At 47.5% G+C, this 288358-nt stretch overlaps 1 protein-coding gene across 2 annotated transcripts; it reads right to left on the minus strand.

Moving 5' to 3' along the window:
• Positions 1 to 13258: 13258 nt before the first annotated feature.
• On the minus strand, positions 13259 to 217849 carry PLPP5 (phospholipid phosphatase 5). Of its 2 annotated transcripts, XM_078666308.1 has the most exons (8): positions 217716 to 217849; positions 170908 to 171042; positions 168612 to 168720; positions 141911 to 142001; positions 72485 to 72548; positions 57870 to 57994; positions 24879 to 25049; positions 17905 to 18401 (listed from the first exon to the last, which is right to left on the minus strand). In XM_078666308.1, exons 2-8 carry the CDS (start codon positions 170976 to 170978, stop codon positions 18235 to 18237), a joined length of 798 nt encoding a protein of 265 aa, XP_078522434.1. In that variant the 5' UTR covers positions 170979 to 171042; positions 217716 to 217849; the 3' UTR covers positions 17905 to 18234. The 2 variants fall into 2 exon arrangements, with proteins under 2 accessions (XP_078522435.1, XP_078522434.1); XM_078666309.1 differs by lacking the exon at positions 168612 to 168720 and having other exon boundaries at positions 13259 to 18401.
• Positions 217850 to 288358: the final 70509 nt, after the last annotated feature.

Consider the following 288358-nt stretch of genomic DNA (forward strand, 5'->3'; position numbering starts at 1 on the left):
CTTCCTTGTGCCAATTACATCTGCCAGAAGGGTTAGCAAATGTTAGGGACTTTACGTTACCCCCACCCCCCACACACTCCCTTTTTCCCCAGTGAAGCTGGTTCTTAGAACCAGGGATTCTTTTTTGCCAATAGTAGTCGCATCCTTTCAAGTCAGGCAAAGCATCACTCCTTTGCATTAAGATCTGCTACGCAATGGTCAAGAAACAGCCCTTTGAGTGCTTAAGAACTAACTGCACCAGAGCTACTGCATTGGCTAGAGGAGTCCCAGTCCTGGACATATCTCAAGCAGCCACCTGGGCATCACTGCACACATTTGCTAAACACTATTGTCCAACAGTCAGGTCTGGCGAGATGGGCAATTTGCCTGTTCGGTCCTCCAGGACTTCTTAGTCTATGACGGTGCAAAGACCTACCTCTGTAGAGAGATTGCTTTGGAATCTATTCTAAGGTAAGGACTCTGCGGCTAGAAGTCTCTATCAGATGAACAAGTTACTTACCTTCAGTAATGCTTTATCTGGTAAAAACTATCTAGCTGCAGATTCCTTACCAATCCCCTCCTGATCCTCCTTGTTCTGCAAACTGTCTTCTCTTAATTAAGAGATCCTTTCGTACCTCACAAACACACTAGTCATTCTTTCTGAACTTGGCTCCATGCTTCTGATGTTGAAAAAACAGTAAAAAACTGGTCAGCATGCTGGGGAGGCACCAATAAAGGCCGCATGCACTTAATCTCCAGTGGGTAGATACCAAGTGGAGATGACATCGCCACCTACTGGCGGGCTAGAGGGATTTATTTTATTAAAGTTTTATATAGCACAAACTTGAGCTGTGAGGCTCTTTTGCAAGTTTTCTTTTTATGGAATATCTGTGGTTTTAGCAAAAGGGGGCTGTTGCTTCTAGAGGATCTGTATCCATCCGATAATTCTAATTTTTGTGCCAAGTATCTTGTAGTATAAGGCTTTGTGAGTCATGCAAGCAATTTTGTGTTGTTTCCTTGCCTCATAAGGTAACCAGTCCAAGGATTTTAGATCTAGGGAGATGTGTTTGTTTCTTTTTGTTCCTGTGATGAAGTCTGATGCCTGGGAATATTCTATGGTAAGGAATCTCTGCCTACATAGAGTCACTACCAGATACAGCATTACCAAAGGTAGGTAACTGGTTGATGGCTAAGACTGGTAGCAGATGTCTAATGTAAATGTAAGAGGATTAGGCTACAGCTAGCTGACGACCACTGAGTGTTATGGTATTAGTATTAATGTGGGCCAGAAGTGTTATATGTGAGTTTCCATTACAATAACACCCATTCTAACCATAGATCAGCCTTTCCAAGCTTACATGGATGTAGAACATAGCGTGGTGGTTGTGTTGTTGCGGATCTGTGGACTGTAAACTGTAGATTGTACTTGAAGGTGAGATTATCTTTACAGGTTCTATCCTAGGTTTGTGGGATAGTCTAGTTATCTTTAAAACAGCCATGTTCTCAATTGTATTCTGTAGGGTATATGGTCATTAATGATACAAATCATTGCTGGCAGCCAGTTGCAGAGCTTGACGACTTGTACTGAGAAAGCAGTTTCTCCTATGGATTTCTATGGTAAACAAACCCCCAGAACTAGGTTAATTCCCACCAAGCTGAAAACCCCTACTTTAGACCACTCCTCAAAAAGAAAAACCTTGACCCAATCGACCAGCAAGCTACAGGTCTATATCAAATGGCCCCTTCTTAGGAAAAATATTGGAAAGAACAGTTTACTCAACTCTCAAAATTTATGAAAGAAAATGGAATATCAGACCAACAGTCCAGCTTCAGTTCTGGCAGATGGCCATGACTGAACTGGGGTGGCGAAGTGAGCTAAAGAATCATGGTGGATTAAACCCAGTGCTTGCAATGTTCAACACTCTGTCCATCATCCCCTTTGGTTTTGCTTTGTTTGCCCTAAGTTGGCAGGGTATGCCCAGACGGGGGTCCCTTGGTCACTGGATTCAAGCTAGCCTGGCTGATTAGCCAGAAACCGGTCCCAGGATGCTTGTTTCCGGTCCAGGGAAGACATGGCTTGGTAGTTTGGGCTGGACTGTTCCCATGAGGCACAGGGTCAGACTGATTTGCATATGGGCATGACTGAACTGGGGTGGCGGAGTGAGCTAAAGAATGATGATGGATTAAACCCAGATCAGTTGACTGGGGGTGAGTGCTTGCAATGGTCAACACTCCGTCCATTATCCCCTTTGGTTTTGCTCAGTCCTGGCAGACGCACAGACTTAGCCATCATATCTATTTGGGATAATCTAAAACTCACAGTGGACAAGAACAGAGAGAGTGCCCTATTGCTTCTGGATTTATCAGTTGCATTTGCCACTGTCCACCTCCACACACTTACAAAAACACCAACATCTCAGAATACGGACACATGCTCTAAAATGAATTGCTTTTCATCACAGAGACAGTGTGGTTTACCTACCACCTTTCACATCAGCTGCTCACAGTCAACACTGTGGTGCCCCTCAGGGGTCCATCATATCCCCTCTATTATTCAGCATCTACCTAACCCCTATACCAAACCTGAATAAATCATTCAACCTCACATGTTAAAACGATGCAGATGATAAGCAAATCATTCTACAAGGGATGGCCTGGATCACCTCAATAACTGCCTTTGTGCCATAAACACATGAATAATGAACAGGGTCAAGACTAATTTGCATATGACGGGGTCCAAACTGTGGTGGCAAAAACTATTGTTTGGGATGCAGGCCCGAACGATTGTCAGTGGCTGAGATCAAGTCAAGAATCCCATCCATCACCTTGTTTTTGCTGCCCTATGTGCGCTGGGTATGCCCAAACGTGGGCCCCGGGCTCACTGTGCCACTGGAACCAAGCTATACCTGGAAGAACTAGGGTGAAACCAGTCCTAGGTGCTTGTGTTCCACTTCAGGGAGGACCTGGCTGTTCGGGCTGCACTGATTTGTATATGGCTGGGTCCAAACAGAGGTGACATGGTGAGCAAAAACTATGGATTGTGATGCCGCCCGAACGATTGCCAGTGGCTGAGATTAATTCAAGCATTCCATCCATCACCTTATTTTTGCATTTGAAGCCCTAAGTGCACTGGGTATGTCCAGATGTGGGTCCTGAGCTCACTGTGGCACTGGAACCAAGCTATACCTGGCTCAGTAGCCCTAACTAGGGCAGACCCAGTCCTAGTTTGCGTGTGGTACCTTGGTGCAGTCAGATTCTTTATATTCAATTATTTTGCAAACGTTGTAATTCATATGTGATTGGAGTAAAAAAGAACTTAAGAAGTGCAGAACCAGAACATTCTGTTGAATTTAAAGCCTGTGATGGATGTAGAGACTGTCTTCCGGAGTGGAGAGACTACTTTATAGAACTTCTAGGCAAGACATGTCAGGACATGTCTCTAGATTTGGGCTTTACTCAATGCCTTTTATCTCAGGAGGTTCTTGCTCATAAGATGTCAAGAGTCAATGCAGGAAGTAATCCCAGAAGCTTAGAGAGGAGTTACGATTCTGGTGGATGATTGGCACCAATTTTTGGGTTCTTAATGTCCAGTCCTTCAAAACCCTTACCTTCAACTCCAAGTCCCCGTTGTGGTGTGTTTTGATATTGAAGTGCTTGATAAAGGATGTAACTGGTGAGCTCCTTGATCGTGAACACAAACGGTGATGACAATTTCATTGAAGATGGGTGAACTGAAACACTAATGGATTGACCTGGGAACACTGTTCAATTTGCTTTGTTTCATGACAACTCCCAGTTTCGACAGAAGGTAAATGCCCCAGGCTCTTAATATGGCATTTCCTAAAACACAAACCGTGCAAAAACACAATTGTCTTGGTTATGTGCCCACCAACAGAGGGATACTAATCAGAGAGCCGGCATGGTGTCAGTAGCAAAAAAAAACGACTGAGGCAAAAGGTTCTCTTACTAGCCATGGGGCTATCGTTCGAGGACACATATTATCAAACAGATTTTATGTAAACCAGTCCCTGTTCATTACATGTCAGTGAAATCTTGAAGGCAAGGCTATTAGTTTCCGCATTGACCTGTTGAGGATCTCTACTTACTCCTATCTACAAGTGCAAGTAGAAGATGTGCTTAAACAAATGACTTCCAAGTTCCAGATTGCTATGTGTCCTGAGTGGAGGGGAAAATATCTAAAGTGGTTCTGTTAGAGTGTGTAGATCATGTGAATAGCCTGTGAATCACACAGAGCTAAACTGACCACGGATTCGCATTGCAGCATATAAACATGCTACCAGGTCTATGGAGATAAACTCATAAGAGGGGCTTCATGAAGGTTTCTCACATGGGCTTGTGTGTGGCAAGTGACGAAGACCCTTATAAAAACCTACTAGTGCAGCACAAAATTGAGCACTGCCGCATGAGTGCCCACGTATACTTTAGTAAATGTACCCTCGAACCTCATATAGCGCAGTGCGAGAGTTAACTAGGAGTAAACAAATGATTTTCATACAGCTTAGACCAGTAAACTCTTAAAGACACTTGAACTTTCCTTTTATTTCAGACATTTACAAACATTGTTTTAAGGAATGTCACAGTTTCATAAGTTCTGTAAATTTGCCACATGATGCAGTGTAAATTGTGTGGCACAGAGGGCCTGCACATGTATGGCCTACAGGCAGAAACTCATTTATAGAGGATCTTTGGACCTTTTGACATCTAAAAACTATAATAAATGTAGAGGTTAAAACATTTACATGATTGACGTGAATCAAATATAATCCACCAATTCTCCATCATAGAAGAAACAACATATATAGTAAGTACGCATTACTCTTACCCCCACACCATGTGATTGAGATGAACTTTTGCTAAAAGAAGAAACACATCACACCTCTATAATTCCCAAAATTGGATTATTTGATAGCAAATTCTTTAAGCAGTTCAGTTTCCTGTTCAAACTAATGTACTTCATGAAGTGATGGGATTTAAACAAATCAAACAATTATATTGTCCTTTGGAACTGTGATCCTCCCAGCACTACCCAATACACATGTTTTATCTATCACTCAACAAAGTGTTGTTAACAATCAATATTAGCTGTGAAACCTCACATACATCTCATTCATTTAGCATTCACGGATTTATTAGCAATTCTGATGCAGTCCAAAATAGTGCTGATAAACAAAAAGTAAAATGTACTTATTTTATTTATATATATATATATATATGAGTCACCAGACAAATAATAGACATGGGAGAAAAACAAGAGTCAAAATAGTGCGCCCAGGGGCAGATCTACAAGAAAGTGCCGCAGCGCAGCACCGCAAACCCTTTGGCTGTGCCAAACTGCGGCACTTTCAGAGCACAGGAATGGGACATATCTACAATGATATGTCGCATTCCTGTGCTCTCCCCTTCGCTGGCGCAGAAACAGCTGCCATGCGCCGGCGCAGGCACCCTTGCACCATGGTGCATGGATGCCTGTGCTATGGGGAGATTGCTTTTGTGAAGGAAGGGGCCCCTTCCTGCACAAAAGCAATCACTAGCACGCATTGAAAGAGAGAAAAACGAGGAGAAATGAAAATATTTCTCCTCGTTTCGCTTGGCTACGCCACCCCTATGGTGGCGCAGCAAACTGAAGCATTTCCAGGTTTAAGATTTCTCGTAAATCTGGAAATGCCTTAGTGAACATGGGTATTGCGTGGGAACACCCACAGCAACACCCATGTCCCACCCCAAACACGCAAATGTGAACAGGGGCGATATTTACAAGCACAGGTTAAATCACGCAGGGTGACTTTACCTGTGCTTGTAAATATCCCTTAGCAGGCTGCTCCACCAGGGCGTCACGCAACATAATGCACCGGCGGCGCATGGGGCTTGTAAATATGCCCCCCCAGTGTGGAAATTTGATCACAAGTAGAGATTTCACTTCTGTTTTGAAGAATGCAGTCGAAGGCATCGGCCTGATTTCCGAAGGCAGGGAGTTCAAGATTTTCAGGGAAATACCCCAGACGGCTCTGTTGCAAGTTTTCTTTTTAAGTAATATCTGTGGTTTTAGGAGAATGGTGCTGTTGCTTCTAGAGGATGTGTCCGCCCAATAATTCAAATTTTTGTGACAAGTATCTTCGTGTGTGTTAGTGTAAGGCTTTGTGAGTCGTGCAAGCAATATTTAGTTGAATTCTTACCCCGTAAGGTAACCAGTTCAAGAATTTTAGATCTGGGGAGATGCAAGTCTGACCGCAGTGTTAAGAGAGGCCCTTAGAGGTGCCAGCTTGGTTCAAGGAAGGCCGCAGAGAGTTGCACTTCCATAATCCAACCTGGGAATAACTAAACCTTGGACTTCTGATTTGAGGTCGTCATGAGGGAGTAATGGTTTTAATTTCCTTAAAATGTTCATTTGATAATTCACTCTTTTGATGGCAGTACTGATGTGCTGCTGCATGCTCAGATACTTGTCAAGTGCGATTCCTAGGGATTTCGCGGAATCAATGTGACGTGAGCAAATGAGGGCACCAAGATGCTTCATCCATAGGATAAATCTTGGGTTGTGGTTGGGTGGGGTGATAAGGAGGAATTCTGTTAGAGAATTTAGTTTGAGAATGGTTGGGGGTTAGCCAGTTTTGAGTATCTTGTAGAGTTAAGTTGAGGGACCTCATTTCATCTGGGGATATTTTCAAATACAGTTGGGTGTCGTCTGCATAAATGTGAATATGAATGTTAGAGGCTTGCAGTGTTTCTGAAAGAGCTCCATAAAAAGGTTGAAGAGAGTAGGTGAGATTGAGGACCCTTGTGGAACCCCTAAGGTGACCGATGTGGCATTGGATAAGGATTGATTAACCTTGACTCTTTGGGTTCTGTTGGGGAGAAACTAGGTAAACTAGTTTAAGGCGTTTCCTGAAAACCCCATCCTCCGTTCAAGTAAATTTAGTAGTCATGTTTAACAGTATTATCAAAACATAGAAGATAAGTCAAGGAGGATTAGAAGGCATGCTTCATTCTGATCTAGCATTATTAGCACACCGTCAACTATGTGCTTGAGCTCTGATTCAGTGCTGTGGCCTTGACAGAAGCCGGACTGGAGTTGGTCTAGAAGTTGGAACGGTTCTATGCGGTTGCAAAGTTGGACCTGGACACACTTTAAGGACCTTAGCCAACGTGGGTATGTTGTAGATTGAGCAAAAATTGTTAAGGTCCGAGCCATCTCCATTAGGTTTTTTCAGGATGAGGGTTACCTGCCCTACTTTTAGGCAGTCTGGATAGTGCCTTGGTGAAGAGAAGCATTTCCTATCTTGTTCTAGAGTGGCATTATAGAAGAATAGATTTCCCTGAAGATATTCTGTGGTAGCGGATCTAAGAAGTGATCTTAAGGCTTCAATACTGTAAGCAAGTTGTGGATACCGCTTTTATTGAGGGATGTGAATGTATGCAAGGAAGCATTGTTTTTGGGGGAGTGCCTATGGAGGCCGACCTTCTCAGCTATAGGTGGAGAAGGTAAAATGGCATGAGGAATAACCGGAAGGAGCTCCATCACTGCCCGCAGATCATTTTTGATTTTTTGGGTTTTGCCCAGGAAGAAGGAAGTGAAATCCTTGCAGCTAGGAAGCATGTTGCACCCATTGCCAGAAGGATTAGGATGATGGTTTGACAAGTTCAAAAAGTATTTTAGGAAGTTTTTAGCTAGATCCAGTTGGTTTCAAAAGAAATTAGCTTTGGAACTTCTGATTCGTTCGTTATAGGTATTCCACATGGATTTTAAGCATCAGTGGACAGCGAGAATCTCCAAATACTCTTTAGGCTAGTCTCAGATTGCCTCCTTAGCATTAAGGCAGTCATTGAAACAAGGTTTAGAGTCTATTGTGGATATTCTTTTAAAATGTAAGGGTGCAATTGAGTCTAGGATGCTCAAAATAGAAGACTTGTAGTGATCTGTTGGGACCTGGACAGCTACCCTGTCAGGCTGGAGTTAGGATCGTGTAACAGAGGACAACCAGATAATTATGGTTCACGTTCCGCAGACTTCTTTTCCATTGTTAACTTTTTTTAGCTGTGCCTCTTTAGAACTCACCGCATCTGCGATGAGGACGGTGATTCAATGGTGATCTGTCCAATCGCAAGGGACAATAGCTTCAAGTTGGATTATGTCAGGATTGGGTAAGCCAGAGGTTTGCTAGAAAGGTTTAAAACTGTTCACTGCATGGTCATTCCAGTGTAAGTAAAAGTAGATGCAGGCGACCCCACCCCCAGGCCTGCTAGCTTTATCTAGTCTAATGATGTTGTGACTTGGGGAACTACAAAGTCTAGAATGGGAGCAGATGGAGCATTTAGCGATGTTTCTGTAAGGATAACGAGGTTGAGTTCATGTGTGAGGATAAGATCGTAAATAACTGGTGCATTTCTCACAGCCGATTTGCAGATGAGAAGCATGCATTTCAGGTGAGCAGTGAAGTTAATTGAGGGAGTCTGAGTGATGTTAATACATTTAAGATTGGCTTCATTTACAGCTCTGGGATTGAGTCTAGGTCCTCTGTGTGGATTAGCAGTAATAGCTTGAATATGGCCCCTACTGCCCATGTCGATATTTTTAGAAGGGTATTCGGGCGGAGGGGTCATGAATGTCACTGTCTAGAAGTTGTACAACCAGACTGCAGGGCTGAGATGGGGCGTTAGGGGAGGGTATGGTTTTCCAACCCAGAGGAGGACAGAGAGGGAGGTGAGAAAGTGGCCTAATGCAGAGGTTCACAGCATAAGCGTGGGTACCTGTACAGATCGTCGAGGACCTGATGGGCCTTTGATTGACCACCAGCTCTTCGGTGATAGTAGTAAGGTTCAGTAGCACTGCCTTGAGTTGACGGAGGTTGAGAGATCTCATCTAGTTTAGATTCCAGCAAAGCATGGAAAGGCGTGTTCATGGTTTGAGGGTGGGGGCAAGGAGTAAAAGAGAAATCTTGGGTAGTGGTATGAAAGTTTTTCTGGTCAAGGAGGGTATGTCAGTGTCTGAATGGAATTAGGAGGCCGGATGAGCGAGCGAGCGTTGAATGACATATGTTGGTCCTGTAAGGGGACTCAGACTTTGGAGATGTCTACGAAAGTGCCCAGGGGTAAGAAGTGAGAATGCAAACGGGACTCTCAAGTGAGATTGCTCGCTGTTCTAGAGTCATAGAGTGAGGACTGGTTCAGAGAGCCCCTGTACATTCAAAAGGAGATTACTCTAAGGTGCTGTGGGAAGTGGGTCGAAGTAGAGGAGCATGGGCTGTCAATGGGAAAGGGGTTGACCGTGGTGATAATAGGTGCTACTAGGGATTCCTGAGAGAGGCTAGGGGGGCTGGTGTGAAGAAGGAAGGGGGTGAATCCTTTTGGGTCACAGCAGTTTTGATGATCGTTAAGATTTCATCCAGTTTTTCTAGGTTATCTGAGGATTGTGCAAGGATGATCCCATTATTATATATGGTTATGGTAGCATCTGCTCTGCTGAAGGGATTGGGGGCAACCAATGGTCTAAGACCATGAAATGTTTTCCTAGAGTTGGTGATCCGGAGCAAGGAATACAGGGTAATCTTCCGTTGTGCGCGTCTTTTAGTGAAGATGAGGTCACTAATTACCATACCTTTCTTAGAGCAGAAATATGGATCAGAGATTCTGGGTGAGGTTTGAAAGTCTGTTTTAGGCTTTTAGATGCATTTTTAGTAAGATTAGGTGGGTACTTAATTATATAGACATTACAACCCTTTGGCTCTAGTTTGAAGACCATTGCTCTTGGGGAGTTGCAGCCCATAATGAGTGAGAGGCACGTTAGACAAGAAGGAGGGATCCAAGCAACTCTCAGTAAAGTGCTTTGGCAAGGGAGGAATCTGAAGAAGGCTCCCGTCCCCCTTTCTTTTTTAATTACGTTTTTAATAAGTTAATAAAATAGTAAAAACAGTTCACATTGTATCTGTGCAGTGGGACAGATAGCTTAATGTAGATAAGGTTAAAGTAGGCTAAATAAGTGTTCCAAGAAGGCTGACACATTAGTAATATTGGTGTACGAGAGGCAGGGCAGTCCTTCTTTGGTTTCTGTTGAAAGAGGTAGCCACTATTTTGAAAAGGAGACCACCCGTGTGAAAGAGGGAAGCAGAATTCAAGATGGTTGACAAATCCAATAATGAGGAGTGTTGGATTGCTCTATCTAACTGCAGATTCTTCCCCTTTAGAATATCACCAGCCATCAAATTCGATCTGGAAGTGTGATGGATGGTCCAATGTAAAATGAATTCACAATTTTGCTAGAAAGCCCTTTCTAGTTCTCAGAACCAGTTTGTCCTGCCAGAATGTGGGGTAGGTCGACAAGGCTGAAAGAGCTTGAAGCTCACTCATGTGACAAGCTAAATATATTGGGATGAGAAATCTGTAGGGTCAGGAAATAGAGGACAGCTGTGCAACAGTCCAAGAGGGGTTAACATAAAAAAAGTAATGACTAGATTAAGGTTCCACTGTGGCATCATGAAGGGTTTAGGAGGAATGTGAATTAATCCGTTGAGGACGGCAACATGGAAATAGGCATCCGGCAGGTACAACGCTACCATCTAGTCTTCTGGATTTACACTACTCTGATGTGGATGGAAGATGTGGTGGGCCAAAAAGGAATGGCAGGGCATATCTGCAGGACCCACCTGTTTGATGTCAAGCCCTGCCGTCTGTGGAGCAAATGACAGATTCTGCCTCCCACCAGGTGGGCATGTGCCATTGAGTGCAAAACAAAGTGGCTTGGAGGCTGCTGTCAGAGGGACACGTATCTGGGAGGTTTGCTGTCCCTGTGGACCTGGACGCGGTCTGCTGGATCTCCTACCCAGATAGGAATGGGGCACCTGTTGGCGGGATCGGAAGCCTAGGCATTGCCTATATGCGAAACGCATGGAGATGCCTCAAAAGGGGTAAAACTTTTGGGGGTTTTGCCCTCCAGGTGTAGAGTGACTGAAGGTGCGCTATGGCTCTGCTTTCTTCAAAATGCTCAAGGGTGGAATTGGCTTTCTCACCAAATGAGAAAGACCCGTCAACATGCTTATCCATGAGTGACGATTGGACGTCACCCGCAAAGCCTGTGTATCTTCTCCATGCGTGGAGCTGCACCACCACCCTAATCCCAACTGCTTTGCCTAACTGTTGATTGTGTCTAGGCTTGACCTTATGATGTATTTGACCACGTCCTGGCCATCCTGAATGGTCTAAGCCAGGTTGGCGTGGAATTCCTCAGACTGCTGAGATCTTGCAACCATGTCCCATAATGCATGGGATACTTACCCAGCAAGCAGCTCGTGCTGAATGAAGGGCGAAGCAGGCCAAAGAGAACACCCATTTCCAGAATGCCTCATTTCTCTCTGACTCTGATAATGAGTTTGGGTCAATCCTGCTAGCTGAAGCCAGAACTACAAGGCTCTCAGGAGAAGGATGTTGCGTCAAAAAAGCATGGTCACCCAGAGCAGGGTTGTGGCATCATGCTACCCATTTACAGGTGGGCAGGAACAAGGTTTAGCCCAGGTGTCCATGAGAGTGACAGTTAGGGCTTCTCTGAATGGCAGCCATGGTTTAGACTAGGTCTGCCCAGGATGCATTAGGCATTACGTTTTACCTCAACAGAAGCCAACTGTAAGTCCATAACCTCAGCTGTTCATCAGATGACCACATCAAATGAGACTGTCTCTTTGGTTGAAGGACCAGAACCCACCCTTTATAATGCGAAGTGTCTAAGCCACTGGCCTCCTGAAGGCCCAAATAGAATTTGTCATCATATTATTGTGGAAATCATCCACATCATCGTCAGAGGCTAGCTGCCTGACTTTGGTCTGAGTTCGATCTAAAACATTGTTGGGGCACTGGGAGGCAGATTTTAGCTAAAGGTACTGTTTTAACTGAATCTGAGTGAACTGGAGCCGGTTCCATTAGGACTATTCCAGGACACAACCTCGGTCAAGGTCAAGACTGATTTGGTTAGGAGTCAGACAAGACAGTAATATTGGCGCACTCCTCTGGTGTCAACGTGGCAGGAAGCAGCATGAATTGTGGTGCAGGATGTGGAGTCGGCTCCGGAGTTGAAGCTGAGACTTAAATTGGTTCAGGAGGCACAGAATGCACGGGGAACGGATTTGCTGGCAATAAACTGACTGGAGGCATCTGTGGAGCCTGAAGATGCAGCTGGTGGGTGCCAAAGATGTGCAACATACATTTCTTCCTTGAATGCATCCTTCTGCTGCAACATTGCCAATGGCCCTGGAAATTCAAGGTGCATCTGGATCAGCTGCAGGATCAGCTCCTCAACGAGGGGCATGAAGCAAGATAGAGGAGGCACCTTGACGTACTTGCAACTTCTCAGAGTGAGAAAGGCCTAAGTGGGATGATTTCCACTAGACCTTCTTACATTTCTGCTTGGAATTTGATCTACCTGAAGATTTTGACTGTAATGAAGACCTGTCACACGAGCGGCCCCTAGAGGTGGGGGGGGGGGGGATTCAGTGCACTAGACTTAGAGAGGGAGCTGGGCTTTTTTGTCTTCCTGCGGTGTTCAGTGGTAAACAGCTTTGCTTTGTAATCCCAGGTCACCTTCAGATACATAAGGGCACACACTCCACGCACGACTTAGAGTTGTGGCCAAATTCAAAACAAGAGATCTACCTCGTGGGGATCTTTCACAGACATCTGCTTGCGACAGTTTCTACAAGGTTTACATTCTATGGCTTTAGAATGGGACATATTCCATTGTACACTGTAAAACTTTCTAGAAAGAAGCTAGTCAACTGACAAGAAACAGGATCTAGCTCTGGATCTGTGTACAAAGACATTAAAAGAAAGGAACTAATGACAGCGTGCTTGGTTGGTCCTTAAATATGGCACCAGCCATAATGTCTGGGGTTAAAATGGGGTTGACGTGAAACTGCGCGATGTCACCTACTGGCGTGGAGGGGTTATGTTGAGAAGTCTTCTGGATCCAGGCTGGAGCCGGAGAATAGTCTAAAGGTGAAGGATCAGCGGTTTGAGGTATCCATTAGAAAACTCTCCCACCAATAGGAGAGGAAACATAGTACTTGGGAGACAGAATGGGGGGCTTCTGCACCTTGATGGAAACTCCAACTGACTTATTACAACTGGCGTCTATTGCTGTGGGTCACAGGATAGGGGTTACACATACACAATATATATATATACACATGTGTAACTATTAACTAGCATACAATATTCGAAAGCAGACTGTAGACACATACAAAATATATATAATTATTCTACTGTTGGTTCAAACTGGTTTCTTTTGTGATGGTATCTTTACTAGGAGCATTTATTAACAACAACAAATAATATCGAAGTTCAACTGTACTTCCGCTTGGCTCAAAGTGTGGCAATGCTAAAACCCACAGAGGACAACAATAAAAAACAAAGGAGTGAATCTACATTAAAAGAGAGCCATCAGTGTGGCAGTGCTACAAACTTCAGATGAGGCTCATTCAAAAATTTACGTTATGTTATTTCTTTTAAAAAAAACTGTCCTTAAAGGCATTTAAAGCCTTAAAGACCAGACAGACACTTTTTTGGTCCGAGGATATAAAACAGAGATTTAGCAGTCACTTGTTCCATATTACGTGTTTCCAATACCTCGTCAGAGGAAGGAGCAAAAAGGGTTTTGCCATCAAAGTGCATGTCCTTAAAAAGTGAAATTCAGGCAATGATCTTAACTCCAAAGCTAATTGATTGTTGTTAAAAAAAAAAAGCAAGTTGCAACATTGAATGAATTACTGAAATACGATTACATGCTCATGTGGTACATATCACAAATGCTAGTAAATAAAGTTTGATAAAAAAAATGTTCAAGGTGTTGGGAGTACAATCAAATGAAAGATAACACCGCCCATAAATACACAACATAACTTTCACAGTAAAACTTTCTTTCTAGAATTATATGCTGCAAACTAGCACTATTTACATCAAACACCCCACACAAAACATGGACGCTAAGTGGAGCTTTTATTGTTACCATATGTAACATCTACTGCAGACCCAGACTAGTCACAATGGAATCAGCCGTGACCCTGCGGTTTCATAAACTAGCCATAAACTGATTTACTGATTGTCTCTGCATAAAACATACATTAAAAATGCCAATATGCAAGCCAATCTGGGTACTGGCCGTGAAAAAGTGACAAATGTAACTGCTGGCTCTTTCCTTCATTACAACAGAAACATTTAGCTAACGTATCTGAGGTCTTATACATTTGAAAATCTGCGTGATACCAAACAAATGGCAATAAAACAGTTGGGTTTTCAGACTCAAAATAACAAGTCCGTGGACTTCTCTAACTTGTTTAGAAACAGCTCAGCTGTTGAAAATCAAGTGTATTTGGTCCTACAGAAAGATTATTTCTGATCTAAAGTAAACTAAAATTATTCCCTTCAGTTATTCCCTTCTTGAAATACAATATTTATTATTTTAGAATTCTGAAAAAATTTATGTTTTTACCAATTCAGACTAAAATGGTTTAAAACGTAAGTTCTTACTAAATATTTCAAAATATTTCCAAGCACTCTTTATTCATGTTAAAACTGAGTTATTTCAGAACTCAGAAGTGTTCAGCGGTGCTTGGAAATCCCTAGGGCTGTGCTGCAATGCGAAGGGTTAATGTCATTCTCCTTAGTCACCACATACAATAATGACCTTTGCTAAATCCAAGTCAGAATGCAATGAGAGAAACCCTTCTTAAAAACTCCACGGCAGCCCTGATTGAAGCAAGACAGTGAGATTTGAATTTGGTTACTTGAGCTTCCCTTCTCTGACCGAGTCAAGCGTGGAGAGACGTTTTTGGGGAGAAGAGACATAAACTGCAGTAATCGGCTGGCATGTGTGAAAAGGGGCTGCAGCTTGATCATCAACTGTCATACAAGAATTTTGGGAGCACCATTTCCTATGTTGGTCTTTTTTTCATCTTGAAAGGTACTGCCTGGTGACTGTACCTTCCTCGATGTTAAATTATTCAAAAAATAAATACGTAAATAAAGTAAAAACTCCCTGCACCACGCCTAGTATTGACACATCACAGGACTATAAAAAAAAACCTCTGGAATATGAATCTTCGTAACGGGCTGATGCGTCAAAGATAAACAGTTAAATAGAAACAAACAGGACCCGAATCACAAAGGGCCTTTGTACTCGTGGGGGAGACCAAAAAAGTCTTGGGAGGAGTCTCTGCATTCGAGGGGGGAAGTCTCCGCAGTCAGAGGGGCGTTGGGGTCCCCGCTGTGGGATTCCGCCTCGAGTACGGAGACTCCTCCACAACTGCGGAGACTCCGCCACGAGTGCAGAAGCCCTTTGTGAATCAGGCTCAAATGGATTATTGGATATAATGATTCAAGGTGGCCAAAGGCAGATGAGAAGTATGAATGGAACTGCTCTAATAGAGAGGACCATGAGCAGGGTAGTTGGCCTGGCAAATAACGCCAATTACCATGGAATGCCTTAGGTACATGTTAGTTAACCTTTAACCCTCCCAAACATCCCAATACAAGTTTGTTGATACCCATTTGATGAGCACATTTTTGGACCATGTGATTGAAAATAGACTAAAGATACCTTCTGATACAGAAGATCTTTAGTGATACAATGAAGTAAGGACCCAAAAATTATGAGGAATGGAATGAAGGGCCTTACTGTTGCTTGCAGTCGCAAAGAATGTGAACCTGGCTATGTGGGCGTAAAAATCCTTTTTACAACTTATAAAACACCTTTTAGGAGTCAGAAAAGTCATTCTACCCCATAAAAGGGGGTTTTGCAACAATTTCTGAATCACAAACAGGAGGGCTTATGAAATGTGTCCTCCTCATCTTTGGTGGTCGCAAAGGAATGTATCAATGATTTGTGACCTGAATTGTGGATGAAATCCACTGAAAAGCTACCTATAAAATTGGGTGCTAGCTGAGTAGCAAAACGAAAACTGACTCCTTGGAAGAGCTCCCCGTTTAGGAATCGAGACAAATGGCCTTGCTGGCTTGAGGGTTTGGTGGAGAACAAGGCAGAGGTTCTGGGGACCAGTGCCTACTGAACCACCAAGGAGTACTCAAAGGAGAATTTTTTTTAAAAGCAGTACCTGTCTCTTTAATAAACACGTCCTGCTTTTTTTTTTTAAGTTCCTTTTTGGGAAAGAAAATACAAGGAAAGTGGTCTGCTGTCCCATGCAGGCCACCATCCCTGCATTCACAGAGGTTGGAAAATGTGACCTGTCTAATTAATGTTCATTAGGCAGGTCGTTTTATGACTTGTTGCAACTGGCCAATTTGCCACCAACAGATTAGTATATAGGATGCATCGCAAATTACATCCCAATTTGCAAAACACTCAGTGTGCGATTTGCATGTTCCTAGTTTGCGAACGGAGTAGTACATCAGGCCCACAAATCGCATTATATATTCTACCCCTAATTCATTAGTGTACCGAGGCCAGAAATGAGCTCTCCACAGTGAAATCTCAAAACTATAAGAATACATTAATTTCCCAGGAAGTCCCTAATTATGGCACGACTATAGCTGGCCCGAACGCCCTGATCCTTTCATCTCTGTACGGTGCTCAAGAAGCCAGTAGGCCTTCTGTGTCGAGCAGCATTGCCCAATGAAAGCTGTAGTAGCAATCCTACATTTCAACCAGCTTCGCAACATAGAAAATAGAGGTACTGTGTCCATGACACGGTTTTGGACATCTAAAGAAAAATTCGGCCAAATATATTAAAGGTGCGATAAAACTTGTGAAATTCCTTTAGTCCACAAAAGCTTTTCCTTTCGGAATTCTTTCATTTGGAGGGGGATCTGCTACTTACCAGCGATTAATTCCCTGAGTAATGATTTCTGCAGACCATTTTTCACTGATTTTAATGCAATAAGATTTGCTACCTTGTCTTCTGGTACTGAACGTACGATGGCTGCATTCTTGCAGTTAAGGCACAATTCAGCCACTGGCTGATGCATTTGCATGCTGACCTGCTGTGGTTTATACAGTAGACTGCAGGGTAGGGTCAAAATCCGGATAAGAAGAGAAAAAAACGAGACATCGATAGCTAAGTTATCACACTGGCTGAAAGAAAATGAAACCATAGCACGTGCTTATCCAATGCCAAAAGTCTTGGCACTCATCTCAAGGCATCGGTCCTATGTGCTTTCACCGCAGGAAAGCTCATATTCGAGAACACAATGCAAGTCAATTTCCTTTGTGAATTTCTAGCTCATTCATTTTCTTTTTGGTATTGGAGTTGGAGAGTAGGTTTCATCCCAGGATCCCCCCACACCCATCTTCACCACCCTTCTTCCCCAAGGTCCTGTGTATTATTTGCTCTGTCCGTAGCCTTTCCCCTGGCCCACTCTTGCTTGTTGGCAGTAGATGGATGAGGGAGACGCAGGAGTGGGCAGAAAAGTCAGGTAGGCAGATTGTGACCGTAAAAGGAAGCAGGTAGTGGACCGGTCTTCTTTTCCACTGCCCATGGGCTTTTTGTTTTGGAATAGCAGGTGCCTGCTCCAACGCTTCACAATGCATGGTTTCTTTTTTGGTGGCGGTGGTGTGGCACCAGCAGCATTTACACTTGAGGTAACACATCACCAAGTTCACTGCAAACCAGGACATCACTAGACAAGTAAACTGTCCAGCTGCAGTGCCAGGTATAATGCTACTCAGGGGTCTATGATTCTGCTAACTCATTTACTTGCATCTGAGTAAAAGGCTGTTCAAACTGATCTGCCTCAAGATCAAGAGCCTTTTGAAATGTAAAAGATTAAAATACGTCAACTCGGACAAACCAAAGGCGTCAGCAATCAGAGTACAAAAACCCTTATAATGCAGTTTAGCTTCTTTCATTCAAGCCTTATCTATAAGAAACTTCCGGCAGTCGTTCCTTTAACACTGTGAAACTCTTTCTAATATAAAAGCAGCCATCACATCTTTAATCACAGTTTGAAGGATAAAAGAATCACATCTTCATTGTCCACTATTTTCGAGGTTTGCACCCCACTAACCATAAACAAAAATGTGTTGCAGTCAAGGAGATGCAGATATGCCCCACATGATGCAAGAGATCCTCCTTACATCACACTACACATTGTTCTTGAGGTGGAGATTACATAGCTAATGGTGCAAGCAGATTTACGAAGACGGCAGAGCTCAATGTGAGCCCCCCTTTGGGCATGAGCAGTGGTCAACATAAATAGGGTAGAAGAGATGATGGTGAATGCCCAGGGTCATGGGCTCAGCTGTTAGACTTCCAAGCTGTAGCTAGAACTCGCAAGGTTCTTCTGTTTGTCTGTGGTTTTAGATTTGCAGTGCCACGGTCTGTGGCATTCTGGGTCACTCAGCGGAGGGTAATACTGCCTGTAAGACAGGTAGGCGAATGACAGACCAATCAGCGATCCAACGAGCACATCTGGAAAAAAGAACAGAAAGAATATTATGGAGTACTTTCTCCAAAAGGCGGATTATCATTTGGGCCCAATTTACAAAGCTTATGTTTTTCTTGATTGAAACTTACTCTTATAACGAGTATAACTAGCGCTAGCAAAGCGCCTTGATACTGATCAGCTATGCAAAAGCATGACACGTCCAGAACGACCTAGTTCTTGGAAATACTCCTCTGCATCTTATTCTTAAACAGGGTTATCGCATCAATTATTTATTGGACCAACACCGTAATACTGGTCTGTTATTAGCATAGAAAATGTTTAACTTTTTCATTTTTCAAAGATGTTGTTCAACTTATCGATAGCTGTGAAAAGGTTAGCATTGGACACTGCTGCTCCTTTTCCCTCTCTTTCTAGTTAACTGTCCAAACTGACTGCTTGCAGGGGCTTCAGAATTGGAACACTGTCATGTAATTAATAAGGGAACGAGTTGACTGTAAAGCCGATGAAAACCAAAATCATTTGTTTTGTGAGGCAAACATTTATTTTACTTACCTTTTAATTCATTAGTGGTTCGAGCACTTTGATAGCTATACATTTTTATGACTAGAGGCAGAGCCAGAATGGCCAAGATGGCGGAGGCTCATTTTGGAGCTTCCGCTCGACTCCCGGTGCATCCCGGCATAGTGCGGAGCTAGCGTGCTCTGTGCACCAGAACTGGCAGTCCTGACCTCCGGAGGTCCCGGGGAAAACAGCGCAGGGCAGAGACGCAGTGGAGTGGCGTAACGGAGAGGCTGAAATGCAGGCCCGGAGATCGGCGCATCCATTCAAGATGGCGGCTGTGAACGGACTCCTGACCCCACGAGTGAATGGGGTCGAGGTGGCCCCTAAATTGAGTGACCCCGTGGGGGTGCAACTGCCCTGGAGCATTGGCCCTGCTGGAAGAGGTGATATGCAGCTAGCACTGCGCTGGAGGCCCAGTGCAGGTGACGGGGAGAACACGTGCAGTGGCGGCGCGCAAGACAGGTCGTGCTGGTGACAGAGTGATCCCCGGATTGTTGTTGGCCATGTAGGCCCTCCCTTGAGGAGAAAGGGGAGGCTTTGGCGTTTCCACACTGGCGGCTGAGCAGAGAACATGCCCCCCCCAAGCTCTCACCCCAATAAGATAATAGCCCCACACTGCTGTTCGAGAGTGCGTGGGGGTGATTGGGGGGGGGGGGGTTTGACAGACTCAGGCTGCATTGGGGTACGGGGTGGCCTGATATGCTGTTGCCTTGAAGAGGGGTTAAGGAAGGATGAGTGAACCCGGACATAAATTACAAAGCCATACCAGTGTGGTTGCCCAGGAGTCTTGCAGAGGTGCCATGGGGGCGGCTGATCCCAGCTTGCAACGGACAATCAGGTAAGCTTGGAACCTAGCTGCTCATGCCACCCACGGCCGGAGGGCTGTGGGGCAGGCAGACCAGAATTAACGCGGTTTACAACACAGTAGTTCACCCACCAAGGATCTGGGACCAACATGAGGTGTCAAACGCAGGTAACCCCGGCCCAGCCAAAATTTACAGCGCAACTAGTGGTCAAAAGGGGGTGACTATAGCAAAGATCTCCAGATTGACCGAGCACTAGGGGCAGGGGACACTTATGTGATTCCATCAAGCCACACAAGACTCCTGTTTGGCACTCAAATCTAAGATAGGGGAGGTTCGGGTGTACGTTGCCCTTCTGCAACAAGACTTTCGGAATACCACAGCCAGATTATTCGAAGGGGAAGGGGGCGTCTCCGCACTGGAGGATACAGCCCGAGACCTCAAGCCAGGGGTGTCCCGCATGAATGTACTCCAAGACACTTACTGACTGGGCAGAAGATACCGAAAACAGAGCTCACGAGTAATCTTCGTTTGGGGGAAAAGGGCAACTCAGGTACACTCCGGAAACTTTATATTTCCAGACTACATTCAACAAGTTCAACTTCAGCAGAAGTCACATTACCACATAAAACACAAGCATTTGCAATGCAATAGGTCTCGCATTAGGAAACTTTGAGCTATTGGTATTGAATTTTTTATTTTTTTTATTTATGTGTTGGTTTTGAAAATAGCGGAATTAATAGCTTTGTCATTTACAATGCCAATAGTTATAACTTTCGCAAATGTGACACCTACAGCATTTGTAATGCAATATATGTTGCATTTACGTGACTTAGATGTATTGATATTACAAATAACAATGTCTTAATTTTTCTAAATAATTAATACTTAAATAAAAGTTATTGTAATTTATAATGGCAATAGCTTAAACTTTTGTAAATAACTTTTGTGAAGATTATGTTCAGTGTATTTTATTGTGATGAAAATCCAAGAACAGAAGTGAAATATTAGCATCTTTTTGTGACATTTGTAATAAAGCTTGAAACATTGATAGAACATATTTGAACCAGTTGTTGAATGGTTGCATAAATTGATGCTGTGGTAGCACATAGGGATGCGGTGGTGGCCCTGAGTGATGCTGTGGTGCCCCTGAGTGATGCTGTGGTGCCCCTGAGTGATGCGATAGACAGATAGAGTGAGTGTAATAGATTGAGTGAGGGCGGGCGATAGATAGATAGATAGAGGGTGGGCGATAGAGAGCGGGCGATAGATAGAGAGCGGGCGATAGATAGAAAGAGGGAGGGCGATAGATAGAGGGAGGGAGGGCGATAGATAGAGGGAGGGAGATAGAGGGAGGGCGCTAGATAGAGGGAGGGCGATAGAGTGAGGGAGGGCGATAGAGTGAGGGAGGGCGATAGAGTGAGGGAGGGCGATAGAGTGAGGGTGATAGAGAGATAGATTGATAGTGAGGGTATAGATAGAGTGAGGTCAATAGATAGATAGAGTGAGGGTGAGAGTGAGGGCGATAGATAGATAGAGTAATTCTTTGGCGTGTAATTATGTGGCACTGAGTGGTATTTGCAGTGTATGTTGCGTTGAGCGCAGTGTAATTATGTAGCATATAATTATGTGGCACTGAGGGGTATTATGAGGAGTGTATGTTGTATTCAGTAGAGTGTAATTGTGTGGCGTGTAATTATAATTATGTGGCACTGAGTGGTATTTGCAGTGTATGTTGCGTTGAGCGCAGTGTAATTATGTAGCATATAATTATGTGGCACTGAGGGGTATTATGAGGAGTGTATGTTGTATTCAGTAGAGTGCAATTGTGTGGCGTGTAATTATGTGGCACAGAGTAGTATTTGGAGTGTATGTTGCATTGTAATTATGCAGCATATAATTATGTGGCACTGAGTGGTATTGTGTGGAGTGTGTTGCATTCAGTAGGGTGTAATTATGTGGCACAGAGTGGTATTTGGAGTGTATGTTGCATTGTAATTATGTAGCATATAATTATGTGGCACTGAGTGGTATTATGTGGAGTGTGTGTTGCATTCAGTAGGGTGTAATTATGTGGTGTGTAATTATGTGGCACAGAGTGGTATTTGGAGTGTATGTTGCGATGAGCGCAGTGTAATTATGTAGCATATAATTATGTGGCAATGAGTGGTACTGTGTGGAGTGTATGTTGTATTCAATAGAGTGTAATTGTGTGGTGTGTAATTATGTGGCACTGAGTGGTATTTGGAGTGTATGTTGCATTGAGTGCAGTGTAATTATGTGGCGTGTAATAATGTGGCACTGAGTGGTATTTGGGGTGTATGTTGCATTGAGTGCAGTGTAATTATGTGGCGTGTAACTATGTGTCACTGAGTGGTATTTGGAGTGTATGTTGCATTGAGTAGAGTAATTATGTTGCGGGTAATTATGTGGCACTGAGTGGTATTTGGAGTGTATGTTGCATTGAGTGCAGTGTAATTATGTGGCGTGTAATAATGTGGCACTGAGTGGTATTTGGAGTGTATGTTGCATTGAGTGCAGTGTAATTATGTGGCGTGTAATTATGTGGCACTGAGTGGTATTTGGAGAGTATGTTGCATTGAGTGCAGTTTAATTATGTGGCGTGTAATTATGTGGCACTGAGTGGTATTGTGTGTAGTGTGTGTTGCATTCAGTAGAGTGTAATTATGTGGCGTGTAATTATGTGGCACTGAGTGGTATTTGGAGTATATGTTGCATTGAGTGCAGTGTAATTATGTGGCGTGTAACTATGTGGCACTGAGTGGTATTTGGATTGTATGTTGCACTGAGTGCAGTATAATTATGTGGCGTGAAATTAGGGGCACTGTGTTAAAAGAGAATGCAAAGGACGAATGTCGCTAATCATCCTGTGATTCTGGGCAAATCATTTAATCTCCCTGTGACTAACAAAAATGAATGTAACGTACCTGGTGCTATGTAAGGCGCTCCGATACCCGATTTGGGTCAAGTTTGCGCTATATAAAACTCTTAAAAAAAAAAAAAAAAACAGAACGCGGTCAAGTGGGTCAGGGCTGCAGGAAGGGAGACAGGGGTAAACGGGCTGTGGAAAGAGACAATAACTGAGCCGGACAGACAGAGAAGACGCTAGAGAGAGGTGGAGAGAGAGGCCGGGGTACAGCGTGACAGCGTCAGCCACACTGAGGGTGAGAAGGGTGCGGATGGAGAGACAGAGGCGGACAGAGACCAGTATGCACAGAGAGACAGACACGAGCTGTGAGAGGGACAGAGAGACAGACATAACATGAGAGAGAAGCGTAAGATAATAAAAAGCGGCCGCATGAAGGAAAGCGTTATGGGGAGAGGTCAATGAAGAGAGCGTGAGAGGGGTGGAGTGAGAGAGATGTGAGAGAGAAACTGTGTGTGCGGTGCTGTGTGAGAGACAGAGGGAGTGGGAAACACCAGGTGAGAGGTGCACAGAACAGGTAGCGAGAGGGACACTAGAGGGTGGGGGGGCTGCAGAGAGACGGAGCAATGCGTGGAGAGGATCAACAGAAAACTATGCCAATGCTTGTTAAAAACCGATACTTTCTGCTTTAAATGGCAAAACGTGTGATTCGACGTCGGAAGAGAATTCTCATCAGTAAGCGAACAAAGTAATTAACACACAGATGCAAACCTATTTCAAGAGGAGTTGTTGTCACTCCCCCAAGAGATCCCCAGAAAAAAAGAGCGAAAGAGCCAGAACAGGATTAATCAAGAGAATGTGAATGCCGCAGTAGAGAGATAACAGGAAATGGTCTCAGAGATAAAGGGGCCCGTGACGTTAATCTTCTTAAGAAAAATAAACAAACACAGGAAAAAATAACGAGGCCAATGACCGTTCACACAAGGGGAAGTGATGAATGAAACAGAGCAGAAATAATGTACAGAGGAGGGTAAATACAAATTTGGAGATTACGAGTGTGTCGAGGAAGCGAATGAGAAAAACTTTGTGAAACAAATGGAAAGGGGCATGGAAGGGCAAAAGGAGGAAAAGGCATTCTTCTTAATTGGACATGCAAATTGGCACAGCTCCAATGGTAAAAGTTCAAAGGCTGATATAAAGAAGTAGGCGGCGCTCTTCTCTCTGTGCCTTTCTTTGTGTGATGCAAAGGTCCATTGTTTTGCACACTAGCAGTCTCGGCTTAAGAGCAAGGATTAAATGGTCAAGGAATTTGAAGTAGCCTTTCATACGGCAGATGCGGCCAATTGAGAGCTGTAAGGAAGCATGGTCTTGGCGAATGTTTACTTAACCTCCGCGAACAGTGCCATGTATCTTATTACATAAACAAGTCGGTGGGGGGGGCGGGGGAGCAGGGGAATGAGCATATGGGTGTGAGTGAGGCCAAGCGCGCGCTGGCGAAGCGTCGCGCTTCAAGAGCCTGGTGGTGTGCGAGGCTGTGTGTCGGATGGTGGTGGGGGGGCGGGGGAGCGAGTGGGAGGGAAGGAGCATATGGGGTGTGAGTGAGGCCAAGCGCGCGCTGGCGAAGCGTCAAGCTTCAATGGATCACATGCATTGGGAGGAATCCGCTTGTTCAAGAGTGTTGTTTCCCCTACAATAGTTCAGAGCTATAAATAGCTCGACCTAAAAAACTTAAGGCCCTTAACTTACAATATATGCTCCTGTTCCCAGTACGATTAAGAGTGATTCAATGGGGAAAATCACACTTCTTTGAGACCCAGGGAGAGGATTGGGGCTGGCTGACAGAGCAAAGGCTACTACTGTTAAATAAACAACCATCTAGGCCTGAGCATCCGGGTGCAGAAGGGCAGAGTTCAGTGGAAAGTGGGCACAAAGGCCCAATGTGCAGGAAAAACTAGAAAAAAAGGAAAAACTGAAAAATACTGCTGTCTAACATATAACGAGCAGGGATATGAAAATATTGAAATGGGCAATTGTGCACTTAAGTAATGTGAAAAATGAAGCCACCAATTACCAAGATTCCAAAGGAGTCACATCTTCTCCAGGTTCGTGGGCTCGGTCAATAGCACAGTAAGTTCTGCAGTTAACTGCCTCTCAGGCAAAGATATACAATCTACTGGCAAATAACGAACATCTAACGCAAAACAAAATGTTACTGCCTCTGGAAGCAGACCCATGTGAATGAAACTCACCTTGCCAATGATGTTTGTAATCGCAGGTGCGTGATAATGCGATAACGATGGCGAAGAGGAATGGAGTTAAGAAGATGCACAGTCTCCATGCTTTTCCTCGACCACCTGGTGAGAAACAGTGCAGCTTTCCGGCGATGTAGAAGGCAGTAAATCCCAGGCCAGCAAAAGCAACTTGAAGAAAACAGTAGAAAAGTATAAATGGATAAATGTCTTCGAAGAGAAGCAACAGTTATTTTTTATTCAAAAGGCCTAACCTTCACTCTATTGCCAAGATATGCCTTTGACACCTCTCACACAGTTTCAGCTCAATATGAATGCAGAATTATCCTGGTGAAATATTACAGTAGAATCTGGTGATAGGATTTACTGTGAGGTGATCAGACTTTTTGTTTTAAAAAAACACATCTCAAAATGAATCAGTTGAAGTTTATCCTGCACCCATTGGGCTACAGTTTCATACCTATCAGCAGGACGAGTACATTTCAAATGATATATGGTCACTGACCCTGGCAGCCTGTTGCATCTGTCAAAAGTAATCCCCTTGGTAACCGTTTAAACAATTGAATCCGACACTGGGTGGAATGCCTCCGTATTTTTTATAAATGTATTTTTAATTTTAGTACTATAATGTAGGGAAGCTGGGGAAGATGGCCGCCAGGTAGGAGCGCTCATCCGGAGCTCCTAGTGCTCGGGATCCCTCGTGGGGATTTATCCCGGATAGCACCCATCCCCCTGCGTGAAAAATAGTTACGAGTAACTGGATTTTTGACGAGTAACTGGATTGACTTTCAAAAGTAACTGGATTGGTCAACATCATCGGAAAAGACATCTACCTCTTGATCACTGGCGGCTGGGACCATTGCGATTAATTACGGAGCATCAGCAGAGCACGAGACAGCCGGGGAGTGCCACAGTGTATGCTGCGACTGCTGCTGGAGGCTGGTGGCGGCTGGGGACCGGGTGACTGCGGGCGTCGGAGAGGCACTACTGTCGGGTGCCCCGGCGCGGCCGTGGCTGCCGGGGCTGTCTGCTGCGAACGCCGTCACTGGCGGGCACAGGATCTGTCATCTCACCCGCCCCGGTTTCCCCCCTGCTGACGGCTTGAGGTCTGTTCGGGACCGTCTGCCGGGACGCCAGCCACGGACTGGCCCTGTGGATGTGATGCAGGCGAGGCGGGCAAGTCTGTGGTGGTTGAGGAGGTGCCCCAACACAGTGGTGCGGAGCGGGACGACGGGACCGACCCTCCTGCTGAGAGAGCCTGCTTGGAGAACGACGAGCGCGACGGAGGCACTGGAGGATTGGTCCCTGCATTAGAGCCCCGGTCTAGAGGAAGCCTAGCGGACAGCTGGTACCAGGACCAAGGCGGGAGGAACACTGGACCCCTTCCCCACTCACTCACCACCTGAAGCAGGGACCTCCTCCCGACGGCAGCAAAGGGCACTGAGCACCGGGACACGGCAGCGCAACCCCCGCCACTCCGCAGCTGAGGAACACTAGCGGATTGGAGGGCTGTGAAGGACGCTGACTGCTGGCAAACACAGTGGTGTCACCATCTCTCGAAGCGGACCCGCGAGAGCAACGCACATCTCAACTTCAAAAAGAACTCCTTATTAGGAGCAAGCGAGTGAAGTGTTCCCGGAGTTCTAGCAGGAGCTGTAGGGGCGACAGAAGACTGAAGCCTGCCCCCATCGACACCGGTGGATACCTGGCAAACGGCCGAGCCGCTTTTCAGGCTAATTACAGGCTGGGAGCCCTGATTCGAGATCAAGGGCAGACAATACATACAGCCTCATACTTCTACGAAGCGGAAGGGACTGAGCCAATCATGGACTAAAGCAGTGCTTTGTATAACTCTACTGGCAATCTTTACAGGCACACAGAAACTTAAGGTATTTACTTCTCCCACCCGCCTGCTCTCTTTTAAAAAAATCTAACTCCTTTGTTCAAAATGGCTGGGGCCATAAAACTGTAGCAATAAATCCCCCCCTACCTCTGTTGTCCACATGGCCCCTCAGCTCAGCCTAACTCCCCCACGTAGAGATAAGAAGAATTCCTCCCAGCTAGCCTTGATCTCTGCTTGCTTAAACAGAAAGTGTAATCTCCTCCCCTGTGCTTAAAGTAATAGCAGCAGACAGAGGACTGATATCTCTATCTCCCCTGTCGGCACAGCAACAAACAGAGGACTACTGTCTTGTTCTGATCTATTTGGCGGCCATTTTAGACTAGTCTCTATTGGAAAGAATGTCTGCCTATTATTGCAGTATTACACTCCTAGCTCTATTTTGAGCTTTTGTAAGACACAGATTGCTACCTCATTTATGAAAGAGTGTTTTGCCATCATAGCAGTATCACACTCCTAGCTCTATTCTGAACATTTGTAATGGACAGATTGCTATTTTATATATGAAAGAGTGTTTGCATATCATTGCAGTATTACACCTATAACGGTATTTTGAACATCTGTAATGCACAGTTTATTATTTTATATATTTTGGTTCCTCACTAGTGCCACTTTTACCTGTATTTTGAACACTTGTAAATGCACAGATTGCTACCTCTTATTTTTTGATTGGACAATCAATGTCATTTTCGACTTTTGAGTTCTTAACTCACGCAAATTTTTGTATCTGGATCCTATCTCTATATTCTACCAGTATTAGACCTGCACTTGTATTCTGCACTACTCTGCTCATTTACTCATTACTCTGCTCTGACCATTCTCGTAATTTGGCTCCACCTAACTGGTTGCTACCCCTCATATACTGTACAGGGTGTAAGCTGACTGCTACCTCTCTTATACTGTACATTGTGTAAGCTGCACCTACGCATTGTTTCCCTGGATTGCATTGACTGCCACCTCGTATACTTTTGGCTACTCACTGGTGTCACACCTGTGACCTGTAACTAACGACTGACAGTCTTATTGTCATCTCTTCTCCCACACCCAACGTTACGGCTATCCTAACATGGATCTCATCGGTAAGCACACATATAGAATCAACTACCCTGCCACTCTCACCAAAAAAGCCGCCAAACGCTTTAAACATAACTTCTTGAGGTCGCACCCGGAAACACCCTTTGCCGACACCTACTTCTCACCGGGCAATGGAGCCCTGAACATTGACATCATCTTCCACACCTCACGCACAGCCCAATGGAGAAAAGCGTTTCTAACCCTACTCACCGTCTCCACCACCAGGAAAACAGCTCATGGCATAACGCTCTCTATCACACCCTCCCAACTCTTCCATGGCAGAACCACCATTACTATCTACAATAACGGGATTGTCCTAATGCAATCCACGGACAAGAACCTGGAACTATTAGATAACTTGTTCCCCAAGTTCAAAGAGCACCTCTCCAAGCTGCGGACCTCCACCCAGAATTCCACCAGCTCTATCACCCCTGACGACGCAGCCCCCACCTACAACACCTCTTCCCCCAGCTCCCCAGAAAATGGCCCACCTGCTGTTAACGCCCCACACTCCCCAAACACAGTCACAAATCTCTCCACCTCACATACTAGCCGCCCCTCTAACACGACCCCCACTCATACCCCCCCCATCCCTCTCCCCCCTGACACAACAACTCCCACCCACAACACGCCACCATCTGAACACACCACCGCTCGGAGTTTATCCACCCCTGACACAACAACTCCCACCCACAACACGCCACCATCTGAACACACCACCGCTCGGAGTTTATCCACCCCCCCCCGCCCATCCCCCCCACGGCAGACGCCTCTCCCTCCCCACCTCCCTCCCCACTCCCACCCACGACACCCTCACCCTCCCAACAAAACATACCGCCTCTCCTACCTTAGCATCCCCCTCTCTCCCACCGCCTATTCTCTCCACCCCCAGCCCCCCCCCCCCACTCCCACCCACGACACCCTCACCCTCCCAACAAAACATACAGAACATACCGCCTTACCTACCTTAGCATCCCCCTCTCTCCCACCTCCTATTCTCAGCCCTCACTACCCTCCTGTCTCCCCCACTGTCCTCAGCCTTCACTCGCTCTTCTACTCACCGGCACCGTCTCCCACTGACCTCACTACCTATGCCTCCCACCCACCGCCTACTTCACCTACCTCACCCACACCCCTCGCCCACAAACACGCCCACACTTTCAATGCCATCCCACTCATTGGCGCCGCAGAACCTTCCAACAACGCTAGTATATCCCCCCCCCTTGATTCCCTGCATGATTTCCAGCCCACTAATCAACCATTCACCAATGACTCTCACCACCAACCCCATCCCCAATGCACCTTCTGACCTGACTTTATCCACCCTCCAACAAGTCAAAGAGGATATTCTACAAATCAAAAAAGATGTCCACGCAATCAAAGACCTTCTCTCCTCACAGCCCTATCTACATCCTACCGTCCCTCTACCCTACAAACGACGCACCCTCCCTACATACCCTCGCCTCCAACGACATCCGCGCTGGCCGACTATCCCCGTTCGCAATAATTATCACCGCCCCCGTCGCGTCCTCAACACACTGTCGGACCGCGACTTACGCTCTCTCCTACGCTCTTATGGCCCAGGTCCGGAAAAACACATACCCAACACACACATCCCCATACCCATAATTCTTACAAACCCTGTGAGGCTCCCAACACTCAACAACAGAGGCTCCGTCCCTAACAACCTCAGAAAAGTTCCCCTCACACTAGAAAGCTCGACCACCCTTCTCTCTCCCAAACTCAAATGCATCTTACTCAATTGCAGATCGGCCCAGAGACATTCCTCCGACATCGCTGATCTCGTCTCAGCTAGGGATCTGGACCTTGCCTTTCTAACGGAAACGTGGCTTTCTGAAGCCTCTACCCCGATTATGGATATACTAGTCCCCCCCAACTATCACATCATTAGGTTGGACAGGTCGCCTGACAAGACGGGCGGGGGAATTGCATGCATTTTTAGGAGCAACCTCTCCGTTACTCAAGTCACCTCCCCCTCCCTTTCCTCCTGTGAACTCCTCTGCCTCGACATCACCAGCGAGGGCAAACAAGTATGTGCCTTACATCTCATCTATCACCCGCCTGGTGACAATCTCATATTCACCCAACAACTTATGGACATGATCTCGTCCAATGCCGGTCGGCAGACCACCCAAGTCTACCTGGGTGACTTCAATCTCCACTGGAACGATCCGAAGGACACAATGGTGAATAGTCTCAAAAGTTTCCTTAATGCGCTTGACCTCACCCAAATATGCGATAGACCAACACACGACAAAGGCTCGATACTCGATCTCATCATTGCCAAAGAGAACACTACACAACTGGAGGCGATCCAACCCTGCGACTGGTCAGATCACCACATTATCACCTTCTTTATCAATGAAAAAGTTAAACCTATCCCGGCTCAACCAATCAAATGCAAAACATGGAAAAGGGACATGAAGAATCTTAACCCCTCTACCCTACCTCCCCACATCGGCAATCTCCTCCTTCCCCCTTCAGGTGCCTCGGATGTTCAATCACTGACCGACCACTACCTTGACTCTATGAATACAATAGTCAATGAAGTCGCCCCATTGCAACTGAAGAGAGTCTCCACCAAAATTTCTAACCCCTGGTATGACGATAGACTCAATGACGACAGGCGTACTATGCGAATGGCAGAGCGCACCTGGAGATCGAACCCTTCAGCACTGCACCTCAAAAGGCTCAAGAACAAGAGAAATGCCTACTTCAGGAAAATAAAGCGCACTAAGTCGGTCTTCTTTAGCAGTCAGTTGGACCAAGCAAAAAACAGGCCAAGAAAGCTGTTCGAACTAATCAAGACCCAAACAAAGACTCAACCCTCACAACCAAACAGCACAACAAGTGACACCCCACACTGTGAAGCCTTCTCTGCCTTCTTTAAGCTAAAGACTGACAACATAAGAAATGACCTCATCATGGATGTGAGCCGACTCCCCAACCACACCAGAAGATCTAACACTCAGCCTAAAAACAAGGCATCCTGGCTGTACTTCGATACCTACTCGGAAGAAGCAATACACAAACTGCTCTGCACCTTGAAGCCCTCTAACCACCTCACAGACCCTCTACATGCTAATGCTGTAAAAGACTTCATCCCCTTGCTCCTCCCTCTCTGGACCAAAATCATCAACAGCTCCCTACAACAAGGCCTCATTCCAGACTGCCTCAAGGTAGGGCAAGTCACACCTATACTCAAGAAACCTACAGCAGATCCGTCTGACCTAAACAATTACCGGCCCATCACCAATATCCCCACCCTGGCCAAACTGCTGGAGAAATGTGTCCAACTCCAACTAACAAAACACATTGACCATTTTGACCTCCTCAACCCTCATCAATCAGGCTTCCGAGCGAAACATAGCACGGAAACAGCTATGACACACATAATTGATGACGCCCTCCAAATTCTTGATCGCAATGAGTCCTGCCTCCTCATCCTTCTCGACCTCTCGTCAGCATTTGACACGGTCAAACATGAGAACTTACTGGAGCTGCTAAGCACTAGAATGGGTCTATCGGGAACTGTTCTCAAGTGGTTCTCGTCCTTCCTCCACAACCGGTCTCAGAAGTTCAAGATCGACAATGTGCTATCTACACCTGTGCCTGCAGACCTAGGTGTTCCACAAGGATCCTCCCTCTCCCCCACACTGTTCAACCTCGTCATGGAACCGCTCGCCACCTTGCTCCAAGCTTCCAATGTACAATTCCATATGTACGCTGACGACACACAACTTTACCTAAAGCTACAATCCCCGGAAGATATCAAACATCTGAATTCCACGCTTATTAACACTCAATCTTGGTTGGCCGATAATCACCTCAAACTAAATGCTTTGAAAACTGAGTTCCTACTCATCTCACCCCCGGCGAAAATCTCCACCACCCAAACCTGGCTCAATAACCTAACAGCATTCAATGTCCAACCGACCATCGTGGACTCGGCGAAATCCCTAGGCATTACACTCGACGCCAAGCTCAACATGCAGCAGCACGTTAGCAAAGCCACAAAAGGAGCTAATTTCCAAATCAACACACTGAGGAAAATTAAACCCTTCCTCCCGGCCGAAGACTTCCAAACTGCCGTACAAGCTCTAGACATCCCTAGAATAGACTACGGAATTGTGGCCCTCAGCGGACTCCCGCTATCCACAACAGCACCCTTAAGAGCCTCCCTAAACGCTGCCGCGAGACTCATTACTGGCTCAAGAAAACATTCGCATATAACCCCAGACTTAAAGTCTCTGAAATGGCTGCCTTTTGAAGCCAGAATACAACTAAAAATTGCAGTTATGACACACGCGGCCGTGCACCACAATGCACCCAACTACCTCGCTCAAAAGTTATCTATATCAGGAGGTTCTAGAGCCAATAGAAGTACAAAAAATCTACTCCTGAAACCTTCTAGATTTCGGAAAGAGAAAACATACAAGCGCTCCTTCTCAGGAATGGCTCCCAGGATCTGGAATGCGCTCCCTCCTGAAACTAGGCTTATCTCCTCCACTGCACTCTTCAAGAAAGAGGTGAAAACCATCCTTCTGGCCAAGATCTCCTGAACCTAATAGGTGCTGGATCAGAGACTCTGCACTGCTTTGTATCACTGTTCACCTGTCCTTTGGCACTATACTTCTACCTGATGGGTACACTCCCACCCTACTCTCTTACTACAGACCAATATATGATACACTCTGTTTTACTGATTCGCTCTCCTGATACTACTTGTTTACCTGATTGTATATTGATATGTCCTATGTATGTTATTATTATTACTGTTTACCTGATAGTATATTGATATGTTCTATGTATGTTATTATTATCCTACCATGTTAGCGACTATTATACTGCTCCCATTCTCTCTGTTATTTCCTATTGCCCCTACCCTGTCTTTGTAAAGCGCTCTGATATCTGTAAGGATCTTGTTCGCGCTATATAAAACTTTGAATAAATAAATAATAAATAAATAAATAATATATTGTGTGTTTTTAATGCTGAAGAGTTGCTATATATACACAACACTTGTAATAAATTGTAAGCAACTTTTTATATTCTATATGATTTTGCACTGATTTGTTTCCTTGGTTCACATTGTGGATGTCTGAGTGTGAATATAACCATATGGTTTGAATGTGGTTTATCTGATTCAATTTTTTTAAACGGTTCCCAAGGGGATTACTTTTGACTTTTGTCCTTCGGTACCCTACCCCTGTGGTGATTGGGTCCCTCTCTCTTTTTTTCTAGCCTGTAGCATCTGCCCTGAATGCCAGCGCACCTGCTTTACCCGACCTTTTATCAGCCATGCATGATATCCTGTGTAGGTCCCTGCACTGGGTAAATCTCAACACCTACTGATGGCCTTCAGTGCTCCTGTGATGTATGAATGATGCTGGGCTGTTCTCTGCCTCAGGGAGATCGGCTACTGACAGTCAGTGCTTGGCTGAGCTCAAGGTACATGCCTGGGTCGGGCATTTCTTTACATTACATACTTGCGACTGTTGCACCTGTAAATAAAGCATTGTTTTATATCATGGGTACTCATAGTACGGCCCGGCAAGCCTTCCTTGGGGGCCCGCGGACCTGTGTTTAAAAAAAAGAAATTCTCCAGTATTAGGGTGTCTTTTATAGATTCACATGCTTGAATATTCCCCGTCGTCGAAGCGGGAGCCCCACGGTAAATAAAATAGCAATAAAATCCCAATAAAATATGTATGTAAAAACATAACACATAGAAATACACACTAGAAATAGTTGCAAATACCAGGTCATAATTCCCACATAGGAATACATGGAGAGAGAGAAAACCTTTGCAACATATCCCAGTCATTATGTTAGTCCAAACTACAGCCAATCAGGCGCAAGCACCCCTCCAGAACCTTCTCCTCAGAGGCTCAGGCCCTCAGATTTTCTACCGCACGTCGTGTGAAGGGAGTCTCGCTGAGCTCTGCTCAGTTTTTCTACTTTATTCTGGTTTCCAGTACTTTCTACAATGTCTTCAAGTAAGAAATCTTTGTTTAGATCTTGTTCTTCTTTTGGGAAGTTGAGACTTTATTCTGAGGACCCCTACAAGAAAAGTATATACTGCCTATATCCTGACCATGAGGTAGGCAAATGTAAAATCTGCACGACTTTTTCCACCAAGACCTTAAAGGATAGGGAGGGTCACGTCCTCCTCTGGTTACAAAGGCTGAAATATAAGGATTCAGAAAAGGGGGTGGTGATGAACAGAGTGTCTGAATTAAGCAGACCACTCTTACCCAGTCCAAAGATCAGGGCTTGATCCATCACCGTTATTTAGCTCACTGCCCCATCCCAGCTCAGAACCTGGCTATATGCAAATTAGTCTGTCCCTGGCCCAGTGCATCATGGGAACAGGGCAGACCAAACTACCAAGCCAATTCTTCACCAGAAAGGAGACAAGCTTCCGGGGACCGGTTTCTGGCATTTCAGCCGTCGTCGGCCCGGCTTGCTTGAATCCTGATGGAGCAGTGAGCAAGGGACTCATGTCTGAGTATACCCTGCCACACCTATAGTGGCCAAAAACGATTCAGAAAAGGGGGTGGTGATGAACAGAGTGTCTGAATTAAGCAGACCACTCTTACCCAGTCCAAAGATCAGGGCTTGATCCATCACCGTTATTTAGCTCACTGCCCCATCCCAGCTCAGAACCTGGCTATATGCAAATTAGTCTGTCCCTGGCCCAGTGCATCATGGGAACAGGGCAGACCAAACTACCAAGCCAATTCTTCACCAGAAAGGAGACAAGCTTCCGGGGACCGGTTTCTGGCATTTCAGCCGTCGTCGGCCCGGCTTGCTTGAATCCTGATGGAGCAGTGAGCAAGGGACTCATGTCTGAGTATACCCTGCCACACCTATAGTGGCCAAAAACGATTCAGAAAAGGGGGTGGTGATGAACAGAGTGTCTGAATTAAGCAGACCACTCTTACCCAGTCCAAAGATCAGGGCTTGATCCATCACCGTTATTTAGCTCACTGCCCCATCCCAGCTCAGAACCTGGCTATATGCAAATTAGTCTGTCCCTGCCCCAGTGCATCATGGGAACAGGGCAGACCAAACTACCAAGCCAATTCTTCACCAGAAAGGAGACAAGCTTCCGGGGACCGGTTTCTGGCATTTCAGCCGTCGTCGGCCCGGCTTGCTTGAATCCTGATGGAGCAGTGAGCAAGGGACTCATGTCTGAGTATACCCTGCCACACCTATAGTGGCCAAAAACGATTCAGAAAAGGGGGTGGTGATGAACAGAGTGTCTGAATTAAGCAGACCACTCTTACCCAGTCCAAAGATCAGGGCTTGATCCATCACCGTTATTTAGCTCACTGCCCCATCCCAGCTCAGAACCTGGCTATATGCAAATTAGTCTGTCCCTGGCCCAGTGCATCATGGGAACAGGGTTCATCACCACCCCCTTTTCTGAATCATTTTGTCCACCATAAGCGTGGAAGGGTATACTCAGATGTGAGTCCCTTGCTCATTGCACCATCAGGATTCAAGCAAGCCGGGCCGACGACGCCTGAAATGGCAGAAATCGGTCCCCGGAAGCTTGTTTCCTTCCGAGTACAAGAATTGGCTTGGTAGTTTGGTTTGCCCTGTTCCCATCATGCACTGGGACAGGAACAGACTAATTTGCATATAGCCAAGTTCTGAGCTGGGATGGTGCAGTGAGCTAAAAAACGGTGATGGATCAAGCCCTGATCTTTGGACTGGGTAAGAGTGGTCTGCTTAATTCAGGCACTCTGTTCATCACCACCCCCTTTTCTGAAATATAAGGATTCAGCACTTTCTGATGCAGAAACCCTGATGTCAGGTACTTCTAAGGCCGCCTCAAAACGTAGCAGGGTGCAGGATGTACCTTCTCCCTTCTTGAAGTAGAAACTCTCACTCTTGAAGGCTCCTGTGGTGTCCCCACCTCCTCCTGCTACACCGACGCCCCGGAGATCTGACTCTCAGGCGTCTACGGCTTCTTCTAAGCACGTTTCCACCTCAAAAAGTGTAAAATCGTCGATGGGAGCATAGATGACAACAGTGACGACGACTTTGGCTTCTGGTTCGTCGACGGCGGCTGCGTCGACGGCGTCTATGTCGACGAAGGTATGCCTCAGTTTTAAGACTGTCTCGTCGACGATTCCTATCGCCTCGACCTCGAAGAAGGGTCTCTCGTCGTCATCAGGATCTTCGTCGACGAGGATTGTGAGAAAGCCTCCTCGTCGGCGGCTGCTCCGTCAACGAATGTACCGTCGACGACGGTTTTGTCGACGACGGCCTCGTCTACGACTCAGTCGACGTCGGCTCTGTCGGCGGTGGCTCCGTCGACATCTGTTCTGTCGTCGTCGGCTTCGACGAAGAGTTCGTCGACGATGGTGCCATCATCCTACGCATTCTTGCCTCTGGTGCCGATTTCTTCACCCAGGTCTGGTGTTTCTCCACTGACCCTTTGCACCAACGTCGCAAAGTGCCTCTGGAACAGCTTGACATTCCACGTGACACGCAGCCCCCGTCACCCCTGTTTGCGACAGGTTCTGAACAGGACTCTGGTTCTGAGGAAGAGGAGGATGATCATTTCCGGGCAGCACAGGCCCTTCTGAACTAGTCATAAAGTGTCAAGAATATGAGGATGATCATGAGGACTCGACTTTTCAGGAGGAGGAACCATCCACTCAGGTTCCTACAGCAGCACTTCCTCTTTCCCTCATTTCCAATCTCCAGTATGTGCTGGAGGATTACAACATGCGTTTTCCGCCATCTCGCCATGGTTCGCCTCTGACTACGGCACCTGCGCCTGCACCAGCTCCTGCAGCTGTTCCGCCGCCGCAACCGGCACCGCCATCTGCTCCGGTTAAGACCTCTATTCAGGTCCATGCTACGGTGTACGAGGACGAGGATGATAATCTGCACCCAGACAGAGAGGATGGTGAACTGCAGGGTGATGATACTGATGGTGATGGCGATATGCAAGATTGGGACGATTACCAAATTCAGACACCGTCCCCACCTCCTGCAACTCCTGGGGATTCCCCTCCTCTGGACATTGCAGGTTTTCACCAACTCATGGATAGAGCTGCGCTCCGCTTTAAACTTCCTATGGTTCAAAGGGAAGAAGACTGCTTTCGTTACGACTTAAGGGTCAACCTTTCAACCAAGTTCGGACAGTCCCAATCATCGACTTCATTTGGAATGAAGGAGTCAAGTTGATGCAAACGCCGAATTCCATCCCTGCACAACTACCTCGATTGGAGAAAAAATATAAGGCGCCCCAGAGTTCTCCAGTTTGCCTGGTGGCACAGCCTAAGCCGGATTCAGTAGTCACCGATGCCGCCCATCGCTGTTCCAGAAACCCATCTTCCCCGATTACGGCTCCTCCAGATCGCGAAGGTCGTCGCCTCGACGCCACCGGGCGAAAATTTTCAACTATGGCTTCCACTACTGTAAGGGCTGCTAATGCTTTGGCCATACTGGGACGCTACGATAGTCAGATGTGGTCTGACATGTCCACCTTTGTTGCCCCCATTCCTGATTCCTCCAAGGCGGAGGCTCTTAAAATTCTTCAGGAGGGGGAAGGAGCGTCGGAGGAGATCATCGACTGCTCCGAGGATATCGTCTGCACTGACTTCCGTCAGCTTGCGGGGGCAGCTGTTCTGCGACGCCAGGGTTGGCTTCGTTCAACTTTTTTTCGCCAGGAAGTTCAGGCGAAAATTCTCGACATGCCTTATGACGGCGAGTCTCTCTTTGGTCAACATGTCGATGAGGCGCTGCAGACGATGAAGAAAGATACTGAAACGGCACGTTCCTTGGGCACTTTACAGTTCCGCAAACAGCCCTTTCGTGGTGCGCGCAGCCGCGGCACCACTTCTTTTCGTGGCGGATCTAATCAATACCGCTCCTATAGCCAGGGAAATCAACGGCATTCCAACCAGCCGCAGCAAACCTCTCGCCAGCAGTCTTCCAAATCCTATCATGAAAAGTCTTCCTATAGAGGTTTCACTTCCAAAAGGCAATGACTTACCTTTCCCGCGCAAGGTTGGAGGTCGAATCCCCCTGTTCTTTTCTCGATGGTCCTCAATCACCTCGGACCGTTGGGTGCTGGATATTGTATCAAAGGGCCATACCTTGGAGTTCGTAAAGTTTCCTCCTCACACTCCTCCGACTGGTCCGCCTCCTGCGCACCTCAAATAACTTCCAGCAGATTCACATCATGATTCAAAAAGGTGCCATCGAGGGTCTGATCTGTCATCCGAACCCCTCCTCTCTCAAATTATCGGCCTGGAACCTGAGTGTCATGCCTGCAATACGAGTGGCGAGGCGCAGTAGAACAGTTCCGTGGTTCAGGCAGGTTATTGTTGGTTGGCTTGGTTGGCAAGAAGCGTTGGAGAGGAGAGTGCGCATGCGTTAACACCACGCATGCGCAACTGAGTAGTATTCAAGTGATAAGCCCGCCTCGACATACAGGAAGTGCTTCGCGTTCAGTTAGAGAGTGTTGATTCCGTTCCGGGTTTCACTTCGGCGTCCGAGGAGCTAGGAGAAGGTCGGCGTGCACGGCGTGCAAGTACTCGTAGGTGCATTCGTTCTTCCGTATAGCGGATTGCTTTCGGAAGTATCTTTGTTTTGCCTTATCCTTTTGTCTTCTGTTTACCGCGGTGTGCGGTGTTATATTTCAGTTGTTTCAGGTCTATATGCCTCAAAGTATAGAGGGTTTACATTTAGTTTTCACGCTCGTTGAAGCGTACATGGTCAGATTCCTCTGTGGAGGGCATTTCGTGAAAGTATTGAGGCGCACCTTGAAGGTGTGCAGGGTGAGTGTCTGTGCACTTTATGTCAAGAAGTTATTGGTCAATATAGAGAAAACTGACATGTAATAAGTATTGTTGTGTTTAAGGGTACAGACTTTTCGTACACAGTCCGTTCCAGTCTTCACCAGAGTTCCTTTCGTTATAAATATATTCCTTTGGATTCGTAGAGCATTACACAGTCCACAAGGTACATTAGACACGCATTACTTGCTTTTACAAGAAAGACACAGGGAGGGGCTTCTTCTCATAATTGTTTATTATATATCCTTGCAGTGTTATACAGAAGATCCCATATACCCCAGCGTGGAAGAAGACTGTGGAGTGTCTGTCTTTTCTTACCCCTCCTACCCTTGTTTTGTTCCCCTGTGTTCCTCTTAGTTACTTTTTGGGTGTTAGTGTTAATTCCTGACACCCGGAGGGTGACAGGGGGAAAGCAGGGTGAATAGCATCGTGGATCCAGGGCACTTCCGAGACATAACAGGTGCGTGCATGACAGAACGCGAAGCCTTCATGTACAGTGTCTCCTAGGTGTCATGGATCTTACGTTGCAGGATGTTGCTAGTATGGTGGGAAATCTCCAGAGAGAAACCCAAAACATCGCAGATAGATTGGCGGCTTTGAGCGCTCAAGATGGGGATAGAGCCGGGACCAGCAATGCAACACCAGTAGTGCAGGTGGTCACCCCCCAGTCTATTCCTTTAGCGCCCCCTGAAAGGTTTTACGGTGAACCTTCGAAATGCGCAGCTTTTCTGACGCAATGCCAGTTACACTTTTTATGCAAAGCTGCCTGTTTTCCTAATGACCAAGCTAAGGTGGCATTTGTATTGTCATATCTTGGAGGGTCCGCAGCCAATTGGACCATCCCATTAATAGAAAAGGATGACCCCATGTTACTGGATTACGAAGCATTTAGACGAGCACTAAGAAAAATGTTTGACAAACATACCTTTACGCATGCGGCAGATACGGAGCTTCTACATTTGAAACAAGGATCTAAAGATTTGGTCACCTACATCACCACCTTCAACAGATTAGTTGTAGAGGCTGATTGGCCTGAGAATAAGAGAAGTGCTCTTTTTTATAAAGGGTTACGAGACGATCTCAAAGACGAATTGGCTCATGTAGTGGATCCTCCTTCAACATGTCCCGAGTTAATAGATCTTGTGGTTAAGTTAGATCACAGATTGGGCGAAAGAAAAAGAGATAGAGGAAGATACGAATACACTAGATACAGTCATAAAGAAAAGAAAACAGAAACGGATACCAAGGTAGAAGAACCAGAACCCATGCAGATAGGGAGTATAAAGGGTCCCTTAAGTGAGACAGAAAGACAAAGGCGTAGAGTAAACAAACTATGTTTGTATTGTGGAAAAGCAGGACATTTTGTACGTGAATGTCCTGTCAAACCTAAATCATATCGCAAAGCGGAAAACTAGAAGACCCTAAGGTAATAGAGACCGTACCGCAGGGTCCATTGGTTCAAATGGTCTCCTCCTTGGTTAATGATAAAGGACATTTTTATATCACAGCCATCCTAACCTGGTTGACACAGTCGTTAACACAGTCAATAATGATTGATTCTGGGGCCTCAGGCAATTTCATGGACTATCGTTGGGCTATTGCCAATAACATTCCTATTGAACTCAAAGAGACCCCTGAGGAAGTATATACCATAGATGGGAGCCCTTTAAGATCTGGGCCCATCACACATGCCAGCATCCCCTTAGAACTGTGTATCAATTCCATACACAGAGAACAATTAACGTTTGATTTGATAGAATCACCCCAGTTTCCTGTGGTCTTAGGTCTTCCATGGTTGCGTCTTCACAACCCTCATATAAATTGGAAGACCACTAGTATTACGTTCCCTATACATGACGAACAATCACTTCCTTTTGAGATTGTTCAGGAACACTCGTCTTCTGACAGTCTCTGTGCCACACCAGTACAAACTACAGTACCCGTGGAATCAGAGGATCTTATGGCCTCAATACAAGAAGAATTACCAGATGTCACACTACCCCCAGAGTATCAAAGGTTTCATACCGTTTTTGATCAGAAACAGGCTACCTGCTTACCACCACACAGGGCATATGATTGCCGAATCGTCATCAAGTAGCCTTCTTGGGATTCATAGTGTCCTCTACAGGATTGCGTATGGACCCGAGTAAAGTCAAGGCTGTGTTGGATTGGCCCCCTCCCAAAACCGTGAAGGAAATCCAGCAATTTGTTGGGTTTGCTAATTTTTACAGACGTTTTATACACCAGTTTTCGGATTTAGTGGCTCCTATCACGAGATTGTTGAGGAAAGGGGTTCCGTTCCAGTGGTCTGAGACCGCAGATAAGGCTTTTCACCAGCTTAAGAATTCCTTTACACAGGCTCCTATTCTGAAACACCCCGACCCTTCCAGTCCCTATATAGTCGAGGTTGATGCATCCCAGGTTGCTGTGGGAGGGATACTTTCTCAGGTTGATCCTACCTCTGGTGAGCTCCATCCGGTGGCCTATTATTCCCACAAATTGACACCGGCGGAGGTGAACTATGCTGTGGGAGAGAGGGAACTCTTGGCCATAAAAAAGGTGTTGGAAGAATGGAGACAATACCTCCTTGGAACCAATCACACTGTCACAGTCCTGACCGACCATCGTAATCTCCAGTACCTTAAATCTGCCAGAGCTCTGTCCATGCGTCAGTTGAGATGGACTCAGTTCTTTAATGAGTACGATTTCAAGATCCATTTCAGAGCAGGGAGGCAGAATGGGAAGGCGGATGCGCTATCACGTTTGGGGTTCGATCCGGTCTCACCAGTAGAGACACCTCCTTGTATTATTGCGCCCCATAGATTGATAGGAGTGTTGCATAATGAAGAAGACTTCTTAGCGCAAGTTAAGCATGCACAGAGTGAAGCCACGGCTAGAGACCTAGCACAGCAACACCAGGCTAGTGTCATAGATGATCTCCAGTACATACAAGGAGGGTTGTTTATCCCCACTACATCGTTACAACAACAGGTCATGGAATGGTGTCATAATCATGGAGTGGCAGGTCATCCTGGGTATAAAAGAACCTTAGAGTTAATCAAAAGACATTGTTGGTGGTCCCATATGGCTAAAGATGTACAACAGTATGTACAAACTTGTCATGTCTGTGCACAGAGCAAGCCCTCCCATGAAGGGGCGGTGGGTTTGTTATTGCCCCTTCCCACACCCTCAGCACCCTGGCAATCGGTATCCATGGACTTCATTGTGGAATTGCCTAGAACACACAGGGGCAACACTACTTTATTAGTAGTGGTGGACATGTTCACCAAGGCAGCTCACTTCATCCCGCTTCCAGGTTTACCTACCTCTGCAGGGTTGGCGGGGGTGTTTCTGCAACAAATAGCTCGTCTCCATGGACTTCCATCTGTCTTGGTTACTGACAGGGGGTCCCAGTTTATTTCCAACTTTTGGAAACAGCTATGTAAGACATTACAAATCGAAGTGCGTCTCTCGTCTAGTCACCATCCACAGACTGATGGACAGACCGAACGAGTCAATCAAAGCCTTGAGCAATTCTTGCGGTGTCAACTGTTACAAGAACAAAAAGAGTGGGATGAACTGATCTGGTTGGCAGAACTGTCTTATAACAACAGTCATCACTTTTCCACCTTATATACACCCTTTTATGCTTCATATGGTTTTCATCCGAAGGTGCTGCCTTTTCCCCCGTTGAGGCCTTGTACTATTCCGGCTGCTCAAGAGTTGGTAGCACATTTACAGGTGGTTCATGCTACCATACATACCAACCTTGACAAGGCCAAGACAGAGTATAAAAAATCTGCTGATACACATAGACACATAGGACCCATGTACCATAAAAACGACAAGGTGTGGTTATCCACCAAATACTTGGCATTGAAGGGAACCTGCAAATTCAAGCCCAAGTATATAGGCCCCTTTACTGTACTTAAGATTGTGAACCCGGTGGCCATTAAATTGGTTCTGCCCCCTTCGATGAAAATACATCCTGTCTTCCACATCTCATTAGTGAAGCCGGTACTGCCTGGCACCCGTCTTCCTCCTACGCCTCTTTCAGTGACAGTGGAGTCTGACGTGGAATATGAAGTGGGTGCTGTACTGGACTCCAGGAGAGTGAGAAGTCGTCTTCAGTATTTAATACACTGGAAGGGGTTTGGAGTGGAGGACAGATCTTGGGAACCAGCTTCACACGTCCATGCTCCTAGATTACTGCGTGCTTTTCATAGACGGTACCCTCACAAGCCCAAACCGGTGGGGGGCGTTGTGGGAGGGGTGTTCTGTCATGCCTGCAATACGAGTGGCGAGGCGCAGTAGAACAGTTCCGTGGTTCAGGCAGGTTATTGTTGGTTGGCTTGGTTGGCAAGAAGCGTTGGAGAGGAGAGTGCGCATGCGTTAACACCACGCATGCGCAACTGAGTAGTATTCAAGTGATAAGCCCGCCTCGACATACAGGAAGTGCTTCGCGTTCAGTTAGAGAGTGTTGATTCCGTTCCGGGTTTCACTTCGGCGTCCGAGGAGCTAGGAGAAGGTCGGCGTGCACGGCGTGCAAGTACTCGTAGGTGCATTCGTTCTTCCGTATAGCGGATTGCTTTCGGAAGTATCTTTGTTTTGCCTTATCCTTTTGTCTTCTGTTTACCGCGGTGTGCGGTGTTATATTTCAGTTGTTTCAGGTCTATATGCCTCAAAGTATAGAGGGTTTACATTTAGTTTTCACGCTCGTTGAAGCGTACATGGTCAGATTCCTCTGTGGAGGGCATTTCGTGAAAGTATTGAGGCGCACCTTGAAGGTGTGCAGGGTGAGTGTCTGTGCACTTTATGTCAAGAAGTTATTGGTCAATATAGAGAAAACTGACATGTAATAAGTATTGTTGTGTTTAAGGGTACAGACTTTTCGTACACAGTCCGTTCCAGTCTTCACCAGAGTTCCTTTCGTTATAAATATATTCCTTTGGATTCGTAGAGCATTACACAGTCCACAAGGTACATTAGACACGCATTACTTGCTTTTACAAGAAAGACACAGGGAGGGGCTTCTTCTCATAATTGTTTATTATATATCCTTGCAGTGTTATACAGAAGATCCCATATACCCCAGCGTGGAAGAAGACTGTGGAGTGTCTGTCTTTTCTTACCCCATCTACCCTTGTTTTGTTCCCCTGTGTTCCTCTTAGTTACTTTTTGGGTGTTAGTGTTAATTCCTGACACCCGGAGGGTGACAGGGGGAAAGCAGGGTGAATAGCATCGTGGATCCAGGGCACTTCCGAGACATAACAGGTGCGTGCATGACACTGAGCACCTTGAATTTGCCCATTTGAACATCCCGCCAGCATGCAGGGACATTCTTGCCAATGCCAGAGCTCCATCTACAATAAAGATTTATAAACTAAAGTGGAAAAGATTCTGTCACTGGTGCGCAGCTGCCAACATTCATCCTGTTCATTCTACTCCAGCTCAGTTACTACCATTCTTTCTAGAACTGGCACAGTCAGGACTTTCCCAAGCCACTTTGAAGGTTTTCTTGGCGGCGATTTCTCGCTTCCGGCAGGATGGCTCCTCCTCTCTCTGCTCTTCCAGAATCATTCGTCAGTTTTTCAAGGGATTGTTCAGGAAGTTCCCGCCCATTAGGCGGCGTCCTCCAACCTGGCATCTCAACATTGTTTTGGCACAATTAATAAAGGCACCATTCGAGCCTATCCACAAAGCGGATTTGAAATTTTTAACTTGGAAAGTGGCCCTTCTCCTTGCTTTAACCTCTTCACATCGAGTCAGTGATATTCACGCATTTACCATTAAGCCTCCTTCTCTCCAATTCAAATCGGACTGTGTAGTGCTTCGCTCAAATCCGGCTTTCATGCCTAAGGTGCCCACTGACTTTCACCTCAATGAACCAGTTTTCTTAAAGACTTTCTTTCCCAATCCTCAATCTCCAGCAGAGCAACGTTTACATTCTCTGGATGTTAAGCGATGCCTTAAATTTCACATTGATAGGACGGCACCCTTTCGCAAATCTGATCAGCTGTTCGTGGACTACGGACACTTGTGCAAGAGGTGTTCTGTCACCAAGCCAACTATTGCACGTTGGATTGCTTCAGCAGTTTCCTTCTGTCATCAGAAGGCTGGCAAGCCTCTTCAATCATCGGTGAGAGCTCATTCCACCAGGGCGATGTCATCCTCTCCGGCCTTTTTTCCTGTGTGCCGATTCACCAAATTTGCAGAGCAGCTACGTGGTCCAGCAGGCACACTTTCACGAGGCATTACTGCCTTGAAACGATCAACGAAGCCGATACGGCAGTGGGACAAGCGGTGCTTCGCAATCTTTTGAACTAAGGTGAGCCTCTGCTTTCTACCCTCCACCTATATGGTTTGTGTAATGATATTGTTATATTATTATTATTATTATCATTCCTACCTGGCTATGCTTGCTAGTTTGCATTTTCATGCCTATGCATTGCTGTTTTTGCTCTTGCTGCCAGCTATTACTGCTCACTATTCTATTCAAGCATGTGAATCTATGAAAGACACCCTAATACTGGAGAAGAACAGTTGTTACTTATCTGTAAACAGGTGGTTCTCCAATATTGGTGTCTTTCATAGATTCACATGCGACCCACACGCCTCCCCTCAGAGGCTCGCTTCTCCTCCTAGACTCTTTTTGTCACTCTGTGCTACGATAATCTGAATGCCTGAGCCTCTGAGGAGAAGGTTCTGGAGGGGTGCTTGCGCCTGATTGGCTGTAGTTTGGACTAACATAATGACTGGGATATGTTGCAAAAGTTCTCTCTTTCTCCATGTATTCCTATGTGGGAATTATGACCTGGTATTTGCAACTATTTCTAGTGTGTATTTCTATGTGTTATGTTTTTACATACATATTTTATTGGGATTTTATTGCTATTTTATTTGCTGTGGGGCTCCCACTTCGACGACGGGGAATATTCAAGCATGTGAATCTATGAAAGACACCAATACTGGAGAACCACCTGTTTACAGGTAAGTAACAATTGTTCATATTGTGTTAGGAAACACGCAGTTTGCAGCAGCCCGGACTCTGAGACTCTGCTCTGTGGAGGCCGGGCGATTCCAGTGATAGAGTGGAGCTGCAGGGGCCTAGGAGGTGAACAAAGCCTCATTAACATGTTAATGGTCTTTTAAAGACCTGTGAAGTACTGGGGTGCGGCTGTGTGTGTGTGCGCCAGGGACGCTGTCTCAGCCCTGGCTGAGGGCTGACACACACACACGAGATGAGATGACAGAGGGAAGGAGAGGGAGACAGAGGGAAGGAGAGGGAGACAAAGAGAGAAGGAGAGGGCTCAAAACGGATCAAAAGTTAGCCAAATAAAGTTGGCAACACGTTTTCCCATGCAGTGGAAAGGCATTTGCAAAGGCTGAATAAATCATCAGATGGGATTAATTCCTCGAAAATTTATTCATCAGAAATTCTTTGGTCCCAATTACTGGTGTCTCTGGAATTCCGCATCAATATTCTTGCATCACACATTCAATTACCAATATTATGGATACTAGTGAATTACCTTGCTGGAACCGGGAATACAACATTTCCACAGTAATCCTCCATTCTTCAGCCTATTCACACCCCGCAACTTCACAGGCTTTCAGAGGGGATTATCGCAGATGCAGTATTCCCCTATTAATAACAATTACCAATTCGTCTAGAAACAGAATCTGGAATTCCACAGGAAACACGATGGGGCCTTAGTGATGTTGATGCTCATTTCTTCAGCAGGGGGCTGCCACAAAAGGATCATAAACAACATTTTCTGATCGCAGTGACTGATTCACATCTAGCCGGAAGATTAAATACGGCGGCACGCAAATGAGACGGGAATAATAAACAATACATACAGAATAAAAGAGAACACAGAGTTTGGCGGCCTGGAGAGATTATTTTGGTAGGAAAATATGGATGTCCACGACGCATTTTGTTTAGCAGACACTATTTAAAGAGTGTAGTCCAAGTAGGCAACGGAGCCCGTTCGTTCGACAGAGGGAGGGAGACAGAGAGAGGCAGTCAGGGGGAGACAGAGGGAGGGAGACAGAGGGAGGGAGAGGGAGACAGAGGGTGAGGGAGGGAGAGGGAGACAGGGTGAGGGAGGGAGAGGGAGACAGGGTGAGGGAGGGAGAGGGAGGGAGGGAGACAGAGGGAGGGAGGGAGACAGAGGGAGGGAGGGAGACAGAGGGAGGGAGGGAGAGACGATGGGAGGGAGAGAGACAGAGGGAGGGAGAGAGACAGAGGGAGGGAGACAGAGGGAGGGAGAGAGACAGAGGGAGGGAGAGAGACGGAGGGAGAGAGACAGAGGGAGGGAGAGAGACAGAGGGAGGGAGAGAGACAGAGGGAGGGAGAGAGACAGAGGGAGGAGAGGGAGGGAGGGAGTGAGAGGGAGGGAGGGAGGGAGACAAAGCGAGGGAGACAGAGAGGCAGTCCGGGGGAGAGGGAGGGAGGGAGAGAGACAGAGGGAGGGAGAGAGAGGGAGACAAAGATGGAGAGAGGGGAGGGAGAGAGAGAGAGAGAGATGTGTGTATGCCGGGTCAGGTGGCTCCGTGGACGAAGGCGTCTGCTGCAGGGACCTGTGTTCAACCTTATGGTCACAATTTATTTTTTGCTTTAGCCTCGCCCCCTCCCCTTCTGACACCGCCCCCACCAGTGCGGCCCGCAGCCATAAATCACGCCGTAAATTTGGCTCCCCGAGAGAAAGTTTGTGAGTACCCATGTTTTAGATCAATGGTCATGTGATCTTCACTAGTGAGTGTAACCACCTAATGTCACTGGTGACGAGGTAAAAGAAAAGGACTTCATTCAACCACATGCTTTCTATCCACCGTTAAAAGAACGGTGATTGATTAAACCCAGATCTTTTGACTGGGTGTGAGTGTTTGATTGGTTCAGATGCTCCGTCCATCACCACCCCCTTTTGTACCGCTGGGCTAAAGAACGGTGATGGATTAAACCCAGATGTTTTGACTGGGTGTAAGTGTTTGATTGGTTCAGATGCTCCGTCCATCACCACCCCCTTTTGTACAGTTCTATCCACCGAGGCATCCCAGAACTGCAGCCCCTTTTGAAACTATGTGGTGTTCGCCAGGATTGAAAAAGTATATATCTGCAGTCCAAGAGAAGGGCTGGTTTGGGTGAAAAGGCTATAAACTATCCATTATGCTGTTCCTCAAACCTGCATGAAGCTGACGGGCAGTCATCTACAACTGCATTTTGGGTGGTCTCTGCAATAAGCTGAGCGATGCACTGAAAGATAATTGTAGTGAATGATCAGTGAATTCTTCTAACCCAAGTAATCTGCAGCCATTGGGGGGGGGGCACCTAGGAATTCCACAGTTGGTCTCTCTATCGGCATTGTGAAAGGGGCTTGTAGGCAAATAATCAGGACTAAGCAGAGCATTCGAGTACGACTAAGTTCTTTGTGCGTTGTGTAAGGCTCTTCTACTGGAAGGGCCAACTCGTCAGAGGGTCCCATGCATGGGCTCATTAGATGTGTTGATTTTAAAAAAATAAGCTCCCAAAGTGGGTGTTTGAAAAATTAAAATTAAGGGCCTAAATGTGTTGCAAGTTGTTTCACCTGTACCTGGGGCAGAAATATATTTATTTTCTGCCTGGGACCACTAATATTGTGTACGGGTGTCCCCGGCACGAAAAAGCAAACATGGTGTTGGAAAGCATACTGCATTGCGACGGTCGCCCTACCGTATCATACAAACACAGACCTGGCCAATTTCACATGTATGGAAGAATTGCGGCTTCAGTTTATTAGCGATCCTTCAACCACCATTTCTTTCTTTATTCAGCAAGCCTGTACCCTCCTTACCATGGCCACAAACACTGTGCCTTACATTCAGTGCCGGCTAGTCTGCCCAGGTGACCTGTAACCTTGGGTGTAATAATTCCCATACATTCCGGCCAAGCGCCTGTTCCAGCCCAGCCAAATGACCCTTGACTTTCAGCATAACCATACCTTTCCCTTCGGGCAATCATCTGCCACCAGACCAACTGGGTGACCTTTCTCTTCCGGTGCAACCACACATTTCCTTCCAGGCAAGCGTCTGCTTCCAACCCAGCCGAATGACCTTTCATTTCAGGCATAACCATAACTTTTCTTTTACGGGCAAGCATCTGCTTCCAGAATCCCCAGGAGAAAGAAGGCTCCTTGGCAGGCGCCTGCAGTTAATTACAGTCTACCCTCAATGCCAAATTCCTCGATGTAAACTTACGACTGGGCGGAACCCAGTGTCCCTCCCCACTGCCCAGTAATTTCCCTGCATACTTCTATACCTCTCATTACCCTTGCCCAGTCCAGTCTCTGCTCCCTGGGGGTGGCCTCTATTAAAGCCCATGATCCAGCCATATCCCCACACCTTCAGGAAGGGGGACAAATCCAAGGGGCAAGTATAATGCTATTCCTCCCCTAAGAGAGCCAGAGGTTGAATGTCCAGGAGTGTTTTTGACAGCAGAGGTGGCTGTGGCTTCACTGTCGGAAACACAGCTTTACACCACTTGTAAACAAGGGAAGGTGAACCATGAGAAGCCAGACTGGAGTCTGCCAATTTCTGGTGGATTATTTGTTACTGCAAATCTTTTTTTTTGTTTAAAGAGCTTTATTGCAATTTGTAAACATAGTAAGACATCAATACAGATTGAATAAATTACAATAAAAAAACAAGCAGTAATATAGTATCATATTATCAAAAGAGTCCCATAACGGGAAGTAAAACTATACTAAGGAGAAAGAGTTTTTTTTGTTGAAATTTTAATACAACAAATTTTAAAAAAAAAAGAAAAAGAGGAGAGAAAGTAAAAGAAAAGATAGAGGGAGAAGAGAGAAGAGAGAAGGAGTAGCATAAAGAAAACATGCCGAAGTAATATCTATAACATTTTACAGGAGTTACAAAATAAACAGAGCAAGGAAAGAAAAATGTACTTTAAATGAAGGCAAGAATATTCAAGGAACATGCTCAGAAAAGTATGCAGTAAGAGGTGACCATAATACATCCTTTTTAATTAATAAAGGCAAGGAAGTGGCGAATGCACGATCAAGCCGATGGTGATGACATAACAAGTTCCACCAAGCCTGATAAGAAATTTTGGAGGTATCTTTCCAATTCTTTGTGATAATTTGAAGGAAATTGCTATAAATAGGTCAATTAATCTTCTTACATCGCAGTGAGCGTCCCATATTGGTGAGGAGCCTCCTGAAAATATATGTGTAATGTCAAAAGTGACGTTTGTAGATAAGATGTCATTTAATTTGGACCAAATACGAAACCAGAAGGATTTAATAGACGGACAATGAAAAAACATGTGGAGAAGGTCACTGACTTCACATGACCAGCATTTTCTAGATTCAAGTAATTTGAATTTGTGTAAGTCAGAAGGGGTAAAAAAAAGTTGGTTGTAAAAGAAAAATAGAGTTTGTGTAGTACTAGCAGAGCGGGAAGAAGTATGTATTTTGGACCAAACAGATTCCCAGAGCTGAAGTGAAAATTCCTGTGTTAAGTCTTTCTCACATAAAAGTTCTATTGGTGATTTCAATCTGTCAGGTAAAGGACAGGAGAGCAATTTATAAATGGAAGCTGCTCTAAAAGAAATAGAAAAATCAATTGGAGAGGGTACAGCCTGATCAGGTGTAGATGTAGAGCGCAAATGGTAAAAGATACGAGTGCGGGAGGCTGTCAAGAGGGGATAGTTGGAGGAATGAGTCTTAGAGACGCCGAAGGATTCTTGAATATCTGAGATTTCCCTCGGCATATCATCCTTCATGAATTGATCAAGAGTAATGATTCCTTTATCAATCCACTCCTTCCAAAAAAGAGCTCTATTATTGATCTTTAAAAATGTATTGTACCATATCGGGGTTTGGGAAACAAAGTCCTTAGGGGAAAGATGAGATCGAAACAGAGAAAGAGAGAGAGCTTTAGAGTGGTTAAAGATGGGAATGGAAAAACGTTTCGTTGGCTGAGATAAACGAGTAGCTGAAAGGAATGTAAAGGTTTGAAGTCGAGCAATTTCAAGTGTACTCCAAGCCGTTACTTGAATCAGCCATTCATCTGTACACCCCCATAGTCAAAGAGAATTCACAGTTATTCAAAGAATATTAGATTGAATCTGGTAAGCAGTATGTAATTTACAGTATAAACAAAATGAAAGGTTCAACCTCAGAACAGGGTTTTACAGATATACTTAAACCACGATGTAGTGACGAGTTCAGCCATTTTACAGATTGCATATAGGACTGGACAGGACTTCTTCAGGGGATTTTTTTTTTTTTTTTTTTTTTTTTTTTTAAAAACCTTTATTGTACAAAGAAAGCTCACAAATACGGGTCTACAACCCCACGGGCTGGCCACCACACGGTAAGAAACGTAGCAAAGGAGAATAAGTTCTTCACAGGATATGACACCAGGAGCACAGGAGAAACAACAAAGGCCATCGAGCAATCAGCAAAAACAGGATAACAAAAGGTTAATTTTCTAATACGGGGCGGGGGAACAGAAGAATAACGGGCCGTGAAAGGAACAACAGGGGAGAGGCCGCGGCAAGCCGCCATTTTATGAACACAGGATGAAACAAAAAGCCATACAAACATAGCTACCAAAGAATATACACATAATCGGAGTACAAAGAAGCTACAATGGCATCAGTCAAACCGCGCTCACCCTTCACCGCCCCCACCCAAATTGTAGAGACAGAACCAAAAAGGCCCCCATTGCAAAATACAATACGATATGCACCCCAACGGAAATAAAGAGACCCCCATAAAGGAGGAAGGGGAAGAGGGAAAAAGGGAACAAAAGAAGGGACTCCCACCAAATCACGCACCCCCAGGAGACAAGACAGAACAACATGACCCGGCATGTGATATACCAAAAAGTCGACACCAAAAGAACCAGCGGGCCACAACCAGACACACACCGGAATACGAACGCCACAGAAACTCCCCAGGGGGACACATGAGGAGACAGAGTCCCGAAAAGGTGAATACACAAGAGCCATAGAACAAAAAAAGGAAGAAATGAGGGGGGAAAATGACCCCCCAATAGAGACAGACCCCACCCACCCACCCCTAAGCCCACCCTGCACCCCTGCAGAAGGCTACGGCCTACCCCCCGCAGCGTGCCTGTCGCCCTAATTAGAACCCGAAATATAGCGGAGTAAAGTTAAGTCGGAAACAGAAGACAAAAACGGGAAGGGCAGGGGAAGGGAACATGGGATGGGAGACACATACATACACATACACGGGGGAGGGCCGGAAAACAGGAGGAAACGCACCCGGCCACCCGCCTGAGTCGAAGGTCCCAGACCCCGGGAAGCCAAAGATTATCAGGTTAAAGTCCAAGAGCACCAAACAATCACACATAACCATACCAGGACACATTGACCATCCAAATCAGTACAAGACTACCGCACGCAGATGCCAGTGCACATCAGCCCTGTCCCTGTTTGTCCAAAGTAAGAACAGTCCGGTCCAGCGAGGACCAGGCCACGAAGAACAGAAGGCAGACAGCAGGAAAATACAACGGCAGTCCAGAAAATACACGGGAAGTACAACACGGAAGATCCAGGAAAGTCACGAAGTGTAGCAAACGATGCAGGCACAGGTCCAAGGATATGTCCAAAGAAACCGACCCATCTGGGCCAGCACAGGAGAGATCGCCGGGCAGCGGCGGCAAAAAGGAACCGGGAGAGTCATGAAAGTCAGGCCGAGCAAAATCCAGCTCCCGGGCCAGAGGCAAAGGAGGCAGAGCCGGAGGAGGAGGCATCATCAAGTTGCGCACACCCACGGACGCGGTCGTAGCCGGGGCCAATTCTGCCAGGATAATTCCAGCCGTACCCCGCAACGGCAAAGCCACATCCGGTCGTGGGGGCCCGGGAGGCCCGTAGCTAGGAACCATCTCCGAAGTAATGACAGGCGCGGCCACCAAGAGCCGCCAGGAGAGCAGGGCATCCAGGACCTCCTTAAGTGTAGGAAAACCTTTACAGTATTCGGGACCCGGGCCATGCGGCGGGCCTCCAGCGCTCGTCCAGGCCCGGCCGAGACAATTGGGGTCGGTCGCCATTTGAGAGCCCAACGAGGCCGCGCGGCCGCCAACCTCCGCCGGGGCGACGGAAAGGCAAGTATAGTCGCGCCGACCAGCGGCAGAGCACCCCGGGCAGGAAGGGGGGCCACCAGAAGAAAGGGACCTCACCGGCCACCCAACGCCGCCGGTTCAGTTCTCCGAGTCCGGGCGGCAAAATCAAAATGGCCGGACCGGAGAACAAAGGGGGAGCAAGCCGGATACACGAGGAGCTCCGGCAATGGAAGGCAGCGCTTCCACCAAAGGCCTCCTCCCCACGGGAATCAGCCAGGAAGGACCTCCGGCCCACACGAACAACGGCCTTCCGACCACCTCCACCGCGCCCCGAAGGGCAGCACCGCAGGCTCCGTCCGGCCCGGGAGCCAGCAAGAAGATCCAGGCCAGTCCGCCTCCGACGCCACAAAACGATCGGGGGGCACCGCTCCGGATCCACAGCAGCCAGGACAACCGGAACAAGAGGTAAGTGCCTGCAGGGCGTCGTAGCACTATCACACAGCAAAGAGGGCTTCCCGGGGCAGGATAACAGCAGGATAAATGTGAAAATACAGGCGGGCGAACGGAGCCGAGCTAAAGCGCGGCCATCTCGGTCGCGAGCTAGGCTCCTCCCTTCCTTCTTCAGGGGATTAATCAGTCAGAGGCGACTGAAAAATAAGTAGATCAGTTGTCGCCTTGTGGGTAGATTGTTCTGAGCAGGAGTCGAAATCTATCATCCGATTTGTATGTAGTATGAGTGGTCCATATAAAGATCCAAACGTTATTTAATATGGTCAAGTGTCCAACAGTCGTAAGTCAATAAATAGCTAACGTGAAATGATAGCCACAACTCGATTGAGACTATGCTGGTATGTCTAGAACCTGCATGATTTTGTGGGGGACTCTTCACACTAGCTGCCAAACTTCATAATGGAAGTCAAAACCGGCATGGTTTTCCGGCGTCCCTCTCCGGGACGTCAGAAAACCATGCCGGTTTGGACTTCCATTATGAAGTTTGGGAGCCAGTGTGAAGAGTCCCGGAGAGGGACGCCTGAAAACCATGCTGGTTTGGACTTCCATTATGAAGAGTCCCCCACAGACCTCTTGGACAGGGAGCACCTTTGGAAGTCTGCACACAAGATATTTCAAAACGCTTATTCCCTTGATGATTTATTGTGATTGATGCCCCAAGTGTTTTTATTTGGACCATTTGTTTTGTATTTGTAGGACTGGACAGGGTGTTTTGTAAATAATTGTTAATCCAGCAGACTGCAAATCATATCTTGAGTTCCCAGTTAAAGTTTTATTGAATTTAGAATGCTTTACATTCAAGAAATGGTGTTCAGAATAATTATAGCAGCATGCTGCCCACTGCCCACCTTATATTTCAGTAACGATGTCTTTGACATCTTCCATAATAGGAAGATTGCCAATGTGTTTTAGTCATGTCGTACACCAGTGTGGCTACAGTTCAGCATGGCTAAAAGTTGGTAGCGCAGAGTGAAGTGGCATAGAGTGTCGTGCATTGTAGTGGCATAGAGTGGAGTCGCGTGGCATACAGTACAATGGTGCATAGTAGAGTACAGTGGTACAGAGTGGAGTGGTACAGAGTGGAGTGGTACAGAGTGGAGTGGTATAGAGTGCAGTGGTGTAGAATACAGTGGTACAGAGTAGAGTGGCGGAGAGTGCAGTGTTGCAGAGTATAGTGTTGTAGAGTACAGAAGTGCAGAGTGGCTCAGAGTGGAGTGGCGCAGAGTGCAGTGGTGTGGTGTAAAGTAGAGTGGTGCAGAGTGTTAAGTGCAGTGGTGTAGAGTAGGGTGGAATGGCGTAGAGTGAAATTTGCATGTGTGGTAGCACACTTTCATTACAAACAACACATCTTCAATTGAAATTACCATTACATTTACACAGATATAGTCTCACTGATAAAAATATTCAGTGCACAAACGATAATGTATGGAAATGTCATTACTTAGTGTATTAATTCGTTCTGATAATCTTAAAATATTTGTTTCCACCACACTTCGGAATTACCAAAGAATGTGTTTCATTTGGGCTTTTCCAATTCTGAAATATCTGCACAGTTCATTCACAGACATTTAAATGTTGTGTACTAGGGAAAAAAATAACACCATACAGTCTACCTCAAGCACTCCCAGGAACCAGGATGATTGTCACATAAATCCTCTCTCTTTGAAGTCAGAGAAAGAAAAGTAAACACCAAGCTCCCTCGAAGTGAGAGCCTGGCATCTGAGCTCTGGCTTTGAATGCACAGCAAATGTGACAAGATAAGAACAAGATTTTAAGGCTGGTTTATAGAAATTGAGCATTAGTGGGCAAATATACTAAATAGGGGTTGGGCAAGGGAAGGGATGAACTCGAGCTGGACAACAGAAAGCAAATAGCTTGAAAATACAAAGCAAGCAAATGTGAGTTACAGACCACAAAGCCAATGGTAAACAATGGGCAGAATGTATTCCCAGGGAAGCTTTCCGAATGGTGACACAACTTCGTTAGCAAACCTATCTGGTAGACTTCGAATCTGTGGTGTTCTCATTAGTAGCTAAACGAGATGTCTGGCCTCACAGGACCCTCGTGGTCTCCGTTATATATCCTACCTGACATTTGCAGATGTATGCTGCACATGGAGTCCAGAAAGAGAAGGTGGTGGCAACCCTGCAATGGACAGCAGCGAAAGTGAGGTTCGAGGACGTTCTGGGTGCTGCCAGAAATCTAAATGAGCTGAGCTTTAGGAAGGGAAAATGGTGCAGAATCTGCAAGTCACAACATATCCATCGCTCCAAGAACCTACAACGGGTGCCTAGAAAGCAGTGAGAATAGAGGTTTTTGCCAGATAGGACATCACTTTGACTCCCAGTGGTCACAGATCCACTGGAAAAGATTGATACAGTTGGATGCTGAGCAAGCCCAATCTACCCCAAACTCTTCACCAGCACGGTTCCTGGGGGTTGTTACTACAGCGGAGGCTGTTTTGAGATGAACGCCCCAGAGCCAAAAGGTGCAGTCTTATGGGCCTTTGCAGATCGGTGGACATAAATTAGATGTTGGATATCCTTGGAGATCACCATGTCTAAGAGGAGAAGACATAGGAAAGACTTTTCCCAGCAGAGTGGGGGCAGCAAAACACTGCACTGGATTCTGATAATGAATCTGTTTTCACACATAGGGACAGAGCCATCAATCATTCTACCAAAACTCTGCTTGCAGACATAGCAGTAAAGATAACTACTGCATTTGCAGTGAAGAATGTGGAGAGGAAGCGTGAGGGCCTGACCAGCAAAAGCATGAGGCAGCCTTTGGGCCTTGGAGTGGCAGTGAAGTGAGACAAATGTGACTGTCCAGGATCTGCTCTCTTAAGACGAATACTACTAAACGCTTCTACCTTCCCTTGAGGAAATAGATCCATATAGAGAGTTTTCTTCTTCTGACTCTGATCTTTCTAAGTTGATTGTGGTTGAGTGTAAATCCATCACTTTTGCTTACCTTGCAGAGCTTAAGATGATTTCAGAGGCCAAGGTACTTCTAGAACTCAGACCTCCTTTTGAGGTTAATGTTCCTTTTGATGTCAAAACCCTTTCGAGGCTAGACTTGTGCAGAACCAAAGCCCCATCAAGTATGATGAACCAAATAAGCCAAAACACCTACTGAGGCCCAACATCGTTTAGTTGGTCAAATTATAAGTCAATTTTGGTGCGCTTATTCTAAATCTTGTACAGAAGTCGAAGGATCGAGCTGAATCAATTTTGAAGCCCCCGGCATTGACATTGTGTATTTTCAATGCACCTTAGATGCAGTGTCTGTCCTCGGCACTGTGGGATCCTGTGGAATATTTTAAGTGAGATAAGCTCTTGAGCCAGTGTTTTCTACCTCTTCACCAGGGAATGGACTTCTATCCTCTCATCCACTACCATCCAGCTCATCCCCTTATTCTAAATCTTGTACAGAAGTCGAAGGATCGAGCTGAATCAATTTTGAAGCCCCTGGCATTGACATTGTGTATTTTCAATGCACCTTAGATGCAGTGTCTGTCCTCGGCACTGTGGGATCCTGTGGAATATTTTAAGTGAGATAAGCTCTTGAGCCAGTGTTTTCTGCCTCTTCACCAGGGAATGGACATCTATCCTCTCATCCACTACCATCCAGCTCTTCCCTGGTGCATTTTTACCCCTCTTCAAAGGCTCTTAAACATAACATGGTCCAGTCCCATTGAAACATTTCAATGTAATTGAGTGAAATTTTACACAGAAAGCAGTTATCTTCAGCATGATCGTTTAGTAAGCAAAGATTATATATTTTCTGATGATCGGTCACATGGATGTGGGTATAACAGTACTTAAATGGTGTATTATACATATCAAACTCGCATCTTCCGCCTTGGTAGTTGTTCCCATATGACCTTGAAGCCAACGCTGGTAAAGTGAGAAGCTGGCAAAAAAAACTTTATTCTCCAGCAACTGTTCCTCAATGTTTGGGCTTCGAGTGCTGAATCCTGCTCTGCCTATTTTTAGTCATCGGTTTTGAATCTTTGTCCACCATGCAAAGTATTTCCACAAAGCACTGGTAAACAACTCCAAACCCAATTGAGTCACTAAGCAATGTCTGTTTAAAAAAAAAAAAATAGATCACACATCTTTCAGTGCACACTTAAGTCAGAAACAACATTTTTGAAGAAACAAGTTGCAATCATATGAATTCAACACTATATGGCAGCAAACTGTACAGCAGTTATATCTACAACACACAAGCTGTAAACCAAATATACCTTTGCTCCAACTACAGTGGACAACAGTTGCAAGCTAGAAAAATGCTTTTGGTACTTTGAAATCAGGTTGCCAATATTGGTTGCTAGTACCAGTATCCCAGGAAATCATCACTTCATTATAATGCAAAATTCCCACCTAGCCTAAAAACTCCACATGAAGAAGACTTGGATGACATTTCTACCAGAAAGCTGTGGTGTAATACTGCATGACCGAAACCCGTACTATTAAAGAAAATGTTTTGGGACTTTTACAGTTTGTGAATTTATATTTATATTTCTAAAAGTATAAGTGGAAGAAATGATACAAAACTCACAGGAGGAATGTCCACTTGGGAAGCTCTTTCGACCTTCAATCACTGCTTCGGGATTTCCAGTGCACATCAACTCAGCATTCGACAGACCATCAGGGAAGCATCGGTAGAAGAAATCTGGTCGAGGCCTAATACAAGGATGGACATAAAACACATGTAAGTGCAGCACCATATACATTACCAGAATATGCTTCTAACTATAATTGTCTCTTCAAAGGTCATTGGTTCAGAAGGGGTCCAATCTTGTAATACTCTTTTCCCGCCTTTTGCAGTAGATTGGCCAAAACCTACCATGGCAAACTAGTTAGACCACCTCAATCAGATCATAATATAGAAGTTTCATCGCCATACCTTTGTGCACAGGAAAACCAGAGCGGTTCCCTTTTATTTTCCTTCAATTCACGGTTCTATACTAGTATCCAGATTAGGCAATTAGCCTTTAGTCTATATTGGTCCAAGCCATTTGTTTATTTATCGGAAGGGACAGGTACGCTATCAACGTTGTACTGTGGATTCTGGGCATGTAACTCCCCCTTATCTGTGGAGGACAATGCCTAGAGCTTTGTTTCCCATAATAATCCTACATAAGATTCTTTCCATCTTTTTACTCCCGTCCTCTTCTACAGAAAATACCCCTCAGGAAAAAAAGAGCATAGTTAGAAAAACATTTCTTGGTTCTCAAAGAAAAGGCAACAACTTCAAACCGGACTCTGGCTCCGTGCTGCTGGCTCAGCTGAGGGGACAGGGCCCCTAGCTCTGCAGAAGATGTTCCTCAAAACTCCGTCATGGTCCATGAGGCTCCTCATCAACCAGGAGAGGAGGGGGGAGGTTCAGGGGCATAAGGGAACAGTAACTTTCACACATTGGCAGTTTGGCTGTACCCATCAGAGCCCTGAAATGAAGCGATCAGGCGGATGCCAGGAACTGTTAAGAAAATGCATAAACAGTACAGACTATGAACTTTACTCCTGCAGTGGAACCACCCAAAGCCATTACAAAATTTGATTAGCAGGTGAGCAACAGCAACATTAGGTGGTCAAACAAAATGCTCAGTTGCCACCATTTTTATGACATTCCCATAACCACCCCATATAAACGGGCTGGTAAATATACAAATCCCCCCTCACACACACACACCGACATTATTTCAAGTGTGGAACACACTGAAAGATTAGAGACTTTAAGATATGGGTCTTTCCCACTAGGTATGTATAACAGTAGACTGGTATGCTTCTCACAAAAATAACTGGTTACTGTGGGTTCTGTGGTTTATTACAGTGGTTTAGAAGACCTCAGATGTAGTTGGAGTCATTCTACGTGGCCAACGTCATATACTAAATGCTCAATTCCTAAGTGCTTTATTTATGTCCAACAATCATGCTTTTGTCTTGCAAGAAGAATGCTTTTCAGTTGAGTAGCCTCACTGTTCTCAATTACTTTTTGAAAATATCAAATCGTATTAGAGAGCATTACTCTTGCCAGGTTGCATCTAAGAACCTTCTTTACAATGACTATGCCAGCGCTGTCGCCTCACTGATCACACAGTTTCTGGAAATCAATATCAATCAAGAGCACTTTCAATCACACTCATCTTTTTCTTTTCAATTCAATGCGACTCCTGATCTTTAACTAAAACTAAAATTATGATGTCCAATACAGATACATATTATGCCACTCCTTCTCAACCTGGAGTTCTCGCATGAAGTACAGCTGGCATGCCATATAAATAATAATGTGTTCATATAGTGCTTCATACCACACTTCTCCCTTCTTTTTGATTTTATTTATAAGCTTTAAGTAACAAAATCAGTACAATTACCATGACAACATGGCAAGCACGGCATGACGACTGGGTTACAGAATCTGAGAAGCTCAATTTCACAATACACAAAAACGGTCATGAAACATATCCAGCATACAGAGGCTCGCCAATAGTAACATGCATACATTAATATCTCAACCCCACCCAGAGTAGTTATATAGCATCAATTTACAACATAACAATCTTACAGGTGGTGCATCTGGGGAGCTATGACATGATATTACTGCTGGAGGGACACACCTTTTAGTCCAGATCTAAGTTTAGACCAATAGGATCCCAAAAGTCTCATGGACGGGCAGCCAGTGGCAAAGTTTCTGCATCTGTCCCTGACCATTCCTCACACAGGCACATGACCTTCAGCCAATTATGAAACTTTGGGGCAAGGCTGCTACCCCATCTCATGGCAATCCCCAAAAGCAAACCAGTGGAAGTGAATTTTTTATATGTTTTCGGAATCTCTGACAATAACAGTGTAAAAGGAGTCAGTCGATAGGCATGCTCTGTTCATTTGGCAGAGCGCTGTCATGAACGGAGTCCAAGAAGTGGCCAAAACTGGGCAGGTCCATGCTATATGAAAAAAGCCTGCTTCCATAGTACTACAGCGCTTGCATCTAGTGTCAACCTCTTGATAATAATGTGCAAGAGCCAGTTGTGAAAGGTACACTATGTAAAAACTTATAATTAATCAATTGATACCTGCTGTTGGAGGATATCTCCTTGGTTTGTTGGCATCAGTATCACCATTGTTCATCTATAATTTTTTTGGCCCAGATCACCCACTCACGCCCAGCGAGCCTTAGAAGATTCCGGAGTCAAGCAGTCCATTACTGCAGTGTACAATATTGAAATAAGTCTATACGGTTGTGGGTTAGTAAGTAGAATGGTCAACACGGACCATTCAGGGAGCTCCTTCGGGAACATATCAAAGCGGTGTGGAGCTTCATGTGAGAGTTTGCCATAAGTAGTAACATCTACCATAGTAGCGGATGAGTCGCCTACATACTCACAGTATGTTTTGAGCTAGTGTGCTAGAAATACAATCACCCAGTGTTGTGATGTCTCTTCCCCATTGGCTTTGCAATCCCAGGGGTGTAATCCAGTTGTAACGTGTGATAATGCCTAATGGGTATTTGCAGGGCGTATGGGATGGATAAAATACACAGAACGTCTAATCTGTTCCAGGCCGAAAGGGTGCAATGCACTGTGTGCATTTCTTGGGTTGGTCTAGGGAGCTGAGTGATAAGGACAGCCGGGAGAAGGGTAGGGGGGACACCAGGCCTGCTCGATCACAACTGGAGCCTGTCTGCTGTTATGACACCAGTGGTGGAAAAATTGTACTTATGCCACTAAATAGTAGGTTTCAAAGTAGGGGGCTGCAAACCAGTCCTTGTAACGTGGAGCCGTAAGGTGTGACAGCCGATCCTTGGCTGCCTGTCTGCCCATACTAATTTAATCATGAGAGCGTGTGACTGAAATACAAAAAGTGTTGTTCAAAGGAAGCGGAATATTTCGAAATAGATATAGTAGCTCAGATAGGACTATCATTTTTTATTAAAGTAACTATCTGCTAGCGGGAGGGCGTAACACAACTTGAGTGGCCCCCCCTGCGATGTACATAGAGGGGCCCCCCTCCGGACTCACAGCCCCCCCTGCACTGCCTGTGCTGCAGGGGTAACTATTACCCACTTATCCACGTTGGATTGTAGAGTGTCCATATATCGCCTATAACTCACCCTAATTAAGGTTGGGATGTGTACATGATAGAGGATACCTAGATATCTGGTTGGTACAGTCTGCAGTTATAGCTGATAAGGCGTGTCTGGTCTAGTAGTGATTCCAGTTAGGGGGACCATAATTGATTTAATCCAAGTAATCCTGAGTCCAGATCAGGAACCAAACTCTTATTTCTGGAATAATGGGAGACAGGTTAACTGAGGGGTCTTTGACAACCAGCATACCGTCATCAGCATACATGGATAATGTGCATCGGAACCCCATATTACACCCTGCCTGTGGTGAAATTCACGTACAGCACATGCCATAGGCTCTACCGTAAAGGCAAGAAGAAGGTAAATTGGCCGAGAAGCACGTAAACATCCATGTTTCCAGGTTCATAGAGGCGACAGGGGGCCTGGACCCATCACAATCTGGGTTCAGGCCCAACTACAGCACAGAATCAGCGCTCCTCTCCGTGACTGATAACATCAAGATGTCACAGGATAGAGGAGGATCGATGATTCTGGTGCTGCTAGACCTGTCGGCAGCTTTTGATACTGTGTCTCATGAGATTCTTCTCGGCCGATTGCAGAGAGTGGGTATTGGAGGATTGGCACTGTCCTGGTTGGAGAGCTTTCTCTCCGGCCGCTCACAATCTGTTAGCATGGGACCCTATCGTTCCACCTCGAGGGTACTCACTAAGGGGGTGCCACAGGGCTCATGTCTAAGCCCCACATTATTTAATGTGTATGTGGCCCCCCTTGCAGCGATTGTGAGAAGGTTTGGGTTCACACCAGTGTCATATGCTGATGACACACAGCTGCTTTTTCCTTTCAACTCTCTTACGCCCGATGTGAAGAACAGATTTGCCGAGGGCATGAGAGCGGTGTCCCACTGGATGGCCACCAACTGCCTCCAGTGTAATGTCGGGAAGACCGAGGTAATGCTATTTGGGAAAGCTAGCATGCTCTGGTCTCCCGACTGGTGGCCTCTAGATCTTGGCCCCGTCCCATGCCCAAAGCCAATTGTTAAGAACTTGGGGGTAAAACTAGATCAGACCTTGAGTTTAAAGGAACATGCTAACTATGTTACAGGAGCTTGTTTTAGAACAATTGGCCAGTTAAGGCGAATTTTCCCTATGCTGCCTGACAATCACAAGAGGACCCTTGTACAGGCACTGGTGATAAGTCGCCTAGACTACTGCAACGGCCTCCTCATATCAGCAAACGAGGAGGCGTTAAATCGTTTGCAGGTGGTCCAAAATACGGCAGCCAGATTAATTCTAAATGCTCCCGCAAGGACCCCGTCCAAACCTCTGTTAAGTCATCTTCATTGGTTGCCCATACGACAACGTGTCACATTTAAAATCTGTTGCTTAGTGCACAAATGTCTCTATGGGCAAGGCCCCAGATATCTGGCACAAAAATTTCAGATATATAAACCTGAACGTTTATTACGTTCTAGCAATCAACGCCTACTGGAAACCCCCAATGTAAAAAAAGTCAGACAAGGTGGACGTGCCCTATCATTTATAGGCCCAACCATGTGGAATAAACTTCCATCTGACCTAAGACACAATGACAACCACTTGTGTTTTAGGAAGGCCCTAAAAACTCTCCTGTTTCAGATGGCATAATTCTTCATGTGGCTTCCACAGAGACAATATATTTTAGAACTTTTGCGAGCAAAGCGCGGAGATACCTCATGGGTCGATTCTTGCGCGATATAAGCAATTAAATAAATAAATAAATAAAGGGGCGACCGGGGGCAACCTTGTTGCGTACCCAGTCCTATCCCAAAAGGCTCTGACAAGCCACCATTCAAGCGTATCCTAGCCGAATGATCTGTATATAACAACTGTAACCATTTCCCATACGCCCCACCCAGTCCCATTCTGGTTAGCACTGTGAGCAAGAAAGGCCATTCAACGGTCTCAAATGCCTTGGTGGCATCTAAAAATGCAGTGACAACGGGCACATCGGGTTTAACTGGTGTGTGAGGGCGAAAAGCGAGCAGAGATTATCCGGCGTTGAGAGACCAGGGATAAAGCAAAACTCATCTGGACAGATCAGCCTCGGCATTAGTTGAAGTAATTGGTTTGCCAGCAATTTGGCCAGAATTTTACTGTGAACATTGATAAGAGACAAGAGGACAAAAGGATTCACATTTATATGGAGGTTTGTCCATCTTGAAAAGTGTGATTATGATTAATTCCCTCATTGCCAAGGGTAGGGTGCCCAAATGAAAAGCCTCATCATATACAGCTGGCAATAAACAACTCCTTGGCATAGGTTTTATATAATTCAACCGGAAAGCCATCGGCACCTTTCTGTTTTTTAATTACTCAATGACCTGCTTAATCTCCATAGCAGTAGGGGACTGGCAGAAAATGTCACTTTCCGTCTGGTCTGACCATGCCAAGGTGAACTGCTGAGGTAAGCTGTCACATCAGTGGAGGTAGCCTCTGTGTGGTATGTATATAGCCCTTTGTAAAATACAACACATTCTCGTAATATCTTCTCAGGATCATTCAATGGGTGCCCATCAGAATTATCTACAGTATGAATACCATTAGCAGTCCATCTCTGTTAAGGCAGAATGGCAAGTGTGTGCCCCGGCCTGTCACCCTCCCCATATTCCCTAGCTTGGGAGGGTTTGCTCACAAATTTCACTTCTCGGTCAGGCTCATCTCGGAACTCCAGCAAAAGGGAAAAACACATAGGGTCCAAGAGGCTCTGATCTCTGGATTCCTCATACCAGAGCTCCAAAGTACGAAGTTCTGTTTCTAGATGTTGAAGTCTGCCTCTAATAGATTTGAGAATACTATGCCCCTTGGTGATGCATTCACCAAGAATAACCAACTTCAGTGCCTCACAGAAAGTGGCAATCGTAGATATGGAGCCCTTATTCATGGAGACATTCTGTAATCGCGCTATGGATTTCTTCTTTAAACAACATATCTAATAAGGACTTGGGCTGAAGTCTCCATAGTGGCACCGGTACCCAGTTAGTAGGGACGGTAATTTGTAACATCACTGGGGAATTGCCCAACAGGGTTCTGGGTTAAGCCATCAGGATGTGTCGAACTGAAGAGTGAAAGCTGTATTTGTGGACCCCACTGTGCAGTGTGTACCAAATATCTAACATGTCAAACTGTGCCATTATGTCCAGGAATGCATCACAAGCCCTAGTGAGGCAGCGCTCATGGTGATCTGAACAGTCTAAGTCAATGTCCAGCCAGTACTAGATTGTGATCACCCCCCCCCGAACCCCCCCTCAAATTATTGAATTATTGCACTAGGATCAAATGTAATACACTTTCAGCACAGCTCAGAAAAAGTCGGGCCATTTGTAGTGAGCAATGTAACAGGCGTGTGTCTATGAGGCTTCATATTATTAAATATCGTCCGTCGGGATCTGCCACGGTCCGAGTATGTCTATATGGCACCTGCTTTCTCATGATAGTGGCCACCCCCCCGGCATTGGATGAGTAAGAGGTGAAATAGTGATAAGGGCCCGATGAGGTGTGTAAACCCGTCCTTCTATCCAGCATTAGGTGTGTTTCCTGCAGATAGATGATATCCGCTCTGTGGGGGTTGAGATAAGTAGGAATCTGGCATTTACGGGTTTATTTAAACCGCAGACATTCCAAGTGACGCATTTTAATGGCTGACCTCTCTAGTCAGGTCCATGTGCTATTGAGAAACAGCAATATTAATGCAGTATTAAAGTGGGTTTAAATTCCCAGCCGTGTGCCATAACATTTCGCCATTGGATAGCAAGGATTAACCTTCCTTCCTTCCTCCCGCCACCCGTCCCTCCTACACTAGGACCCAATCTCCCAGTTGTAACCCCAAACAACATGAAAGGAGTAATCTGTGAGATACAATCAAACTATCTCAAGCATCATTTAGTGTTTTGTATAACATGGTAGTAGGCAGGAGGCGGCCAGAGCACTGGTAAGGTAGCGACAACCAGCTAAATAAACATGGTATCATATTGAATGAGCAATGGCTCGCAGCAGTATCATAAATAGAACTGTTAGGTCGAGCCAATACAGTGTAACATGCACGTTTTAGCTAAACAACCCACATTTGATCTTTGTCGTTGCAACAAACTGACTTTTGACAGTTCTAAAAATGACATGCAAGTAAACATCCAGTCAAATCTGAGATAAGCTGAACTGCATGCAGCGCATGGATGCACAGTCATTCCACCTCATCCAGAGATGTTCGTCAGCCTTATGAGGCAGGGGAGGTCCCATTGGAGGGAGGGTGTTTTTTGCAGTAAATACATTGCTGTTGCGGACTCTGTGATAATCCTCTGCTTACCTTTCCAAGAAATGTGCACTTTGGCTGGATAACCCATGGCATACATTATCCCCCGCTTTTGCAGCTTCATTTTGATTGGAAGAAATTTCCTGCGTGCATCTTCCACAGATCGCGTAAAGTCAGGAAAGAAACGTAGGTGCCTCCTTTCGTGATGGACCTCCTTTGGCTCCTGGGCCAAAAGAAGCACCTGATCTTTGGCACTTTAATTAAAACATTTTACAATGAGGGATCAGGCAGGGGCTCCACAGACCTATGCGCTCTCCGTATCACTTACGACTGGGAGAAATGTTCGGCCTCAAATAGTGCGAGAAGTAATTTTTCAATGTAGTCTTCGGTGCACCCCATCGCTGTAGTTTCAGGGTCTCCAAGGATGCACAAGTTATTTCTTGTACACCTAGCTTCCAAATCTTCATTCCTAATTTGCACCTTACACAGTTCCACTTTCATCTCCTCCAGGGTTTTAGCCTGTTGTGTGTGCACATCTTCCACATCAGAAATAACTGTTCAGAGTCTGTCAGACGCGTATGTCGTTTATCTGTGCAATCTTTCATGGCATCCATGTGTCTGGTCAGGGACTCTACATTGCAGTTAATGGCTATGAGACCGATTTTGATTTCCAGTAGGACAGATGGGGGGGGGGGGGCGATGGGGGGGGCGGGGTAGTCGTCATCCCCTTCGGCCCCTTCTTACCAAAGGCTGCTGGTCAGTGTGCATCGCTGTTAGGTGCGATTGATGTTTAGATTCAAATGTAAGGCGCTGTTTGGCATCTGTTTTACCCATTGAACTGTATTAGGGGATAGTGTGATCGAGCAGCCTTAGGCTCAACACAGACGAGAGCAAGACATTTGCAAATACACACAATTTTCAATACATGACACCCATGACTCAAGAAGGAGATCCATACCAAGTAACTTTATATATATTTAGACATCAGAGAAAAATTGTTCAGTTAAGTACGTTTCTAAATATAAATTCTTTTCACTCTAAAAAGTGGACACAGTGCAATTTCTGACTTCTGCTTTGTTATCCTATGGAGAAGAAAAAAGTTCTGCAAACAGGTATACTACAACGACGTACAAGACCAACCTCCAGGAGTTAAGGTGAGTGGTGGGTAAGGTCCAAGGCAGCACCAGCAGCAGCATGGGGCGGCCAAGTGCAGGGTGCAAAACAGCAGGTTTTCAGGAACCCACTGCGCTTTCAGTCGAAATCACATCATTTACCAGGCAAAAAGTGGGGGTGACCATGTCAAAAAGGGTCACTTTCCTACACCCGCCAAGCCCAGCACAGCGTGCTGAACTAGCAAGGACTCACTTGCCAGGTGCTGTGGCGGATTCCGACCACGTCTGATGATCATGTCCCGCGGCCAGCCGATGTCATGCTTCAGGCTGGGATATTTCCAAGATATTTGTTCTGGCTAGCCGAGCAGAGTTAGAAAGCCCTCATCTTAGTTCGGTGCAAGTCCGTCTCCCCCCCCCCCTTCTATAATTTCTAACATATGTAAATAACCAAATTAAAGATTCTTAATGTGCTGGTCTCTGAAGAGTTGAAGAATGAAGGTGAAGTCTGCTTTGATGGGATTCAAACTTTACTTCTAAATCGCATTTTTCTGTGGTGAGCACTCAACTCACGGAGAAATTTTTCCACATTGCCTATTAATGCTTCTTTATCTTTAGTCATTAATTTCTGCATTTTTATTCTTTCTTACGCATCGTATTTGTCTCTCCTCTATGGGAATAACCATAAGAGTACAAGCTTGGATTCATTCTTATTTTTTGGAATGCCCTTTTTTCTGCCTTCTTACTTGTGTTTGGCGGTCTTTGATTATTTCTTCTTTCAGTTTCAAGCTCATTTTTATGCCAATGACACCCAAACTCTTTTCTATTCTCGCATTTGCAGATTTTGCGTGTGTGCCTATTGGATATGCAAGTGAATCATAGATATACTTATAAAGCTGGACTTTATTATATGTGGTGATTCTATTATATAGAAGTTATGAACTATCCTGAATGAAGGAATTACGGAATGATATTTTGAACACTTTGTGAAGGAAGGGAAGGTAATGAATTTAGTTACTGAATAGTAGAAGCCCTGAAAGGATTTAAAATGGGTGTTAGGATGAATTCAGAGGTACTTAGGAAGCTAGGAAAGTATATGAATATGATGGAGAATAAGTAGGAAGATTACTAAACTGAAATAAATATTGAACAATTTAGTTTTTAATAAGAAACTGAGGAACAGTTTTTGATTGCCCCTTTGAAAGATTCAGGCATGTTTAATATTTAAAGTATACCTGATAGTGAACCATCACCAAATTATTTAAAAAAAGAATTAAAAAAATGCAATGAAAGTCATGGCATTCCACTGAAGCAGAACTCAGTGGGATGTCAGGGCTGCTCCATAGATCCAGAAGGGAAGAATATCCTGCTACATGTGCTACTGTTCACGCATGGGCATGGGCAAAATGGTCTAGGTTAGACTATTGACTGGTCGCGGAGGGTCTGGGCCACTGGTGTATGGCATCTCCCCAACACCTATTTGGATCATGTCTTGCTAATACAAAACAAGATTTTCCAGACTAGCCCGAGGGGCGTTTTCCATGGCTGCTACCATGCTGGGCCCTGAGGGAAGAAGCACTCCAGAAGGACATCTGAAAGGCGACAGCGCTCTTCTTTGATAAGAATGATAAGTCGGTTGATAGCCCCTCAACGCTGTGGAGGCCTACAAGGTAGTGATAAGTGGCTTATGTATCTTTAAACAGTCTGGGGTCCTTAGAAACTTAAGAGATCCCAACTGAACAGACTTGAAGGGTAGTTGAAACACTGGAAGAGCAACTAGCTAGCAACAGTACCCCATTGCTGCACGCGGAGGTGCAATCCACAATTCATTAGTTTCAAGTGAGCTTAATCACCTAGGCATGGATCCAGAACCCATGCATATGGAAAGGGCGATAGGCCAGGCAAAACTCTGGCAACTCTTACACAAAACAGCCGCCCCAGCTCAGACATCACTGAGATGAAAACAAGTAGCGGAGATGTAATTTAGAATACCTCCCTTTGAAAAGCATTGATGATTACACTCCCTAAACTTAGCATGAACCGAGATTTATATAGGCCAATTTAGCTTATTAACACAGACAGGAAAAAACTGGCTAAAATACTGCAGCCAGATTACTACCTCTCATGCCACACCTGATCCCCCCCGGAACGGGCAGATTTATACCTGGTAGGTCCACATCATACAACCTATGCACACTGTTTGCGATATAGCATCATAAAGACCCTGACACTGAAGTAATATGGCTTTTAGTCGGAACCAAAGAGATTAACTCATTAGAGTGGGCGTATCTTTTCTATGTGTTAAAAAGGCTGGGTATTAGTGAGTGCTCATGCGCTGAATACCTCTGCTATAAACTCGCCCGATAGCCAGGCTGAAGCAGAACTGAGTTGTGTCTGTCCCAATACAGGTGGCAAGGGGGAGGCAGCAGGGATGACTGCTGTCCCCTATTCTGCTTGCACTGGCAATTGAGCCGACGGCTGCCAGGTTGCACCAGCTCTACATGAAGGGGACTAGCGTTCGTGAATAGGAGGCTTTTGATACCACACTCTATGTCAAAGATCAGCAACTAATACGCCATCCCTAATACGTGAATTTATTCGCGTTGCTTCCCTTTCAGAGATAAGAAACTGGGCCAAATCCCATATGATGCCTCTTAGACTGCACAGAACAGTGCAGCCCAGACTACCCACAAGTCTGGAAGATCGAGCTCTTTAGATACCGGACAATCCAAAGTAGCAGACACGCAAGAAATTTTTAGGGAAATTACAGTAAGTCGCTGACTAGAACAGAACAGGTAGACAAATTAATACCCCTTCTCCTGTCACTGGCCGGATGACTCTCTCGCCAGGATGGTAATACTTCAGAAATGTCTTTCTGTTTAATAATATCCCCATTCCGCTCAAAGCGTCCTTCTTTCAGCAGTTGCAGTCCCTATGGACGAGGCTGGTGTGGGTTGGAAGGCAGGCCCAGCTTAAGTGGTAGACTGATACTCCCGTATGAGAGGCGAGCTGGGCGCACTGAATTTTGAACTCTCCTATCTTAGCGCGCAGGAACAATACATACATTATTGGCATTTCACTGCACCCTACCAGCCACACACAGCAGTTGAGCACGACATAATCATTCCATACAAACTCAACACATTTTTGAGCAGAGGTTAAGCATCAGAGTAAGGACATTAATCCGGCTGGAGCTGTGGTGTGGGCCTGGTGGCTTCTGCTAACCAAGGTTGGGCTGAACCTCGTTTTTGCCCCTAGCATATAACCCCATGCTGCCACTGATGTGCAAGAACGCCACGGCAGCGCAACTACAAACTCTGGGCCTCTGCTGTCTAGGAGATCTTTAACAAGATGGCAGTTTTATCCCCCTGGAGGTCATCATGGGGCGAGATGAACATACAGCGATGAATATTTTTCTTTACTATAGGATTAGGGTGGCCTGCAAAGAATGGGCTCACCTTTTCCACAACAGCCACCCACATTTGCACTACTAGAGCACATCTGTACTTCACCATCCCATTGACGCTTGGTCTCACGTATATACACTGCAACCCAAACAGCCCTACCAAGTCGCCCTGCCAGCTGTAAGAGAGCAATGGAAGACAGATCTCCAGATAGACCGAACAGACGCACAATGGGCATACTGTTGAGAACAAACAGGTACTCTGTCCCCAAATTATAGGCTTATACTGATACATTACAAGAACCCGCACAGGTTGTACCACATGCCCACTGAGCTACACAGACCGGGACTGAGAGACTCATTATGGTTTGAGAGATGTTGGGAACAAAAGGCAGATTTGTGGCATATAGCGTTGGGTGGAAAGGGAGATCGCTGCCATGGTGCACATGTCCCCAATGCTTCCACGCTGATGGCCTTACTAGGGTACGTAAATGACGTACCGGCGCCTGAAAGGAAACAACTGCATTGTTTCTGGTGCTGGCAAGACGCATAGTGACGATGAGATGGGACCGCGGGCCGCGGGCCACAGCCCATGCAGTCAGACTGGATTCATGATGTAATGTTTGGCAGTGAACAACTATTGGCCTACTGAAAGTTGACGCCATTTCCGTGTAGGCCTCGAGACATTTTGGTGCTGGTGTGCCATTATCTGCTGTGTCAAGCGTCAGAGTAGGCCCTAGAAGAGACTACAGGGCCAGACAGTGGATAAATGGAACTGGTGCGGGTGTGGGGATGGCTGTGGTTGACCTCCCCCTTCTCCCATGATCCACCCCTCCATCCCAACATTCCTGGTGGGAGCGCAGAGGTGCACACAGAGGCCTATCACATCGATGGAGATGGGCGTGTGATGGCTGACAACGACATGGGTGGGTGCTCTAATTTTGGACGCAGGGAAAATGTATCTTTTGAGCGTACATGGAAAGGTTGATGTGTGATCTGTACCTTTTCTGGTTGTTGCTGGTATCTTAAAATTAATTAAAACTTTTTAATCTATACTTTTGCCACAAACTTGCGTTCTATCACAACCGAACTGCTGCTAGTCACTCTGGCACAAGCCTCATCCCTTCCTATCCATTTTGTTTTATGTGGTTTCAATTATTACAAAGACTTTTATTTAATTACTCCCAAGACTCCACTGAGTCCACGACCTACTGTTTCAAGTGTATGTTTCCATAAAGGTGCTTTCCTTATCTTGCTGCTACTGAGTCTTTACTGACTCCTAAAATCTTGAATGTGTCCCCTCTCCCAGAGAGCTACCTACTAATACCTTGCTTAATAAAGTCCACAGACCTGTCCTCTTGTTCAAGTGGTATTATGGAAGATCTAACGTGTATTTGTAAAAGCACACGTTCACCCGTAGGCATCTTGGAGCTGAATAACAGATGTTTATACCTATACCTACACTAGAAGGATTGTACTGGGCTCTGCACAGTGAATGGTACTGCCCAAAAAGTACAGCATTCTGGCAATACAGTAGTAAATTGGCATATATAATCCAAGATAGCTACTTTACTTGCTGCTGGGAGCAATGGATACTCTGATGGGAAGTTAATCATACTGTTGATCTGTTACAAACCTGTTGTCTTACGTACAAAGTCCCATCAAAGAAAATTCTATTTATTGCTCACAGTGTAGGAGTGTGTGTATGTATATATATATATATATATATATATATATATATATATATATATATACATACACATACACACACACACACACACACACACACAGTTTCTTGTAGGCTGCAATAGTGCTTTTTTGGAGCAAAAGTGATCTAGGGTAATGTTAAAAAAACATTAATAATCTAATGAAATCTCTCAAGGTGCCCCACACTAAAGATTAGTGATGACAGAGTGGACCACAGCAGCATTCTGGAAAGAAATCTAACAAAGGTATGTATTCTGAAGTTTACACGACACTAGTTGCCTATCTTCTTTGCATTTACATATATATTTTTTTCTGATAGCCAGTCATAAATGCAGTGATAATCCAAGCACTTTACTCTATGGAAGCTGATGTTGACAAACACCAAATCTTATAAACAAGGAGAAGATGGCAGGGCATCGATTCGTCTCTTTCCAAATCCAATGGTCATGTACAGAACAGTTTGAAGCCACATTACCCTCTCATTTTTGTACTTTCGGAATGAATGCGAAGGACAAGCAAATTGTTAGAAAATGTATTATAGGAAGGAATACTGGAACAAAAAAAGACAGAATCTTGAATCTCACCTTCCCACAATCAGCTTCACTGTGTTTGTAAACACTCCATTGAGAGCGAGAGCCAGACTGGCAGCTGGGAAGACAAACCGTACAGTGAGTCAGACCTGAAAAGCACCAGCAGCATTCCCCACAAACCCCATGCCACGAGGCACAACATCTCAGTGGCTCAAAGGGCGTCAGACCTCTTCCCCGGCCATCAATCACATCCTAAGTATCCTGCTCATCCTCCCAGGGACACTTGCAGATGGACAAACCTAGGTTTGCTTTTTTTATATCCAATTTTATTGCCATTTTTTAAAAACAAGATAACCGTAAAACCACTTGTAGCACTGTGACATGTCTAACATTTCATTGCATATCCAATTATTAGCATTCCAACAGTAGGCTTAAAAAGATAAATAGGAAAGGGCCCGCTCTTAGCGCCAAGAGTAATCAGTCCAGTCAATTTATCCCATATTCGCTCTTGCTTCATAAACCGCTTTTTCTTGGATAGCAGACCAGTCAACTCCCCTCCGCCATTTTGAAACAGAAGGAGACTGAGTCCTTTCAGGCCACTGCAATGTCTCTTTTAACAATCAACATGGCTGTTCCGAGAAACAACTTGTCGGCTCAGGAGCCGTTCATTACCTCCATCACCCGCAGAAGAAGCGCAAGCCGACTAAGGGGCACCTCCCACCCCAATATGCCACTTAATTCCGTTGTGATTGACACCCAGTATTTAGATATTTTTGCCACATCAGCTCCCACCAACCAGGGGCGAGGTGTAGGGGGGCAGGCAAGTGTCAAGCACTACTGCTTAAAACCGGTCCCCACAACTGGTGCTTTTGTTACTGAGGGCCCATATTGCAGCATCGCTGCAAAACTGCCCCTGTAACCAAACTGCCCCTCACCATTCCAGCCACCCAGGCAACGTTCGATTCTTGCTAAGGCCAGTCCAGTTCTGGGGGGTAGTGTCATGTTCGAAATGAGAAAGTGCAGAGCATCTGCAACCATAGCTAAGCTTCGCTAATATATGCCAGTAATTTGAGTGGTGGATATGTTATTCAGTTATTTGGCTAGAGAAGGGTTGGCGGTGGTATAGAATAGGGAAAGGGGTTTGTATTTATATAGCGCCTGATACCCCTGATGGGGTTTTGTGGCGCTTTTTTTTGGATTAGTGTTGAATTAGTATAGTGAAATATGAAAGTGGTTTGAGTGGTGGATATTTTAGTCAGTGATTTGGATTGAGAAAGGTTGGGGAGGGTTGGAAAGGGAAAAAGGGTTGCATTTATATAGCGCTTGTAACGCTGATGGGTTGTTGAAACGCTTTATTGGCGAGTAGCACGCTACTCTGGTACCCATAAAGGATTAGTGGTGAATTAATATAGTGGAATATGAAATTTGAATGGATGAAGAAGGCCAGATTAATGAGGCCCCTACAACTAAATACATTATCTATCTTGTTGTGCATTATACACGTAGTATTAAAAACAAACGGTCTTGGCAAACAGCAGATACAAAAATATTGATTTAATGGTAAATCTTGTAGGGCTGTAACTGAGAAACCCATGGCTTCCTACCATCCGAGTTTGCCAGGTGCGGCATTACCAGTTAAATTAGTGGAACACTCTCAATGAGGCCCAAAACGTGTGAATGCTATTACAAGCCTCTCTCCTATACTTTCGCTAACAGCCAACATGTTGAAGCTCCACAGCAAGAGACTGAAAGGAAGTGTCATACCCAGAGATCAATAACATAACAAACTAATGTCTCTCTAGTAATCGATGCTTGCTCCCTTGATAGTACGTACTGGGAGGAACATCCTGCCATCCTTCGTCTATGGTGGCAACATTATGCACCCTCGTCACGTGACACGTCCGAAAACCTCCTCCCCCTTAACTTTGAGTTTGGCTTTATAAGGAAGGGTTCTTACAATCTCGCAAATGCTAATTTTTGTGGAAGCTAAGGAACTCTCGCTGTGGTTAACTACTGTCCTCTTCACTTCTTCTGTCCACCAAACCTCCTCCATACACCCTCACCTCACTTCCTTACCTATTTCTCTTCAGAACTCTCTCTCCACTCTCCAAAACCTATACCGTCTTTAATACCCCTATTAAGTCTACCTCTCCCCATATCACTCATTTATTTATCCTCCACTTTGCGCCCCCGTCCTCATCCCAGTGTCCAACGCTTAACACAATCCGCTCACCATCCCCACTAAGGCCACTTGGGCTTTATGCTCAAATCTCCGCTTTCTCTTAACTCCACTTTCTTCCCGACTTCCATTTTTTCAGATGCCTGCAGTCGACACTGCTCCACCTGTTACCTCGTCTTTTATAATCTCTACTCAAGTTTCTTTCTCATGATCATCTTTACCCACCTGCTATACTCTTTCAGTGCTTCCTTTAAAGTCCATCCCGGTCTCCCTCCCCACAGTACACTTTTCTTCCTCTCCGCTCTACCTTATGTTTTACCCTACATACCACTGAGCTCATTCCCCTCCAATGCCCATTGTCCAGCTCCCCAGTCATAACATGTTAACGTGTCCCTTTACGTTCAGACCGCTTACGAGTTTCTCTACTGTCCCCTCTATTCTATGTTTCTACATCCAAAGCATTACCAACTACTAAGTCATCCAAAGCGAGTTCCAATGAGGCGACCTAGAACTACAGCTCCCAAAAACCACTAGGCGGTGAAAAGAAATGCCCACCATGGGGGCACATCTGCCCTAGAGAAAAATAATCATCCGGATTCTGCCATCTCTCTGGATCATCTCCCCTCCTCCTTACCATCGCTCATGCTTGTGCTTGCAGCATTTATTTTTCTTCATAGAGCACGGCTGTGGGCTGATTGTGGGCCATTGTGAAAATATTTGTTAACTGCAGCAACGTATTGTGCTGCAAATAACAAATATTTTCACAATGGCCCACAATCAGTCCATAGCCGCGCTCCGTTAAGAAAAGACATGCATCAAGTTAAAAAAAACGACATGTAAAGCACACTTTGTGCTTTTGGACTTGCTGCATTTCTTCTGTTAAAGGAGCACGGCTGCGGGCTGATTGTGGGCATTTGTGAAAATATGTATGTTAATTGCAGCGCATTACGGTGTTGCAATTAACAAATATTTTCACAAAGGCCCATCAACAGCCCCCAGCCGCGCTTCATTAAGAAGGAAATACAGCAAGTGCAGGAGCCACAGCAACCAGGAAATTATTTTTTTGCGCCGCTCACATTATGAAAGCGGCGGCGCAAATGATCTCCCGGGATGTGCTGTGGGTGCTCGCTCCACACGCAGCACTGCGCGCTCGGAAGAACAGACGTGCACGCACTCGGGCGCGCACATTGCAGGGACCACTGGCCATAAGAGCATCCCTCCAATCCTCGTCCTCCAGAGGGCTCACCCATCCCTCCCATCTGGTTCTAAGAGGGTCCAGGGTGGATGGAGTATTGTTTATCAGGGATCGATATATTTGGGATATCCCTCCCTTCCCTAGGTCTCCCATGAGAATTTTGGCCTCTAATGGGCTGAATTCGAGAAATGACTCTTAGTTAGGGATTTGAGTGGCAAGGGCATGACGTAATTGGAGATATTTAAAGTACTGCGTAGAGTGCAAGGAGTATGTGCGTTGTAAGTCCTGGAAGGAGGACAAATGTTCTCCCTTCCAAACGTCTCCCAGGTAGGTGATCCCCATCAGGTCCCACGTTTGAAAACCAGTCAGAGTCCCCACCTTCCGCAGCCAGGTGCTGTGCCGTGCCATAGTGGGGTTTGTAGTGTGATTCTGTTGTCGTGGTGGATGTGCCTCAGTGCAGATTCTCCTTTTAGGAAAGCCGTACGAGTGACTATTGGTAGGGCCTGAGGGATTGGGGCTCTGTACAGCATTGCATGCGCCTGAGAGAATCCAAGACGTCCCAATCCAAGCCCATATGCTGGATCCGACCATCCCCGTTAAACGAATCATGGATTATCAGGAGGCGAGTGGCGAGATATATAAAAAGGTATTCATCATGCCCATTCCTCCCTCGTATGTGGTTCGTTGGCAAGTTGTGAGAGCTAGACGCGTTCTTGAGCCCCGCCAAAGGAAGTTGGTAACCACCCCATCTAGATCGCGAAACCAGTTTGCGAGGGAGATGGATCGGGAGATTCTGGAGGACATACAAGAGGCGGGGGTAGGACCATCATATTGACGAAGGCAACTCTCCCAAGAGGGTTAAGAGGGAGTTTTTGCCATCTACTTAAGTCATCTTTAGTGCGTTGGAGAAGTGGACCGACGTTAAGGGACCAGGTCAGCTTTGGGAGAAGGGACACCCAGATACCAAGGTATTTAAAGGATAGTCTTCGTATGGGCATGGTTGTCTGCCAGTCGAAGCATTCCCTGCAGGCATGAAGGGGCACCACCATGGAATTGAGTGGGTTGGGGCGTAATCCAGATGCACGCCCAAATGAGTGAAGGATCGGCAAGAATCTGCCTGGATCGGGCTGGATCAGCGAGGTACAAAAGGTCATCGTCTGCATAAAACACGATTCGGTTCTCCTGAGATTCCTGCCAATGCCAGCCTTGCACCCGGTCATCCGTCCGAATGGGATAGGCCACAGGCTTGATCGCAAGGGCGAAAGAAAGAGGGGAGAGAGGATATCCCTGTCGGGTCCCCCTCTCGATCGAGAAAATCTCAGGCAACGCCCCATTTATCAGACCCCCCCAGGATATAGCGGCATGAATTAGCAAATTTAGCGGCACAAAAATGGAAATTTAGCGGCACAAATATGGAAATTTAGCGGCAATTTTGCGGCATTTTATGTGGCCATTTTTCCTACAACAAACACAAATATCTTACTTTTTTTTGTTATTTAACATGAAGCACACGCACACACCCCCACACACATCTTCTACCATCTCTCTCCTTTCTACCCGCTCTCGTGCCCTCTTCTCTCTTCCCCTTCTGTTTCCTCACTCACTCATCTTCGACCGCTCTCTTCCTCTCTTTCTCCCTGTCCTCTCTCTCCATTCTCTCTCCCACATTTCTGTCTGTCTCCCTCTTTCGCTTTTCTCTATCTCTTTCTTATCACCTCCTTTCTCCCCTCCCTCCACACTCTCCTCCTCTCTCGCCCGCCTCTCTTTCCTTCATGTCCCCTTCCTATCACCCACACCTTCTCTTTGCTTCTTCGCTCTCCCCATTTTCCAACTCCTCTCTCCTCCTTATCCTCTTTCCTTCCCCTGCCTTACCTCCACCTCGGTTGTGCTTATCTCCTGCTTCTCTCTCGCTGCTCTCCCACCTCTCTTTCCCAATTATCTCTCTCGCTTTCTCTCCCACTCCTTTTTTCTCTCTCTCCTTACCCTGTCCCTCACTGACCTCTCTCCTTCTCACTCTCACTGATCTTTCTCACTGCCCTTTCTTTCCCTCTCTCCCTCATTCACCTCTATCCCTCCCTCTCTTTCTCACATCACTCTCTCGCTCTCTGATTCTCTTTCCTCTCTTCCCTTCTTTCTCCTCACCCCGTCCTCCATATGTCGCACCCCATCTCCTTCTGTTTCTTTTTCCTTTCTCTCTCTCCCTCTCTCTGATTCCGTTTCCTCTTTCTCTCCCTCCACTCTCCTTTTCCTCACTATCCCCTAGCTCTGTATCTCTTACCCTCTCTCTCTCTTTCTCCTCAATTCCCCTTGTTCCCCTCACCCATCCTCTCCCTCCTCTCAATCTCACCCCCTCTCCCGCTCTCTCTGTTTCCCTTTCCTCTCTCCCTCCACTCTTTCCCCTCACTTCGCTCTCTCCCATTTTGTATCTCATACCCTCTCTCTTTATCCTCACTTCCTTCTCTTCCCCTCTCCCCTCCCCACCCCGCTCTGTAACTCACCCCTCTTCTTGTTTCTCTTTCCTGTGTCTCTCCCTCCATTCTCTCTCCTCACCTCTCCCTGTTTTGTATCTCGTAACCACCCCCCCCCCCCTTTCCATATGACAACTACTGCCTATCCCTCCCCCGGGTGCTACAAACTGCTTGCCAATGCTTAATGTTTCCAGCCTCATTTGCCACCCCTTACAAATGAGCTCCCAATATCACTCCTCCGATTGCCTCGCTTCTGAAATGAAAAAAAAAAACAAAAGCAGCTGTTCTGCCGTTCGAAGCCATCCTGGGTTTATTTAGGCGCTGCCATTACAACCTGGACGTGGACGCGCTGCTCGGAGCCGGAAGCTCGCCTGTTGGGCCAACAAAGGCTTTGTCTGCTCCCAGCAGGCGAGACGAGCAGCCGCGTTCATTATCACCCGCAGCATTATTAAGAATCCTCCATCAGGCCCCCTAATATCCGGCTGCAGAAGAGGGTGCAGTTAAAACCCTTGCTCACAGTTAAATCACTACCGTACCTCATGCCTGCCGTGGTGCACCACGCGATCATGTGATGCATCTTTGCGACCTAGTCAGACCCCGCTCGACCTCCTCGCTCCTTCTCGCTGCGAAATCTAAGGCGGAAACGGCGGAAACGGCAAATTTCGCGGGCTTTTGCCCAAATATCGCGGCACTTCCACAGATCGGCCGATTTTGCGATTTTTTTTTGCGATAAGCTGGAGGGTCTTATTTATAAGGACCCTCACTGAAGGGTTAGAGTAAATAATTCCTACCATCTTTTGATAATAGGGTCCGAAGCCTGCTCTTATTAGCAAGTCTTGCATGTAACCCCAGTCAACTGTATCAAAGGCCTTTTCGAAGTCAAGTAAAACTAAGGCCATATATGGTATAAGGAGCCAAATGCAGGCATCGAAGGCAATGACGGGTGCTGCAGTGCGGCATGAAGCCACATTGGTCAGGGTTTATGAGGGTGTGGGACACTCTTTTCATCTGAGTGGCCAAAATCATTGCATATATTGTGACTTCGATAATAATGAGGGAGATCGGGCAATATTGTGCACAGGAAACCAAGGGATGGTGCGTCTTTGGTATGACCACAATGGTGGCTGTGTCAGTGATGAAGGAGAGCGACCCATCTTCTATAGCTTCCTCGAATAGGGCATGGAGTCGTGGGATCAGAGTTTCGCGGAACGCAGCGTAATACTCCGCAGGGAGTCCATCTGGGCCCTTGGTCTTGTGAGTGGCAAGCATGGAGATTGCTTCACTCACTTCTTCTGTAGTGATAGGCTCATCCATGGTATTCTGCTCAATCTCGGATAGCTTTGGGAGAGGGATATTTTGCAGGAAGGTTGAACTATCACCTGGTGTGTTTGTGGGATCTGTCGAGTACAGTGTCTTGTAACAGTTTGCAAAGGTCTGCACAATTGCTGCAGGTGTACGGGAGGTTTCACCCTGTGCGTCTCGAATTTCGGGGACTATTCGTTAGGCCATGGGATGAGTAGCAAGCCAATGGAGCAATTTACCGTTTGTCTCCCCACCCATACACCCTAGCAACTGAAGATCTCCAGATCAATTTAGCTGACTCAATGAAGGTACTTCTGATTTCTTCCCGCACTAATTGCATTGTCGGCATTCTGCCTCCCCTTCCGTCGTCGCTCCCGTCATTTCCATACGGAGCGCCCTAGCTTCAAGTTGAGAGAGTTGGTGCTCACGGGTCTGACACCTGCGTTTAAGGAGTCCTTTAGCGTAGACCCAAATTGTAGCTTTGCCCGCCTCCCAAAGTGTACCCTAGTGCTGCACTGTGCCTTCGTTAGAAAAAAAGTAATTATCGAGTTCTGTAGTAGGGGATCTCTGTGTATAGTCATAATCTAGTGAATAGTCCCGCCCATGTGCATGGACCCCGGCAATCAAAAATAATCTCTTAAATTGTCAAAATAATGCAGGAACTGCAAAGACACTTAATAGATGAATTTAAAGACAAATAATGCAGCCTATAACACAGGCTACATTGTCCATAACTTCAACTAGAAATTCCACCAAACAACACCACACATAAGAAATCCAGCCCAGTTTCTACCAAGAGAAACTTGCCTCTACCCTTAAAAACACTCTGGAATGATAGAGAGGAAGGCATGGACAGACAAGCCCCATAGGCTGCCATTATGTGGCTTAAAAAGGATACTGTGCCTTTAAGGAAACCTTCTAGAACCTTCTCCCAGTATCCCAGAATGCATAGCAGGTCCAACTGACTTCAGTTCTTTTTTCCGGCTCCTGCTTACAGGACCCTGGCATTGAGCTCTCCCTTGTTTCAAGGGTTTATTGCATAGTTTGGCACTTTTGTGGTTTAAAAGTGTTGCAGTTTACTCTCTTGGTGTTCTCTTTCTCTTCTGTGTGCTGCTTCAGGTGTTTTAGGGCTCTAAAATGCCTGGACTCTTTGTGAAGTGTCCAGCATGTGGGAGGAAGAAGGCCAAGGGTGATCCACATGAGGTCTGCATTGTCTGCCTCCCTGAAGATCATGTCCCTGAGGCGTGTGTCATCTGCCAGCAGTTTACCACTCGTACTCTGAAGGAAAGGGCGAGGATCAGGCTGTCTGGCCTTGAGGAGAGGCGTCTGCAGGCTGCAGGTGGGTCTGGGCAGTCCGGGAAGGTTCCCTCTGCCTCTGCCGAGGCCTCTGGGGGGCTCCCCAGGGGCAGGAAATCCGGCAAGCGGTCCCGGTCTCCGTCGACGTCGGTGGCATCGACGTCGACGTCGAGAGGGATGACGGCGGTGTGCTCCCCTTCTCCCCGGGGCTCCGGGTCGAGACGCCGTGACGACTCGACGTCGAAGGCACCGCTGACGAAGCCGCCGTCGACGTCATCACCGTCGACGTCGAGGTCTTCTTACCGACGTCATGGACGGAGCAGGCATCGGCGCTCGCCGTCGAGGCGACACCGCCGGTCGCCGGCGAAGCACCGGTCGGCGTCGAGGGGCTCCTCGACGTCGAGAGCATCTCGACGGCGGCGTCGACGCTAGTCGTCGAGGAAGGATCGTTCGACGTCGCGGAGGCGGCGTACGACGTCACGGAGGAAGAGGTCGACGTCGAGGGATAGGCGTTCGACGCCGAGGAAGAAGAGGTCGACGTCGCGGAGGCGGTGTTCGACGCCGGAGTCCCGGAAACGTCCTTCGACGCCTGAAAAGCAACGCTCGACGTCGAGCAGACGGAGGTCGGCGTCTGGGAGTCGTTCAGTCTCTCCAAAGCGGCGCAAGAGGGATTCTAGTCCCAGAAGTCACGCTGCTTCCAGTGGGGGACGCAAGAGGAAGCGATCACCAGCTGAAGGGGCGGGCTCGCAGCCCCCTTCGCCTAAGGGGTCACCGGGCTCGGTGTACTCTGCGGTGTACACTCCATCTCGGCCTCGGTCGACACCTCAGCCTATTCCTAAGGAGGTCCCTCCTCCTCCTCTTCCTAAGGAGGATCCTCCGCCCCTGCCTCCACTTCCAGCGGACGATCCGCCACCACCGGTCCCTCCGCATGGGCCCGCCCCGCAGCCGATGGTTCCTCCGCCGAGGTCCACTTCGCTGCCGTATTTGCCTGTACCTCCTAAGGGGACCCCAAAACCTGCACCCCAGGAGGCTCCAAGGAAGACCCCACCGCGGAAACCGGTGGGGCGGCCACGGGCTGGCAGGTCTCGCTCTCGCTCTGGAAGGCGGGACAGATCGCGACACAGATCGTCCACGCGGTCGAGACGCCGCCATAGGAGGCGCGAATCTCGATCCCGCACGAGATCCTCTGGTTCCAGGGAGTGTTCTCCTACCCTGTCGGGATCACCGGACACGAGGGTGTCCCCGATTGATGACCTGGTGGCGTTCCAGGATGTCCTCTTGAGAGGCGCTGCGAAGCTGGGCATACCCCTGACGGTGCCCACGCCTAAAACATCAGTGATATTTGAGACGTTGCACCAAAAACACCTGTCTCGCCCTCTCCTGCCTCTGGTTCCAGGCCTGGAGGAACCAGCTATGGACCTTTTCCTCACCCCCGCGGTGACGAAGGCGGCGCCATCGAGGTTGCTGAGGAAGTACCGGGCCCCGGATTCGGATCCGGCCTTTCTGAGAGCGGAACCCCCTCCGGACTCCGTAATTGTGACGGCGGCACGCAAACAACATGCCGCCACACCGTCGTCCACAGTTCCCCCGGATAAGGAGTCCAGGTGGATGGATTCGGCAGGGAGAAAGGTCTGTGGAACTGCCGCTACCTCCATGAAGGCTGCGAGTGCCACGGCGCTGTTGGGCCGTTACGACCGCGCCCTCTGGGACTCCCTCGAGCGTTTTGCGGAGCACTTGCCTCGCGAGCAGCGTGCGGACTTTCAGGAAGTGCTGAGTGAAGGGATGCTGGTGGCCAACCAGATCATCAGCGCTGCGGCGGACTCTTCCCTGTTGGCTGCTCATGGGTTTTGCCATGGAATCAACCACAGACGTCACGCCTGGCTCCGTCTTACGTCCCTGAAACCGGACGCACAGCAGAGGGTGGCCAACCTGCCGTTCTCCGGCAAGACTCTCTTTGGGAAGCATGCGGACGATGAGATGGCCCGCATGAAGGCGGAGGCCGAGACGCTCACGGCTGTGGGCCTCGAGAAGCCTAAGGAGGCGAAGAAGGCGTACCGCCCTTTCCAACGGCGGTTCGGTGGGCAAGGCCGTGGACGTGGCCAGGCTTCGGGACAATCGCAGCAACAACAGCAGTTCCGTAAGCCGTTCCAGAAGCGCCAGAGGGGCAGGGGAGGCCAGCAGTCGGCTCCGGCGCCCAAGGGCCAAGCTGGGTCTAGGCCCTAGGTACTTACTTCCCCCGGATCCGTTACCCACTCCGGTAGGGGGAAGCATTCAATCTTTTCTGGCAGAGTGGAGAAAAATTACTCAGGACAAGTGGGTGCTGAATATTGTTTGCAATGGATACAGTCTTCGGTTCACCAGCCCGCCTCCATCGATTCCTCCGGTCAGCTCGCGGTTTCAGCTGCTGGAGCTCCAGGTGGAGGCCGATACCCTGTTAAGGAAAAGGGCGATAGAAGACGTACCTCTGTCTCAAAGAGGAAGAGGTCTGTACTCCCGGTTCTTCCTGGTTCGCAAGAAGGACAAGAACGAGTTCAGGCCCATTCTGGACTTGCGACAGGCAAACAAATGGATTCGCAGGGAAAGGTTTTGCATGCTGTCGTTGCATCAGATTTATCCTCAGTTGCAACGGGGAGACTGGCTCTGTGCTATAGACCTACAGGATGCTTACTTCCATGTGCCCATTGCACACAAACACAGGAAGTTCCTGCGGTTCCAAGTCAGCACCAATCATTATCAATACACAGTACTCCCATTCGGACTGAAGTCTGCGCCGAGAACGTTCTCGAAGTGCATGGCGGTGGTGGCAGCGCACCTGCGGAAGAACAAGGTGTTTGTCTACCCGTACCTGGACGATTGGTTGATCAAGGCATCCTCCTTCTCGGAAGCGCGAGCACACTTCCAGAAGACGTGCGTTCTCTTGAACAAGCTGGGGTTGCACATCAATATGGCCAAGTCTGTCCCGACTCCGGTCCAATGCATACAGTACTTGGGAGCCTCCATCAATACGCTGTCAGCAAGCGTGTCTCCTTCGGAAGAGCGACGATTATCTCTCCTTCGGAAGGTTCAGGCTCTTATGACGACTCCATCTACAACAGTGAGGACGGTGTCTTCTCTACTGGGATCGATGGCCTCTTGTATCTTCCTGACGCCGCATGCACGGCTGCACATGAGACCGCTGCAGGAGTGCTTGGAAGACCAGTGGGATCAGAGGAAGGGATCCTGGGACGACAGGATACGACTGTCTCTGCATGCTCTTCAGTCCCTGAAGTGGTGGTGTTCGGCGGGGAATCTCCTCAGAGGGGTTCCTTTTCACAAGGACATTCCCACGCAGACTGTCGTGACGGATGCTTCTCTCCTGGGCTGGGGAGCGCACTCCGGGACTCTACAGATTCAGGGAACGTGGTCTCCGGTGGAGGCCACGTATCACATCAACTTCCTGGAACTCAGAGCTGTTCACTTGGCACTGAAGGCCTTTCTTCCGTCCTTCCAGACCAGCTCCCTGCTTGTGCAAACGGACAACACTACCACGATGTACTACCTCAACAAGCAGGGGGGCTCGAGATCTCGCACTCTGTCGCAGGAGGCGCAGGCAATCTGGCACTGGCTCCTGGCCAGAGGACTGACGATAACGGCTACCCATCTGCCAGGTGTGCAGAATGTTCAGGCAGACGCACTGAGCAGGCTGATTCAGGAAAACCACGAATGGGTCATAAACGACGAAGTACTAGGAGACGTCTTCGCGAGGTGGGGAACCCCAGACATAGATCTGTTCGCCACCGCCGAAAACAGAAAATGCCGAGACTTCGCCTCCAGGTACTACCAGCAGGGGACGCTGGGGAATGCGCTATGGATCAGCTGGTCGAACAGCTTTCTGTACGCTTTTCCACCCATTCCCCTGATTCCGGTGGTGCTCATCAAGCTGGCCCGGTCCAGGGCTCGGATGATACTCATTGCCCCGGAGTGGCCCAGGCAGTGGTGGTTCACGGACCTGCTTCACCGGTCTCTCCTTCCTCACATTCGGTTGCCGTGCAGGCCGGACCTTCTCACGAAGTTCGGGGGGCGGATGTTGCACCCCAGCCTCTCGTCTTTGAGTTTGGCGGCATGGCTCCTGAGATAGTGCAATATGGCCATCTGAATCTGCCCGAAGATTGCATGGTCATACTGAAGGAGTCTAAGAGGCCTTCCACTAGGACTTCATATGCTTACAAGTGGAAGAGGTTTTGTATCTGGTGCCAGTCTAAGAACCATGACCCTACAACCTGCAAGGAAGATGTCATCCTTCCTTACCTTTTACATTTGGCGCAGTCCGGCCTTAATGTTCATTCCATTAAGGTTCATCTTGCTGCATTGACTGCCTACAGGAAATGCCCTTCACAGACTTCTTTTTTCCAGATCCCTGTGATCAAAGACTTTCTGGAAGGATTGAAGAAGGTGTTCCCTCCTGTCAGGCTTCCCTCGCCTTCATGGGAATTGAATGTGGTGCTGTCCAGATTGATGAAGGAGCCTTTTGAACCCATTCACAAGGCTTCGTTGCAGCACCTGTCCTGGAAGGCGGCGTTCCTCGTGGCCATTACATCGGCCCGCAGGGTGAGTGAAATTCAGGCGTTGTGTTGTACTGAACCTTATACTGTATTTCATGCTGCTAAGGTTGTGATGCGTACTCACCCTAAATTTCTTCCCAAGGTTATTTCTGATTTTCATGTCAACCAGACCATAACTTTGCCTACGTTTTTTCAGAATCCTTCCTCTCCGGCGGAACGGTCTTTGCATTCCCTGGATGTGAGGAGGGTGTTGAAATTTTATCTGGATAAGACCAAAGATATTCGTAGGTCAGACCAGTTGTTTATCAATTATGGATCAGTCAGGACGGGTCTTGCTACCTCTAAGCAGTCCATTTCTAGGTGGATTGTGTCCTGCATACATTTGTGTTACCAAAAAGCTAATAAGACCTTAGGAGGTAAGCCTAAGGCTCATTCCACCAGGGGCAAGGCTGCCACGACAGCCTTGCTCCGTAATGTGCCGATTGCAGAAATCTGCAAGGCCGCCACTTGGAAGTCGGTTCATACCTTTGCTAAGCATTACTGCCTGGACTCTGATGCCAGGGCAGACGCTCAGGTTGGGCAGGCTTCGCTGCGGAATTTGTTCGCACAGTAGTGGCGTTCTGTTTTTTCTCCACCGCCGTTTTGGTGTGGGGATGGGCTTGCCATTCTATTCACTAGATTATGACTATACACAGAGATCCCCTACTACAGAAGGAGTAGTTTCTGTCCTGTAACTCCAGTTCTGTAGTAGGGGTATCTCTGTTATAGTCATAAGCGCCCGCCCTCCTCCCCGGTGGAGAATTGTTCATGTAAGTAATGCTACAGGTCTGGCGTTGTTACGCCTTCAAAAAGAACTGAAGTCAGTTGGACCTGCTATGCATTCTGGGATACTGGGAGAAGGTTCTAGAAGGTTTCCTTAAAGGCACAGTATCCTGTTTAAGCCACATAATTACAGCCTATGGGGCTTGTCTGTCCATGCCTTCCTCTCTATCATTCCAGAGTGTTTTTAAGGGTAGAGGCAAGTTTCTCTTGGTAGAAACTGGGCTGGATTTCTTATGTGTGGTGTTGTTTGGTGGAATTTCTAGTTGAAGTACTGGACAATGTAGCCTGTGTTATAGGCTGCATTATTTGTCTTTAAATTCTCTCTTAAGTGTCTTTGCAGTTTCTGCATTATTTTGACAACTTAAGAGATTATTTTTGATTGCCGGGGTCCACGCACATGGGCGGGACTATTCACTAGATTATGACTATAACAGAGATACCCCTACTACAGAACTGGAGTTACAGGACAGAAACTACTCCTTCCACACCAACACTTTTGGTATTCTTGGTCTTGGGGGAACCAAGCATTTAGTCGCGATATGGGCCTGATCGTCCTCGTGGGACCACCCACTTGTGAAAGGAGCGGGGAATGATTGGATACTCCGCGTGCTAGAACCTGGATTTCAGAGACAGCAGGGCAATCTGAAGCGGGCATAAACAGATCTATACGGGTGTGGTTGTGGTGCGCCCAGAGATGTGTTTATATTGTCATGTCCTACGGTGCGAAGTGCGCCATACATCACAGAAACCCAGTGTAGCGGTCCAATCCCCACGACGTCTTGCCCCCAATTTTCAATGAGAGGGGACAGGACTTGTAGCGTCCTCCGTGGGTTCCGGGACAGCATTACAATCACCCCCCACTATTGTCATGCCCTGCGGAAGAGCGGATAGTATTTTCGGTGCCGCTTGGAGTGTGGGCTCTAAATTTGCTGGAGGAGCATATAATGATACTAGATTAATAGTGGATTCTGGTATGGTACCAGAGAGCTGTGAATCAGCCTGACAGGTCATTAACCACTTGGGTCATTGTGAAAGGAAGGGAGTGGCACAAGAGGATTGCTGTTCCTCGAGCTCGTCTGGAAAACCCAGAATGCCATACCCTGTCAAATCCCTGACGCGCCAGGAAAGGGCAGCGGTTCCCAACTAAGTGTGTCTCTTGTAGTAATAAGATATCTAGGTCAATCCTTCAGGCATATCTTAAAATCTCCGTCCGTTTAATTTTATCCAAGAGGCCATTCACATTCCATGAGAGGATTCTCATGGGCTCGCTCCCGTTATATGGATCTGACATAGGGGCAGTGTTGCAATGTCTGGGGCCGACCATTTGGTGGTCTCCAATGGATAAGGTAGTTGGGCTTCCGAGGGAGACCGTGTGTACTCAAGGGCGCTATTAGGGCCACCTAAGGGAGTATCTTGCATATAATGCACAGCGTTACCATGGAACAAATCAACAAATAATGTCTCGGAAAACATTCCCAGTAGAAAATCCCAACCAACCTCCCAACCCATACTTCCCCCAAATGAAGCATCTGTTGCCCAATCAACGAAGGCTTAGAGTGCAAACAAGTTAGTCAGGGGTTGTGGTCAATGACAGCATGTTGAACCCCTCCGAGCTTCAGGATAATTGTTCCTCTGGCATTGTTTTTTGGATTAGTAGTACTTGAGTTCATATGCGGGAGCTACGGGAAAAATCTGTGTCATCTGAGCCGGGTCTGGTAGACTCCCCAGGATTTGTCTCATCCGGCTGGGCAAGGTCATTTGCAGTCGTCCTGGTTTCCAGCAATTCATCCTTGTCTTGGATCAAGCCATTCGGCGATGCAGACTTTGCTCCTCGGGTCCCGCGTCTTCTATGGGATCTCGCACGTAGTCCACGGGGAGTCGCAGATTCTTTACCAACTGGACCTTTCTGATGGATTGCTGTGGTGCATTTTGGGTAGGCGGAATGGACATTTCTCAGTCGCCCAGGTCCAAGCTGCCTCAGGTGTGTCGAAAAAGGAAAATGCTACTTACCAGTATGCATCTGTTCTTGGCATGTAGAGCTGTAGATTTGTACACTTATGCATAGATCGCCATCTGTTGTTGGGCTCGGATGTTTGCACTTTGTTTTTGTCTTGGAAGAAGTCTTTGTAGTCACGAGGTAGGTGACTCCTCCTTAGGACGATAGTGCGCATGGGCATCGACTCCATCTCCAGATTATTTTTGCCATGGAGGGTTATAATGGAGTTAGTAAGAATTAGAAAAGATGTCCATGTATCTAAGTAAGATAGTACTGGAACAGATAGAGGTATCTGGAGAGGCGGGTGGGCGTATAACAATCTACAGCTCTACATGCCAAGAACAGATGCATACAGGTAACTAGCATTTTCTGTCCGAGGCATAGGAGCTGTAAATCGTATAATTATGCATAGACTATACAGCAGTTTTCCCCTTAGCAGTGGCTTCCTGTATCAGTTGCAGTGGTTTGAAAAAGTGTTCTTAATACAGCCTGGCCCACACTAGCTTGTTATGCTTGCACGTCTACACAATAATGTTTTGTGAACATGTGAGGTGTAGACCAAGTTGCTGCTTTACAGATGTCAATCAGGGAAATGTTCCCTAAGAATGCCATAGATGCCCCTAGTTTACGTGTGGAGTGAGCTCTAAGGGGGAATGGTTAATGTGCCTTTGGATTTTGGAAAAGCATAGCATATTTGGATGCATTTAACAATCCACCTTGCAATTCCTGTTTTTGAGATAGGATTGCCCTTCTGAGGAGGGGAGAAAGACACAAAAAGTTGTTTAGTCTTTCTAAAGGATTTTGTTCTTTCAATGTAGTAAAGTATCACTCTTTTCACGTCTAGTGTGTGAAGAGCTCGTTCTTCTACGGAGTCTGGTAGAGGGAAAAACACTGGGAATTCTACAGAATGGTTAAGGTGAAAAGCAGACACGACTTTAGGTAGAAATTTTGGGTTAGTCCTAAGAACCACTTTGTTATTGTGAATTTGTAGAAATAGTTCTAGTATGGTTAATGCCTGGAGTTCACGGACTCTTCTGAGAGAGGTGATGGCAATCAGGAAAGTTACATTCCAAGTGAGAAATTGTAATTCGCATTTATGCATAGGTTCAAATGGGGGAACCCACGAGTCTGGTAAGGACCACATTTAAGTTCCATACTGGAGTGGGTGGAACTCTAGGTGTGGCTCTAGGTGGGTGGAACTCTAGGTGTGGCGCCGCGGCCAGGGCGACTGACGCTGGAATCTGGGGACCACGGTTCGATCCCCGGCTCCGGCGGCAGGTTAGCCCAGCACCATGTGACTCTGGGCAATAGCTCGCTTAATCTTCCCGACGGCCCCCAGCGCCTAGAGACCCTTACGGGTGATTGTGCGCTTTACAAATGTGGACTTTACTTTTAAGGCCTTCCATAAAAGCTTTGATAGCTGGTACTCTAAACAAAGACAAGGGTTGTCTGTTTTGAAGATAAGCTGCTATGGCAGCGAGATTTAGTCGAATAGATGTATACGCTAGGTTACATTGTTGTAGATGCAAAAGGTAACAGACGATGTTTTGAATAAAAGCATGTAGTGGGTTGATTTGGTTGTTTGTACAGTAAATTACAAATCTTTTCCACTTTGCGACATTGCAAGCTCTAGTGGTAGGGCGTCTAGCCTCTTTAATGATGTTTATGCAGTCTGGCGGGAGATTGAGGTACTCCAAAAGATAGAGAGTGGCCCTCCTAACCAAGGGACAGGACTCAAAAGTGACACTAAGTCAGAAAAGACTCCCTTTGGGACACCCCAGTTGCATACTCGGACAGTCAGTTCTCAATCAAACCTCATTCACATAAAAACTATAGCAATCTCCAAAGGACAGTATATAAATGCTTTATTCACCAGGTGAATGCAAAACGTTAAAAATTCAATAAAATCAATTGAATAAGCTAAACAAGGATTAATTCAAATCATAAGTTATAATGTAATTTGACATTTAAAAATGTCCTACAATGCACATCAAACAGGTTTGTGTATCAAATATTGCACAATTTAATAAGTCAACATTACTATTTAATTCACAGTTAAAAACATGTAGTATACATAAAAAACATTTCTTCAAATAGCATCACAGAGAAATATACATCAATCTGATACAAATGAAGACCAAAAAGCAACGCGTTTCGGTGGCCGTGACCAGTCCAAACCACCTTCTTCAGGCTTTATATAAAAACGTGTACAGGAACTCTAACATTGTAATTTCAACGTGTGGACATCAAACAAAAGAGGGAAGTAAATCTTTCTCCTCCTTCTTATTCACAACCGACCAACCGGTCACGGTCTCACATTCAGATAAAAGCTCCTCACGAAATGGATATTTGAGTTTTAGCAATTTGTGGTCAATTATTGATCCAAAGAAACTGCCCTCATTAGCTGATCCTGATGTCAAGCAGAATTCTGCTTGCCAGAATGTCAAATTATATTTTAAGTTATGATTTTGTATTAATCCTTGTTTAGGGTATTCAATTGATTTATTGAATTTTTAACGTTTTGCATTCACCTGGTGAATAAAGCATTTATATACTGTCCTTTGGCGATTGCTATAGTTTTTATGTGAATGAGGTTTGATTGAGAACTGATTGTCAGAGTAGGCAACTGTGGTGTCCCAAAGGAAGTTTTTTCGGAGAGTGAGGTAGCCAAACTCTTAAGATTTCAGGTGCCAGATCGCAAGGTTGAGTTGACTGGGAGCTGGATGTATTATCTCTCCATGGTTCAGAGTGAGAAGCTTGGGTGAGAGGCATAGCTTTTGATGAGGAACTACAGATAGTTCCAAGAGGGTTGTGAACCATGGCTGACGGGCCCATGTGGGAGCAATAAGGATCATTGTTGGGGAATGCTGTTTGAGCTTCCGAACCACTAGCGGAATGAGTGGGAGAGGCGGAAAAGCGTAAGCAAATTTGCCTGACCAGTTCATCTATAGCGCATTGCCTTTGGACAATGGGTGTGGATACCTGGATGCGAAGCTTGCGCTTTTTGGTGTGTGGCGAACAGGTCTATTTCTGGGTGACCCCACATTTGAAAGAATGGAATCAGAACTTGAAGATTAAGTTCCCATTCGCGGATTTGCGGTCTCTGACGACTGAGCAGATCTGCGATTTGATGGAGTACTCCTGGTAGGTGTTCTGCAAGGAGATATATGTTCTGAGGAATGGCCCATTTCCATATGCTTTGAGCTAGGTGTGAACGCTGGAGAGAGTGTGCCCCCCCTCCCTGTTTTTGTATGTAATACATTGCTGTCATGTTGTCTGTACGGACCAGGACAGCTTTGCCTATGAGGTGGAGTTGAAAAGATTTTAACGCTAGGAAGATCACCAACAATTCCAGGTAATTTATGTGGAATTGTTTTTGTTGAGGGGTCCACATGCCCTGAATGGTATGGGTTTGAAGATGATCTCCCCAGCCGGTGAACGATGCTCCTGCTGTTAGCACTATCTGTGGAACTAGGTTGAGGAACGTCCGCCCTTTGGAAAGTTTTGTATGTTCCACCACTGCAGAGAGCGATGGGTGCAGTCGTCTACCAACACCAGATCTGTTAACTGACCCTGAGCCTGGTTCCACTGACGTGCCAAACACTCCTGTAAGGGACGCATTTGGAGTCTTGCATAAGGAACAATAAGAATGCAAGATGCCATCATCCCAATTAGCTGCATGAACACTCGAGCTGGCATTGAGGGTTGAGGCTTACATCTTTTCAATAGAGCTTGTATGGCGGTTATCCTGACTGGGCTGGGGTATGCTAGAGCTTTTCAAGCGTCCATGGTAGCCCCTAGATATTGTTGTATGTTGGACGGTTGGAGGTGGGATTTGGTGAGGTTTACCGGGAATCCCAAGCCGTGAAGCAGTTGGATTGTTTTGTGTGTGTGTTGCACACAGCTGCTGGGTGACCTGGCTTTTATGAGCCAGTCGTCCAGATAAGATAAAACATGAATGTGCTGCCTTCGTAAGTGGGCCGCAACTACTGCTAGACACTTGATGAAGACTCTGGGTGCTGTAGTCACCCCGAATGGGAGGACTTTGAATTTGGAGTGTTGTCAGTCTATGACGAACCTGAGATTTTCTGTGAGCGGGGTGAGTGGGAATATGAAAGTAGGTGTCCTTTAAGTCTGGAGTGGAGAGAAAGTTGCCCTGTTGAAGCAGTGGGAGCACCTGTTGGAGAGTGACCATGTGGAAGTGATCCGACTGAATGCAGAGGTTTAGGTGTCGGAGGTCCAATATGGGCCTGAGAGAGCTGTCCTTTTTTGGAATTAGGAAATAGAGGGAGTAAACCCCTGTGCCTTGATGAGGCAAGGGAACTGGTTCTATTGCATGTTTTTGTAATAGAGAGAGAACCTCCTGTTTGAGAAGTGTCAGATGTTCCGAGGACATTGGACGTTGTCTGGGAGGAATATCTGGGTGAGTAGAGGTGAGTTCCAGGCAATAACCATACTAGATAATTTGTCTTACCCACTTGTATGTTGTGATTGAATTTCAGACAGGTAGGAACTGTGAGAGACGTCCCCCGACAGGAGTGGGTTGATCAGGGGGAAGTGCAGGGAAGTCACTGTTTGGTGGTAGAGGAGTTGCGGTTATTGTTGCCGCGACCTCTTCCCTTACCATTGTTGCATCTGTAGCCTCCGTGAAAGTATCCTTTGGAGGATGTTTGAGTGGGGCTCTTGTAGGAAGAAGAGGGATGTTCTGAGCCAATGGTTTTGGAGCCAGCCCTGTAGAAGGAGCGGAAAAATGAACCTCTAGGGGGAAGGGATTTGTAAGGCCCCCATCAACTTACCAGTGTCCGTATATTTTTTCATCTTTTCTAAAGATGTGTCAAATGAGGGCCTGAAAAGATGCTCTTGATCAAAGGGCTGATTAAGAATTGCAGACTGTAGCATGCTTCGTTGGCCAGACACCTTGCTCCAGTTTAATTTTCTACTAGTGTGACTCAAAGTTGCTTCTTGGGTGATGACAAATCATGAATGTATAAATGAAGGTTTTGCTTTGCTGCTCTGGAGTGGACATCAGTGCGCTGGGGGGTGGGTTAGTGGGGTTATAGCCATTTTGTTAATATTTCATTTGTATTGCTTTTAATTTTTTCCTGTATACTCATGAAAATAGTCAAAGTCAAAATGATGTATGTTCCTACTGCAGAAGTTTCTGGGGTACAGAGCTCTGCTTTATATGTGTTATTTGCCAAATACAATTGTTTAAAACATTTTTTTTAAAATAGCCGATTGCACCTCTTGTTTGAATCCGGAGACCCGGAGCCAAGCGTGCCTGAGCAACAAAATGCTAATGTTAATGGCACGAGATGCGGTATCAGCCGCGTCGAGCGCACATTTAATTGACTTTTTGTTTGTACTGGTCAGGAAGGTGTTGCATGAGCTTTTCAAGCTCATCATAGTGAGCCCTGTCGTACCTGGCCAATAAAGCTTGGGCATTGGCAATCCGCCAATGATTTGCAGCCTGTGACGCAATACGTTTACCAGATGCGTCTATTTGGATTCCTTATCAGGAGGGGGAGTGTCGCCTGTACTTTGCGAGTTTGCCCTCTTGCGTGCCTTAGACACCACAAGAGATTCAATAGGGACTTGACCATTAATGTAAATTGTCTACCCTGGTGTTGAAAATTCTGGCCCTAACAGGGTCTTTAAACACTTCTGGAACATGTTTGAGCATGCCTTTTAGCATTGGCAAGGTGTGCGTGGATTTATGCAAGGGTGCAAAAGTTTCAAGTAAAAAATCTTCCTCTAAGGGACCAGAATGTAACCGTACCCTGTGGTAGTGGGCAGCCCTATTGATTAGTTGTGCAAACCCAATATTGTCAACAGGTGGTGATGGCCTAGATGGATAGAGTTCCGGGCCATTATGTGAGTCGGGATCTGTGTTGTAGTCATCCCAGGGGTCTACTTTGTGTGGGATGGTATGATGATGATCATCATCATCATCATCATCCCCATCTGGATCTATATTCCTACCCCCATCGGTATCCTCATCATCTGGTGTTTGAGGTGAAAAAGTATGGTGTGGGGAGTGAGGTGGAGAAGTGAAAGATTTGGATCAGCTAGAGGAGGGGAAGGAGGTGGAGAGGTGTTAGTACTCATCTCATTTCGCTTCAAAGGTATTCCAGGTTCCTCTGAAGTGTCCAGTTTTCTCTTTTTTGAAGGTTTGGCAACGACTTTGCCAGTCCCTGGATCGATAACAAGTTTTTTTGTTTTGGACCCGAAAAGGCAGGTACAGACTGTGTGGGTAAAATGTCTTTATCCAGTATTAGGGTATCTTTCATAGATTCACATGCCTGAATCATTCCCCATCGTCGGGATGGGAGTCCCCGGTACATAAATAAAGTAATGTCCCATTAGACATACAGAGTAATAGGCCAAAGGCCTCACATTAGTAACATATCCAGGTCCTTTTGTAATGAGGACCAAACTTAGAGAGCAACCAATCAGCTGCCACCACCCTCTGGAACCTTCCTGGAAGGCGCTCTAGTCCCTCAGATTTTCTACCACACGTCGTGCTAAGGGAGTCTTCACTGAGCTCTGCTCAGGTTCTTTCAGTATCTTTGGATTTGAGGTATTTTCTTTGGATTTTTCTCTGAGTGAAGTCTACTCTGTCTTCATGTCAGATACCCCTAAAAAAGGCCTTTTTAGTCCCTGTGAGACTTGCAAAAAGAAGAGATTGCACGTCGATGACCAGCACAAAGACTGCCTATACTGTTGATATCCAGACCATTCTCCTAAGGACTGCAAGGTATCCAGACTTTTTCACAAAAACCTTAAAAGATCATGAGGGAAGGCTTTTGACTTGGCTGAAAAGACTCAACGACAAAGAAGACCCCTTGTCCTCTGAGGGGAGTGAAACATCAAAATCTTCTTAAAACACTCCTCAGAAAAAGGCCCAGAGAAGTTTCTCCACGACCTTCTATGCAGCAACCTCAAAAGACGACGCAAAAACAGTCTTCAGAGGTTCCAAAGCTTAAGGATTTGCCTGCAAAAGAGTCTTCTTCCCTTCCAGGGTCAAAGAAGCCAGTTCTAGACCCTCTAAATCCACCACCGAGGGTGAAGCACACTTTCAAAAAGCCTTCCTCAGCCCCGACGACGACCACAGATTGCCGTTGGAGTGACTTTGTCGTCGACGAGTTCAACACTAACAGTCTCGTTGGCGTTTCTGTCGTCGACGGCCCGTATTGTATTATAATTGCATTTATATAGCGCCTACTACCCCTGACGAGGCGTCCACCTTTGTCGTCGACGATTAAGAAGTAGACGACCGCTTCGACGACGAAAAGTCCGTCGTCGACAGCAGCGTCCGTTGCAATCATCGACGAATCCTCATCGACGACGTCTATACCGACGAAGGCCTCCTCGACGACGCCTACATCAGGACTGAAAATTTCATATTTTCATCATAAAATTACGCGGAAACGGTCACCTTCTCTTACATTGCCCAGTAGGGTTCAACTTTTGCCACCCTCGCACCTTTTGAATGAGGAGGAGGATTCGGATGAAGATAGCATGTTTAGGGCTGCAAAAAGTCCCTCCGAACTGAATGTCGAGTATCAAGAGGATTCTGACTATGACGATCAGGACATGGAGGAGCAGGAGTATTACCATGAGGACACTCATCAGCAACAACCACAGATGGTCTTCCTTCAGCCTTGGTCTCTGATCTGCAATTTATGATTTCAGATTACAGAAAGAGGTTTCCTACCTCTGCGCCGTCTCCTGCTCCAGTGTTTCACCACCACAGAAAGTGCACGTACTGTCATGGTTAACTCCTCGAGCGCAACCGCGCACCATTTGTTTCCAGCCTCAGAAATTGGAAATGCTCCCGGACTACGATTCCCAGAATGCCTAGCGCCTGCTAGGCTGAAACGGACCGCCCATATATTCACGTAAGGAACCGGGAAGAACGTCGGATATTCTTCCTGCCAGTTCCTTTGTTTCGAGTGTTGCTGCTTCTTCGTTACCTCGGCTGAGGTAAGCCCGCATTTTGGATCCTTTGTTGCGACCCACGGCTAGAGTTGCCGTTGGTCTATTTCATTGCACCTGGAATTACAGACACGCTTTCGCATCCTCCGTTGGAAGAGCTGCCTTTCCTGCGCTCCTGCGGAGGACGCTTCTTGTTTCGAGTAGACGGTTGTGAGCGGACTAGGCTTGCACATAATTCAGCCCCATTGCTCCTGTCCTCCGTTGGATGAGCTGCTTCATAGGCGCTCGTGTGGAGGACGTTCTTTGTATTAAGAGGGCCTTACTAACCGCCACATAGTGCTCCTTGTGGACGGTAGTAACCTGTCCTCCGTTGGATGAGTTGCAGTTCCTGCGCTCGTGCGGAGGACGTGTGTAGATCTCGGACGGCATTGTCGGCCACCATTTAGCACTGGGACCAGAGTTCATGCAGAGGACGGTTCCGACCTTGCACCTGTGATAGAAGACATCGTTCCTGCACTGAACCCTCAGGTATCCTTTGGCAGTCGCAGAACGCATAACCTTCATGCAGGTACTCATATCATTGAACCTACTTTATATTTTGTGTTCTTTTTGACTCGTTCCCGGACAAAGACATACTATAGTGGATTTGTGATTTACTTCTCTTGGATGCATTACCCCTTGGTTTCGCTGATACCAGACTGGTAACTACAAGAGGTATATATTGTGTTTGCATGACATTATTTAATTCCCTGTATCTTAACCACATAGTGGCTAACATTGCATTGTCGATTACTTATTTCTCCCTCTATAGTTTGCCGTCTTTGTTCAACTCATCCAGAGGGTACAACAACTCCACCGCTAGGGTAGCATATGGCTCATGTTCTTTTGTTTTACAGGTAGGGCAAAGGTGCACGATATGGTCATAGATGTGATATTCAGAGAGTGTCTCAAACATAGTGATCTTTGTCTTTTGTCATTCCAGATCTCCCTCCTTGCTGTTCCCTTCCTTTCCCTCGCTTGATCCTCCTAGTGACCTGTGCCTTAACGGTATATCAGGTTGTGGTAGATCAAGAGGTGGAACACTTTGTGCATCAACCGATCCTGAGGACTTACAAAGTAACACGTACCACCTCCACCACCTATTCCTATTGAGGTGCCGGTGCCACCCCTTCCATCGATGGACGATGAGGATGAAGGACAGAAAGAGGGGGAGCTTCAGAATACGCAATTACACCATGACGAATAGGACGACAACATTTTCCTTCTCGCATCGCCTTTACCTCCTCAGGCGGACTCACCTCCTGAGGATATAGGAGGTTTTCATAAATCCTGGAGAGAGCTGCCCAACGATTCAAACTACCAATGCCCTCTCACCAACAGGACTGTTTCCTTTGCGATTTCAAGGAACCTTATAAAAAGTCTGTTAGGTCGATGCTCATCATTGACTATATTTAGGATCAAGGTATCAAGATCATGCAAAATCCCTCAGTTCTGCCAAGGTTGGACAAGAAATACAGACGACACTCCAGCCTGTCTCATTGGGCATCCAAAGCCGGATTCTGTGATCACTCAGGCAGAGCAACGAAGATCGAAAAACCCTTCCGTCACACTTTCAGCTCCCCCGGAAAAGGAGGGCAGGTGCCTGGACAATATCGGGAAACTGTTTTCCTCTATGTGAGCGCTAACAGTGCGAGCGTGTAACTCACTGGCGGTATTGGGCCGCTACAACAGACAAATGTGGTCAGATATTGCACCATATTTGGAGTCCTTGCCGCAGGACTCTAAAGACTAAGCAAGAAATGTGCTTCTGGAAGGCGAAAGGTCAGCTTCTGAAATAATAGATTGCGCTATGGACATCGCTTCAACTGGTTTCCGCCAACTGGCCAGTGCGGCAGTTCTGGGGAGCCAAGGGTGGCTTAATGCAACAACATTCCGACCTGAAATACAAACCAAGATCCTGTATATTCCTTATGACGGACAACTCCTATTTGGTACCCACATTGATGAGGCACTCCAAGTCATTAAAAAAAAAACAACAGATACGGCCTGAGCCCTGGGTACCCTTCAATATAAAAACACCACTTTGTGGCTCAAGGGGTAGAGGACAATAATCTAATAGAGGAGGCTACCAACAATATAGGTCTTCGTATTCCTCCTCTAACCAGTACAGGCCGCAGTTTCAGCAAAGACAGCAAGCGCAGACTTCATACAACAAGTGTTCTTTTTCGTGGAAAAGCCGGATGGCAGAAGGATTCTGCGCAACGTCAATGACTTCTCTCTACCGCCAGTCTCTGTTTCTTTTCCACCTTCCAGAGTGGGAGGAAAAATTTCTCTGGGTTCTTCAACTGGTGCAGTTCGGACATTCCCTAGAATCTGTCCAAACCCCACCGCCAACGCCCTCTACACATATGAATCACAAGCATCTGCACCTCTTACTCATGGAAATATCAGCGATGCTCCAGAAGGGTGCTATAGAACGAGTACCTGTCCATCAAAGAGGACAAGGTTTTTACTCCCGGTTCTTTTTGGTGCTAAAGAAGGAAAAGAAATCGAGACCGATTCTAGATTTGAGAAGTCTAAACAAATATCTGAAAAAAACAATAATTTTGCATGGTCCCTATCCAGGAAGTCCTACATCTTCTCAATGCGAACGACTACATGGCATCCTTAGACCTTCAGGATGCCTACTTTCATATTCGGATCCACAAAAGGCACAAAAGTTTCTAAGGTTTGCTGTAGCGGGCAGGCATTACCGATTCAGTGTCATGCCTTTCGGGCTCAAGTCCGCCCCATGCATTTTCACACAATGCCTTGCGCCAGTGGCTACATTTCTCAGGCAACAGCATCACCAAATCTTTCCATATTTAAACTACTGGCTCGTCAAGGCACCCACTCCCGACAGCGCGAGAAGATCTTCCAAAGCCTGTCTCCGGCTTTTCAGAAGATTAGGTCTTACCCTCAACCCGGACAAGTCAGTTTTACAGCCTTCTCAGTGGATAACATTTCTGGCAGCTGTCCTAGATACGGTCCTGAAAAAAGCTTATCCCATCGCCGGAGCGGCAACAAAAACTCCTATGATTGGCAGAACGCGTGCGCCCAAGAAAGTGACTTTCAGTGCGCCTCTTCAAATCTCTCCTTGGAATGATATCTTCCTGCATCCTCCTGGTTCCATACTGTCATCTCTGCATGCATCCTCCTCAAGAGGCTCTCACTGTGCAATGGATTCAAGTCAGCAGACCCTTCGAAGACACCAAACAGGTCACTCTTCAGATGGTCGCCACTCTCAATTGGTGGATCCAGCCACACAATCTGTCTCAAGGCCTATCCTTCCTGACTCGAGCATCTTTTCAGGTTATAACCACGGATGCGTCTCTGGAGGGTTGGGGAGCCTTCCTCCAGGAGCTTCAAATTTAGCGGGAAGTGGTCACCTCCTGAGCGAATACTACACATAAACCTCCTGTCTACCTGGCCCTCCTGGCTTTCCTTCCCAGAATAAAAGGTTTGCAAGTGCTTGTCTCACTGAGCTGGTACTCACAGGAGACAGTGTCAAACACTGGGGCCCGCACTACTGGCCGCCAGGCATGGGGCCCGCTCCGATCCCCTCTACATCGGCAAAGACACATGGAGTCACCTTAAATAGTGATCTCTCACTGAAAACACAAGTGGGCCAGGTGGTCTCCAAGTGCTTTTTCCAACTTAGGAAAATTAGGAAGGTTCGGCGCTTCCTTACATCGGAGGCCATTACCCAGGTGGTGATAGCTACGGTGCTATCCCACCTGGTTTATGCTAATTCTATTTACCTTGGCATTCCTCTCTACCAGTTAAAGCGACTTCAGATGGTCCAAAACTATGCAGCCAGACTGATTTTGAGTCAACCTAGATGGCAATCTGCCTCCCCGTTGCTCATGAAACTTCACTGGCTCCCTATGGCCCAACGTTGCACCTTCAAGACAGGCTGCATGATTTTCAAATCCTTACACTTCAAAAGCCCCAAATTCATCGATAAATTGATAACGAGGCACACCCCCTCCCGCAATTCTTGCCCTTCTACATACTCCCTCTTTCAGGCGGAAGCGCACTGGTGGCCGTCGATTTGCGACACTTGCCCCTCGCCTGTGGAATTCCTTTCCCCTTGAGATCCGGACCTGCCCCAACCTCATGATATTTAGAAGAGCACTGAAGACTTGGCTCTATAAACAAGCATACCATCAACTCTAGTACACAATCAAATTCTTCTGGATGCCACTCCCTGTCTTTCCTACAGCGCCATGAAACCAATCGGTGTTAGTGCGCTCTACAAATTCTTTTAACATTAACAACAACATTAACTTGTCAAGACAGACAATACTACAACAATGCACTACCTGAACAAGCAGGGAGGGACTCGTTTGCTCTCACTCTCTCAAGAATCACAAAAAATTTGGAACTGGTCTCTTCGGAGCAAAGTTTCTCTATGAGCGGAGTACGTTCCAGGAAAAGACAATGCGTGGCAGACTCACTAAGCAGAATGCAGACCACCTGCCACGAGAGAGAGTTAAACCAACACACTCTCGACAGCATCTTCTCTCTGTGGGTCGAACCCCCGTTGGATCTTTTCGCCACACGGCAGAATGCCAAATGCCAACACTTCACAAGCTGGCATCCCCAACAGGGATCTCTGGGGAATGCATTTTCAATAGCATGGTTTGGCGTATTCGCCTACGCCTTTCCGACGATTCCACTGATCCCCATGATCCTCAGGAAGATGAAGGCAGAACCTTGCACGCTGATTTTAATAGCCCCAGCATGGCCTCACCAACATTGGTACACGGAGCTTCATCTCCTCTCCCTGCAAACACCAATTCCATTGCCGCTGTTTCCATCTCTCCTCACAATGAACCAAGGACAAGTCCAGCACCCGGACCCAGTTCCTCTCAAATTATCGGCCTGGCTCCTGAGTTCCACGAGTTTCAAGATTTGAACATTCCTCCGGAATACAGAGCTGTCCTATCCCGCGCCCGAGCAGATAGCACAAACAAGACGTATTCCTTTAAATGGAAGAGATTCTATATCTGGTACAGGTCGGCTAAAGTGCATCCTTTCACATCAGCTCCAGAAGAGATATTACCATACCTCCTTCATTTGGCTACTTCGGGCCTCGCCCATGCTTCCATCAAAATTCACCTGGCAGCAATATCCCGTTTCAGGAGGTCTTATACTGGACCTTCTCTTTGGTCGAACAGATTAATAAAACAGTTTCTCAAAGGTCTGTTTCGGACTTTCCCTCCTGTAAAGTCTCCTCCTCCAACATGGCAACTAAACACAGTACTTGCTCAGCTGATGAAGCACCCTTTTGAGCCGATACACAGAGCTGACCTCAAGTTCCTATCTGGGAAGATTGCGCTCCTTTTAGCCCTTGCATCTGCAAGGCGAGTTAGTGACCTTCACGCTTTCACGATTCAAGATCCCTTTCTGCAATTTAAAAATGACAGGGTAGTTCTTCGGACTAACCCACAATTTATTCCAAAAGTACCATCTGACTTCCACTTAAATTAGCCTATTGTCTTAAAAACTTTCTTTCCAAATTCTCAGACGGCAGCGGAGAGGGCTCCTTGGATTTAAAATGCTGTCTTAAATTCTACCTTGACAGAACATAAACTTTCCGCAAATCCAACCAACTTTTTGTGGCTTACAGCTTACCCAGGAAGGGTTTCCCACTCACAAAGCAAAGCATTTCCAGATGGATATCTGGTGCCATTGTCTTCTGTCACAAGCAGGCTGGTCAGCTTTTACAATTATGGATACGTACCCATTGCACTAGGGCAGTCTCTACTTCTATGGCACTATTTGCAGGTGTGCCAATCACAGAGATTTGCAGAGCGGCAACATGGAAGACGCCACATACATTTACCAAACATTACTGTTTAGATACAGAACTCACTAAGGATGCTGCGGTGGGACAGGCGGTGTTTCGTCATCTATTTTAATAGAGGTGAGCCTTCCTTCCTTCCCACCAACCTTTCTCTTATTTTTCCACGCACATTTCACTATCACTTTTATACCTTTTGCCAGACTTGCAACTTATTGCTTTACAGTTTAATGTTGTTATATATGCATATGTATATATGTATTTGTTAACTAATGCTTCATGTTCTTTATGCAAAAGGAAATGTGCTCATCATTGCTTTCTACTCTGATTCAGGCATGTGAATCTATGAAAGATACCCTAATACTGGATAAGAAATGCATGACTTACCTGTAACTACAGTTATTCAGTATTGGTATATTTCATAGATTCATATGCAACCCACCCGCCTCCCTTGGAAGGGCTCACCTAGTACTCTCAGTTGTTCCTCTATATAGCACTGTGCTTACGAAAATCTGAGGGACTAGAGCTCCTTCCAGGAAGGTTCCAGAGGGTGGTGGCAGCTGATTGGTTGCTCTCTAGAGTTCGGTCCTTATTACAAAAGGACCTGGATATGTTACTAATGTGAGGCCTTTGGCCTTTTACTATGTATGTCTAATGGGACATTACTTTATGTACCGGGGACTCCCATCCCGACGACGGGGAATGGTTCAGGCATGTGAATTTATGTAAGATACCAATACTGGATAACTGCAGTTACAGGTAAGTAACGCATTTCTTTTTCGGTGCCGAAGATTTTGGGTCAGAATGTTCTTTGGACCGAGTCTCTGAGGCTTTTTGCTTGGGCTTCATAGGTTTTTTAGGAGTTTGCAGCTCCAAAGATTTTTTTCGGTTCTGACTGTTTGTCTTTTGGTATGTTTCGACGCCGAGGGTTTCGGCATCGGGGCTGACTTCGGTGCCGACGAAGCAGGGCGTGGCACATCTTTGGTCTTGTGCTTCAGAGCCGAAGGTGACTTTTCGGCACCGGAATGGAGCTGGCTTGAGCCAGACCCAGAAGGCTTGTCTTTAGGTTTCATAGCCGGGCCCAAGTGCAGGGCGTCTGAAACATGTTGCCGGTGTCGACCATAGCCAGAGAGAGAAGGCGCTACCGGAGCCTTAGATTTGGGTTTTGGGAGAGTGGTTTCGGTACTCACGGACCACTGAGCCGGGGTGATAGTCTCCTCTTCGACGTCGGAGTCGTCGGCTTTGGAGACGGAGACGTCTTCTTCATCACCTTGTTGTTCCGGCTGGACATTGGGATCTGCTCTGAAGATGTCCGGAATCGAGCTGCATCCACAAGACATTTCGTGACGTCGAGCCAGACGAACCCGGATGGTTTTCTTCGACCTGAACGATGCACAGGCCTCGCAGTTTCTGTCTTTGTGCTCAGGGGAGAGGCAGAGATTACAAACCTCGTGCAAGTTCGTGTGTGGGAACTTAGCACCACACCCGGGGCATTTTTTAAAAGGTAGTTTTTTCCATTGACTGCTGGCGTGGTCGGCGCAGATAGGCCCAATGGCCAGTGTCAAAGATCGAGGTGGAGGAGTTTGTTTTTAAAGATGCGCGTCAAAAGGGAAACGCGATCGAGACAATACTGTCAAGTGGAGAGGAATTGCGTGTCGAAGGGGGGTTCGAAACCGATGTCGACCCGGAGCGCAGCAAATTACATCTGAACCCGATGGCGGAAAAAAAACTATCTGGAGATGGAGTCGATACCCATGCGCACTATCGTCCTAAGGAGTCACCACCTACCTCGTGACTATAAAGACTTCTTCCAAGACAAAAACAAAGTGCAAACATCCGAGCCCAACACCAGATGGCGATCTATGCATAAGTATACGATCTACAGCTCATATGCCTTGAACATAGGATTTGCTTTGGAATATCACTTTGAGGCGGACTGGGAAGAGGAGTCTGTAGGACAGATTTAAGGCCCACAACTTTTGTTTAACTTGGACGTAGGATCTTCTATGGGCCTGCACTTCCTTGTTATAATCAGGGAAGATCATGATTTTGGATCCCTTATAACTGAGTTCTGGCCGAGAGCAGGCTTCCTGGCAGGATGGCATCACGGTCCCTGAAGTTAAGGATCTTCAAGATTATTGGTCGGTGCGGTGCTCCCGGCTGAGGCCAAGGGGCGAATGAGCGGTGGGCCCTCTCCACCACAAACCAAGGAGACAAGGCATCCATGACTTGAACTAATTTTAGATGAAGGTGTTGACCTGGGTGGGCTCCGCGCCCTCGGGAAGGCCAACCAGGCGGAGGTTATTTCGGCGGGACCGATTTTCGGCATCCTCCACCCTTTTATGGAGGTCCGACGTGCAGGATAAAAGCTGCTTCGCTTGTGTTGTCAGTGTAGAAACATTGTCCTCCACCTCAGATATACGGGAGTCCACCACTGTCACACGAGCTGTCCCGTTACGAAGATCTTGGCGGATGAGTGCCATATCGATGCGGACCTCCCCTGTTTCCATTGATTCTTGGCATGTCTATCGCTTGTAGTATGGTGGCCAGGTCCCCCTCCGGTAGGACAGTCGCCGAGGTCCCTTTCCATCCGGGGTAGATTCTGTAAGCGTATATTGTTCCATTCGAGTTTGGGTTGGATAAGTCTTTGCTCCTTTGTCCTTCCCCATGGTGGGAAGAGTGCTCCCAACCATTTGATATTCTATTGGATGCCTATTTCTTTTGGATGCTGTTGGATTTAGCTTAAACGGATGGCTAGAGGGATCCCATACTCCATCGTGATTTTAGGGATCAGGGTTAGGAGTCTATGGGGGGCAGGTGATCACTCAGTCCAAATATCTTCAGGGGGCCTCACGGGTCACACATCGGGCGTCCCTCGCCAGTCATCGGTCACTCTCAGATCGTCTGTGCAGCCTGCCCCCTACCACAGAAGATCAGGCAATGGCCCAGTCGTCAATCAGGTCTCTCCACTACTCCCCCTGAGCATCAATCAGGATCGCTTTGTTCGTCCACAAGGTCTCTTGAGCATTAGGGCTGCTGAATGCCTCACTAGATCTCACCCAGAGGGACTGGAACCGGGCCCGCCAGAGACAGAGCTCACCAGATGGCAAGGAGCCCAAAGAGCGCTTTCATCACAGTCTTGTTACTTCCACAGTTACCAATTTCACAGACGTCCAAGCACCGCTGATTTAGGATCCCCCACCGGTATGCCCCATTGGTTGCCACTAGGCGCTAATTTCTAGATCTCTCTCGGGCTGCCAGTATCTTTTCTGAACGGTAACCCCAGTCTCTGAAGGCCCAGAAGGTGGATCTTCACTCTTTCCCAAGTCTAGCCCCAACTTCAGAGGGTTGTGCCTCTAGCTTCCGGGCTTAGCCAGGCCTCCCGGGGGGGGGAGGGGCGATGCACCATCAGCACAAATACGGCGGGAATTCAGCCTTTGTAAACAATTCTATATGCTGAAAGACGGGATATTACGAAAAGCTCAAATGGTCTCTCCAGGGTCCCTCAAAGAAATGATAGGACAAGGCATCCAAGATAAAAAAACACTCCAGTGGGAGCCCTACGTGAGGAACGCAATCGAATGCCTTTGAGCTCACAAAGTCTGACTCCGAAGCAAACTATAAATTTGATGGCCAAAAGTGCTAAAATAAAATCTGGAGACGAAGATAAATTAGAGCTTTCTCGAAAGGCCCATGCCAACTAATGAGGGACTTTGTACCAAGAGCAGGGGAAAGCATTATATCTATCCCGCCCCATAAAACTGGTTTTTCAGAACGAACTCATGAGATTTAGATTCAGTCTAATTCCCTCAAAAAGTAATACATTTGGGTGCTTAACTGGATCTTCAGAACACAACTGCAGTTTGTGTAACTTTAAGAAGGAACCTCTGATGCATGTGGTCTGCATTTGCCCCGCATTAAAGAGCTACTGGTTATAATCGTTGCTCCGCAACCTGGGCATAACATAATGCAACACGCCCATTTCTGCATGTCTAAGTGGAACTGACGTGCAGCTATCAGTCAGATTATTTAGAGAAGCACTCAAGCTACTGAACTCATGCTCTTCGGGCTGCAAAATCTTTTAATTCCTCGCCTTCCATTACCTTGAAGCAGCGCCACTCACGTCAATCTGATGAAGCAGCGATTGGTGTGCCTCGCACTGGCAGGCCCACTGCAGTTCTACTCTATTACGGTCAATTAATGGTTTAAAACAATCATACTATTAGAGCAAGCCAAAGTCCACTTGTCTCATGCCTTCATATTTGCACTTTAAAGTGCAAACTACAGTTTGCATAAAGTAGTCACTGGCTGCGCCGTAATAGAGCTGGTTGAAATCATTATACCAGATGTCATTGTACCAACGCACCTGATCAAATCCAATCTGAATACTGCCTCCACGTGCTTGACTGGTCGTTCCAGCATAAAAAGTAACTTGCTGACTAAATAAGAATCATATGGGCTTGCAAAGCCAACTAAACTCGTCTAGCACATACTGGTCTTTGCTGCCACTTTATTCACTGGTTACTCCTGTATAAAAGATCTTTGTAGACAAAATTGGATTCGTCAGGGCTAGCAAGGATTAAAAAAAAAACGCTTTGCACCTTGCACCGACTAACCTCCCATGATTTGCATGTCCTTTTTAGACCACTGTATTCGCAATTTACCATAATCAAATTAAGTGCAGACTGTACTTAATAGAAGCTTGCCTAAATCATATTAGATGATATTGCACCATGCACCTTATCAAACTTAATCTGATCACAGTTTCCACTTGACTCACTGGTTTCTTCAGTATAAAAGAACCCAGTTGACCAAATAATAATCATTTGGGCTTGCAAAGCTAAACAAACCTGTTGTGCACCTGCTGCCAGCCCTTTACTTACTGGCTTCTTCAATATAAAATATCCTTGTTGACCAAACAGGAATCTGCTAGGCTTGTGATGCTAAACAACATTTCCTTGCATATGGCACCAACTGGCCTCTCATGGCTTCCTGGAACCAGCTCAAGAATAGGTAGCTCCAGGACAGCATGGAACTGAGGGAGTCAAAATGCATAGGATACTAGACACTGCAACATGCACTTTACTCATTTTTGATTGTAGCTGCTGTCTTCTATCATGGCCTATGTCCCTATGTGTCTGGAGGGGGCTATTATCTGCTTTTGCCCTTGAATGATCACCAAATTACTGGCAGCCCTCTTGAACAAGACTATTCTTTCTTTGTTTTAGATTTGGATTTTAAAAACTCAAGGCATGTATGCCTTCACAAAGTACTAAATGTACTGAAGTAAGCATGATGAAGTTGAATAAGACATCTTTTGTCCTCACGCTGTTTTAACTTTCTCACTACAGGGATCTTTTATATTGTGATGGTTTTAAATAACTTGAAACAATAAAAATTTATCTATCTGTGGATGGGGTCCAGTAGCCCTTCTCTGCCCTGGGACTCCCTCCACCCTTCCCCAAAAAGGTTCAGACAACTGGTGTGAGATCTGTAGGTTTCAGTTACAACTTTCTTGAAAATAATAATAAGTTGCACTAGAGCACAAAATTACCTGCACATTACAAAGGCATATACAAGGTTGTGAGAGTAGACCTGGACACTTTACAGTTACAGAATCTGTGTCTGGAAAGAAGTCGAAGGGCTCACTGAAACTAGGACTCTGAGATCCTGGTTTTTTTATTATTATGGATGAGTTAGAGAAAGTAGGCTGTAGGGAAGAAACTGTTATGAACTGTTGGGAGGGAACCATGATAATATCCTAGAGAAGGAGTGCTCTGGAGTGCTCTATGGACCCCTTGGCGCACACAAAGTGTGTTGTCACATTAGCTTTCCATTGTTACCCAGAGACATTCCCTCCTCCTATCCCAATTTGAAGGGTACCATTGTCACCCACTCCAGGAGTTATTCCCTAGGGAAGGTTAAGTCAAACATTTGGCTTTCCAGAAACCTAGAGCTGAGGAAGAGAAGACCTGGGAGTTTGAGAAGGAGAAGCAGAGATTAGTGTGCCAGGAACAAGAGGAAAGAAAGAGGGAGAGACAGAAGGAATGGGCCCATGAGGAAAGAAAAAGAAGAGTGTTTAGATTGAAAGAGAAGGCCAGGAATAGGAGGAAGAGGGAAGTAGAGGAGGAAGAGGGAAGTAGAGAAGGAAAGGCAAACAGCTACATCTGGAAGTGGCGAGTCCATTTTCAAATGTACACGAGTGCCTGTCAAGGTTTCAAAAGAGCTTGTGCACATGTATGTGGAAGACCAGAATATTTTGAGAAGGTTTGTGAGCTTTAATATTGTTTATAGTGCTGAGGCTTTAAATGAGGTGCCCAAGGTAGCCACTTGAATGAGTTTCTTGCCCATGGAAAGTACAAAAGCCACTAGGAGAATGTTGATCGTGATCAAATAAACCCTAAGCATATGAAGAAAGCTCTGATAAAACAATGTGGGCTGAAGCCAGCTCAGTCCCCTCATACAGTCTAAGAAAGCATGAGAGGGGATTGTGTTCCATTTGAAACTTGGATTCATGAAGTTTTGCATGACTGGAATGAGTGGGTCAGAGGAATAGCGGCCAGGAATTTGTATGCCCTTAACCAGCTGGTGATGACAAGAGTGACTTAAGAAGATATGTTCTACCCCAAGAAGGGTGGACAAGAATGTTCTTTCAAGCCCAAAGTGATTACTTGTTGTAGGTGAAGGGGAGGTCTAAAGGAGCCTGTTGCACATAACCTAGTAGGAATGAACATTTGAAAAAGTGAGCCAAATGCGTTTTAAGCACATCCATCCAAATACCATGGGTTTGAATTGGAAGCTAGTATAACCCGAGGCAGGTTCCTGCTCTGTCGGATATAGGTGCTTACAAGTCTATGGTTGAGAGGAAATATCTGCGACAACAAGATTCAAAAGGTGGCCAGTGGTGGGGATATGGAATACCGGATTGCCTGAGGTGAGAGACAAATCAGGAGCAAGTTGAGCATAGTCAATGTAGGGGTGAGAATGAAGAAATATGTTGGGTGTCTCTAGGGCACTGATTCGATTGCCATTTAATAAGTAACTGGATCAGAACCCTGCATGGCTTAGAAAATGTCAGTTGTGCTGACTTGACCACAGGCCGTATATCAGTCTCAGGTAGAGACTGGAACCATCCCAGATTTGCACAGAGTAGAGGAAAGCAGTGAGTGGATCAGGTCAGACTCTGAGAAGGCACAGGCTGTGGCATCCATCGCCCCTGCTTCAACAGAGAGAAGGATCCAGGTGCTGGAGTCAGAATCGCTGTCAGAGTTACAGACTTTGTTAGGTACTGGCATACCTATCCTCAAGGAATTCCACTAGGCACAAGTTGAGGGCCATACACTTGTGGGACTTTGAAAGGAAGCTCAGGAACAGGTCAGTGAAGGAGTAGTTGGAAGGCGTTATTATGGCGGAGAAGATGGACTGCCTTACAGTGAAGCCGCAAATGCTGAGCAAAGGAGCTAGCAAGAGGCTGTGGGTACCTTAATACACAGGAAGTTTTTGTTGTCACTTGCCCACGAGGTGCCACTGGCAGGACCATTTGTTCTACTGTCCAGGGATGTCCCACTTGTCAATTGAGTAGTATGTCAAGAAGTAAACCGTTAGTGCCACTGTCAGTTGTATGTGTTCCATTTGAGCATTTGTGAACTAACATGGTTGGTCCAGCTGATACCCCCATTCTCAACATCAGACAACAAGTGTATCTTGTAGTGGTGGACCATGCAACTGGCATCCTGAGGTTGCACCTTTGCGGAAGCATGATGGCGAAAATAGTAGCTAACACATTCCTAGGGATCTCTGCAAGGGTTGGATATTCTAAGATAGTTTGTTCTCCAGTCGGAAAGCACTATCTCCCTGTACATGAGCAAAATGTGCGAATAAGCTAGTGTGGCCTACCACTTCAGCCAGTGGGCTGGTTGAAAAGATTAACAAGACCCTTAAAAGCATGATGGGAACTCTGCCACAGAATCTCAGGATAAAGTGGGATTATATGCCACACTTCTTGTTCACCTGTAGAGAAATTCAGCAAAAGGAGTTCAGTCCCTTTGAACTTCAGTTTGGCACTGAATGTGTGACCTTAAGCACAGAAATGTGGAAGGAATTTCAGATTGACCTCAGAAGGATGTGGTGAACTATGCGATTAGCCTCAGAAAGTTGATGGCGTAAAAGATGAATCAGGGGAGGAAAAACCTTCAGGCAAGCCAAGAGCTGATTAAAGAGTTGTACGACCATGAAAAGACGTGACGTGGGGAGAGTTAGGATGTGTTAATACTGAAGCCTACTAGTCCAACAGCTTTGGAGGATAACCGGTGTGTGCCATATGGGGTAGTACAGAAAAATACTGAGGTAAATTACTTGGAAGGTACAGGTGCCAAAAGGCAGCATAAGAGGTAGTTCCATGTTAACCGACTTAAAGCACTTTTCAGAGAGACTTCACATTGAGCATCATGGCAATGACAGAGGAGGTTAAGGAAGATATGGAGGCATCGCTTGACCTGCTCCATGGTGATGTGAAGGAGGGTTTTATCGAATGGATACAGCCTACCCCTGAGTTAACACCCGAGTTGGGCAACAGAAAGAGTGCAGAGAAGAGCTGTGCCAATTTTCCTATCTCTTTATGCTGACTCCAGAGTGGACACCTTCCTGTGTTATGAACACATATACAAGGAAAACTTGCCAGTGAAGAGCAAGGCTTGCAAGATGTCCAACCGCATCCAAGAGTGCATCAAGTCAGAGGAGAGGATGTGGTCTAAACGGCTAGAGCAGTCGACCTCGAAGCTGGGGACCTGGGTTCGAGTCTCAGCAGGGATACTTAACATCCTGTGATTCTGGGCAAATCACTTAATCTCCATGTGCCTAAAAAAATGAATGTGTCTGTCTGTAACACAACTGGTGCTCATGTAAAGCACTCGGATGCCTTCGGGTCAAGTTTGCGCTATTTAAAACACAGGAAAAAAAAAAGTTGCCAAGATGTTGGGCTTCGGGTGATTGAGCATTCCAGAAGTCCTTAGGCAGTGCAGGGGTTTTGGTGTCCAAGCAAGGACCCAGACATGCACTTTGTGCAGATTAATGAAGTGGCCATTACCAGTGTACACCCAATTCCCAGCGCTGATAAGCTAGTGGATCAGGTGGGTGCTACTTGTTACTCAATCACCTGTGGCCTGACCAGTGGCTACTTGCAGATCATATCAGTACCTAGTGCCAAGGTGATGGCTCCATTCTCAATGCCAGAAACATTATATCAGGTTAGAGCGATGCCTTTGGACTTAAAAGCACTCCTGCCACTTTTCAGCATCTAGTAATCCATGTTCTGTCAAGGCTGAAAGGGTTATGTGAAGCCTAATTTTACAGCATGCACTCTTTAACAATTTGTAGGGGAACCACCTGAGGACCTAGAACAGGTGTTGGTCAGTATACAGGGAACACAACTGGCCTTTAAGTCAACCCGGTGCCAGACGGGGCAGCCCTCTGTAGTCTACCTTTGCCATCAGGTGCACAACAGGAATATCTGTCAGTAGGATGCCACGATATAGTTTATGTTGGTGTGGGACATCCACTCCAACCATACTCATGTTAGAGCCTTCTTAGGACTCAATGGTGATAAAAGAAAGTGTGCGTCTAACTATGGGTCTGTAACTGCACCCTTGACAGCCCTGCCATCAAAGTAGCAGTCTCAGACTGTGTCTTGGACTGCAGAGTGTCAGAAGGCCTTTGAGGACCTGAAGACTGCACTAAGTAATGCACCCTTGTTGAAGACATCAGACTATGGTCAGCCCTTCATTGTACAGACAGTTTCCACAGACAAAAGAATTGGACTGGCACTGGGATCACCTTGATGAGTTTGATTGGTACTGAGCTCAACTTGATAAGGATAGAGAGCATCTAGTGGCATTTAGCAGCTGCACAATGCTTTCTATGGAACAGCATTGGGAGTCCATTTAAAAAGAATACTTTGCGGGGAGGAGGAGCTTCGCGCGAATCCGAGATGGCCGCGTGAGCACAGGGCTCCCGAGTCCCTCGCCGCCCTCCGTGTATATCCTGAAAGATATCCTGACTTTGACCATGGGTTCTTGAAGATGAACCTCAGCTGACACCTTAGCTGTTTTCAAAATTTTATTTGGACTTCGGGAACCGCAGATAAGCCGATCTGAGTTTTTGGGGCCCGCCCAACGGCGACACCGGGGGCTGACACACCAAGACGCCGGGAAGTAATTGAACAACAACGGCCTGAGGGGCTACCCCTGCTGCCCTGAGTTGACTTTCGGTTTCGTTCTTGGACCTCCGGCCTCATCTGATGGCGTGATTGCTTCGGGCCCCCACCGAGGTCTAGCCTAACTCTGCTTCTATATTGTATGCCAACGGTCGTGAGTGCTTGGGTGTTGGGCTGAGCTGCTGCTTTCGCCCCTGCGGCCCACTTTCGTGATCTTCGGTGGTCTGGTGGTGAGCAGCCATTTTCACCAGGTCTCGCGGGCCCCTTCGGGGCTCACCATTCAAAATGACTGCCAGGCCTGTCAACGAGAAGCGGAAGACCAAAACGCCTCTCCATGGGGGACCGATCCAAACCAACGTCATGGATCGCTATACCCAACCCAAGGGGTCCCCCGGTGGCACCAGTCGATCTTTGGTGGACTCTAATGACGACCCGACTGCATCGATTCTGCAGGATGTCATGGGCGCCATTGCCAACATGATGGCTTCCATTGGTCAGCAATACGAGGCTCTCGCTCCCAAAATTGACACTGTAGCCGTTGATGTTACTTTGATCAGAGCTGATTTGTCGAAGACCAATGAAAGGGTCAAGTCTCTAGATCTGAAGACTTCCAGCCTCACGACTGATGTGTCTGATCTGCAGACGGAAGTTGGAAACTTGCAATGCTCCAATGATCTCATGGCCCATCGACTGGAGGATTTTGAAAACAGGGCCCGACGCAACAACATACGCCTTATTGGGGTCCCTGAAAATTCTGGTAATCTGGCAACGGATCTCCTTGTGGAGGACCTCGTCTTGAATCACCTCGCCCCTACCGGCCTGAGTAAATTCTTCGCCGTGGAGCGTGCCAGGCAGAAAACCGAAGTCGGGTGCCTCTCCGAGACCTATCATTGCCAGGATCTTCAATTTCAGAGACAGAGACGTTATCCTGCAGGCCTCGAGAGTGAGTGGCTCCGTAAAATTCAAAAACACGACGGTGAGTTTCTACCCGGACTTCACCCAGCTTGTTCAGAGGCAAAGGATGGGGTTTCAGGGAGTGAAGCGAAGGTTGAGAGACTTGGGCCTGAAATATGCAATGCTATTTCCAACCAGGCTGCGTGTCGAATACGAAGACCGGACTTTCTTTTTTGATCGTCCCGACAGAGTTTGTGACTGGCTGGATTCCCTTCCCAAACAGACTGACTCAACCGGGCATCCGGGTGGAGCGTTGGAACAAGAGTGACATTATGATTCCTGATTTCTGAACAATTCACATGTCATTCAGCTGGGTTCGATACTTTTTCTACTACTGTGTTCTATTGCTGTATACCCGAGGGTGGCGGGGTTGAATGGGACTCTTTCCTCCTCAGGTGTTTCTTTTTGTAGACTAGTTTAATGATAGGGCGAAAGGCACACTGCAAGTTGGGGTGGCTTTTGAGTCTAACGCAGGGGTGCAGGGTGGGGGGTGCTGTAACGGTTTCAAGTTGGGGGTGGAGGGGGGAGTCTGGGTGTTTGTGAGTTTCTTTCAAGGCAACGTGTCGTTTCTCTTATTGACCTGGTCATTGTGTTCGTTATGGGGTGGAGTCAGCACTTCTTTCCGGGATGGGGGGTAGGGGGTTTAAACTTATGTCTTGGAATGTCAATGGATTGGGGGATAGGATAAAACGGGGTGTGGTGTTACAGTTGCTGCGGCGCCTCTCCCCTGATATTGTATTATTGCAGGAAATGCATCTGGTTGGGAACACGTGCCGTGCCATGCCATGAATCGGCGAGGGTATCGTCTGGCGGCACACTCCGGATTTATCTCTGGTTCTAGGGGCGTGGGTATCCTCGTCAGGTCCTCCCTCCCTTTGGCAATAGATGATGTGATTCTTGACGATAGGGGGCGCTACACTGCTCTCACTGGTAGATGGGAGGGGAGGACTGTCTCATTTTTTACTGTATATATCCCGCCGAGTCTACAGACTTCGACTTTTGCGGATCTTGGGCCAGAGGGCATCTTGGTGATGGGCGGAGACTTCAACTCGGTCGTCTCCGGTAACGTGGATCGTTACCCCCCCAGAGATTTTATCAAGTCTCAATCCTGGTTGAGTGGGTTCTTGGAGACCCTGGGTCTGGTAGACTGTTGGAGGTTGCTGCACCCGGATCAGGTGCAATACACCTTCCACTCTGGAGCCCATGGCAGTCTGTCTAGACTCGACTATGTTCTGGTGCCGGCGGCGCTGGCTTCCTCTATCCGGGAGGTGAGGCACCTCGCCCGGGGCATATCCGATCACTCCCCATTGTGGCTTAGCATGGATACTACTATGAATAATGAGGGACGAGTCGCCCCAATAAACCCCTGGTATCTTCGCAATCCTAAGACCCGCGCTGAGTTGATGAAATCCCTCGATCATTATTTTTTTGAAAATGTGGGGTCTGTGTCCTCTGCTGTATCATTGTGGGAGGCTTTTAAGACTGTAATACGTGGGCAGGCTTTATCTCTAATCGCTAACGCCAAGAAAAGTAAGCACGAAGAGGTGGTCCGTTTGGAGGCGGAGATAGCCGAGCTGGAGAGTGACTTGGAGCTCGGAGTGTCCCGTGCCAAGCTTCATTCCCTCAGCCTCAAACAATTAGACTATAGGTCCCTGGTTACTGATGTTGCGAAAGTCATGAGCAGAGAACAGCAGGGCAGACTGTATGATGTTGGGGATAAGGCGGGTAAATTGATTGCATGGCTGGACAAGAAAGAACGGGTGAGTCGTGTAGTTCCTGTGATTGAGAACCCTGACGGAATGTGTGTGACTGACCCGGCTGGTGTTGAGTGCTTTGTGGAGCACTTCCGAACTGTGTATTCTCCGGTCTCAGACAGGCCGGAGGGAGACTCATTTGTTGCTCCGCGATATTGCATTGCCCTGCCTGTCTGAGGCTGACAGACACCTAATGGACGCGGCGCTTTCAGCGGAAGAGGTGGCTACTGCTGTTCGTTCAGTGCGTTCTGGCAAGGCCATGGGTCCCAATGGTCTGCCCATTGAATTATACAAACTGTGTCCCGATAAAATGGCTCCGTATCTTCGCGATATGTTTCTAGAGTCGCGAGACATCGGCTCCCTTCCTCGTGACCAACGTCTCGCTACTATCGTGGTGATTCATAAGGAGGGGAAGCCACTGGATCGCTGTTCCTCTTATAGACCAATCTCGCTTCTAAATGCTGAACCGAAAATTCTTGCCAAATTATTAGCTAACCGCCTGACAAATGTTATCAGTGGCTTGACATACACGGATCACTCCGGTTTTATCCCACCCTGCAACACGGCGCTCAACCTGAGGCGCTTGCACGGTCTTCTCGCGATGGCGGCGTCTTTTCGTGAGCCGGCCATCTTGGCCTCCTTGGATGCTACGATGGCCTTCGATACGCTAGAGTGGCCTTATCTTTGGGCCGCTCTTGCGAAATTTGGTTTCGGCCCCGGGTTCATTGGCTGGGTGAAACTTTTGTATGAGGAACCCCTGGCGCAGGTGGTCGTGAATGGCCGTGTATCTGCGCCCTTTGTCCTTGGGAGGGGCACACGGCAGGGCTGCCCGTTACCACCACTGCTTTTCGCTCTTGCCCTTGAACCGCTAGCTGTTTGGTTGCGATGGGAGCCCTCGATTAAGGGGATCCAGTTGTCCCTGGACTTTGAGGATCGCGTCTCGCTCTACGCGGAGGATATCTTGTTGTACCTTACGTCCCCTCGAAAATCTCTGAATGTTTTGTTTGACGTGCTTACTTCGTTTGGGAAGAACTCGGGCCTTGTGATTAACTGGGCTAAATCCTGTGTATACGTGCTCTCGGGCGGTCTCCCTCCCTTGCCTCGCAGGTGCCCTATTCAGGTCTCTCCTACGGGCTTTAAGTACCTGGGGATTTTTATATCTTTGGACCCCGTGACTCGATATGAACGTAATCTGCTCCCTCCTCTTCAGAGATTGCAACTTGATGTTGTGCGCTGGCGTGGATTGCCTCTATCACCGCTCAGGCGCGCAGCGGTTTTTAAAATGATGTCCTTGCCGCGGTTTTTGTACGCGCTTCAGAATACGTTCGATATTATTCCGGCAAGCTACTTTCAAGAGGTTGAGAGCCTGCAGAGAGGACTAATCTGGGATGGGCGTTCGCGTATCGCCCTCACTAAACTCACACTTCCCTGGTATGACGGGGGTATAGCGCTTCCGGATATCAGGCGTTATTATTGGGCCTCGCAGCTGACTGTGATCAATCATGCAACGTACGCTCCATCTCCTAACCCGGCATTTGAGATGGATAAATATCTGCTACCGGGCGGGGACTACAGACGGGCGCTCTATTCCAAGGTGGCGGGTAAGGATTTATCTGGGCCCACCAAGATTGCCGTGCGAGTGTGGCATGATGCGAATGCGTCCGGGGGATGGAGAGATCGATTGACTCGTGCGACCCCGTTGTATGCGTCTGAAAGGTTGGGATGTCTCTGGAAAACGAAAGGGTTTGAAAAATCGGATATGATTGGTATCAGCAGAGTGGGCGATCTTTTGGGTCAAGGGCAAAATCAAGACCTTTGCCGTATTAAAGACAGAATATGAATTGAGTGATAGGGAATTCTTCAGGTATGCACAGATTCACCATGCTTTAAATTCGGCTCTCCCCGCGGGTACCGACATTCCAGAGTCATCCCCCCTTGAAGATCGGGTCCTTGACGGCCACGTGCCCGACAGTACCATTTCTTTGATATATAAGAAGTTGATTAACACCCGGGTGGATCTGCTGGTGCGTCTCAGGGAGGTCTGGACCGGCGATGGTCTGGAGCTGGACGACGAGGATTGGCAAGCTGCATTATCCTCGCCTAAAGAAGTGGCAATTCCCGCCCGTCTCCGACACGTTCAGCTCAAAATCTTACATCGTGTATATGTTACCGGTCCACACCTGATTCGTATGGGTTACTCCACCGAAGGGTTATGTAAGCGCGGTTGTGGGATGATTGGAACTTTCCTTCATATAATTTGGGAGTGTCCGGAGGTGGTGACGTTCTGGAATCGTGTGCATGACGTGATGGGGAGGGTCACGGGGGTGGTGTTGTTGCCCGAGGCCGACGTTGTCTGTTGAATGTGTGGGAGCCGAATGATTATGGCGCGGCACAGACGCAGTGGGCGACCTTTGGGAATATGATCGCCAAGAGAGATATTGCGCAGTTGTGGGGCTCCCGGCGGTCGCCCGCGGTATCGGTATGGAAGGAGAATATGGGATTGGTGTATGTTTAGAGAGAAGACTGTGTATGTGGCGCGGGGCAAACCTAGGAAGTGGAACAAAATCTGGAGCCAATGGAACGCATACAGTGGAAATATGTGTACGCCTCCATTCGTGGAGAACCCTGATGTCCCCCTGTCCCGACGTTCCAGATATCGCGTTCTTTCGGTTATCTCTAATTTGTTTCCCCGCTGACCCCCACCCCACTCCGTGTGCTATTGATCAACTGTGTAACATCGTGCTCAGGTGTCCTCCTCTGTAAACACATGTCCATGTAAACTGTCATTTGCCTTGTATGTTTTTCTTCTTTTAATAAAAATTTTAAAAAATAAAAATAAAAATAAAAGAATACTTTGCCATAATGTAGGCTTTGAAGAGTTTTGATTACAAAGTATGTGGTCCTGCGAACCTCACAAACCACTACAGTCGTTGATGGCAATGAAGGTTGAGCATTCCAAGTTGCTGAAATAGTCTCTCTCAGTGCCTAGTTCTCACACTGATGTTTTTACCAAAAAGGGGTAACCCTGTGTCCCTCAGAACCTGTATCGCGCCCAGTATCTCCATTGATCGAGCAACCGCGAACAATGACAGCCGGTACCCTGCTCTTCTGAAAAGCGTTTCTCCACTTTGGGTAAGCCATCTGAATAGCACTAGGGGTGTTCGCAACAGAACACAAGCATGTTGTGTACCCGGTTCAGGCACTGGTCAGCTCACGAATTCCGCCTCAGTGTTGCTGTTTCCTCATGCGCGTCTGGTGGTCGTTTATATAACTTGTAACCCAACCATGAGCGCTGGTAAATTAATAATCCTGCACGACTGGTGGTTTTATAATTTACAGCCCGTAAACCAAACCCTGAGCGCTGGTTATTTTTAATGCCGTTTCTCCTGACAAATTATTTTATTTGACATAAACAATAACTTGAGTGTCAGGACATCACTCGATTCCTGGTGTGATCACTTCCTGCATGCAAGCATTGCATGTTCCCACACAGCACCTGTTTAAACGCTTGATTTGTCAGTTTTTGAAAATGGACTGATTTTAGTTACCTTTTTCCCAGATCGACTTATTGGCTTTCCCTACAGTGTGTGACATTTGCCTCCTGTGAATCCAGAACCCCCCCCTGTGAGTATAATGCACTCACCAGATTGTATCAGCACAAATAAATGATCCTTACCTCTCTGACACCCCCCCTTTTTAATTTCTTCCAGGCCCCCCATCTCCCCCCTGTCTTGATAAAGATCCGCGTGACCACCAATCGGGGCACACTAGGATCGAAACGTCGACGCACAATACTGGTCAAGAAACCTCCGGGAACGGGCACAGTTACCATCTGTCTCCTTGGAGTATTAACTCAGAACTCTGACCGCCAAAAATCTTTCCCCCCGCCCATTTTTCCGTGTATAAACTTTGTATATAATTGTAAATAAGTGTCACTGAATTTGTTGCACTATTCACTTTGCTCACCAATAGTCACTTTTCACATATGATTGAAACTGAAATGGAATGAAGTAATTCCGGTGTTTAAATGTGACTTTGTTTCCTATATAAAAGTTTAGAACTATATCTGTTGTCAGAGAGGTTTTCTCATTCTTATTGGTTATATGGTGTTATGAGCTAACCTAGCCTTCACTCAAAAGCAATTTATTCCTTCACCCGACAGAACCATTTTTGTCTTTAATCATTTTAGTTCTCACACTGAAGCACAAAGCTGGAATGAATCATAGGAATGCTGATGAACTTTCCTGCCCCTTTTGCCAAACCGATAACAAAACCGCTCCATCGGTGGAATAAGGAAATGGGTAGTGAAATCTGGGAGGGATGTCTTTTGAGACTGGAATGTGCTCTGCATGGAGTAAAAGCATGTTTATCTGCCCTGAGTGATAGACTACATGTACATATGGCACAATTGACTTATTTACGCAATGGGGTCAATCTAATCTAGAGTTTAAAAAAAATATTAAATGGCATAACCCTGCATTGTCCACAAAACGAAAATGGAGGAAGTCACTATTCTATATAATTATTTATGGATGCTGTATTTAATTATTTTGCCCAGTCAACTGCATTCACATGGTCTTGGCATTCTATGCAAGGCCAGTATGAGGCACACATTAGGTTTATTATCTTGTAGGTTCATACAGAAATATAATATTGCCTATGGGTTTTATTATAGCGTTGATACAGCATGATCTGCCTACTAAGAGCAAAACCCTTTCTTTTGGTGGGGCAGAGCTGCGGTTACCTGTGGTAGTGATAGCGGAGTCATGACAAGATTGATGAAGAAGGAAATGTTCCTTGTAATCTTACTTGTGCATCGTAGCAATCTTCTTGAAGTCATGAACGTGAAAAATTCCCATCTGTAGGATGGGGTCCCTGAACCTTTCATATTCATACAGCAATATGTATATTTAACAAATACGAGAGCTGGCATTTTTAACCTACATAGCCTATTGCTAATTTCCTCTAAATTTACCCAAAAAACCCAGCATTGCGGCATAAGATATTCATATTACTGAAGGATATCCAAGATCTTACATTGACTGTGTTCTCATGTAACGCAACTGGTGCTCATGTGAAGCGCTCTGATACCCGATACCTTCAGGTCAAGTTTGCGCTATACAGAACTCCGTTAAGAAAAAAAAAAAGTTGAGTAGAGGAAAAAAGTAGTCTGATAGGCAGACTATAAAAAGCTGAAAACACACACAGTTCCTTTAGGTAGCCAACAGCTTCCATATCCCAGCATACCTTGTACCGCCTATTGCTTGGCAGCCTCAATACTATATTAGCATATGCTCCTGAAAAAGAACCAACTGGAGAACTCCAGGCCACTGAATAGTAGAGACCAGGGAGGCATCATAGTATCTTCACTGATGGTCATGAAAGTAGAACAGAATAGCAAGCGTATCCTAAAAAACCCTGACTTTTCAAGGTTTACGCAGCGGAGGACAGAAGATTTCTCAAATATGATGCAAAGCCTCCTCAAAGAGGCTGTTGAGGGCAGCTGGACAGACTGCTATACCTATTCCAGAGTTTGAATTTAGATCGTAATGTTTGCCAGAACTATGAATAGACCTCCTGACCTTTACTGGCTCCCTATCCATAACAGAATATGATTTGAAACTGGATATCTTACTTGCAAGGCCATCCTTCTCAAAACCCCTGCATACCATGCAACACTTCTTAGTCTCTTCTCTTTGCCCAAGATCGTAAGGAGCAAGAACTCACTGCTCATACAAACACCCACTTTGAACATGTCCTTAGTATTAAAACAGTCATTCTTTGGTGCCGCTCTTAGCCTTTAGGGCTTTAATTCCTTCAATATTACACCTGATATGATAACCTTCAAAAAGCTACTAAAAATTCACCAGTTCTGCCTTTATCCCAACTAATCTGTTCTAGTTTGCACAACCTGTTCCCTGTACAGCTCTCGGAAAACTGGTATATAAGGCGAGGGGGGTTCCACAAACGTTTGACCGAATCTGGGGCTTGTGGATTGAGAAGTCTGACTGCTGATGTTATGCTGAAATGTTACGGTGAGGTGTGCCTCCGCCTCAGTAGTTGTCATATATATTTTTGATGTCTCTAAGCAAACTTGTCAGTGATATGCTTTATTTGTCCACCGATTTCTACTGTTGCCCACGTGGCTAGAGTTCCAAGTTTGTTTTGTTCATGTTGTTAACCAATATAAACAATAAAATGTGTCATGAGAAAAAAACAACCTTGGAAGCTTAAATATAAGGAGTAAAGCAGTTAAGGGTGGTCTTTAAATTCATTTTAGTCAATGTTGAGGAAAGTGCTCCTAAATATATTAGTACATTATATTGATTAGAGTCCACCATATGACTGGTAAGATGCAAAAATAAATGACCTCTTAACCCCTTCGATGCTGATGACGGAGCGGTTCCGTCATCAGTATCGGTTGGGCTGTGCTGATGACGGAACCACTCCGTCATCAGTACAGCCCTGGGGGGGGGGGGGGGGGGGGGGGGGGAGCGCTGGCGCTCCCCCCCTGGGGCATCGATCCTGGTCGTTTTAGGAGGGGTGGCAGCGGAAGACTTTCCTCTGCCACCCCCTGGCCCCCCCACGCTTCCTGGTGACGTCATCGCGCACAGCGCGCGCCAACGTCATCAGGAAGCGCTGGACGCGCTGGAAGCCATTTGTTTCCAGCGCGTCCAGCAGAGAGGTGGGTGTTGTGCTGCTCCGGTGGGGCGGGGGGGGGGGGGGGGCGTTTTTCGGTGCCTTGAGGCATCGGGGGGGGGGGGGGACTGTGTTTCCTCTCCCCTGATGTCCCACTGCACGGCATTCCTGGTGCACGATCGCGCACAGCGTCGCGATCGTGCACCAGGAATGCCCCACTAGACACCAGCGATTGTTTTTGGCCATAATTATTTGTGCAGGAAGCGACCCCTTGGGCAAGGGTCGCTTCCTTTTTCCACCATAAGATTGATCAGACTTTTCTGTCCCCCCCTGGGGCAGATCGGCCGTTTTTTTGGCCGATCTGCACCCAGGGAGGGCAGAAAAGCCCACTAGTCACCAGGGATTTGGTTATATTTGAAAAAGGAAACGCGACCCCTTGGGGAAGGGTCGCTTCCTAGTGGCCCTAATTTTTTTTTTAGACTTTTCTGCCCCCCCTGGGGGCAGATCGGCCGTTTTTTGGGCTGCATCTGGACCCAGGGGGGGCAGAAAAGCCCACTAGACACTAGGGATTGAATTATATTTATAAAGGAAGGGACCCCTTGGGCAAGGGTCGCTTCCTTAGGGGGATAAAATATTTTTCAGACTTTTCTGCCCCCCCCCGGAGCAGATCAGCCGTTTTTTTGGCCGATCTGCACCCAGGGGGGGGGGGGGGGCAGAAAAGCCCACTAATCACCAGGGATTTGTTTACAATTGAAAAGGAAGCGACCCCTTGGGGAAGGGTCGCTTCCTAGTGGCCCTTACTTTTTTTAGACTTGTTTGCCCCCCCTGGGGGCAGATCAGCCGTTTTTTGGGCCGCATCTGGACCCAGGGGGGGTAGAAAAGCCCACTAGACACCAGGGATTTTATTATATTTATAAAGGAAGCGACCCCTTGGGCAAGGGTCGCTTCCAGGGGGCATTATAAATATTGTAGACTGTTCTGCCCCCCCTGAGGGCAGATCGGCTGTTTTTTTTACCGTTTCTGGACCCAGGGGCGGATAGAAAAGCCCACTAGACTCCAGTTTTTTTTTTATAGGGAGCGACCCCTTGGCCAAGGGTTGCTTCCTTGGGCCCATTTGTTTTCTAAAGTATGTTCTGCCGTGTCTTTATTTGGCCTCTCTGCCCTCCGTAGGGTTGCTTCCAGGGGGACCACGTTTTTAATGATTTATAATCTTCCCCCCTTTGGGACAGACACCCCATTTGTGACATACCTTGTGACATAGCCTGTTGTAATGTTTCTTCTAATGTGTATTGTTTTCTTTTTCTCTTTAGATTGTTGCAGTGTGCGGTTCCGTTACTGGTGGTTCTGTTGTTCTGCTGTTTCTGTAGTTGCATGTGTTTGGTAAGAGACCTCTTTTTTGTTCAATTGTAATGTAATTGTTTATTTTGCAAAGTGTGTAGTAATACGAGTATGTTTGGTTTCTGTTTGTTGTGATTGTAAAACATGTTTTGCATTTGTTTTTGAGGTGTCCTTCTGTAGATGTAAGTTTTTTTTTCTTCTTTCTAGTGGGATATCGTTGCCTATTTGCTGTGTCTTGGCAGAGTAGGTGCTGGTGAGTGTAGTTGTGTCTTGTAAGTGAATTGTATATTTTTTCTAAATATAGTTTTTAGTGAAAAAGGCTTACATTTTTTTATCTTACTTTGCGCAGTGTTGGGGTTGTTGAGTTGTTTGTGCAGACTCCTTTATTTGTAAGGATAATGGCTAGCCGCCGGATTACTGCTCAGCAAGTTGTTGGAATGCTTTTTGATTCTTCCTCTGACCATGGTTCAGAGACCGATTCTGAATCTGAGCCAGAGGTGGGAGGTGAAGATTCAGGTAGTGAGTTTTCTCTACACATGGCTTCATCTGATGATGAAGACACTCTGAGTGCTGATGAAGTTACTTTTGGTGTGGATGATGTGCCTGTGGTTGCGGAGGGCATTGCTGTGCCTGTGGTTGCGGAGGACATTGCTGTGCCAATAATGCGGCAAGAGACATCTGGGCTGCAGCCTGGGGCTGCTAGATTTCCAGTTGGTGTAGTGAGACAAGAGGCAGCTGTGCGGCAGCCTGCGGCTGGAAGACTTGACGTTGAAAGTTCTGACCTCTGGGTTGCACCAGGCATGGTGCAGCCGGCATTGCCTGAATTTACTGGTGTTCCAGGGTGTAGGGTGAACACTGAAAACTTTTTGCCTATTGATTTTTTCAAGTTGTTTATGGATGATGTGTTTTTGGCAGAGATTGTAGAGCAGACTAATTTGTATGCTGAAATTTTTTGAGGGTGAACAGTGCCAGCCTTAAGCCCCACGCTAGAGCTACCCGGTGGACTCCCACAAATTTGGAGGAGATGTTTTGGGTTTATCTTTTTTGATGGGCTTGCTTAGGAAACCATCAATGGCTTCATATTGGTCTACTAGTCCCTTGATGGCAACAGCTGTCTTTCCGGCAGTCATGAGTCGTGATAGGTATTTGCTTCTGCTTCGGATGATGCATTTTGTTGACAATAGTCTTGCTTTGCCACGAGATCACCCTGAATGTGACGTCTTTTCAAGATTCGGCCTGTCATTGATCATTTTGTTGATCGATTTCCTGAGATCTTTTATCCTGGGAAAGAAATTGCAGTGGATGAGTCTTTGCTGTTGTTCAAGGGCCGCTTGGTATTTCGGCAATACATTCCTAGTAAGAGGGCACGCTATGGAATCAAACTGTATATGCTGTGTGACAGTGAGACTGGATATGTCTCTAATTTCAGGGTGTACACTGGTAAGGAATCCAGGATGAACCCCCCTGGTTGTCCGTCGACTTTTGGAGTGACTGAGAAAATTGTGTGGGAACTTGGTCGTGGATTTTTTAACAAAGGCCATCATTTGTAGTTCGATAACTTCTACACTGGTGTGCGGTTGTTCAGGGAATTGGCCAAAGTGGACACTGTTGCTTGTGGCACAATCCGCTCAAACCGTAAAGGTTTCTCAAAAGAACTTGTTTGTCAAAAGCTTGCTCGGGGACAGTGCAGTGCATTGCGTTGTGAGGAGCTTCTAGCTGTGAAGTTTTCAGACAGGAGAGATGTCTACATGTTGACTACAATACATGATGAAAGCACTGAACCGGTGCCTGTTTGGGGTCAGGTTGCAGAAGTGCGCAAACCTGTGTGCATAATGCACTACAATAAGTACATGCGTGGTGTTGACAGAGTAGATCAGAGGTTGGAACCGTAAGCTGCTCTTCGTAAGGCTTACATTTGGTACAAGAAGTTGGCTATCCATCTTTTCCACTTGGCAATCGTTAATGCTTTTGTTGTGTTCCAGAAATCTTGTCCCCAGTCAAAGATGACTTTTGTGAAGTTTCAGGAGTCTGTAGTAGGCAGCCTTGTTTTAGTGGAACAGGCAAGTGTTCCTAGAGTTGGAGTGGTGGAGGATGTTGCCAGATTGAAAGATCGCCACTTTCCTGATACAATTCCTCCTACAACCTCAAAAGACTTTCCCAGTCGGAGATGTAGAGTCTGTTGGCGAAGAGGTTTGCGGAAGGAGGTTCGTATGTACTGCCCCGACTGCCCTTCAAACCCCGGGTTGTGTGTACCTGCTTGTTTTAGATTGTACCACACGCAAAAGAAATTTGGGGAGTATCAATGAGTGGTAAAGTGAACTGGTTGGTCTTTATTCTTTAAAACTTATTGTTCAGTTTCAAAGTTTGCATTTGTGTAGTCTTTTTAGATTTAGTTGTTGAGTTAGTAGATTTGTATCAATTTGCAATTTGTTTTTGTTTTATTTAAAAAAAAACCTAAAGTATGATGTTGGTTTGCGTGTAGTGTCCATTGTCTGACGGTGTGCATGGTTTGGCGCTTGGCTAACGGTGTCTGTGGACTGGTGCTTGTCTGGCGGTGTCTGTGGACTGGTGCTTGGCTGGCGGTGTGCGTGGTCTGGTGTTTGGTTGGCGGTGTGCGTGCTCTTGCGCTTGCCTGGTGTTGTGTTTGGATTGGTCTGGTGGTGTGCGTGGAGTGGTGCTTGGCTGGCGGTGTGTGTGGAGTTGTGCTTGGCTGGTGGTGTGTGTTGAGTTGCGCTTGGCTGGTGGTGTGTGTGTGGAGTGGCGCTTGGCTGGTGGTGTGCGTGTTGTTGTTGTATGTTATGTTGTCTTGTAAAGCGCATGGCTAGCCCAGCAATGGGGCGTCCCAGCGCTGTAGACCACTGGGGAACCCGTCCTGGCTTTCCCTGTGAGATGATCCCTGCTGGGTATCTCCAAGGTGAAACCAGGCATCCCCGGTGTATGTGGGGGGCCGTTGTGGAGATGAGGCAAGCTAATGCCCAGAGTTGCCGAGTGTGATCCCGGTTAGAGTAGGCACCGAAGCGAGAATTATCGAGTCCGCTGACCCTGGTCCACGACCCTGCCGCGTCGGGAATTGAACCCTGGTCCCGGGCCGTCCTCTGCTTCCGGGTCTGCCGCCTCTAACCAGTGAGCCACACCACTCGTGGAGTGGTACTTGGCTGTCTGTGCACGGAGTGGTGCTTGGCTGGCGGTGTGTGTGGAGTGGCGCTTGGCTTGCGGTGTGCGTGGAGTGGTGCTTGGCTGGTGGTGTGTGTGGAGTGGTACTTGGCTGTCGGTGTGCGCTGAGTGGTGTTTGGCTGGCGGTGTGCATGGTCTGGTGCTTGGATGGTGGTGTGTGTGGAGTGGCGCTTGGCTGGTGGTGTGTGTGGAGTGGTACTTGGCTGTCTGTGCACGGAGTGGTGCTTGGCTGGCGGTGTGTGTGGAGTGGCGCTTGGCTTGCGGTGTGCGTGGAGTGATGCTTGGCTGGTGGTGTGTGTGGAGTGGTACTTGGCTGGTGGTGTGTGTGGAGTGGTACTTGGCTGTCGGTGTGCGCTGAGTGGTGTTTGGCTGGCGGTGTGCATGGTCTGGTGCTTGGATGGTGGTGTGCGTGGAGTGGCGCTTGGCTGGCGGTGTGTGTGGAGTGGCGCTTGGCTGGATGGTGTGCGTGGAGTGGTACTTGGCTGTCTGTGCACGGAGTGGTGCTTGGCTGGTGTTGTGTTTGTGGAGTGGCGCTTGGCTGGTGGTGTGCGTGGAGTGATGCTTGGCTGGTGGTGTGTGTGGAGTGGTACTTGGCTGTCGGTGTGTGCTGAGTGGTGTTTGGCTGGCGGTGTGCATGGTCTGGTGCTTGGATGGTGGTGTGGGTGGACTGGCGCTCGGCTGGCGGTGTGTGAGTAGTTACTTTCTGTTGGTCACTACACACACTGCTAGTTGAGTGACACTCCACGCAGTCCATCATTTTGTGTAGTTGCATTGTCAGAAATGTGGGCGTGTGAAAGTGATGGGCCCTTGAATGGCGCTGTCTGCTGGTGTGAGTGTTGAAATGTGATGGGTCCGCGGCTGGCGGTGTGAATGTTTTGTATGTGTCACACGTACGAAAGGTGTATGAATGGCCTGTAAAGAGGTTGGTGCCTTGACGTGGCTTTACAGCTCACGAGCTGTGAGTCAGTGGTTCAGTTTATCATACTTTCAATTATACGCAGTGTATTTCATTTTTGTGAAATTACTTGCGAATACAATTGTATGTACTGAATCATCACTCACCCTCGTGCCAAATCCAACCAGTATGTGTGTGTGCTTGCGGATTAGATGGCTGTGCAGTAATATTTTTCTTTTATCTCTTTCTGAAGTAGGGTGTACCTTGTCCCTTATTGTGATTGTGGTTATGTGTTGCTTTTCCTTCCGGATGGTGTCAATGGTCTGGTTTGTATCAGGTATGAAAGGTGTGTGAATGGCCTGTAAAACGGTTGGTGCCTTGTCGTGGCTTTACAGCTCATGAGTTGCGAGTCACTGGTTCGGTTTTTATGCATTTATTTGTTGACAGAGCATTTCATTTTTCTTGTTAATAAAATTTTATGTACTGAACCATCACTCGCCCTCGTGCCAAATCCAACCAGTATGTGTGTGTGCTTGCGGATTAGATGGCTGTGCAGTAATATTAGTCTTTTTTCTCTTTCTGAAGTAGGGTGTACCTTGTCCCTTATTGTGATTGTTGTTATGTGTTGCTTTTCCTTCCGGATGGTGTCAATGGTCTGGTTTGTATCAGGTATGAAAGGTGCGTGAATGGCCTGTAAAATGGTTGGTGCCTTGTCGTGGCTTTACAGCTCACGAGTTGCGAGTCACTGGTTCGGTTTTTATGCATTTATTTATTGACACAGCATTTCATTTTTTTGAAATATCTTGTTAATAAAATTTTATGTACTGAACCATCACTCGCCCTCGTGCCAAATCCAACCTGTATGTGTGTGTCTTTGAGGAATAGATAGCCGTGCTTGAATGTTTGACTTTTGAGTAACTCTGTTAAGGTGTGGTATCATTTTACTCGGGAGAACAAGGGGAACGCTGGGTGATAGGACATTTTTGCCGGCACGGAGATCCCACGCAAAAAAGTTTGGAAAATTGATATGTTTACCTAAATTTAAGGTTTGCAAGGAATTCTGGGTAGGAAAACATTGGGGGACCCATGCATGCCATACCTCCCTGGACTCCCCCGGGTGTCTAGTTTTCAGAACTGTTCGGGTTTGGTAGTTTCCAAAGATGGCCACCAAGCCCCGGGCCAAAAACTCAGGTGCGCCCCCCCCCAAAAAATCAAGGTTATTTTGCTATAGGGTATTTTAAATTCACCACCGTACGTTTTGGACCTTTTCCTGTTGCAGCCACTATGCCTACCCACGCAAGTGAGGTACCATTTTTATCGGGAGACCTTGGGGAACGCTGGGTGGGAGGAAATTTGTGTGAGCCCAGTAATGCCACGCTTTCCCACACAAAAATTTGTGAAAAATCAGATTTTTTTGAGCTACAATCGAGATTTGCAAGGGACTCTGGGTAAAGGAACGTTGGAGGATCCACGCAAGCCATACCTCCTTGGAAGCCCCCGGGAGTCTACTTTTCAGAAATTGTGTGGGTTTGGTAGGTTTCCCTAGATGGCCGAATAGCACGGGGCCAAAAACCCAGGTAACCTCTCTTGCAAAAGCTGGTGGTTTTAACAATGGTGACAATGTCAAAACCACCAGCTTTTGCAAGAGGGGTTACCTGGGTTTTTGGCCCCGTGCTAGACGGCCATCTAGGGAAACCTACCAAACCCACACATTTCTGAAAAGTAGACACCCGGGGGCTTCCAAGGAGGTATGGCTTGCGTGGATCCTCCAACGTTCCTTTACCCAGAATCCCTTGCAAATCTCAATTTTAGCTGAAAAAACCCAGTTTTTTCACACTTTTTTGTGTGGGAAAGCGTGGCATCACTGGGCTCACACAAATTACCTCCCACCCAGCGTTCCCCCAGGTCTCCCAATAAAAATGGTACCTCACTTGCGTGGGTAGGCATAGTGGCTGCAACAGGAAAAGGCCCAATTTGTACAGTAGAGACTTAAAAATAACCTTTAGTAAAACTATCTTATTTTTTGAGGGGGTCACCTGAGCTTTTGGCCTGGGGCTTGGCGGGCATCTTTGGAAACTACCAAACCCAAACAGTTCTGAAAACTAGACACCCGGGGGAGTCCAGGGAGGTATGGCATGCGTGGGTCCCCCAATGTTTTCCTACCCAGAAATCCCTGCAAACCTTAAATTTAGGTTAAAAAACCCACTTTTTCATACATTTTTGGGTGGGATCTCCCTGCCGGCACAAATGTCCTACCATCCAGCGTTCCCCTTGTTCTCCCGAGTAAAATGATACCTCACTTGTGTGGGTGGGCCAAAGGACTGGGACTAAGGCAGGGGGGCTTAATTTGTCAAACTTAAATACTACTTTTTTAAAAATTCATTTTTAGCCTGTTCTGCTTTGGGGCACCCACACAAGTGAGGTATCATTTTACTCGGGAGAACAAGGGGAACGCTGGGTGGTAGGACATTTTTGCCGGCACGGAGATCCCACACAAAAATGTTTGGAAAAGTGATATTTTTTACTAAATTTAAGGTTTGCAAGGAATTTTGGGTAGGAAAACATTGGGGGACCCACGCATGCCATACCTCCCTGGACTCCCCCGGGTGTCTAGTTTTCAGAACTGTCCGGGTTTGGTAGTTTCCAAAGATGGCCACTGAGCCCCGGGCCAAAAACTCAGGTGCCCCCCCAAAAATCAAGGTTATTTTGCTTTAGGGTATTTTAAATTCACCACCGTACGATTTGGACCTTTTCCCGTTGCAGCCACTATGCCCACCCACACAAGTGAGGTATCATTTTACTCGGGAGAACAAGGGGAACGCTGGGTGGTAGGACATTTTTGCCGGCACAGAGATCCCACGCAAAAATGTTTGGAAAAGTGATATTTTTACCTAAATTTAAGGTTTGCAAGGAATTCTGGGTAGGAAAACATTGGGGGACCCACGCATGCCATACCTCCCTGGACTCCCCCGGGTGTCTAGTTTTCAGAACTGTTCGGGTTTGGTAGTTTCCAAAGATGGCCGCCGAGCCCCGGGCCAAAAACTCAGGTGCCCCCCCAAAAAAATCAAGGTAGTTTTGCAATAGGGTATTGTAGATTCACCACCGTACGATTTGAACCGTTTCCTGTTGCAGCCACTATGCCTACCCACGCAAGTGAGGTACCATTTTTTTTGGAAGACCTGGGGGAACGCTGGGTGGGTGGAAATTTGTTGATCCACGCAGATTCCAGAACTTTCCACCACAGAAATGTGAGGAAAATGTGTTTTCTTTGTCAAATTCTTAGCTTTGCAAGGGATTCTGGGTAACAAAACCTGGTGGTAGGCAGTCGAGTTACCCCATCCTGAATTCCCCTGGGTGTCTAGTTTTCAAATATGTATAGGTTTGCTAGGTTTCCCTAGGTGCTGGCAGTGCTAGGGCTCAAAAACAAAAGGTAGTCTCTTTGTCCAAAAAGCGCAAGATTTCACTGGGAAATTGAGGTGCGACCACGTTGCGTTTTGCGCTGTTTCATGTCGCAGCCACTATGCCTAACAACGCAAGTGAGGTACCATTTTTTTCGGGAGACCTGGGGGAACGCTGGGTGGGTGGAAATTTGTTGATCCACGCAGATTCCAGAACTTTCCACCACAGAAATGTGAGGAAAATGTGTTTTTTTTGGACAAATTGTTAGCTTTGCAAGGGATTCTGGGTAACAAAACCTGGTGGTAGGCAGTCGAGTCACCCCATCCTGAATTCCCCTGGGTGTCTAGTTTTCAAAAATGTATAGGTTTGCTAGGTTACCCTAGGTGCCGGCAGAGCTAGGGTGCAAAAACTACAGGTAGGCACTTTGCCATAAAAGGGTCAATTTGTAACTGCAAAATTGAAGTGCGACCACGTTTAATTTTGCGCCGTTTCCTGTCGCAGGCACAAGGCCGACCCACACAAGTGAGGTACAGTTTTTATCGGGAGACTTGGGGTAATTCAGATTTGTAAATCAACTGTTATTACCAATTGAGCTTTCATGCATTTCTCCCTTTCAATGAAAGACATTGTGTAAAAAAAAATCTTTTTAAAAAATGACCAATAATTCTCATGCTAGTATGAGCATTCCCAATTTTGAAAATGTGCGATTATATACTGTTTCTGAACTCTATAATTTGTACCCAATTCAGAAATACATAGGTGTCTTTCATACAGATTTTTCCATGTATACATTTTCCAAGACAAAGTGCTCTATACCCAGTAAATGAAAAAATACCATTGCAAGTTGCTGCTCAGTTTTTGGATCTGGGTTCGTCGGGTTCTTGGTGAAACTACAAGTCCTATATATCCCCACAACCAGGAAGGTCTAACGGATGTAACGGTATATTGCTTTCCAACAGCTGTCAAAATTAGAAAAAGTTATAGGTGAAAACGTTGAGACAAAAGGCTGTTTTTTTTCAACAAATTTTCAATTATTCCAATATTTAACTGTTAGTTTCTATAAAGAAACCTTCATGGATTTAGACAAATGACCCCTTTCTGAATTCAGAATTTTGTCTACTTTTCGAAAATGTACAGATTTCCAGGATCCATTATTGCTTTCAAACTCATTTCTACCATTAACTGGAAGGAGGTGGAAAGCTCTAAAAATAGCAAAAATAGGCTATGTCCCAGAAAAATGCCAAAACTGTGTGAAAAATGTCGGTTCTCTGACAAAAGACTGTCATTCCCTAAAAGCTGAGAAAATGGAGATTTCAGCCCCACAAACCCTTTTTTGATAACATTTTCAGGGAAAAACCCAGAGGCTTTCATTTGCAGCCCGTTTTTCCCATTTTTCTGAAAAAAACAATAATTTCACTATATTTTGGTTAATTTCTGGGACCCCTCCAAGGGAATCCACAAACCCTGGGCGCCTTTAGAATCCACATTATGTTGGAAGAAAAGGACGCAAATTTGGCGTGGATATCTTATGTGGTCAAAAAGTTACAGGGGCCTAAGCGCGCACTACCCCAAAACACCAAAAAAAGGCATAGCACAGGAGGGGAAAAGGCCTAGCAGCGAAGGGGTTAATAACAAGCTGTGCTGCTTTTCGAATACTTTATTTGCAACCTTATGAAGTTACTTATGATTCTAACAGTTTCATATTACTCACAAACTATGAATTTCAAAACAATTTGGGTTACCCATTTAGAAGTGTTTCACTTAGTAATGCAAATGGCAACGCGTTTACTCTTGTTTTGAAAATACTTGAATTTTAAAAGATGTTGCTCTTGTGGCATGGTTTTGTCTGTCTTATTAATGTTTTAGATCTCTATCTCTAATTGCACTGATGAAGTGACAACAATGTTACAAATCAGTCATCGTCTGGAAATGTATTATTCAATAATGTGTTTGGAGAATTAAATTAAAAAAATAATTATAAAATTGCTGCCATCAAATGTCTTACTTTTACATTTGAAATGTTGAATGAAGGCAAAAATACTTGAAGGCCTGAGGTAAAATCCTCACAAAATAGGGTAACAAAACCCCAGGAAATTCCTTGCATGAGCAGGAACACAACTGAGGCCATCAAGCAACTGCTAGAAAAAAGCACATTGGGATATGAAACCTGCTGGCTCCTTAAGGGAACAGTGCATGCATTCAGCTATTTTTGCATTCCTTTCCCTCTATTAAACTTTACATCTTTGACCATAGGTACAACCTTTAGATTAGTGGAGATCCGAAGCTTCAATGCTCCGTTATATCTAAAATGATATATTCAGAAAAACTAAATAGCCTACAAAGGCCATAGAGGTTTAACCGCAGATGAGCATGCCAGATCTCACCTCTTTCAGATGTGCACCCTACTGCATGGATCTGAAGTGTTCTGGGATCCTCATACATAGGCAGGAATACTCTACATTCAAAACTATCAATGAAGATCCTATGGTGCAGAAGAAGGATGGCAGTCAGGCTGGTGCTACTTCTCCATTTTTAATCGCTGTAGCCCCATTCTCGGTCGAGGTCTTATTCTGCTTTACAAGTGTATAGTGTACAGGTGCTCACAGCAGTAGAACATCACAGTGAACAGCAGATTTGGAATACAAGAGCTCTCACATTGGATGGGCTGGTAAGACTGACAAAGAAGGGTGACCGTTATGAAATGACTGAAGGTGTAATTACAGTAAGTGAAGTGAGGAAAGAGCAAATCAATGCCGTGGGTGAGGAGAAGGGTGGAAGAGTAAAAGATTTCCTGCCAGCAATCTAACTTGACATTGCATTGGCAGGTTCAGGCGCCTCCTTGTATCGGGTGGCTATATGAGGCTGTACACAGAAATGGCAACGTTCAAGTTTGCCCTCCAATCAAAATGTCAAGGCAATCCCTGAGCTGCTCTATGCCACTCCCGAATGTTCACACACCATCACCAGATGGAATGAGCAGAATTACCGGCTATAAAGAGTCATTAGAAAGCATACGGGTGTAGACGTATGCAGATTAGGTATACAATAGCATACCAACAGATCTCCCCTTGTATATATGCATGTGGTATTTGTATAGTACAAACCTAGCCGAAAGGCAGCGGAGCACTAAACAAGGTCAATGGCAAGCATACAATGAACACGTGATAGAAGAAGTACTGGGTTCTGGGAGCAGAAGTGGACTGTTTCTGCACTGTGATGTAGTGTTTTTTAAAGAGATGTTCCAGAGCCTGGGTGCATAGACGAACAAGTTACTTACCTTCGGTAACGATATATCTGTAAGAAACATAGGTTAGTTATAGATTCCTTACCTTAGAATTACCGCAAGGTGTCAGACTGGATCCGGAAAGTTTTTCATCAGCAGTACCCCTGTGCGTCGGAAGGTGGCGTCGGCCGACTCCGCGTTAGTCTGCGGCGTCATGGTCGCCGGGATGACGTCGCAGTAGCTACATAGACGCGCCCTTGCGAGCTGAGGTCAGTTCTGTACCCAACTTTCCACGCCAGAAGCGCAGAACCATGCAGGACTCTGACCACTGGTGCACAAAACTAGGGCCCTGAAAGGATGTCCTTAACCCTAGAAGTCAGTTCGCAGAACGGGAAGAATGGATGGGGCGGTAAGGAATCTATAACTAACCTAGGTTTCTTACAGATATATCATTACCGAATGTAAGTAACTTGTTCATCTGAAAGAAACTGTTAGTTATAGATTCCTTTCCCTTAGAATAGATGCCCTAGCAATACCAAACCCGGAGGTGGGTCTGAAAACTAAGTTCACACCAGAAAGTCCTGGAGAACAGAACGGCCAAAGAAGCAGTCTCTCCGGAATTGGCTGTTCAGGCAGTAGTGTTTGGTAAACATGTGCAGCGCTGCCTGACAGATGTCATTTAGGGGGACTCCTCGTCCCAAAGCAGTAGTAGCTGCCGTCGCCCTGGTGGAATGGGCGCACAGCCCCACTGGAGGCTCCTTCTTAGCCAAAGAATAGCAGGCTTTGATGCACAGAATGACCCACTTGGAGATGGTCCATTTGTGCACGGCCCGACCTTTCTTAGCGCCCACATAACCAACAAAGAGCTGGTCGTCCACCCGGAATTGTATGGTGCAATCCAAGTAGAAGGAAAGCGCACATTTTGGAGCCAGACGGTGGAGCCTCTCTTCCTCTTTTGAAGGATGCGGAGGCGGAAAGAAGGTTGGTAAGGTGATGGTTTGGCCAATGTAGAAAGAAGTAACCACCTTGGGAAGAAAGGAAGGTCTAGTTCTAAGGACGAGATGTCCGCATGGACAGCCAGACAGGGAGGCTTGGAAGACAAAGCCTGTAGCTCACTCACCCTGCGTGCAGAGGTGATGACCACCAGAAAGGCAGTTTTCAAAGTGAAGTCTGAGAGGACAGTTATGCAGTGGCTCAAAAGAAGCACACATCAGATATGTCAGAACCAAGTTCAAGTCCCACTGGGGCATTACGAAGGGAACAGGAGGAAAAAGATGAGTAATGCCCTTAAGAAATCTATTTACAACAGGGGACTTGAAAAGAGAAGGCTGATCAGGAAGCCTAAGGAATGCTGAATTGGCCGAGAGGTAGCCCTTAAGAGTGTCAGACCAGAGCCCTGCTGGGCCAAAGAAAGGAGGAACAAGAGAACCTCAGAAAGAGTGGCAGAAAGGGTATCCACACCCTTTGCTGTGCACCATGCCACAAATTTGTTCCATCTTCTGGCGTATACCGTCTTAGTGGAGGGACGCCTGGCTGCCAAGATTACACCACAGACCTCGGGAGGCAGGTCAAATGATGTCAACCGCCACCGCTCAATCTCCACGCAAGAAAGTGAAGGATGGCCAGATTCGGGTGGAGGACCGTCCCCGGCTGCTGCAACAGAAGATCCTCCCAAAGAGGCAGTCGGTCGGAGCATTGATGGCCATGTTGAGCAGCTCGGGATACCAGACTCTTTTGTGCCCAATCCGGAGCCACAAGAATGACTTGGACCCGGTTGCCCTTGATCTTTTTCAGCACTCTGGGCAGAAGTGGTATAGGCGGAAAGGCGTATAGAAGACCAACTACACTTACGACGAAAAGCGTCGCCTAGCAAGTGCCGCCTTGGAAATTCCAACGCACAGAATGCTGACATTGCGCTTTCTCTTTGGTGGCGAATAGATCTAACTAAGGCCCACTGTTGAAAGAGACCTTGCACCACCTCCAAGTGAAGATGCCATTTGTGATCCATCATGCACCTGCGGCTGAGTTCGTCCGCCCTAGCATTCAGTGAACCTGCCAGGTGTTGAACCCCCAGGGATATGGACGGATGTTCCAGCCATGTCCAGACGCGGAGGGCCTCTTGACACAGGGTCCACGACCCCGCCCCGCCCCGTACTAAATGGCAGTGATGATGTCCGTGATCAGCTGCACTTCTCTTCCCCGGATAGAGGGAAAGAATGCTTTGAGTGCAAGACTAATCACCCTAAGCTCCAGAAGGTTGATGTGGAGCCAGGACTCCACCGGAGACCAGAGGCCTCTGATCTGCCGTTAACCCAATCCTGGTTCATTAGCCACCACTGCAATTGTCGTGCAGTGCACTCTGAGATCTGGATGCAATCTGGCAGATTCTCCTGATGCTGTGCCCCCTGGAACTTCAGGTCCCACTGCTGAGCCCGCATGTGCCACCTGGCATGATCGACCAGCAGGATGCAGGAGGCCATGAGGCCCAGCAGCCTCAGGGTCATCCTGACCGAAACCCGGGATAGAGGCTGAAAGATCAGAATATTAGCCCGAATATCCTAGATTCGCTGTTCGGGAGGATAAACCCGAAACCGTGTCATGTCCAGAACCGCTCCGATGACGAGGAGCTTCTGAGAGGGGGAGAGGTGTGACTTCGGCACGGTGATGGAGAACCCTTGCGAATGCAGGAGGTCGACCGTAGTCTGGAGGTAGGAGACGACAGCCTGGGGCGAGCCCGCCTTCAACAGCCAGTCGTCGAGATAGGGGAAGACTGAGACCCCTGATCTGCGCAGATGACCACCGCCATCTCTTTCGTGAACACCAGAGGGGCGCTGGTAAGGCCAAAGGGAAGCACAGTAAACTGGAAGTGCTTGTGGCCTACCGTGAACCGCAGGTAACACCAGTGGGCCGGCAGGACAGGAATGTGAAAGTAAGCATCCTGCAAGTCCAACACTACCACACTACCATCCAGTCTCCAGGGTCGAGGGAAGACAAGACCTGAGCGAGTGTCAACATTTTGAACTTCTCCTTCCGGAGGAAGCGGTTGACGTTACCGAGATCCAAGATAGGACACAGGCCTTTGTCCTTCTTGGGTACCAGAAAGTAGTGGGAATAGCAACCATGACCTACTTCTGGGGCAGGAACTCCCTCAAAGGCACATTTGGCCAAGAGTGCCGAAACTTACTATTGGAGAAGGGCCAGGTGATCCTCTGACATGCGATGGTACTGAGGTCGCATGGAGGGAGGGGTAGTCTTGAATGGAGGGAGTAGCCCCTTTGGACTATTTGCAAAACCCTCCTGTCTGACGTGATGGTGCGCCAGTGGGGGAAGTGATGGCAGATCCTGCCGTCCACTGGCGTTCGGTGGCCCTGAAAGGTCGAACTAGGAGGGTTTGGAGGCTGCTGCAGAGGGGGCTGTGGTAGACTGGCCTGCCCGCTGGCCCCCAGAACCGCTGGGGCTGAACAGCTTGCCCCGGCCTGTGGCTTTGGGCGGGATGTAGCAGGGTACCTATTTCGTAGCCACGAATGGGGCGAAAGCCAGACTGCGCAGGGCGGGTGATGGAGAGGCCCAAGGATCTGGCCATAGCCCGAGAGTCCTTGAAGTGCTTTAGCGCGTTGTCTGCCATGTCGCCGAAAAGACGACAGGCATCAAAGGGCATGTCCATAAGGGTGGATTGGACATCCCCGGAAAGACCAGAACGCAACCAGGCGTAGCATCGATGGGCTACTGACACGGAAATCGTGGCGCCCTTAGAAGTGGAGGCTTGAACCACCAAGCTCTCAGGGGTGGGGTGTTCGGAGAGTAAAGTGTGGTCGCCCAGGGCCGGGAAGTGGTATTGGGCGATCATCCTGTCCACAGGACCCCCTGTGTTGGGCCTGGACCAGGTGCCCAAAAGGATGTCCGTGAGGGCTTCATTAAACAGCAGCAGGGGCTCCGAAGATCTTGCTGCCGGTTGAAGGACCTCCGTCAGGAAGTTAGTCCTGACTTTCACCATAGGTAGCTCGAGGTGGAAAGCCTCGGCCGCCCTACACAACACGAATGCGTATGATGCTCCCTCGTCCATAGCCACGGTAGGAGGAGACAACATGCCTAGGTCTGGCATCCCCCAGTTCCTCTCTCCAGTCCGGATCGTAATCTAACTGGTCTGTTAAAGGGTCACCGGACCCCCCCAGTCTTCCTCACCCTCCTCTGGCTGCAAATGGCCAAGGTGAACACAGGGACAAAAGTACCCATCGGACCCGGATCCGGCGTCGGTCGACGCCAGACCAGCTCCATGTCCACATCGGGACGGAAGTCGGGGGTCGACGCTGGCTGGGGGTCCAGCCGGTGTCGGCTGCGGACGTGGCGCCGGTGGAGGTGTAACACGGATGACTGCTGCCAATCTGGATCCAGGCTTGGATCCAAGGGTGCCCTGCGTTGCTGAGGCCTAAGCCGCCAGCGTCAAAGGCCTAGGGCCCCTAGCCGAGTCCGCGGGGCACGAAGGCGCTGAGTAGGGCTGCCCAAAGATGGCGTGCATTCTTCGTAAAATTGACGAAGCTAGGCAGAGGTCGCTAGCGGTCCCAGGAAGGCCGGAGTCGACCCTGAAGGGGCTGCAAGTGGAGCCACGGGAGGGGCACCACCCGCACCCTTCGTCACGTCGGCCGACGGACAAGGGGAAGTCGAAGAGCGACGCTGCACCTTCTACTTCTTCTTGCGCTTCGACTTATCTGACCCCGAGTGCGAAGACTTAGGAGAGGAGTGATGATGACTCCGAGATCGGTCCCTCAACCTCCCACGCGACCGGGACCTTGAGCGACGCAGGCCGACTGTCTGGCTTCGAGGAGCTTTCGGGACCGCTCCCGCAACGACTTCAGGCCATGGTTCGGCAGTCGGAGCACAACTTGGGGTCATGGTCGCGCTCCAGGCAGTAGAGGCACACGGGGTGCGGATCCGTCACCGACATTAATTGGGTACAGGAACTGCATGCCTTGAAGTCGGGCAGCCCCCGTGCAACAGGAGTCGGTTGAGACTCAAAAACGAAGTCGACAAAAGAGGCAAAAAAGTCAGTCAAAAAGTTACTGGGGGTACCGCTCTCTCCGAATCTGCGTATGCTGGCATGGAAAAATAAAGAACTGACGTCAGCGCCTGAGGGCGGCGTCTTTGTAGCTACCGCGATGTAGGAGAGTAGGGTCTGCAATCCTATGATCACCCAGATTTTTGCTTTTTGCTGCACTGGTTTACGACTTTCCCTGGCTGTGGGCCTGCTAATCAGACCCACAGCCTAGCTGTTCTCTCTATCCAAATTGTACTCAGGTACTGAATTGGCACTGGGCCCTCTCCAAGTCCCTGTACCCAGGGCTGAGGTGTACCCAGAAGTCTCCCAGGGGCTGAAGCATGTATTATGCCACCCCTGGGCTGACTAACTAAACGGACACAACTGGCTGCACGACAGCTGGGGCAAGGTGGTGTACTCACACTTTGCTTTAGATATAGTATACCTATATCTAACCCTAAAATGGACACACAGATCTCCTATCAGTCCCTCCTATGGCAGGCCTTAACAATCCTGAAGGCAGAGTGCTTGGAATCGTGTGAGATGGTGCTCTGGCATGAGCTGAGCCTGTCTGCGGCTTTCGGGATCCATCCCTTAGCCGTTTCCATGATATCGCATACCATATACTCTTAAGTGCATTATAATCCTCGCGGTTATATGCCAACTCTGGTATCGCTTTATCAAAACATGTCGAGTAAGGTGTCATACGAATTGGAATACTAACCCCTCGCCAATTCTGGCGACGGGGTTAGCATTCCACCCTTCTAGAGGGACACGACATGTATGTAACCCCTAACCCCGGTTAAAGTCAAACAGAGCCTCAGCTCCACAAAATGGATGCTGCCACCGAGACACAAGTCTGCCCTCCTGCTGCTGGGAGTCCTCCCAGAGCAGGAGATAAGGACAAAGGGTTTCCTGCCAGGGGCGGTGCCAGCACCGTCCCAGACAGGATTTTGTGTATTGTAGGTAGGCAGGGCTTCAGAGGAAGGTGACTGCACGTGGCACCCCGGTGCTCACTGTGCATAGGCTGGCTTGAACCAGTTCCAGGGACACTCCAGACCCTGTGCTGGGGAAAAGCCCGCCAAGGAAGTGGGTGTAACCACCCCCCTCCTGGTCCCACCCATAGGGCAGGACCTAGTCGCGTGCCAGCCCCCTTTTCCCAGATAAAGGTAGGGACTGGCCCCCTTCCAAATCAGATCATCTTTGAATCCTGAAACTACTTTCTACGAAAAGGAACTCAAGACTTCTTCCTAAGATTTCTCCCTTGTGGCTAAGGAGTAGTCACCCTGCACCCGCAGGCACCATCAAGAACACTGCGGTCTGCTGCACGTCCTTCCTCCGGAATCCGACTGCCCAGCTCGACGAGAACCGGCTTCCCTGGCACCTCTGACCTCTACCCACCTCTACAGCCAAGCTGAGAACCGTGGGTGCGACGAGACCTCGAGGGACCGGCCATCTTCAAGACTGCACGACTTCTGCACAGCAAGCCCGCCGAGTAATTTCCTGGTGAGTGCTTTGGGGTCCGAGAAGCCCCCACCCTGAGCAGCTCCAGCACCGAAGAGTAGCCCCCCAGCATCTCCACGATCGGCGTAGGGCCCTTCTGCTTTTTGCTGCTCACCGCGTTGTTTGGCTACTAGCCCGCTGGCTTGTGGCCTTCTGAACGGCGCCCGACTACATCACTGCTGCTGGTCTGGTTGCTCCAGACTGGCCCTTGCTCCCCTTCCAGAAGAGGAGCGCCCCGGACCCTCCTGGTCCACTCAAGACGCCATTTTGAGTCCACCGCGTGGGCTTGAATTAGCCAAGGCTTGTTGCCCAATCCTGGGTAACTTCGACGCCGACAGCTTCATCCATCGTGGGACAGCTCGCCTCTCCATCCTGGTCGCCGACAACGCCTCCTGGTCCGTGAGATCTGCAGAGCCAGCGTCGCCCACTCACCTAGTCGAGGTGACTACCATCCGGTGCCCTCCTGGTGCCCACTGACTACTGGCTAGTAGTCACGAACTTGGTCCCCTCTGCTTTCAGGTGTCATCCTTCTTCCAGATCCAGGCTTGGATCAACTCGAACAATCTTCACTGGTCGCCTGCCAGCATCTTTCTTCCAGGCTCCTGGTCCGGCAACGAGGATTCCCGACGTCTTTTGAGACCTATGCAGCTGCAGCCCCTGGGCTAGGTAACTTCGGCACTTCGGTGTCCCAGCATAGCCTCACTATCCAAGGGTCAGGATCCACTGTCGTTTTCTCCCTACCAGGTCGGGTTCGCCCGTGAACACTAACTTTAACTTTGCTAGCTTCCATAGACTTTGTCCCGCATCCCGCGTGAGAGTGCACACTCTGCACCCGAGTCCCCTAGGCCTCCTAGAAGTAATCTAACGATTCTATAGTCAAGTCCTAGCGATTCCAAAGCCTATTAGTACTGTGCTTACCTGCTAGTAATTTCGCATTCCACTTTTAGAGTATATGGTTTTTCGTGCCCCTCGGGCATTTGTATATACTGTGCTAACTTAAGTATTTTCGTAAGAGTTTTGTTGTGTGCCTAGCACCCTGTCCTCATAAAGAGTACAGGGTTGTTGTGATTCCAATAAATACACTGTTTATTTTCATAACACTTGTGTGGTGTCCTTTCACTGGGTGTTCAAGGGGTAATGTGATGGTAAAACAGCTGGCTTAACACGCCCTCTAGAGTCTTAGCCTTAGACTGCTCGTATCCATGCTACTAGGATAGCTGGTCTATAAGGTTGACTTACAACCAATCATCAATAAGGGTTGTTTGGACTGATATATAGTGATCACTAGAATAGTGAGCACTGCACATCAGGCCAACTTCTCACACGCGACTTCATCCCGGCGAGCACAATGGCGAACGCGGAGTCGCCCAACACCACCTTCCGACGCGCAGGGGTACTACTGACGAAAAAAATTCCGGATCCAGTCTGACACCTGGGGGTAATTCTAAGATAAAGAATCTATAACTAACTGTTTCTTTCAGATAAAAAAAAGTCTGCCATCTTGCTTTTTTTTACCTTCTTAAACACTTCTTAGCCTCCAGTCTCATGTCTGTGGGTGTGCAGAGCGCCACAACAGAAGGTGAGATTGTCTGCAAGTTAAGCAGGGTTCTTGGTCAAGATGGCATTGTAAATGATGTAGCCTTGAGGAAGTGGAGTGGGAGTCACAGGGGCAGGCAGTTACATGCTTGCCTTGAGACATCTCATGGCAAAACCTTAAACATCCTACTGAATCAAAGTTGTGCATTTATTTTTTAAATGAATATGCTCCACTTACCTAAGCAAGCCTCCTTTGCATCTCCTTTCTCAACTTTGCTGAAAAACCTTATCAGAAGTATGAACACCAAGGGAGAAAAAAAGGAAATCACCTATAAAAACAGAACACAATGATCACTAACAAAATCTTAATTAGTGAGAGAAAACAAATATGGAAAAAGATACACTTTTGTCATTCATACATTCAATAGGAGGCTGCTAAGCGATGATGACAAGATGGCTACAGTTTAATAGTGTCCTGTCCCCCACGGCAGATGGCAGAAACAGCACAGTAGTTGCCACCCTTGATGTGAAGCAACATTTGAGTATTACCTCCATAAACTCCTCCACCTCTTAGACCCCCCAATACTTGCCCAGAATGGTGCATTAATTAGAGCCTACATTTGCCTGGAGGTGGGGATATAATTTAGAAAGACTAGGTTGGACCTATGTGGAGGGGCGATGACGAGAAAGGCCGATTACTGCAAAAAAAGGGCACCAATAGAGGCAGCAGGTTGGCATGTCACTCCGCTGGATCTGAAGGCAGATTTATCAATGCCCAGGAGCTGTGGACAGATTGTGACCTGTTCTCAGGACACCCCCGCGCCGCACGGCCACCAGCTGTGTGTGTGCCCCTCGCTGCTGCCCGCAGCCTCGTTGTGTCTGCCTCGTTGCTCCCTGCCCCTCCGCCGCATTTTGCGTTTAATCTTTATTTTTCCTAACTGTTTTTTGCCTTGTGATTGTTGTATCTGCTGTCCCCTGCGATTAACCTTTTAATTTTTCCTAACTGTTCTTTGCCTTGTGATTATTGTATCTGCTGTCCCCTGCACGTTGTTGTATTGGCAGTGTTGATTGTCCCCCTGTGCCCGCCCCGCTCCCCGCTTCCCGCCGCCGTCCAAGCGGCCACGCCCCCTTTTCGTTTTGTGCCCTCCCCGCTCCCGCCTCCCAGCTGCTCCTCCCTCCCTCCCACTTGGCCATAAAATGGCGACCGCGCGGCGCAGGTGAGTGTGACCTGTTCTCAGGACACCCCCACGCCGCACGGCCACCAGCTGTGTGTGTGCCCCTCGCCTCGCTGCTGCCCGCAGCCTCGTTGTGTCTGCCTCGTTGCTCCCTGCCCCTCTGCCGCATTTTGCGTGTGTGCGTTTAATCTTTCTTTTTCCTAACTGTTTTTTGCCTTGTGATTGTTGTATCTGCTGTCCCCTGCGATTAACCTTTTAATCTTTCCTAACTGTTCTTTGCCTTGTGATTATTGTATCTGCTGTCCCCTGCACGTTGTTGTATTGGCATTGTTGATTGTCCCCCTGTGCCCGCCCCGTTCCCCGCTTCCCGCCGCCGTCCAAGCGGCCACGCCCCCTTTTCGTTTCGTGCCCTCCCCGCTCCCTCCTCCCAGCTGCTCCTCCCTCCCTCCCTCCCACTTGGCCATAAATGGCGACCGCGCGTACGCGCAGCGGTCACGCCGATTGTGCGCCAAAGGTAAGCCCGTCTACACCCGTCCGCGCCTGGTCCGCGTCCAGCGCCAGGACCCCTGGTCCCCACCGATGCAAGTCGACCCGACAGACCTACGACGCCGCGGCCCTCAACGCACTCAATGCCGGACGGAAGCTCACCTGCTGCCGGGCCACCCCGAAACGCACTCACGGACCCTTCTCCTGCACAACCTGCAAGTTCACCTGCCTCCGAACCTGCACCACTCCCGCCAAGCCTAACTCCAGCAGCGACCTCAAGTGCATCCTGCTCAACACCCGCTCAGTCCACAGACACGCCGTGGAAGTCTGGAACCTCTTCGACACAACATCACCAGACGTCGCCTTCCTCACTGAAACGTGGATGAACGCCTCCTCAGCCCCCGACACCGCCATCGCCATCCCGGATGGATACAAGATCATCAGGAGGGACCGCGTCAACCAGACCGGAGGAGGCATCGCCATCGTCCACAAGAACACCATCCGCATCACGACCGACGCCGACGACACCCTCGCCACCGCCGAACACCTCCACTTCCAGATTCACACCGACCCAAAGACGACCCTCAGAGACACCCTCATCTACCGACCCCTGGGACTGTGCACGCAATTCAGCGAAGACATCACGGACTTCATCAGCCCACACGCCCTCCCCTCCGCCGACTACATCCTCCTAGGGGACCTCAACTTCTACCTGGAGAACAACAAGGACCGCAACAATGCCGCCCTGCTGGACAACCTCGCCAACTTCGGCCTCAAGCAACTGGTCAACTCCCCCACCCACTACGCCAGCCACACGCTGGATCCCGTCTTCTCATCCAGCAAGCACATCAGCTTCAGCCACTCCACCGAACTCCACTGGACCGACCACAGCTGCGTCCACTTCAGATTCAGAAAAATCACTACCCACCACCACCCGCAACAGGCTCCTCACAGGAGCTGGAACAAGATCACCACCGACCAGCTCACCACCTCTCTCAAGCAGAACCCACCCGCCAGCACATCAGACGCCAACGAAGCAGCCCGCAACTTCACGCAGTGGCTGACCGCCTGCGCCGATGACCTCGCACCACTGAAGAACCCTCCCAGCAGACCCAGAAGCAAGAAAGCCCCCTGGTTCACCGACGAACTCAAGGACTCCAAGAAGATTTGCCGCACCCTCGAGAAAGCCTGGCTCCACGACTGGACCACTGACAACAGGACCACCCTCAAACACGCCACCCGCAAGCACCACCAGCTCATCCGCACCACCAAGAAGAAGTCACTGAAGGAGCGACTGGACAACAACGTCCACGAGAGCAAGGAACTTTTCAGCATCGTCAAGGAGTTCTCCAACCCCAGCACCGGCAACAACGACATCACCCCCTCACAAGATCTCTGCGACTCCCTCGCCTCGTTCTTCCACCGCAAGATCGCCGACATCCACAACAGTTTCGGCGCTCCATCCACGCACCCAACCACCGAACCAACGAACCCCACCGCCACCCTCCGCACCTGGACCACGGTGACCACCGAAGACACAGCCCGCACGATGAACACCATCCTCTCCGGCTCTCCAACCGACCCCTGCCCCCACCACGTCTTCAACAAGGCCGACTCCACCATCGCACCCAAACTCCGGGACGTCATCAACACCTCCTTCAACACCTCCACCTTCCCGGAGAGCTGGAAGCATGCCGAGCTCAGCGCCCTACTGAAGAAACCAACAGCGGACCCCACCGACCTCAAAAACTTCCGACCCATCTCGCTCCTCCCTTTTCCCGCCAAAGTCATCGAGAAGATCGTCAACAAACAGCTTGCCGCCTTCCTCGAGTCAAACGGATCCCTCGACCCCTCGCAGTCCGGTTTCAGAGCCAACCACAGCACCGAGACCGCCCTCATCGCAGCCACAGACGACATCCGAGCCCTGCTCGACAACGGGGAAACAGCGGCACTCATCCTCCTGGACCTCTCCGCAGCATTCGACACTGTCTGCCACCGCACCCTAGTCCAACGCCTCGACAACACCGGCATCCAAGAGAAGGCACTGAAGTGGATCATCTCCTTCCTCGCCGGAAGAACACAAAGAGTCCGCCTCCCCCCGTTTCGATCCGAGGCCACCGAAGTCATCTGTGGAGTCCCGCAAGGATCGTCACTCAGCCCCACCCTCTTCAACGTCTACATGAGACCTCTAGCCGCCATCGCACGCCAACACAACCTCAACATCATCTCCTACGCCGACGACACCCAGCTGATCCTCTCCCTCACCACAGACCCCGACACCGCCAGAACCAGCCTACACGAAGGGATGAAAGACGTCGCCGAGTGGATGAAGAACAGCCGCCTGAAACTGAACTCAGACAAGACGGAAGTCCTCATCCTGGGACCATCACCCTCCGCCTGGAACGACACCTGGTGGCCCCCAGCCCTGGGCACCGCCCCCAAGCCAACCGACCACGCACGCAACCTGGGCTTCATCCTGGACTCCTCCCTCTCGATGACCAGACAAGTCAACGCCGTATCCTCATCATGCTTTCACACCCTTCGTATGCTTCGCAAGATCTTCCGATGGATCCCGATCGAAACCAGGAAGACGGTCACCCAGGCCCTCGTCACCAGCCGACTGGACTACGGAAACACCCTCTACGCCGGAACCACAGCCAAACTACAGAAACGACTTCAACGCATCCAGAACGCCTCCGCCCGACTCATTCTGGACATCCCCCGACGCAGCCACATCTCCGGCCACCTGAGGGACCTGCACTGGCTCCCCGTTGACAAGAGGATCACGTTCAGACTCCTCACCCACGCACACAAGTCTCTCCACGACCTGGGCCCCAAGTACCTCAACGACCGCCTGACCTTTTACACGCCCACCCGCCAGCCTCGCCCTTGCAACCGTACCATGCATCCGAAGAGCCACCGCCGGAGGCAGATCCTTCTCCTACCTGGCGGCCAAGACATGGAACTCCCTCCCCATCCACCTCCGGCTGACCCAGGACCACCTCGCCTTCAGGAGACAACTCAAGACCTGGCTGTTCGAGCAGTAGCGGACCCCTTCCCCCAAGCGCCTTGAGACCCTTCCGGGTGAGTAGCGCGCTATACAAATGCCGTGATTGATTGATTGATTGATTGACAGATTGCGAATGAAGTCTCTGGGGCTGGCCTCGTCTCCAAAGGAGGAGTGTGTCTAGAGTGCGCAGGTGGCATCCCTTCTCCTTTCATCTGCAGGGGGAATCATTGCTGGGGTGCTGGGTGGGTGGGGGCATTTCTAAGATGTGGTGAAGAGAATAGGGTGCGTGCTGCATTTGAGGAGACTTCTCAGGTCGTTATCAGGCGGTGCCTAAATCTGCTGACCAGCCTGACAAGGAAGACTGTCTGTATGCTGTGCTTAATGTGTGACGGTGGTTGCCAGCGAGGTCACCGGCATTTAATTTTGGGGAACGGAACTTATTTTGCTCCATCAGATAATTATTGAGGGAAAAACACACAAATCTGAAAGACGGAGGAAGTGAAAGACGGAAAACACGTCACACAGTGAGAAAGCAGGAAACTGAGATAAAGTAGTAGGGAGTGAGTTTATGGTGGTGAATTTAACACTACCAGCTTTGGTATTCAGTGAGCCGACGTTTAATTGCACAGGCCACGAGCTTCTGAGCAGAGCATTGGGCACCAGCACTCTTACTTTAACGAATTAAGCACAGACTGTGGGCATAATATGAAACCAGCCAAAAAATGGCATTGGGGTTCTGGAGTTTACTCAAAGGGCCATGGGTAAGGAGCTGTTGCCTTGAGAGGGCAAATAATTGAACAGTAATCTCAATTAAAGCTCCGCGATGACCACTGATGTAAATTAAGTAGAGACCTTTAGTAGGCAAACTTGTCACAGCGGTTTTGGATCAAAACAGAACAAAGAGGTGAAGGGTATATATTCACGAGAGCACTCGGAAGTAAGTATTGGTGGCCTAAGAAGAGGGGTACTATCTCCCGGACCTAGAAGAACTGAAATGTAAATAAAGGAGGAGACTGCAGGGAGTAGTAGAGTCATATGGAGCTTAGACAAAACCAACTGAAGTCTACAGCCACTCTAGGCGAGCAGCGGAGACCCTGCATCTGTTCATGAGTTACCAGATCAATTATTCCTTCTCTGTGGCCCTGAACCTGTAGTGAAGCATGGAGAAGTATTAACAAGTAAGGGATCCCTCTCATGATATCACTGATCATAGGTGACCCTATGGTACAATAAAGATAAATATTCAGTGGAAGTCAAAGCTCGCAGAGTTCCAAAGGTACCTATTTTGAACTACCCACCATCTCTTGCACTGATGGACCTGTAGTGTATATAGGAGGTTCCTTGAAGGCGGCGGTAATCAAAGACAATATGAAAGATCTTGGTCAATGAGGGCTCCATAACGGAATGGAGAACAAGAATGGACACAGCTGAGGAAATAGGGAGCATCTTACAAGAGACCCGTTAGGCCGGGGAGTTGGAGGACTCTAGTATGGTCATACATGTCTTGGAATTTTAAGTGACTGGAGTAAAAGGCAACTCATAACTTGGATGTGCCTGAAAACAGAGAACGGTGCTGCAATCTACATTCTAAATGGTTCCCGAGGCACGTCATGAGAGCCCCAGAGACGTGAAACTCTTAAGCCAAAGATCTAGTCACTAGATTAAAATGTAGACAGAACCAAGACCACGTCTAAGGTGAGGAGCAGGGAGGCACTGGACTACAAAGTGGTGACAGTACTGCTCCATCAAGACTTCTCTGCGTATACTCTCTCTAAGAAACGCAAATGTAAGACCTCATGCCTAGTAGCTGAAGCAGAGTCCGATTTCAGGTCAGTGAGGTTTTCCTTTATTCCTAGGTTTTGAATACCATGGTGTGGATTATTATATCACTATTTCACATGATATAGTGAGGGTCACAGAAGAACTAACAGAAGGGGAGAGACCCAGTGTTTCACAAACTTCTGTGAAATCAGAGTTGGAGTGGGAGACGTCAGGACCCTGAGAAAGAGGAGGATGAGGAGCTAGAAGTTTCCTTCGTCCAAACCCATTTCCCACCAGTTAACAGAGAGTAGAGAGATGGAGCTGAAGAGGAGGGATTGGTGAATTCAAAGCAGGGTCAGGTCAGGATGCACTAGGAGGTCCTCAGTGGATTACTGTAGTATGTGTTTCTTGAGGAGTACAATGGGGGAACCAAGATATAAGAGAGAAGGCATACCACTGCAGTTGGGTGAAATTGAAAAGTAATTAGATCCGGATGAGTAGGAGGGCTTTGTGAACTTGTACTGTTGCTCTGTTACAGCTTTGGGGACTAGGAGGAGCAGCACCAACCCAGGTGTCCAGAAGGAAGGTTGGTGGACCTGGTTTAAATGAAGGTATCAAAGATTTATGGTCTATTGCACACGGGTTTCTTTCTGCCATTTAGCTTTTTCTTGTTTTTTCCAATCCTTCATTTAGTGGTGTTTCATTTTTTCACGATAATTGACAGCAAGTAGTCACTTGAGTTCTTCTTTTTATAACGACCCTTGGCAGCACACCCAGGGCACCCAGACGCTGTGTTTTCCGGAGTACTTCATTAATTTGTTGTTGACATTACAATATACATTCAAGTTTTTCATTTCCTTTTGTCTACAGTGCCCCCGAAGAAGGGATTGTATCCCGAAATGCATTGGGCATGACCGCTATTTTTGTATGGATTTCGGATCTTAAACAGCTATCATTTTGAACAGATTGTGGATTATGTGTATATGAAAATAATTATACACTGTGATAGTTTATACTGTTTTCAATTGATCAAGTACACAAGTTATGTACTTAGCCTCGTGTGGTGTTTTCTCATATGTACAGTTGTTTGAACAAAACGTTGATACATTAATGCAAGTAATTTGTTTCTTCACACAAGTAACATTGTGATACGATAATTCCAGCAGTTCGCCTGGCATAATGATGGTTTTTCCATCAGTTTATTCTCCTTCTTAAATGAAGGTATGCCAGCGTCTTGGGGTCTTCCAGGCACTTAAGCTACAGGTGTAGATGTAAGATAGGACTCAATGCTACAGTTTTCACTATGCTCCACTGAAATGATATTTCCTTCAATTCCTTATTTCTTTCTGCTGAAGGATAGGTTGATAATGCTGGACCATAGTCTTGCTCGAATGGGGGTAGAGGCTCACCTCTTTGAGGTCTGCAGGGAGTTTGTCAAAGGAAGGAACAGTTTCTTACCTGTAACTCCAGGTTTCTCGTAGAGGTATTTCCATGATAAGTCATAAGCACTTGAATAGTCCGCCAACGTGCAGAAACCGCAGAGTGCTTGGTCTAGATATATCTTCTTACGTGGATATTGTTTGCCTTCCTTCAGGAAGGCCTTTAAAGACAATTATGAGATAGAGAGACAAATAATGCAGCCTAAGTACATAGGCTACACTTGCCAAAGACTTCATCATGAAGTGGAAAAGGAGCCAGTACACTATTTGTGACAGAAATTTGAAGTGATTAACGCACAGAATGAATCTACTTCACAAAACCCTTTTTTATGATAGAGATGAATGTGAGTAGGACAGAGTAGCCCCATAGGCTGCCAGTATCAGGCTAAAAAATAGAGGCTGTGCCTTTAGGAATCCATAGACCACCAGTAACCCATCATTCTTAGCTGGTGGCAGTTACTTCAACATTTTTTTTTCTTTTTAAAACACTTTTTTATTAAGTAGGCAGATAAAATAGTCACATTTCTTACAGGAGAAATATAATACAGATTGACCAATAGGATAGCATTCAAGCAGGTGACTTCCATATGACATTTATATTACAGAAAAGTAAACATTTCGGATCTGTGAACATCGGCCCCTAACTTCACAACCAACTGTGCTGCATGCTGTATAGTAATCCATGTATCATACCCATCAAGCCAATTCACACGTAGCATAGTCCTTTGTATCATCACTCTCCCCCGCGATGTGTTCTCAGAAGGTTCCCACATCAGTTGTTCGTGGTGAATCTTCATGGAAGTAAGGAACCCAGCCTGCTCCTCCCCGGTCAGATTGACTTTTGTGGCCTGTCCATAAGTAACCACTTGACGGTAGGAGCTAATTACCCTCCGGATGCCACACAGCTTTGTTGCAAATTTGAATCACCCAACGTATCCATAACCAGGTAGGAACTAATTCAGCTCCACATGCATCGAACTGGCACCAAGACATTTTCGCTAGTCGCGTGCTATTGCAACCCATCACCTCCTGTGACCACAATCAGGCAGATGCCAGCCCCAGCGCTCCCCATTAAGTGCTCTTCTCGTCTTAATTGCAATCACCGCCTTCTCTTTAATTTTTCCACTGGCATTGTCCGGCTATAATCCGGATTGCTCACATATGCTATGTCCTGAACATTATCTCTAATTGAGTTTGAAACGCTACCGACCCCCCACAACCTGAAACTCCATGCATTCCATATACAAAATTCTCAAAAGGAGTTTGCCTATGTGTTGTCAATGCGATGCATATATTTTTAAGTCTGTTGACACTTTTTATGTGAGCACCTGATCTATTATTATTTTTGATCTCTTGTATCTAATTTACATATTACTGTAAATAAATAACTATTGTTATCCCAATTGAATGTTGGCCCTGCTTACATACATTTCCTCGATCCCTGAAACAAATTACTGCCTCTCCAATAACTAAATTGCATAAAATCCTATTCTGACGCTACTTTTGCGACTCTCTTGGACAAATTTCATCTACATCTCAACCATTGTTTTTGAAAATATCAATCCACCCCAAGTTCTAATATTGGTGTTCCCTTGTGTTTCTGTCTACCTATCGATGTCGGCCAGCAGTAGTGCTGCCGGGCCTTCAAGATGAGTGTAGGAGAGTAGGGTCTGCAATCCTATGATCACCCAGATTTTTGCTTTTTGCTGCACTGGTTTACGACTTTCCCTGGCTGTGGGCCTGCTAATCAGACCCACAGCCTAGCTGTTCTCTCTATCCAAATTGTAGTCAGGTACTGAATTGGCACTGGGCCCTCTCCAAGTCCCTGTACCCAGGGCTGAGGTGTACCCAGAAGTCTCCCAGGGGCTGAAGCATGTATTATGCCACCCCTGGGCTGACTAACTAAACTGACACAACTGGCTGCACGACAGCTGGGGCAAGGTGGTGTACTCACCCTTTGCTTTAGATATAGTATACCTATATCTAACCCTAAAATGGACACACAGATCTCCTATCAGTCACTCCTATGGCAGGCCTTAACAATCCTGAAGGCAGAGTGCTTGGAATCGTGTGAGATGGTGCTCTGGCATGAGCTGAGCCTGTCTGCGGCTTTCGGGATCCATCCCTTAGCCGTTTCCATGATATCGCATACCATATACTCTTAAGTGCATTATAATCCTCGCGGTTATATGCCAACTCTGGTATCGCTTTATCAAAACATGTCGAGTAAGGTGTCATACGAATTGGAATACTAACCCCTCGCCAATTCTGGCGACGGGGTTAGCATTCCACCCTTCTAGAGGGACACGACATGTATGTAACCCCTAACCCCGGTTAAAGTCAGACAGAGCCTTAGCATCCACAAAATGGATGCTGCCACCGAGACACAAGTCTGCCCTCCTGCTGCTGGGAGTCCTCCCAGAGCAGGAGATAAGGACAAAGGGTTTCCTGCCAGGGGCGGTGCCAGCACCGTCCCAGACAGGATTTTGTGTATTGTAGGTAGGCAGGGCTTCAGAGGAAGGTGACTGCACGTGGCACCCCGGTGCTCACTGTGCATAGGCTGGCTTGAACCAGTTCCAGGGACACTCCAGACCCTGTGCTGGGGAAAAGCCCGCCAAGGAAGTGGGTGTAACCACCCCCCTCCTGGTCCCACCCCTAGGGCAGGACTTAGTCGCGTGCCAGCCCCCTTTTCCCAGATAAAGGTAGAGACTGGCCCCCTTCCAAATTAGATCATCTTTGGAATCAAGATACCACTTTCCACGAAAGGACTTCACGATTTCTTCTTCAAGATTCTCCCTTGTGGCTAAGGAGTAGTCACCCTGCATCCGCAGGCACCATCTAAGAACACTGCGGTCTGCTGCACGTCCTTCCTCCGGAATCCGACTGCCCACCTCGACGAGACCCGGCTTCCCTGGCACCTCTGACCTCTACCCACCTCTACAGCACAGCTGAGAACCGTGGGTGCGACGAGACCTCGAGGGACCGGCCATCGCCAAGACTGCACGACTTCTGCACAGCAAGCCCACCGAGTAATTTCCTGGTGAGTGCTTTGGGGTCCGAGAAGCCCCCACCCTGAGCAGCTCCAGCACCGAAGAGCAGCCCCCCAGCATCTCCACGATCGGCGTGGCGCCCTTCTGCTTTTTGCTGCTCACCGCGTTGTTTGGCTACTAGCCCGCTGGCTTGTGGCCTTCCGAACGACGCCCGACGACAACACTGTTGCTGGCCTGGTTGCTCCAGACTGGCCCTTGCTTCCCTCCATCGGAGAAGTACCCTGGACCCTCCTGGTCCGGCTAAGACGCCATTTTAGGTCCACCGCGTGGGCCTTGCATTTGCCAAGACTTGTTGCCCAATCCTGGGTCCAGCGACGTCGACAGCAAGAACCTTCGTGGGACAGCTCGCACCTCCATCCTGGTCGCCGACAACGCCTCCTGGTCCGAGAGACTGCAGAGCCCAGCAGCGCCCACTCACCTGACTGCGGTGACTTCGCCCGGTGCCATCCTGGTGCCCACTTAATCACTGGCTAGTGATTCAAGAACTTGGTCCCCTCTGCTTTCAGGTTTCCTTCTTCCTTGATCCAGGCTTGGATCCATCGAACTTTCCTTCACTGGTCGCCTGCCAGCAACTTCTTCCTTCCAGGCTCCTGGTCCGGCACGAGGATTCCCGACGTCTTTTCAGACCTATGCAGCTGCAGCCCCTGGGCTAGGTAACTTCGGCACTTCGGTGTCCCAGCATAGCCTCACTATTCAAGGGTCAGGATCCACTGTCGTTTTCTCCCTACCAGGTCGGGTTCGCCCGTGAACACTAACTTTGTGAATTCTAGCTTCCATAGACTTTGTCCCGCATCCCGCGTGAGAGTGCACACTCTGCACCCGAGTTCCCTAGGCCTCCTGCTAGTAATCTAAAGGTTCAGTAGTCTAGTCCTAGCGATCCCAAAGCCTCTGAGAATCGTTACTTACCTGCTAGTAATTCGCATTCCACTTTTAGAGTATATGGTTTTTCGTGCCCCTCGGGCATTTGTGTATAACGTGCTAACTTAAGTATTTTCATAAGAGTTTTGTTGTATGCTTAGCACCCTGTCCTCATAAAGAGTACAGGGTTGTTGTGATTCTAATAAATACATTGTTTATTTTCATAACACTTGTGTGGTGTCCTTTCACTGGGTGTTCAAGGGGTAATGTGATGGTAAAACAGCTGGCTTAACACGCCCTCTAGAGTCTTAGCCTTAGACTGCTCGTATCCATGCTACTAGGATAGCTGGTCTATAAGGTTGACTTACAACCAATCATCAATAAGGGTTGTTTGGACTGATATATAGTGATCACTAGAATAGTGAGCACTGCACATCAGGCCAACTTCTCACAATGAGCAATCGCTGCTACTGCATTGCAGGCCCGCCGGATGTTGTGGCGAGTTGCTCGACAAGGCATAGAGCCTGCCTGGTCAGGATGAACTAGTTTGGGCATATAGGGAAGGATATGGTTAGCAAGGGCTCTGGCCAATAGGTTAGCCTCCATATTAAGCAGTGATATAGGACGATAGAATAAGTGTTGATCTGGGGGTCGGCCGGGCTTAGGAAATACTGCGATTTCTGCATGCCGCTATTCCGGCGGGAGTCTTCCTTCCTCAAGGGTCACATGTTCTGCCGCAAGATAGCGAGTAATGATCTGGAATTGAAAAAGCTTATAGAACTTGCATGGGTAGCCGTTAGGGCAAGGGGCTTTGCCTGTGCATAAGAGTGCAAGGGCTGCGCTCATCTAGTTCTGCCCGTGCCACATCAGAAACAGCCTTGGGGGTAGATCATCCAGATATTGGTGGATCAAGGGTTCTGGCAGAGCGTCTTTGGGGGTATATAACTCAGCATAGTAGGTCGCGAAGCTGGATGCGATTTTGGAAGGGTCAGGGAGTGTTTGCCCATCGTTGCCTAGGATACCAGGTTTTGTTAGTGGGTGGAGTGCCTGTTGGCATAGACGATGCAGGAGAGAGCTCAACTTATCTCCCTACTGGTATATACTGCCGCGCGAGGCCAGCCAAGCCTGCTTGGCCTCGTCACGCAGTGTGTTAGCATGTGTTTGCGGCATGAGAAGAAGTTGGCGGCGAATCTGCCTGCCGTCTATACCCCTAATCCTCCGCTCCACGTCTAGCAACTGAGTCTCTGTCTGGAGCAGCATCTCAACATTTTTTCAACTGGGTGGCGCATTAGGATATATCAGCACCCCTGAGGGTTGGCCGCATGGCCTCCCAGATGATCTCCACAGAGTGTACCGTGCCCAGGTTATCTGTGAAATAAGCCGTAATTGCCTGATACATGTGGGTTTTATATTGCGGGTCTTGGAGACGCCATTTCGATAGGCGCCACCGGAAAGGACGACGCAAAGCCAGCACCACTGGAGAGCGATCCAACAGGCTCCTAGGCAGTATATTCGTTGCCGCAATTCGATAGTAATAATTGGCCGGTATAAATATATAGTCCTACGGGAGAATGAGTTGTGGACTGTAGAGTAATATGTAAAGCTTTGAGTGGTTGGGTGTAGATGTCTCCATGTGTCTATCCACCCCAAGCCCCGCACCAATGTCTGCATTCGTGTGTCTCGGAGTGTCCCCTGCCCGCCATGCGGTCTACATCTGTCCTGGGCTGCAATCACTACATCGTTCCAGTCTCCATCAATTAGAGAGAGGCCGGTTGGCATCTCCAGTATTGTCCTGGTCAGGCATTCCACAAATGACTCAGACAGCGGTGGACGCATAGATACTGCCAAGTATGACGGATTCTCCATATAATGAGCCAGTCGCAATAACATGCCTACCCTGGGGATCGGACCATGTTTTAGTGTGTACAAAGGGGACTCTGCAATGGATTAGGACTGCCACCCCACGTGAGCCCCTGGTGAACCCTGCGTAATAGATCTGTATGTATCCAAAGGGGGAGAGACATGGCACCCTGGAACCCATAAGATGTGTTTCATGTAGTAGCAGGACATCTGCTAAGGCGCATTTGGCCTGTCGAAGGACAGCCCCTCTTTTAATCTTATCCAGTGCCCGCCGTATGTTCCAACTGACTACCTGGAGCCTACCAATGGGGTCAGTCATAGGGCAGAGTGTGTGAAGGGACTGTAGGACATGGCTTGTCGCAGGGCATTTAAACCATATGTATAGAAGAGTACGACACAGCACATTCAACAAAACTTAATCCCAATCCCTCACCCTCCAACCCTCAAAACAGCTCAAGCATCTGTCGCTGTGGGGGTCTTACATCTGCTCCAACGGGGGCAGGGTGCAACCTCACACCAATGGATCCCCATTAAACTAGCCCCAATCGTAAATAAAGTTCCCAGATACTGAGAAGAGAGTTGTGGGGAAAAAGTCCCTCGTAGGCCCTTAAACTATGTCACCAGCCGAACAGTCGTCTCTGTTACGGCCCTCAGTCTCCATGTCGCGATAGTGACGAATCTTGCCCATCCTCCTCCACCTGGGAGCCGGAAGCGCCCCGTGATTTTGAGCAGCGTCTCGATCGTGATCTGCGATTAGTATTCCCTTTAGGTTTGTTCAATTGCTGTGTGGCTTCTCCAGAAGACGACTCTGCATCGAAAAGCAGCGGGGTGTGCGGCCTAGGCTGCGGCCTCTTGTGTTCCCAGGCAAAGACCTCTTCTGGAGTGTTGAAGAAGTGGGTACGCGACTTGTAGACAACCCTCAGCCGGGCTGGGAAAAGCAGAGCATACTGAATTTTAAGGTCACTCAGCCGAGCGTTTGCAGCCATAAACGACTAGCGGCGTCGCTGCACCAGAAGCTTGTAGTCTGCAAAGATGTGATGGGAGTCATATTGGAGTTTACCAGCCAGCCTGGCCTGTGCAAGGACAGCATCGCGGTTGTGAAAGTTCACGAATCTAGCAATGATGGGTCATGGTCGGGACCCTGGCGGAGGCTTCTGCATCAGGGCGCAATGCGAGAGTTCAATAATGAAACGTTGAGATAGAGCGGTACTTCAGTTCTTTTTGAAGGCGATGTGGTATCAATGCAGATTATCTGGACACCTCAGTCTATTCCACCAGGGAGGCAGGAGAGTTGCTTATGACGTATCATGGAAATACCCCTAAGAGAGAACTGGAGTTACAGGTAAGAAACTGTTCCTTCTCTCATAGGAGATTTCCATGTATAGTCATAAGCACTTGAATAGATTAGCAAGCCCATCCCTAAAGAGCGCAGTGGAGGAGAGAGAAGATCACTGGAGAAAAATTAAGCAAAACGGTTTCCAAGGGAAGCCTGCCCTATTTGAGCATCTGCACTAGCATCAGAGTCCAGGCAGTATTGTTTAGTGAATGTATGAACTGACTTCCAGTTTGCAGCTTTGCAAATCTCTGGAATAGGAATATTACGGAGTGAAGCGTTGTAGCTGCTTTTCCCCTGGTAGAATGTGCTTTAGTCCTAGCAGAAAGTGTTTTGTTAGCCTCTTGATAACAGAGTAAGTAAGATACATGAAACCATCCAACAGGAAATGGATTGCTTAAAGGTAACTAATCCTTTACAGAGGGAGCCGTTATTGATAAATAATTGGTCCAATCTCCGTATATATCTTTTGTTCTGTCAAGATAGAATTTCAGACTACCTTGAACACATGAAAAACAGTGTAAGGTTCGTGACAGCAGAGTGCTTGGATTTTGATAACCCTGTGGGCGGATGTAATAGCCACAAGGAAAGCTGTTTTCCAAGACAGGTGCTGAAGAGAAGCCTTAAGTATGGGTTCAAAGAGTTCCTGCCTATGGCGTGAGAGAACCACATTAAGCTCCCACGGATGAGAAGGTCCGTCTAATGGGAGGAAAAACCTTCAAACCCTTCAGTAATTATCGGATGAGAAAGATTCTGAAAAAGGAAGTTTGTGAAGGACATTTTCTGTAGGCAGTAAGAGCTGTCAGGGAAACATTAATGGAGGAAAATTGTAAGGCAGATTGCGCCAACTGGAGCAGATATGGAAGGGTGACATCTTCCTGGCAAGAGGTAGGGTCTTCGTTCCTTGATGAACACCATATGCAGAATCTCTTCCATTTGAACGCATAAGCGGAATGCGTGGAAGACTGCTTTTCTTCCCCGAGGATCTCCATACAATCTTGTGGCAGGTTTAAGTGCCCATACTGCACTAGCTCAGGAGCCATGATGCCAAACTCAAAGAGAAGAGGTTGGGGTGCACCATCTGGCCTCCGAACTTTGGCAACAGATCTGTCCTGCATGGCAGCCCGAGATGTGGACGGATGGACCGGTGAAAGAGTTCCATGAACCACCATTGACGTGGCCACCCTGGTGCTATGAGAATAATCTTAGTCTTAGAGTGAGAAAGCCTGATGAGAACTGCGGGGATCAGGGGATCTGGTGGAAAGGAGTAGAGAAATTTGCCACACCAGTTGATCCGTATGGCATTCCCCAGCTTTCCTGACTGGAAGTACCTTGATGCAAAGATTTGGCATTTGCTGCTTTCTGCAGTGGTAAAAAAAGTCGATATCTGGGGTGCCCCATCTTCTGAAGATAGAGGACCACGTCATCATTTAAGACCCACTCGTGATTTTCTTGTAGGAGTCTGCTGAGTGAGTCGGCCTGAGCATTCTGAACATCTGGGAGGTGATCAGCAGTGATCGCGAGGTTTCTGGCCAGAAGCCACTTCCAGATTGTCCGGACCTCTTGAGACAAGGGCCTGGACCTCGTACCTCCCTGCTTGTTGAGATAAGGCATTGTTGTTGTATTGTCAATCTGAACAAGCTGAGAATTGGAGCAGAGTGATGGCTGAAAGGCTTTCAGTGCCAGATGAACTGCCTATAGCTCCAGGAGATTGATGTGGTACATGGACTCCCTCTGTGACCACTGGCCCTGAATTTGGAGGTGGTCCATGTAGGCTTCCCATCCCAGGAGAGAGGCTTGGTCTGACTAGACTATGGTCTGAATAGGTATCTCCTTGGGAAAATGAATCCCTCATAGGAGGTTGGTTGGATAGCACCACCATTTGAGGGGTCACAGGGCAGGGAATGCTGAGGCAATTGTATCCTGTTGTCCCAATTGCCCATCCACTGGTCTTTGAGGCACTCCAGTAGTGGTCCCATGTGAAGACGTGCATTTGGCGTGAGAATAATGCAGAAAGCCATCAAGCCTAGGAGAGAGGAGACTTTCCTCATGGTGGGATGAGAGATTGTCATGATATACTAGGCCTTCAGAAGGATCGATCGATGGAGGCCCCCAAATAGTGTAGAAATTGCACTGGGACAGAGGTTGACTGTGCATGGTTGACGTGAAGGCCCAGTTGTTGTAGGAGATCATAAGCCCAATTAAAGTGAATCTGAGCCTCCTTATATGTGGATGCTTTGATTAGCTAATCGTCTAGATATGATAGACAAACACTCTGTTTTCGGAGATGGGCAGCAACCACCACCATGCATTTGGAGAAAGTTCTGGGTGCTGACTTCAGGCTAAGTGAAAGCACTGGGTACTGACAGTGGTTGTGCCCCATTACAAACTTCAAGAACTTGTGATGCTTTCCGGCAATTGGTGTGTTAAAGAATGCGTCTTGGAGGCCTATGTCGCAGAACCAATCCCTTTGGTGCAACTGAGGGTAAATTTGGTGTAATGCCAGCATCCAGAACTTCCCTCGGCGAATCCACTTGTTGGTGGTTTAGAGGTAGAGAATTGGTCTGAACTCGTTCTTGCCTTTCTTTTTGACGAGAAAGAACCTTGAATATAACCCCATGCCTTGAGAGGAGGTACATGTTCCATCACCTGTTTCTGTAATAGAATGTTGGCTTCCAATTGCAATTGATGCAAGTGGTACCTGGATGGTTTCAGAGGTATTGACGATGGAGGGCTGGTGAATTTGAGAGTATCCCTTGTGAACAATATTCAGCACCCAGTCCTCCTGTGTGATGTTTTGCCACTCTTACCAGTTATTGTCGGATGCTTCCTCCTATTGGAATGGGTAACGGAAGAGGGGGAAGAAAGAATTCAGGGTTTCGATCCAGTTGGTTGCTTGCCTTGCACAAGCTGCTGGCTTGATCATCCTCTAGAATGCTGTTTTTTAAACAGCTGATAGGATCATTGGTACTGTTGTTGTGTAGCCGTCTGGCATCCCCGATACCAATGAGGGGTTTGATCCATCTGTGAGAAATAAAGGTGTAGATAAGGCCTGAAAGATATACGCTGCTCCCTAGGTTTTTCCAATCCATCAGCTTTTAATCTCGCCATCTCTACCTTCATTCTAGCCATCTCTTCATCTGCTTGAGTGCAAAAGAGAGTCATCCCTTAGAATGGAAGATTGAGGATGAGCTGGTGCGATTCAGACTTAAGAGACCTAACAGGCAGCCATGAGTGTCATCGGAGAGCCACGCAGAGACAATTTTCATGTGCTGCCAAAAGAGATGTATCCACTGCTGCACTTATGACTTGGTTAGAAACCATGAGACCCTCTGTTACAGTTTCATTAAAGTCCGCTTGTTTGTCTCTAGGAAGGCAGTTCACAAACTGTTGGAGCGATTCCCACAATGCTCTATCGTATCTGCCTATTAATGCTGTGGCGCTGGCTGCTTTCACAGTAGTCACTGATGTGTTGCAGACCTTCCTTACCACTGATTCCAGCTTGCGTCTCTCTTTGTCAGCTGGAACTGTTGAGTTAGGAGCAGTGGCATGTTGCTTCTTCGATGCCACAATGACATAATCCGGTGTCTGGTCTGTCTGAAGGAAGGCAGGGTCCTGCTCTGGGGGACCATATTTTTTCTGCAGCCTGGATGGAATGAACTTAACAGAAAAAGGCATAAGGAAGACATCCATTGCCGGCTCGAAGAGACCTGGAACGAGAGGTAGCAAAGGATATCAAGCGGTTTGTTGTTGCAGGGTCATGAAAATTACCGGCTTTGTAGGTGTTGATGTGGACATTGGGATATTTAACTTTGAAGCACCCCTCACCAGGACCTCTTGAGAGGCAGAGAGGTCGTCCACCAGTGAAATGTGTGAAGGTAGGGAGTCCAAGAGAGTCGAAATGTACCTCCCTCAGCTTGAGGAAGAGGTGTCTTTAGTATGTCTCGAACGAAACCTTCCTTCATGGCACCAATGATGGGAGTGCCTGGAAGGCATAAAGTAGCGTCTTAGATTGTTCGTGCGAGACCGATGTCGAGTCTGAGACCAAGACCGTGGTCTTGGTGGTGGAGGTGGCACAGGTGGAGGAGGAGCAGTTGGAGGCCTTGGTTCTGTATCGGGTGGATGGGGCGAAGGCCGTGGAAGAGGAAGCATTGGCTGTGGTGAGGAGACATTCCGTGATGGAAAATAGGTACAGGAATAAGATTAGTCTGCTCTTCCTGCATGTTTTCTGAAGCCTTGAGGAGGCTGACAGAGTGACTGAAAACGACCTTTCTGTCTCCCTCTACGGTGATCTACTAGTCAACGGTGACCGATGAGGACACCTCGATGTCGGATCTTGACGGTGACCTGCGAGGTGTCGCCGTTTGCACCGGGCTCCCTGATGCTGAACGGGACGTATGTGTCAGTATTGTAATCTGCATCAGTAGTATCTGCCTCGACGTAGATCAGCGACGTTTCTTCTACGCTGAGCTCTGGGTCGATGACCAACAAGTCAGCGCTGTATGTCATAGTCCTCAACATCGACCAGGACCGGCAGCGTTTTTCAGCCCTTTTCTCCTGAAAAAAGTCCACCAGAGGCTGATGACAGATCCCTGGTAGAGGACTGGCCCTCTCCTTGCCCTGAGGTCCCACCTGAAGGATGTGCCTTCTGCTTTCGCAGCTTCTCTGCTCCTTCAAGGTGAATCTTCTCTCTGTCACGAAGAGTGCGCCTGGAGAAAGTCTTACAAGTCGGACAAGAGTCAGAAACATGACTGTCTGACAAACAGAGTAGATGTGGTCTAAAAGAATTGGTTACCCACCATAATTATTTAATGGCACAGCCACCACACACAACTAAAAAGTCATCCTAAATAAAAACATTCCATGTATGTAGGAAACCTCAAATAGATAACCGCATGCAATTTGAACACTCACTAGGAGATTGTGCCATTTGGACTTGTGACAGCCTGTAAAAATACTACAACAAATACATATTTGGCAAAACTGTAATATAGATTTAAACATGAATTTATTGCACTTAATAGGTTTTTTAAAATAAATACATAAAATTACTTTACAATACACAAAACATGATTACACAGAATACAATATGTTACATAATGAATTAAAAATTGGTCTCGAGAACAAGAGTCGACGCGGCGTTTCGGTTAAAAAACCTTCTTCAGGACAGTTTCTCAAAAGATATATATATATCACTCAGGTTTTCCTTCTGAGGTCATATACTAAATGGTGCCCTGATTTGGGTACACATTAGAGGCAACAAATACCCCGCTTGATCAGACTGGGTGTACTTGTGATTGATAATATCTTGTTATCAAATCTTTTAATTCAGCACTGTGTCGGAGGGGCCACCGGTTAGCTTTGTATTGCTGTCCTGATTCGAGTGTAAGGACTTTGTTGGTCGCTGTAGCCGCGTGCTGGATATGCTTCGTCAGCTTGTTCTAGTTACGGGGTAATACTCCCGATATCTAGAGCATCCGAATTAAAATAGTCGGCCTCCCTGCTCCTCCGATCACAGCGTCCCGGGGTTCTATCTGTCTCAGTGGAAAACAGATAGAACCCCGGGACATTTTAGGTGTGTGTGGTGGCTGTGCCATTAAATGATTACGGTGGGTAACCAATTCTTTTAGACCACATCTACGTCAGTAGTAGATCCTAGGGACACTTCTGTTTTTCTGACCTTACTTCCCTGGTCCAAGACCTTCAAAATTAGGGGGCCTCCTTGATTTTCTTTGACAAACAGAGTATACATACTCTGTGAGGATCAGTCTTTACCTTTTTTCTATCACAGTCTGGGCACCAAAAATAGTTGGCATGTTATGTGAAAACTGTAATAATTACGGTCAGAAAAAGACAGAAAATGGTAGAGAAAGGCCAAAGACGTCGAGTGAAGTAGTTATTAGTGAAATTCAAAAGTACGTTTTGAAGAGAAAAACCAAAAGTTGGCCGAGCTCAATGGTCCAGGGTCCTGTCAGCAGGAGCCAGAAAAAAGGACTGAAGTAACTGCCACCAGCTTGGCATGATGGGATACTGGTGGTATATGAGGTTTTTTTAAAGACACATCCTTTATTTTGAGCCATATAATGGCAGCCTATGGGTTTACTCTCATCCATCTCCATCATGAAAAATGGCACCTCTTTCACTTCCGGATGAAGACTTTGGCAAGTGTAGCCTATGTACTTAGGCTGCATTATTTGTCTTTCTACCTATTCACAGTCTTTACGGTCTTTACAGGCCTTCCTGAAGAAAGGCGAACAATATCTACTTAAGAAGATATATCTAGAGGAAGTGCTCTGGGGTCCACGCACGTGGGCGGGACTATTTAAGCGCTTATGACTATATATGGAAATTCTCTATGAGAGAAGAAACCTGTTGTGATTCTTATGGAAGAAACTCCTATGATGTGACAAGATTGGGCACCCTCCGTATTAAAGGCCTTAAAAATCAGCAGAAGAGGTCCCACCTACAAAGGTTGTTTTCCTTTAACAGTTGTTGATCCTCCTCCCATTTCACAAAACACAAAGAGCAGAAAATGTAATCTTAGGTGGCAACAAGTGTTTCTAGTGTCTAGCACCACAAAATGGGGGTGTAGGGATCTTGTTCTGGTTTGAATTTGTATGAGGGGATGATGTAGAAAAGCTCAAAGGACAGTATCTTTTGGTGAAGAGTTCCTCTACAGGTAAGGTCTTTCCCAAACCTAGTTGAATTTTGGGAGAAGGTGTGGTTCAGACTAAAAGATTTTCAAAACAAGAGCTCCAGGTGCGTTGGGACTACAACAAGATACAGTCACTGCAGCTTGAGCAGCTAGGTAAAATGGTACAGTTACTAGATTACCAAAGCTGAGGAAAAAGCATGGGTGGGTGGGCAATGGCCCACCCCTTCAGGACGAGCTGATGAGAGAGGAGCTAAAAGAGTCCATTAGAAATCATTTTGCAGAAAATGATAATGGAGGGGTTGAATAGACTGAGGGAGCTTTAAATTGACAAGAAATGTTGGTGGCGCAGGGAGGGAAAGGTTAAGGAGAATGACAAAGAAACAACTTCGGGCACAAGTAACAAAGTTAGAATAGAAACTGTGAGACACAGAGGAGGATAAGAAGCAAAACATCAGTTGAAGCGCATATAAAAATGCTAGAGCTGAAGGTGCTTCTCACAGATCACTTTGAAAATAAGATTAGATTGGGGAAGCAGGGCGGACTATAATCTGATTCAATGTAATCTATATTATTTTCTTGTTAGAATGATCAATAAAGCGATAGCAAAAAATCCAAAAGATTTGCAGAAAGCAGAGCAAATGAAATGACATGCACTGCAACACCCTAGACAGAAACCAGCATGAAGTACATTGGCTAGATTTTAACATGAAGAGCATTACCTATTCTGCAAACTTTCCACTGTCTCTTAATTTAAAAAATGTGAATTGCTTGTACTCAGCTATGTGTCCATAATGCACTATGTAATACTAAAGTGGATAAAAGCATAGAAACCCACAAATTTATTACACCAATCCTGAACTGAAGGTTTAACACGCAACTGCTACCTTAATCCTAGTAACAAGCTGAAGTCTGACACTGACTATTTGCCTAATCTAAGCATGTGGTTATTATGCAGAATGCTGACCCTAAACCTAATCTTAGCCAAATGTCTTACCCCCAAGAATAACATGAATATCAAGGCCATAACCTAAGTCTAATGTTAACCTTTGTTTTACATTTGAGCAATTTTGTTAAAAAATTAAGGTATTTCAATATAGATTTTGGTATTTAAGCTTTAGGTATGTTTTGTCTATGAAACGTACCAGTGCTACAATGGCACTAACACTATACCTATCTTCCACGTGTAATCAGACAGCAAAAATATCTATTGCCACAATTTCTGAAATCGAATATCTCCTGACAAAAATAGTGACCTCTTTAAACTGCTAATTCCAACTAAATTAATTTCTCAACTATTAGAGGACTCAGCTAATTTATTATACTAACTTCAGACCATGGATTTTTTGGGGCAAATGCTTGATCAGAGGGTGTAGAAATAGGTGAAAATATTTGTAAGGCGTTATTTAAATTATGGTAGATAATATGTCAGCAAGGGTGTCAGTCTATGTTTTTCGGGTCTGTTTTCATATGCTACTTTATATTTTTTCGTAAACAATGTTCTCCTTGCCCCAGTTATTTCCCACCCCCGCCCTAGGAATCTAACCTGATAAGTCATAGAAAGGTGCATCTCGCACACTCCTGGATCACACAGATGAGCTAAAGCTGTTGCCCTACAACACACAAACACTGGGAGGTCATAGGTGTGGGATAAGTGCCCTTTTTGACATGCCCCCCCCCACACTTTTTGCCCTAGTACTGATGCTTTTTGACTGAAAATGCATTGGGTCCCTGCTAACAAGGCTTCCAGTGCCAATGCTCTTTCCCTTAAAACAAGATAAGAGTCTAATTGCAACCCAATTGGTAAGGACTTTAGCACACCTGTAGGTCCCTGGTAAATAGTACCCCTGGTACCTAGAGCATGGGTACTAAAGAGGGTCCCCAAGGGCTGAAGCATGTATTATAGAACCAAAGGGCACGCACACCCACACAGCATTCATAGGGCCATTGCAGGCTGCGTGAAATGGTGCAAACCATTCTGAAAACAAGACATGGCACACTCGCTGTGTGCCATGCCAAGGTACACTAGACATACTGTATGTAAGTCACCCCTACAGCAGGCCTTAGAGCCCCAAGGCAGGGTGCATTATATTATATGTGAGGGCCCATCTGCATAAGCAGATAGGCCCCTGTGATGTCTAGTTCGACTGCTAGATATTGCAAGTGATCAAGCAGCCATCTTAAGGACATGTACTGGGCACTGGTCATTTAAAGTTACCCAGCTATGTGATGGCTTTGCTGAAACCAATGATGTTTGGTATCAAACAACTGGTCTTAATAAATCTGTACCGATGCCATTACTAGATGTATTATGACATGCACACAGAGAGCACATTAGAGGTGACTTCTGAAAAGCTACTAGTCCTTTCGTGTGCAAACTGACTGGTATCATCCAGCCTGCCAACACAGAAGAGTTTCTGACCCCCTGTAGGTGAGAGCCTGCGCTCTCAGAAGTCTGAAACAATGCTGCTCCAGCAGAAGATGATCACACCTCCTCTAGCAGTATGACTAGTGAATTTGCATATAAAGGCCAGAGGCTTGAAAGCCTCTGCCATCTTTGGCGTGACAACGGCTTCACCCCAGACCGGAGGAACGCCACCCCCTGCCCTGACGCCCATTTGGCACGAGAGCAGGCAGGAAAATTAGATACTAAGTAGGCATGTTGCACTTTCAGGCTAGGCACTCTCTAAGGTGGGCCACCTGAGGTGTACAGCCGAGAAAGGGTTTTAAATTTGCTGAAACTAGGAACTTAGGGTCAGGATTATACTCACTTGCCACAGGAAGTGGTCATATAGAGGGTGTAGTCACCCCATGGGTAAGTAGCCCTTTGACTACTACTACTACTACCCTAGACTCTCCTAAACTCCCCTAAATTCGGTATTTAGGGGTCCCCTTGACACCAGGAACTCAGATTCGTCTACTGGATACCAAAAGAAGGACAAACAAGAGCCAAACTCACGAGAAAAGAGGTCCTGCACAGAGATTGGAGCTAAACGCTGCGTTGCTGCTTGCACTTTGACAATCACAAAGACTGAGTCGTCCAGAAGCTGAATAGCCTCCCCAAACCCTGGGAGGACTGTTCTCTCAACAACCAAGCAGCATCTCCCTTGCAGTGGATGAGCCATGCCACAGAAACTGCAGTCACCACCCGCATCGACCCCGTACTTCGTCATGTTGGCCATCGGGCCCACAGAGGGAGCAATTCGCCAGTGAGAGGTTGTCATGAGTCCAGGAGGTTAGCCCCATCGCTTTCACCAAGTCTCAAGACGCTGACCCCTTCAGGAGCCTATCAGCACCAATTTCCTGGGTAGCGGGTCCTTGCATCTACCAAGGCTTTTTGCGTGTCCAGTTCAGACACCACTGATGCCAACCTGCCGTCGAGGGGCTTCAAGATCCATAAGGTCTTCGAGATTGGCCCTGCTGCCAATCTTTCTCTCCCTCTCCAGGTCATCAAAGCCAAGTGAAAGCCTCCAACTACAGTTACAAAACACCTCTGCACCAGAGTCCCCTAGCCCAAGTTCACGTAAATCAACTGTGTTTCTGTGCTACAGAGACCTTCAAGAGCTAAATTCCCCTTTGGTTTTCTGCCGGACTTGACCCCCAAGTTCCCACTTGTAGACCTTGTTTTGCAGGTACTTCTTCCGCAGACTTTAACACGTAGCTCGAGGATACCAACACGACCTACAACTCTGCACCCGGACCCGCCAGCGCAGGTAAAATCTAACTGCTGGTGGTTTCTTAGACCTTGGCCCCTACGCACCTTAAGTCCTAGAAGGCACCCTCCAAAAACGCTTGCAAGTATATCTATGCAGTGTATGTTTCTCTAATGGATAACATTACAGCGTTTGAGGCTCATACCGCAAAACCATTATTCAATTGAATGTTTTATTTCCACAAAAATATATAATTTCGAAAGTACTAACCTGATTCCGATGATCTTGGTGTCTAAAAATATATAAAAATCTGAGCTATTTTTCTAATTTTGCCTCAGATTTCTTTTTCAGTGTGTGTCTGATTTATTGACTCAATGTGTACAACAAATGCTTAACACTACCCTTTTATAAACCTAAGCTGCTCGACCACACTACCACAAATAGAGCACTTGGGATTATTAATTTAAGCCCTGAAAGCCAATGAGGGTTGTCTGTACTTTTTGCATGGTGTGTCCTTACATTGGCTCTACCACATAAAAAGCCAGCACAGATGCTTCTGCACACCTCACTTACAGCATTTGCGAGGCAGCGGTTTGCAGAGGAAGAAGCGATCAAAGAAGGCTATAGAGGATTGCATAAGGTCCAATCAGACATCCAGGACCTGCCTGCCATTCATGCCTGCACTCTTGACTCCTGCACACCCAATGGTTTAACATCTGTGCAGACTTATGAGTGGGACTATGTTTTAGGTTATCCATCATAACGGAAGGCCCGGCTTGGTCATATTGCCCTCTTAGCACCAACTCTTCCTGGTATTCTGGTTTTTAACTTTGCTTCCTCTTTTAGAGTTCTCCCGGTCCACCAATTGGGTGCAAGTGGTAGCGCTTAATAAATACACCAACATAAAATAAATAAGGAAAGAATGAGATAAACCTAGAGTGAAAGAAAGAGAGGGGGAAGCAGAGGACAAGGAGGAAACAAGTGGTTCGGTGTTGGAACAAAGGGAGGGAGGAAGGCAACATGAGAGAAGAAAGGGCACATAGGGCGACAGTCAAAGGAAGGAAAGACATTTACAAGAAGAGTGGAAGCCTGGCAGACAACATGAGAAAGGAAGGAAGGAAGGATCATGGAGTAGAGGGTTAGGTGAAATTGGGTCAGAGAAAGGAGGGACAATCAGAATAGAGAGTTATTTGGGATAAAGCTGCATAGGCCAGACAACTAAAGGGTGAATAACTCAAACAGCCTGCAGAGAGATAACGCCATACTCCGAGAGAAACAGCACGTGGATGAGGGCAGACTCCAGCCTGAGAGTAAAGAAACGGACAGACTTGTTGGAGTACAATCTATTCTAGTTCCTAAACGTCATATTTTCCCTAAACAAAGGCTTGGAATAATGCCATGAGCACCTATCACCAACACCCTGATAGCGCCCACTACTAATGTTAAGAGGTAAATGCGGTTTGCCTGAGGTTCTACAGCTTGGAATTTATTATTTCTGAAGTTGGAAGATTCTGTGAAGGCGCACGTAAATGAGCTTTTCCTTCAGTGTAGGGTACAGCAGCACTGCCTGTGTACCGATATCGCACCAGTGGGGTTTAGTGTTCTATAATATCACATACAGAAGTAGATCAGATATTACAAATGAAAACGGGTACTACATACAAACATAGGCGTTGTGGGCACCCAGTCTGCCTGCACATGTGGGTTCTTGTACAGCCACATCTCCTCGGGCTGAATGACACGCTGAAATGGAGGCAGAAGCTCGGTCACCCTAAAGCAGAAAGGAGTAAGCTGATCACGTGATACCACAAAGGACATTTTTAACAGTACTCAGAATAAATGTGTAAAAGTTGTACGTCACTGAAACAGCAAAACAATAGCTAGAGTAAACTTTCAGGACCAGAGAAATGAAAGGCCGAAAGAAGACTGCAAAATAGAATTGGGCCACGTTTCTAAAAGTCTGGGCCTGGTAAAAATACTGTTGAAGGATTCAGGCACAAGCATTCAATTATCTTTCCAATTAATGAATTAGGAGAGACGTACATTTTCCAGTCCACAAGAGACATAGTTTATTGATAAGAACTGTGAAAGCCTCACCCAGAATTAGCATGCTGAATTATGATAGGAGACAACCTCCCTCGTCCAAGCGCACTCCAGAAGTCAACTGATTTCCCCCTTTGCCTAAAGTATGGCGATAAATGACTGACTGAGAGGTAGGAGACTTATTTTGATGGGCTCCAAACCTAGGAGGTTGGTAAGCTCTCCGTCTACTTCTAAAAAATTGCCAAGTTCCAACACATGAATTTAAAGTCTCCCTCCATCACTGCAGTGTGGGAGCCTGCTTACACAAAAAGTGTCTAACAGGAGGTTTCCTCACATACATTCGAACATCTGCTGTCTGAAGCATACAACCTTTCTTATTTGGGGTCTTAATTTCTGAGAGAACTTTATCGAACAAGGAGGATGCATCCAATAAATAGGATTTAACAGATAGAATGTTGTTACCTTTTTCAACAGCGTAAACAAAAGCTTAGTTGAAAGTACACCAATTCAACAAAAATGCAAGATTTAAAACGTTCTGATAAAAACTTCCTGAAGGACCTATAAAGCCTTCCATTCATTTAAGACCACAATTTTAGAATCACAAAGCCCACTGCTGTTAAACCACCAAACTCTGATCAGACCGCTTCACCTTTTGCAAGACTTCAAATCCTCTCTCCCTTTACACGAGCCACATCACCACACTTTCAGATCTTCCTCCATCCATTGGAGGCTGGAAATTCGCTGCCAGAACCATAACTGTCTGAACGGTCAACCTCAACACTTCAGAAACATCACAAACCTTTTCTTCAGGTGACTCCTGAAATCCATCTCTTCACCAGCATCTGTGACTAACATCTGTCCTCTTTCATCTTGTTTGCTAGCAATTCAGTCATTCTACTCCACACCTACAGCCTTACACATCATGTTGCACCTTATGCATTCGTAAAAAATGAAACTCAGCTTCTAATGTTTTCCAATTTACAGTCAGCACACTGGAGACACAAGGAGCTGAATTCATGCTGACAAGATAACAAAGTGGTCTATTAGAAAAATATGCCAATTATTAGGCCAATCACAAAGGCATTTAAGACTATGGGAAGTACCACCACTGAGAAACTAATTTTTATATCCAAATGCCTTTCTAAATTAGCACGGAATCGTCCAACTTCCTTTTAGTAAACGTGCAAAAAAATAGTTCTGTACATTTGTATCAACTGTATATTGCCATTACTCCTTTTCAGCAACTGTGTAGTTGGTATATGCAAATGCTTAGAGATTACTCATCCAATTAATAGATCGCCCTATAATAATCCTGGATTAAACATGATTGCTAAATTATTTGCTTATCGGTTGAGTTTTGGAGTTCATGTTCTTGGTTTCAGTTACACCTCAAATTTTGGCACTGGCTTTATGAAGGCCTCCAAAAACATACTTGCATTTGGGTTTACATGTACTTTTAACAGTGAATTTGTAGTCTAGAGATCTAGGGGCCTATTCACATTGTCATTTGAGTATATTCAGTAGTACCACCAGAACTCCTAAATGTCTTTGTAAATTGGCCCCAAAACACATAAAATAGGACTATTGAGGGAATATTCAAAAATAGCTACTTTTGGACCCTAAGATGTTCTGCATTGATACATTTTACACATACATTTAATTTAAAATATGACACCAAAAGGGAATACGAAAAACAGACAGTGAGAGGAACCAATGTGTGAGATGTTGACAGATGTCGGATCCTTGCCTTGATGTGAGTGGAGGAAGGAGCTGGGACACAAGAAGAAGCCAGATATGTAATCTTATGGTGGCAGGGTAGGATAAATGTGGAGGTTTTCTTAACAGTATTTCCAAACGTGCTTGAACAATTTTCAGAACTGGGCTGCTAAAATTGTGGCAAGTAGCCAGTACTTACAGAAATATTCCAAACAGAACAATTCTTGTGCAAACTTCGGCCATGAAATCCACCACCAATTTCTTCCTCATTTTCCCCCAAAGGAGTCCAAAGGAGTCTTCGAAAGTTAACCTTGAGATGGCACATTCATGAGGTCTGTTTTTGGGAAACAAAGCATAGATTGAAGCAAGCTTGTTTTCTGAACCTCACATAGTTCAATAGGTGTTAAAACATTTACTTTGATTAACGATCTACAAAGCAAAACCGATATTTATTTATTTATTATTTATTCGTGGGTTTATACCGCGCTTGAATCGACTCCCGAAGGAGTATCTCTGCGCACAAACACCAGTAGCAGATGGAAGAGAGCAATCATTTAAAGATGGGCTAATTCTGGAACAGGAAAGTTTTCCGCTTTTTCCTGAAAGTCAGGTGGTCCGAACACAGCCTGAGCATAAGAGGAAGCTTATTCCATAGTACAGGACCAACTACTGACAGAGCTTTGCCGCCCTGTATTGTCTTTTTTACAATAGGCACTCGGAGGAGGAGCTGGTTGCTAGATCTGAGGGTACGAGCGGGATTATATGGCACAAATTTTTCTGCCAGATATGAAGGACCTAGTCCGTGTAAACTCTTATGGATTACGCAACATGTCTTAAATTTAACCCTTTGGCGAACTGACAGCCAATGTAGCATATCCAGAAGAGATTTTGAGGGATATCTGGGAGGGGCATTAAGGACCAGCCTAGCAGCAGTGTTTTGTACCACTTGAAGTTTAGTTAATACTCCGTCGTTGGCCGATGCCAACAGCCCGTTGCAATAGTCGAGGCGACTAAGCGCCAGGGCCTGCACCAAGGTTTTTCTGGTGGAATCGGGGAGTAGGGGGGAACACTTTACGGAGGAGACCTATAACATGGAAACAAGATCCCACTATGTTGTTTCCGAGCTGCTTTAAGGATAGCTCCTGGTCCAATCGTACCCCCAGATTCTTCACCACCTGTTTGGGTTCGGGAACCGGGCCTAGGTCTGATGGCCACCAATCAGGGGTCCATAAGATTTTGGCCTCCCCGAAGAGCATGACCTCAGTCTTACCCACATTACATTGTAGGAAGTTCGAAGACATCCACTGGGCGACTGCTTTCATGCCTTCGGAGAAGGATGTTTTAACCTCGGAGGTAAGGGATTTAAACGGAAAAAGGAGCTGTGTGTCATCCGCGTATGACACTGGGATGAAACCAAAAGCTCTCAAGATCCTAGCCAGGGGGGCCACATAGATATTAAAGAGAGTGGGGCTCAAACAGGAGCCCTGTGGCACCCCCTTTGTGATCTCTACCTCCGCTGAACAGAACGCACCCATGTTAACGCATTATATATGAAATATATATGAAAGAGCTTGCTCTACACATAAAATACTTGGGCCTCTGGTCTTTCTACCCAGATACTGAGGTTGGCAAAAAGTACCTCTACGGTTTGGAAATTAGAGAACATAAAAACTGCGTAGCATGTTACTTCATGTAGACATAAGAATGGGCCTTACACACCTAACCGCGTACACATACATTACACGCTCACTGCATAGCACATCATTTGGCATCTTGGTACTTTTTCAAGATCTGTAAGTGTTCACCAAAGCCCACAGAAGGGCAAACATAATAAGGAAGAGTTTATACTTTCCACTCACTTCCCAAAGCTGCTTCACACGGTCTGCAATGTTTTCGCTGCCACTCAGAGTCGGTCCACAGAGGACACAACCACACAGAAAAACAAACCTTTCCACAAACCGGTTAGCTGTTTCTGACATCAATTAAGTTGCCTGCCCTACTCTCCAGTTTTATTTATGGTGCACTGTGCCCTAATCAGTCGAAGACCCCTAAAAACAACTCCCAGTTTGTGTAAGCTGAAGTTAGGGCAGGCTGAAGTTCAGGGAAAACCAAATAGATGTTAGCGAGTAACAGCGGAAGAAGCCAAAATGTATAAGAGTAGAGCTGTTCTCTGAGATGCCCTCACACACAACACATGGTTGAAATCTCACCAATGACAGCCTCTTGGGGGCGTAGAGAGCTCACCTCCTCTACTTGTCAGGCTGAAATTTGGGTTGTTTCAAATAAAGTAGATGTGCTACTAAACAAACACTGTTGTTGGGCATATGGCTATGTTAAACACTGTCCATTGCAATTTCAAGTTCCCATTATTCCCAGCCAGATGACAGCGAATGATTCAAGCAAGTGAATCTGAATAAGATCCAGTGCTGGTGAATTATATTAATAATATGCATGCAACCCAAAACAAGCTGATTTTTTTGGGGGACAATGCTTTATGTATTAACTAACTCCCTACTCGGCGGAGCTAACCATGCCAGGAGATGGTCGCGTTGTGAGCGTGCTCCTCTGGTTGAGTCCCTATCCTGAAATAATCCTGCATCTATAACCAATCAATCTTTAAAAATAAAAGATTGCATGAGCAGCTGACGATAGCGTTCCCCTTACGCCGGCGATTCCGTAGTCGGATATCGCCCGAAAAACGGCGAAAAACATCCATGGACGACTGACCGAGGCGCGGCACTGCAGCTGCGGATGCATGTACAGGGGGTACGACCTCTACGCAAGCTCCGCGCGCGGCGACGGAGGCCTGCACACACCGAGCGGACCTGCTATTGCCGAGCACAAAGGAACTCCTTCGAGCTGAATTTTACTGTCTGCGTCCCCCTGTGAGGTGAGCGACTTTCCTGTGATAGCTCCGCACTGTCGGGCATTATCCCTACCGGACCTGCTTGCTGTGCCCAGACAGGAGTCACTATACAGGGCTTGACTATCCCCGGGTCCCTATTTAGCCTCACACATCGTGCCACAAAGCATGCCTCCTACCATCAGCGCGAACCGTTTTCCTTCTCCCGGTCCCCACCTACTGCAGACGACTCAAACGGGGTTGCGCTCTGATCGGAGCCAGATTGGAGAGTCTTACTACAAGGGGCTGAAATTAAACTGCAACGTGCAATTCACTGAATAAATCACATACGCCACACGCTGATCAAGCACGATTTGTTCACCACGCCTTCATGCAATATAATAGGATGAATATTTAAAACCCCAACGGGACGCCTCCAGAACTTGCGCACTACTATCATCTCCTTCAGTGATTGGTGATATTCCCATGGTCGCTGTGAGTTATCACTGGCATTGTACTGCGCGCCACATGTGCGACTCGACACGTAGTACTGGCTCTGACAGGAAAGGATAGCGAATGTGGTAACTGTAGCACGACATGGCTTGTTGACTGCTGCTACGCCATAAATACAGTCTCCTTCTGAGAGAGGTGCGGCGGGCGTTACTATCCAACAAGCGCGCATAACGGAATGCCACATATGACTTACCGCCACACTGCAGCTATTGAATGCTCTACACTCCGCTGGTGTGAACAGTAGCACACTTGCCGCAGAAACAATAAAGACACTCACCAAACACAGGAGCACTTGGGCCCGGACAGGTCTGTCGGAGTGGGCTGTGGTGGGTTAGCTGCTGGCCCTGCTTCTCCAATTTTTCACAGACTGCAACAAAACGACAGCGATCCTTCCCATGGCTCAGAGGGCCTGAATAGGTCACTGGAGCTAACTAAAATGGATACCGAAACAACATACAGCAGTGCCTGTGTGATTATACAGCAATAAGGAACACGCAGCCTGATAGGTCATCCTGCTGGGACACCTGCTGAGACACAAAGACCCACAGAGTCACTCCCTGATTTCTACAGTCATGGGAAAACCTGATAAAAATAAGCGCAAGATCCAATTTGAAAACTCCAAAAAAAACTGCGGAAAGCAGCACTGATAGTCTCCCAAGCAATCAAACTAACACCACTGCATCAAACGCAGATGCGCCAGTAGATATCCAAACAAGGTTTACTGCGAACCAGTCAATACTATCAAATATGGATGGTAAAATAGACACCCTGACGTACCGAGTTGACCGTATGTCAGAACGACTGGATAAACATACAGAGCGTATTGATATGGCGGAACGCTTTATATCAGACACGGAAGATGCGCAAAACCAATTAGACTTAAAACAAGCCAAAAGGCACAAAACAATAACTGCTTTAATCGCAAAGATGGAGGATTCAGAAGCGCGCTCGCACCGAAACAATCTGCGCTTGATGGGAATAGCGGAGTCAACGCGCACAGGAAATATGGAATGCTACGTCTAGACACTTTTAACAGCTATTCCTGGAAGAGATACTTTCTCAGAAATATTTATTGTGGAGGGAGCACACAGATCTCTGGCACCACAAACACCGCCAGGGGAAAGACCATGCGCCATCATTGCCAAAATACTCAACTATCGAGATAGAGATGCGGCACTTCGCAAAGCCAGGGAACTAGGAACACTGAACCATGAAGGAATGACAATATCCATTTACCCAGACTTCACCTCACAAGTCCAAGAGGCAAGGAAGAAATTTCTAGACGCGAAAGAGAATCCCAGAGAATAATATTCCATATGCTGGAGCCAGCGTCCAAGATGGGCGCTTAAAGAGCGGCTCTGGCCGACCCCGCTCGCCCGACTCACCATCCTGGGATTTATCCTGCCCCCTTACCCGTCCTCCGGGTGGGGGACCTGAAGCGGCGCCCGAGGGAGTGGATCCGGTCTTTTTTGGTGCCCCGACGACCGCGCTGTACCGCCTGTGAGTTTGCGGCCTGCAGCTGCTGGAAGCCGGGGCCTCGAGTGCCTGCGACCCCCGGCCCGAGTACAACAACATCGGCCGCCGGGTCTGACTGGGGTCGGCCCGGCCTGAGGTCGCGGAGGTCGCGGAGGTCGCGGGCCGAAACTGCAGCGGGTGCTTCCCTGGGTGCCCTTGCCCCCCATTGAATGCCGGTGACGTGGAGGTGCCCCGCAGTGGCTTGGTGCCTGCCTCCGCGCCTGACGGGACTTATTGCTGCTAGCCTGCTCCTGGGTGGCTGGGGCGAGGTGCCCGGTAGTGCTCCTGATTAAGGGGGCCACTTTGGAGGCTCCCATCTGCACCCCCGCACGGCGGCCCGGCTGAAATCACCCCCTGAGGAGGGGCAGGGCGAGGCCTGTCCCCACCGGTGTGATCTGCTTTCCTGGAGGTGTGCTGCAATCTTGGGGGTGAGAAGAACGGTGGTGATCCCCCATTTACTTAAGGGGCGCGGGGTAATCACGTTGGGCCCTCGTGAATGTGGTGGGGCCCGGATGGTGCGCAGCTTCCGGTCTTTTGTCTTTGAATGCTTGGGGCCCCCAGCGGGCTCTCTCCATCCTGGGTGCCGGCTGGAAGGGCCGCGGGGTTGTTTGGTACCTCCACCCTATAGTGATGGCCTGCTGGAGAATTTGAGGCAAGTGGGCCCTATATTGTCTGGTATTGGCACCTGCTCCGGACTGCCATAGTTGGCGTGCAACTCGGGCTGGGTCCCCGGATTGCGTTCGCCCCGTGTGAGTGTGGAGGAGAAGCAGTGTCCCCCTGCCGGGGTCTGCGAGCCCGTGGGCACGCCACAGCGCTGACGCAGGAAGTGTGACGGCGGACACATTGCGAGGGGGCGAGATGGCGACGAAGACGGATACGGTGAAATCCTTGCCAAAAACCACCAGGGGAGCCAGGCAAGTCCAGTCCAATAAGCTGGACAGATACACCCTGCCTAAAGGGTCTCCGATCGACTTGAAGAAGGGCCCGGGTGGAGGTTCCGAAGACCCTCCTGTGGGGGAAGAACCAACGTTGAAGGATCTCATGGCAGCCATCACGGGAGTCCGGACCTCCTTGGGCAAGAAGATGGAGACTCTAGATAGTAAGCTGGACACGGTCTCGATAGAAATGGGGCTGATTAGGGCGGACCTTTCGAAGGCAAACGAGAAAGTCAAGTCACTGGAAGTTAAAACAACAAGTCTTATTGACGATGTGAACCAGCTGCAGCAGGAGGTGCGTGATCTTAAGTCCTCCAGGGAGTCTACTGACCGGCGGCTTGATGAATACGAAGGGCGGGCTCGGCGCAACAATATCCGCATTCTGGGAGTGCCGGAGAAGGCGGAGGGCCAGGCGACAGATCTGTTTGTAGAAAACCTCATCCTCAACCATCTTAAACCAAAGGGCCTTAGTAATTTCTTCACGGTGGAACGTGCTCACAGGGTCCCGGGTGGTAGGCGTGGTATCGGGGCAAATCCACGACCAATCATCGCTCGAGTCCTTAATTTTCGAGATCGAGATGCCATCCTGCAGGCGGCTCGAGCCGCAGATCCCCTGGAGTTCGAGAATGCGACTCTCCTGTTCTTTCCCGACTTTACCCAGGCGGTGCAGAAGCAAAGGCAGAGGTTCTCGGCGATCAAAAAGAAACTGAGAGACAAAAAGGTATGAGGTACCCTATGATGTTTCCGGCCCGCCTTCGAGTGGAACTTAACGGGAAAACCTGGTTTTTCGATAACCCTGAAGTGGCTGCGGACTGGTTGGAGGGTGTCCAGCAGCCGGACCCGGGGTCCCGTGATCAAGGGGAAGCCGATGAACAATGACTTTGTTAATTATGAGGTTAGCAGGGGGCTGCAGACAGTTGTTCGGTTCAAAGGGGGCAAGTGATAAGATTTCCTGCAGTTATGTTTTTATAATGTTTATTGTGGCGCTTGTAATGTGCAGGAATATCCACAGAGTTGGGGGGGTGGGGGGTGATGGGCCCGCTCGTAGATCCTCCTCTGCTTTTTACTTTTAGTTCTTTGTAGATTAGTTGGGGGTGACAGGCACACTGCTAGTTGGGGATGAGCGCAAGCTGTATGCAGGGGTGCAGGGAGGTGGGATGGAGGCACGTGTATGGGTTTGTTTAGTGTTTATTGTATGTAGTTTTATTTCACATTGGGTGTCATCAGTCGATCCTGTAAAGCCATGGTATTGTAATGTCTTCCGATAGAAGGGTGACTGGGATTTCCGCACTCAGTTGGAATGTGAACGGTTTGGGGGACAAGATCAAGAGAGGTATGGTTGGCCAGTTGATCCGGAGACACTCCCCAGACATGGTACTGTTGCAGGAGACTAATCTCATGGTAAAGCGTTGTATGGCACTACACAAAGGGGGATACAAACTGATCGCTCATGCTGGTTTTACTACTGGGTCGAGAGGGGTGGGGATCCTGGTCAAGAACTCCTTTCCACTGGCCGTCCAGGCTACGTGGGCCGATAATAAGGGTAGGTATGTTGGAATTTCAGGGCTATGGGAGGGGAGAACTGTCACCTTTTTGTCCGTCTATGTCCCACCGGCCCTCCAGACTGATACCTTCCGTGACTTGTGTAAGATCTTTTTAACGCTGCCTGTTGGGGTCTTGATTGTTGGTGGTGACTTTAATGCGGTGATGAATGGTGAGACAGATAGGCACCCGGCTCGGGCTCTGTGGCCGTCCCGGAGGTGGCTAACTGATTTTGTGGAAACTACTGGCCTGATAGATGGGTGGAGGCTCAAAAACCCCAGTGAACTCCAATATACACATGTCTCAGCGGCACACAATTCCCTCTCAAGGATAGATTATGTATTGGTGCCGGCGGGGCAGGCAGTCTGGATCCGGAAAGTACGGCACTTGGCTAGGGAAGTCTCTGATCACTCGCCGGTCTTGATTGGTTTGGACCTTGGCGGGTGAGACGTTGCTAGGGTTGCCCCCATCAGTGCTTGGCGATTACGGGACCCTGACACTAAGAGGGAGATAGTGTGGATCGCCGATAGCTATTTTCAGGACAATGTGGGCACGGTGGGCTCAAAGTGTTCCCTGTGGGAAGCTTATAAAACTGTCAGAGGGGAATTGCTGTCGATTATTTCGGGGAAGAAGAGGAAGGGCCGAGCTGAGGTTGAAAGGGTGGAGGCAGACCTACTGGCATTGGAACGGGAGGTGTCGATTGACGCCACTTCGGAGGGAATGCACCGCCTCCTCAGGGATGAGTATAGGAGTCTGGCTCGGGATAGGGCAAAGTTGCAGCACGCGGGTACCCAGAGTAGGGTGTACGAGCATGGTGATAAGGCTGGGAAGTTAATCGCATGGCTGGAAAAAGGGAAATGGGCGTCCCGATTGGTACCGGTATTGCAGACCGTCGACACGGATTAAATAACGGATCCACAACAGCTTGTGGAAAAATTCGCTGGTTACTACACGGCGGAGTATGCGGCCAAAAGCAGGTACACCGAGTCCGAAAATGCAGATATGATCCGTGATATTCCTATGCCCACCCTCTCCGACGCGGATAGGTACTACCTAGACTTCCCATTCACGAATGACGAAGTGGCGCAGGCCATTAGAGGGGTTCACTCTGGGAAGGCCTCTGGCCCTAATGGGCTCCCCATAGAGCTCTATAAAGTGAATGCAAACAAACTGGCTCCCTTCCTTAGGGATATGTTCCTCGAGAGCAGGGAGAGGGGTCGGCTTCCATACGATCAGCGAGTTGCTAATATTGTAGTCCTGCACAAGGAAGGTAAACCAAAGACGGAGTGTTGCTCATACCGGCCGATCTCCCTCCTGAATGCCGAACCGAATTTAATCATTATGAACCAGCGTTGACCAATACCATTTACACAATGAGATGGCCTATCAAGAAATTGTTTGCCATTATCCATCAATGTAGCACTAGAATCTACACGATGGTGATAACATGTGAATTGTCCGTCACTAGAGTGGGACGCCTTTAAGGCAGTGATTCGAGGCGTCTGTATCGCGGCTACTGCGGGAGTCCGTAAGACCCTCCTGCAGGATGTAGAGCGCAGCGAGGACCGCTTGCGCAAAGAGGAACGACGCAGCCACACGGACCCTGAGGCTCACGGAGCGGTTTCGGCGGCACGAGAGGTAGTGGCGACGACAATGGAAAAGCTGCACTGCTTTGACTATAAGGAGTTTCTGGTCCGGGCTCACGCCGAGCGTGATAAAGTAGGCTCACTGCTGGCGTGGTTGGCCAGCCCTGAGACCCGTGGCTCCCCGATAGTGGCGCTAGCCACCCCAGAGGGGCACATGGTTTATACACAATCGGACATTAACGACCAGTTCCTCCAGTATTACACGCACCTTTATAGGAGCAGGATGCCGGATCCCCCGGTGGAGCTGGAGGAGTTCCTGGTGGCGGCGCAGCTGCCCAAGCTCGACCCGGAGCACGCGAACCACCTGGGCGGAGACATCTCCGAGGGAGAGATCAGGGTGGCCATCAAGCACATGGCCCGCCGCAAGACTCCTGGCACGGATGGGCTGCCGATCGAATTTTATGTGGCCTATGCGGATGTGCTGGTTCCGCGATTGCAGGCGGTTTACCGAGAGGCCTGGGACTCGGGGTGCTTGCCGGCGTCTACTCGCGAAGCTTTAGTGATACCCTTACTGAAGCGGGAGGGAGACGCGAGCTGCCGTTCGGCGTACCGCCCGCTCTCCATGCTCACCACGGATTACAAGATCCTGAGCAAGGTCCTCGCGACGCGGCTACTGACCCACATGCGCACCTTGGTACATAGTGACCAGGCGGGCTTTATCCCCCAGCGCACCAGTGCCACCTGTGAGCGCCGGTTGCTCCGGATCATGGGGGGAGAAGCCGCTGCTCGTCCGAGTGCTGCAGTCCTCTCGATTGACATCGAGAAGGCATTTGATAGTGTCGAGTGGCCATACCTGCTCCGTGTACTGGAGGCCTCTGGACTGGGCGAGCGCTTCGTGAAATGGACTGCCTTGCTCTATGCTGCGGCCACGGCCCGTGTCAAAACAGGGGCCACCATCTCAGCCCCTTACACGGTGGGTCGGGGGACCCGACTGAGGTTCCGTGGAAATCGTTATGGTGTTTTGGGCAGTGTCGAATATGGACGAGTTTGGTATCTATGAACCGTAAATGGCGAGGTCGATAAGTGTACGCGTTTTCGCTACACTACTTGACGGGGTTCGCCTAAATTACGTGTTTCGTCGTCTGAACCCTCGGGTTCCATTTTAGATACGGCATCCATTTTGTTTCTTGCCCTCACGTAGTCAGCGAGCAGGCAACTGTTCGCTTCATGACCCTTTAGTTCCCAAGCCTTACGGAAGACGCATATTCCTTTCGTGCGTCTTTATGACCGGAGGAATGACACTGCAGAGGCAAATGGCCCAGCTTGAGGGTAATCTTGCCGTGCCGGCCTATTGTTTCAGCCGTGCATGTGCTGGGATCAAGCTCTTTGAACCTATGATCATGCTTCCGACATTACCCCCACACTCTTTTCTCTACGTGTGTCTGACTTCCTTGCAGCTGTTCTTGTCTCTTTCTCTTGCTTATTTACAACTCAAGTGGAATGCACCTAATGGTGGGAAGATGTGCTTTTACAGTTGGAACTGGTGATGTTAATGTAATTATGTTCCGAGGTCCCATACATGAAAGCGATCCCTCCCTGCAGTAATAAACGCTGATCTTTGACGCCGAAGGAAGTGTCCCGTGTCTCTGTTTTTAGTGCGCCAGAACAGGTAACCCACGAAGGTTCTAGGTGTTGTCCCCTGGCACCGCTGGGTCTTAAATAGCCCAGTCCTTCAGTTGGCGCCCAACGTGGGGCGACATCGGCGGTACCGGTCCAAAGCCTGACGATTGTGAGGAACTTCGTGTGAAATCTCCGAGGAAAAGGTGCACCCCGCTTCATCGATCCGGTTGTCGAAATAAGTGGTCCGAAGATTTTTCCCGCGAAGATTCCCGCCTCCTGACGGCTGCGACGGACCGATGCCCTGACTGTCGACCTGTTTTCGACGCCTGGCGTAGACCTTTCGTACAGCGAGACGATAGACGGGCCTTCCTGGTGACGCCATTGAAGCTCTCAGTTAAGTATTTGTGGGTCGCTCCCAGTCCTTAGTTGTTGTTACAGCTTGTTGAAGCTTTGTTGTTTGCATGGTTCCATTGCATTTGTGGTTCTTAGTTGTTGGTTCTTAGTTTTTATTTGACAGTTGCAATTGCCAAAAACCGAGGGTTTTGTCTTTCACGAAGAATTAGCGCTTCGGTAACCCTTGAAGTTTGATACTAGGTTAGTGTACACGATGCCTAGCCATAGTGGTTTTCTCGGTTTCTTTAAATGTTGCAACAAGGATTCCCGGTTGGAGGACTCGTGTCCGATACCTCCAGTTGGAACTCCGATATATGAGCTCTATAGTCGACATGGTGTGGGCCCTATTATATATAATAAATATTGGGTCCGTTACACGAAAAAAGATGGTGTCCTTAGTTGGCCACCGCATGGAAGTTTCGACCTCACGATCTTAGATAATCTAGAAGCTAAGTTGTTTAAAAGGAAAGCTAGGCCAGCTATGTTTGATTCCTTTCGGTTGTGGCATAAAGAGGCCAAGCAGAAAGAAATCAAACAGCTTAAAAAGAATCGAAGAGAAGGTATCGTTCCGATAATGCAAGTTGTACAACAATGTCAGCGAGATAAAGAGGAAAAAGAAATAGAAGTTTCCACTAGACTGCATCACATGAGGATAGACAAATGTTACCCGGTTTTACCAACTAGTCTAGATAAGAAGGAAGAGGATTCAAAGGAGGATCCTCTGTTAGCGTATTTGATGAAATCGCCACCTCCTTATGCACAGGGTGCTACAGCCCCTGTAGTTCCTCCTGTGGTTCCGCCTGTAATTCCTCCTGTTGTCCCTCCTGTTGCTCCAGCGGCTGCTGGTCAGCCCGTTTTTGGTCCTACGTTTGTCCCACCACCTGTCTCTATTCCTACTGCTCCTTTGCCTGCACCTTCTCAGCCTCTTGTCCCTGCCACCCCGACTATCTTGCCTGCTTCTGCTGTGTCTGCCTTCACTTCAAACGTTGTGGCTCCTGTTCTTCTTTCTCCTTCTGTTCGTAATCGTATCCCTAACACTGTTGCTACCCTTTATTCACCGCTTTCTGGTCAGTTATTTCCATCCGATACTTCTGAAACTCCCCAAAGACGGAGTCAGATCCCTAGTGGAAGGGAGAAAGACGTTAGTGACGATGGCACATAGGTGGATAAGACATCCTGCCAACTACCCTCCACGCATGGTTTGAGACGTTTTCTCAGTTTAATGAGCCTACGCAGAGACTCGTGTTCGACGAAATGTGTAACTTTGAGGGAACAATGGTATAATGACGATCTAGATAACGTACCGCCCGATATGATTGAACTTCAGGGTCAATTTTCGAATGGTATGATTGTAGGTGGAGATGTACGACGTGCCTTAGAGCGATTGTTAGCCCATAGGTCGACAGTGCATTCTCGAGTGTCGTTTGATGACGACTCTGATAATTGGAAAACGACTCCTGGTCAGTATCCTATGAGGGAGGTTCCGCCAGTATGGATGCCAGGTAATGCTAATGCTGCTCCTCCGGTCCTTCCACATTTCCAAAGAGTTTGGATACACCTCCCATGGAAGCGATCAGAAGTCTTACAGGTCAAACAGTCCTTGCCTGATCCACGCAAGAATCCGGCGGGTTACTATAAGGAGTTGTCTCAATTGGTAGATGCTACTATTATGAACCTTGCCGACATTGACATGCTGTTCGGAAATGTTGTACCACAGCCAGTTTGGGCGAAAATTCGTCAGGAAAATCATGCGAATGAGTTAGGTGGTGATTGGGCTGCACTAATAGCGGCTGATGGACTACAAGTTGGTGGGGCTAAGCCTGAGCAGTTAATTTTGGATCTGCCTCAGAAAATAATTACGCTCATGAAAACGCTTATGCCGGCGATGAGGGTAAACTGGGATAAATTAGCAGCTTGTAAGCAAAAGAAGGATGAGAGTGTCTCCGATTTCTTTACTAGATTCGAAGAGGCATTTGTCGATCATAGTGGTCAGGATATGGGCACTGAGGGAGGTCAACGGTTGTTTGTTGATAAATTTGTGTTGAATTTGTTGCCAGAACTATGCAACAAATTGAAAAATTCAGAAAGTGCATGGGCTGTTTCAACCACTGCACAGATATTAGCAACGGCTCAATATTATGAGAATAGGGAAAAGGAAGAAAGTGATCGTGTAGATAAGAAAACGAAGGAGCTCAAAACAAAGGTTTTGTTGCAGCAAGCGTATCCTCCGCGTTCAAATCACACTGATTCGCAACAGCAATATAGACCACAATCGCAATCCTCCAGAATGCAGTCACGTCCTGACTCCTCTGACTTTAGATCTATGCTTGGGTATAACCAGTGTGCATATTGTAGAAGAGAGGGACATATAAAATAGGATTGTCCCGCTTTGCGTGACCGCCTTAATGGTGTATCGGCACGAGGGGGTCGTGGTGGTCCTCAACAAGCATCTCGAGGTAGAGGTCGCGGTGCCTTCCAAAATCAGACTGAGCGCCCTAATACGTCCTTGGACGCGAATAATTGTTTTGACCAGCGAAATGTAAGGTCCGATAAATCAGCGCAGTATTATGCGGACGACTATTACGTTGAACATGAGACTGTTGTAAACGACCGTTACTAGGACAGCCACCGACAGAGAGAGGGAGTAGTATCAGTTCCGGTTGATCAGAGTGGGCCTTACGTCGCAGTTGCTACATCTGGCGTAGTTGAGCCTTTTCTGTTAGACACTGGTGCGACGAAAAGTTCCATCATGCATTCGAAACTCCCTGGCGCACCTTTGTCTGGCTTAACAAATGTTTCCGTTGGATTCTCTGGCGCCCCGGTTAGCAATCCTGTCTCTAGCCCTTTGCCCCTTACGATTGGCCCTCGTGAGCTGGAGGCTCCATTGATTCTATCTACTGGTTGTGGTGAGAATCTTCTGGGCTTGGATTTGTTAAAACGGTTATATGCGACTTTGTATTGCTCTCCTGAAGGAGTGGAGCTTACATTAGGTCGGAGAGTAATCTCTCCCATGTACTTGTCGATCGATAAATTCCCGCCGGAATTGAGCTCCCTTCCTGCGTCTCTATGGGCCACAGGTCCCAATGACGTGGGTCTCTTGGGCATCCCACCTTATATGATCAAGCTGAAACCAAATGTGCGATTGCCACGTATACCACAGTATCGTATCTCCATTGAGGGAGAACGGGCGCTATTAGCGATCGTGCACGACCTGATCAAAAAGGATGTCGTTGAAGAAACTCGAGGAAATGTGTGTAATAGTCCTGTACTACCAATTTTAAAACGAACTGATCCATCTAAACCTCCTGTGTATCGTTTCATAATCGATTTGAGAGAAGTGAATAAAATCGTGATCCCACAGTTTCCCGTGGTCCCCGATATCACGACTTTGTTGACCCTGATTCCAGTGTCTGCCTCCTGGTTCACGGTGATCGACCTAAAGAATGCTTTCTTTAGTATCCCGATTGCTGAGGAAAGCAGAGACCTATTCGGATTCTCATTAGGTGGTCGCAGTTTTAGACTGAAACGCGCACCACAGGGCTATTGTGAGAGTCCGTCGATCTACAGTCAAGCCCTTAAAAGTCAACTTGATTCATTTGTATTACCGGCAGGCGCAGCCTTGATTCAGTACGTTGACGACCTGTTGGTAGCCGCTGATACCGAGGATATTTGTAGAACTGCTACAGTATCGTTGTTGCGGCATTTATGTGACTTACATCACAAGGTGTCACCTTCCAAGCTGCAATATTGTTGCCAAGAAGTAACCTACTTAGGTCACTTATTGTCAAAAGAAGGGAGAAGGTTGACCCCAGAGAGAATTGCAGCGATTACCCGAATGACTGTGCCAAAAACTCAGAGAGATGTACGTGCCTTTCTAGGTATCACGTCATACTGCAGACAATGGGTCCCAAATTTTTCACTATTGGCGAAACCATTGTTAGCTCTCACGTGCAAGGATGTTCCGACTCCTTTGCCATGGACTGAAGAGTGTCAGAAAGGTTTTTCTGAATTACGTGATGCGTTGTGTTTGGCTCCTGTGTTAGGTACTCCTGATTACAGTAAGCCATTTACACTGTACGTTCACGAGAGGGATGGTTGTGCGTTGAGTGTCCTGACGCAACACTTTGGCGACAAACAGCGTCCATGCGCATATTTTTCTTCGACCTTAGACCCAGTAGCTAGAGCCTTGCCGAGTTGTTTAAGGGCAACAGCGGCAGCTGCGGCGTCCATTCGACAATCCGCGGGTCTGGTCATGGATAATATGCTCACGGTGATGGTTCCGCATGCAGTCGACACTCTCTTGAACCGAACAAAAACTCAACATTTGACGAGTGCAAGGTTGTCTGGGTATGAGCTGACGTTACTGGCTAGTCACATACGGATAAAACGGTGTAATGTGTTGAATCCAGCAACATTATTGCCGATCAATACGGAGTCAAGTGATGTAGCACCTCATGACTGTTATCTGAGAACCGAAAAAGAGACGAAGGGTCGTATTGACCTAAAAGATACTCCATTGGTAGATCCCGATGGTACTTTGTATGTTGATGGTTCCTGTTTTAAGTTACCGAATGGTGATGTGACGACTGCGTATGCTGTAGTGACGTTGAGAACGGTTGTGGAATCTACGAGATTAAATCAGAACTCGGCTCAGGCAGCTGAGTTGATCGCCTTGACGAGAGCGTGTGTGTTGTACAGAGGAAAGCGGGTGAATGTGTTCACAGACAGCCAGTATGCTTTTGGTGTGGCACATAGTTTTGGGCGATTGTGGAAAGAAAGAGGATTCTTAACGTCGCATGGCACAAAGATTCAGCATGGACAGCTTGTGAATGACCTTTTAGATGCACTCACATTGCCTAAACAGGTGGCCATAATTAAATGTAGTGCGCATCGAAAAGTGACAGATGATGTTGGTCGTGGTAATGCGTTTGCAGATGAGACTGCTAAGGAGACAGCGAAAGATCTGACAAATCGAATGTATGTTACAAGTTCAGTGAGATGGCCTGCGGAGACTAGTATGTGTGAGGACACAGTGGAGAGTGTGAAGGAAATACAGAATGAGGCCACTGAGATGGAGAAGACTAAGTGGAAAGTAAGCACGGGAAAATTAGACGAGGATGGATGTTGGGTTGATTTGTCAGAGAAACAGAGATGGATGTTACCGGATGCATATGTGCTTGCTGTTGTTACAATGGCCCATGGCACAGCACATATTAGCTCGAAGGGCATATGCAAGTTGTTGTCTCCTGTATGGAAGAATGATGGGATTACTAAATGTGCAGAGAGAGTGGTTAAGAATTGCATGGTATGTTTGATGCATAATCCCGGTAAGGGCACCCCCACTCCACCTGGTCATTTTGCCCCTCCTACATGTCCTTTCGAAGTTATCCAATTGGACTTCATCCACATGGAGAGATGCAATAATTTAAAGTATGTTCTGGTTGTGGTTTGTGCGTTCTCCAGATGGATTGAGGCTTACCCTCTTAAGGATAATACTGCCCTATCCACAGCTAAAATTCTGCTCAAAGAGTATTTCCCCAGGTACGGCATGCCTCGGATTGTATGGTCGGACAACGGAAGTGAGTTTGTGGGAAGCGTGATGAAGAGTGTGTGTCGTGGTTTAGGAATATCCCAGAAATTCCATAGTGCTAATCATCCTCAGTCAGCGGGTTTGGTGGAAGGATACAATGGCACCCTGAAACTAAAACTTGCTAAAATTCAGGCAACAACTGGTTTATCATGGCCTGACGCTTTGCCTCTAGCTCTCTTATCGACCAGGGCTACTGTACACTCTCGAGTAGGGCTTAGCCCATATGAGATTGTGTTCGGCCGCCCTGCGAACATTTGGGGGGTTCCGAGGCCTAAAGAATTGAACAGACTTGAATATCCAATGTTAATTGATTATCTATATGATCTGACTGCTAAATTGAGTTTGATTCATCAACAGGTCTTTGAGGCTCTGCCGTCACCAACAGAGGGTCCTGGTCATCGGCTCCAACCAGGGGACTGGGTCCTCATCAGAAATTTCGGACGAAAACGCCATCTTGAGCCGAGATTAGTGGGACCCTTCCAGGTGCTACTAGCGACGAGGACGGCGGTTCGACTGGAGGGACGGAAGCACTGGGTGCATGCCACCCACACCAAAAAGGTTCCGCTTCCTTTGCCAGTGGATACTTGGATAAGAAGAGGTTTTTCCTCGTCTGAAACCGACGCTCCACAACGCTTTGTCCCATTCAGCGAAGCTCAGCCCATAGGGAACACTTCAGTTTTATCTGACACCCCTGTTGATTCCTCTCAAACAATTTCCTTTCCTTCAACATTGGAGAATTCAAGTGCTGAACAATTGCCTGAACAATCGAACACTCTTTCGCCATCCAATCCACTGTTTGAAGATCAGACTCGACCCGGAAGAAACCGATACTTTCTTCGTACACGCAATAAGGATGAATACATTTTTATTATTTTGATTTCAAAATACCCCCTCACATTTTGCCTTGACCATTGTGGACATTTTATTATGTATGTATTTCTTTTCCAGAACAGCTAGGAGACGTATATGAAATTGATTATTTAACGGATTAAAACCTGCCATCTGGGTTGGCCGTAGGGCAGCACGGGGACTTTTTTCATGTTTAGCAGTTATTGACATTAGGTCAATTTCTTTTGTCGATTTCTGGGAACCCCTGGGAATTGATAATCGCTACCCAGAACGAAGTGCGTCAAGAACGTTGCGGACGGTTGTTAGAGGATGGAGTTCTCCAAGCTGACGAAGATAGAGGAAAAGACAGTGCAAAGATCTAAATTGTACAGCACATTTCGAACAAAATGTTTTTTATTACAGGTTTTCATGTTGTTCCTAACTGTTTCTATGCTGCTGGTGGGTGGAGTATATTTTGGTTTTCAATCATTGCTGCCTTCTGCCTTACCTACCTCTCCTTCTCATGATCTAAATTTCGTCTCTACTGTTTCTCCACATTCTTTTCACCTACTGCCCCAACATGAGCAAGTCAGACGTGCGGAATTTAGAAACAATTCCTTTGTGCAACTTTTGCATCAGCATCAGTTGGTGGTAAATACTACAAATTGTTGGGTGTGTGGGCTAATGCCACATACCATGGACAGGGGTATCCCATATTTGGTTCTTCCGTACAGCCCCCAAGGGTCAGCTCGGGCATTCCAAATCATGTTCCGTAGTGCACTAGATTCCTACCCCCACCGAGAGCCACGCTCAGCAAGCTTTGGTCCTGGCCCGTACCATAAGTATCTGGCGACAGCGATTGCTGATCTAGATAGAGACATTTTTGATGCTTCACTTATCCCAGAGGAGGAAGTGCAGGCCTATAAGTACCTTAGTGAGGCTGAGTATAGTATATCAGTGGGTGATAGGCAGCTTAAAAGCTCATCTCCAATCTGGATTGTACCTCACCTAGGCCACTTTTGTCTGCAAGGTCGTGGCCGAAATCCAAGAGCCCAGCTTGGGAAGAGTGCTTGTGTGGATACTTACGTTCTACCGATGCTCTCTTCCCCTGTCTTTCTGACTGCCAAGGGTACCTATTTTGTATGTTATGACCGAGCATATACGTGGTTACCTCATGACTTCTCAGGTACCTGCTATATTGCAAATCTCTTGCCTCCGACCTTCACTGTTGCCTCAGATTATCACAAGACTAGAGTTGTGAGAGGTGTTATTAGCAAAGAAGATACTGCCGGTCAAGAAGCAGGAGACTTCTTTAAGGGTTTCCTACCGTTCTGGGGCCCTATGGTCAATAGCAGGAATCTGAGACAGTTAACTCGTGTAGTAGAGTCAACTGCTAACATAACTGCAAGTGCCCTTGGTAATTTGACAGCCGAGCTTCAGGCGGATAGGCTTATGACGCTACAGAACCGTATGGTTCTAGACGTTGTTCTAGCAGATAGAGGTGGTGTGTGTAAGGTCATCCATTCGAGTTGTTGCATATTCATACCAGATAATGCTCCAACTGTCTATCAAGCCATCTCCAAGTTGCATAAAATCTCGGAGTCCATACACGTGGACGAGGGAGATTGGACGCTTCTAGGATGGTTTTGGGGCCTGATGTCGACCTGGGGTTGGAAGATTCTGATGATTATAGGGGTTGGTGTGACGTTCCTGTTCACGTGTTGTCTTTGTGTACAGTGTGGTCCTGCCTTATGTGGCCTTTGTGCTACAACGTGTATAAGAAGGCCATCTGTTTCCAAAGAGGCATTGATGGATAGAATAATGTTCCAGCAACACCTTAATGATCTGATGAATATCGAGATCGACTCTGATTTCGACTAGTGCTTGCCTACATGAGGGCAAAAGGAGCGTCTGAGGTTCCGTGGAAATCGTTACGGTGTTTTGGGCAGTGCCGAATATGGACGAGTTTGGTATCTATGAACCGTAAATGGCGAGGTCGGTAAGTGTACGCGTTTTCGCTACACTACTTGACGGGGTTCGCCTAAATTACGTGTTTCGTCGTCTGAACCCTCGGGTTCCATTTTAGATACGGCATCCATTTTGTTTCTTGCCCTCACGTAGTCAGCGAGCAGGCAACTGTTCGCTTCATGACCCTTTAGTTCCCAAGCCTTACGGAAGACGCATATTCCTTTCGTGCGTCTTTATGACCGGAGGAATGACACTGCAGAGGCAAATGGCCCAGCTTGAGGGTAATCTTGCCGTGCCGGCCTAATGTTTCAGCCGTGCATGTGCTGGGATCAAGCTCTTTGATCCTATGATCATGCTTCCGACATTACCCCCACACTCTTTTCTCTACGTGTGTCTGACTTCCTTGCAGCTGTTCTTGTCTCTTTCTCTTGCTTATTTACAACTCAAGTGGAATGCACCTAATGGTGGGAAGATGTGCTTTTACAGTTGGAACTGGTGAGGTTAATGTAATTATGTTCCGGGGTTCTGAATACATGAAAGCGATCCTTTTGAATTTTACTGTGGGAAATGAGTTGTAACCTCTTGCTTACATATTGTGCAATGACAAAATCCTGTATAAAAGAGAGCGACTCACATATGCAATTGGAAGCAGACTCTCAGAACCTACACTCTGTTGTACTTCTTGTGACTTTTGCCTCCCTGCAGTAATAAACGCTGATCTTTGACGCCGAAGGAAGTGTCCCGTGTCTCTGTCTTTAGTGCGCCAGAACAGGTATCCCACGAAGGTTCTAGGTGTTGTCCCCTGGCACCGCTGGGCCTTAAATAGCCCAGTCCTTCACGACAGGGGTGCTCTCTGTCCCCCCTGTTATTTGCACTCGCTATTGAGCCACTGGCTGCGCATGCCCGTCTGGGTCGAGCGTATGCAGGTCTCCCGCTAAGAGCCGACACCCACTACATCTCTCTCTATGCGGACGACTGTTTACTGTTTCTGGCGGACGCGAACGATTCCCTGCGTGGGGCCGAGCGACTACTGTCGGACTTTGGTCGTCTCTCGGGACTGAGAGTCAACTGGGGGAAATCTTGCCTCTTCCCGCTGACTCCGGGGGCCGATGACACCCAACCGGAGGGCACATTACGGTGGGAACACCATTGCCTCCCCTATCTGGGCACTCACATCTACCACTCACCATTGGCCCTCTTAGACGGCAACATCAACAGGGCAATTCGGAGTTTACAGGGCTGCATGGGTTTCTGGCGGACGCTGCCGCTTTCAGTCGCGGGACGAGTCGCATTGTTGAAAATGGTGGCACTCCCCCGATTGTTATATCTGTTTCGTACCCTGCCGATCTGGATCCCTGCATCAGTTTTCAACAGACTCCGCTCCCTAACGTCTGGGTTCATCTGGGGGTCGGGTAGACGACGAGTTGCGCTGGCCACGATGATGCGCCCCAGGGCGGACGGGGGTCTCGCGGCCCCGGATTTTGAGTGGTACTACTTGGCGGCGCAACTGCAGTGGCTCACCCAGGCGGTGGCTTTGGAGTTCCGTGGCCCAGAGGGAGTAGCGGGCAAACTGTTCCCGAGACACGTCATCTCCTTTATAATCTTGGGCCAGAAACTAGACCTAGCCCTGCTCACACTGGAGGAACAAACGATTCGCAGTTGTTGGCTTCGGTGCCACAGGCGCTCTGGTGCCGTTCGCCCCTACGCCCCGGAAATTCCGCTAGGGATGTGCACGGCCTTTCCGCACGGTGGCGACTGGTCAGCACTGGCGATATGGGAGGAGCTTGGCTTGCAGATGATCGGCGATCTCTACAAGGATGGGTCACTGCTCACGTTTCAAGAGTTGCAGGACTCTTACGATCTGCCGAGGGGTGGCTATCTGCTGCACGCTTCATTAGTGGCTGGTATTCGCCGTCATTGGAAGAGTGGGCTCACCGAACCGCCGACCTCGGAGTGCTGTCAATACTCGGTAATGGCCGCTGGCACTTACAAGGCCGTCACATGCCTTTACCGAAGGTTATCGACTGCTGCCCTGCGACCCCTAGATGAGCTGCAAACCAAGTGGGAAGGGGACATTGGGCGGTCTATTCCTGAGACGACATGGCCACAGCTGCTGCGCCGGGCATGGAAGGGCACTAGGAACGCCAGGTTTCAACTGGTCCAGTTTTTTACCCTGCACCGTGCATACCTAACGCCGATTAAAATCTCGCAATATTTCGAGGGTGCATCCTCGCTCTGTCCTAGATGTGGGACAGCGGACGCGGACTTCGCTCACATGTTTTGGACCTGCAATACGCTGGCGGGTTACTGGGAGGCGGTGATGTCCTGCCTGAATGCTGTCACGGACCGGCAGATCGATCCCGACATGGGCACCTGCCTATTATTGTGGTTCCCTCACACCCCTCGTACTCGAATTACCAGTAAATTTTACGACTTGGGTTTGATATTAGCCAAACGTGAAATCACCATGCACTGGAAATCTACCCAAGGTCCCAGCTACTTGCGTTGGAAGACCACTCTGGAGCGATGGGCGAAAGCGGAGAGTGCCTTGCGGCTGCGACAGGCCAGGAGCCTAGATAATGACAAGGCACTAGAGGTGGCTAGGGCGTGGGAGGCCCTAGTTGTGGCGCTCCAGCAACCAGAGGGTGACCTGAGCGAGGATGAGGGAGGGACGTCAAGATAAGGACACTGAGTTCAGGGATACCTCACACCCACCATGGCGCACGCACTACTTACACCTAATATTAGCAGATCTGAGGGTCCTGGTTCCCCATTGAAGGACGTTACTTACCCTTTACCAAGGTTCCTATTAAGGACAGGAATGAGATAACATGTAAATGATTGAGAGGGAGGAGTGTGACACACTGGCTACGGGGGTGGGATAAAGGGTGGGATGGCTCGGTTGGGGGATTGTTCTATATAAAAGGTGTCTTGTTGGAACTGTACTGATATACTGAACTATCGGCTAATGCCTTGATTGCTTTTTCCTTGTAATGTACCTTCTAAACTCGATTACCAATAAAAACTATTTTTACAAAAAAAACATGTGAATTGTCCGTCTAGGAGATCAACCGTTTAAAGTTTGCATTAGTCAAACAGACACAACATCGGGTTACTCGCCCTTCTTTATTGTCGATTTTCAGACTTCGCGTGACATGTTAGTCCTTTATTTATGTTTATCAGCGAGATACGCTTCATGCGTATTCCGCAGCCGTCGTTTGTCTTCAGGGTTTGACGTCATTACGTTAAGCTTCCCCACGGAAGAGTTTAAACAATATACCTCAAGTGCTGCAATTTGCACTGCACTCCGGGTCACGACACGACGTAGCGGTTGGTCATTACTAGGTGAGTGAAGATACATGAGAGAGCATAGTTTTGAGTTACGTGTTTCATTTGGACTTTTCGACTGAATCGTGGAATGCTTTATTTTGCAGTGTTGGGGGTCTCGCCATTACTGTTGGTCCGTTTGGTATACGCTGTCTCAATTATCTTGAGGTGAGCGGTTTTTTTCGAAACTTTTGCGAGAACTATCAGACAATAGGCAGACCGTGTGAGTTTAGTTCTATATCTCAATGCTATTTTTAGGGAGCGTGTGATAAGCAGAGTAGTAGAGGAGACCGAATACTCAAGGGAACATCGAACAATTCCGAAACTGCAGCGAGTCTTGGGTAAGACGAGCATGTCTCGTTTGAGATCAAATATCTCTTATCTTAAAAGTCGGCAAGTATTGCGAATTAAAAAAAAAAAAAAAAAAAAAAAAAAAATCGATATCTTTTTTAGAATGAGGCGGAATTGAAGATTTCTGACTAAACACAAGTTTTCACATGTTTCCTGACATTGACATAAGGTTAGTCAGATCGCATCTCTGGTTTTCATAAAATTGTATGTGAACATATTTGTAGGCATTCCAAATCATTATTCGGTGACCACTTTTGGGCATAGAGCGCCCTTTCAGTGTATCAGACTATAGTGTTAATTGGTTTCTGAATAGGCAACCTAGAAATACTATTACAGTTGATGGATTGTATAAATTGGTTGAATAATGTTTACTGCATGATTTACAGAGGAATTTATTGCTGTTATTCTGAAATTATGTATATAAGCCAACATGTGCATCTTTTGAATATGCTTCCTTTTTTCTTTTATCCACAGAATACCCCTGATGAAGGGACTTTAAGTCCTGAAATGCATAGGGTTTAATGAGTTGAGATCACAATGTGATGAATTATGTATTTGCATTATGTCTAAATCTTATGCTTATTTTCTTTTTGGAATCAATTATTTTGAATTATTGATATAACCTACATGAAGAAGAAGTTGAATTATTTGAATAAGAAGTATTAAAATACTAAAAGCTGAAAATGTTTTAATTACGTTGTTGCATGTTGGAGTCCTAGCAGCCAGGGTGGGGCTAGGCCACTTTCAGAACCGAAGGTTTTAGCAAAATTGCTCGCGACTCGACTGGTTAGGGTCATTACGACACTGATCCATCCGGATCAGTCCAGCTTTATGCCCTGCCGCAATACTGCCCTTAATTTGCGCAGGTTGTATGGGATCCTGGGTGGTGCATCGAAAATACACGAGCCGACAGTTCTATTATCACTGGATGCCACTATGGCCCTGATAGAGTTGAGTGGCCTTATCTCTTTGCCGTCTTGAGTAAGTTGGCCATTGGTCCGGAGTTTGCGACTTGGGTCCGCCTCTTATATTCCGATCCCCTGGCTAGAGTCGTGGTAAATAATCACAGATCTGCTGACTTTCCCTTGGGGAGGGGCACCAGACAGGGATGTCCTCTCTCCCCACTGTTATTTGCCCTAGCGCTCGAGCCGCTTGCGGCGTGGGTCCGCTGGGACAGGTCGATCAGGGGGCCTAGGTGGACGTCGGAGTGGGAGGACAAGATATCCCTCAACGCGGATGACATTCTATTATATTTGTCCACCCCCCGGAATTCTTTGATTGCGTTTTTGGATGTCCTAGCGATATTTGGGAGGTATTCTGGCTTTGCCATTAATTGGACGAAGTCCGTTCTCTTTGTTTTAAGTGGTGACCCCCCCCGCCGTCCCTGCGGGTTGCCCGGTCAGATTGGAGTTGGTGGGATTTCGGTATCTGGGAATTTTCGTGTCATTAGACCCCCAGAGGAGGTATGAAAATAACTTGATGCCCTCACTGGCTAGGTTCCGGAGGGACGTGGTGCGATGGAAGTCGCTGCTGCTCTCCCTGCTAGGACGTGCCGTCCTGTTCAAAATGATGTCTCTTCCCCGCTTCCTGTACGCACTCCAAAACTCCTTGGACCCGGTACCCCCGTCATATTTTAAGGAGATTGAGTCTCTCCAGCGGCAGCTCCTTTGGGATGGTAGGCAGCGAATTGCGTTTTCTAAGCTTACGTTGCCGTGGTACGACTGGGGGATTGGCCTGCCAAATATCCGGAAGTATTACTGGGCGTCCCAGCTGGCGGCAATCAATCATGCAATTTACGGATCGCCGCTTGACCCCGTATACGCTATGGATTGTGGTTAGATACCTGGCGGCAAATACTCTAGGGCACTGTATGCCAGACAGGGGCGCTTTCCCTTGGTTGGGCCTACGGCGGTAGCTGTTCAGGTGTGGCATGAGGCTAATCGTTCCCTTAAATGGGATGGGAAAATAACTTTGGCCAAGCCACTATGGAATGCTGAGCGCCTGGGTAGCCTATGGAAGACTAAAGGGTTTGACAGGTGGGACCTCATTGGGATATCACAGGTGGGGGATATGTGGAGCAAGGACGGGATCCTTACGTTTGAGGCTCTTCAGGAACGGCATCAATTGTGGGAGAGCAAGCGGTTGCGATACCTACAGATTAGACATGCTTTGCTGGCGGGTATCCCCCGGGGAGGTGCGCCCCCGGAGGCTTCCCCATTGGAGGATCGGGTGTTGGACAGCCATCTTCCGACAAAAACGATCTCCCTGATCTATAAAAAGCTTGTTAATCACACGGACGACCCGCTCGTGGCTCTTAGGGAGCAATGGAATGCAGACGGTCTGGTCCTAGATGATGAAGACTGGAGGGAGGCTGCATCTTCCCCAAGGGTGATTGCTATACAAATGAGACTCCGATTGGTGCAATTGAAGGTCCTTCATCGTTGTTATGTTACGGGCCCACGTTTGGTGCGAATGGGTTTGGCTGCGAGTGGAGAGTGTCGAAGGGGATCCGGTAAGGCTGGAACGTTTATGCATATGCTATGGGACAGCACTGTTATCCGGAGGTATTGGACCACAGTTCATGATAAGATACGTGAGGTGTGGGGCGTCGGCCTTGAGTTGGAGGCGCGCAGTTGTCTTTTGAATGTCTGGGAACCAACTGATCTCACGGAAAGATATGGGTCACGCTGGCATGTGCTATTGCCAAGCGCAACATCGCCCAGCTGTGGGGGGCTAGCCAGTCCCCACACATCAGGAAATGGATGGAGGACCTGGATTGGTGCATGTTTAGAGAGCGATCTGTGTACGTGGCCAGGGGTAGGCCCAGGAAGTGGGGGGGGGGGATTTGGGGAGCCTGGAATGGCTACAGAGGAGATATCTGTGTTCCCCCTGCTACACGGGAAGATCATGTAGTGTCGGAGGATCCCTGAACCCATTTGATATTATTTGCATTGTATCTGTAACTTGGAAGATGTGACAACAATTATTGTATGCTTGGATGCCGCCCAATGTACCCTTTTGTTTTTGCTTTGTGTGTGTTAATAAAAAGAACTTAAAAATAAATATTCCATATGCTAGGATTTACCCAGCCTGCTTGAGAATCACGGACATGGGAAAAGTAAGATCTTTAATGAACCCAAGGAAGTGCTTAAATATCTACAGCTCACACACCCACAATCTATTCGACGGAAATCCCGAGAGGGACACAAGCTGAGCAGGAGAACACTTCAGATGTGGAATAAGATTTCTTAACCATGAGCAAATATATAATGTTTTCTCTGGCACTGATTTAAAGACTCTCGTGGATCTCACCTGGGAACGAAGATAAGTCTTACAACTATTGATAAAAATGCCGCATGATCTATATCTTTGAATGTACTGTTATACAAAGGTGTGTCAGGGACAATTCTGATAATTATGCTACTTGCTGGTCTTCATTTCAAACAAGTGATCTGTTGATGATATTTAGTTATAGTTAACGAATAACCTCATAGGATACTCTATGACAGTAGGCTCGATCCCCCAGTGCTTGTCATTTGGGTTTACGGCTGGCAGTTCCCGCCACCCTTGTGTATACCACAAATCTATCTCCCCTACGAGGGAATACTCTGGGGGTGAGGAGAATTGTTTGCTTTTTCTTTTCTGTTAGTTAATTGGGGCTGTCTTCACCATGATTGGGATGGCGAAATGGATGGGGGGGGGGGGGAAGGGGGTTGAGGGAAAAACGGAATATTGGCATGATGACAGTTTTATGCGAATTAGATTCATATGCATGTATGTGTATGTGTAGTGCATTCTGGATTATAGCACAAACAGTTGCTCTGAGCACTAAGAGAAATGACAGCATTTTGTTTTATGCCTGGTTCACTCATAGATACGCAACCATAAACCATAACTAAAGTTATACCTCTGAAATTAATGACCCGAGATGTGAGAGGATTGAATAACCCCAGGAAAATTAGACAGGTATACGCATACCTAGATAGACACCACACAGACCTAGCGTTTCTCCAAGAGATGCACCTACTCCACCAGAAAGCAGACAAATTCGGTAATAGATGGGCTGAGCTGGTGGTATCATCATCCAATTCATCATATGACCATGGGGTGATGATCCTCATAAAAAAAGGGACTCATTTTATACCGTATCACACATTTACAGATCCTCAAGGGCGATATGTTATTGTTACGGGATAATGAGAGGCACGAAAGTAGGCCTCATCAATGTTTATGCACCAAACGTGACCGATCCTGATTTTATAGAGAACTTGAGATCCAAACTCCGAGACCTGCCCGCTGTGGATCTAATATGGGGCGGGGATTTAAATATAGCGTTAGACGAAACACAAGATAGGTCCCAACACACAGTAGAACATCACCCCCGCGCTGTATCAGCTATGTTGAATTGTATGACTGAATTTCGGATATATGATATTTGGAGAGTGCATAATCCCACTATGCAAAAAAGCACTCACTCATCAACAGTACATAATAGCTGGGCAAGACTCGACTATTGGCTCCTTACTGAACAGGATTGCACTTGGGCCCAGAATATTTGCCACCTACCCAAGACTCTTTCAGATCACAAGCCCGTACTATTGTCACTGCAGGTGCCCACATACATCCCGCCCCCAATTGTATGGCGTTTTAACGCCACAGCCTTATTAGACCCACTATACAAAGACACAACTCACTCTGCCATAACAGACCTTTTCACCCTGAATAAAGGTTCAGTGGACAGTGCAAGAACCCTATGGGAAGAGTTTAAAACGACGTTAGGAGGAATATGCATTAGTACAAATGCCAGTATATTGAAAGATCTCCATACACAACTACAGCGAAGAGAAACACGTATCAAGCTACTAGAAGCTCAATATGACACTACTAACAATGCACAGAACCTCAGTGAGATTAGGAAGGAAGTAAGCAACTATAACACTCTGGCGGATGAAGAAATAAAGTACATCTCGAAGCGCCATACATCACGAAGGGTGGATGAGGGTGGCAAGTCAGGCCGGATTTTAGCACAAAATATTCAAACAGAGCACAAACAGCATACTGTTCTACGAATAGAGGAAAATAATGACATAATTCACTATGATACAGAGGGAATATTACGTACATTTATGGACACTTCTCTTATGCAGATGATACTCAGATCGTCTTCTCCCTTTCTGCTGCTAGGCATCAAGATCCTTCCTTATTGCAGGGTAGATTGAGGAATGTATCTGCCTGGCTGACCAATAATGCTTTGAAGCTTAATGGCTCTAAAACTGAGGTGCTGATTTTAGGTAACAACCCTGAACTGTGGGGAATCCAACACTGGCCAGATTACTTGGGACCTGCACCTGCTCCTGTGGTCAAGAATTTGGGCTTTATTATTGATCAAAAGCTCTCCCTAAATCGTCAGGTCTCCTGGGTTGCTTCATCTTGCTTTGCTGCTCTTAGATGGATCAAGCAAATCCTTTGGTTGATCTCATTGGCAGTGCAGAGAACTGTGTTGCAGGCCCTGGTGACATCAAAGCTGGACCATGGTAATGTCCTTCATCTGGGTATTGATAAGGCCTCTTTACATCGGCTGCATATCCAGAATGCTGCTGCCCGTCTTTTTCCGTCTGCCAAGATTTGCTTCAGCTTCTACTCTACTCCATCAACTTCACTGGCTTAGAGTCAGTAAGCGTATTGAGTTTAAGTCTCTCGGTTACATGTTTCACGTCAAATGGGGCCTTCCTACTTCTTACATTCAAAGCCTACTTACACTCTATGTTACGTCTCGACAATTGCGTTCTTCGAGTCTCTCATTGCTTTCAGTTCCTAGGTTTCGGTTGGCCCGTATGAAGGGTCGTTCCTTCTATTGTCATGGCCCCAGGCTCTGGAATGCCCTTCGGCTGGACCTCAGAACTTGTCAATCTTTGTTGGCCTTCCGTAAGAATTTAAAGACGCTGTTTAGTGATCCTGTTTGACCTTGTTTTTGTATTCTTTCCTCTGAATTCCTGTCTTTATTTCTGTTCAGCTGTTGTAGCCTCCACATGTCCAGTGCCGGAAGACCCTGTTTGGTAGCTGCACGCTTTATAAATGTAAATACAAATACATTGCTCCACAAGCATAACCGGAGTGGCAGTACTGGGTTTCAACTCCATACCAAACCTGCCTTGGTCAATCCAACTTATGATATCCTGGCTGTTCACTGCTACATTTATCTTAGTGAAAATCATTCTCCAACCCAAAAAAACACAGTATATCTTCAAAGTAACCCAAAGTGTCAAACTCTATAACCATACACCGCAACTGCTGTAATATACGTTTTGTTGAGCAAAGTTTTCACCCATAATGATTTGAAAGTAGATTCACATAACATGGTCACAGGTGAAACAGAATCAGTCATGACCTGCAAATCAACAACATATATTCTTACCGTGGTAAAGGGACCTTTGTTTTTTTTTTTTTAACCACAACCATACTAGGATCACCAACAACCATGCTGGGATCCCCAACAACCACACCAGGATCACCAGCAACAACATCCAGATCACCATTCAATAGTAGTTGAAGTAGCATTGTTTACAACCTCCTTCTCCACTTTAGGAGCACAATTAACCCCTTTGGTGCTGGTGATGGCGTGGAGCCGTACTCCACCACTGACCTGTGCTGGGAGCACTAGTGCTCCCCCATGGCCCCTGCGACATGTCTCCAGTGGCAGTAGTTCCGCTGGCACCCCCGACTCGCCCGGCCTCAGCGGATCTGACGACGTAGCCGCGCAAGCCAACATCAACTGACACAGGGACGTGCTGGAAGCCATTTGCTTCCAGCGCGTCCGAGAAAACTGTTTTTCCTCCAAGGAGGGCAGCGAGGCACCAGGGGAAAGAAAATAGTTTTTCCTTTCCCCCCAGTGTCTCTTTGCAGTGCAGTCCTGCTGCGCAATCAGGATGGGGCAATGATTGAGCAGCAGGAATGCACCCACTAGACCACCAGGGATTTTTTTTTCTTTGGCGAGAGGACCCTTGGGCAAGGGTTGCTCCCCTTTGTTAGGGCAATGTTTTAGCCATTTTCTGGATACTCTCCAGATTGCTGATCTGCCAGGGACTTGATATTTAAATGTCGGGGAGCAGCCCCTTGGACAAGGGCTGCTCCCCTTTGTTGGGGCAATGTTTTGACCATTTTCTGCTCTCCCTGGGGACAGAGAGGCCATATTTTTAGGCCCATGGGGAACAAAGCCACTTGAGACCAGGAATGTTCTTATTTATATGTTGGGGAGTAGTCCCTTAGGCAAGGGTCGCTCCCCATTATGGGGGCAATATTTTGGCCGTTTCCTACCACCCCTGGAAACAGATCGGCCAGAAAACCATTCAACACCAGGGAAAGTTTCTGTTGGTGTGTGTGAAAACTGGAGTTCGGATGACAGTCTGCGTCTACTGACATTTGGCTGACAGTGTGTGTACTTGCATTTGGCTGGCGGTGTGTGTGTGGATTGGCGTTTGGTGATGGTGTGTTTGAATTGGGGAATTTGCTGACGGCGTGGATCGACTGGCTAGTGGTGTGTGTGGCTGTCATTTTGATGGTGGTGTGTGTGAAGTGGTGTTTGACTAGGGTAATGGTCACTCCCCTATGCGGGGTCAATTTCTTGCCTTTGCTTTGTACCCCCTTTGTGGCTAGATCAGACTTTTGAGATGATGATCTGCTCACAAGGGCCGACTTGATAGTGTTTTATAATGTTAACTGTTTCATTTCTTGTCATTTGCGATCTTAATGTTTTATTTCATATTCTAATGCAAAGTTTTTTATTTCCTTTGTGGAGACTCCTGCTTGCGGTTTCTGCAATGGTAGATCTGCAGTTTGTGTAGCTGCATTTGTTTGGTTCCAAAAGCCTTTTGTTTGTATTGTTTACTCCAAATGAATATCATTGCCTTGCATGAATGCGTTTTTTTGAAAATGGTGCAATAATAGCAGCATAGTTAGCTTCTGTTTTATTGTGTGTCAAATTCTCCTTGGATTTGTGAAAGATGTGTATTGTGCAGTCTTATGTGTACTTTTAGTTTGCTTTTCCTTGGTAGTGGGATATTGCTGGTGCTTGTTGTGCCTGTGCAGAGTAGGTACAAGTGATCCTCAGTCTAGCTCTTTTTGGCGAGTGGTATCGCGTTTGATTATATAGGTGTTTGCGTGCTTTGTATGGATTAACTTTTCCTTCCAGTATACTATATGCCAGTAGTTCTACTTTGTTTGATAAATCCAGACTTTGTTTATTACTTATTATACACAGTGTTGGTTATTGTGGACATATTTGTTGTCTTACTTTTATTAGTAAGGATTATGGCTAACTGCAGGATAACCGCTCAGAAGATTGTTGGTTTGCTTTTTTAATCTTCCTCTGACCATTGTTCTGAGACTACTCTGCATCTGAAGCACTTCGTAAGTCATACATTTGGTATAAGAAGTTGGCTGTCCATTTGTTTCATTTGGTAACATTGTGATTTTTTTTTAATTCAAATATTGTTCTATAGATTCAAAAATGACTTTAGCAGTCTGTGATAGGTAGCCTTGTTGTAGTGGACCAGAGATGTATTCATAGAGTGAGTGGTGGAGGGTGTGGCTAGATTGACAGATTGACACTTTCCTGATTACATTCCTCCCACACCCAAAACAAAGGGCCAGATGTATCAAAGGGTTTTGCCCATTCTGTGTCTATGGGAAAATGTGTTCATACATATGGCCCAAAGTTCCCTATAGGAGATGCAGTCTGTGTCCAAACAGGTGTGCATAAGGAGTGTTGTACGTACTGCCACAAGTGTCCTTCTAATCCTGGGCTATGTGTGCCTGCATGGTTTAAATCATACCACATGCAAGTGAAGTATTGGGGAGCAGCCATGAGCGTAAAAGTGAACTGACTGGTCTTTATTGTTTTACGTTTTCTGTTCAGTTTCACAGGTGCCAGTAGTGTGATGTATTCAGTTAGAGCTGTTGTGTTTGTAGTTATAGTTGGTTTTTCATCTACTCCAATGGGTTTGTTTTCTTAAGTGATGGCTGCGTTAGGACTGGCGCCTGACTGGTAGTGAATGTGTGGACTGGCGCTTGGCTGGCAGTGTGCGTGGACTGGTGCATTATGCTGCTAGTCACTACACACATTGCCAGCCTAACGCCAGTCCACATACTTCGTCTGCTGCCAGGTGGTGTGATTGCTGTGTCTATCTTGTGGGTTGAATGGCACGGTTTGTTGATGTGAGTGGGGGCTGCCCTGGCGATGAGGTGGGGGCTGCCCTGGTGATAAGTTGCACTGATGCGGGGGTAGTGCTGTGCTGAGGTGGTGCTGTGCCGATGTTGAGGTGGGGCCGCACTAGTGGTGGTGCTCAGATGGTGATGTGCTAATTCCTAAGTGGCGCTGCACTAATGCGGAGTTGGTGCTGCACTGGTGATACTGATTTTTGTTAAGCACACTTTATTGCCTTTATGTGAAAGCAGAGTTGCATACATCAAGATAACATTATATTCGGACTTTTGTCATATTTGTTACATCTCAATGGACAGTTTATGCACTTTCTCTTGTTGTTTCCGTGGAGAGCATCCCCTCCTGTCTTGCTCAGTAGGAGTAGTGCTAGTCGGGGCCCTGCCCCCCCCCCCAGCCTAACAAACCTCTTAACCTAGCCCCCCACTCCCTCCCTCCCTCCCTCCCTCCCCGCACTGCTGTCTCCCGTTTGCCTCCCTTGAGTGCCGAGGGTCCCTTCCCCTATATCCAATCATTGTGTGCAGGGGCGTCCAGTGTACACTACTTTGTCTCTCCCCTCTCCTGGGGGATTGTGTTGGATGCACCCCATCCTCCGGGCTGCACTGGTGATACACTGATGAGGAGGTGGTGCTGAGGTGGTGTTTTGGTGAGTGGTGCTGAGATGGTGCTCTGCTGAGATCTAGCTGTGGTGGTGCCCCGCTGGTGTGGAAGTGGTGCTGTACGGGTACTGAGGTGGTTGTGTGCTTGTGCTGAGGTGGTGCTCAGGTGATCCTGAGGTGGTACTGTGCTGGTGCTTAGTGATGCTGAGGTGGTGCTGCTATGGTACGGAGGTGGTACTGCGCTAATGCTGAAGTGGTGCTGTGTTGCTGCTCAGGTATTGCTGTGCTGCTGGTGGTGAAGCACTGATGTGGAGATGGTGCTGTGCTGATGCTGAGGTGGTAAGGAGATATTGTGCTAGCGCTAAGTGATGCTGTGATGGTGCTAAGTCATTCTGAGGTAGTGGTGCTGCACTGGTGCTCAGATGATGCTGAGTTGGTGCTGTGCACAGGTAATGCGTGGATGCGGAGGTGGTGTGCGGATGCTGAAGTGGTGATGCAGTGGTGCTGAGTTGCTGCTGGGGCCGGGCTAGGCTGGTGGCACACTGATGCAGAGGTGGTTCTGTACTGATGTAGAGATGGTGCTGCGCTGATACGGAGGTGGAGCTGCGCCAGTGGTTGTGCACTGATGCGGAGATGGTGCTCTGATGCGGAGATGGTGCTGTGCTAATGCTGAGATGGTGCTCAGGTGATGCTGAGTCATGTCGAGATGGTGTTGAGTCATGCTGAGGGGATGGCGCAGAGTCATGCTGAGGTGATGGTGCTCAGGTGGTGCTGAGTTTTTGCTGTTTTGGCGCTGAATTGCTGCTTAGGTGGAGTGGCGCTGGTGCTGAGGTGGGGCTGTGCTGGTGCTGAGTGTACTGATGAGGATGTGGTGCTGCTGAGATGGTGCTGTGCTAAGGTGGTTCTCAGATGGTGCTGTGCTGATGGTGAGGTGCTGCAATACTGCTGAGGTGGTGATGCACTGGTGCTGAGTGATACTGAGGTGGTGGCGTGCTTGTGCTGACATGGCACTGAGGTGGTGCTGTGTGATGCTTTGGTGGTGCTATGCTGGTGCTGAGTGATGCTGCGCTGATGTGATGCTGCGGAGGTTGTGTTGTACTAATGCTTAAGTGGTGCTGTGTTGCGCTGAGTTGCTTCTGAGTTGGTGCTTCGCTGATGCTGTGGAGGGGCTGCGTTGGTGCTGCACTGAAGCGGGGTGGTGCTGTGCTGAGGTGATGCTCTGGTGGCGCTGCTGAGTGATGCTGCACTAGTCCACAGTGATGCTGTGGTGGTGCTGCACTGGTGCTAAGGTGGTGCTGAGCCAGTTCTCAGGTCGTGCTGAGTAAAGCTGAGATGGTGCTCTGGTGAAGCTGTGCTGATGCCGAGGTGGTGCTGAGTTGGTGCGGAGGTGGGCTGCGGTAGTGGTGCACTGAAGACTTTTTTTTTTTTAATTGACTCCCTAGGGTACCCCTTACTGGTGCCGTCGTCACCGCCGCAGCCCGGTGTCACCAGGGAGACCCCCGCCGTGTTTGGTATTGTCGCGGCGGCCCCCGGTACCAGGAGAGGGCCGCCGATGTGAGGAGGAGGCCGCAATAGGCCTGAAGCCGGAGAGGCCGGCATCACGTGGCTGGGGCGCCGGTGACGTCACCGTCCGCGCCCCCAGCCCGCCGCGCACCGATTGGTTGGTGCTGTCGCGCCCCCGAGAGCCGCGTTCTGACTGGCTCCCAGGCCGAGACCAGGCTCAGCAGCAGAGAGAGGCCTCGCGGAGGCCGCGGTGGAAGTCCCGGGCCCAGTGAGGACGGAGGTGGGGACAGCCGAGTATCCTCGCCGGAGGGCTTAGAGCAGCCCGAGAACCCCCATCGGCCAGCCCAGGCCCAGAGAGCCTGAGATTGCTAGGAGGCCTACCTGAGGAGACCCGGGTCCCTGAGAGAGAGGAGGGGCCCGGGGGAGGCACGACGCTAGCCGGAGGTGTACCGCGGGGCTCCCGGAGAGAAGAGGGAGCCCCGGTTGTGTGGTATCGGCCTGATGGAGGGCTGACGGGCCCCGTGTGACCCGAGCCAGACGAAGGATGAGAGCCCGCGACTCGAGTGCTGTGCGACCGGGGCCTCGAGGCACATTGTCGGTGCCTGGCCTACCGCCGAGGAGCCAGTGAGAGGAGCCCGGTGAGTGGGGCCTACGTTTGACTGTGTGGAGAGGTAGAGAGGGTACCGGGCCGGATGGTGCTCGCCCCCCCCCCTGACTGACCAGAACTCTGTGGGCCCCTAATTCTTGAGCGTGGAGTCCCAGGATACAGGGACTCCTAAGGTGGAACTGCAATGGTGGGGCATTGAGGGCGCCTGCTAGGTACTGTGGATCTTGCTCTTCATGCCAGTGTGGGGTGCCCTAGGGAGTCAATTAGAGGCCTGGTGCATATGTTATGGTTGTTAATGTACTGCCTAATGTTTGGGTTTCAGGTTGGGGGGCTAAGGAGTCATGTCCCCCAGGTTGCCTTTGATGCCTAGCGCACATATTTAGGTCTTATTGAATATCAGGCCCCTGGCTGCATCCCATGTTAGGGAGCAAGCCTGTTTCATTACAGGTGTTCCTGGTCCACGAATATGGCCTACCTGATGTTAAATAATATGAAGGTATACACCCAGGCTATCTAAACAACAAAAGACTCGCTATGTATATACATCAACTGTTACAAAAATAAGAGAGTATAAACTATAACACAAACAATGAGATTGATATCAAAAACAGTTTGTTTTAATTAAGAGAGGATTAATTTTTACAATAAAATATTCTTATGAACATGATGAATTGATACAAAAAGTGATATTCTTTATATATAAAACATATAAATTTAAAAACATTGTGAGGACATCTTAATGTGTCCTATCTACTGTTGCTGTGGCTGTAGTATGTCAGTCAACACGTTTCGACACGTCGTGGTGTCTTCGTCAGGACAATTATATTTTCAGCCAATTTATCTGATTAAACTTTTTTGTAAAGCGTCTTTTAAGTCTTCTTTTAAGGACACGATAAGTAAGGCACCTTTATATTCTAATCTGGCATGTGAAACCTTTGGTTTAAAGTTTCACTGCTCCCTTCTTACTTAACGTTTTTTCAGCTCTTTAGTGATTTTCTCAGTTCAGAAGTCCCGTTGTGAACGTTCTCGGGAAAGCCTCCCGTTTTCACAAGAGCTGCCGTTTTACTGATACGATTAATACAACAGAGAGCGCGAAACAGACTCCAGCTAAGACTGAGAAAATCGAGTCCCGATAGATGTGCGCACACCGTGAAACTAATTGTTGCCTTCCGCGGCTTTAAAGACCAATTCACCAAGCGACGTTTTCCGTGAATGGACGGAATACTAAACAGTGGTCGCATCGTGGAAGCACTCTAAAAGCCACGTGCAAACATCAGTCCCACTTGTAGCAGTCTGGAAATTTTACCCACATCAGTTACCGGCCTCCAGTTTATGACCGCCATACTCGGAAAGGCTTTCCCGAGAACGTTCACAACGGGACTTCTGAACTGAGAAAATCACTAAAGAGCTGAAAAAACGTTAAGTAAGAAGGGAGCAGTGAAACTTTAAACCAAAGGTTTCACATGCCAGATTAGAATATAAAGGTGCCTTACTTATCGTGTCCTTAAAAGAAGACTTAAAAGACGCTTTACAAAAAAGTTTAATCAGATAAATTGGCTGAAAATATAATTGTCCTGACGAAGACACCACGACGTGTCGAAACGCGTTGACTGACATACTACAGCCACAGCAACAGTAGATAGGACACATTAAGATGTCCTCACAATGTTTTTAAATTTATATGTTTTATATATAAAGAATATCACTTTTTGTATCAATTCATCATGTTCATAAGAAAATGTTATTGTAAAAATGAATCCTCTCTTAATTAAAACAAACTGTTTTTGATATCAATCTCATTGTTTGTGTTATAGTTTATACTCTCTTATTTTTGTAACAGTTGATGTATATACATAGCGAGTGTTTTGTTGTTTAGATAGCCTGGGTGTATACCTTCATATTGTATGTTTTCCCTGACCCAGGATCTCTATCCGTACCAGGGGGCCCTTGATACCTCACAAAAACTACCTGATGTTAATGCAGTGTTTGTTCTCCCAATGAGATGTTACCGGAATGCTAAAAGATTAGGATGGCACGAGGTTATCTGATCTTCACTAAAGTGTTTAGGCCTGCCTAAAGGAGTTGCTGACTTACGGCCTACAGTTATATGAGGTTACTGATGCCAATGCTTATTAATGCTTCCCGCCTGGTGTTTGATATCCCTATGCTGATCTATTGCAGGTGTTCCGGTATGTTGGGACTTACTATGATGCCCTGATGTTTTCCCTCACAGGGGTCGTGGTGGAGTGATAATGCAGGTTATGTGTACTCATGCTAATGGTATTTTGCATTACAGTCTATCACTAAGGATGAGAGCCTGAGTTGGCCCCACCATATTGGCCCCAGGCTCAATGTTAATTGGTTCTTCTTTATTTCAGATGGACTTACAGACTCAGCCCCTACTTCCCATGTAAATAATCCCCCCCCCCTGATACACTTGGCTCTGGTGCCAGTTGGCGCCGTGTTATGATGACACTGTTGATGCATTTTTGCCTTGCAGGTTGGAGATACTAAACTGCTTAATTTTCCAACTCAAACTGGTGTCCTGCCTCTTTTGTGGTGTGCCTGGTGTGTTGACTGAGGGTACTGCGTGAGTGCTTCACATGTCCTCGAAGTTTGGCCTGCCCGCTTGATGCCATGCTACCCCCTTTGAGACTTGGGCAACCCCCATTTCCAACATTTGGTGGCAGAGCGGTGGGATAGGACTTGTGTTTGCGCAGTACCACAGCGGCCACGGGTTACACTACAAATAGAGCTTTGGATGTAATCCGAGCCTTGTTGTGGGGATTATTATTGTTTGCTAAATTGCTTCCTCCTGAAAGTGTTTGACAATTGTGTCCCCTTGGTCCACTGTGGGTGTGTCCCGGGTGTATCTCGCCACGATGGGGTTGATTTACCAGGAAGTGGAACTGATGGAGTACACCGAACAGGAGGTGATAGACTTCCTCCTGGAGAGAGGGATACCCCCGGTAGGGAACATTAGGAGGAATTTGTTTCTCTATGAGGCCCTCAAGAGGGGAGAGCCCTTAGAGATTGATGGGGACTTGTCTGACTACCCCCCCGAAGTTTTGAAGGGTCAGTGGGTTAGAGACCAGAGAGAGGGCTCCCCATCCAGAACCCTGGGAGGTAATTGCTCCGATGAGGAGGAGGAAGAGTCTAGCAGGGCAGAGACGCCAGTAGCTGTGGAGGACACCGAAGATAGGGAGTCTCGCACTGGGTCCAGTCCCGGGGGCACTGCCCCATCCCTTTCCCTGTCCCCAGAAGAGTGGGTAGATAGGAGAGAAGTAAGGGAGCATCAGCTGGCGCTGGCAAAGCTCAGGCATGCCGAGGGCTTAGCGCAGCTGAGGGTAGAAGAGCAGCGACTAGAGACCGAAAAAGTACTAGCGCTGGAGAGGATGGCGGAGGCGGAGAGGGCCTTCGCCAGAGAGAGATCAGCTCAGGTGGGTAGGTTGTCCCCTGAGAGTGGTTTTAGGAGTCTGGATTCACCGAAGAGGGTGGGATCCAGTGGTGGCAGCGAGTGTAGGTCCAGTGCAAGGAGTCCCACTCCCGAAACCCAAGAGACTGTGCCTGATTCCCCGGAAGAGGAGGGCGGGTTAGTATTTAGGGGCAGGGGAAAGCTGTTCCATCAGTCCTGGGGAGAGTTCGAGGAGGAGTGTTGGACTGTACTGGAGGATTGGGTGGTGAGGAGAGCAGTGGAGGATTGGGAAGGGCTGTGCCATGCCGTTATCCGGGAGCACATGCTGAGGAGTTGTTTCCCAAGACTGCGTCACCATCTGTTGCAGTGCGGGTTCTCAGACCCCAGGGAACTTGCACGGGAGGCAGACCTCTGGGTAAGTGCCAGAGCGTCTGGGAAGGCTGAGGGGAGTGATCCTGAAGGGAGTGAGACGGGGAGGTGTCCCAAGATGCCCCAGCTGTGGTCACCGGGCCTGGAGTGTTCTTTAAAAGAACCCCAGGTTGGGAGTCTAGGCTGTCCCGATGTGTCATCCAGAGGGAGGGATCCCCTTATGTCAGGAGGACCCGGAGCATCAATAATCGGAGCTCCAGTGGTTCGGGGGTCTGACCAGTCACAGGGTTTAGATCCTGGACTGGGGTTCCAGGTTAAGGGGTTGCCTGACCTGGAGGGTGGGGTACCTGTAATTCAGATCCCTACCAATTGGACTCCCAGGGGTACTACTCCCAGTGGGAGGGTGCGGAACTCTGGGAGGGGGTGCAGAGGGAGGAAGGTCTCTTCTCTGTCACCAGCTCAGCCACAGGGCGCAGATCCTGGGTTGGGTGGCCAGGGACAGGGGTTGCCTGCCCTGGTGGGAGGGACCTCTGTAACCAGAGTCCCCCCGGAAGTGACTCCCAGGGGTACTTCTCCGGGTAGGAGGGTGCGGGACTCTGGGAGGGGGTGCAGGGAGAGGGAGGACTCGCCCCTGTCACCAGTTCAGCCTGTGGGTTTCGACTCCAGGTTGGGGAGAGAGTTGTGTGAGGGTGTCCCCAGGCGTAGGAGATGGAGGAACCCTTGGAGGAGAAGTAGGGGGAGGAGAGCCTCGCCCCTAAGGGCTGGTCAGTCTGAGGGTGTAGACCCCAGATGGGTGGACCAGTGGCAATTTGGAGAGAGAAGAGTGGTCCAAGAGAATTACAAGCCTGAGGCTAGAGCCTCCCACTCTAGGAAGGAGAAACATCCCACTATGGAACACCAGTGGGGTGGTTTTGTTGGTGAATGGAGGGTTGCGAAAGAGAACCATTGGGTTCCAGAGTGGAGGAGAGACTGCAGGTGCTCCTGTAGTTGCAGGCCTGCGTCCCCCTTTTTCCGCCCCAAGCAGGGAAGCCCATCAAGGCATTGATCAGTCTACCCTGGCTTTTGGCTGGGGGGGAGTCGTGTTGGACTTGGCCTTTTCCACCCAAATTTTTCGCTTTTGACCCCCTTATCTAGATTGTCTCCCCCATGGGATTAAACCTGTATAGGCCATGAGTGGTGTGAGACCCCTTGTGAAAAATGTAATTACCTGAAATAATGTGAGCACTTGTAAAATCCCCCATTTTAAAACTGCACCTGATTGAAATGTATTGTTTTTAAAATGGATGCCATGGCCTTGGGTTTTGCCACTGGACTGCCATAGGTCAGCGGTCTAGTTAATATTACCCAGCTACCCCTAGCTTTTGGAGGGAAAGCCTGGCACCCAGGGTGCTCACCCCCTCCCCTAGAACCAGTTTAGGCTAGATGTGCCAACATTCCGGAAGGTGCTGGCTCTGTGAGGGAGGAGGGTATAAATAGGGAGAAGTGTCACCAGAGAGTCAGTCAGCGCTGGGACAAAGAAGAGAGGGGACTTGCTGTGAGGTGCTACCGCCACATGGGCCTGTGAGCTGGGCCCTGCACCCCTATAAACCCCCCCTCTGCTGTCCCCATGGGCCCCTGACAAGGGAGGGCCCCTATCCAGGTCACTGACGCTATTTGACCGGGTACCACGCCAGCGCTGTGTGAAGAAGCGCCCAGGAGGTGAGGAGTGTGCCCCTGAGGAATTGCTGTGGGACTGTCTGCCCCTCTGCAGCACCCTGGGGAAGATTGTGCCCCCAAAGGAATTGTTGCTGGCTGAGGTGGCGTGAGGCCCTTTGGAAGCGCTGGGCTGTGAGGTGCCTATGGTGAAGGGCTGTGGACAGCTGACTGGCATAAACTGTAGTATCGCCCCCTAAGCGCTGGGTGTCTAAAGACTGTTGCTGCCTGGGGAGGATTGTGCCCCCAAGGGATTGTGCCCTGTGATTGGTGTGGCCCCCGAAGTGCTGTTGGCCCTGAGGACCGTGTGGGCAGAGGGAGGAGCAGTGCGCTGTGAATAGCGCCATTCTCCTGAGGAGAATTACGCTGGAGGAGCCTACCCTCGTGTCAGCGCGCTGTCTGCCATATAATTAATTAATTAAGAAGGGAGCCTACCCCTTGTCGCAGCCGGAGATCACCATCGCAGCCCGGGTGCTGAGGAGACTGTGAGGAGAAATCGCGTTGGAGGAGCCAACCCTCGTTTTGGCGCGCTTTCCGCCGTATAATTAATTAATTAAGAAGGGAGCCTACCCCTTACTGGTGCCGTCGTCACCGCCGCAGCCCGGTGTCACCAGGGAGACCCCCGCCGTGTTTGGTATCGTCGCGGCGGCCCCCGGTACCAGGAGAGGGCCGCCGATGTGAGGAGGAGGCCGCAATAGGCCTGAAGCCGGAGAGGCCGGCATCACGTGGCTGGGGCGCCGGTGACGTCACCGTCCGCGCCCCCAGCCCGCCGCGCACCGATTGGTTGGTGCTGTCGCGCCCCCGAGAGCCGCGTTCTGACTGGCTCCCAGGCCGAGACCAGGCCCAGCAGCAGAGAGAGGCCTCGCGGAGGCCGCGGTGGAAGTCCCGGGCCCAGTGAGGACGGAGGTGGGGACAGCCGAGTATCCTCGCCGGAGGGCTTAGAGCAGCCCGAGAACCCCCATCGGCCAGCCCAGGCCCAGAGAGCCTGAGATTGCTAGGAGGCCTACCTGAGGAGACCCGGGTCCCTGAGAGAGAGGAGGGGCCCGGGGGAGGCACGACGCTAGCCGGAGGTGTACCGCGGGGCTCCCGGAGAGAAGAGGGAGCCCCGGTTGTGTGGTATCGGCCTGATGGAGGGCTGACGGGCCCCGTGTGACCCGAGCCAGACGAAGGAGGAGAGCCCGCGACTCGAGTGCTGTGCGACCGGGGCCTCGAGGCACATTGTCGGTGCCTGGCCTACCGCCGAGGAGCCAGTGAGAGGAGCCCGGTGAGTGGGGCCTACGTTTGACTGTGTGGAGAGGTAGAGAGGGTACCGGGGCCGGATGGTGCTCGCCCCCCCCCCCTGACTGACCGGAACTCTGTGGGCCCCTAATTCTTGAGCGTGGAGTCCCAGGATACAGGGACTCCTAAGGTGGAACTGCAATGGTGGGGCATTGAGGGCGCCTGCTAGGTACTGTGGATCTTGCTCTTCATGCCAGTGTGGGGTGCCCTAGGGAGTCAATTAGAGGCCTGGTGCATATGTTATGGTTGTTAATGTACTGCCTAATGTTTGGGTTTCAGGTTGGGGGGCTAAGGAGTCATGTCCCCCAGGTTGCCTTTGATGCCTAGCGCACATATTTAGGTCTTATTGAATATCAGGCCCCTGGCTGCATCCCATGTTAGGGAGCAAGCCTGTTTCATTACAGGTGTTCCTGGTCCACGAATATGGCCTACCTGATGTTAATGCAGTGTTTGTTCTCCCAATGAGATGTTACCGGAATGCTAAAAGATTAGGATGGCACGAGGTTATCTGATCTTCACTAAAGTGTTTAGGCCTGCCTAAAGGAGTTGCTGACTTACGGCCTACAGTTATATGAGGTTACTGATGCCAATGCTTATTAATGCTTCCCGCCTGGTGTTTGATATCCCTATGCTGATCTATTGCAGGTGTTCCGGTATGTTGGGACTTACTATGATGCCCTGATGTTTTCCCTCACAGGGGTCGTGGTGGAGTGATAATGCAGGTTATGTGTACTCATGCTAATGGTATTTTGCATTACAGTCTATCACTAAGGATGAGAGCCTGAGTTGGCCCCGCCATATTGGCCCCAGGCTCAATGTTAATTGGTTCTTCTTTATTTCAGATGGACTTACAGACTCAGCCCCTACTTCCCATGTAAATAATCCCCCCCCCCTGATACACTTGGCTCTGGTGCCAGTTGGCGCCGTGTTATGATGACACTGTTGATGCATTTTTGCCTTGCAGGTTGGAGATACTAAACTGCTTAATTTTCCAACTCAAACTGGTGTCCTGCCTCTTTTGTGGTGTGCCTGGTGTGTTGACTGAGGGTACTGCGTGAGTGCTTCACATGTCCTCGAAGTTTGGCCTGCCCGCTTGATGCCATGCTACCCCCTTTGAGACTTGGGCAACCCCCATTTCCAACACAGTGGTGGTGCTGTGCTTATGGTGATGTGCTGATGTTGAGGTGGTACTGCGCTGGTGCTTAGGTGGTGCTGTGCTGATGCGGAGGTGGTGCGGAGTGAGGCTCAGGCGGTGCGGAGTGCTGCTCAGGCGGTGCGGAGTGCTGCTCAGGCGGTGCGGTGTGATGCGGAGGTTGTGGTGCTGCGCTGGTGCTCAGGTGGTGCTGAGCTAGTGCTGTGCTGAGGTGATGCTGCTCTGATGCTGAGGTGGTGCTGCACTGAAGCGGGCTGCGCTGGTGGTGGTGAACTGATGCGGAGATGGTGTTGTACTGAAGCTGAGACTGTGCTGATGCGAAGGTTGTGCTGTGCTAATGCTGAGGTGCTGCCGAGTGCTGCTAGGGTGGTGCTGAGTGCGCAGAGTGCTGCTAGCATGGTGCAGAGTGCTGCTAGGGTAGTGGTGCTGCGCCTGTGCTCAGGTGGTGATGCTGAGTTGGTGCTGTGCTGAGATGATGCGGAGGCGGTGCTCTGGTGCAGAGGTGGTGCTGCACTGATGCTGAAGTAGGGCTGCGCTGGTGGTGGTGCACTGGTGCGGAGATGGTGCTGTACTGATGCTGAGACTGTGCTGATGCTAAGGTGGTGCTGTGCTAATGCTGAGGTGTTGCCGAGTGCTGCTGGGGTGGTGCTGAGTGTGCAGTAGCGTGGTGCAGAGTGCTGCTAGCTTGTGGTGCAAAGTGCTGCTAGCTTGGTGCAGAGTGCTGCTAGCTTGGAGGTGTTGCGCCTGTGCTCAGGTTATGCTGAGCTGGTGCTCAGGTGGTGATGCCGAGTTGGTGCTGTGATGGTGCTGTGATGATGCTGCGCTGATGCGGTGCTCTGATGCTGAGGTGGTGCTACGCTGATGCGGAGGTGGGGCTGCGCTGGTGCGGAGATGGGGCTGCGCTGGTGAGGAGATGAGGCTGCGCTGGTGCGGAGATGAGGCTGCGCTGGTGCGGAGTTGAGGCTGCGCTGGTGCGGAGATGAGGCTACGCTGAGGAGGTGGTGCTGTGCTGATGCTGAGGGGGTGCTCTGCTGAGTGATAATGAGGTACTGGTGCTGAGCTGGTGCTTACTGGATGTTGCGCTGAGGTGGCGCTGTATTGGTTCGGAGTTGCTGCTGAGGTGGTGCTGCGCTGGTGCATTGATCTGGAGATGGAGCTGTGATGATGCAGGGGGGTGCTGTAGTGGTGTTTGGTGAGGCTGAGAAAATGCTGCACTGGTGTTGAGGTAGTGCTCCTGGTCGATGCTGAGATGGTGCTAAGTGATGCTGAGATGGTAGTGCTGCACTGGAGCTCAGGTGGTGGTGCAGCACTGGTGCTCAGGTGGTACTAAGCTGGTACTCGTATGGTGCTGATTCTGTGCTGTGGTGATGTGCTGATGCTAAGGTGGTGCTAAGTTGCTGATTAAGTGGTGCTGTGTTGGTGGTGGTGCTGTGCTGATGTTGAGGCAGTGCTGCGCTAATGGGGAGTTCATGTTGCAGTAGTGGTGGTGCATTGATGAGGAGGTGGTGCTGTGCCGATTCGGAGATGGTGCTGTGCAGATGCTGAGATGGTGCCGAGTGATGTTTTGGTGGCACCAAGTGATGCTGTGCGGGTTCAGAGTGAAGCTGTGCAGGTGCCGAGTGATGCTGAGGTGGTGGTGCTGCGCTGATGCTCAGGTGGTGCTGAGCTGGTTCTGAGTGATGCTCAGTCGGTGCTGTGCTGTGGTGATGTGATGATACTGGAGGTGGTGCTGCACTGATGCTGAAGTGGGGCTGCATTGGTGGTGGTGCACTGATGCGGAGGTGGTGCTAATGCTGGAGTAGTGCTGAGTGATTCTGGGGTAGTGGTGCTGCGCTGGTGCTCAGGTGGTGCTGAGTGATGCTGTAATGAGGTGATGCAGAGGTGCTGCGGCGCTGAATCGCAGGAGGTGATGCGCGGATGCCGAGTTGTAGCGGAGGTGGCGCTGCCCCGGGGAAGGGGTGGGGCTGGGTTGGTGGTGGTGCACTGATGCGGAGGTGGTGCTGCGCTGATGCTGAGGTGGTGTTAAGGTGGTGCTGCACTGGTGGTGAACTGATGAGGAGGTAGTGCTGTGCTGATTATTAGATTGTAGTGGTGTTGTGGTGAGCTGATACCAAGGTAGTGCTGTGCTGATGCTGAGGTGGTGCTGCAGCTGCTGGTGCTGAATCATACTGAGGTGGAGGTGTGCTTATGTGGAGGTGGTGCTCAGTTAGTACTGAGGTGGTGCGAGTCATGATGGTGGTACTCAGCACCAACTGAGCACCAGCACAGCATCGCCTAAGTGATGCTGAGTTAGTGGTGTACTGGTGCCAAGTTGATGCTACACTGGTGCAGAGTTGGTGCTGTGCTAATGATGAAGTGGTGCTGCATTGGTACGGAGTTGCTGCTGAGGTGGTGCTATACTGGTGCTGAGGTTGTGCTGCGCTGATGCTGCACTGATGGTGGTGCACTGATACAGAGGTGGTGCTGTGGTAGTTTTGAGTGATGCTGAGGAGATGCAGTGGTGCGAAGTGATGCTATGGTGGTGCCGAGTGATGCTATGGTGGCGCTGAAGGATGCCCTACTGGTGAGGAGGTGATGCTGCACTGATAATAAGGTAGTGCTGCGCTGGTAGTGAGCTGGTGCTGTGGCTAAGGTAGAGTGGTGCTAGTGGGGCTGAGTGATGCTGAGGTTGTGCTGTGCTGGTGGTGCTGCTGAGTGATGCTCATGTGGTGCTGCTGCTTAAGTGGTGCTGAGTGACGCTGAACAGTGCTGAAATGGTGCTGTGATTTATCTTTTTATTAAAGACGATTTTTAATCTGCACTGGTGGTAGATTATCTACCTATTCCATACCACTCGCAGCACACTTTCCACACAACATGGAGACAATAGAGACTGGACATACATGTTCTTCTCCACATAAAGGTAGTGTTTCAGTAACTTCGTCTGTTCCATGCAGCTTATTCCAGTGAATCTCCATGTATTCTCGCAAGCCTTTATCACCGCTGATACACTAGGTTAACCTCTTAAAGATGTACTTTAGTGACATCATGTTTACTATTTGCTAATAATGTGTTGGTCCACACTTTCAAGGGTTGGTGGTTCTGCTAACGTTCTTTTAATTTAAAAAAAATGTAAAAAGAGGATTGCGAGACTAGTTCATAGGTCGAGTGCATTGCAGTTAGGTCGAGCAGATTATTCAAGTCTCTAGACCTGCCGGTTTGGTGACATTTTAAAGATTTTTCGAAGCATGGGTGCCTCCTCAAGTTTCATTACCCCACTGGGCTAATCAACTGGACCATACCAGCACCTCGATACCCTAAAGGGTGATAATAAGTGCTATACAAAATCTACCGATTCTCCGAGCCCAACCGCCGTTCGTCGATCGCCCCAAGAACATAGAACACCAAGGAGATACTGGAAGATGCGCTGCAGCGACGTTCCACAATAAATCAGTAACACAAGATGCAAAGACAGAAACTAACATAAGCAAAGCTCCAATAAAGACCCCCCCCCCCCAAAAAAAAAAAACATAATACACAATGATACAACTCTCTCAGAAAAACGGCATGTGAGCTCTAAATTTACCGAAAGCCGGGACACTAGGTGAAAAAAACAGCACTGTCCCAGCAAACCTGAACTTGTGCTTAATGTCTGAAATGACTGGTTGTCATGTTTTTGTTACTTGTAAACCAATACATTAAAAAATAAACATTGCCACTTTAATAACACTTGTCGAGAGGCTACCGCAAGTGTGACATCACAGCATGCACACCCGCAGTTGGCCAACTTATTGTAGGCGAGTGGAGAAGTTCCATGGGGTGATGAAGCCTTTAACTTTCCTTCGCCTCTAATCCATATTAGTCCCAGGGCGCGGGTATTTTAAACTTGGGTACCCTTCAAGACCGGGAATTGCCGTGGGTCACTGGGTCGGCTATACACCAGAACAGGTGTTCGGTCAGCTCTGAACACCTGTTCTGTTATTCTAAAGCCTCGCTGTGATAAGGGGCATGTTACAAATTGCTGGGGTAACATGAGACGTATGACTCCTACCAGACGTGACTGACATAAACACAGGTGGGTGGTTCTCCTTGAATTTATCCAAGTACCCACTTCCTGCACACCAAAAACAGGCGGCGCAGTGCGGTCACATCTCACATGACGCAACAGGTACAAGAAACACTCACCTAGCATCCGTCCTTCCCTGACTGCTTCTGCCAGTTTCCTCTGTGCTCTGCCGGGGAGGCGCCGAAAAATGTGCCTTCCTCCTTTCAGTAGACGTGGCAGTAAGACCCGCCTCAAGTAGTCACTAATCCCTTCCCAATTTTTTTTTCCATTTAAAGCGCCACTCCGAGAAGACAAGATTCAAATGACGACACATTTCGCCGGCGTTGACGTAATTTCCCGTGCGCATGTATATTTTACACGCGGGCGCCATCTTGAGTGGCAAATTCTCATTTGCACAAACTCAGTAAAGAGCGCCATGCCTGCTCGGAATGATTCATTTCACGAGGACGAGTGCTGCTGAGCTGCTCGACTGCGAATATTTTCTTCTAGGAAACTGATCCTCGTCAGATCAGACAGTTCTAAGCGAAGGGGAGACACCTTCACTGCCGCGAATTTTCCACCCGGTGCTGAACCCTTTAGTGGATACTTGGGGTAGTTCATCGTTACACCTGCATACATGCCAACATTTTAGGACAGGGACGTGGGAGATTAAAAATAAACAAGCATTTGCAATGCAACAGGTCTCGCATTTGCGCGAGTTTGAGCTATTGGCATTGTAAATGACAATGCCTTTTATTTATGTTTTGGTTTTTGAAACATAAATAAAACGTATTCTTATTTGCAATGTTAATAGCTCAAACTCGTAACTACGAGACCTATTGCATTGCAAATGCAATAGGTCATGCATTTGCGCGAGATTAAGCTATTGGCACTGTAAATGACAATGCCATTTATTTATCTGTTTTCAAAACCTGTAAAAGGGTGACACTACCAACCAGAATATAAGATCCTTAAGTATTGCCCGGCGGTGTCGCCTCTTGAACCCACAAGGAAGTTAAACTACTGAAGAGGCAGGCGCTGGAGACTGGAAGGCAGGAAACAAGGTTTTTATTCTCTCCGGAGGAGAACACAGCAAAACAGACAGCAGGTATCGTTCTGAGGTGCTCTACTCGCATCTCTGAGGCCTGGCCTCTTATACACAAGTTAATCACTTTATTGCATGAAACACATTCTCGTTAATACTTAGATGTACGAAAAGGCATCCTCGGAATCTCCCCTTCAGGTCCGTTCCCACACATAGTTACAGTTGAAGTCCCCACCCCGGTCACAACAGGTGGTGATCATCGCACAGTTGGATATTCCGCCGATTCACGGAATGTGTGGGGTTCGATCGGATCTCATGGGGTGGGGGCTTTGATCAACTCGGGGGTCCTTTGATGAGGGAAGCTTCCTACTGTACTGGGGGGTAATAAACAGTATCCGCAGAGCCAGATGGCGGCCTGGGAGCTGGGAAGACAGACGGGCACACAGGAAAAGGGGGTTTGCATCAAAAGGACCTGGGACCATGTAAGAAATGAAGGGGGGTGCCGTGCTGGGAACAGGATGGGATTCCGAGGCCGGGCTGCGCTGGAGAGGGGTTTATGACCCGAGACATGTGAGGGCGAGGGGGTTGTCAGCATGCGGGGGGTGCCCGTGAGGCTAGGAGAGGGAGAGAGACGCGCTGGTTATCAGGAAAGGGCAGGGAAGCCATGGTGTTCAAAATGGCGGCTGTTTACGCGCACGAAAAAGGTTCGAGAAGAGCAAGAGGGCGCCGATAATGTTGACGGTTTCAGCCTAACTTTCAACAGTCCTCCCATTTCAACATATCTAGCCAACTTGCTTACTCAATGTCAATTTTCATCAAATTCCTAACCTCGGTATCGTATAATGCTCTCATGTGTTCGTTTCCAAAGTCCACAGTTTTGGGGAAAATACAACTTGCACATAAAGAACACAAAGGTGGCAGACATTGAATTCCTAAGCATAGACCACATATTACGACTACAGGAATCAGGATAATGGCGAGCAGTCTCCAGCCCCAGTTCTTAACGGAGTCCCAGAACCAACCACCAAGCGACCATTCTTCTTGTTCTTGGTGGACTTCCGAAGAGAGTCTGTGAAGATGTTCAATGGCTTTGTACACTGATGGTGAGTTGTCTGGTATATATGTACAACAGCTGGACCCAATAATGCGGCATGCTCCTCCACGGTCCGCCAGAACCACGTCTAGAACAAGGCGGTTCTGGAGAGCCACCAGACGGGCCGCTTGGAGCTCGGCAGTGTTGTTAGCAAAGATACCAGCTGTGATGTTCATAGTTGTCTCAACTGCCTGAGTCAGGTGTCGGATGGCACGGCTGTTTGCCATCGGGCCCCAGAGGGGGACGAGTCCTTTCATAGCATCGAGGAACTGTGCTCCTGTTGAGTCGGCTTGTTCAATGTCTTTGGCTCGTTTTTGTCTATGGTGATTCGCTGGGGCCACATAAGTCGGAGGTAGGATGAAGGAGATGAAACAAGTGCCCCCCCAGCCTTTGGGGAGCCAGGTGTAGGCCTTGGTGCCGCAGACGAAATACATGTTTGGTGATGCCACAAAGGAAGGTGGATCCGTGGAATCCAAAGTTCTGGTAAAACGGCAGGCGCTGCGACCCACCAGCTGTGTCCCAAGTCCTTCTACGCACATGTGGCCTGTGACGTTGATGACCGACAAGGCCACAGTCAGAGTGGCCGCCGTTCGTTTCCGCAGATAGGAGAAGGTGGGTCTGGTTGGATTGTTGAACACCTGCATTTCGATCCGTTCTTTAGCCGGGATGTCCATTTGGATTGAATCGTTGGAGGTCTGCGGGCAGAAGTGTATCTTCGTTTTGTTTCGTCGGACCCCGTGGGAGAAATGCGTTATGGTTCTGCCTGAGGTGGCATTGTCCTTATAGCTTTCTTGTAGGAGGATCAGCCAAGCAAGGCAGGAGCCGTGAACAGAGAAGGGTGAAGGGATGAATGGTATTGAATGTCCAGTGGCATGGGGCAGCAACCCACAGATCCAGCAGTTGGTGGCATTGGTGGCAAGATTGTGTTGGTGAAGCAGCTGCACGAAAGAGTTATTCCAAAATTCCTTTCGCCTCTCTCTTAGTTGAGGAGAGAGCGAAATTAGATAATGTTCCTTCATGGTTGTAGGCTGAGCAGTGGTTAGGAATGTTTCGCGAGCAGGTGCATGCTCTTCCATAATCCAGAGCGCGGTCATGAGGAGAAAGCAGAAGAGGATTCCGATGAAGAGTGCAATTGTCTTTGAGCTATGGAGTCTGTCTGTTCTCGGATTTCTGTAGTGGGTATTTCCTGCTGTCTCCGTCGGCTTCTTATTTGGCGCTTCCATCATCTTCTTATCTGGCGCTTCCATCATCTTCGTTTTCAAGGTGCTCGGTAGTGGGCAGGACCACAGACTTAGTTTAGCTTCTCTCCAGGTAACCCTTGGTAGTTTGGGTCACCGTTCTGAGATCCTTTAACCTAGTCCGTGGCCTACTTAGCCGAAGCTCCCTCCTTTCGACGCAGGAAATACCCTTCTCGAGATGGTACAGTGGGGTCAGGATGTTTTGAAAGTTCAAGTGTCTCTGTGTCAGGATAGCAGTTCAACGATGGTCGGTCCTGGTTCAGGAGCTCTTCTTGGGTGTTGACGTTGTCTGTCGTGGCCAGGGCTGAGGAGACCTTTTTGCAGTGATGGGCGTGCAGCCAGTGCTTCTTCCCCTCCACTCGAAGTGCGGTCCGAGTGGTGATCAGCACTTGCCAGGGGCCCGTCCACCGGGGTTCCAAACTCTTTGATCGCTGAAAATTCCGGATCAGCACGAAGTCCCCCGGCTGGATGGCGTGACCCGGACCCCTGGAAGCATCGGGGATGGCCTGCTGCACCTGCTGATGAATGACAGACAGAGTTTCAGTCAATTTATACAGATAATCAGACATTAGGACGTCCGGAACGTCATGAATGGAAGTTGGTTTCGGGGCAGACCAGACGCTCATGGGTCGACCGAAGACAACTTCATAAGGAGTTAAGTGATGTCGGGTGGGGGTAGAGCGCATCGATAGCAATGCCAGTGGGAGGGCGTCTGGCCATTTCAGGCCCGTGGTAGCCACTATTTTGGCCAGTTTAAGCTTTAGTGTGGCATTGTGTCGTTCGACAAGCCCAGCAGATTGGGGGTGGAAGACTGCGTGGAATTTCTGTTTAATACCCAACCCATTTAGGATGAGCTGGATAACTTTGGCTATGAAGTGGGGGCCATTATCACTCCATAAAACACGACAGAGGCCATAACGGGGGAAAAACTCCTTTAACAGAACCTTTGCAGTGGCCATAGCGGTGTTGTCACAGGTTGGATATGCTTCCACCCACTTGCTAAATGCGCACACCACAACAAGTACATATTTCAGGCCTTGGCATCTGTCTAGCTGGATGTAGTCCATCTGCAGGACTTCAAATGGGTGGTTTGGGACCCCAAATCCCCCCCGGGGTACTACAGTTCCTTTCCCGGGGTTGTGTTGCAGGCATATTAAGCATTGTTGGACCAGGCGTTTGGCGGAATCTGGGATCTTATCATTGTGCCAAACCCTGGAGACAAGTTCGATCATGGGGGCTGATCCTATGTGGGCAGGGGAGTGTGCCATGGTCAGTATGGGAATCAGGTATGAATCAGGTAGCAACCATTTGTTTGTGTCTTTTGTCCGCCAGCAGCCTTCATCGTCTTTTAATCCCACCCGTGTCCATTCAGTCAACTCGTGTTGTGTGCTAGCCGTTTGAATGTCCCTGATAGTGTCTCCAGCGTCAGTCCATTTTTCCGCTTGTGACCTGGTTACGTACATATGTGTCGTCGTCCTATTTTCAGCTGTCGTTCGGGCAGTGATGTCGGCTAGTGCATTTCCCTGTCCAATAATGTCTGTCACCTTCTTGTGTGCCTGACATTTGATGACGGCAAGCTTGTTGGGGAGAAGGACAGCTTCGATTAAGGCGGAGACTAGATCCCCGTGCAAAATGGGTGTGCCGTGCGAGGTCAGGAATCCCCTTTCCCTCCAAAGGAGCCCAAAATGGTGAACCACCCCGAAGGCATACTGGCTGTCGGTGTAAATGTTCGTTGTGGTTCCTGTTGCCAGGATGCAGGCTCGTGTCAAAGCAATCAGTTCCGCTGCCTGGGCAGATCGCTGGGTGATGCGGGCTGTTTCTACTACGGTTCGAGCCGTGGTGACTGCATAGGCAGCGGAAGTGGTACCGTCGGAGAGTTTGATGCAAGAACCGTCCACCCACAGCTCCCCGTCGGGGTCAGGGAAAGCCGTGTCTCTGAGGTCAACCCTACTCCTGGTTTGTTTGTCCGTAAGAGTCACGCAGTCATGCACAGGGTGCACATTGGGATCGTTCTCTGGCAAGGGTAACAGAGTTGCCGGGTTCAGTGTGGTGCATCTTTTCAGGGTGATATGGGGGGCAAGCAAAGTCAGTTCGTATCCAGTCAGTCGTGCGCTCGTCAGATGTTGCGTCTTGGTTTGGTTCAGGAGGGTGTCGACTGCATGGGGTACCAGTACCGTGAGGGAATTCGAGAGTACAATCCCCTCACTCTGTCGGATAGAGATTGCAGCAGCAGCTACAGCTCGAAGGCAGGCAGGCAAGGCTCTGGCGACAGGGTCAAGAGTGGCAGAGAAGTAAGCGCACGGTCGTTGCTTAGGCCCGATGGCCTGGGTCAGGACAGATAAAGCGCACCCCTCCCTTTCGTGAGTGTAAAGGGAGAAGGGCTTTTTGTAATCAGGGGTACCTAGGACGGGGGCTGAGCAAAGGGCATCTCGCAGTTCCGTGAAGGAGGTTTGACACTCAGGGGTCCACGGGAGTGGGAAAGGGACGTCTTTGTTTAGCAGAGAAAGCAGTGGTTTTACAACGAGGCTGAAGTTTGGTAACCATTGTCGGCAGAAGGAGGTGAGGCCTAATAGGGAGCGAACCTGCTTCTGGGTCTTAGGGACAGGGGTATCTAGAATGGTTTGGATTCGATCAGGAGTGAGTTTTCTTCCATCTTTGGACAAAAGGTGGCCTAGGTAAGTGACCTGGGGTAGGCAGAATTGCAACTTCTTCTTGGAGACCTTGTGGCCATTTTCCGCAAGGAAGTGCAAGAGTTGAATGGTGGCGGTAACCGCTAGAGGGGTGGTGTCGGCTGCCAAAAGGATGTCATCGACATATTGTACCAACACCACTCCGTCGGGTAACTGGACTTGGTCTAGTTGTCTTTTGAGGGCCTGGCTGTAGATGCTAGGGCTTTCCGTGTAGCCCTGGGGCGCTCGGCAAAACCTATATGAGCGGGCTTTTAGGGTAAAGCCGAAGAGATATCGGCTGTCTGGGTGGATGGGGATGGAAAAGAATGCGTTCTTGAGGTCGATGACGGTAAAGGTGGTGGCAGTAGAAGGAATCAAGGTCAGGATGGTGGTGATGTCTGAGACCACAGGGTACTGGGGTACCACCACTTTGTTGATCTCTCGGAGGTCGATGATAAAACGGTATGCTTTCTCATCTCCCTCTCCCTGCTTCTTGATAATGGGCAAGATAGGGCTGTTGCAAATGTTGCTAACCACTTCCTCTACCACTCCTGCGTCTATCAGTGACTGGATAATCATTACCAATGCCTTCTCGCCCTCTGGCGATATCCGATATTGTGGGAGTTTTGGGAGTGGTACGTCTGGTCGGACAGTAATGTGTACTGGGTCAATTAACATACGCCCTACGTCCGAATCCGCTTTGGCCCACAGATACGGAGGCAGAGTGTCAAGCAGGGATGCGTCAACGTCGGTGATGGAAAACATGTGTTGGGGAGAGCAATGTCTAAGCAGAACGGGGTTGTCGTAAAGAAACACTCGAACTCCATCTTGAGAACACCTGATCGTCGCTCGGAAGTGTTTCAGTAAGTCAAGTCCCATAATGGCGTCAGGGCTATTGGAGGAGAGCAAGAACGTGGTGTCAGCGGTGTTGTTTTCTACGTCAAAGAGAATCGGGGCAGACAAAGGGTTGGTGGAGGGCGTTCCATCGAAACCTGTCGATGTTATGAGTGAGCCAGACAAGGGTGCCCTTGGAATCAGTCGTTTAGATAACGCACTACGTGTTGCGCCAGTGTCTACCAGAAATGGAGACTTGGTACCCAGGACCTTAGCAGTGACGTAAGGGCCCTGCTGGTCAACATAGAGCTCGACTGGATCCCTCCCTTGCCCTTGGCTGTCCTATGCGAAGTTGTGGGTGTCTTCATAGTCAGATTGTTGATATTGGTTCTGCCTGGGTCGATCGAACGTATTTGGTCTGCCTGATCTGTCGTTAGTCGCGTCATTTGGGGGCCCTCGCTGTTGTCCCTTAGGTCTCGGTCCGTTTGCTACGTCCCTGGGGTCTTTGTTTCTGATCATTTCCAGAAGAACTGGGCACTGGGATTTCCAATGGCCAGTCCCTTTGCAGAAAGCGCACTGGTTCTCTCTAAGGTCTGTGCGTCCACTGTAGGAAGTCAGAGTGCGGTCCTGGGGAAATGTAGTCTTAGGGACGTTCGTCTGGTAGTTTCCCCGATATTGGTCTCGTCCTATAGTCACCCCTTGCAGTTTGGCAATCATCACCCTCTCTTTTAAGTCCTTCTTCTTTTTCTCTGTTGCCCTATCGTTTTCATTTTTCTGATGCTCATAATATTGGGCCATTTGGAGAATCGCTGTAGGTTTGGAGGCTGCCCAACTACTCTCGCTGGCCTGTAGTTTCTGGGAGATCTCCGATGACAGGCCCTTAACATAATTCTGGACAAACAGATGGTGTCCGGTTGCAGTGGTCATGTCCTGGCCGCTGTAATCGGAGAACACCGTTTCAAACCGGGAGAAGTATTCCGATACATCCTCCTGGGGTTTCTGGCGACAGGCTGTTACTATCGACCAGTCCACTTTCTTTTCTGGGATCAGGGTTTTTAATTTCTCTACGATTTTATCTGGAAGGTCTAGAATGGATTTCAAAGGCTTTTGTCCTGGTCCCCGTTGTTTATCCAGGTCATTGAGTTGTGACCAGGTTTGTCCAAACAGCTCAAGGTGGTCGACTTTCCGGATTTGCTTCCACACATCAGCTGGTAGACATAACCCGAAGAACAAGTCGATGTCAGCCAGGGTCATAATCGTTGAGCCCAGGGCTGTACCCAATTCAGTATAAAAGGCAGTGGGGTTTTTACGTAGGTCGGGTAGAGATTTCCGGAATGTCAGAATCTCTTGCCGGTCCCATGGCTGGTAGACCCAGTTGTACACTACCCTTCCCTTCGCATCTTGGTTGTTTGCATCATCGTGAGTCCCTGTACCTCGGGGAGGAACCCAGTAAGGGGCAGCCTCTCGTATCAGCATCATGGTGTTAGATTGCTCGGTTGGTGGTTTGGTCACTACGGAGGTCGCGGATTTAGCTCCCGGCTCTCGTTCAGTGAGGTGGCGGAAAACCTCAAGCGTACGCGTAAGGAGGTCCGACACATCACACTCGCCCTCATCCCCGATATCGACCTTCCGGTACAGAGTCGTTAGGCTCCCGGGACCGTTGTCTTGATATCGGTCCTCGTATGCATTCAAGACATGATAACACAGTCGTACGGTAAAATGTCGTCTGTGACTCCCTGTATACGAGCTGAACATATCCGTGATGTACTCTTCATCATCCTTCCTTTCTACCAGTGTCCTTGCTATTTTGTCGATCCCCGCTCGCTCATCTTTGCTTAGTCTGCTTGTTCTTGCAGGGCCAGCCCCTCGAGTCTCATGGTCGTCTAACGTTGTTGTTGATGCGGTTTTTAATACAAGGGGTTCGGCTGGCACAGAGGCCATTGGGGCCGAAGCTGTGGCGGTACCTTCGTTTGTACCTGGGGGTGGCGCGTGCTGCGCTAAGGGTTGGGAAGGGGCATATGGAGGGGGCATGTAGATGATAGGAGGACCTAACAGCAGGTCCTCGTTGGCTCGTTGTTTCGAGGGTAAATCAGGGTAGAGCATGGAGGGAGTTCTAACCGGACACTGGCTTGGTGTTTCCATTTCTAGTTTCTGTTTAGCTTTCTCTCTTTCCTTTATCTCTTTTTCTAGTTTCTGGGCAGCTAGGTGGGCTGCTTTTCGCAGCTCTTTTTCCAACCTACTCTCAGTTTTCTTTTTACGTTGTTCAGTTTCTTTTCGCCACATGCCGAAACTGTCAAGCATAGTGGGTGTTGTCTTGTTTTTACCCAGGGCAGTTTCTAGCGTTTTTATTTTATCATCATCGAAGGATCCTATCAGGGGCCACTGACTTTCTTGACCCTTTTTCGTATATTTATGCCATAGTTTACTATAGGCTATAGCGGTCAATCCATGCTTCATGAACATGTCCTTATTAGGGGTGCCTTCCAGTGGGGCTGGATGGTCCATCTCTAATAAGCGGTCCGGGCTAAACAGGCTACTAATCAGTGGGGAGAAGACAGACATGACGGCTCGTAACGAGGGACTAAAAAGTCAGCACTGCCTATCTTATCACTAGGTGCAAAGACTGGACAGAATATTTCTATTCTACGTTGTTTGCAGGCAGTGAATACCTCATGGATCAAAATAACAAAAAGACCAATAAATATTCAATGGGGAGAATGAGTAGGTCCGCAAAGATCTGCGTTACCTACCCTTTTCACCATCTGCAAAAAGGGTGGTCTCTTCCCTGTTTGCAGACAGAGAATCTCCAGAAAACAATAGTTTTGCGAACAACAGTTCAGTTTCAAGTAATTATTGAGTGGGGGAGAAAAAAAGAAGCACGGCTGCTGCCCTACCTATCCTCCACTGTTTGCAAAGAGAGAGAGCCCGTTGTTTCTCCGTTTGCAGACAGCGAATCTCCAAATAAATAAAAAGAGCAATACTAGTATTTTTTTTTAAACAATCAAGCAATCAAGCAATCATTTCGCAACTTGTCGTGTTTACACGACCTTACCCGGACCGCATGGACAGTTTCTTGTCTTCCGAATCCAGCGCCCGATCGTCCTCTCTTCTCCGTTATCCTCGCGGCACTCCTGATGGTTCCCAGTCAGGACCGTAGATCACTCGAGAGAGGTCTGTTCGGAACCAGTGAAGTTCGGATGATCGGCTGTCAGACGAGGGTCTATCGGACAGACGCGTTCCCGATCGTTGCAGTCGTTCACTCTGTCGTCAGGACCTCTCCCACTGGATCCACGGGTCGCTGATGGGCCCCACGCTTGGGACGCCAATTGTAAAAGGGTGACACTACCAACCAGAATATAAGATCCTTAAGTATTGCCCGGCGGTGTCGCCTCTTGAACCCACAAGGAAGTTAAACTACTGAAGAGGCAGGCGCTGGAGACTGGAAGGCAGGAAACAAGGTTTTTATTCTCTCCGGAGGAGAACACAGCAAAACAGACAGCAGGTATCGTTCTGAGGTGCTCTACTCGCATCTAGGAGGCCTGGCCTCTTATACACAAGTTAATCACTTTATTGCATGAAACACATTCTCGTTAATACTTTGATGTACGAAAAGGCATCCTCGGAATCTCCCCTTCAGGTCCGTTCCCACACATAGTTACAGTTGAAGTCCCCACCCCGGTCACAACAGGTGGTGATCATCGCACAGTTGGATATTCCGCCGATTCACGGAATGTGTGGGGTTCGATCGGATCTCATGGGGTGGGGGCTTTGATCAACTCGGGGGTCCTTTGATGAGGGAAGCTTCCTACTGTACTGGGGGGTAATAAACAGTATCCGCAGAGCCAGATGGCGGCCTGGGAGCGGGGAAGACAGACGGGCACACAGGAAAAGGGGGTTTGCATCAAAAGGACCTGGGACCATGTAAGAAATGAAGGGGGGTGCCGTGCTGGGAACAGGATGGGATTCCGAGGCCGGGCTGCGCTGGAGAGGGGTTTATGACCCGAGACATGTGAGGGCGAGGGGGTTGTCAGCATGCGGGGGGTGCCCGTGAGGCTAGGAGAGGGAGAGAGATGCGCTGGTTATCAGGAAAGGGCAGGGAAGCCATGGTGTTCAAAATGGCGGCTGTTTACGCGCACGAAAAAGGTTCGAGAAGAGCAAGAGGGCGCCGATAATGTTGACGGTTTCAGCCTAACTTTCAACAAACCAACACACAAATAAAAGGTCTGTCATTTACAATGCCAATAGCTCTAACTTTTTGCAAATGCGAGACCTATTGCATTGTAAATGCTTGTTCTTTTCTCATGCCTGTCTGGTACCCCCATCGTGCAGGCTGCTGCTGAGGCAGCCTGGTACAATTCGGCCACTCTGCAGTTGTATGTTAAGTTTTCAGAAGCCTCACCCTGGGTCTTTTCTCAGCACCTTGCACATCAATAAAGTAACATTCTCAGAACCTTTGAGTTTGTTTTTACGTTTCCCCTAGTATCCAGGAGCTGTGACACAAAATGGAGGGCGCTCTGCGGCTTTCTGGCTGCAGTTATGGGTCGGCAGAACTAGAGGCCCTGGCATGTTTGCTCTTCTACTGATAAATACGGTTAACATCTTTTAATTTCTGAAAATTCATCCAAATAAACTGCATTGTTGTGCTTTTTATTCATCTCGCCCCTTTCCGGTCCCGTCAAAGGCACAGTCTGGCAAGAAGGTTCAGGGTCTTGACAGCGCCTTTCTGTTGGCACGGCTAAGAGGCACCAGAAATCTGTGCTGCATTTCTGCACATGAACGACCTGCAGTGCCAGCCTTTTGGACTTATATATAATTCATTTTTGTGTTTTGTTTACTCTGTAGAGCGTTTTCTAAACACAGCAAAGTCCAATCTTGTTTGTGTTCAGAGCAGCACTGGGTTTTAATTGGTTACACAGCATTAAAGTAACGCTGGTTGGAACCGCATACATTTGGCAGCGCAAGGCGTGTAATCTTCTGTGCGGTGCCTCGCTCCTCCCAGCTCTGTTGTGGTGTTTCTAGGCACAGACACAGCCGAGTCCCTTGGCAGAGCCACGCACCAAATGCTAATAAAGAAAACCTTTATACAAATTAAACAAAATAAACTAAGGCACCGCGACTCGCTCAGTGAGAATGTCATCTCGGAAAACGAGCTCTTACTGCATTTCTGGTAACTTTTATTAAATCATTAGTGTGTCTCCTTTGTTCTAGCAGCTCAACATTTAATGCCTTATGATGCTAGATCCCCATTTTGTGCGTTGTAGTTTAGTTAGATAGCACAGATATTACTCTAAGGTGTCCAGAAAAAAATGCACAAAGAAATATACATACTCCTCTACAATTCCAGTTTCATTCTTACAGAAAGGTACAGAAAAACAGTGATAGGGAGAATAAACAAGCTCAGTATCCGGGCTGTGAGGGGACCTGGGAGAGCGGGGGCTGCCGGCGCATGGGCGCCATTCCTAACTTTTGTTATGAGGAGCGAGCCCCGGCGCCAAAGCGAAGTGCGGCAGCTGAAGTCCCGGTCCCAGGAGGGGGCCCGGGTGAAGACCAGCGGATACACTGCGGGGCTCCCATGAATAAGGGGAGAGCCCCGCGTCGTGCTGGCAGAAGAGCTCGAGTGCTCTGCGGGGCTCCCATGAGAAGCCCTGCGTGTGCCAGATGATGCAGAGATGACACCAGCGCAGCGACAAGAGCCGGGTGAGGGGGGAGGGTGTGGGTGTGTGTGTGTGCATGCTTGTGTGTGCGTGTGTGCATGTGTGAGTGTGGCTGTGTGTGTGCGCATGCGATTGAGGGAGGCGAGAGGCTGACTTGCTGGGAATGTGACAGGAGATGTGCATGGTGCAGGGCTGGACGTGCGCGTCCACAAGGTGAAATCGCCGAGGGCTTGTGCGTGCCCATCCCCTGTCCAACATTCCCAGCAAGTGGATAACATAAGGTCTTTCGCTGGACACAGCCATTCGCGCTGCTAACACCAGCTCGACCTAAAAATCGGGAGAAAGAAAATTCCCAATTGACTTCTATTGTAGAAAATGCAACTTTAAATAGGGTCTATTGGCATGTATGCACCTGATCCAGCGATCAATAATTTTTTCAGGCCTGCCAAGTGTCACGCATCAGGACTAACGCTATCGCATTTCAGTGTGGTATTCCGCATTACTGCACTGAAATGTATTGTCACTCATATGCGTAGTGTCTCAGCAGGTGTCTGACTCAGACTGTGAAGTGCTACCTACCACGGTAGTAGAAGCTGTGTTCCATTAGGTCAGAGCTTTCCAAACTGTGTGTCCCGACACAGTGCTGTGTCGCCTGGGAATGGTGGGTGTTGTGAGAAGTTGGCCTGATATATGATGCTCACTAGTTCTAGTGATCACCTTGTATCAGTCCAAACAACCCTTATGGTGATTGGTTGTAAGTCAACCTTATAGACCAGCTATCCTAATGGTAGCATGGACAAAGCAGTCTTAGGCTAAACTCTTTTGGCATGTGAAGCCAGCTGTTTTACCACATATAACCCCTTGAATACCAGATGAAAGGACACCACACAGGTTGGTATGAAAATAAACAATGTATTTATTAATAACAAACACCTCTGAACTCTTTATGAGATCAGAGGGCTAAGCACATGACAATCTCTTAGGAAAAATACGATAAGTTGCACAAATTTACAATGGTGCCCTAGGGGCACGACAAACCATATACTAAGTAAATGGTATAAGGAAATCGATAGAAGGAATGGAGCTGTCCAGAGGCTGTAGGTTCGCTGGGACTACACTATCCTAACCTCAGGTAACTAATAGGAGGCCCACGGGACGCGTGTGCAGAGTGTGAACTCACACGCGACATGCGGGACAAAGTCAATGGACAGTACAGTTTACGAAAAAGGTAAGTACGGACAGTCTTTACTATCTAGGACTAAAACGACTGGAAATCTGGACACTAGGAGAGTTAATCTACCCTTGAGCACCGAAATGCTCTTGTTACCTCACCCACGGGCTGCGGGTGCATAGGTGTCAAAGTGTGTCGGGTTTCCGCGTCGAAGTCAATGGAGCCTTGAAGAAAGATGCTGCAGGCGACCAAGTGGAAGATGTCCCGTGCAATCCACGGGTGGATCGAGGAAGAAGAGGACCTGAAAGCAGAGGGGACAGTGTTCAAAGTCACTAGCCAGTGACCGGAGTGGAACCAGGAGGGAACCAGATGCTGTCGTCGCGATCAGGTGAAGAGTAGACGCTTGTCTCGGCAGCCACGTGGACCAGGAGGTGTCTTCGACGACCAGGATGGAGGCACGAGCTGTCCCACGCAGGCTCGCGGTGTCGGATCCGGATTTGGAGTCAACAGGCCTTGGCAAAGGCAACCCACGCGGTGAGTGGAAACAGCGTCTGGAGTGGACCAGGAGGGTCCGGGGTGCTCCTCTTTTGGAAGGGAGCAAGGGCCAGTCTGGAGCAACCAGACCAGCAGTGTAGTTTTCGTGGATCGTCGTCTAGGAGGCCACTAGCCAGCCGGCAAGTGACCAGACAACGCGTCAAGCAGCAACCAAGCAAAAGGGCCCCACGCAGATCTCGTGGATGCTGGAGGGCTGATCTTCGGTGCAGGAGCTGCTCGGGGCTGGGGCTTCTCAGTCACCAAAGCACTTCATCGAGGTTACCTCAGAAGTCGTGCTGGAAGCGAAGTGCAGTTTCTTTCAAGATGGCCGGTCCCACGTGTCTCATCGCACCCACGGATCTCAGCTGTGCTGCAGATGTAGGTAGAGGTCGGAGAGGTCTGGAAGTCCGGGTCTCGTCGGGCTCTGAAGTCTGGATCCTCGAGGGAAGACGACAAAGGGAAGCCGCTGGACGCTTGATGGTGCCTGCTTGTGCAGGGTGGACACTCCTTGCCCACAAGGGAGATTTCTTCAGTCTTCTGTGTAGAAAGTCGAAGTCCAGAGTTTCTTCTTGTAGAGTTTCAGTTCAGGATTAATCTACTTTGGAATGGGACCAGCTCCTATCTTTATTCTGCTAAAGGAGGCTGAACTACGACTAGGTCCCTCCTATGGGTGGGACCAGGAAGGGGGGTGGTTACATCCCCTATCCTTTGTCCGGTTTCGCGCCAGAGCTGGGGCAGGGATGCCCCAGCAACTGGTTTGAAACCGGTGTATGCACAGGACACCTTGTGTGCCCCAGGCATGTCTCATTCCTTTCAGGCCTGTCCTACCCGATACACAAAAGCCCGTCTGGGGTGGTGCTAGCACCTCCCAAGGCAGGAAACCCTTTGTCCAAGCCTCCCTCACTGGAAGGACTCCCAGCAGCAGGAGGTCAGACTTGTGTCTGTGGTGGCAGCATCCATTTTGTGATGCTGAGGCTCGAGTTAACTTTAACCGGGGTTCACAGTTACATACATGTTGTGTCCCTCTAAAAGGGTGGAATGCTACCCCCGTCGCCAGAACTGGCGAGGGGGTAGTATTCCAATTCGTTTGACACCTTACTCGACATGTTTTGATAATGCTATACCAAAGTTAGCATTCAACCGCGAGGATTATAATGCACTTAAGAGTATATGGTATAGCGTTATCATGGAACAGCTATTAGGACTTGGTTCCGCAAGCTGCAGACGGGCTCAGCTCATGCCAGAGCACCATCTCACATAATTCCAAACACTCTGCCTTCAGGATTGATAAGGCCTGCCATAGGAGTGACTGATAGGAGTATATGTGTCCATTTTAGGGTTAGATATAGGTATACTATATCTACAGCAAAGGGTGATTACACCACCTTGCCCCAGCTGTCTTAGCAGCCAGTTGTGTCAGTTTGGATGGCCAGCCAGGGGTGGCATAATACATGCTGCAGCCCCTGGTAGACCCTGGGTACACCTATGCCCTGGGTACCTAAGGTACACTGTACAGGGACTGATAAGGTGACCCAGTATCCAATTAGATATGTACCTAAGGTACATGGAGTCCATTTTAACAGAGAGAGCAGGAAGCCTGGGGTCCTGAATAGCAGGATCCCTAACCAACTAAGTAAAAAACCAGCTAAACACTAGGAAAAAAGTTGGGGGTAACCATAGTCAGATATCCACCTTCCTACATAACCCCCCCCCAAGCGTAAGGAGATAAGGCTATCCTTGACCAGGTAAGCCTATATTGCCTAAGTGGCCATATAAGGAAGTACCAGCACTGGCAATGTTACCCCCTATCTCATGGTCCACTAAGCAATCCCTCACCCTAAGGGTATCTGAGGGTCTCCACCATAGGGAATCTCTACCTGTGGTGTGTTTTGGCAAAGTAAAAGGCTGGTGCTGAGAGGGAGTACTGAAGTGAGGCTCCACTAATGTTGGGCTCAGCTTCCTCCAATCATCATCCACCATATAGGCCTTTCTTTCCACAACTGAGTTGTGTTGAGCTCTCAGGGTCAACCTCTGGCTACCTAAAGCTGGAGGCTGAGTCCCTCTGTGTGGCTTACTGGAGGGACAGGTCAGGTCTGGGGCCCTTAGGTCCCAAGTTTGCCTGTGCCCAACAGAGTCCATCTGGGGGAGGTCCCTAACTAAGTTTAAGGGGGATCCCTCAGGAGTTTCTAACTTTTTCACCTTGCTAGGGCTGCTAGCTTTGGTGTCCCTAATCTGCTGATGGGGTTGTTCTATTGGACAGGGAGCCCTTTGGGGTTCACAGGCCTCCTTGACCTCTGTAGCCCTGGGCTGACTGAGGCAGGGTAGAGAGGGGCAGGATACCTGCTCCAGACTGGGTCCCACCTTGGAAGGGTCCACTGACATCAGGGGCTCTGCCAGGCTAGGCCTGGCTACCTCTGGGGCAGTTTATTCACACAGGGTAAGATCAGTTCCCTGAGGAGGCTGATCCTTTCCTAATGTCTGGTGGGAGGGAGATTTCTCTTCCTCCTCAATGCTCTCTGTTTGTGTGGAGTGATCCATAGTTTCAGACTTCACAACACAGGAATCAGTTTGAGTTTGGGCTGTGGCCATCACAGCCCCACCAACCTTTTCAGGAAGGGACTCAGTTTGGGTATGGGCTGTTACCATCACAGCCCTGCTAACCTTTTCAGGGAAGGAATCTGTTTGAGATTGGGCTGAGCCTGGCACAGCCCTCCTAACCTGTTCAGGAAGATTTACCATTTTAGAATGGGTTTCTTGTTCTACCTCAGCCCAGGCTGAGATCTCTAAATCATTCCCCAGTAGGCAATCTACAGGCAAGTTTGATGACACTGCCACTCTCTTGGGGCCAGTGACACCTCCCCAGCTGAGATTTACCACTGCCATGGGATGATTTTTTTGCACTCCATCAATGTTTGTCACCTGGTATGTGGCACCAGGTATAAGTTGCCTTGAGGGGACTAGGCTCTCAGTCACCATAGTGATGCTAGCCCCTGTGTCTCTATAGGCCTCAACTTTCAGACCATTGATGAGGGGCTCCTGTCTGTATTTGTCCAAAGTGTTGGGACAATCAGTGAAGTTGGCAAACCCCATGCCATTTTCACAGACAAGAGTATCTGAGTTAGGGGACCTGGTTAGGCCAGAGTCCCCAGGGACTCCCAAAGTAAAACCACCCAAATTCTTGGTGGCACTCCCACCACCAGGGGGATTACTACTAGTAGTAACCAGAGGCTTGGGGGTGTTACTTGGGGGTATGTTCTCCTTATTGTGGTTCTTTGGGCAACTGCTGTCAGTTTTCCAATGGCATACCTGTTTGCAGGCATGGCAATAAGGTTTCTTCTGGGTAGAGGAAGTGTCTTGGGACCCGCCCCCATTCTTGGAGTTTTGGGGCCCTAGGGAAGTCTTCTCTGTAGATTTATCCCCACCTTTCTCTTGAGGCTTGGTAGTCTCTTTCTTTTGGTCACCACCCTGATTCTTAGGCCTAATCCTGGTTCTGACCCATTTGTCTGCCCTCTTACCCAATTCTTGTGGAGAGGTCAGATCAGAGTCTACCAGGTGCTGGTGCAAACGCTGTTTTTGACAGTTATTTAAGATTTGCTCTCTCATTATGAGATTGTACAATCCTGTGTAATCAGTAACTTTACTTCCCAATAATCAGCCCTTCAGAGCCTTAGTAGCACAATCTACAAAATCAGTCCAATCCTGAGCCTGAGTTTTCTGGGTGTCTCTGAACATCAACCTGTACTGTTCAGTTGTTAAGCCAAACCCATCAATCAGTGCATTTTTCAGGACTTGGTAGTCATTAGCATCCTCATCTCTAACAGTGAGGAGCTTATCTCTGCCTTTACCTTCGAAGGAGAGCCACAATATTGCTGCCCACTGACTCTGGGGTACCTGCTGTACTTTGCAGGCCCTCTCCAGAGCAGTTATCCACTTGTGGATATCATCTCCTGTCTTATAGGAGGGCACTATTTTACTCAGGTGTCTATTGTCAAAACTCCTGTCTTTATCCTTAGGGATATTGCTGCCACCAGTGGGTGCTAACTAAGCATGGGCGTAAAATCCGTTCCGCTCGCGGATTTTGCGGATTTTCGGCAAATTCGCAATCCGCGAACTCTCGCGAATTTGTCGAAAATCCGTGAATTCGCTCGTAGCGGATTTTTTGCTTGGTGATACAATATTGCGGCACGCGGCGTGGTGCACGGCGTTCCCTTTCCGTCATTAAGCATTTGCCGAGTTGTTTTTCTCGATCATATTTTGCGAGTGCTGCGCCATTTTGGATCTTGCTGCGGGATCCCGTGGGAGTTTGGCGCCCGCGAATACGTAATCGCGGCTTGCCACCTTGCAGAGCACGCCTCGCGAGAGTTCGCAATTGCGAACACGTAGTTGCGGCGGACAGGAACAATCTCGCACTCGCGAAATAGAGATTTTGCAATTCTGCACAAGAAATCCACCAGCAAACAGCATAAACCTTCAGAAAATTATGATTTGTATCAGAATCACTCCTCAGGTTGACATTTGCATGCACTTTGTTTTTGCAAGGAGTCCATTTTTTTGGGGGGGGAGGAAGGAAGTGCCCCACAGTCTCCAACTTCCTGTTCCTGTCCAGCAGGCTCCTCCCAGTGCTTTCTTCATGTGCTGGTCACTTTCATTTGGACCTTGACCTGGAAGGATTACTTTTTGTGGGTGCTGCTGGATATTTGGATTTGAGGCCTTTTTGACTTTCTTTGGATCACTTTTGGATTAGAAATCAACTTTCACAAGTAAGTTTGTTTGGGGCATTACAGTTGCTGCAACTTCAATTTTGGAACTTTTTCAGAACATTAAATAAAATATATTGTGGGCAGCCACAGTATCCAGTAGGACCAGGGTTGGTTATGGGTGCATGATGCAACTGTTTTGTTGAATTTAAACACCATTGAGGCCATGGATGGGCTGGGATTGTGCTGATTTTTGTGGTTTTTGTCGTTTTTTTGGGGCTGCTGGTGGGGCCCTTTGCCCAGGGGTGGTGAGTGTTGCATGGGCCTAGTCTTTCTGTGGGGTGTCTTCTTGAATTTAAACATCATTGAGGCCATGGATGGGCTGGGATTGTGCTGATTTTTGTGGTTTTTGTCGTTTTTTGGGGCTGCTGGTGTGGCCTTTTGCCCAGGGGTAGTGGTGCATGGACTGAGTGTGCCTGTGGGGTCTCACTCTCTTTAATGTAAACATCCTGGATGGCATTGGATTGTGGTGATTTTTGGGTGTTTTTCGGTTTTTTGGGGGTGTACTGTTGATGTGGACTGGCCATGTGGGTGGTGGTGGTGGCCATCTTGAGTGCTGGTACAGGCAACATGTGCTTGGGGTGCAAGGGGCCATTTTGAAGAGAGGCAGTGTCTGAGGCCTGCACTTATTTTACCTACTTTTCATCCATTATGCCCAGGGGTAGTGAGTGGTGCATGGGCCTAGTCTTTCGGTGGGGTGTCTTCTTGAATTTAAACACCATTGAGGCCATGGATGGGCTGGGATTGTGCAGAATGTTTTGTTTTTTTGTCATTTTGTGGGGCTGCTGGTGGGGCCCTTTGCTCAGGGGCGGTGAGTGTTGCATGGGCCTAGTCTTTCTGTGGGGTATCTTCTTGAATTTAAACATCATTGAGGCCATGGATGGGCTGGGATTGTGCAGAATTTTGTGGTTTTTGTCGTTTTTTGGGGCTGCTGGTGTGGCCTTTTGCCCAGGGGTAGTGGTGCATGGACTGAGTGTGCCTGTGGGGTCTCACTCTCTTTAATGTAAACATCCTGGATGGCATTGGATTGTGGTGATTTTTGGGTGTTTTTCGGTTTTTTGGGGGTGTACTGTTGATGTGGACTGGCCATGTGGGTGGTGGTGGTGGCCATCTTGAGTGCTGGTACAGGCAACATGTGCTTGGGGTGCAAGGGGCCATTTTGAAGAGAGGCAGTGTCTGAGGCCTGCACTTATTTTGCCTACTTTTCATCCATTATGCCCAGGGGTAGTGAGTGGTGCATGGGCCTAGTCTTTCGGTGGGGTGTCTTCTTGAATTTAAACACCATTGAGGCCATGGATGGGCTGGGATTGTGCTGAATTTTGTGTTTTTTTGTCATTTTTTGGGGCTGCTGGTCCCCGGGGCCCTTTGCTCAGGGGTGGTGAGTGTTGCATGGGCCTAGTCTTTCTGTGGGGTATCTTCTTGAATTTAAACATCATTGAGGCCATGGATGGGCTGGGATTGTGCTGAATTTTGTGTTTTTTGTCGTTTTTTTGGGCTGCTGGGGTGGCCTTTTGCCCAGGGGTAGTGGTGCATGGACTGAGTGTGCCTGTGGGGTCTCACTCTCTTTAATGTAAACATCCTGGATGGCATTGGATTGTGGTGATTTTTGGGTGTTTTTCGGTTTTTTGGGGGTGTACTGTTGATGTAGACTGGCCATGTGGGTGGTGGTGGTGGCCATCTTGAGTGCTGGTACAGGCAACATGTGCTTGGGGTGCAAGGGGCCATTTTGAAGAGAGGCAGTGTCTGAGGCCTGCACTTATTTTGCCTACTATTCATCCATTATGCCCAGGGGTAGTGAGTCGTGCATGGGCCTAGTCTTTCGGTGGGGTGTCTTCTTGAATTTAAACACCATTGAGGCCATGGATGGGCTGGGATTGTGCTGAATTTTGTGGTTTTTTGTAGTTTTTTGGGGCTGCTGGTGGGGCCCTTTGCCCAGGGGTGGTGAGTGTTGCATGGGCCTAGTCTTTCTGTGGGGTGTCTTCTTGAATTTAAACACCATTGAGGCCATGGATGGGCTGGGATTGTGCTGATTTTTGTGGTTTTTGTCGTTTTTTTGGGGCTGCTGGTGGGGCCCTTTGCCCAGGGGTGGTGAGTGTTGCATGGGCCTAGTCTTTCTGTGGGGTGTCTTCTTGAATTTAAACATCATTGAGGCCATGGATGGGCTGGGATTGTGCTGATTTTTGTGGTTTTTGTCATTTTTTTGGGGCTGCTGGTGGGGCCCTTTGCCCAGGGGTTGTGAGTGTTGCATGGGCCTAGTCTTTCTGTGGGGTGTCTTCTTGAATTTAAACATCATTGAGGCCATGGATGGCTTGGGATTGTGCTGATTTTTGTGTGATTTTCGATTTTTTGGGGTGTTCATGGGGACTGGCCATGTGGGTGGGGGCCATTTTGAGTGCTGCAACAGGCAGGCCCTGGCCATGTGCTGGGAGGCAGGCGGACATTTTGAATGCAGGCAGTGTTCTTAGGTCTGCAACCATTTTGCTTAGCTTTCAACCTTTATGCCCAGGGGTAGTGAGTGTTGCATGGGCCTAGTCTTTCTGTGGGGTGTCTTGAATGTAAACATCATGGATGGCATGGGATTGTGCTGATTTTTCTGTGTTTTTCGATTTTTTGGGGTGTATAACTGAACTGATGTTCCTCTGTCTTCCATTGCTTTTAGGTGCACAAGACTCAAGAGAACCACTAGTGCCAGGAAGAAGTCCGGCAGCGGTGTGTGTGTGCAGCATAACGTCACGCTACGTCACGTCTGGACACAGACAACTCTGCAACTCGTGCAACTGCTGCCTGCTGTTCTGACCTGCTCTGAAGAAGATGGCCCCAAAAAAAGTTACCCGTAGCTCCTCTAGCAAGAAAGTTGCCAGTAAGGCGCAGAAGAAGCAAGTTACCAAGGAGACTGGTGTGCCGGCCGCCCCTTTTTTTGGGAGTAAAAAAAAAAGTATGCCTGCAGCAGCAGCGGGATCTGCTGGGGACCAAGCTGGGAGCAGCACCCCCGCTCCATTAGGCTCAGTGCCACCACCACCACTACGCCAACTTAAGTCCAAGCCCTTCACTGCTGCAGAGGCACTTAGTCTAGTTGTTCAATCACCATCGACCAGTGATGTTGGCTCATCGCAAGAAAGTAGCAGCAATGTCCCTCAATCAACACAGGTTGTTGTAACTCATCTGACGAGTGTTGAACAACCACAGCCGCAACAAAAACCACATGTACAAGTACAAGCCCAAGTACATGTGGAAGGAGAGGCAGCGCAAGGAGATGCGCAAGCAGAGGTGCATGGAGGGTCACAAGTGCCCACAATAGTTGTTCCTCCCGAAGTAGGGGCACATCAGGAAATCGACAATCAAGGCGAGGTATCATTTGAGGAAGCCACTCCTCCTGATGATCATTCATTGTCTTCCACAACCTCAGCAAGGAAGAGATCAAGGGTGGTGTTTACATCTTCTTCAAGCACACCTCCTTCTGATGATACGGATCAAAATTGGGAACCAGCACCACTGCCGTCTGAGAGTGAGGCACACCATGATCTGACAAAGGTAGTTAAGCGTAAAAGGAAGCTCGTCCAAAGTCTCAGAGTTATGGAGTGTGATGAGGCTCAACAAGAAGTGGCGGATACTGCTGCTGATGAAGACTCTGACAACGACGACCCAGTCATCATAAAGGTCACTGCAGCCCCAGCGGGCATGCAGCAAACAGACATTTTGACCCTAGCCCGAAGAGCTGCTGAGCGTCATGATGATGATGTTGTCGACGAGGAGGAAACACCCCAATCATTGGAGTTAAGTAGTACACCAACTCGTACCGCTTCCATATTTCTTTCTCGCAAGAAGGGACCTCCATCCACCTCGACCTTAATTAGTGGCGGGGAAAGTGCACAACGTACTAAAGTTCGGCAATCCACATCCTCCACTTCATCTGGCATTAGCAGCATGACCACCACCACCAGTATCGCCGCCTCCTCCGGCCCCCACAGACAATTCAAGTCCCCAGTTTGGGACTTCTTTACTGTTTGCCCAAAAAGGGAAAAGTTCGCCATTTGTGGCATTTGTAAGCTTGCAGTTAGTCGTGGTAAGTTTGGTACCAACTATGGTACCGGAGGCCAGAGAGGTCATCTTAGGAGACAGCACACTGTCCAATGGTTTGCGCACCTAAAGCAGATCAAGGAAGCCCGAATTGGAAGTCAAGAAAACGTTGATGTTTCATCTGATGATGACGAGGAGGAAGAAGACGTGTCAAACACTTCACTTACACCCAGTACCCCTGTCAGCAGCACACCCCATGTGAGGCACACTAAGAGTGTTGGAGCGGGGGGAGGAGCCAAGCTCGCGTCCGCGATGGCCGCGTTTTAGCTCGGCTCCGTTCGCTTTCCTGCCTGGAAGGTCTATCCTGTGTCTTATCCTGCCCCGGGAAGTATTCTTTGGTAGACTATGGAACTACGACATTTCGCTGGCACTTACCGTCTGATCCGCCTGTTCCTAGGTGCCGCGGATCCTGAGCTGCGCCCTTGTTCGCTTCGGGGCCTCCGGAGCGGGCGGGCCTGAAACTCCTCGGCGGCGCCCGGGCGGGGCGGAGCGCTGTAGCCAACCCTTGGTGGTGGTGTGGGCTCGGTCGGAGAGGCCGATGTGCAATTAGACCGGTGACGGCTCTCCGGGCCTGACCGGCGATCCTGCGGCCTGGTGTTGAGGCGCTGCCTTCCATGGACGAGGGTTGACCGTGTATGTGGCTCGTCTCCCCTTTGTTCTCCGGTCCGGCCATCTTGAGTCCCTCCGCCCGGACTCGGAGAACGGAGCCGGTGGCGTGGGGGAGCCGGCGACCCTCCTTATCCTGGGGTCCCGCCTTCCTGCCCTGGGGGTTCCTCTGCTTGTGGTCGGCTGTATCCTGTGTGACCCCGCTTGTGGCCGTACGAGGGTTGGAGATTGCCGCGGCCCCGCCGGGCTTCCAAGATGGCGGCCGGCTCCCTGTCTCTTAGCCTGGCCGAGACTGGCGACGCTGGTCCGCCGTATGGCACGTTTGCTGAATACCGTAAAGGTGAGCCTACGCTTGGCGACATTCTCGCCGCCTTGCGCTCCTGGAGTCCTTCTATGACCGCACCTATCGGTGGACTGGATGAGGATCATTTTGCCGGGCCTGCTGGGCCGCCCCCGGTGTGTGCGGCTCCATCGCTGCTGTGTGCTGCTGGGACTTTCCTGGAGGTCGTGGACCCGGCGGCTGCCGCTTGTTTGGGTGTACGGATACCCGCTGCTCTCAATCATCATGTGATTTCCCCTGTGCTGGGGGTCCGCCGACCGGGTCCCGTCCGGACCGGTCTCGTTGGATCTCCCATTCCTTTTTTGCCTCGAATGGCCGAACGAAGATCCTGTGGTTGCTCCGCCAAGGCGGCTTTCCTCCTATTGTCGGCGGAACTGTGCCTGCAATACTTTCGGTGGTGGCCGTCTCTTCCTGTTCATCTGGGTCGAAATCGATATGACTTGTGTGGATCGACGAGTGGACTCCCTGCTATTCGCCTCTGGTTCCTCATGATCTGGTTCCTGGTGCGTTGTATGCCTACGGCTTTGGATAGACGAGGACAGGGTTGAGATGAACTTGCCTCGGTGGACTATTATTTTGCGGTAATGTCGGATGATCCGTTTGTGACTGTATGACTATGTTCGATTCTCCTTTATGTTCCTGTAGCTTATCCTTGTAATTATTATCTTCCCGTGGGCACGGAGTATGTTCGGACGGGGGGGTGGGAGCTGATGGTTTTGATTATGTGGCTCCTCTCCCGTCGTTGTTTCCCTATTTCCCCTTCTTCTTTTTGTCTTTGTTGTTCTTTCTTTACTTTTAACTCTTCTATATTTCGGGTTTCTGGTTAGGGCGACAGGCACGCTGCTGGGGGGGTAGGCCATAGCCTTCTGCAGGGGTGCAGGGTGGGGTGTGCGGGGTGGGGGGTGGGGGGGTCTGTCATTTTGTTTTTCCCCCCTTCTTTTTTTCCTTTTTTGGTTCTATGGCTCTTATGTATCCACTTTTTTCGGGACGCGGTGTCTGCATGTGGGCCCCCTGGGGTGTTTTTGCTAGCATGGGCCTTCTGGTCTCCCCGCCGTCACGGTTTACTATGCATCTATTACTCCTGTTACCATGGGTTCCCTGTGCCGGTCTATTTTTGAGTGCTTTGTTAGCCGTGGGGCGCATGCTGTGATGCCGCGTTCTTTCTTCCCCCCTTTTTTTCCCGATGTCCTTCCCTTTTTCCCCCCTCCCCTTTTTCTTTTCTTCTCTCCCCTGGGTTGTTGTAGCGGAGGGCTCTTGTTTTGCAAGCCTATTTTCCGTTCTGTGTATCATTGTGTGTTCTCGTAGTGGTGGGTGGGCGCAGGGCAGCGGTTGCAATTGCTTCTTAATGTGGGACTCACGTTCTGCCTTTGCTAAAATGTAACTGTTCTTTTTGAATTTTCCTGTGTTCTGTATTACTGCTTGCTCGCGGCCCGCCACGGCCCTCTGGACATTAATGATTGCCATTATTCTGTTATACCCCTTCTTCTATTATAAAATCAACCTTCTTTCATCCTGCTCGTGGTGGTTGCTCTGTGGCTTCTCGCCTTTGATTCCCGTTTGGATTACTGTGGTACCCTGCTGGAGTTTCTGTCCTGACCAATGTGCTTCTATAATTGTGGTGGCCGGCCCGATGGGTTGTAGGCCCGTATTTGTGAGCAATTTCTGCACAATAAAGGTTTTCAAAAAAAAAAAAAAAGAGTGTTGGAGCGAGTGAGACACCAACGCGAAAAAGTTCACCAGCGAGCATAATTGGGTCAACGAAGTCATTATCATCCCGTAAATGCTTGGTCCAGGGCAACATTAGAACCATGTTTTGTTCAGACGCGCCATATGAACGCAACCACCCACTGACGCGTCTGTATAACACTAAGCTGGCTAAAATGCTTGCTCTGGACCTTCTCCCTTTTTCTTTTGTAGAAGCGGTAGGTTTTCTAGAATTAGTGGCAGCGCTCTTCCCTAAATGGAAGGTTCCTAGCCGGTTCTATTTTGCCCGAGTTGCGGTTCCAGCACTACATGAACATGTGCTGGAGGTGATTGGGGCAGCTTTGCAGAAGAGTGCTGTTCACACTATACATCTGACAACAGACATGTGGACCAGTGGCGCAAGGCTGATTACATGTGCAGCACTGCACACTGGGTCTCTTTTTCAGGGGTTAAAGCAAAGCTAAACGCAGGTGTTGACCCGGACCAAGTTTTTAAAGCTGCTCGGAAACATGCAACACTAGCCATGTTTGGCTTGGAGAAACGTCACACAGCACGAAACATTTTGGACGAGTTTAACAAAAAGGTCTTTCACTGGCTGTCCCCAAAAAAACGCCAGATTGGTTATGTTTCCACGGATAATGGCGCCAATGTAGTTAAGGCCATGGCGCTGGGTGACTATTTCAGAGTGCCGTGTTTGGCGCACTGTATCAACCTGGTAGTTCAAAAATTCTTGAGTGATAAAGACAGTCCAGCGTGCGAGGTAATGGCCACCTGCCGAAAAATGTGCAACCATTTCAGCCATTCTTTTAAGGCCCGGAAGCATCTGAGGAGCCTGCTACATCAACGTTGAATGCCAGTGAAAGCACTCATCCAGGAGGTGTCAACACGTTGGAACTCAACCTTCTACATGCTTGAGCGTCTGTATGAGCAGTATACGGTACTCGATCACTATTTCTTAAAACAGGGTACAGCTCAGAAGGACCTGAGGATGGATGCGGCGCAATGGGACATAGTTAAAAGCCTGACAGAAATGCTTCGTCCTTTTGAGGTCTTCACGCGTGCAATCAGCAAGGAGGACTGTCATTTGGGAAAAGCTATCCCATTGTTGTGCATGTTGGAGCACCAAGTGAAGGCGGTGTCTTCTGAGTTAGAAAAAGATGAAAAAAACAAAAGACCCTTTTGTTTTGTCGGAGAAATTATTAGAGCGCCTACGTGGTGATGAACGTCTTAAAATGATCAACTCAGAACAGCATTACATTTGTGCTACTATTCTGGATCCACGCTACAAAAAGGCGCTGGCAGGCCAAGCATTCTTTCCTTTTGCTGATGAAGATGTTAAAAAGTACAAACTTTGGCTAGCCAGGTCAGCCAAGAGGTTTGAAAGAGAACGGCAGGATATTGAAGGAGAAGGCAGTACATCAGCATCAGCATCAGCAGGCCATCCCCAGTCAAAAGAATCCACTTCTGCACCTGTGGCTGTGGCACAAGTGACCTCTCAGCCGTTAAAGACACCGGCAACCGGATCATCTGCCCCACACACAAGAGTAACATTGGCTGCTGAAGAGGATTGGCTAACTTGGCTTGGGTATGGTTCTCGAAAAAAGGTCACAGGCACAGCAAAAAGTAAGCAAAGTGGAGGAACCGTTGAGGAGCTTGAGTCGATGGTGCAGGACTATCTGAATGACTCAACAGAGGTCTTTCTTAATGATGAGCCATTGGAGTATTGGCATGGGAAAAACAATTGTGGCCACAGCTCTCCAACCTGGCTATAAACTACTTGTCTTGCCCACTCGCAAGTGTGTCTTCTGAACGTGTTTTCAGTGCTGCTGGTGGCATTGTAACTCCCAAACGGAGCCGCCTCTCGCCCAAAAATGTGGAGAGGTTAACAATGATAAAGATGAATCAGCACCTCATACCACCAGATTACAAAGTACGAGAAACCACGCCGCATGAAGACGAGGAGGACAGCAACGTAGATGAGGGAATTTGTTCTCTGTTTGGTGACACTGACCGCATCCTGCCTGAATTCGCAGAGTATGATGACGAACTCTTATTCTTATTCCCTGACACCGAGCCCTGAAAATGAGACAATGAATCAATAACTTTCTTTTTCGTCCTTATTCACTTTTATTCCTGTGTGTCTGTCTTTCTTTGTTTTGCACAGTTAATTTAATTCAAACTTTAATCACCTAATCACAAAAACAAGCCCATCAGCAGAACTGTCTTCACTTGTTTGCTTCTTGATTTGAAGGTGCCGCAGTCTACATTCCTCAGGTTCACAAGTTCAGAAGAACATGCTCCTCTATCCTCCTCCAGACTCCTATTTCCCTCAAAGCAGAGGGCTGGATTACGCCCAATGAAGAAAGACTCAGCACTTGTGGGGGTGTTCTACTTCTTTGCGGGTGAGTTGAGGGCTCTGGGGCCATTGCTGTGAAGCTCTAATAACGGATAAAAGTGGTTTGGACCAAATATGAGGCGGAAATTTCTTGCAGTTTTTGCTGACTTGCTTGCCTTTGAGGTGCTCTTTGGCGGGGTTCCGGGTGTTTGTGGGTGAGTTTTGGGGTCTGGGAGCACTGCTGCGACAGTCTAATCTTGATTGCATTTGCTTTTCAGGAAATCCGTGGTGGAAAACAGGAGTTATGATGATGACCTAGCTGCACAGCACGTTTGGACCGAAGGCCAAGAGATATTGTAAGTATGAGATTTTGCTTTTTGGCTGTTTGGGGGTGTTGTCGTTGTCGTGTTTTTTTGCGGGTGGGGGTGGCGGGTCTTGGGGCATTCCTGGGAAGGTCTAGTACCGGATAGAAGTGGTTTGGACAAAATCCATGCAGATTTTTTTTTTGCTATTTCTTCTGACATCTTGCTCAATGTAGCGTTTTCGGGGGCCTGTTTGGGGGGCTTCCTGGTGTTTGTGGGTGGGTTTCGGGGTCTCTGTCGGAGCACTGCTGGGACAGTCTAATCTAGATTGCATTTGCTTTTCAGGAAATCCGTGGTGGAAAACAGGAGTTATGATGATGACCTAGCTGCACAGCGTGTTTGGACCGAAGGCCGAGAGATATTGTAAGTATGAGATTTTGCTTTTTGGCTGTTTGGGGGTGTTGTCGCGTGCTTTTTTGCGGGTGGGTTGGCGGGTCTTGGGGCATTCCTTGGAAGGTCTAGTACCGGATAGAAGTGGTTTGGACAAAATCCATGCAGAATTTTTTTTTGCTATTTCTTCTGACATCTTGCTCAATGTAGCGTTTTCGGGGGCCTGTTTGGGGGGCTTCCTGGTGTTTGTGGGTGGGTTTCGGGGTCTCTGTCGGAGCACTGCTGCGACAGTCTAATCTAGATTGCATTTGCTTTTCAGGAAATCCGTGGTGGAAAACAGGAGTTATGATGATGACCTAGCTGCACAGCGCGTTTGGACCGAAGGCCGAGAGATATTGTAAGTATGAGATTTTGCTTTTTGGCTGTTTGGGGGTGTTGTCGCGTGCTTTTTTGCAGGTGGGTTGGCGGGTCTTGGGGCATTCCTGGGAAGGTCTAGTACCGGATAGAAGTGGTTTGGACAAAATCCATGCAGATTTTTTTTTTGCTATTTCTTCTGACATCTTGCTCAATGTAGCGTTTTCGGGGGCCTGTTTGGGGGGCTTCCTGGTGTTTGTGGGTGGGTAAGGGGGTATTTGGGCCTACTTTTACTTTCAAAGTACGTTTTGTCACCAGTTTTCTGCTAGGCCTCGTTTTTTGAGATCTGATTGGGGGTCTTCTACATTTTTGCGACTGGCTTTAGTAAGGGTCTGGGTGGGAGCACTGCTGGGAAGGTCTAATTTTGTTCTAAAACACAGTTTACAGTACACCTAGCTTGAGGGGAAAGATCCGCTAAATTAATTTGGCCATACTTATTTATCCTTCAAAAGGTGACTCAGACAGAGTACGCACTTTCAAAAATATTGTACTGTCTAATAGGAAAATCAAAGTGTGACTTTTTGCACCACACAGCGTACATACCTTATATTTATTTATCAGTGGTATTGTAATAGCACTTACTGTTTTCCGTTCAATAATTACAGGCCGGGTTTCAGTCTGTGCAATGGGGAAACAAGATGGAGTCAGGCTTCACATTAACGAGCCGTAATTCAACATCCGCCAGACAGGCAGTGGACAGGGTGTCTTCTGTCAGTGGTCACCAACATTGATGGACGAAGCGTCAGCTGGAATGGAGGAGTGCCGCTAATAAGAGGAATTGTTTGCTGCATGCAACGTACTTACCAAATTCAACAGGACAACTCCAACAACATACAGATACAGTATCCATTGTTTTCTTCTATGAGTGTGACTGCATTTCTTGGATCTCTCTCTGCTTCTAAATTGATCCCTACAGCCATTCTATATGTTTTACTTCGGCTAATTTTTAAACCTAATTTAATGTAAGAAGTGTTTCTCGGAGTGCAGAGATAGGCTAGTGAAAACGCTGCAACCCTGTACTGTCGCATTCTAGTACTACTTACTTTTCAGTAACAATGCATGCAGTAGGGCATGCACTTCCTTTATGTCACTTAAAAGATTTGTGGTTAGCTTTAGTTTGTACCCAAAGATTTCTTTATCTTCAATTATTGTTTGTCCATGCTGTGCTTTTTTTTTCTTCTCTCAACAAAACCTACCCAAAAAGAAACCCCCATTCCCATCCATTTTCCAAACCCTAACCCTCTTCCCCCGGGCTGTGTGGTTTTGCTTGATGTGTGACTAAATGACATCAATAATTCCACACACTTGCTGGGGAGGATAAGGTCATAGCAACAGGCTGGTGAAGGAATCCGAGGATATATTCTAGACTTACTCAGCTTCAGTACTATTTCTTGTAGTAGTATGAGCCAATGTCAAATAAATTCAACGCAAGTACTAATTATACTTGCAATACTTTACCATTTGTTAGGCTACATTGTGGCACTGTTCTAGTGTACTGTCACCTGCTATATTCTCTATCGTACCGTAACCGTTGTAATGCTACAGTAAGGACAAACCAGGTTTCGTTTTCTTTTTTTCCATATGCATGCAACTGCCACTGTGTCACACCACTAGTACCACCGCAATTAGGACATTTCATCTGCCCAGGATTGCCAACCTTAATCCCCATTTCCCGTGGAACCAGCCCTGGGCCTAGCCCTACTTTCAAACACAAATTACAGGTAAGATAAGCGTTTGGTGGGAGGTAGTATAATGGAGTATTAGGAATAGACGAGAGATTGACGGTAGTACTACTAAAGTCCTAGGACTCTTCAGGAAAACAAACTTACTGTTAAACCCCCACCCACCAGACTCAAAAGCAGTAAAAAACAGGTATGGTCAGATAAAGTTTAAAAAAGTATATTTATGTAGCCCTAACAAAAAAATCTCCCTCAAGACCCTCCCTAACCCCAACGATTGTCTTTCAAAAGTCCCAAAAAGAACCCAACTCCCAAATCCCACCCCCCAAAAGTCTCTAAAAAAAGGGCAAGGGACACTACACTAATGGAGGGTGCTGTTGAATTTAGCGGCCAGGGCATCATACTCCTTGCGGAGGGTGGCATGGTCGAAGCGGAGGCCCTCCACCAAGTTCTTGTAGCTATGGACCTCCTGCTCCAGGTAGGACACTCTGAGGGATAAGCGGCGTTGGCGTGCCTTGCAACTTTGCTGCTCGGCGGTGGCGGTTGGCTTTGGTAGCCCGGCTCCGTACCGCTGGAGCACTGCGCTGGCTGGCAGCCGGTAGGGGCACGGAGGAGGATGCAGCTGTCCCAGTGGAGGATGTTGTGGTTCCACCGGTTGACTGCGTGTCCTCCTCCTCCAGGGCCACCAGCCACCGATATTCGGCGACAGTGGCATCCAGCCTCCGTTGCCGGGCCATTCGAGCCTGCTCCCTCCGTGATGTCGATTTGGAAGGAGCAACTATATGAAGAAAGAAAGACATAGTCTGTAACCAATGCTCCTTAACATTAATAACACAAAGTGATTGAGCCGAAAGTTGTGTCACAGTACAAGTAGCAAATTGAAAGCACAGTACATAACTATTGAGGACAGTATCTATCTAACCTCCCACTTCTGCATCCTTGCTCTAACATTAGTGGGAGTTTAATAAACAAATTCTACGACCACTATGGACTTCCATTACAGTCGACTATGACAGTACACCAGTCTTATTCTTCTTCTTCTCTCTTGTTTAGGAAAATTGGTACGTTATCTTATGCAAGCCGGCAGAATGCCAGCGCAGTGAACTTGCACCCGAGAAAAACAGACGCACACCATGATGAGTGAGACAGACTTGCGTTACTGTACCGGTCCAGTACATGCAGGTGGTGAAGCTATTACTTTTCTATTACGGGTGGCACTGAGAATACTCTGTTACAAGGGCTACTGCTTAATTAATTTAGCTTTCACCCTACAGTGCAAATGAGTACTAGAAAAGGAAAATGAAGAAGCTAAATAATTTGATTATCTATCACTTCACATGGGATGTATTTGATGACATATGGGATGACTTTAGGTGCTTTGCTTATTTTGAGTGAACAGTGATACACCCACACATGAATGACGTACTACTACTAAACTAAAGTTATTTAGAGAGGTACGGAGTGTCCACCGTAAGAACCGGATATATGCTGTGCTTGCAGTTGCAATACAAACTACTGCTACTATTCATGGTAGTATTTGGACAAATTTACAACTTCTTTTCCTTGCCTTCCCTACACTGGAACGGACGTGCGGGTGCGGTGTTACATGCTCTTCAAGGTAACACTTAGTTCATCCAGTGACCATCTACTCTCTCTAGATACACATATGCTATCTAAGAGTCAGATAATACCATGCTCCAGGCATCCATCCATTCAAAGTATATGCACACATACAGTTTCTGTTTCACGCACCCAGGCTGTTCTCCTTCCACCCATCCTTGCTTCATCATTGACCCAGCCATGCACCATACCATATTCTTTCCTTCCCAGCCACCTCGGGGACCAAGCAAACACATATCATTCTTCTTTGCCAGCCATCATAAAATTTCTCGTCCTTCCACACTTACTTACACCCTTCTTTCGCTTTTCGTTCATCCCATCCATCAAGTTCATCTAAGATCTTATTGGGATTTTTCTCACCAAAAACTTCACGGCTAAGTCGAAGTACATTTAGAGGAGGCTACTACCTGGTTGATTTATAATACACCCGTGCAGAAAGCACACTATGCAGTCTTCAATCTCAATAAGTAAGGAATATATAGCTTACCTCTTCCCGCCACCACCGTGTGAACCCTCACAGGAACGTCCGGCACTTGCACCGCCTCCTCCCCAGAGTCCGCGTCCAACACCACCACCTCCGCGCTGGCCCCGCCACCAGATGTTCCACCTACAAAGTACATTTAAGAATGTTAGAATACACCACTCACTTCTATATAATAGTTGGTCTAGGAGGAATAAAGAAATGTTAAAAAAACTAAATACAATGTATTAATTTGTAACTTTCTACTCTAAAGTAAAAATGTCCCTTTTTCCAGGGAAGGCTGTTGTCTTGCTGCACTTTTTGGCACAACTGATGAATGCTTGCTTTTTATTTTTAACACACACCACTTTTTCTCCTAACAGAAGCTTGACTTCTAAGAACACGATCAGGGTGAAGCTCAAGTTCAAACCAGGTGAGAGCTCAGCTCGACCACAAGAAATGTGTCCAATTAATCGTTAGCAGCACTAAGCACTTTTCCATTTTCAGTTAAACGTTTACTTTTATGACAAAGTTGATTTTAATAAATGTGTTTACTTTTAATAAAGCTTTTAAACTTAAATAGACTCTGTGGTTTTTGGTCCTCCAGACTAGAGTGGATGAGCTAAAGGTTTTGGAATTTTTGCAAGCATGAGTGCCTCTGACACTTCTTGACTCTGACTCCGTATTCTTGTCCTGCGTTGGATAATCTAATCATCATTGGGGATCAATCATCGGTGACTTTGGGAGCTAAATGACTCTGCCACACTATCTAGTCAGTAAGGAGTTTGGGGGTTCTTCAAAGTCTGATATCACTGAGGTATGTGGAAAGAAAGTCTACCTGCGCCTATTATAATTGATAAACAATGCACTATTTAGTGTTCATAGTTCGGTTTGTGCAGATTTGTCCCTGCAACAGTAGTAGAATGGATTGTCCTCCTATCCAAACCAAAAGTAAAGTAGTATCTTATTCTTTCTTGGTGGTCATTCACCTTTTTATTGTTGGCAATTGTCAAAGCATAAACATTTGGAAGACTTGAAAAGACATTATGGACAATCCCAGAGGACTGCACTCAGTGCATAGAGCTATTGCTGACTAGAATGGGAGTCCAATGGAATTGCCAAATGTGCAATCTTAGTTAGCTACACAGACAGACTAATAAGAATAATCTAGTAATACCACAGGGAGTCATAGTCGAGGCAGGATAAGAATTTAGATCCAGTCTACAAGAAGATCAAAGACGATTTAGAAAAAATCGAATGAGGAACGCTAGGAAAAAATAGGTACTCTATATTGAAATTAAAACTTACTGGGGCCAGCAAAGGAGCCATCGCCTGCCCGATCCTGGCCTGCATCCTCCTGAACAGCACCCTCCTCCTCCTCCTGTGTCCTCTTGCCCTTGGGGGGAGCTGATGTACAACATGAAAGAAAGAAAGACCAGAAAACATGGATTATATTTGTCAACCAAATCAAACATTTCAAAAGAACAATAACAAAATATTTTGGCAAAATAGCAAATAGATAGACAACTATTCCACGGGATATATTGACCAATCTCATGTGGTATACTACGTTATTCGTATTGCCTGATTTGCGGACCGTTGACTTTGAAAGTTCCTATGTAACTCACTAAACAGACTACTAAAAAGGTTTGCCTAGGCCTGGCAGGCAGCAGTCCGCAGCACGCGAAGTGACAGACAAAGTCCATCGTGCTTGCAGATCAGTGAATACTCAAACTATCAATCCACCGACCACCACCACTATTTCTTCTTATAGCCATGTGTCTAAAGGAAGTACTGGACTTCAGTCTGTTGGGGCTGATTTAGAAGTCCCTTGCGGCTCATTTTCCTCCATTGTTGCGTGACTTTTGTGACGCAGCGGCAGAACAAAAGAGGCGCCATGGTGCGGCGTATATAAAAAAAAAAAAAATACGCACATGGGAGATGCATCACGTTGTAAAGCCCTGCGCCATCAGGGGCCGTTCCGGCGCAAGGGAGGGCGTTCCTGCGCAGGAACGAACCCTAAAAGTGGCTGAGGGAAATCTACAAGATGTCAATCAGTCACTTTTAGGACAATGATGCGTGACTGAAACCCTGCGCCTGCTTGAAGCCGACGTACGGCTTGATGCAGCATTGGGGAGATAGGGCACCCCAGAGCATTGCTGGAGCTGCGCCATCGTTGGCACGCAACTCCAGCAATGCGCCGCCTTTACGGCACAGATGCGTAAGGCTTCTGTGACGTTTTGGGCCCATGGGTGGTGGTGGTGGCATGGCGCACAATTACTGCCGCATCCCTGCTACTTTGCAGGGATGCGCCGGTAATTGAAAATATGACCCTTAGTGTCTAGCATTACGCAGTTCTTTACACTACACTCATACATAATTTCTCAGGCCAATAAAATGAACACAAAATACAAAACAAATAAGCATAGTAGCAAGGCTACTGAGAAGGAGAGCAGTGCACCTGAAATGCACAGAAGATTTTGAAATATAATTTACCTACAATGTAATCGGCAGCATTATTGCTCTTGGTAAAGAACAAAGATTTGCAAATAACAGAGCCGGATAAAACAGAGTAGTGATGAAATAGCTAGAAATAGCTACTACTACTCACCAAGCCCGGGGACCTCTACGCCGAGCACGTCCAGCAAGTCGCGTTCCCGGTCCATGACATCCGTCCAGCGGTGGGTGGCCTGGTTATAGGTGCGCCGGACCCCAGAGAGTTTAAACATGGCCCGGCACACCTTCTCCCACCGCTTACGGCGCTCCTGGATGCCGTAGCTGGTTGCGATCTTGCCGCCTCCCAGGATGGTCTTGGGGAGGCGGCGCTGGACGTGGAATATTAGTGCGGCCACCTCCTCCGCACTAAAAATCTCCCGGGCTGTCACTGTCTCCCCCCTCAAACGCCCGCACGGGAGCCGGGCACGGGGTGCAGGACCCTTCCCCTTCTCAGGGTGCTTCCCGGCTCCCTTTACCATGGTCTGGGCAGAAATGAAGTTAAATAATAAAGAAGAAATAGAATAGGGAAGAAGAAAAGAAAAGAGTTTAAAAAAGTAGTTTAAAATTAACAAAAAGTAGCAGAAAACACAAAAATATAGAGCTAGAAAAATAGAGGGATAGATAATAAGTAAAATAGATCAAAAAAACTTCAAACAAGCAAAGGATGGCAGAGATTCAGAGAGGATACAGAAAGCATGCCCAGAACCATAGCAATGAATGAGAAACAAGATGGCCACGCCCGTTCACGACCGCGTGGGTAAGTTCGCGCGAGATTTTCCTCGCGATCACGCGCGAAATTGTACTAGCGAGCCGCACACTTTGCGAGATTACACATAGCGGCCGGAAACAAATTACGTCACGCAAACAAGATGGCCGCGCCCGTGTACGACCGCTAGGGTAACTTCGCAAACGTATCGCTACAAGTGCCTTGCGAACACGCAAAAAATCACGCGAACATACACGCCGCAAAAAAAAAATAGTGTATTCGCACAAATTCGCGGCTTCCGAAATCGATCTCGCACGGATTTGCGCCCCGCAAATCGCGCGAAATTGCAGAAAAACGATTTTAGCAAAACTGAAAGCAATCAGCAGGTGCAAAAGTTCAAACTTAACATTAGTAACCATTCACTCTAGTGCTTCCTGAGGGGCCCCTCCAGAGTTCAGTTGCCTATTTGCAACTATTCTATGACCCTGCTATGACCCAAACAGCAGGCTCATAGAATAGCTACAAGTAGACCATAAAGGTCCTGTGAAAAAAAATTGCACTGCAACAGAAAGCAAATTACAGATAAGGAAGGAAGCAAGTGCCAGCCAGACTGGAAGTTTCAAAATTACTGACACATTAATCAACCCCAAATTAATTCATGGCAGTTGAAGAAGGGCAGGTGTGCTTGCTTTCACTGCAACAGAAAGCAAATTATAGATAAGGAAGGAAGCAGGTGCCAGCCAGACTGGAAGTTTCAAAATCACTGACACATTAATCAACCCCAAATTAATTCATGGCAGTTGAAGCAGGGCAGGTGTGCTTGCTTTTTTTCACCCCCATAATCTACAGTGATAAACAAACCTAATGGGTGGCAGTGAGGATGTACCAGAGGGTGGCATGGGTGTACCAGAGGGTGGCAGTGGTGAAACAGAGGGTGCTGTGAACCTGTGATGATAAACCAGACGTAGAAACAACATAGTCGCGGCCGTTGCGAGCCGAAAAGTAAGTTCGCAATTGCGAAATGGTCCACAAATCCTCGCGAACGCTCGCCAACACAAAAAACATAAAATTCCGCAAGTCCGCGAGAGTTCGTGGATTTTGCGGATTGCGAATCCGTAAATTCGCAAATTCGCGTACGCCAGATCCGCTAGATCCGCCCATGCTTAGTGCTAACCCACTCAACTGTTGCTCTCTAGCAAAGGCAAGTTTCTCCTTGGCAAGGGCAAGTTCTTCCCTTTGAATCCTCAGATTAACTTCCCTCATCTTTGCTTCATGCTCTCTCCTCTGAGGAGAAGTCATCCTCCTCTGAGCAGATGCATGAGAGTGCACAGATCTATTGGAGCCCCTAGAATGATATCTATCTCTTCTGACCCCTTGGTTTGGCCTGCTAGTGGATGGCACTGGGGCTCCCCCAGTTCCTTCCCTATGAAGGTCTAAGTTGGCCCTTGTAAGTCTGCTGACTAAAGGTTGCCCATTGTCTGCCTCATCCTCAGATAAGCTTCCCTCTTCCCTACCATCTACATTCTCTGTTTCAGGGGGGTTAGAGTCTGGATCACCAGCTTCACCTTCTAAGGGGGGCATGCTCCCATCTGGATTAGAGGGGCCTGTGTTAGAAGCCCTTCTAGCATCATATGTCTCTAAGAGACCTAACAGAAAAGGAGTGGTAGGGTTAGAACCCTGTTTCAATTTCCTGGAGGTACACAATTGTCTCATCTCCTGGAAACTGAGTGCTGCATATCTGAAAAGGACCTGTGGAGGGTCACTAACCACTAGGGGAGTCTCTGAAGTCTCTCCATGGGTAGACATGCTTTCTAGTGAGGTGTAAGTGATGCACCTACCTACACTATGGGTTTTCCTACTGATCCCTTGCTAAGAGTTGTAGTCAGGGTGTGCTAGGCCCTTTCTACTACAACAGCTGGTTCAGTAGAACTCAGAGTATTTCTAAGCTTGTTATAGGTACCTATAGTACCTTATGTAATCTTTCAAATGATATTTCAAGATTATATTTGGTAAAAACAACAGCAAGCTCAAATCCCAACCGCTGCACACCAATGTGAGAAGTTGGCCTGATATATGATGCTCACTAGTTCTAGTGATCACCTTGTATCAGTCCAAACAACCCTTATGGTGATTGGTTGTAAGTCAACCTTATAGACCAGCTATCCTAATGGTAGCATGGACAAAGCAGACTTAGGCTAAACTCTTTTGGCATGTGAAGCCAGCTGTTATACCACATATAACCCCTTGAATACCAGATGAAAGGACACCACACAGGTTGTTATGAAAATAAACAATGTATTTATTAATAACAAACACCTCTGAACTCTTTATGAGATCAGAGGGCTAAGCACATGACAATCTCTTAGGAAAAATACGATAAGTTGCACAAAATTACAATGGTGCCCTAGGGGCACGACAAACCATATACTAAGTAAATGGTATAAGGAATTCGATAGAAGGAATGGAGCTGTCCAGAGGCTGTAGGTTCGCTGGGACTACACTATCCTAACCTCAGGTAAGTAATAGGAGGCCCACGGGACGAGTGTGCAGAGTGTGAACTCACACGCGAGATGCGGGACAAAGTCAATGGGCAGTACAGTTTACGAAAAAGGTAAGTACGGACAGTCTTTACTATCTAGGACTAAAACGACTGGAAATCTGGATACTAGGAGAGCTAATCTACCCTTGAGCACCGAAATGCTCTTGTTACCTCACCCACGGGCTGCGGGTGCATAGGTGTCAAAGTGTGTCGGGTTTCCACGTCGAAGTCAATGGAGCCTTCAAGAAAGATGCTGCAGGCGACCAAGTGGAAGATGTCCGGTGCGATCCATGGGTGGATCGAGGAAGAAGAGGACCTGAAAGCAGAGGGGACAGTGTTCAAAGTCACTAGCCAGTGACCGGAGTGGAACCAGGAGGGAACCAGATGCTGTCGTCGCGATCAGGTGAAGAGTGGACGCTTGTCTCGGCAGCCACGTGGACCAGGAGGTGTCTTCGATGACCAGGATGGAGGCACGAGCTGTCCCACGCAGGCTCTCGCTGTCGGCGGTGTCGGATCCGGATTTGGAGTCAACAGGCCTTGGCAAAGGCAACCCATGCGGTGAGTGGAAACGGCGTCTGGAGTGGACCAGGAGGTCCGGGGTGCTCCTCTTTTGGAAGGGAGCAAGGGCCAGTCTGGAGCAACCAGACCAGCAGTGTAGTTTTTGTGGATCGTCGTCTAGGAGGCCACTAGCCAGACGGCAAGGGACCAGACAACGCGTCGAGCAGCAACCAAGCAAAAGGGCCCCACGCAGATCTCGTGGATGCTGGAGGGCTGATCTTCGGTGCAGGAGCTGCTCGGGGCTGGGGCTTCTCAGTCCCCAAAGCACTTCGTCGAGGTTACCTCAGAAGACGTGCTGGAAGCGAAGTGCAGTTTCTTTCAAGATGGCCGGTCCCATGTGTCTCGTCGCACCCACGGATCTCAGCTGTGCTGCAGATGTAGGTAGAGGTCGGAGAGGTCTGGAAGTCCGGGTCTCGTCGGGCTCTGAAGTCTGGATCCTCGAGGGAAGACGACAAAGGGAAGCCGCTGGACGCTTGATGGTGCCTGCTTGTGCAGGGTGGACACTCCTTGCCCACAAGGGAGATTTCTTCAGTCTTCTGTGTAGAAAGTCGAAGTCCAGAGTTTCTTCTTGTAGAGTTTCAGTTCAGGATTAATCTAATTTGGAATGGGACCAGCTCCTACCTTTATTCTGCTGAAGGGGGCTGTACTACGACTAGGTCCCTCCTATGGGTGGGACCAGGAAGGGGGGTGGTTACACCCCCTATCCTTTGTCCGGTTTCGCGCCAGAGCTGGGGCAGGGATGCCCCAGCAACTGGTTTGAACCGGTGTATGCACAGGACACCTTGTGTGCCCCAGGCATGTCTCATTCCTTTCAGGCCTGTCCTACCCAATACACAAAATCCCATCTGGGGTTGTGCTAGCACCTCCCAAGGCAGGAAACCCTTTGTCCAAGCCTCCCTCGCTGGAAGGACTCCCAGCAGCAGGAGGTCAGACTTGTGTCTGTGGTGGCAGCATCCATTTTGTGATGCTGAGGCTCGAGTTAACTTTAACCGGGGTTCACAGTTACATACATGTCGTGTCCCTCTAGAAGGGTGGAATGCTACCCCCGTCGCCAGAACTGGCGAGGGGGTAGTATTCCAATTCGTATGACACCTTACTCGACATGTTTTGATAATGCTATACCAAAGTTAGCATTCAATCGCGAGGATTATAATGCACTTAGGAGTGTATGGTATAGCGTTATCATGGAACAGCTATTAGGACTTGGTTCCGCAAGCTGCAGACGGGCTCAGCTCATGCCAGAGCACCATCTCACATAATTCCAATCACTCTGCCTTCAGGATTGATAAGGCCTGCCATAGGAGTGACTGATAGGAGTATATGTGTCCATTTTAGGGTTAGATATAGGTATACTATATCTACAGCAAAGGGTGATTACACCACCTTGCCCCAGCTGTCTTAGCAGCCAGTTGTGTCAGTTTGGATGGCCAGCCAGGGGTGGCATAATACATGCTGCAGCCCCTGGTAGGCCCTGGGTACACCTATGCCCTGGGTACCTAAGGTACACTGTACAGGGACTGATAAGGTGACCCAGTATCCAATTAGATATGTACCTAAGGTACATGGAGTCCATTTAAACAGAGAGAGCAGGAAGCCTGGGGTCCTGAATAGCAGGATCCCAGGCCAACTAAGTCAAAAACCAGCTAAACACTAGGCAAAAAGTTGGGGGTAACCATAGTAAGATATCCACCTTCCTACATGTGTGTCGCCGGCCCTTAGCTCATAATTGCTGCTAATTAAGAGGCATTCTTTGAAAGAGTGTCTCGGAGTCAGCCACAGCAGCGCGGACTCCGAAACACTCTGCTCTATGGGGTCGGGCGATTCACACCAAAGCCCCATTAACAAGTAAAAAGAGTGGAAAGGGGCTGGCTTGTATGTGGGCGAGCAGGATACCAGGCAGAGAGCAGCGCTGAGAGTTGACAGATGACTTAAGCAAGTAAAGACGAGCTAGGCCAGGAAGCAGCGCCTCAAAAGGCCCAAGAATGGGGTGAGGCACGGCAGGGGTCTTGGTTACTTGGGTATCAGAGAATGGGATGAACTTGGAGAGTGTGCAATCGTACAAGTCTGCCTCTGCACCTATGACAACATACAGCACAGTAATATTGCATTCTTTTTACATGCTACCTTATTTGAGTGATGCTGTTTACATAGAGGCCTAAAGATACAAAGGATGTAACCTTATTACTATGTAACTCATTTGGGAAAGACGGGGTCAAACGTTGGCTTTCATTTATCATTTAAATTGAGGTTTTTAGAACACAAAATTGTCATCCTTGGAGATTTACCTTACATTGTGGGCGATTCACACCAAAGCCCCATTAACAAGTAAAAAGAGTGGAAGTGGGGCTGGCGTGTACATGGGCGAGCAGGATACCAGGCAAAGAGCAGCGTTGAGAGCTGCAGACACCCGCTATCAGGCAGACAGAATTGCTTTTATGTCCCTGTGACTTTACTGTGGCCTGCGAGGATTGCCCTTAATCACACTCAGTTCAAAACGCAGGGTTTGGGGGGACCTCCGTTATGGCCACGGCCCTTCAAACAATTGTTATTAACATAGATTTAATGGAAACCAATTTGTCAATGTGGTGTGGTCACTGCAAACTGGTGCCAATCTGTGAGACAAGTCACACTTTCTGCACTCCTGCTTGTTAGTAATATAAACACTAACATAACACTGTGTTGGTGTAAGGTGGAGGTGACGAGAAAGTGTAGTCCAAAATCAAATAAAGTGAAGGTAAGTGCAGAGGGAGAGATGGGAGGTTGGGTTGTCAACCCTCCTAATAAGAAACTTTCCCCATTCATGTTATTGCAGCACAGCCAAGGAGTACTGGCAATGCCTCACTAAAGGTATGTCAGCGCTGCTTTCACAAACCAAAACTATCTCATTAACACATAGGATTTTGCTGAGAAGAGTGGAAACTGTCCCACTGAAGGTGCAGCAGCACTGCTATGCAGTGCAGGTAATGCCCCCTTAAATGCAGAGCAGGCCTGATAATCAATTAGCAATATTGTCTAAAGTAAACTACAACAGCCCTGCTAGGAAGTGCAACGGGAGCTCCATTCAACCCTCTTGTTTGAATGAAAACTAATCTGTCCGTTTAGTGTGAAGACAGTGTTATGTCCCAGCACAGAGGGAGACAGATGGAGGGAGACAGACAAGAGGGAGAGAGAGAGAGGGAGGGAGACAGAGAGAGGTAGATAGAGAGAGAGAGGGAGACAGACAGAGGGAGTGAGACAGGGAGACAGAGGGAGGGAGAGAGAGGGAGAGAGATAGAGAGAGGGAACGAGACAGCGAGAGAGGGAGGGAGACAGAGAGAAGGAGGGAGACAGAGACAGACGGAGACAGGGACAGACAGAGACAAATAGAGGGAGAGACAGGGGCAGACAGATAGAGGCAGAGACAGACAGTGACAGAGAGGGAGACAGAGGGAGGGAGACGGGGACAGACAGAGGCAGAGACAGGGACGGACAGAGGCAGAGGCTGAGACAGACAGAGAGGCAGAGACGGAGAGGGAGACAGAGGGAGAGAGAGAGAGGGAGACAGAGGGTGACAGAGGGAGGTAGACAGAGCAAGAAGGAGACAGAGGGAGACAGAAGGAGGGAGGCAGAGGGAGACAGTCAGGGGAGACAGAGGGAAGGAGAGGGAGACCCACAGAGGGAGGGCGACAGAGGGAGGGCGACAGAGAGAGAGGGAGACAGAGAGAGAGGGATACAGAGAGAGAGGGAGACAGAGAGAGGGAGACAGAGAGAGCGAGACAGAGAGAGGGAGACAGAGAGAGAGGGATACAGAGAGAGAGGGATACAGAGAGAGAGGGATACAGAGAGAGAGGGAGACAGAGAGAGGGAGACAGAGAGAGGGAGACAGAGAGGGATACAGAGGGAGGGATACAGAGGGAGGGAGGGAGAGAGGGTGGGAGACAGACAGAGGGAGGGAGACGGAAGAACGGAGACAGAGAGAGGGAGACAGAGGGACAGAAACAAAGGAAGACAGAGAGCGGGAGACGGAGAGTGGGAGACAGAGGGCGACAGACAGAGGGAGGGAGACAGACAGAGGGAGGGAGACAGACAGAAGGAGTCAGACAGAGGGAGGAGGGCGACAGAGGGAGGAGGGAGACAGAGGGAGGGAGACAGAGGGAGAGAGACAGATGGAGCGAGACAGAGGGAGGTAGACAGACAGAGGGAGACAGACAGAGGGAGAGAGAGGGAGGGAGAGAGAGGGGGAGACAGAGGGAGAGAGAGGGAGGGAGACAGTTGGAGAGAGAGAGAGAGGGAGAGAGAGAGAGGGAGACAGACAGAGTAAGTGAGAAACACCCCCCCCGAACTCCCCCTAGGTGGTTCGCGCTCGCTACGCTACACTCGCTTGCTACACTGCCTTACGGTGTCCCAAAATTATGCATCTCCAAAAAGTGTGTCCCCAACATGAAAAGTTTGGAAAGCTGTGCATTAGGTGAAGCAGCATGCAGTGAACAAACTGAGTAATCTGACCTCCGCCAGCTGCACACTACTAAAGCATTGCAAACAAATGTATCGTTTGTTAGTCTGAGTTGGCCCACACAGCGCCGCGGCCTTGGGGCTGGCTGCATGCATCTACCTAGTCTCACTCTCAGCCCGGCCTCGGCGCAGCCTCACATGACTTGGCTGTCACAACAAACGGGTCGCCAAACGGACAGGGTCCAGGTAAGTGTACATTCTGGGCAGAGCTGGGTGCTGATTAAAAGCGAAGAGCAGCTGTTATAGTGTTAGGCCATTTACCAGCTGCTCATGTGATCGCGACAACTCTTTTCTACAGGACACAAAGTTTATTGGGTCAGGGGGCGGCAGCTCTCTGATTGTTTCCTGGGCCGTGCATTCCTTGTTCATACTAAGTGACACTGCGTTATGACCCTTTCTGTAACTCTGGAGCGAGCAGCCGTGGCCTTGGGTAGCATCACTCCTGCTGTGTGCCACTCTACCAGTCTTCTGATAGTTATCTTGACATTGTGCATGGGATGAGGCGAGCTGCTGTATTTATTTCAGTTTAATAATCTTTCTAGCTTAATCAGGCTCCACACTACTGCAGGCGTGGAGAGGCAGCATGAAACTAGGATGGTTTCTTGTCACAAGTGGAGTTTGTCAGGTGAATGAGGCAACAAAATAACAGGGAGAGTTGAGCCGAGCCAGGGGCCAGCTCTGGCTCAAAGAGCCTGTGCACGAGCAGAGCATTTCAAATACTTTCCATGAAAAAAATGCAGCAGTGTGCTATTCACAAACCGTGGGACTGGCCGCATAGGACTGTTTTTCAATAAGTGCAAGTATGCATAACTGTGAAACTCATTAACAATTGCATATTATTGTAAAAAAAAAAAAGTGTAAATAATGAAAATGAGGAAGAAAGTAATGAAGGGTAGTGAAAGAAGGGCAGAAAAAGGACCAGAAGGGAGAAGTGAAGTTATGGAAGGAAGAAAAAGATTAAAACAAAAAATAAGAAAGAATTAGGGGTGGATGATATACGGATGGAGCATAAAAGAAATGAATAGCTCAAACACAGAAGGAAAAAAAAGGCTAATGTTGTTAAAGCAACGCTTTGTTTTTGAAAGTTTATAAGTGTAATGTGCAGCTTTTAAGTATTGAACACAATGCTATTTTGGCCACTCATGGCACAATCATGGGACAGTTCAGAGTCTAGTAAAGAGACCCTGATGTTGTTGTGCACTATCGAAGAGTTTACAGATCTAAATAATGGCACCAGCGGTAGCAGATCACACACACACATAAATGGGTGAAAACATTCATCTCACCACACAAAGATTCAGCAGTGCAAGCTTTCCTCATGATTTGACTGGGTGTGTGTGATGTTATTTATTTGGTGGTGTACAGTTGTGTTTGTTAGAGTAATTATGTGTGTCGAGACAAGTGTTTGGTGGCGTGAGATAGTTAGTGTTTGTTGTAGTTGCCAAGTGTGGTGGTGATAGATCTCTTACCTTCTTGGCTAATCCTCTCTTTAAACTCAGTAGCTAAAGAAGTGATGCTATGCCTCCCCTAGGATGGGTGACACACTTAACAGTGGTACTTACTTTCCTTTCTTCCAGAGGTTTAAGTCAGCTGACATGGCACTTAAGAATTGGAGCGTGAAACAATAGAACTTAGCCATCAGTCCCAGTACACTACGTCAGCATTATATCTCCTCAGACACCCCCAGCCAATGCTTAATTTGAGCCTGTGGTTGCAGATAGGGCCTACCAACACTAATTTGTGGAGGCTAGCACTTATTTTTCTTCATCAATACTTTGACCCAGAGTAAGAGAGAGAAAAACACACAAGGGGAAAGAAGGAGGGTAATATTTTATATGTTTCCTTCGTCTTCATTGCTTGATTTTGCTTGCGAGACAGTGTCACTCATAGTCGTTGAATGTCACTCATAATTACACTGAAATTATGAAAATGTCACACATAAGCAATCCGAAACCTTGGCAGCTATGCAACATAGGCCCATTTACACTACCCAACGAATCCCTTCACGCTGGGGTTCAGTGTGATGCAGGTTTAAATTGAACTTATCAAAGTGCATTACGGACCTGCATTTCTCTTCATATAATTGTGGCGACGGACATAAAGTTGAAGAGTTGATGCTAATAATTATATACTCATCTATACTACTAAATAATAACAGACTCGGTATATCATTTTACGAATATTTATCGTAGATAATGTAAATTGTAATGCTCATTAAGTACAGTTACATAAATGCAACTTATAACTTGTCACGGAGAGAAATTATAAGCAATATATAAAAACAAACTCATATCAATTAACATATGCATTGAAGGAATGGATAGGTGAAGAGAAAAAAGTTTCAGAGACAAAAAACATTTGCAAATGACTATGCAAATTTAGAATTTTATCTATACGAACCCAAGTAAGGAGTCAGGGAAAACTACCCTCAGGCCTAAGGGCAGTAGGCCTCTCGAGAAGAAACAAGCAGCAAATATTAAGTCAGGAAACAGGTAGGCCTCTATCTGGAAACAGCAAACCGACGACAGTGACGATCTCCCCCTAGCTAACATCAGCGGAACCCACAACCACACCCCTGAGGCACCTCAATTATACCCTATAACCTAAAAGTCCAACCCACATTTGTTTCAATGTTCGTAAAATCTCAAACTCTCATTGGCTAAGAACGGGGTTGTCTCTGTCACACCGTGACTAGTTTATTAAATGACCATTGTCCTAAACATTTACCATTACCTATGTAACAATTTTGAACTCAACCACAACTCATATTTCCTGAAAATGTTATACATGTATCAAAAGTATCCAGTCCTTCACTCATTCTTTGTTTGTTACTGCCATCTCATGAAGAAGTCGCGTCATTTCCACTTGTTTGTCGAAATGTCTTCCGCAACTTGGCAGTCAATCAGCACCCCATCAAGGACAAACTTCATACTTTGCGATCTCTCTTCATTCAGAGCTCAATTTGATTTGATTTTTATTCGACAAAGTTAACCCCAAACTGGCATGCAGGGAAGTAGGCCCATGCTGGTCTTTCTACAAGAATCAAACAAAACAATTATTTTAATGAAATGTAATTTGAATTGCACACCATCCCAGCTTTGCACTAACCCATGCAAACCCATGTTATTCCTAGCTGAATATTATTTATGTGCACAGAAACAAGCAGCATTAGTCTTTTTATTTTATTCAAAGCCATATGCAAAATGCGGCCTGGTTTTCATGCATTAGTTCACACGTTTTGTTTTACACATGCGCAAAAATCATTTCCCCATGCTTTAGCATTTATTAATAAAGATCTTCACACACACCGTTAATGTATCGTATTGAGGGTTCAATCTGAGCAGGTTTTTATTTACACAAAACCATGCTCCATTAATTTCCTCTTTGATGGCGTTGAGCCATCACAAAAATACCTAACAAGATAGAATTGAATTTGTCACTTATTTAAAATACTGTACTATTTTCATGTTTTATCATTCTTTCATCAAAGTCTTTCATGATCTCGTAGTAATTTCCTCTCATGTCTACTAATTCTATCTCTTCTCCCTTCCTCTTTCTAGCTCTACCTTTAAGATCCGTCTCTTTCTTTCTATACTTACATTTGTAACATTTATAAATCATTAAAATCATTGCAACTGCTGAAGTAATGGGTATTAATATTTTACCTAATAGACTACTCCCAAAAGTTGAAAACCAATTTCACATTGAGCAAAAACTCTTACCAAGTTTCTCCCAAACACCATCAACTTTCAATTGAGTCAAATCTTCATGAAGTTCAGTAATATTTTTAATATACCCCTCAAGATTTTTACTTTTGTCAGGGATATAAGTACAGCATTGTTGTATTTTCAACATGCTACAGACTCTACCCTCTTTGCCAATACTGTATCAAGGGCAAGTCGATTTTGCAAAACCATTGATCTAATTGCAACCATTTCAGTATCAATCATCAAAACCCTCCAGCAGTATCTATTGATAAACGATCTCCCACTGTGGACAATTTCCTAATTTTATGTGAATTTAGAATAACTCCTACTGAAGGTCTCAATGCTCTAAAAAGATCCCCAATTATTTCAGAATAACTTGCTCCTCTTTTATTATGTGTTAGTCCTTGTTTTATTTCATTAATGTTATTATCCCTATCTACGTGATACACTTTCGGGAACACTATCCCTAAGTAACAACACCCATACCAACCTGCTGGTAATCTATTGTAGGCATTCTTACCACACACATAATAAATTCCCAGGAAAACAGGATCAGTTCCCCCTTTCAATCCCCAACTTCCTTTTATCAAGAAAGTATGCTCACATTCACTAGAACCAATAAAATAACTATTTAATTTAGTCTTTTCTCTAAGCACACAAAGCCTCCCTCTATGCTGAAAATCTAGTCATGGCAGCGTAAGTCTCACCGTTTTTATATTCACCCTCTCTGAAAGCCCATGGAGGTACATGTGACATGCTCAACAGCTTTATTTTTGAAATCTGGTCTTCTATCTTCTACCAGATTCATAAACTCAATGTCTACATGCCATAATTTACAAGTTACATTATTTCTATGTGCTTCTATTGTATCTATTGGTTTATTACTAATTTAAAAAATCTCCCATTAATGCAGCATAAATAGGTCCATAAACAACTTTCAAATCTCTCCCGATGGGAATTTCTGACAATATTAAATCAAAATTAGAATAATAATACTCTAAACCTTCCCTCTCGTAGAAAAGACTAATTAAGACACTACAAGACACACCATAGGTTAAAGGTAGGAGATGATATGTCATCCCCTCTGAGACAGACAATGATAATTGCATACACACATAATTTCTCGCATCCATTGTGTTAATATACTCGTATACCAATTAAGTAAAAACATTCAACGAGAAATCATGAATTGATTTATCATGATGATAGACACTATCATCCTCAATCTTTTCTACATTAGTATTTAAGTTTTCTTAAGTAACAGAATCCACTTTCTCACTTTCAAAATTATTAGTATTATTTCTGTGATTTGTCACCATTAGAACAGGCACAATAACAATCCGTGTTAACCACCCCAACATTAGTAATAGGACACTACATAAGCAAGCATTAATACATTTACATTTAAAACCATGGTTTTAAGATCCAGTCTCTGTTGCCTTTACCATTTTAAATACTATATAAAAAATATAAAAAATCTAAGAAAAACCTAATTATTCTAAAACTTAGGAAAAATTCTGAAAAATGTATCCAAAAACCATCTAGAGCAGTGTATCCTTACACTTTCAAGCCTTTCTCTTTACCCTCTCTTTTTTTGCTTATCTTCTTCTTCAAATCTATGGAACTTTACACCACATATGTCCATTCTGGAGCTGTGTATTTTTTATTTGGAATTCTTATTCTTCTTGTTGTTCGTACTGATTCTTCATCTGATTCACTTTCAGGGCCGGACTGGTGCTTTCCGGCACCTGGCAATCCCCCGGTCGGCTGGAGGGGGGTGGGGGCCGGTTTTGGATCAGGGGGCCGGTTTTGTGGATGGGGGCCGATTTTCGGTCCGACCATCATTCACAGCGTCACTCACTTCAGAGAGAAGAAGAGAAGTCACCAGGTGTCGTGTGACTTGTAACTGAGACTCTAGTCTCTTAGTCTCAGACTTCCAAGTTCCAAGCAGGCCTGCCGCCGGCGCCCATATTAATACTACTAGCGCCAGCAGCAAGCCTGATTGACCGGCGGTGACCGTTTGCACACTGTGTGCAAGTGCAACCTAAAGAAACGTCAGGAGGAGGAGGAGGGAGGTGCCTGCGCAGCGCGCAGAATTATGCCCTGCCTCCTCCGGCGCGTCTGCGCGCCTCTCTAGGGTGCGGCTGATGTTCCGCATGCGCAGGGCAATTAAAACTGTGCAGTCTGCCCTACAGGTTGCAGCCAGCATCACAAGTGACGAGAGCGAGAGGACCGGAGCGGCCATAATTTAATTATTGTACTGGCTAGCCCGCCGAAGTAGCCCCCCTGTGTCTGCCACCAACAGCAGGAGCCGTGAGTAAGTGTTTCCGCCCTGGCCCCGGTACCAAATCAATTAATCATTATCATGACTCATAAATAATTGTCTTAATGTCTTGTCTTCACAAACAGTTGGCCGGCGGGCAGGGCATCGCGCAGTGGTGGTGGTCTGGAGTCTGGACGGAGGGAGATTCCAATCAGGCCTGATTCCAATCCGATCGCGTAACCAGTGTGTAACATACAGAGCTGGCCTGTCCATATACGGTCAGTGGTAAGTTACCACTGACCGTAAATGCACAGCACAGCTCTGTATGTTACATGAGGCCTCTCGTCAGCTAGAGCCTTGTTCAGCCTTGCCCTTGCTTGCTTGCTTCAATGAGCTGAGCTTAGTTACCCACAACATCCTCTGGATGAGGCAATGCTTATGCTTTCATCGTCTTCTCCGGGCCGCCCTCCCTGGTCTTACTGTTCTGTTCTCCAGCTCTGACGCAAGCCCTGCCCTTGGCTGCAGAGGTGTTTCAAAGTACGGGAGGAACATCTACTGCGGAGCGCTGCCTGGAACTGGGCAAAACAGATGTGAAACACTCTGCAGACTCGGCCGTTCAGTCTTCTAATGCTGTACAATCAGTACCAATAAATCGGAAGTTAACAAAATCTAGCGCCTAGAGGGAATCGAGTTTGCAGGGATTCCTGTGAAATTAGCATGTGACGATTGGCTGAGGTCTATGCCCGCAGTACAGGAATTCACCAGTGTTTCTTACAAAGTGGAACCGTTATTTAAACAGTGACAAAACAGAATTCAATTAATCCAAACAATATTAAGGATGTTTAAGGAGTGCAAACGTTAAGGCTGCGTTTAGTGTTATTCAAACAGCCTGTCCATGTAGGAAAAAGCACATGCTTTTATTTCTGCAAGAATATAAATATATATTTTTTCCTTTGTTTCATAAATAATTATAATTTTCACAGCGGGATGTGACCCAAGAATGAAGTAGGAGCGTACACTAGTTACAACAGAGTACTCCCATTTTCAACATTCTCTCATCTCTGGACACACTCGAGTTCCCTACAGCGAGACAGAAAGGTACAGTCTAGCGGCTACATTGTGGACCGCAGGACAGGGACGCTTGCGCTCTATCAGCTGCTTCCACACTTCACATTTTCACAAGCAATTTGTGCTAATGGTCAGATTACTTTACCCTCTGTGCCTTGTTTCATTAATTGTAAATAGTTATATACCACAACCAGAAACGCTTAGAAATGGGCCGAATCTAGTACTGTGCGCTATGTGAATACTTCCACGTCTGAAACCCAGAATTAAAGTGGACAGGTTGCTCGTGTACAAAGCAGCAGACGGTAACCCAGCCTAATAAAGTATGGTTCTCAGCTCCGAAAACAGTAACCGGGTGCCCGCAAGTCACATGATCGCCCCAATTTGGTTCTGAAAGTGCTCTCCTAAATCCTAAGGACTTAACTAGCGATAAGACGTTTTTATGACGTGCTTGCCTCTGAGCGCTTGATAATGACAAACATGTACAAACAAAACAGTAACCCTCAGATTGATATCCACTCGCACAATACAACCCCTCAATACATCTGTGCCCTGCCAAACCACCGCCATCCGTATTCACTATTCACACCTGCCCCATCCCCTGCACTTACCACGCCAGCCTCCTTCATGATGAATGATCCTCTTAACCTGCATGATGCGGGCTCCGGGGCTGCAACGCTTCTTGTCGGGGCTCATGCTACCAATCTGACTTACAGCAGCTGAAGACGGCCTAATGTGTAGAACTGTTGAGATACTTCATAAAAAACAACATCCTACAATGGTTCTGTGCTGTGTTGCTACCTCGACGGTCACTACATCAACCAGTCTGTTAATGATATCGAAATGATCATAATTTTGACAAGGCCGCTGCCTCGACCTCCCTTGATGATACCTGCGGACTTGATAATTCTCGCCTCGGTGCCTACTCTAACCAGGGATCACACTCGGCAACTCTGGGCCTTAAGCTTGCCTCATCTCTACAACGGCCCCCCACAGACGCTGGGGATGCCTGGTTTCACCTTGGAGATACCCAGAAGGGACAATCTCACAGGGAAAGCCAGGACGGGTTCCCCAGCGGTCTTCAGCGCCAGGACGCTTACGGGCAGCAGTGCGCTTTACAAGTCCCACACATTTACATTTACCTGTCACCTGACAATTTAAGTGATACTATCTACATCTTCACTAAACGTATCTAAGATTGAAAAATATAGAGACAATCTCGCCTATGAGAGGTATTGGCTTTCTCAACGTTGTTTATCCATGTCACACAGCAGCGTGGCTGCAGGGCAGCATGACTGAAAGTAAAAAGAAAATAAAGCAATACAACATTGTGCTTTTATTTTTGTGAGAGATAGGGCAGGAAGAGAGACAACATGAGGGAGGAAGGATGAGCATGGTGGGCAGCACAGACCATGCAGGGTGTGAGAAAAGAGTGATATGATACAGGCAGCAGCGTCAGCGTTATAGTGTTTTTTTGTTTGTTATTGTGGGTGGAGGAGCAAAACAGACAACGGAGGAGCAGACACAACATGGACAATGGAGGTAGAGCGGGTTATTATGGCTAACGTGCAACAGAGAGAGGGCAGGTGAGGGGTTGAGACATGGACAACAGAGTGCAGTGGCAACACAGAAAATAGATAGGCAACACAACAATCAGAGTGGAGGGTGTGTTAGGGGTCAATACGGAGAACAAGGGGGTGGTGGGTGGAGGGCAAGCAACACAGACTGAGACAACTGAGGGAGGGTGGACTGGCGCAGCATGGACAATGAAGGGAGTCAGGTGGGATGAACAAGGACATTGGCGGGCGAGCAGGTTAGGGCAACATAGACAGAGGGCGGGTGGGAGGTCAACACAAATAATGGAGGAAGGGCAGGTGCACACATAATAAAAATAACAAAATGTAAAGTTTTAAAATAGTACATAAAACAGCTAGTGATCCAATCGATTTTTTAGCATCGGTTCAACTATGAAATAAGATCTGTACCATTGCTGATCCATCCCAATATATGATCTGTGCAAATCACAACCCTGGGTTGTGTTACAAAATGGTACGTACATATCAAATGTCCCAGAGCAATTTTTAAACATCGGAGCAACCATAAAATAGGATCTAAATCAGTGCAGGTCCCCCTCAATATAGAATCTGTGCAAATCCCAACCATAGGTTATGTGCAAATAACAGAGAATACTAGAACAATTACTTCATGAATTTCATAAGATTTGAAAAGATTGAAAAGAAAGTTATAAAATTTTGAGAGAATTAAAAGATGTTTAATAGGGTGAGCGTAATCTCTAAACTACTGCTTGTCAAATTTTGCTTGTCTTGTACCAGACAGCCTGTAAAACCTTGCTCACAGCAAATACAGTTGTGGGGGAAGTGTTGCTTTTTAAAATGACGTGAGCCAAATGAGAGGGGGTATACAATATTGGTCTCAGAGCTCCGACCTCCAGCTAACAAATTGTCACCACCGTGCACCAGACGCTCTTAGTCGGAGAGCTCCTTCAGTTGCAAAAATGCCACCACCGTGCACCAGACCCTCTGGATCTCCAACAAGGAGGTGAACAACTCCCACCTCTCACCAGCAGTGACTACTGTCTGCCACACTGTTGGCAGTTTCATGGCAGAAGTGCGGGTGGCAAATAGCTCAAAGAGGTCATTGGGGAGCCGGCCACTTTGCTCAATCCAGGGCCACTGTCTGGCCACGGGAGGTCAAAACAAGGCTCTAGACTGTCACATATCCCCAAGCAGCACCAGGTGCGGGCCAAAGTCACTGAGTTGTGCGCTCAGCTCAGGAATGGGTAGCTCATTGAAGCAAGGCTGAACAAGGCGCTAGCAGGCGACCGGCCTCAGCATGCCCTACTCTTCCTCCTGCATTTATTTGATTTCACAGCTCAGCGCAAGGACTGACTGCCTGCCTGCCTGCCTGCCTCTGGAGTGTTAGAAAGGATGGTTCTCTGCGCGACAACAGATTCACCAAATGTTTAATATTAATATGATCTTGTCCTTATTTATTCATGGGATATTTTAAAGTGATACTTGACGTCCCTGGCAAGAATAATGAGCGAGTCTCGAGGCTTCACAGAACATCTCAGTAACCTTATCTTTTCATAAATATCCAGGGTGACATGGCTATCATGTCCCCTTCGTCATTAGGCCTTCGCTGAGGCTGTGAATTATGGCGCTGCACCTCATATAACTGTGAGTGTATTTATTGCAATCCATACTGTTCCTTAATAAAGATATTGATTTGTTAACAACTAAACTGCAATATGGCTAATACATCACCTGAGCGTGTAATAAGTGTGATTGTAGACTGCGCAGGAGGGGCGGGGAAGGGATAGAAAGAGCCAGGGGGGTGGGGACTGGGAGGGGACAAAAGAGAGTGGGAAATGTACACAACGAATATACATTCCTCGTGGGAAGTAGCCTGCCTGAAAAGAAGCAGTGGCGTACCTAGGGGGGTGGTACAACACCCCGGGCGGCACGCGTTTTGGGGGCAGCGGCCTCCCTCATCTATCATCTGCCGGCAGTCTCGGGGTGGTAACACCCCGCTCCACAATGCGTTTGCCACGAGGGGGCGGCAAAGGGCGAAAATGCTCGCCATTATGTGCACACATAGCTGTGCATATACGGAGGGGGAACTCCTGTGAGAGGCTTAGCTGAGCGCACAACTCAGGCTGAGGGGCTCGGACCCCCTCCGTATATGCACAGCTATGTGTGTACATGCTGATGACAGGCAATAAATCAAATTTTTTTAATTATGATGATGAATCAATCATTATCATGATTACAATTTTTGCTTTGGTGCACATGGTGCGGGCGGCCAGGCCGGCAGGCCGCGATTAAAGTAGGAGAACTGAACTAAGCTAATGCAGCAGGCTGGCTGGCTGTTTTGTTTGTTCTCCTACTTTAATCACGGCCTAGGCATGGGTTGGATTAATATTAGTGATCAGCAATTGCTGTAACTTTGAGGGATTGGGCATGGAATCTGTAGGCTGCACTGAGCTATTTTTGCTCTTAGTTTGAGAAACTATTCAGTGAGATGCAGACACACTTTATTGTTGTAAATCACTGGCAGAGCCAGAAAGCCCATCTTTGTAGTACAACTGTACACGGTGCATCCTGCAAACCTGACCCCATGGTGTCCATTGAAATTTCCATATCATGTGCCTTAGTGATAACTCCTAACAGTGAAATCTACTTATTTTTGACTAAAACCACAGTTGTGTTTAAAACATGGAGTTAATCGTATGATCACGCATTTGTTTGCACTTTGAGGACCAAAGGAAAGTGATGCTGACAAACGTGATGTAAAAAAAGTTGTCTCTTCCTTTGGATCTGCTGCAGTTTACATCAAGTTTTGAAATGCTGACTCAGAGGCGTCCAAGTTTGGTCCAGGAAGGCTGGATCCTTAGCTGGTATTGGGATAAGCACAGACTGTGTAATGTGTTCCATTTCAGACTCGGTGGATGTGCATTTATCTCATGTCCATAACCTTAAAACGTCTCTATGACTATGGGCCTTTTGGTTTAAGTGTTGCCTGCTGTCAATATTGTGACGTACACTACAGGTAGCACAGTCGTGCTCTGTCTGGCATGCATGTTGCCCCATAGGTGGCTGAAGCTGAGCCAGTCGGGGGTGTAGAGATGAAAGGAAGAAGAAAAGACAAATGCGGACAGAAAAGGGAACAGTGTGATCTCTCTCTCTCTCTCTCTCTTATCTCTTTCTCTCTCTCTCTCTCTCTCTATCTCTCTCTATCGCTCTTTCTTTCTCGCGCCCCCTCTCTTTCGCCCTCCTTCTCCCTCCCACTCTTTCTTTCTCTTGCCCCCTCTCTCTCCCTCTCTCTCCCTTTCTCTCTCTCACTCTCTTGCTCCCTCCCTCTCTCTCTCTCCCTCTCTCTCGCTCTCTCCCTCTCTCTCTATTTCTCCATCCCTCTCTCTCCCTCACGCGCTCTCTATTTATCCCTCTCAATCTCTCGCCATACCTATCCCTCTCTCGCCCTCTCACTCTCTCCCCCTCCCTCTATGTTGTTTGGCCTTTCTGTCTCCCAAATTTTATTGAGGGGGAGAAGTTCAACCCCCCAAACTCCCCCTAGTGGTTGCTTACGGCGCTTGCTCGCTACACACCATGTGGGGGCTGGTCTCACTTTTACTTTGTTCTCTCTGATTCACTACTTGTGTCTATTTTTGGTGCTCTCTGGGTGGGTTATCTGATGTTCTTTAAGGTCATCATCTACTGTTTACTGTGCTTTGAAAGTTGATACAACTTGAATATGTAATGAAAAATGAGCTGTAAAATTCACCATTATGGTCTGTCGTTTTCCAAAAATTTCGTGGGGGGAGAACCCCCCCAAACGGCCCTCGGGCTCGCTCGCTACACGCGCGACGCAGGCTGGCTCGCTACGCACCGGACGGGGGCTGGTCTGGAAAAAGTTGCCAGGGCTGCTTTCAGTTCCCAGTCCGGCCCTGTTCACTTTGTTCTGCTTGACTTGATATTTCATTTATTTGCTCTGGCCTTTTCTCTTTTAGAGTGTATTTCAGTCTTTTCACTCCTTTTGGCCATTCATCACCTTTTCTTGCTTTCTTAACTTGAACTGCTTCTTCACCTTCGTTATCTAGTTTGAAAGTTCTCTTATTCAGTTCTTTTCTTTGTTGTACTTGCTCTTGATTCGCTTCAGTCACTTCCTCCTTTTCTTTCTCAACAGCAGTCTTTTGAGTCCCCTGGTGCTCACCTTATTCGACCTGTGCTTGACTTGTCATCAGCTTTTTCAGAATATGTTACACTAGATTCTATAGCTTCATGTGCTTCAGCTTCTGGTTCTTTTCTTTACCAGTTGCTGCCCTTCTACTTGTCTTTCAAGTGGACTTGGGACTCTTCTTGTATGGCTCGCATGTATCCAGTTTGGCAAGCCACCACACTTCACTGCTGTCGTCACCAGTATAATCTGGTATGGTCCATGCCATCTGGGTTCTAAACACTATTTCTTCACATTTTCTTCACTAGAACCCACTCGCCTGGACTCAAATCATGTGCTTGTTCAGGCTGTGTTGTGGTTGCAATTTCTCCAACCTGATGAGACACAGAACGCACCAGATCAGCCAATGCTTTGCAATAATTAAGCACTAAATCATCAGTAATATTCATCAGTTTGTTTGCTGGTACAATTGCTTGTTTCATTGCTCTCCCCATCAAAACTTCATGAGGACTCAAGCCAGTCTTTTTATCAGGATTGCTTCTATGAATCATCAATACCAAGGGTAAAGCATCAGGCCATTTCAGTGTACGCACATACTTTCGACAGTCTGGACTTCATAGTGCCGTTAATTTGCTCAACCACACCTGATGCTTCTGGTCGATAGGCACAATGCAGCTTTTGCCCAATTTGTAATGCTGCGCAAATCATCCAAATTATTTCATTATTAAAATGGGTTCCTCTATTTGTTTCTAAAGAGACCGTAAATCCGAACCGTGGAATTATCTCTCTTAAAAGCAATTTAGCAATGGTTAGACTGTCATTCTTTCTTTTTGGATAAGCCTCTACCCAACGAGAAAACAAAAGCTCAATGGAATCTAGTTGCAACCTGGTAAATGGTCCTGCTGCTTTTCCAATTCAAGCCCAGCTAACAACTGTCTTTCTACCAGGATTTTGCTGCTGACAGACTACACATCTCTGGCATAGACTCTCTGCAATGACTCAGAATATCGGGTTGAACCATGACTGCTTGAATAGTCTAATCATAGCATCTCTTCCAAATTTGTTTGAAAACAAACTTTATTGGGGTTTTTATTTAGTAGTGCATCAAATAATTTCTTCACTGTTATACATGTTTTATATAATTAACATTTGCTTATTACACCTCTCTCTATGGTACAGTGTCATTCCAGCCGCATAGTCTAGTACAATAAACTTCAACATTATACACAGTATTGCGGTCCAACACCTCTATTACATAACTGATAACAGTGCAATTGCAACCCGATGAACTCCCCCCTCCCCTCCCCCCTATATTCTACCCCCCCTCTTTCTGGGCCCCGAGTACAAGAATTCTGGAGTCATGTTTGCGTCTCTTCTATCAACCTAAGTGGGGTTTACCCATACCGCATGAAGAGCTTCCCCCTTCCTCATGTTAAGTACCTAATGAAGCGCGGTGTGCGTGCACTCATTGCGATTGTGGAACATCCGTTACACCCGCTGGGCTACTACCTTTGAAGGCCTCCAATATGACATCCCACTCCAACAATATTGGGTTTTTCCGGACCTCCCTGGCTTCCTCCGTGCGCAGGGATGCACTTTCTGCTCCCACCCATCTAACCATTTTGTTATGCCACGTATGTAATGAAGGAGCCATGGTCGATTTCCAACGCATGGTGATGGATCTTTTGGCCAGCAACAACACCAAATCCATAAAACGCAACTGAACTTTCTGCACTGGTCTGCGTTTACAGAGACCAAGTAAGCACACTAACACAGAGTCCCCTTTGTCATGGTGGGTAACCGTTTCTAGTGTCTGTCTCACCCTTCCCCAAAAAGCTCTCAAACCCGGGCATGTCCACAGCATATGAAGTAAGTCGGCCCCCCAACGTTTGACATCTAGGGCAGCGATGTATGTTGAGGGGCTACATCTTCTGCAGTCTGTGTGGTGTCAGGTAGGCTCGGTGTATTAGCATGCATTGTATACATTTAAACTTTGCATTACGTGGTATTTTCCTAGGGTAATCTAAGATTCCTGCCCATTCTTTATCCGTGAAGTCTCTACCTACATCCGTCGCCCAATGTGCTCGGAGCGTCTCGAGGGGGAGCTTCACATGTGTGTGGATACTGAAATATAACCATTTAATAAGATGGCTGCCCCGGCCCATAAGGTAAAGTGCTTTAAATAGTTTGTGCGTCTGCAGTTTCTCCCGGTCAGGGGCCCATTGCTTTTTGACATAGTGTATTAGCGCAGCATGTGTAACGTATAGGGTAGTGGGAGCCCCAGTTTCCTGCGTGAAGTTGTTATGGTCCATGAGTGTCTCACCCCCAAACAACGACCCAATCGTATCCATCCCCGCTTCCAAGCGCCTGTGTCGTTAGTCTGCCGCTCGGGAGCAGAATCCCCACTAGTGGAATGTTAGTGGCATATGGTCTGCACTTAGATGTATATTTCAAGGCTTTCTTCCAGCAGTCCAGTGCTGACTTCAACAGCGGTGGCAAGGCTGGGGGGGGGTTTACTACATGGCAGTAGTAGAGTGTTCGAGGTGTTTCACGGTATATCCAATCCCTTGCAGATTACGTCCCGCCGTCCAGTAGAACTGCCATTGCAGTTGTCAGGAGTAATAATAGGCTTTAAAGTCCGGTGCACCCAAGCCCCACCCCTGTGCATCTATCTGTAATTTCTTTAGACTTATTCTGTGGCATCCCGCACCCCCCCCCCCCATATAAGGTCCAGTAGAATAGTATCCAGAGTGTTAACAAAGGATGAGGGCACCATCAGCGGTAAATTCGAAAAATAATATAGTAAACGTGGGAGCACCACCATTTTAGATATAGCTATTCTGCCCATAGAGGCAGTATGGTCCAAAATGCCATCTGGGATCTTATACCTCTAATAGCTTTGCCTAAATTACCCTCTAACATGTCCTCGTGAGAGCGATAGATATTAATGCTTAGATATTTGAAGGTGTGTGCATACGTCTGCAAGGCCAATCCCCCAAAGGGAACAATGTTTGGGTAGGGCTGTGCATGAAAAAAGAAAGCGTTTGATTTGGATTAGTTAATTGCTAAGCCAGAGACCCTCTCGAAGTCAGCAAATATTCTCAGCATGGGGTCCAGGCCCCCCGAGAGGTCTGACACATAAAGAATGAAATCGTCCGCATATGAAAACACCAGATGTACGAAAGTGCCAATCGGGATACCGCACTGCGATGCCTCTGACCGTAGCCTCAATACTAGTGGTTCCAGCGCCAACACAAATATTATAGGGGACAAGGGGCAGCCCTGCCTCTATAGATATTCTCATGAAATATGCTTCCCTGACCTGACCCTGGCCATCGGGGCCTCATACAAAAGAAGTACCCATTTAATGTATCCGGGTGGCAATCCAAAGCGTGCTATGGCCTTAAACATATAGTCCCAGGACAGAGTGTCAAATGCCTGTCGCATATCCAATGTGATGCACCCAGCTCGCTGATAATGGGTTAGATCTGAGGACATTATATGGTGTAACCTCCGTATATATAGTGATGTGCACCTCGCCGGTATACAGCCACATTGATCAATGTGTATTAGCCTGTTTAAGTATGGTTGAATCCGGTTAACTAGGATTTTACTTAATGTACGAGTTACTTACCTTCAGTAACGATGTATCTGGTAGAGACAATTCTAGCCGCAGATTCCTTAACGTAGAATTATCCCCAGGCGTGAGACTGGATCCGGAAAACTTTTTGCCACTGCAACCCTGTGCGCCGGGGAAACGGTACCACGTGACTCCGCCCTGACTTCGTCCGCATTTGTGACGTCAGCGAGGATACATAAGTCCCACCCTGGCGCGCCTACGTCAGTTTTCTTCGGAGAACTTTTCCACGCCACAACGTGGAGCCATCACAAAAAAACTGTGAGAATATGGGAATAGTGTGCGAAAAAACAGGTACACAGAAAGGAAAGAAATTAATGGTGAGGAACAGCACCATCCAGAATAGTGCCAGGCACTATGGCACCAAAAGCCATGGAATTAAAGAACAGAGCACATCTACTGCAAAGCAAGCCCGCAAACAAATACAACAGCCTCCCTGTGGGCAGAAAGCATGTGAAAAATTGCACAGCAGACGAAGAAGTCTGCAACCACAGCTAGAACAGAGAAGGACACCAAGGCCAGAATGGAAGAGGAACGACAATTCACCCCCAGACAACACCAGCAGGGAGATACATCTCCTTAAAGAGCTATGGGTCGAGACCCAGCCAAGGGACCTCAATCCCAAGGACTGTAGAGGAGTCATAAGTGCAATCAACGATAGGAAGAAGAGCACAAGCAACCCCGACACTGGAGACCAGGGTGCAGGGGCGCAGAAGCACCCATGAAACATCAAGCAATCTCCAGAAAGGAAGGAATGGAGTAAACAACCAGACGAGCATCCCCCTAGGAAAGGAATGAGAAAAAGGCACTCGCAGAAGACCACCACCCAGATGCAGGCGAGTGCAGAAGAAAAAGAAGGGTCCTCGCAGAATGGGGAGGAAGGGCGGGTCGTGAAGGAATCTGCAGCTAGAATCGTCTTTACCAGATACATCGTTACTGAAGGTAAGTAACTCATACATCTGATAGAGACTACTAGCCGCAGATTCCTTAACGTAGAATAGATACCCTAGCCATACCCAAGGGGGAGAAGGGTCTGCGAGAGGACCTCTCCAGCCTGGAATAACACAGGGCCCCCATAGGGGATGAGTCACAGGGACAGGGAGAATAGCCCAGTCCCCCCAGGCAGAAGAGAAGATCTTCATCTCTGAAGAACACCGGCCCCAGATGATGGCAACAAAAAGAAGGCAGCCCAACCCTCATCAAGCAGGAGGAAGCAAGAACAGGGCGAAAGGAGGCCAGTGCACCCCAAGCCCAGACAAGGAACCAGGGATCTCCACCTCTCAGGAGGTGGAGGAAGGACCCAAGAAGCCTGCAGCGCCGCAGCGTAGGCTGTCATTTGGGCCCTAGTGGCCTCGTGCTGGGAAACGGCGGGTAGGGAGGCTACGGACGGGGGCGCATGTCCTGGTGGGAGCCGGCACCCAGCGCGGAAGGAGGACAGGGCCTCGGAGACAAACTGAAGGATCTACCACGGGTGAGCAAATCCCCTGGGCTGTGGTGAAAGACCAGCGGCTCCTCGCCTTTGAGGTAATGGACGGGCACTGGATGACCTGGACAGGGGCGCCGACAGCAACTTTATCCGGCGCTCCCGCCGCGCTTTAGGCTTAAGGTGCTAGGAGGCGTCGTACCTCTCCGAGTCATGGTGCTCACCGAGGCACCACATGCAAATCGGATGAGGGTCCGTCGCCGACATGGGACGTGCACAGGAGGTACATGTCTTGAAGCCCGAAGGCATTTGCACACTGTTCCACTAACGTCAAGCGTGAAAAAGTCGAGAAGGCCTGAAAACAGGCCAGGGCACAATCTGGATCCGCGTTGCACGGGGAAAAGAGGTAAAACTGAAGTAGGCGCGCCGGGGTGGGACTTATGTATCCTCGCTGACGTCACAAACGCGGACGATGTAAAGGCGAAATCACGCGGTGCCGCCCCCCCGGCACGCAGGGATGCTGTGGCAAAACGTTTTCTGGATCCAGTCTCACGCCTGGGGATAGTTCTATGTTAAGGAATCTTTGGCTAGTAGTCTCGATCAGATATCTTGTATTCCGTGGATAACAAGGATAAGGGGCGGTAACCTGACATGTCGGCCAAGTCCCTCCCTGGTTTAGGTAGCGATACTACCAGCGCTTGGACAGTGGTGTGGGGCAAATGTCTTATCTCAAGAGATTGATTGTACACTGCTTCCAGCTGGGGTACTAGTATATACGAGTACGCCTCAAAGAATTCCACCAGTAGCCCATCCATGCCAGGCGCTTTATTACGTGACAGCCCCGATATAGCGGCTTTAATTTCTCTTCTAGTGATGGGTGCCGAGAGCGTGTGCTGCAAGGAAGTCGTCAATATATACATCGTCTAGTGGTAATGGCGCCCTATACAGCCCTTCATAATATACACAGACGGCCTAATTTAAAGCATATTGAGTACATACTGTGGTCCCACCAGGCATGTTGATATGGCTAATGACGGCAGTGGGTGGTTCGTTCCTGATTAATTTGGCTAATAGGGTACCTGATTTATCCACGTCAGAATGTTTTATCTGAGTGTAGGAGCGGTAATCAATCAGCCGGAGAGTTTCCAGCAGGGGGTTTCTTGCGTGGTGATATGGGGGCGTTTCTGAAGAGGCCGACCCGACAGTTGTGTTGGGTCCATTACCTCAATCCATTCCTCCACGCCCCCGTGGATTAAAAAAAGTATGTTTTCTGGTCATATATAATTTTTAAACGTGCAGGAAACAGCAAGACGTATTTAAGGTTTAATGTACGCAGCTTTTTCTTGACCATTTGGAAGGGGGATCACCGTCTTTGGACCAGTAGTGTATAGTCTGGATACAGCAACACCTGGCAGTTCTCAAAACGAATCTGTGGCTGCTTTCGCACCTTTTGCAGTAGAACGTCTAGGTCCCTATAATTAAGGATCTTGGCAATCAATGGCCTTGGTGGTGCCCCCGCTCTCGGCCTCCCTGTCGGGATACGATGCTCTCTCTCAACGCAGAAGAAGTTAGAGAGCCCCTCTGGGGCTACATGTGTTCGGAACCATTGTTCCATGTAGGTCTCTCAATGCGCTACGGCAGTCCAATGACACGTACATTATTGCGCCGGGCACTGCCTTCTGCATCCTCCACCTTTTCACAAGCCCCGTGACCTGCTGTTGGAGAGATTGTAGTTGTAGATTGCGGTCCCAGCGTGCCTGTTCAGCCTTACAGCGAGGAACCTATGGCATAGCACATCATCCCCATCTCGGGCTCCATATACAATAGCGGTATTGGTGGACACGTTCGTCTCCTGTCTCTGATCCACGGTGCAGCACTCAGCTGGGCAGGACCCCAGCTCCTGTGACGTGCCATTGCGCAGTGGGATTCTCAGTCATAAACGCCTTTCATGTCTCCCAGATCGGCCGCGCATAGCTGTCCATACCGCACACTCCACCGTTCAGTAGCGTGTATGGGGGGGTCCACCACCATCCCCAACACTCGCTGCCGCACCCGATGACGTCTCCTGAAACCGGCCGCCGAGGTGTAGGTGCAATGACTCTGGTAGGGCCACCACCAGGATCGACCACAGTAGCTAGTGAGCGCTCCACCCACCTCACTCTTTCGCTCCGCGGGCAGCGCTCACCTATGTCTCTGTCACTTTTTCACCACTTTACAGCAGGCCCCGGCCCCCGCCTTCTCACAGCTTCGCAGTCACAGCCAGCTGTACCATCAGGTGCAGGTCGCCGCCCGCGGGAGCCAAGTGCTGACGTCCCGGTGTGGCAAAGGAGGGGGGGTCGGCTCGCTGCCCACCGATCCATCGAGTGCCCCCAACGGTGCTCCCGATACTCATATGCCGGCGATCGCTAGCCCCATAGCCGGTCAGATGGGGCACGGCCGGCAGCGCAGTTTCTCAGAGGCTGCCCACGCTGCCGATCCCAGGAAATGGCCGCCACGCAGTCCGGACCACAGATCACAGCCTTTTTCATACATCCGCACGATCCCGGCAGCAGGGCAGTCAGCGTTCCCGTTCCGCAGTTACAGCAGCCCACAGAGGAGGTGAGACTGCGGTCTGAATCAGGATTTCTGAGCTCGGGCTATGGTGTTCGCTCAGACACGACCGCCATGATCGTCGCATAGCCATGCCCACGCATCTCTTCCAACATGTGCAATTCCATGGTACATCCTTGCCATCTGGGATAGTAAACAATCTGGCATCACTGGTCTCCCATTAACATACACCAACACTTCATCTTTTGCCCTCTTTTCACAACCTGATTTTATCCAAATTTGTTTTTCTTCCTCATTTGCTTCCTCCTGCAGCTGTCTAATCTCATCTCATGTTTCCAAAGAGGAACACATTAGGTGGAAATTTGTATCTTTCTTCTCCACCCATAGTAATATCCTGACTTGTGTGCTGAACATTTTACCACTGCAATCTTTTTTGGCAATTGTAATGCATTCAATAAATCTTTTAAATGTGTACTATTCCTGATTGGTGATCCTGAAGAAGTCAGAAATCCTCGTTGCATCCACAACTGTCCAAAATCATGAATCACCCGAAAACCAAATTGACTATCAGTGAATATGGTTACTCTCAGATTTTTGCCAATTATACAGAGCAATCAGTTCAGACATTTGATCAGAATGTATCCCTTTTAAGCAAGATGCTTCAAGAACCATAGCCACTGTGCATACTGAATAAGCAGCACTTAATGCTCCCTTAACATCTCTCAAACAAGATCCATCCACAAACATTACACTGTCTGATGATTCTTTTACTGGAGTAACTTTAATGCCAGGTCTAGGCTTCGCACATAATTCTGTTATATGCGCACAATCATCATCTGTTTCATCTCTCACCTCTTCACAACTTGAACTCGGCAACAAAGTTACTGGATTCAATGTTGTACATCTTGTCACGGTCACATTTTCAGCACCGAAAAAAAATCACTCTTTCATTTCTAGTCAGTCTGCTATACGTCATATGCTGAGTCTGAGTTCTTGTTAATAGGATCTCAACAGAGTGTGGCACAAATACTTTCACTGGATGTCACATAACAATTATTTCACTCTGCTCAAGACTCACACAAGTAGCAGCCACTGCTTTTAAACAGCCTGGTAATGCTGTGGCCACTGAATCCAAAATAGCAGAAAATATGCCATTGGACAAAGTGCCATTCCATGTTGTTGTGTTAGGACAGATAATGCAAACTCCTCTCTCTCACAACAGAACATAGCTAAATCTTTCGTGTAATCTGGCATTCCCAATGTAGGAGCTATACAAAAATTGTCTCGTAATTCAATAAAAGCTTTCATACATTCTTCGTCCAACTCAATTGGATCAATCACATCTTTATGAGTCAGCCTCTGTAGAGGTTTTGCAATCAGTAAATACCCACTGATCTACTATCTGCAGTATCCAACCATTCCCAAAAACATTTGATCTTCTTTTTGAGTTTTAGGAGGACCCATTTGCAAAATCACATTAATTCGGTCTTGGGTTACCTTTTTAACTCCTTTCTCAATTTTGTGTCCCTAATATTGAACTTCTTTTTTACAACATTTTAATTTTGCTGGTAACATTTTATGCCCACCTTCTGCTAAATGATTTAGTAGGGCAATTGTATCTGTCACACAGGCCTCTCATGTTTTTGATGCCACAAGCAGGTCATTAATGTACTGCACTAACACTGAATTCTCTGGCGTGATCAATGACTCCAAACACTTTTTCAATATCTGATTAAAAATTGAAGGAGACTCTGTATATCCTTGTGGAACTCTGCACCATGCCAAAACACGGCTTCCGAACTGGAAGGCAAATAAATATTGACTATCCGATGTAAAGGTATCGAGAAAAATTCTTGACACAGATCAATCACTGTGAACCATTCCACATTGCAAGGAATTTGATAAAGAATCACTGCTGGGTTTGGCACTATTGGGCCACAAGGTAATACAATCTTATTAATTTTCCTCAAATCTTGCACTATTCTGTATTTTCCGCTTGGTTTCTTAATCCCCATAATAGGTGAGTTGAAAGGACTACTTAGTATTTCATTCAAAATACCTTGCTCAATCATTTGACCAATTACAGGAATTACTCCTGCTGTGATTTCTGTACTCATCCTGTACTGAACTGTAACTTGTATAGGATCCACACCCTTCATCAGACCAATTTCTTTTCCTGTAAAGTCCCACACATCAGATCTTTCTACATTTCTCAACTCTGGTGGTAAATCTTCTTCTGTAACTAATGAATACATGTCATTCACTTCTGTCCCTTGCTTCGCTAACATAATTTAAAAAACAAAATCCTCATCTGGTGTTTAGAAAGCAATTCCGTCTGGTGTACAATAGATGGTGCAGTTCATTTTACACAGCAAGTCCCGACCTAAAAGGTTCACTGGAATTATATCACATACCACAAATCGATGCATATCTCTGAACTTTCCAATATGAACTTCTATTGGTTTTGTGATTGGAGTCTTAATATATTTATTTGAAACTCCCACAACTTGGATAGTTTCTCCCGAGAGTGGTAGGTTTGGAATTTCTGCTGCTCTCACAGTAGAACTGGTAGCACCAGTGTCCACAAGAAAAGTAATAACATTACCTTCCACCTTCCCTTCAACAAAAGGACCGGATTGATTTACCTCTAGAGATGCGCCAAGCACGCACTCTTCCTCCCCCCTCAGGCACCGTCATTGAGATAAGTCTGAGTCGCTTTCTCAACATTGTAACAAATACTGTGAAACCACTTGCACATTTTGATCCTTACCAACTTTTTCACTCGTGTGAAATCCAGTAATCACACTGTATCTCTGTACTTGAGCATTCACATTATTTGGCATAGGAGCCTGAGGCACCTGTACTTGTTATGTCTGTGGTGTAACTACCTGCTGCTGTTATTGCTGTTGTTGATTCGCAACCACCTCATTCTGCATCTACAGATTGAAATATTAATTTGTTCCATTATTTTTCAGTAAAGATCTACATACATTCCTCCAATGTCCAAACTTTTCCACAAGCATGACAAGGATATTTCTTTTTTACTCATCTTACCTCTGCCTCTACTTCCATTTGGTACTTGTCCATTCTGATTTTTTCCTTTCATCTGAATATCTGTGTGAGAAATATTGTTTCCATCTTTCTGCTCTGCAACTTTCCCCTGCCACATCATTTTCTCTTTCAACTTTTTATGCCTTCATTCAATATCATCACTACAATATTTAGCATATCTCAGAATCTCATGACTGTCTTACTCTGCCAACAAATAAAATGTTGCTGAATCATGTTACTAATTTCAGGTTTTAATCCAAAAACAAACCTATATACAAAATGTCCCATATCTTTGTCACTTATGCTCTCAAAAGCGCTAAACTGTTTAAACACTTCTAACAACCTTTTGTATTAGGCATGTACAGATTATTTTGGTTCTTGTGTTGTCCTATCAATTTTAACCCAATCTGTTTCTTTTGGAGACATCTTACTCTTCAAGTAAGTAATTACTTGATTTTATTTTTTCATCACTTCTTCCGAAGGTGCCCCTGTTTTCACATCTTTGGGATATTCATCTTTAGGCCAATCAACAGTAATTGTACACTCAGTCCATAAATCAGCTGGAACTGCAATCTAAATCTTTCAACAAAACCTTTGAAACTTTTACAAACCTCTACCTGTTTATACCACTCGACAGGTTTCTCCTTCAACCTGGGGAAATTATTCATAAAGGATAATATATCCTGTCTTGTCCAAGGAACGTGAACATATCCACCACCTGGAACTTATCTCATTGGATATACACTTTCAGCCTGTCCTGTTTCCCTTAATGGAAATAAAGACACATCTTTACTACTTGCAAGCATTTCTTCCTTCTTTTTCGCCCATCTACCTTTCCGTCGATCTAAATCACCCCATTTCTTCAAGGTATTCATTAATTCTTTTATCTGCAATCATTTGCCAGACGTATTCAAACTCTCTAAGTCCTTGTCAGTAAATTCCAGTCTATACATGTTCTGCAAAACCTTTGACTTCTCAATATCAACTCCATATTCTTGTGCAGCTTCTGCCAACTTCTCATGTAGATTCTTTGCTTTCCATGTAATATTTTTACACAGAAATAACAACTCTTCATCTCAATACTTACTCACCCTTTCTAGACTGATTGTTCTAATGATAATTTCTTCCAGATACACTCTCAGTCTATTCCCGATTGAGACTTATTATTTTCCATTCCTCTTATCTAATCATCTAGCTCCTCTGGCAAAGGTCCCACTGAACTCCCTGACACCGAGTCATTCTGCACTATTTTCCTAGGATCCATCTGTACACTTCTCTTGGGTGTTTCTGTTATATTCTCACCCACTGGAAGATCTATCAATGAAGTAGTCATCTCAAATTGCTCTGACCCACTTATATTCCTTACATTATTCACAGGGACTGTCAATGCATGTACTCTCGATATATTCTGACTCTCACCATACAATGGAACTTTAGGACCAATTGTTACTGGTACTGATAATGCTTCTGCATTCAGACTCATTTGACTAATTCTCTGAGTTAATTCCTCTCTCGCTTTATTCAACATATCAATCTCACTCCCATGCAGCACTCTAGTACCTGATGAAACTTGTGTAACTTGTGAAGCTTGCGGAGTTTGCAGAACCTGTATTTCAATTAGTGGTGCATTTGGAATTGTTTCTCCTGAACTTTCTTGATATGGTGGAAGTCTTTTCAATATTATTTTATCCATTAATTCATCATCAATTTCATTCGAGTCTATTTCTAATTCTGAAGTCTCTGTATTATTCTTTTTCTCTTTATAGTTACCTCCAGTCTGATCTTCAGCAACTATCACTGGATATAATCCATCAGACATAGCTCCTCCATCTTTTCTTTTGTTCATCCCATCTAGCCTTAGAATACCTTAATATTATGTTTCTGAATTTTATCCCATTCCTGTCTCTCTCTCGTTTGTATGCCTCATGTTCCCATTCCTCAAGTGCCTCATACTGCATAGGTCCAGGATTTGGGTTCAAGAAATTAATTCGTCCTCTCAAGCTCTCCAAAATCCTTACATTAAATGTACCATCTTCTGGAAATGCTAAAACTCCATCATCTTCCATATAACTCGACCAATTCTCTAACCATGTACACGTATTATATCCACGCTCAAACATCATAAAGGAAGCAGGTGTTCTCGGAGGAGGAATAGGAAGTCCCTCTCTAGTAACTATCGGCTTGTCATTTTTGAAAGAATATTTTATCTTCTTTATCATGCCTTTTTTTCAACTCTGTGATGCTAAAATATGTTGATAAACTAAATAAATCCTTCCGTAATTCCACTTCTTCCATTTGCCAGTGCACGTCCAATACCAGCACGTCTCACGCCAACCCACCAATCAGGGCTGACTACGTATCTACTATTTCTAACCAATAGCAGCACAGCTAACAGCAATCAACCAATCACAGCTCACTACACGCCCACTGTCTGACCAATGCCAGCGCAGATTTTTGTGACACCAGTATTACTCCTGCCACTGAACCTCCCTTTACAAAATAATACAGCAATGTATTTCTAGATCTTTTTAGCTAAAATCTTGTTAGAAACAACACAAAACAATGCTACTTTGTCTGCTCCACTAGTAAATGAGATAGATTTTCCTTTTACCCAAGAAAATGATTTCACTTCCAGAAGAATAACGACCAGCGCTACTTTAGTCTTAAACAAGTTAAAGGAGGTCTTGGTACTCCTCTGGGGATACTAGCAAAGTTTTAGAAGAAGACTTTCCTTTCAGAAAAAGGTCTTGGTACTCCTTTGAGGATGTAAGGCCAAAGTTTCGGAAGCAGACCGTTCACTATTTCATGCAATCTTCTCTTGAACGAATAGTCCCGAAAATAACATCAATAGCCTTTCCCTGTTCGATATTACAACAGACAAAATACTTCTCCAGTGTGATACTTTTCAACACTATTCCTCTGCCACGATAGGCTAAAATAACATCATCCCAGGATCTTAGGTAACTCCAGACAACATAAAACAAAGACACTAACTTTTCATGTTAATAATCAATAAATGAATAATCAATAATTATTGCCAAACTAATCAATAATGAACCATCCTCTGCTACCAAAAACTGATCCAGCGATCAGGGATCGAAACACTTTTAACATAGGCCCATTCACACTACCCAACTAATCCCTTCACGCTGGGGTTCAGTGTGATACAGATTTAAACTGAACTTATCAAAGTGCATTACGGGACCTGCATTTCTCTTCATATAATTGTGGCGACTGACCTAAAGTTGAAGAGTTGATGGTAATAATTATTTACTCATCTATACTACTAAATAATAGCAGACTAAGTATATCATTTTATGAATATTTATCATAGATAATGTAAATTGTAATGCTCATTAAGTACAGTTACACAAATACAAATAATAAATTGTCACAGGGAGAAATCATAAGCAATGTATAAAAACAAACTCATATCAATTAACATATGCATTGAAAGAGTGGATAGGTAAAGAGAAACAAGTTTCAGAGACAAAATCCAATTTATTAATAAATAAATAAATAAACAAATGACTGTGCAAATTTAGAATTGTATCTATACTAACCCATGTAAGGAGTCAGGGACAACTACCCTCAGGCCTAAGGGCAGTAGGCCACTCGAGAAGAAGTGAGCAGCAAAGATTAAGTCAGGAAACAGGTAGGCCTCTATCTGGAAACAGC

This window comes from Lissotriton helveticus, chromosome 11 (assembly GCF_964261635.1).
Source record: "Lissotriton helveticus chromosome 11, aLisHel1.1, whole genome shotgun sequence".
Taxonomy (NCBI): domain Eukaryota; kingdom Metazoa; phylum Chordata; class Amphibia; order Caudata; family Salamandridae; genus Lissotriton; species Lissotriton helveticus.

Excerpts from the sequence above, each read along its gene's own strand:
- PLPP5 (XM_078666308.1), bottom strand. The coding sequence starts at position 170,978 with ATGAGGAAGAAATTGGTGGTGGATTTCATGGCCGAAGTTTGCACAAGA. Across the intron at positions 168,721-170,907 it reads GTTCTGTTTGGAATATTTCT|GGTGACCGAGCTTCTGCCTC; the intron begins GTAAGTACTGGC and ends TTTCTGCTTTAG. Across the intron at positions 57,995-72,484 it reads GTGAAGCTGATTGTGGGAAG|GCCTCGACCAGATTTCTTCT; the intron begins GTGAGATTCAAG and ends TCCTTGTATTAG.